Source organism: Pavona decussata, unplaced genomic scaffold (assembly GCF_977016875.1).
Source record: "Pavona decussata unplaced genomic scaffold, jaPavDecu1.1 SCAFFOLD_164, whole genome shotgun sequence".
Taxonomy (NCBI): Eukaryota; Metazoa; Cnidaria; class Anthozoa; order Scleractinia; family Agariciidae; genus Pavona; species Pavona decussata.
In genome coordinates, this window is record NW_028145575.1 from 1242187 (window position 1) to 1525816 (window position 283630).

The window sequence follows — 283630 nt, forward strand, 5'->3', positions numbered from 1 at the left end:
CTTTAACGTTGAGATGAATTATATTTGGCTTGTTGCGGTTTGCCTTGGACATCGCGTAACTTTACGTTTTGGATCAAGCCTTTCGTTTTCGGCATTACGCAAATTATATTTTGCCCCACTTTGCTGTGAACAAAAGCAAATCAGTAAAATTTCCATGGGCACAAGCTTCAAGTAAAACTGTCTTTAATGACAGATTTAAATAAATAAATAAATAAATTTTAAATCCGTAGTTCAAAGACCGAAAACCGAGAGTAGGATGAACCTCAGAAATCGAAAAACCCATGACCAAAAGGGAAAACATTGGAAGTCCGCACTATGAATGCCAAATGCAGAAAACCGGAATTCTACAGAGCAAATAAATATGTATTGAAGGTTATATTAGAGGTAAAATGACAGAAGAAAACTATAGTTAACGTAATAAAAAGAACAAAATTCGAAAGGCATATATAATATATACATACAATCTGTGTTAGCTAAGACAGGCGCAAAAGAGACGGTGCATTGTGAGTATTTTGCTCAAATGATCTCGTTGGGTATTCCTGTTAATGTAGAAAGACAACCATTTGTCACCATGTTCTCAATGTGCTTTCTCTACGTTTATATCGGAGGGAAGTCGTTAAAAAGAGACCGAGAAAATATAAGTTACATGGAGGAAATGAGACTTAAAGGGGAAGTATCGTGGGGTTTTTCATATCTTTTGCTAAAAGTGATGAAATAAGACTTTCAATCAGCTGCCAAATTATTCTAGAATAACGAGAGGAAAGACACTGAATCAACTCAATTATTAAAAAGGATGGAAAGAACTCGTGATCTGTTCAGTAACGCGTTATTCGAACAGTACCTGAAAATATATCTTATCAAATGTTTTGGTGTGTAGTATCGCTATATCTTTTTTTACGTGTTGTGTCGTATTGGGCGAGTAAAAAATGTGCAAAAACATCTAATAAGAAATTTATTTTCTAACTTAAGCTTTTGTGATAAGCAGCAAAAACAACTATAAGAAAAAATATGTGGAACAAGATGAGCGCACGCGTTGGAAAACCAGCTTTTACTTTACGAAAAACCACCAAACCGGTGTTTACACTCAAACAAATTCATCCTCTCTTGACTCAAATAACTAACTGTACAAATATTGCATCATAGCTGTGCTTGTCTCGCGCGTTATTCAACATTACTAAGTGGAATTGGATAATAAAACAATGCATTGGTATTCATGAATCATTGGACCCTGAATATTTCCCTTTGCGGGCTGAGCCTTTAGCTACGAAACATGTTTTTCTTTTGACAGCTACTTGATTTTAGTTGATTTACAGAAACTGAAAATTGGAAAACTTTCAATTTTTTCGTCTTGTGTTGTTAAAGATAAATTATTTTACCTCCGGAATGGCGTGTGTTCGCTTTGACACAAGAGAATACCGGTATATATATATTACCACGCCGCAGTTAACAAATGAAAGACTATAGTCCTTTGTCTCGTGCTAAGTCCCTTTTGTTTTCCTTTGATAAAGAAGGTTTAAAATGTACGAGGTCATTATCATCACTAGCTCCTAATTGACTGGAAAACGCAAGTCAAAAGACCCGATAAATAGAGCCTTGGCAAAAGTAAACATAAAAGCTTTTCAATGTTTTCACACGTCGCTACGATAAAACCTTAAATGTGATCTGACTTTTGAGCAGAGTTGTCTAAATCCGTCCTACAGATTTTGACAGAATCATTGTGAGCGAAAAAACTCTTTTGGCTAGTTATTTACATACCTGGACATATTGCCAAATAACCAAGGCTGCTAATAGAAACAACAAGCGCTGATTACAGTAATTCAAGGTTCATTAAGGTTCATTTTATTTCACACTATTTACACAACATTAACATAAAAAGTAAAGTATTACAACAGATAATTACAAGATAAAAATAAATACAGTACAAATTATAAAATGTGTGTGGTGGTCAAAGTAGCAAAGGCTTTCTAGTTGACCACCACCTACTTTAAAGTAAACAAGGAAATGACACTGAGCTTTATTGAATATTAGAAGATGTAGGAGATGTTTATAGAGCCTAGGATTAATGTACAGGAGAGAATTACATTTGTGTAAATTAAGGTATGTTAAAGATATACTGAACCGAGCAAGAGATCTAAACAGGACAAGCTTAATAACAGAAGAACAAAGCGAAAAATAAATAAGAATAAATAAAAAACAAAAACAAAAAAAAGCACACACAAAAAGCAAGCAACATACAAACAACCAACAACAACAACAAACAAAAGGAAAGGAAAAGGACAACACATCATCAGCAGCAAAAGCAGCGACAACAACAAACATAAAAAAATAAGCAGACAATTATTATTATTAATAATATTTTTAACTCTATTATTATTAGTAGTAGTAGTAGTAGTAGTAGTAGTAGTAGTAGTAGTAGTAGTAGTAGTAGTAGTAGTAGTAGTAGTAGTAGTAGTAGTAGTAGTAGTAGTAGTAGTAGTAGTAGTAGTAGTAGTAGTAGTAGATAGTTACATACTATTATATTTGATCATTAAACAGAACATATATTATTTGATTGACAAGACATCAGGTGGGCCTTATAAAGTTTCTTAAACCTGTTAAATGTTTTCGTTTTTTTCAATGCCATGGGGACAGTTTCCCACATGACAGAAGCAGAGTACTTAAAAGTAAATTTGCCTATGTTAGTTCTAACTTGTGGTCGGTGAGAGAGCAGAACAATGCTGGAGTTTGAGATTTGTAGAAGTTCTGGACGCCATGTTAGTTAGCCCAAGAGTTTTGTGACAAAACGTCACCGAAAACAAGGAAGGGAAAAAAGTTTATGATGTACCGAGAATTAAATCTGTTTAGAGACAAAGAGAAACAAAGACCACACAGCACAGGAGATTTAAAAGAAATGAAAGTCTGGAAAATGGACGACTGTGTTGTAGATCGTTCGAGTGCAGCGACGTGCAGTGGATTCCTCCCTTGTTTTGGTGACTGTTCGATTGAAAAAAATCACTTTATATAACTGTCGATGTACTTAACGCAGAGCACTCATAGGGGTACACTTTCCAGATCGAATTGGAATTTAGGACTGAGAGGGAACAACCGGAGTACCCGGAGAGAAACCTCCCGGAGTTTGAAGTTGACACTCCATGCTGTGAAAGTGAGCGGCATGCGAAGAAAGAATTCGTGAGAAGTTCATTTCTGGTACTTGCGGGGATTCGGATGTAATTTGAAAATTGTTAGCGGGACACTGGAGATTTTATGGTTCAGTGCTTGACCACCGATCACGTGGTGAATATCTCTACCTGAATTTTTGAAAACGGGCTCGCTCAAGTAATGAATGTTTGGTTTATCAACAGAGTTGATTACTAAAGGTAAGAGATTCGAGTGATGACGTTGCGAGAGAATCTCTTTACGGTGGCTAATTTAGCTTTAGTTATCAGCTCTGTTGATAAAACCAAACATTCGTTCTTTCTCCCCACAGGCGCAGCACCACAGTTTCTTTAGAAACTAGCCTCCTTATCCTCTCAAGTCATGCTCTTTCGCGTAATTCTAAACCTTCTCAGGGCCAAGGGACACGTTTTTCGGTGTCGTTTCATGAAAAGTGCTCAATTTTGCTAGATCTGTATTGGATTAACTTTTTTCAAGTGTTTTGAAAGTTTGAAATCTACTATGAATTGGGAGGACGTGACGAGAGCTAAGGCCTTTACGGTTTCCAATAAGTTACAAACCACCAGTTCTTTATTTCGTATTGCTTGGTAAGTGTTATCATAAGGTTGATATAACAAGGTTCCTTCCCTGTTTAACGTTCGAGATGTGACTAGTCCTGTGCTAGAAATCCCTTTTCCTCCGCCCTTAACACTATGCAGGGCAGAGGAACAGGGAGTTCTGGCTTTTCGTGACAGAATCTTACCATCCCCAAACAGTCTTTTGGTTTGAGTCATAAACTTGTTCGTTCATCGAGAAATTCAGGCTCAGATACTTAGGCAAAATTCAGGAGAAGTAGTCTAGAATGTCGCACTGAAAAAGGTTAAGTTTGCCTGTTTGCCCGTGTTTGATCTGCTGAAAATTTGAAACTTGACATGCAGCGAACAGAGCCTCGCTTCTAAGGCCTTGGAAGTCATTAATTTGTTCTTTTTATAGGGGATTTCAGAGGTAGAAGCATCTAAAATATTTTAAAGCGAATCCAATCTTATGTTTGCTTAGGGGATAATTAACACCTGAAGTTTTTACTGTATTTGAATTTGTTGCCTCATTTTTGTGACAACTGAATTTCACCACAAAAAAAAAAAATAAATAAATAAATCAAATAAAAAATAAGGAACTTTAAAACAAAACTTGGGAGGGTCATTGCATTATTAAATCACTAATTTCTTCGTTTAGCGATGATTTCGCGCTCAACAGAATCAAATATTGATTCACATTTGTACCCTGTGATACGTTGTTTGAAAAAAAGTTCGGTTTTGTTCTTGTGTTGCGATAAAGATAACGCTAGATACGTACAGACGACTCCCGATAACTCGAACCTTCAAGGGAAATTAAAAAAGGTTCGAGTTATCGGAAGTTCGAGTTATCGAGGGTAAAATTATATAGAAAATGACCTGAAAGGAAAGGAAATTGGTTCGAGTTAGCGCGAGGTTCGAGTTAGCGAGGGTTCGAGTTATCGGGAGTCGACTGTATTTCGTAACGGAGTTTATTTGCTGTCAGTATTTCGACCGTATTACAACAAGTAGATCGCAGTATTTTTTAATATCTTGGGGCTCCACATTCACTCCCATACCTTACTTTTTTTTTACAACAACAACAAACTATTTACAAATTCAGATGATAAAGGGGTCTTGTCCCGCCAATAACCACAAAGCTAGTTGAGGGGGGAAAAGACGAGCACGAGAACATAATGAAGAAAAAATTACAACAAATTACAAAACAAGCTGGAAAACGGAAAAACTTAACTTTACATAATAGCGCAGATTTCGATAAGGCTGTGCAACAAAATTAAAGCAAATTATATGTAATTTTTTTATATGTAATAGTCATGAGTGGAGCTCGTGTGGAGCAGACGTGAATTTTGAGCAGCGTCTTCCCTCCTCTCTTTCGGTGAAAAATCTTTGGTTAATGGGCCTATGACTCGGAAGAAAAACAAACGTGGAGACCGCGGTTCGACAGAGGAAGAGACGAACGTCGCTAAACGGCCAAATAACAAACCAAACGCTCACGAAGAAGATAGCGATAGCATGGCGGACCGTAAAGAATCTGATCATGCAGCTTCGGAGGAAGAACCAACGCTTTATGAAATACGTGACATGTTAGCGGACATTCAAAAGTCGGTCACAAGCATCTTAAAAGGAAACTCTACTTTGAGAGAGGACATAACTCTGAAGACCGAACTTCAACAAGCTAAAGATGAACTCCAGAAGCAAGTGGAAGAGACGGACAATCTGTACACGGCGCTTGATGATTTGGAGAAGTATACCAGGAAAAATAGCCTAAAAATTCATGGGATACCAGAAGATTGCTATTCAACGACGGAAGAGGTAGTATTAAAATTGGCAACCTCGTTAAATGTTAATGTTAATCCGAGTGACATTGAGATAACACACAAACTCAAACGACGTGGCAATAATTCGAGTCCAGTTATTGTCAAATTTATTAGCCACAAGGTTAAAACGAGTTTATATAAGGAAAGAGTTAAGTTAAGGAATGTTAAAGTGTCGGATGTGTTTCCCGGTTATTCCAATGCAGTGAGGGGTGAAAAACCTCGAATCTTTTTCAACGAAAACCTGACGAATTATAGACGAGGACTTGTATCGAGGGCAGGTGAAATGAAAAAGATGGGCTTTTGACGAGTTTTTGGACAATCGATGGAAAAATCTTTGTTAAAACATCACCGAGTGGCGATCCTGTTCGAATCTTCAGTTACTATGATTTAGACAACCTGTGAGCGAACTTGTTGTTTTACTCGACAAAACAATGTTTGAATTGACAGAGGAAAATTTACCGTTCTGTAATCCTTCCAAATAATCTTATTAGTTTGTTGATTAACTCACAGAGGGGAGAAATATGGGTGGGAGCATTTACGACGGTTAGTACCCATTTCGGACTTTAAGTGTTCTGTGTTCTAACTTTTCGTTTTATTATTTTTTCTCGTCATATTTTTGAGTGTATTTATTAAAGCCTATTTCGTATTGAGTGTGATGTCTAACAAACAAACATGTAAAATCATCTCCCTAAATGTTCGAGGCATTAGAAATTTTATAAAGAGGAGTAGCATTTTTACATATCTTAAAAATCAAAACGCTACCTTTTATTTTCTACAGGAAACATATTCCGAATCGTGTGATGAGTCATTCTGGAAAAACGAATGGGGAGGTGAAATCTCTTTTTCTCATGGCACTCGCCACAGTAAAGGAGCTTGCATATTATTAAATCCATCTATCAAAGAAAACAAAATTAAAAACTCCCTAAGCGACAACTCAGGAAGAACTATCACTCTGTAATATATATGCGCCCAATGATCATGCTGATCAGTTGCGATTTATTGAAGAGCTTAACAACAACCAACACTCAACGACACTCATTATAGGAGGTGACTGGAATTGTACTCTAACAAAGAAAGACAAGAAAGGTGGCTTGCCTTGGAGACCAACCGGCTTCCGAAATTTGATCTTAGCTACAATGGATATTTTTGATCTTGTAGACATACAACGAGTTAAACATCCGAATATAAACAAATACTCTTATGAATCAAAAGCCCTAAAAATGGTGTGAGATCAAGAATAGATTTTCTTCTCTTGGCTAAGAATTTAACCAGATACGTTCAAAAAGTTGACATTCAACCTTCGATAGCAACCGATCATAGGACAGGACAACTGTCAATTTCTCAGCGTAGAGGTGTAATAACCCTAATACCACAAGAAGAATCATCACCATTAAAACTTCAGAACTGGAGACCAATAACTCTTTTGAATGTTGACTACAAAATTGCTTCTAAAGCAATAGCTAAACGAATTGAACAAATGTTACCTTCCTTGATTCACCCAGATCAAACAGGTTTTATGAAAGGTAGATATATTGGTGAAAATATTAGACTAATTAGTGACGTAATGGAACAAACTAAGAAACTTAACTGCCCTGGCATACTATTGTCCTTAGATTTTCAAAAAGCTTTTGGCACCTTAGAATGGTCATCTATACATAATGTTCTAAACATTTACAACTTTGGTGAAAGCCTAAGAAACTGGATAAAGGTCTTTTATACAGATATAGAAAGTACGGTACTTAATAATTTCTATGCAACTAACTGGATCAAACCTTCTACCGGCGTAAGACAAGGATGTCCACTTTCTCCGTATCTGTTTATATTAACGGCAGAACTCATGTCCACCAAAATTCGTCAAAGTAGTGATGTCAAGGGAATTTCAATCTTTGGAAAGGAAATTGAAGTTTCTCAGTTTGCAGATGATACCAACCTTCTGTGTGCTGACATCGTCTCGGTAGAAAAAGGATTACAAATTGTAACGGATTTTGGTGAAATCTCTGGTTTAAAGTTGAATATAGAGAAAACCAAAGCTATGTGGCTAGGGAAGTGGGCGGGCAACAAAATCAAGCCGTTGCATATTTAAAATGGATTAATAACCCGACTAGAATTTTAGGTATTTATTTTTCTCACGATGAGAAAGGAAACAATGAAATGAACTTTAACCAGAAGGTAAATAAAATGCAAACAAACTTAGATACGAGGTCAAGGGATCTAACACTTTTTGGGAAAGTCATGATAATAAAGGCGCTCGGGGTGTCATCTTTGGTATATTCAGCTTCAAATCTGAATGTGCCAAAAGATATCGTTAACAATGTCAAAGGTAGGCTGTTTAGATTCCTTTGGAAAAATAAAAGAGACAAAATCAAAAGGGAAGGACTTTATCAGGATTATGACAAAGATGGCCTACGTATGACGAATATAGAAACAATGATTAAAGCGTTACGATTAGCATGGATTCCGAGACTTATACAAAATAATCATCCCAGTTGGAAATCTATTCCTGATCATCTTTTTAAGAAATATGGAGGCCTTCTTTTTCTCTTATCATGTAATTATCACGTAAATGACTTTGAAGACATACCCTCTTTTTATATGGATATCTTGTTGTATTTCTATGAGCTGAAGAACCTTTACGGATGCCAACAAGGAAGGGATACAATCTTATTTAATAATAGGGACATTCGCATCGATGGCAAAACTTTTTTCTGGACGGAATGGTATAAGAAATGTATTAGAACGATTAGAGATCTTTTGGATGACAATGGAAAAATTCTACCATTTCCTGTTTTCCAGTCGAAATATTCGTTACAAAAAACCACCTTTCTTCACTATTACCAAGTTGTTTCGGCTATTCCAAGTCACCTTCTGACAGAAGCCAAAATACAAGAATTCAACTCTGAAACGATTAACATCGAGGACCCAGAATCGTTTCGCTTAGATGAAAATGTAACTATTAATCTACTAAAAGCTATATGCAAAGACTTTTACTGGCTAATTATTGTACAGTTCCTGTTTCCAATTCTTGCCTTCAACGACAGCAGTTCGCACACACTTCTCTAACTTTGGCATGAAGCGTTCTGCCTCGCCATAGGCTCTCGGCCAAAGAGGTTGAACTTTCCTGTAATGGAATCCTAGATACTTCGCAAAGTTGCTGAACTCGACTCTGTTAAATGGGGGCCCATTATCGTTCTTCAGCTCGTCAGGGATTCCTTGCCTTGCAAATATGACATTGAGCCTCGGGATGATAGATTTGGCTGATGTAGACTTGACGATCTCAACTTTCGGGAAGCGGCTGTATTCGCCAATGACGACTAGGAGATAGTCAACCGAAGAAAATGGTCCAAGGAAATCCATTGCCAGCATTTTCCATGGTCCACTAGGTAGCGGCGTCATCTGTAGAGGTTCAATTCGTGATGACTTGCTTGGAGTTGCTGCTTGGCATGCTGGGCAGTTATTTAGTTAGACATTTAACGATCTTAGGCAGAATTGCCATCGTCAAAAACTTAGCTCTCGCCAAACTTGTTTATAGTTGTTCCGTATTAAATGTTCCCAAAGAATTTGTAAAAGAAGTCAACAGCAATATCTTCTCTTTTATTTGGAAATTTAAGCCAGATAAAGTCAAAAGAAAAACTCTGACCGGCCCAATAAGCCACGGCGGTCTTAATATGCTCAATTTTGCTGACGTTGTTAAATCGCTCAAGACTTCGTGGGTTAATCGTTACTGTCTAGCAAATGACCGCCATTGGTGTGCCCTCCTTGATTCGCTTTTAGGTAAGGTCGGTGGAACTCTCTTATTTCAATGTAACTACGATCTTAAATTACTCGACCTCAAAAATCTCTCTGTTTTTTATAAAGACGTTTTAGCTGTATGGCAAGAGCTCAATTCCAAAGATCCACGTAACGCAAATGAATACAAACAAGAAATCATTTGGAACAATCGGTTCATAAAGATAAACGGAAAATCGTTTTATTATAGATCATGGGCTAATAAAGGCATTTTGAAAATAAGCGACCTCCTAAACATCCATGGCCAGTTCCTTTCGTTCGAAAACTTCAAATGCAAATATAGCGTTCGCTCTACTTTTCTCGATTATGCTGGTGTTCTTGCGGCAATCCCTAAAATTTGGAAAAGCGAAATCGTAGGTAATCTCACTAACGGCGATAACGAACCAGTTCCATCCCTTGACATCTCCTCTACAAAAAAAGCCCGTGTGATGCTTGCAGAAAGATCCTTTTCTCCCCCCATCGTTGAAATCAATCTTAGAAAACAAGGGTTGAATGTAAAGGCAGTATACGAGCTTCCTTTTAAAGTCACAGTCGAAAACAAACTGAGGAGCTTCCAATTCAAACTAATTCATAACATCATACCCACTAATCACTCTCTTTACAAAATGAATATAAAGGCTTCTCCAGAATGTGAACGCTGCCTCTTTCCGAACGAAACGCTTATTCACATGCTTTGCGAATGCCCCGACGTTAAAATCTTTTGGAAAGACATAATGATGTGGTGGAATGCTAAGCGCTCTGACAACATTAGTCCTAGGAATACTGAAATCCTGTACGGTTACAAACCTGAAACGACCACCTTCTACGCGTTAAACCATTATCTTCTTATTGCTAAATATCATGTTTTTCTTGCAAGAAACCAGTCTGAGACTCCAAATTTAAAGGTCTTTCTTGCCTTACTAGACAGCAAGATCAAATGTGAAAGACAAATAGCCATTAGAAATTCCAATTACGAAAAATATAGAGCTAAGTGGACCACCTCTCAGCAACTACGATGCGTGAAGCACTTTAAGTATGAAAGTTGAGTAAGGGGAATCTTTTATTATCTCTTGTATGTGTGGGTGGGGTGCGTGTGTGTGTATGTGTGTGTGTGTTGTGTTAGCATCGTATGCAGGATGACGTAGCACGTGTATTTATTTCGTAATTAGTTAAAAAGAATACAAGCAATGTAAGTACAATTTCTGTAAGTAGGTCAAGCAATGTAATGTAATGTAGTAATAGTAGTGTAACTCAAATAGTCATGTAACGTAGTATTGTTTGTACGTGTCGTTGCTATGAATAAAAAAAAATAAAAAATAAAAAAAAAAGTTATCGACTTTTTCTTTGACCATCTTGTCTATCCTAGGGAACCAGACTTTCTCACGAATTACGCGCTTCGTCTATACGATTCCTTGATGTCCCACATGGGCCAGCTCTACGGCTCTTCCTCTCAGCTTGCTCGGGACTACGATTCTGTTACCTCTCAGTACCACTCCACTGTAGACCAGTAACTCGTCCTTGAGTCTTTTGTAGTCTAGTATCTCGGAATCGGTCCAGCGGTCTGTCTCGATCCCCTTGATCAGTGATTGGAGTGTAGAGTTTCAGCCTGATCTCTTGAAGTGTCATAGCCTTTGGTATGGCGTTGGTGCAAACATAGTTCACCTACTCGTCAGCAACGTTTCTCTCTGCGGTTGCTTGGTGGTTGGGGTGTCTGCTCATGAAGTCGGCGGGGTTCTCATCATCTTTTCCGGGGCGATACACCAGATGACAGTTGTACGGCATCAACCTTAACTTCCATCGGTCCATGCGGGCTGAAATAGGCTTGTGACTCTTAAAGATGCCTAGGAGTGGCTTGTGATCTGTCACGATTGTAAACTCCGACCCGTAAAGGTAAAGATGAAAGTGGTCCAGAGCCCAGACGATCGCTAGCACTTCCCTCTCGATTTGTGAGTATCTGGACTCCACGTCGCTGAGTGCTCGACTCGCGTAGCTGATAACCTTGCGGTCCTGCAATAGTAATCCTCTACGACCTACAGGGCTTGTGTCGGCTATCACTTTGGTATCTTGAGCAGGATTGAAGTATGACATGACATGACTCTTAGTCAGACTGTCCTTGAGTTTGTCAAACGCGTGTTGCTGTTCGTCTGACCATTGCCAAGGTGTCTCCTTCTTGGTGAGAGCCCGTAATGGTGCCGTGATTGTGGCATAATCTGCGATGTAGTGCGAGACGTACAGGGCCATTCCTAGTAACCACCTGACTTCGCTCGCATTCTCTGGCTCGCTCATGTTCGTAATGGCCTCTTTTTTCTCAGGATCGGCTCTAATTCCTTCGCTGACGAAAATATGGCCGTAGAACGTGACCTCACTCCTTGAGAAACTACACCTTTCCTACGTCGTGTTGATGTTGTCTGGTAAGGACACCATAGAGATTCTGATCATGCTCTGCCGTAGTCGCTCCGAACTCGATTATGTCGTCAGAGAAATTCTTACAGCCCGGTAGGCCTGTAAGTATTTCGTCGATTGCATTCTGGAAGATCTCTGATGCGGCGTTTATTCCGAACATCAGACGTTTGTATCTTCTCAGTCCTACATGAGTGCTAAATGTCGTAATGTGGCGACTCTCTGGTTCTAGCTCTAGTTGATGGTATCCGGGGGAGAGGTCTAGCTTGCTGAAGACAGTTGCGCCGTTCAGATCAGCGACTAGATCGTCTATAGTTGGCATTAGGTGCTTCTCGCGTTTTACCGCCTTATTAGCTTCTGGCATGTCTAAGCATAATCTGACTTGTCCAGAGCTCTTTGGGACCACTACGATGGGGCTCACCCATGGGGTTGGGCCTGTCACCTTCTCGATAATGTCTAGGCTCTCTAGTCTCTCCAACTCCTTTTCTACGTCTTTTCTTACGTGAAAGGGGATTCGGCGGTGTGATTGTTGTTTGGGCTGCACACCAAGGTCTATGTGAAGCTTGACTACCTTTCCTCTAACTTTGTTGATATCGCCAAACAGATCTCTAAATTCTCCGCTCGCGAGGTACTGGGGACCACTCTTGCCGATTCTGACTTGATTGCCAATTTTCAGGAGTCCTAGCCTCTGTGCAGTGTCGTATCCTAGAAGATTTCCTGAACTGCCTTTAACTACGTGCAGGGTCGCTGATGTGGTGTTGGATTTTGCGGTTACCTTGGCGTAAATGGTTCCTAGCAGGGGTAGGGGTGTGGATGATCCGTAGGAGAAAATTCGCCGTTTGGCTTGCTAAAGGGTTTTTGTTTTGCCTTTGTAAATTCTTTGATAGAACTTCGTCGACGAGATTAACTGAAGCTCCGGAATCCAGCATTAGTTCTACGTATTCTCCGTCGATTTCCAATCCGCACATGGGTTGTTTCTTCTCTCCTACTGCGTATACGTAGTCTTCTCCATCTGTGTCTTCTTCTTCCGTCACGCGTTTCACTGAACCGGGTGGAACTGTCCTGCAAACATTAGCAAAATGATTAAGCTTTCCACAGGAGGTGCACTTCTTATTTCTAGCAGGACAGGAGTCTTTGTGGGGGTAGGCGCCACCACAATTTCTGCATTTTTAAGACTCATCGGACTTGCGTGACTCCTTGTGTGACTCGCTGCGCGATTTGCTGTGTTGCTCACGTCGGCGACCTTTGTCTTTCTTTGAACTCGTTTCGTTCTTCTTCTTGTGTTTTATCGTTTCACCGTCGTTTTGTCACTCTCCACTTCTTTAGCTTGCGTTTCACTTAGCTCGAGGGCTATTCCAGCTTTTAAGGGAGCAGTTAAAAAAAATTAAGATCCTCGCGTAGAGTTTTTCGCCTCAGTGCGTTTGAATAGGCTTTATCACGGTTTCCGACGCCATTTTGACGAGTAGGCAAACAAGTCTGAAATAACAGTGTTTGTATGGAAATCCGATGTCAAATAATTTTCATAAAACATCGCTTCTGAAAAATTCATGAGTTGGAAACTTTTAACATAACAGTGTTTGTATGGAAATCCGATGTCAAATAATTTTCATAAAACATCGCTTCTAAAAAATTCATGAGTTGGAAACTTTTAACACTATACAGGGAAATGTATGGAAAGTTCAAAACACGACTGAACGCTTTCTGGCACAGCTACATCCCTCCAATTTTTTTTCTTAAAATCCTTTTCCTAGTGCTAAAAGTTTCCAATTCATGAATTTTTCAGAAGCGATGTTTTATGAAAATTATTTGACATCGGATTCCCATACAAAGAATGTTATTTCAGACGTGTTTGCCTACCCGTCAAAATGGCGTCGAAAACCGTGATAAGGCCTATTGCAGCTTAGAATAATTGCTCCTTGATTTCTTTATCGGCGTCTCCAAATTCGCAGGTCTTCGCAAGAGTTCTTAGTCTTGTATGGAAACTGTCCAAACTCTCGCCTTCGTTTTGCTGAGCTTTTCTGAAGTTGTAGACCTCGTAAGTTGTGTTGACTTGGGTAAGTTTTTCGACGGCCGTTTTGTAATCGGTCAGTATAAAATGCAGACTCCAGACTGCAGATTGCAGACTGCAGACTGGGTATAAAATGCAGACCAGGTATTAAATGCAGACTGCAGACTGCAGACTGGGTATAAAATGCAGACTGATATCAGGCCCGTAGCGGGAGGAGGGGCAGGGGGGGCTTGAGCCCTCCCAGAATTTTTGGAAATTAAAAAGCAATGTGCCCAAAACTATATAATTAAAACAAATTAATGTTGAATTCTGACGCTGCAAGTGCCTTTCCACAACCTTTAATAGTCTGTTCACTACCTGTCAGTTTCCTTCGCTAACAGGCACTCCTATCTTGTGAATCGGAAATAAGAATCAAAATGGATTGAAATCAACCAATCTGAAGCCATGGGAGCTGTCGAAATAAACAACTTGTTTTCTAAGACATCCGCTCATTTTAAGCAATACAAATGTCCTTAGTTTATAACAATTTACCGTTGTCACACAAAAAAGCCACACAAATATGTCCTCAAGACCAGAGAAAAAAAAAGAAAAATTTGTCGTCCTTTGGCTCCTTCAAACGTGAAATTAGGAAACTTCACGTACTAGTCCACGTTAAAGAAAAGGCAAAAACATGTACCTAAGAGTGTGATCCAGGTGCAAAGTTATTGCTTTACTTACTAAATCTACCGGGTTTTTTTATGTTCTCGTTGCATCTTAAAATGCCAAATCAGTCTGTTTTTGAGTGACGGGGGAGGGGGGGTGGGGGTAGTTTTGTTTCACCGTTTTGCTAAGCCCCCTCAGTTGTATTAGCCTCGCTACGGGCCTGCTGATATCAAAACCGTCTCTTCGTCAAATACAGGACACATTTTTAATTTTCAACTTACCCTAGTGTCACGCATTCACATTTCCGAGATCATCTCCCACGAAATTGACCTTATTTTTGACCTATTTCTCAACAGTTTGTTTTCTTTATCTCGATTTGGTAGCTTTCATTTCCCGAGGCCTTTCTTCGCAAAGAAGACTCGAGCTTAATCGCTTTGCATTAGTTCGTAAACAATTACACCCATGACGGTTTTCATAATTATCATAATGAGGGAAACAGACTTGATTTCCGAGGGGGGAAAGCAATTTGTCATCGACCGATTTTAACTAGTTTCTTTGAATGTTAACGAAGTTTGTCAAAGACAAATTGTATACCTTCAGTATTCTAGCAATATATGACCACATATTTTATTCAAAAAACAATACTTTACTGCCACCCCAGGCTGCCACCCTACTTAAGATGTCGCCGATGTTAGTTGACGGATGTTGACGCAAAGCGGCGAAAAGGTCAACCACGTGCGAAGTAAAGGTCATGTGTCCGCGTTATTGCTTACGTCTTGCTTTGCGGTTGTTTATTTCAAGGTTGACGCTTTTCGAAAAGAATATAATAATGTCTGCAATCTGCAATCTGCAGTCTGCAGTCTGCATTTTATACTGACCGTTTTGTAATCTTTGTCTTCGCCGGTGTTTTCAAGCGTGTCGAAAATCTCGTCAACTTCGAGACCGCTGTAATGCAACAGAACAGCACGTTTTTTTTTTTTTTGGCGTCTTCGATCCCCATGCCTACAATTAGATTCTCGAATCTGGACAGCCATTTCTTCCACCTGGGGCCTACATTGCCGTCTAGATGCACTTGGAAAGCCTTGAAAGTCGGGAGCGAAACCGAAACCACCATGTTGTCGAATATTTGTCAGGATTGTCTCGTCCTCGCTCTGGGATTTTAGTTGCGTTGTCCGCGCTTCGGGACTTCAATTCTCTTACTGGATGCGCTTTGTGGATCGTCGTCGCCGGGTGTGGTGTTTTGTACCGTTCAAGTAAAACCACCGAAAGTCAAAACTGAACTTTGATTTATTGACTCCATGCTCGCAACGATTGCAAGGGGAGTGGGAGTTCCCTTTTGACCGCGTTCTCGTACGGTTGACAGATGTCACAACATTACAGTATTGTGGTAGGTACTGTAGGTGTATCTCCTACTGTGGATTCGCCTGGAACAGCAGACGGTGTCTTGATTGCAGACATAGCGGTCTCTGACACAAACATCTTTACATGGGAAGTATTTCTTGAGAACTGGGTCCCACCCTGGGATTCTACGACGACACTGTTGCCTGTCTTGCTTACAACTTGGAATGGTGTTGGAGCAAATGGTGTGGAGAACTTATCCTTCTTCTCTTGCCTCACAAGTACTTGGTCACCAACTTGAGCATCAGATGGTCTCGCATTCATGGACTTATCGGCATACGCTTTGGTCTTTGCTTTGACCTCTGCATCCACTGTCACGGGTTTCCAAGTCTTAACGATAATCAGCATGTAATTCTGGCAGCTTCCCCTTTATCTTCCAATTGAACAACAGTTCGGTAGGGCTTTTGCCGGCAGTCGCGTGATCCATACCACAGTACTTGGTCACATATCTTCTTAATTCCTTCTTCCAGTCCAACCTTTCAGCTTGAGCAATGCAAATTCTCCTCATTAAGGAGGAATTTTGCCTTTCAACTTCCCCATTAGTCTGGGGCCATTTGGGTGTAGTTTTGAGATGCACAATTCCATTCTGCTTACAGTACTCCTTAAACTCTTCTGGGCGAAACTGTGGTCCATTGTCTGACTTGTTAATTCTGGGAAGACCGTGAAGACTGAAAATCTCCTCTAGGTTGTCGATTACTTTTACGATGGTGGTGGATGTCATGATCGCCTACTCATCATAGTAACGGCTATAGTAGTCAACAACAACTAGTATCGAGTGTCCAGATGGGAGTGGTCCTAGAAGATCTATGGTGCTAAGTTCGATTTAACATCTTTTGAACTATTCGCGGGTGGCAAAGGTCTTATTATCACTGAGGGCACAAATGCAGCCACGAAAAAACGGAGAAGAGCTATGTCACTCCATTTCGCAGGCTCCCATGTACATGAAAACTTCTCTACTCTCGCGGACACCGGTGAAGCAACCGATTACGCAGCAGCTGTAACAGCATTGAATGGATATTTTCTTCCTAAAGTCAACTCTGCTTTTGCTCGCCAGAAATTTCACCGACTCCAACAAAAGGAAGGTGAGACTGTTTTGCAGTTTGCAAATAGATTAAGAAAAGAAGGGAAGGACTGCAATTTTAATGCAGACTTTGACAACCAGTTAAGAGATGCTGTCCTGTACAAATGTTGGCCAGACTATGTGACGTAAATTGCTTGAGGAAAGGGAAGCGCTAACTCTTGCCCACACATTAGAACTCGCTAGACAGTGTGAAAGTGTAGAGTACCAAATGTCTCAGCTCAGTATTAGTGAACCAAGTAAAGTAGATGCAAACAGGGTTAATAAGAAAGCTGGGAGACCTAAGAGCAAACAAAGGAGTAAAGGGAACAAGGGCAGAGAAATTCAATGCTATCGTTGTGGGTCAACTGGTCATCTCGGCGGAGATTCAAAGAGCCTTGCTAGAGGCCAAACGTGTAGAAAATGTAAAGGGAAAGACCATTTTGCTAGTGTCTGCAAAACCAAAACAAAGAAACTAGGAGTTAACCAAATACAAGAAGAACCACAAGCCAGTGGGAGCAAGTTGATTATGCTTTCAGGGTTACTGATAGAGTCCAGTAAAACATGCTTAAGTTGTCTGTAGGTGGGGTAGAATTAGACATGCAGGTGGGCTCCAGCAACAACATTGTCGATGAAAAAACTTGGGAACAATTGAAAGCTAAGAAGATAATGTGCAAGTCTGAAGCTGTCCCTGTTGACAGGAAACTATATGTTTATGCATCTAATAAGCCCCTCCCAGTAAAAAGGTCGTTTTATGTGTGAAGTACTGGTTGGCCAAGGAAAATCTCAAACTGAACTCCTAGTTATTAAAGGAAAGGGAGTACCACTCCTTGACAGGGATACTGCAATGAAGTTGGGTGTTTTAAAAAAAGGGGTCGACATCGCTACGGTTGTTAAAACGAAGCAGATACTGCAGAAAAAATTCTCAGAAGTGTTTAGTGGGATTGGAAAGCTGAAATCTAAACAAGTAAAATTACACATAGACCCAGAAGTGAAACCAGTAGCCCAGCCGCTGAGGCGAATCCCCTTCAATTTGCAAGATAAGGTGGAAAGAAAGGTTCAAAATTGTTAGACTGTGACATCATAGAAGAGGTCGCCGAAGGTGGACGGCGATATCCGTCTCTGCATCGATATGAGGAGAGCAAATGAAGCAATAATACGGGGTCGATACCCCATACCAACCGTAGATGAGTTACTGCACAACATGAATGGTTCCAAAGTTTTTCAGCAAGTTATAATTAAGGGGGGATATCACCAGCTGGAAATTAGTCCCGAGACACGTTAGATAATCACCTTCGTTACGCACAAAGGCTTGTACAGGTATAAGCGCCTTTTGTTTGGTGTGAGTTCAGCAAGTGAGCAGTACCAACATGAGATATCTACCGCTTTGGCCTGAATAGAGGGAGTCGACAATATCTCGGAAGACATCATCGTACATGGCCCAGACCACACAACTCATGACCAGCGCCTTCACAAAACTATGGAACGTCTCAGACATACCCTCAATGTTGACAAATGCCTGTTCAATGTAGACAGATTGGTTTTTATGGGCATTCTCCTCTCTGAAAAAGAAATTGGCCAAAAAGAGGAAAGAGTTAGAGCTCTGCAGGAGACAAGAGAGCCAGAAACTGACAGTAAAGTACGAAGCTTCCTGGGATTGGCTAATTACAGCAGCAGATTTATTTCCATTTTTGTCACACTCTCAGAACTAACCAGGAAAGATGTCCCATTCCATTTTGGAGCCGAGGAGAAGGCTGCTTTTGAGTCATTGAAGCAAAGCATGGCTGAAGCAGGAACACTGGCATACTTCGACAAGAATGCACCAAACAAAGTCATCGCAGACGTGAGTCCTGTTGGTCTTGGAGCCGTGTTAGTGCAAAGCCAGGATGGAGCATTGGTGCCAATTTGCTTTGCAAGCCGCAGCCTCACAAAACGCGAACGCAAATACTCCCAGACCGAAATGGAGGCCCTTGCTCTTGTTTGGGTATGTGAGAGCTTCCATGCATATACCTATGGAATGAGGTTTGATCTCGTAACCGACCACAAACCGTTGGAAGTCATCTATGATCCCCGTTCTAATTATATTTTAGTGTATCTCAAACATAACTGAACCTTTTCGGCAATTATACAAGAAAAACTTTCTAAGAGTAAAAGAAGCAAAACCGCCTAATTGTTGCTTTTGCTGCCTGCCTCACCTCCCTGATCCGCAACAATAAATTACTAGATTTATTGAAGAATTCAAGTAAACTAGGGATATCGATTCCTTCCGCGGCAAGTGAGGAAGACGAAATCTCATGACGTATAGCTACAACAGTAGCGAATATAGCAAACGGAAGATAACACTCTATCATGAAGATGGAAACCAACATTGCAGTAGACACAGACCTTTTATACTTTAACTCGTGCACTCGACTGGGGCTGTTAAATTGTCTGGGTGTAGTTTCTTGCTTAACCTGAGCTTGTCGACAACGAAGAGTAAAATAGATCTTAAAATAACAGAATGTTGAGAGCACAAGAAATAGCAGGTCAGTAAAAATCACAAGAGTAAGGGAAATACGTGTGTTCAAAAAGTACAATATACTGAGTGATGAAAGTACAAAAAGGAGAGAAAAGTGATTCCACGAACACGGGCGACAGTTACGACATGTCGGTATCGCAGACCCAACAGCAGGGCGAGTAGCCTGTCCTCACTAATGATGGTCAATTTACACAACGAAATTCCACAAAGTAATGTAGAAAAAACAGTTAAGAATCTTGTAAACAAAACACAGGTATCTAAGTCGACTTCTCTAGAAATGAGATAAACGACAAAACTTGGCTGAGTAATCAGTCCAACACAGAGATCAGTTGATGCCAGGCAACGAAACAGCAGTTTACATGGAGAATGAACCCGCAGAGATTTTCTCTGAAGAGCGATTAAGATCAACACGTTTCCAACGATTGCTGTGAAAGTAAGAATTACATTAACAGCGATGTAGAAATACACGATCCAGGTGTCCAGGTCAGTCATGTTCTTGAGGTACACCGAGCCACATGTGTGTAATTCTAAAGTTTGCCAATTGTTGTTTTCCTTGCTTTGATTGCTCGGTCAAGAATAATCAAGTTGATCCGATAGAATATGCTATTGCCTTTGCATCACCCAATGATTCTACAGCAAAATCGTACGATTGCACCGTAATGTGGTTCTCACTCAGTTTTGAACCTGAAGAAGAAATTCAAGGGTGTAACTGTTCAAATGTAAGGTTTCTAAAACTTTTCCGAGTGATCCTGCCTGCCTTTCAGTATTTTGCGGGATTAACTCTGATACTTTGTTGGATTGTGTACAAGACTACTATTGGGAATGCCCTGATCACTGAGAACCAAGGACGGTTTTAACAGATTACTGATTAATTTGATTTTTGAACACGTAATCCGCCTATTAATGTGGAGTCAGTTTTGGGATCTGATCTTGCACGATAAAAGCTGAGCTGACCTGAATTATAGTGGCACCCACATAACTCCAAAGATGACAAAACGTGACCTTCAACAACCGTGATCATAATTTCCAGCTGGTTTATATAAAGAGTTTCATACGCCTGAAGCTAAAAGCGAGATAAATATTTGTCATCTGAGTGGGATATTTGCTTCCGCGGAAGGAAAAGGAAGAATAATGTTTCGGTACCTTTTTACAAAATCTTCCAAAAGTTATGTTGGTGCCTGTTTTGTTTTGTTTTCTCTGCTAGTTATGTATTTTTATAGAAAAAAAAACTTTGCCTGACAAAGGACTGTAAGAAAACAGTTGGGAATAAGACTTTAAAGGTGAAGCTGCGTTTCATTGAATATCGCTATGAATCAGCAAAGATAACTACGCTTCCAGCATAGAGTATTTGGCGTATTTCGTCGTCTTCGCAGGCAGAAGGAAAGAGAATGATGGCTTGGTGCCCTTTTTACAAAATCGTCTAAAACGTATGTTTTCGCCTGTTTCTGATGGTATTTTTATCTTGTTTTTGCATTTTTAAGAAAAACAACAACAGCCCTGGAAAATTAACAGAAAATCACTCATAATCACCCAGTAATCGTTTATTTTCTGTTTCACGTTGTAATGTTCTGTTTATAGTTTTAAGTTTGAAGGCGAAGTCAAATAAATAAATAAATAAATAAATAAAATCTGCAAAGATAACATCTGCGATTTTAGCATGGCGTATTTGGAAGACAATCACTTTTAACAACAGCCAAGTAAAAATGGTTTGTGAAAGGACGAAAGGCGTCGGTGGATGAAGAAAATTGGATTTGAGATCGCAAATTTAACGTAACATACATTGCTCGTGAGTGTTATTTAGTTGCCTGAAGATGGGATGATAAATATTTGGAATCCGCCTCGAAAAAACCCATTTACCCGAATTAAACTGAAAAGATAAGTTTAAATGGATTTTTCAAAACAAAATTATAAGTAGCATGTAATCTGGAATTTGCTTTTAAAAAAGTCAGCATATTGTGAACATTAGTCAGTTTCCCAAGAATCGATACCTTTTGTCCGTGTGACTAAATTGTGGTAAATCAATGGACAGGATTAATTAAAACCCATTGATTCCGATCCTACACGGGCCAAAACTAGACTGGCCCTGAGTAGCAGATGGTTCATGTATCATTTGCGTAGACATGACCTTAACCGTCCGATTTCGTGTTTTAATAACCAACCTATAAAGCATACTTTTACGCGCAAGGTCAAATAAATTGTTCCATCACTCAGTTCTATTCATCGCTCCAGCTGAGCGGACATAAGGCCATGGATACCCGCGAATCACCTTCAAATTTTTCCTCAAAAAAATTAAATAAAATGACCTTTTCCTTTTTCTTGAACTTCTCGTTAAAAGCCTCCCATTCCCTGACATTCAGGTGGAAAGTTTTTTGAGGTGAAGAAAAGTCACTCACGAGACTAATAAAGGTATTAAAGAAAGCAAGAGAGAAAAAGAAAAGAAAAAGTGTTTTAGGTGTGTTTGTTTAAGAGGAGAAAGAAGTAGTCTTTCTAATAAGCATCGCAGCCATAAGTATTATGAAAAAAGCTTTCTTCGTAATGTTTTAATTCATCTGTAAATTTTATTTGATTTTATTGTGGTTATTATTTTAAACGCTCATAAATTGCTCAGGAAACTGAGCAAACTGAACAAAGAAGAACTGCCGGGGAAAATGCACACCAGGCGTCAGAACGAACAATTGAATCCACTGTACGGAAAAAGATGGTGGCTGTACATTTTACGACAATAGCTTGCGAACCTTCACAGCCAATAGGAACATAGAACGCCATATCTTTTTTCAAAATCCGTCCCTGTACTAACAACAATGTGTATGATACAATCATGGACAAAAGTTGTTGCGAATCATGAAAATTACCAACCTTTTTCCCTAGGCGTAAGTTCTCCTCTCTCTCCTCGTTAAAGGTAGCCTCCCCTTCCCCCTTTTTCCAATGTTGGAAACAAATAAACATCCAGGAAGCGTTTTGCAACATTGTCTAGGGGGGTGGGGAGAGGGGGTGACTACAGATGAAAAAGGTGTTTTCATTCAAATACAAAATACCATTGTTAGTTCGAAAGCGTTAGTTTTGGTAAATTGTCTCAACACTTTTGACCATGATTGTAGCTTCGCTAATTTGAGACATGAAAGGATGGACTGATGGCTCCCTTTTTAGCTATTTCCTTGACTTTGAGAGCAGAAAGGTGTGATTTATAGCTTGATTTCTCGCCATTGTTACGAAAGTTAGACCAGAAAAAGTGAAGTTATTGCTCGATTTTAGACTATTTTCACGAATTTGAGACCGGAAAGCAATGAACTTATCCCTATATTTTTGCCTATTTTACGAATTTAAGACCAGAAATGAATGAACATATTTCTTGATTTTTGGCAAGTTTCACGAATCTGGGTTTCGAAAAAAAATGAACTTATTTCTCGATTTTTGACTATTTTCGCGGATTTTAGTCCAGAAAGAAATGAATCCTCGCTCGATTTTGAACTATTTTCTCGGATTTGAGACCAGAAAAGTGTGAGCGTATTGTCCGATTTTGGCTTTATTCATGAATTTGAGACCTAAAAGGAGTGAACTTATTGCACGATTTTTGCAATTTTCACTAACTTGAGATCACAAAGGAATGAACGTTTTGCCCGATTTTTTGCTATTTTTTAAAAATTTGAGAACACAAAAAATAACTTATTGCCCGATTTTTCCCATTTTCACAAGTTTAAGAGCACAAAAAACGAAGCTTTTGCATGTTTTTGGCTATTTTCGCCAATTTGAGACTAGAAAGGAACCAACTTATCTATCGAGATTTGGCTATTTTCACGAAACAATACCACAAGGAAATGAACTTATTTCTCGATTTATAGCTATTTTTGCGAATTTGAAACCAAAAAACCAGTGAACTTCTTGTCCGATTTCTGGCTACATTCACGAATTTGAGAGCACAAAGGTATGAACTTTTTGCCCGATTTTTAGCTATTTTGACGAATTTGAGGACTACAACTGAAAAAGTTTACTTATTTCCCAAATTTTGCCTATTTTCGCGAATTTGAGCAGTCCAAAAAGAGTGAACAAGTTGCTCGATTTTTGGCTTTTTTAACAAGTTTTAGACCCGAAAGGAATGCACTTATCCATCGAGTTTCGGGTATTTTCTAGAAACCAGAAAGGGATAATAATTAATAATAATTTAATTTATACTTAATGCAATAAGTTATTTTTTCTGCATGAACTTATTGCTTGATTTTTGGCTGTATTTACTAATTTGAGAACATAAAGCAATAAACTTATTGCTCGATTTTTAACTATTCTCACACATTTTACTCCAGAAAGCCAAAGGGGTGAACTGATTCACCAAGTTTTGGCTATTTTCACGATTTTGAGACCAAAAAGGGATCAGTGAACTTAATCTTAAGGCTCGATGTTTAACCATTTTCACGAGTTTGAGAACAGAAACGAATCAACCTTTTTCTCGATTTTTGACAATTTTCTACAACAAGGAATGAATTTATTTGCAGATTAAAAACTATTTTTAGGAATTTTGAGACCAAAAAAGGAGAGAACTTATTGCAAGATCTTTGGCTATTTTCACGAATTTAAGACCAGAAAAGAATGAACTTATTGCTCGAGTTTTTGCTTTTTTCTTGAATTTGAGACCAGAAAGGAGTGCACATATTGCTCGGTTCTGGCCTACTGTATTACCACAAATTTGAGTCCAGAAATTGTCGCGAGCAAGCTAGTAGCAGTAAAGGTTATACCGTTACAGAAATAATCCCCATACGATCCTTAGCTTTAAGCTTTGTACGGGAATCGAACGGAACATTTTGTACTTTTTGAAGGGATCAACTGGAAAGAAGTTGAGCTTTACTCAACAAAATGACTTTACAGCCAACGAACACAGCTGACTTGCGATAAATTCAACACACTGGCGAACCGAATTCGCCAAGAAACCAACTTACGAAGACTGAAGCAAAGGTTGTTTCAGGTCGATTTTCCAGAGAATCCGTGATTGAATACTTGTCTTCCAATAGCTTAATACATCAGAAATATCTTACGCGAATCTTTTTCTATTCTTATCTAGCGGCAGAGTTTACCAAACGCGAATAGTTACGACATTATTGCTGGTCTGTCTACATTCTCTTTGTTTGGGTTTAGTCAGTTATGTTAATCCATTTTAATTATGTCAAGTTCCATACATTAATTATTCTATTGCTGTTGGTTAATACGTGATGACGCCACTCGCTTCTGATTGGTTTGTTATCAATCTATTGTTATTTGCATATATAAGCGCGACACCACCCGGCTGGTTTGGGCGGAATCAGTAAACCTAATGCACAGTATACAGAATGAACCCTCTTCTTTTGTTATTCACAAAACCCACTGATTTCCATAACACACTACAATTCCATGCGGAATACAATTTTTTCATCCAATCACCCTTCAAGAAAACACAAGACAACACGAGACAAGGACAACATAATAGGACACAACACAAGCAAAATGAAATGTCAAAACAAACCTGATCAAATTGCAACACAACAAACACAAAGAGAACACCAGAGGAATACAATAAAATTCAATGCAATACAACAGATGAAAAAAAAGAGTTCACCAGAGAAATACAATTAAATTCAATGCAATACAACAGATAACAACACAAGAAAACACAACACAACAAACACGATGCGATAAGGTACGAAGACTGCTTTTCAAAATGTTTTGGATATTAAATACGATAGGGTGCGAACACTTCTTTTCAAAAATGCTTTTCAAAATGTTTTGGATATTAAGTGTTTCTTAAAAATTTCGACACAATTTTTGTTCCTGCAACAAATCTGTTTCTAAAAGAAATATTTCCTTTTCATGAATTCCAGACCAGAAACCACTGAAAGAGACCACTGAAAGTCATCTATCGCACTTTTCTGCAATCCAACAACAGGTACGTTTGCTTGAGTGGGCGTTGAAAATGAGGAATGTATCCTCTTTTATTATATGGCCGTGTCTCAAAAGGACTTGAAACGATCAAATTCAAGAACTTGATTGGCTAAAATTGATATTGAATTGGCTTGTTCCTGTTAATACAGTACTAAATGGAAGAACCAGTAGCGCTGAACGTGGAAGCAGGTAAAGCGGTAAAGAGAATGAGCAAATGTTGGCAAATTTGAGTACAGCCGAGAAAGCCACAAGCAAAGATGAAGTCGAAATTGAGAAGTTTTTGCAAGGGCAAAAATCCAAAAACACTCAATACAAAACTAAGGGCGACTTAAACGCATGGAAGAAATTTTGGAGTTAATGAAAGAGCCTAGAGCAATTGAAAACATACCTGCTAATAAGCTCGCCCTTTTTTGTCTAAATTTTTTATCTCCGTTCGTAAACAAGATGGCACCGAGTACGAACCGTGTACATTGAGCGGCTTCCAGCAAAATTTTCAACGCCACTTGCATGAAAAAGGAAGTCTGATCAACATTCTTAAGGATAGCGAGTTCTCCAAGTCCAGAGAGGTTCTTGCTGCAAAACGAAAGAACCAGTGTTCAAAGCGCGATTAAGCTAATCCTGGATTAACGAGAACTTTGATTCGAGTTTAATTAGTAAATAGTAAAGACTTTTCAAAAAGATTTTTGACCCTCAGTTTTTACTTCGACTTTTCTTTACCTTTCGCTCTAAATTAGCCTTTTTAACGAGCGAGATGAAAATCTCGATTAACTTCTAATCGTGGATTAGCGTTAATCGGCCTTCTAACAACCCGGCCCTGGGCCCTGGCGTGCGTTTCTCAAAACTACCGAGAACTTTTCGGGCCCGAAAACATTTCGTGGCACTTTTCGGGTGTTTCTCTCGGGTCCCAAAAAGTGTTTATCAGAACACCCGAAAGTGTCCCGAATTGTCTCCCGATATTTTCGGGAATCTTTTCGTGTTACCTGCTACGATAGTGCGATTAGAGCTGGAAATATTATTTTAGAACACGGCTTTATTATTACAACTTTTAATTTTTCCAGATGAAAACTATAACTGTATTTGTAAAATAAATTTACGTGTAACACTGCACGAAAAATTGGATTTGCTCTTTTTTTTTATTCGTATCAAAGATGAGGTCAAATATAATAACATTTTTGACAACACATTTGATGCGCATCAAAAATACGTCAAATACGTGACGCCTTTGCATATACCTTTGACTCGAATCAAAAGTGAGTTCAAATGTATTAACAACTTTGACCATACCTTTGACGCGCGTCAAATTGAAATCAAACAACTTTGACTCCGCCTTTGACGCACATCAAAGGTGAATCAAATATGTGATATCTTTACAAATATCTTTGATTCGAATCAAATTTGACTCCACCTTTGACGTACGTGAATCAAATACGGCCTTTGTCACATATGATTCGAATCAACGATGGCCTTTGACAGTCTTTGACCACACATTTGATGTGCACAAAGGCGTTTTTTCGTGCATTGTGAATGCTGTTCTTAAAAACAGATTTCAACGCTGGTTCACAACCGGAAGACTGTTTGGTTTCTCACCGTTGTTGCAGTTCGTCAATGTTTCCATATATCTGTCAAACCGTCAAGACTTGTCAAAGTTTCCATGATACTATTGGCTACTCATTTGAATGAACTGAAAACGTTGCTCGCAAATCCCCAAAAAATAAAAACAAGTCAACGGATGTATGAACTCGAAATTTCGTAGTGGAGGTTGATAATTATATAAGAAATAAGTAGTACTGCAAGAAAATGGCTTATCGCATTTGCAGCTTAGCATTGTCCGATGAAAGTTTTTCAGAATCAAACAAGGTGGGTATCTTTCATGTCTTTTTAGTTGTTGTTTTTTATTTTCTTTTATGAAGTTGCTGTACAACCTGTTTGGCGAATATTTTTTCTACATTACCTGTGGATGAAATGAGGCCACTGTATGAAGACTTATATCCTTAGTGAAAGCTTTCTATTTTACAATATAATAAGCTTAAGTTGAGCTTTAATAACTCTTAAAGCACGAAATCGAGCGCCATGAATCAGTTACAGTTTTCGCAATCTCGGCGCGTAAATAGGCAAATTTTCGCAGTTAGAACACAATTTACTACATTTGTAGGTTTCGAAGTTGAGCTTCTTCTCAACCGATTTACGTTAAAAGAGAGAGAATGAGCTGTCCGTTATACACTTAAAATATAAAAACTCGGCAATATGCGAACCGCTGAGGAAAGTATCAAACTGTCTTTATTTGGTCCATAATCTCTCAAAAATCAAGTTTTTTAAGTACGAATTTCACTTCTTTGCCTTGTCGGTCGTCATTCCGCTCTTTAAAAGTTCAACTAAAAATAACTGATTTGCAAGAATAAATTTACTGGAGTCAACAAAATCTTTAAGTTCATCTATACGAAGTTCTTGCGCTCACCAACGTATGTAAACCAGTGAGATTTTCAGAAATTTTCTCTTGGTTTTTAGACATTTTTATCTTGAGTCTAGCTCAGTATCTGTCAATTAACTCAAACGCTCGTTTTGGATAACTTTTCCTTAATAATAGTAACGCAATACAACCATTTAACTGCCAAAAAGCATTCCCGAAAACGCATTTCGGGAGCTTTCTAGCACCCGAATATTATCGGGGGAAAATGACGTGACTTTTCTCGGGCCCGAAAAGTTCGTGCGCTTTGAGAAACACCAGAAAGCGTTTTCGGGAGCTTTACGGGGAGCTATTCGGGGCCAAAAAGTTTTCGGGAGTTTTGAGAAACGCACGCCTGGTTCGCCAAGGGAAAGGAAACCGTCTAAATGCCACAAGAGAGCTAACTGAAGCTGAAGAAGATGCACTTTTTAAAAATGGCCATTTCGGTGTTCAGGATCCTAAATCATTACAAAGGGCTTTGTGGTGGTTTCTTTCCCTCCATTTCGGCTGGAGGGCTCGAGATGAAAGCCGTAAGCTGTGTTGGGGTGATGTAGGCTTGGCCAATGATCCAGAAACCGATTCTGAATACCTTGTGTGGAAGTCAGAAAGAGGCAGCAAAACACGCACCGGACAAGATGGTGGCCATCACAGAGCCTTTGAACCGAAAGCGTATGCAAGCAAAAACAAGTCAAGATGCCCAGTTGAATTTTACAAAGCGTTCCGAAGTCATCGTTCCGAAGCCACGTTAGATCCAGATGCTCCTTTTTATCTCGCCATAAATCACGGACGAAAACCAAGTGACAAAATATGGTGTCTGCCCCTCGGAAAGAATGAAATTGGCAAGTTCCTCAAAGACGCATTTGCTTCAGCCAAACTCAATGAAACGAATAAGAAGAAGGTTTCTAATCACTCTGTTAGGAAGACCAGCGTTGGACGACTCCTCGAAGCAGACGTTCAGCCAAATTTCGTTGCACAGCTAAGCGGTCATAAAATATTGAAAACTTCTAACTTCTAGCCTCGACAGCTACCATTCAGCATCTCTCAAGCGACAGCGAGAAATGTCTACTGTCCTGAATTAATGGACCAGATACATCCGCTCAATTCGAAGAAAACCAAGTCGGTGACTCCACTACAACTCAGCAAAATGTCTTCACAGTCCAACAAATCCAACCTCAGGCAATTTTTGCCGGAGCACATATTGACAAGTTTGAAGGCCGCTCATTTAACATTAACGTTTTCTGTGGTTATCAGTCAAAGATCGCAAGGCTGAATGAGAACTGATCGCTGAGCGATAGCGGCACAGCCAGACATTAATGCACTCGTCATCGGCTTCCCCGAGGGGGGGACCCCGGGCTGATGTGGGGGAATACGGGGACTTTATGAGGACTTTGCAACAAATTTCTTCCCTTGTGGTGGGGGAAATGTGGGGCCCTACTCTCGGGGAAAATAGGGGACTCAACTTAGAGGAGATTGGGGACGATGTTTGTTCGCTCTATCGATGGCAAGATGGCGGAGGAGAACAAGAAGGTATGTTTTAAAATCCATTGTTTTTTGTCTATCAAACAGACCATCCGTCAAAAATTTGTACGTATTTGTAGGCATAGGCAACTTTAAAATTCCTCTGTGTATATATTATTGTTGATAGAGGTCACTGTTAAAGGTCAACAGTTCGTCTTTTGTTAGTGATATAATAGAACAAATTTAGAACAGCGTACACATTGTTAAGAATAGAAAAAGTTGATTTTTTTTAAATATTCACAAGAATGTTAATTTCTGAAGCATCACAGCAACTGTTCAGAGTACTCAGGAAACTTAAGGACGTTGTGTTTATGCCACGCCTTTTCGGTTGGCTCATTACAAATTTTAATCAATTCTGTTGCATAAGATGGAAAACTTGTTTACAATTAGTAGAGTAGTTTAAGTGTCACGCACGTTTTCAATGCTGTACCGTAGTGTCAAGAAACAAATGCTAATAATTTAGAGTGTAACAAACATTACAATGAGTATGCTAAGAAATAAACAAAAAGCAGTTGTAAACAGTTCAGCAAAATAGCTTGAAATAAAATGATCAGTATTTAGTTTTACCGCCTTTCTTGTTTATTATTAAATCCATTCTTTTGTTCATACTTTCGATAATTTTATCAATTACAGCCTTATCCATACTCAATATTGTCTCTCTTACGCGTTTATAGAAGTCCAAAAAAATTTCCCAAGTTATGCTGTTCGCGATGGTGTCCTTTGTCAAGCGGTCTTTTACGAGCTTAAAAAAGTTCTCGATTGGATTTATTTCTTGGCTCCTTGGGGAGATGGAAAGTAGTTCGGCTCCCTATGTACAAACATGGACAAAAGTTGTTGAGACACATGAAAATGACCAACCATTTTTCCCTAGGTGTATATTCTCCTCTCTCCGCTCGTGAAAGGTAGCTTCCCCTTCCCCCTTTTCCAATGTTGGAAACAAATAAACCTCCATGAAGCGTTTTGCAACATTGTTTTTTTTTGGGGGGGGAGGGGGGTGACTAGAGATGAAAAAGGTGTTTTCATACAAATGCAAAATGCCGTTGTTAGTTCGAAAGCGTTATTTTTGGTAAATTGTCTCAACACTTTTGTCCATGATTGGAGACCTCTTGTATAGTTTTTTTTTTTTTTTTTGGAAAGTTACTTTTCATTATATACAAAGAAAACTATTTTCTTATGAAAAGCTTTGCACTTAGCCTCGATTTCATAATGAGGTTTCAAAGCAACTCGGTCGTTTCAACTTGGACAAATAAAGAGCAAATCATAGCGTCGATGAGCATGTGAAAGAAGCAATTGTCAATAAAATGTATTGTGTAATGCTTTTAAATTTTGAACGCTCTGTTTTTATGTATAATTAATCTAAGTGGTTTTATAATACAAAAGATTGCATTTTAGAGAGTTTGCGTCTCTTGGAAAACAGGCCAAAGTCTTTGCGTCCACTTGACCGTGTTCAGATCGTTTTACCAGACTTCCAAAATAAGGCTATGTCTACACTATACCGGTTAGCTCCTGTGCCGGCACTAAAAACTTATCGGATGGGGCTTTTGTTCACACACAAAACGCCGATTTGGGATCGATTTTTGTGCCGGAGCGATGCTGCGCTGCTTCGGTCTTGAAAGTGAATCGTCACATATCTGATAGGTTTTCGTGACACTTCTTGAGTAGTGTGAATAGAGAATCGAGTGGAAGGATGGCGGCGGTTTTGGGCCAACTCTGTTCGCACCAGACAAGAGTATTTTTCAAAACGGCATAAAATGCTTTCCAGCATAGTGTAGGAATATGGAAACGGTACAAGCAGTACAAGCCCAGACTCGTACTCAGTCGCCACATTGTACTTATTTGTAGGTTCAGAGTTGGATTCAACAGTGTATTGAGGCACATGGGGTGTCCAATCTTCTCTCGCCCCATGGCAAACAAATAAAGAGCGACCAAAGCTGTAATATCAAAGGACCGGCGGTCGTTTTCAAAAGTTTGCCTTTTCTCACTGTTCAGAAGTTTTTCGAGGTCTGTGTTTCAAAACATCTCTTGGTGCGGATAGAATTTATAAGTACAAAATGATGGTTAATTCTTTACTAGAACAAAACTGAATTTACTTGCGGAGAGTTCAGTTCTGAAATTGTTCGCGAAAACAAATGACTTCTTTGAAGCTATAATTTACTCTACAACACACGGCAATGGCCTTTTTCCTCTGGGATTGGTTAAAGGGCAGAATCGTATATCTCCCCTTTGGGGGGTTGGATCTCTTGGAAAACGTCACGTACACTTGATCCTAAGTCACGTTGTAAACATTTGTGGGCTCCAACCACTTGTATCTTTTTGGACAGAGCCTTATGCAACCCAAGGACCTTAATGAACGCTACGTAATACCTTCGACTTCTCGCACAGTATATGTAAGGGTTAATGGATGAATTACAAACTGAAAAAACGTGGAGAAAATTGAAAACCATGAAAAACTTGGTGCGATCAGGGTCGTTGGCCAGAGCAGGTGGAACGATCAGAAGCGGCAGCCAGCAGGTAATAGCTACTCCAAGGATAATGGCGATGGTTTTTGCTGCTTTTCGATTCTTGCGACTGCTGCAGAACCTTTCCGCTTCCGTTGAACGCCGGTTCTGTGGTATCTGGGCCACTGAACCCTCCAGCCTTTTTGCGACCAAAAATATGTATAAGTAAATTAATATTGTTCCAACAAGGACTGCAACGAAGTAAACAGACAAGTATGACTGTGAAGCGAGTCCCTGTGACCATATTCCTCCATAGACGATTGAAAATATCCAAATGAAAATCACAGTCAGAATAGCGCGTCTCTTCGTCACAAACAAGTCATACTTCAACGGAAATCTAATGGAGATCAGCCTTTCCACTGTCACTCCAAACATGTTCGAAACCGAAGCAATCTGCGCTACATGTCCAAGAAAACTACTTGAAATTTTTAAAACGTCCATTTGTGCAGAGACCGCTTCCAAGTGTGCCAGGCGTGCCACCCTCAAGGGCTGGTACAGTGCTGTAACCAGGAGGTCGGACAAAGATAGGCTAAAAATGAACAAGTCTGAAATGTCCCGCAGGTTATCAAACTTGATTATGGACAAGAGGACCAAGGTGTTTCCAAGACTCCCCACCATACTGGCCACTCCTAGTATGGCGCATAAGACCACCACCAGTGGCATGTCAAGAGTTTGGATGACTGTAGACAAAGTTGGCCCTGTTATGGTAGAATCAAAAGTCGCGCTTGACAAAAACGAAGAATTCTTCATCGTCGATTTCTCTTATGTCATCTATCCACTGTATGACATGTCAATCTAAAGAGATATTTTAAAATTTGTTATTTAACTTACATCTAAATTCAGAGACCGTTTCAGACGTTACGCAAGCAAGTAAGCTAGTGAGTAAGTTAGTGAGTGAGTGAGTGAGTGAGTGAGTGAGTGAGTGAGTGAGTGAGTGAGTGAGTGGGTGGGTGGGTGGGTGGGTGAGGGGTGAGAAAGTAAGTAAGAGTTATTCACAGGGAGCCTGCAACAGTCTATTTCAGAAGAGGGATGGAAACAACTGGACCGTATCCACTTTGAAGGTCGTCTTGGATGTTAGTCGAAGGGAAATATCTAACAACATTTTGAACACCTTTAAAAGAACTTTCATAATATTGAGAAACAGCTGGTGCATGTGGAGTAATCATTTCTATAGCTAGACCTTTGCTGTTAAAATGACTGTAAGAGTTTGCCTTTAGTTACTGTACTTCAGCAGGGAATGAATCTATTTGGGCCGACGACGGCAGTTGCACGCTGTTCCGGCAAGGCATACGAGAACAATTCCCTTTGAACAAAGTGAATGATATTCACCTTTTAATTCTTGTAAAGTTTACGGTGGTCATTTTATAAAACGCAAAACCAGCGACAGCGCCAATCGATCACTGAAAATACTGTTCTTATCTGGCTAAAAGCTTCAATGATCAATAGTACATTGAACACATTATCGAATGTTTTATGGAAGGGCTAACACCTCATTAAATTCTTGTTTAAATACCTTCTCGTTAATTCCTCACCGAGTTCCGCTTTGCTGTTATAAGCCTGACTAAGAAATGAAGACCTACTTTGTTTCAAAAGCCCGTTGATACGTTGTTTAAACCTCATTGCATTCAGTTAGATTGTCGTGTTAGTGCCAACGAATAGAATCCCCATGCCGTAACTTTAGGAGTTAAAAACTTTTAGCAGTTGTTAATGGTTGCTTATGTTTTAAATGGAAGGAAGTTTGCATCTACGTCATTGCATTATAGGGCTGCGGTTTTTCACAGATAAAAGTACTTGAAGTCCAACGAAACTAAAATGAAATAGAGGAAATTGTCTTGCCTTATCGTAAAATGATGACATTACGTACGTACACAGCTCAACACAGCTCCCTTTCCCTTTCAATTTACTTTTCCATCTTCAGTCTTTGGGTAATCACGTATGCTCCAGAAAACTTGAAAATAATTATATGTTTCTTGAAGATTGGCAGGTTCTTATTTCAGTTATGTAATATATCAAACACGAAGAAGAGTATTCCAAGTTTTTTCTCAACCAACTGTGAGGTGTCTGGATATCGGATGAAACAGTCGAAATAGCTTTTCAAAGCACTAATAATTCTTGGAAAAATTCCGAAAGCAGAAGCTCATCAAATTTTATGATTATTAATCTTGATCACATTTCCAAACCTTCCTCACGGTAGTGATTGCCTTTGTTTTCTCTTCATGAATTATTAATGTATTTGATAAGATGGCATCTCGTGTGGTCACCGCTTTTTAAAACAGTTGTTCTGAAAAGTGTACGTGAAGACCATTTTCTCCTTTCAGCGCGTGTGAGTAATGTAACACTGACAAATCGCAATTTATTTACAATCATACATCAACCTTGACATTTGACTGCCGTCAGTTTAATGTTGTTCATTAGAGTACTCTCCACCCTAACAGGATGCACTGTCTATCTACAAAACAGCTGTGTTTACTTGGAAATATTTTGAACGAAAATAAGAAGGAGGGATTCAGAATATAGCTAACAATATCGCAACGAGTTAGAAAATTAGTGCCGTCTGAAATTGTAATTACAGATGAAGTTATAAGTTCCGCTTTTACTCAAGAAAAAAGCCTTATTGACAAAATGAGAAAATTATTTCGTGAGTCAATATTTTAAGGAAATCTAAATAGCCTTGACACAAAACGTGTCACTCGTTTTTGGCGCTGTTTTGTTCATTTCCTGCTTTTGTGTAAGATGCTCTTACGTAAGCTTCATTAGTTTGTCTTAGCAGTTCCTCCTGAACTGATGATTACTGCCACCCGACCATTAAATTGGGCACTCGGTTGTTCTAAATACGAATCTCAATAGCTTTTGATTACTATGACCAAACCTATTTTATTCTGATGGATGAAAATTGAAAGAAGAAGGAAGACAAAAACGTCCAGTCGAACTAAACATTAAAGTTTTTCGACAATACTACTTGGCTTTAAATTTTTTTATCCATTTGTCTCTAAATGTAAGAAACTGGTTCATAAAGTAAACTTGGGTCGCTTGACATGCGCAAAATTTCATTTCCAACACGATTAACAAGGATAATTTTTTATATTTTGTACACTAAAAAGTGGTTGTACGAAGTTTACACAAAGTAATAATCCCGTAACTGGCGACGGGAAAGGCTACCAAAAACAAATGAAACCTTCGCAAAAGGCGCAAATGTGGGATTGGCAAAATCCAACGCCAGTGATGAAAGATCGGGAAAAAATGAAAGTTGTTGCTACCATGGGTTTCGATGACATAACATGACGCGACCCAAACTGAAAATTGACTTTATCGACGAATCATCATGTAGTAAGTAGTTACCTTGGAAACTATCGTGCTCAAGCAAGTAGATAAGGTATTCTCGCTTTTTTCAAAACTATGATTGAACTATGATTAGACGCCATCACTAGAACTGAAAAAGAATTTCATCAATTTCGTAGTCAGGTTGCCGGACCGAATGTAGCAAAGAAACAAAGGAATAAAGACACTCTGGTAAACAGAAAGAGAAAAATATATATTAAACCCACTGAAATCCGGTAACGTATACCGTAACTGTGAAATAGAGTCTCTACCGGCATCAGTTCTTGCTTACGCGCCCCAAAATCAAACTCGGCCGAAAATTTTTACAGACAAATGCACCAAAATTTAAAACGTGGTTACTCACTTTTTATCCCGGTATCAGCAATCCAATTTTGCCAAAGAGTCTTTTCCCTGGCATCCTAAGCTCAAAATTCATCTTTTGTCAGATGTCTGCAAATTTGATGGAAATTATCATGACACCGGACTTCGGCTTTTTCGGCTTCGGCTTTTACTGATTCCCATGCTGTGGTTCAAGCCTTGTTTACCACATTTTCGTAATGGAGGAGGGTAGCATCCTGTCGAAGAGGCGTTCCTTTTTTTATTTTTGTTGTTGTTGCTGTTTATTTTGCGAGCAAGTGCGGAGGAGCTCGCTTATCGCCCACAAAACCAATTAAAAACTTAAAAGCGTCTTCTGCAAGCTAAAGGATAGCGTAGGATATTCCAAGTTGTTTTATTTAGGTGGTGTCTCCCACGTGGGCTACCTGTGACGCGATAGATCTTTCGAATGAACATTATGCCTTTTTTTTTTTATTAAGTTTACAACAGAAAAAATTACTTCATTAAGAAATGACAAGCTCAATAGACTCTGTAAGCGGTACAATATTGCAGGCGGGTCTGGATTTCCATAACATTGAAAATAGTATTAAGCATACTCAAATGAGCACAATATAACAAAGATGAGTGGGGAAGGAATAACAGCTGATTTGAGAGAGGATCTCTAAGATATCACTTTAATTATTCATAACTCACACTTGAAGTCCATCCACCTAAGACATCATTGATAATATGCACGTTGTACTGATTAAAAACAACATCAAAGCGCTAAAAGGTTGGGGGAGCAGGCCGAATGACAAATATTGTCACATTGAATTTCAACTGTAATGCAAATTTAGTAACACGACTTTTATCAATGACATGAAATTTAAGCGCACCGTGGAGCTGCCTTTTAAGATCATTGAGGATTTAATTTATAACGACAGGAAAATAGCCATTTCAAAAAGGGCTATAAATTGCACGAAAACGCTTATTATAAGGAAATGAAACTTGCTGAAGCTCGGTAATCACAAACCGTGTTGTTATCGGCTGTTATTGAAACAACTAACTTGTTACGTAATCCTGGAGTTAAGTTAGCAACCCAAAGTTCTTGCTTATGTTCCAGCAATTACAAATACTGTTAGTATTTCTTAATCAGTTCAAGTCCGAGTTCTTTAATTTTGACTTCAATTCTTTTAAATTATTAAAACAAGAACGTTCGGCTTACGTGCGTTTGTTTCTCTAAATAAAGAAATCGCTGATAACGGCTCTGCCGCCAAATATTTACCTTTTTTAAGGCCTCCGCCAAAACTTTATCTTCGCGTGGATAGAACTGCCAGTTCTTACTACAAAATACAGTTTTTCGTTCGAGAATAAAACCGACAAATAATGAGAATTCATAAACACCAAAATGTTTTTAAATCATTGAATTTTGGCTAAGAGTGCAAGATCTTATAAAAATGAATGGATATACGGTTCAGCAAGTGGATGAATTAACACCAATCGAAACTGGACTTTAATAAAAATTCCGGCCTGCCATTGACATTTATCTAACAGCTTATTCAGCAACACTGCGAATAAAGGCCTCATGCAGGCGTGCATAAAAATAAGTAAATATGAATAGATAAATAATACAATATATTAATAACTTTGGCTTCACGCAATATTTCAAACGCTGATCGCAGAGGCTTTGGTGAATCTTTTGTGTTACCTTTAATGGCAAATTTTCTTCATCTTAAATTTGCTATTCCATGGTCGTTTGGCCCGTAAAATATTTTCCGAAAAGAACATTGCATGCTACTTTTTTAATCAAAGAGTCAAACTTATAAAACATGCATGCAACCTATTCAGTCGTTAGGTAACGGTTCATTTCATCATAATTCCGTTTGAAATCCAGCCAATCCTGATACAGGTTCTTTCAAAAAACTGACCAGGCTATTTTCTTCACGATTCTGTGATGGTGTAGATACGCTTTTGGTTTTTTTTGTTCTTATCTGCAAAACACTCATTAAACACACAATACAAATACACACTAAATACTCCATCTCCGGCTACTGACTCTAACACCTTTGTTGTGAATCGGTCCAAATATTTGATTTTGAGGCAGCAACGATATTCCGTTTAGATGTATCAGTGAAAAATGAATATATAAGTTTTCAAAAGGAGCTCTTTTTGCCGAACGTTTCTTTTTATTAAAGTGCACTGAGGTCTTCAATTAATTGTATATGATAAGTTAAGCGCCTACTGGTTACATTTCAGTCGCGCAGATAAACACACCAATGAAAGGTAAGGCCTTGAGTCAGGCTCCGCGCTCTGTTCAATTGTTAAGCCATTCAGCTCTCAAAATAAAGTCTGTTACTTGTTTTGTTTTTTTGTGTGGATATTGGACTGAATCAATGCATTTTTTCCACGGTGTATGGCCGGTTTGAATTACTGACATTCGTGCGTCGGGAAGTTTATGGAAAAAAAACACCTTGAACCTAGGGCTGCGTTTACGTCGGATCGCATTATAGAACAAGAACGCATGAAATGATTCCAAAAATCCTCAAAAAAAAAGGTTTGGGGGTTACCAGAATGCAAAAGGGGTCTTAAATATCGTGTGCAGGTAATTATTTGTAGATTCTTCTTCCTAAATTTACCTCAAACGAGTTTTGAAAAGCCGGGCTATTTTGTGTATTCTTGTTCCGAGCGTGGTCAATCGAACGCGACCTCGTTACCAAAACCATCGAATCTACTTTGTTATTTTCTTCGAGAAAGTACAACGACTAAGAGAATTACCAAAGTCTGGGCTAAGATCATATTTTTTTTTTTACCCTGATCGTGTGGCGATAACATATAAAATCTTCACATTTTTTTACCTCGTTCAATAGATTTCCGTGCCTCTCCCAAGCTGTTCAAACTGATGCGGTGTGAAAGCAGCTGGGCAGGGCTGAAGGATAGTTTGCTTCTCAACGAGCAGTTCTGTCTTGCTTCATCTCAACCAACAGTTCATACAAATTACATCCCATTTAAATAACAATATGAACGATCACATTGGACCAAAAATCACTTTGGAAACAATTTCCAATGAACTCTTTTGTCTGTGTTCGTCTGCCACATTCGAGGTAGAGAATGAACTTAAATGACGCTCCCGGAACGGCGCACGTATAATTCGTAGATTTGACGGGCCAAAATTTACAAATGCTTGAAGCAGTGACAGCGTAGTTTTCCAGCTGTTTCTTGGTTGGAAAATTTCATCACGTAACCATATTCACATCCTTTGAAATTGCGCTCTATTTGCTAACTTGCTGCCTAAGTTTGCTTTCGGGAAATTTCAAACAAATGCAAATTCTATTGCAAATTGAACTCAAAGACCAAAAAAAACATTTTTAGCTCATTTTAAATCAGTGGTCATCAGAATGGCAAAGTTTTTTACAGAAATGGCTAAAATAGTTATAGGAAAAAGCTGAGAGTTTGTTAACCTCACAAAACAGGAATGTATTTAATTTTCAAAAACGTTGCCTTTCCTTATTGAAGGGAGAGTAAGATTGTGCCGCCATCACTTTCAAAAGGGTTCCATTATCCATAATTCTTGATGAAAAAAATTGGACATGTTATAATGATCTAAAACACACACAGATTAAAACCGATTGCTATTGTCAGGAAAAAAACCAGGATGAACTTTCGCAGGTCGTCGAACTTTAACATCAAATACTGATTTGGTTTATGCATACAAGACTTGTTTAAGACCGATATTGTGTTGCCTGCACGCCGAGATAGTAATTTCATCTAATCAGTAAACATTTTAAACAGAACAATTTTAGTAAGGGGAAGTAATATTAACGTACCAGTGATATTGTTAGCGCGGCTTCGCTACTTATAAGCCGCGGCGCAATTAATATACTCGAAGTAATAATTGCCCAACTGATTCTCTCTTTTATTATTACTTTCTCAAGTACGACTGCAATAATGACGAATCGCAAGCACAGAAAATGAAGCGCATTATTACTAGCGCAACTGCAAACAGGTCACAACGTTAAAGATCTTTCTTTGTCCTTTCACTGATGTGATTGAGTTGACGCTTCCGGATAGTTCATTTTTAATTTCAAACGCAAATGCTCTCTGTTGTTCGTGCACTAGTGCTTGAAAGCCTGTGGCCAGGGTATGGCCGCAGGAAAACAGTTGTCCAACAAATTATCATAATGCTAATTCTTCACGGTGGGGATAATGTATTACTTTTTTTCATGGAAGTGTACCGTAGAATTCGCGTTAAATGTTTGGGTGGAAAAGGACAAGCAACAACCGAGTTTATTTGGGAAGAACTAAAGAAATTGTTTCGTGCTAGGAAATACGTGAAAGCAACTCAAAATGAATTGTCTCTTTTTTACATTGGGTCATTGTAGCTATAAGCATAAATAGAAACTCTGGGCGAACAGGGTAAATAGTCTATAAATGTTAGCCTTGGCGCAAAAGGGTTGTTATTTTTCTTGAGCGCACTTTTTTAGCTTTTTCCTGTGTGAAGAACTCCGTTATTATAGCTTGGAACTTTGCTCACCACATTTTACTTTGATTTTAAATTGCTAAACGTCTAAATTCAAGCCGGTTACTATTGTTTCAAAAATTTGTCATGATCTCAGTTTTTCATTTTAGTGGCACTTTGATTAGTCCGAACAAAATTACATAAAACGCTAGACTACCCAGCAATCTCACCGAGCATCACTTCCCTGTGGCACCGTTTAAAAGAGACCTTTAAGATTATGGTGCAAATGCGAGTACAAGTACGACTAAGAGTTTTTCCAACGGACAAAGAGCGCACGCGAGTGAATCAGTGTCATTTTGGCCAATAAACGAAATAGCCGTCGTCATTTTACTACGAGTTTTTGTGAGAACGGCGTAGTGGCGAAAACATGACGTCCTCAGTCGAAACGTAGGTGAGTTCGTCTTTTTGGAATTACAAAAGGGCTTAGCTATCATCATTTAAAACAACTGCATCAAGTTCGTCGCTCGCGAAGAGTAAAATGAAGCTTCAGACAGACAGCTTGCTGCATCTGAAGGGGCTACCCTGAGCGTTATAAATCAATAAAGGTTCTTCTTCTTCTTCTTCCTGGGATATATCTCTTCTTAATACTTCGCTAAAAATTTGAAGTCAATTTTGTATTCATGTTCGTAGTCGAACTAGAATCTCAAACCCCCTAATATGCTGTACAAGGCGATTCTAACTTTCGAGTCTGTGGGTCAAACCCCAAAGCTTAGTATAACCATGCGATTCTAACTTTTTAATTAATCGGTCGATATTTTGCAAAATGAAAGAAAGTTGTTGTTTTTCCTGTTCGATTTGGTTTGCTCCTTAGAACTTTTAAGTTAAATATTAAAAAATTGAGAACTTACTTACTGACAACTCTCTCTCTAACACGTTTCTCTTGCCTTCGTTTCAATAATACTCAGGTCTTAAACCTATGAATCTTGCAATTGACTCCGCGGATGTTTCTCTCTCTATCCAACCTTACACTGAGCATGTACTATTCTCATTAACACGTTTAAATACACAAATTGAAGTTTTCAGTAGATGTAGCCGGTGCAGCCAATCGCTTATTCGAAACTGATCGTTGGACACAGCGAAAGTCAATAATAGATTACATGTTCGATGAAACCAGCCATATAATTTCTATGACAGTCAGTTTAATTAAAAACACAAAATTGGATGCAGACTTCTACTTTCACTGCTAACAAACAATCTAATTAAATAAGATGGTATTACTTTTCTTTAATCTCAAAAGCAATGATCTTCTCTGAAAGTTTACCGTATTTATTCAATAGCCTCTCACATGAAGATCTTCCGTGACTGAGTTGAGATAACTTTCTTTCTAACAATGACACCGGCAGATTAAGAACACAAATATTTATTTTTTGCATCACGTATTTTGTTCTCAAAATTGATCAAATTAATTATGGTGTCAGCACTGAAAATAAAATACATTTATAGAAGCTGAACTGATTACTGAAAACAAATTGTCAGTATTTCCTGTAACGACACAATTCTTGACGGCAAATGCTGGGGTTATATAACTGCAGAACTCATGATTAGCAAAAAAAGTGGGCTTTAATACTTTATACTGATTTTAAATTAAAATAGTTAACTCCTACACAGAAGGTTAAACCAGTAAATAAAATACATTTTCGGCTTCAGCTTTCATCTAATAAAAGATATTTAAATCCAACTCATACAATTCATTCTCAGGTTCGCAGAATGCAATTGTCTTGAGCTAAAGTCCTGTAGAGGAAGTTTTTGTTTAATTTAAGCATAACATATAAAGTATGAAAGCCCAGTTTTTGTTCAGCATATGCTCTGTAGTTAAATTAAGTCCCGGTATTTCCTCAAGAATTGTGTCGTTATAGGAAATACTGAAAGCTTGTTTTCAGTAATCAGTTCCGTTTTTAACTGTTCCCTATTTACAACTAGCTCGATCATGAATTTACATGTATAAAAAATGTCGAAGAGGAATTTCTTTTTTCTTGGCTTTCACCGCTAACTTATCAAATCTTCGAATTAGAATATATATTTTTTATTCAGTTGGTATGTTTTCTTAAATGTATTAGCTTTCTTATCTCAGTGATGCTTTTGATTTGCATCGGTAAAATTTTAAAACTGAGAAATGTTTCCACTATAAAAGATTAATTCTTAAGGAAAGTAACTCATGATCCTCTCCATGGTTTGTTTCAGGGTCGAAAACCTGTTGGGAAGGCCTTCATCGCCTCAGAAAATTCTGATTAATTTAAGTGAGATAAAAAACTAGCATATTCTTCAGTGGAATGTCGCACCTCAAACTTTCGAAACGCTAGAAAAATAATCCCTTTTGTTTTCGAAGAGTCAAATATGTAGCCGCTTAAAATGTCAAAAAAAATAAATAAATAAAAAAAGAAGAAGGAAGCATTTTTGGAAGCCAACAGAAGCAGATTTTGGATTTTTCAGCTAAAGAATTCAAGCAGGATCATACGTTGTACGCTTACAAAAATTTGCCTTAAAGGGGAAGTATGACGCGAATTTGATGTCATTTCAAAACCCAAAAATGTTTGTTTGTCAACAGAAACAAAAAAATTGTTGTCTAGTTTTGTTATAAATTATTCCCCCAGTACAATAGAACTGTCGATTAGTGCCTCTGGTTCTTCATCATCTTGCATTTGTGTTTCCAAAATGCCCTAGAACAGACCACGAGTTGTTCCTTTCAAGAACTGGGTTGATTGATTTCTTTCCTCTCGTTGTTCTAGAATTCAGTATTTCAGTTGTAGCAAGTGAAGGTTTTATCTCACCATTTTTAACAAAAAAAAAGTCAAAAACCCCATTAAACTTCCCCTTTAAGAACTCCTTAACAAGAACGTAAAACAATCTGGGAGTACAGAGAACGGCTTTTTAAGCATTGTGCTGAAATATTCTCGTGGGTTAATGGCGTTGCCTCTGCTAAATGATCACAGAAATAAAACACTCTGTTGTCCGCCGCGTATTCTATGTAATTAGTACAACACATATAAAGGTTTCTTCTATTTCCGATATGGATGGGAAATTGGTACGTGGATTAATTGAAAAGCTTGACGTTGATTTTTGTTAATCAAAAAGCAAAGTAACCAACATAATTTGAACCGAATGAATCGGAAGAAACAAAATTATAATATATCTCGTAAGCAAAAATTTATTTGGGGGTGTTTAAGGATAAACAAAAAGTTTTTTCGTAAAATTTTGAATCATACTCGCCGGTTCTTTGCTCTCCCTGCGAGAAAGGAAGCCTTTTTTTGATTTTTTTTTAAAAAATACTTTCCTTGTGATCGACCTCTAGAGACCGTGACGCTGATTCATGAGATATCTCTGGCTTACAGTCCGAATCCAATCTCGTCGGTATTTCCGCTACCACGTTTAAATTTCTGTGTATTTTGTAATTTAAGTGAAAACTGCAAGCAACAAAGATCTATTTATATAGTTTTACATAATTTCGTATGATTAGTCCGTTTTTAATGCCATAAAGAACAGATGTAAACAGCCTGGTTTTTCTTAGAATCTTACCTGTTTTTCAGATTTTCGTCGGACCGAACACGATTCGTTCTTGCGATGTAGCACTTCGCGATGAACAACGAAGTCGGCCGAATAACTGAGTCCAGCTTTCGGCTAGTTATATGTTTTAATTTGTTATTTTATCCTTCATTCACTGGCAGGTTATGTGCTTCTTGGTTAAAGTTCATCAAATATATCAAGAACATCTTTTAAAGGTCTGAACCTCTGCGGTTTCACTCCAATCAAAGACACCAACCGGAATTCAACATCTCACAAAGGATAGAAACTCTTTTATTAAAACTGTAGTGGTTTTGGTTTCGTGGATTGAAAATAAAAAACTGAGCCACGTCGAAATACAACAGTTCAGTACGTCCCCAAAAATATATATTTTCCCTTGCCATGGAATGTAACATACTAAATGTGTGGTGTGCAAAGTCAAGTATACATAGTGATTAGGGGTCGTAGGGTTTTTGACCTCTTTTGTTAAAAATGTGAAAAAGGCCTTCACTTAGCTAGCTACTTCTAGAACAACGAGAGGAAAGAAATCAACTAAATTCTTAAAAGGAACAATTCGTGATCTGTTCTAGTGCATTTTGGAAACAAAAATGCGAGACCTTGGTTAACGTTAGCCTAACATTTTTCACGTTTCAATCCATTCCGACCAACTCTGTCTCTGGCCAGAGACACTAATCGACTGTTTTATTGACCCGGGGGTAAAACTAGGCATTTTTTTTTATGTTTCTGTTGACAGACAAACATTTTGGAGTTTTGAAATGACATCAAATTCGTGTGATATTTCCCCAGTTGTGTTTCAAAGCTTTCCGAATTCACTGGCGTTAGTTTACTTCCACAAACATGATGTGTGCGCCGGCAGTAGGTCCGGCCCTAACTTCTGCAAAGAGCGGCAGTTTGGCGTTTTAATCATTGTGTACACGAGTCGAAAGTGCGACTGATACTTAAGGAAACTAGAAATTGAAAAATTAAAATGCTGTCGTTGAATTCCACTGATATGAGTTGAGCATAAATTACGTTTAGTTATTTTTGCTAATTAGGCAGGGGCACCCAACGGATCGTTTCGGTAAATTATCTGTTCGGAAGGCCCTTAAGGACGGTGCCTACTAATACCGAAGAATTTTTGTGTGGTTTATGACTATGCGGGAAAAGCAGATCTCACCAAGGCCTACTTGAATCCAAAAAGAAAATTGGGGGTAACCACGCATTTTTCAGAGATAATTAAGCAATAATATCTCTAAAAAACGCCAAAATATGAAGCAATGTATGGGATTTTTTCCTAAATTGAAGCTTAATTATCTCTGAAAAATGCATGGTTACCCCCAATTTTCTTTTGAGATACCAAAAGCATTTGGTAATTTCTGCTTTCTCCGTGTAGTTTTAAACCGCGCAAAAATATCCTTGTATTAGTGCGCACCACCCATAGGAAACCCGAGTAACTCCAGATGCGCAGAACGTATGCGCAGTAACAATAGTAGGCACCGTCCTTAAATCTCCTGCAATTTTCTGAGAGGAATTTTCACCTCGAACTTTCGTGATATGGGAAATTTAAGGCCCTTTGTTTTCGGATAGATAAAAATCTCGTTTCGGGTGCCGAAAAAAGGTCAGCTAAGATTTTCGGAAAGGAAATAAGGACATTGGGAAATGGACAAAGATGCCCTACTAATTTCGAACAGTCTAAGGTTGCCCTAGAATGACCGCACAGATAAAAATATTATAGCGCGGCCTAAAATGAACCTTCAGAGCTTTAAAGGCACTCCATATAGCCTAAAATAGCGTTTTAAAGGATCTGAGAGAAAACTGTCGTTGGGTGCCCCTGATTAGGTGCGTATCATATGACGTCAGTAAGCTTATCGTAACGCGAGCTTCGTTGATCGGTCAGTCATAAGCTCGTTTTCATAGAGCAAGCAAGACATTCTTCTTCTTCTTCTTCTTCGTCATTCTTCTTCATTTTGCCTTTGCCGATTCTACCCATCGGAATATCAAGTCTCACGTTAGCGTTTATGCTAAGTTTTGTTGTTCGGTTTCTTGCCCTCCCTTCCCTATTCAAACCCCCTTTGTTATACGCTACCTGACGTCGCTTATCTTACCCTCTCTGGGCGAGCTTATGGCACAATCATTAACCATCTTAGCAGCCTTAAGCACGTTAACCAGCTTTTAGGTTTTGGTAAGGTCTGGGACTCACATTATCGTTTTCAGTTAGTTCTTTGAGGCGCCAAGCGATACCTCGGCGTGGCTCCTACTCGTAAACATCCTATTACGCCGGAGCTCTTGCTTCAAGTATACCCCTTATTTACCTTAGATACACCTGTACATGCCGCCATGTAGGCGCTATTTCTCGTCGCGTTTTTTACCTTTTTACGTAAATCTAATTTAGTTCCTGATGCGCCAAATTGCATTTCTTCCCAAGTTCCGTTGCGGTCTGATTTAGTCTTCACCTCCCAGGGCGCCACGCTACATATTCGGGCTTCTAAGAATATTCAATATCAACAGCGTTCTTTGTCAATCCCCTTGCCTCGCATTCCTGGTTCACCTCCCTGTTCCGTCACAGCTTTACGGCATCATCTGCCGCTCAACTCCGGTCTGTCTCATGCGCCGCTTTTCTCGTTCATTTCCCCCACGCCTCAGCTCTTATTTCCTCTTACGTATCGCCATTTTTGCGCTTTTCTTTCCAAGGCCATTAGTGCACTCGGTTTAGTCCCGGCCCATTATTCTCCTCACAGCTTTAGGCGCGGCGGTGCTAGTTTTGCTTTTAAATGCAACGTTCCCGCCCAACTTATCCAGCGGCAAGGTGATTGGCAAAGCGACGCCTATCTCGTGTATCTTGAGATGACTCCTGCTCAAAAGCAACTTGCAGTCAACACTATGGCTGCAAATGTTCCGCGTTTCTCTCGTCCTTACATGTAAGGCGGGGGTCTACATGAAAGCCGTTTTCACGCCGCTTAAAATCGGTTCAACGGAAATATCTCGTTCGCGTTTCCAGCAATACAAAAACCCTATGCTCGTTACACAAATCAATGTTTTGGGGTTTTTTTTGTAAATTTTTGGCTGATTTTTAGGTATATTTGGGAGGAGATAGTTTTTCTCAAAAGAGTATTAAAATTAAGAGAAATAAGAAATATTGAAGATTTAGTGAAGTTTTAAAATAAGATTTTGTAGTTAATAATTAATAGACGGATACCAAGTTTGTTCACTAGCAACCTGGGGTGCCCTTGCTTGGGTATCAACTGTCTGTTAGTGTTTCAAAAATCATTTTCTTTCTTCTATCCCTTCCTTAAACCTCTGAAAATTCCATCCAAATTTAGGTGTACGGCCCACCTTAACCTATAATCTCTCTTTTTTTTTTACCTACATATATTTAGCTTTTTTTTCATATTCTATTTACAATCACGCCCCTTCAATATCACGCAACTTCGGTTTGGGCCTTTTGGCGGGACTCTACTGATTCAGCTACGACTGACGTGATTCGCTACTCAGTGTACAGCAGTCGAATCTGACTCAATAAACGTGTTGCCCAAACCTTTCGTTGTGTGATTATTGAGAGCGCGTGATTGAGCATAAATTACGTTCAGTGATTTTTGTTAATTAGGTACGTATCATATGACGTCAGTAAGCTTATCGTAACGCGAGCGTCGTTGATCGGTCAGTCATAAGCTCGTTTTCATAGGGCAAGCACGTCAACCCGACCCTCCCTCCCACGGGAGTCTATTGATTCTGCTACGACGTGATTCGCTACTCAGTGTACAGCGGTCGAATCTGACTCAGTAAACTTGTTGCCCAAAGCTTTCGTTGTGTGATTATTGAGAGCACGTGATTACAAACCGCGATGCATCCGCACAAATTTCAGGTCTCTAACCATTCGAAGGCATTTTAACCACCTTGCACTCTCGCTTGAAACCGAGTTGAAAAGTGCCACGGTTGCGTTAAGGAAACTACAATAGACCTTATGACTGATTTGGAAGCCATCTTGAAATAACAGTGTCTGTATGGAAATCCGATGTCAAATAATTTTCATAAAACATTTGCTTCTGAACAATTCATGATTTGGAAACTTTAGGCACTAGGAAATAACTGAGCAATGTAGGCTATAGCTTATGCATCAAAGCCACTCCATGCACTTTACAGGCATATATAGAATCGGACAATATTTATACTCTTTTCTAAAATGGAATGTCTCCATTCTTGATTTTAAAATGTCTGAGCTATGCCGACTAACCAAGAATGTTTATCGGTTAAAAAATTTCACAATTCTCAAGTGAAGTAAACAGAAAAAGAACAACCCCTTGCCCTCTAGTTCCGTTTTGACATTTCCAAACATTTGTCGGTAAATCCAGTTTCCAGGGAACCAGCCGTGAACTGCTATTAAAAAATAGTTCGAGGGAAAAAATTCAGGGAAACGTATGGGAAGTTCAAAACACGACTGGACGCTTTCTGGCACAGCTACATCCCTCCAATTTTTCTTTTCTTCAGATCCTTTTCCTAGTGCCAAAAGGTTCCAGTTCATGAATTGTTCAAAATTGTTCGGAGTTTTATGAAAATTATTTGACTTTGGATTTCCATACAAACACTGTTATTTCAAGAAGTGTTTGCTTACCCTTCAAGATGGCCCTTCCGCCAAAACTGTGATAAAGTCTGTATAAAAAGTCTTCAGAATGTCCGTTGCCTCCAAAAGACCAAGATCTTAATTTAGATGTTGTTCATGATAGCTAAATTCTCTAACACTAATTTTGGTGAAATTATCAGTGAAAAAGAATTTTCTGAGAGTAAATTTATGGGCAAGGGGTTGTTCTTTTCCTGTTTGCTGCACCAGAATTGTGAAATTTATAACCGATAGACATTCTTGGTCAGTCGTCATAGTTTAGATATTCTGAAAATAAAAAATGGAGACATTCCGTTTTAGAAAAGCGTATAAATATTGTTCGGGCCTATATATGCTTGTTAAGTGCATGGAGTGGCATTGATGTATACGCTATATGTTAATGTTGTATTTTAGCAGTTTTTATTTTACTTTTTTTACATTTTATTTTCGCCCAGTTTGAGTCAGTGTTAGATTCCTCTTTCCAAATGTCCACCAGTCCACTCCAGTTGAAAGAAGGAAGGACAAGTGCCGTCCCAGCATTCAACACGGGAATTTGGAAAGCAATGGCGTTCGTAGTTACGAGGTTACAGTTCGTTTATTTTATACAACAGAGGAAAAACATTTTCTAGCTTCAGCATTCGTTAAAATGCAGGATGAGGCACGATACTTAAAGAGGTGAGACTGTTTTTGTTAGCTCCAAAGATTCTCAAAGATTGCTTGAGGAAGTAAAGCTTGTGTTAGCGACGCTTGTCGGGCATTGCTGTTCGAGATTTCCTTTGGTTTTAACTGAGTTTTGATATCGTTTAGGAGGGTGAAAGGAGGTAGCATCGATGCCCATCCAACAGAAAAGGCGATCGTTGTTAATTATGAGCTGGAAGCTGTTATTCTTGGCGAGATGGGGGAGCCCATGTTGGGGGAGCGGAAGGAGTGTCAGAAAGTGTAAGTAAAAAATAAATTTTAGCATGCACTATTTTGTAACTAGGTACTGTTTCTTATTGTTGTACAAACAAGACCTAAAAGACTTCCCTGCGAACTACTGATCAATTTACATGTCTACTTAGTAAAACTTAAGTTTTAGTCTTTTGGGTGCAAAAAATTGATTATCTGTTCAAATACGTAGCCTGAGTAAATAGACATGTTTTTGTGGTACCACCACTGAGGCCCTGTTAGGGGGGGTCTGTCTGTCCCCCGTCTGAATTTCAAACCTTTACATGTCCCAATTTCGGAAAGGCCACATGTCGCTGTCAGAATTTCATCTAATGACACTGATGTGGATGTCGCAATTTCGAAAATTCCGAATGTTTCTCCAATGTAAATGCGTTGTCGTAATTCTTTCGCCAAAATGTACTGCCTTGGGTTAACAGGAGCATTATCAACGAAATTCAGTAGTCAGTAGTCTTCAAAAAGGTGAGATGCGAACTCAGGGAGAAAGGATAAACTCGGTATGTTTCCACCCAGAAGACTCACGAAACGATCAACTTTCAGAAAATACAATCTGATTTTCTTCTGCCCGAATGCTATCAAGCGGCTGTCTTATTTAAAATCCCCATTGTCGCTGTCCATTTTACTTCCATTTTTGTCGCTGTCGCCATTTCACAGGAGCGGTCTTGTCGTTCATCGTCATTTCATTTCCTTCATGTCGCCGTTTCAGAGCCATGTCGCCTGTCAGAATTTACCCTAACAGGGCCTCACCACTGGGTCTTAGCTTCCTGTGAAAGTGACATTTAAGTAATGACTACAGAAATTCCTTAGTGATGACATACTTTCTACCCAGATCCTTGCCATATGGCAGAAAATTACATGTATTACAACTTACTGTTTTAATTTTTGTTTTGTTATTTCACTTCCATTTCCTAACCTTCATGGGTATATTAGGAATTCACAAAATCACCAGTTCCCAGTTGGCTCGGTAGAGTACTGCACCAGCATCGCAGAGGTCATGGGTTCAAATCCTGTTCAAGCCTAATTTTTTTAAGGCTTTCCTTTTGCAGCTGCTTTAGTTGAGTTGTTGACTAACTGCAGACTGGTCTCAAATATACTCTATTCAACAGAATTCGCTTACAGAGCCTAAATGCTACTACCAACATATCAAAGCTAGCTTCAGAAATCATTGAAAAGTGTAAGCTTATTCATCCCACCAAGCTTCCTGAAGTAGAGCAGCTGTTATATTACTTACAGAACAGGAAAGATACAGGAGGGGGAAAGGCAAAAGGTAAATAAATGTCCTTACAGCGTACCTCTTTGATTACCAAAACTAGAATTACACACTGTACAAGCTTTGACCCAAAAGGCCCATGTATTAGTTTTCCCTTTAAATTATTTATAACCCAGTTTGCACTTGCAATTTGGAACTAAGGCAAACATGATTTGAAATATTCCCTCTCCTCAAAAACCAATACTTCTAAATTCCAATTCGATCTGGAAAGTGTTCTCAATTAGTGCTCTACAGTAAATACATCAACACTTAAATAAAATGATTTATTTATTTATATATTTTATTTAAATATGGTGTTTGTTTTGAGTGTTTGGTGTCAAATAATTTTCAAAATATATTTTACCAAAATAGTTATACACGATGCAAATTACTGTAGGCATTTTATTTGGTTAATGTTGGTAGTTAAAACACTTTGTCTTTCAAAATTAATATAAGGTCTTTAAAGATGTACCTTCTCGAATTATGTCTCAATTTACAAACATATACATTGAAAGAAATACAAAAGTCATGCTGATTGCCTTCATGTTAATTTGTAGTGATTCTTATAGCATCTCTAGGGTCCTCAAATTTGATTGGCAAAATATTTTACTGCATATCCTTTGATCAATTCAAAGAGTTTAAATATTTTAATAATAATCAATAATTAGTTTTACATACGTAAGACGGTGATTTCCATTTTAAAAGACATGTTTTGTCATCAGTAAAACTTATGTTGGCTTTGACCTGCTGTCCAGACCTTTTGGTAATGAAAATCAATTTATATTATTATTTTATTTACAGAGATCATTAGAAATGGATTTCTTGCTCAAGCCTTGTTTACCCAATGTGTAGTTCCAGAAAATATCCATACTCCCCCCATGGAACATTTTTTTTTGCTTGTCCCCTCCCCCTCCCCCTAGAAATTTCTAGTGACCTTCCTTGGGGTGGGTATGGATTTTTTCTGGAACAGTACAATTCTGGGCCACATTTAAACAAAATGTACATATATTCAGGTGTTGCCTTCAGTTGCTACTTGTTTGCCTTGTGCCTGACAAGAATCAGTCAGATTGAAATGCTTACTATCAGTATTTACTCCATGTTTATCCTTGCCTTTGTGTGTAATCTTTCAGGGAAAGAAAAAGTCAACAGTCTAAGGAATGCTGCTGCTGATTTTGAAGGCACAGAGGTATATTTTTGTGATTTACTACTAGACAGTAGGGTATGTTTCATTAAGGACATTACCTCCTAATACAGATTGAAGCATTTTTGCACAGGTTTTGACTATGCGAGAAAAGCAGACCTTAGTGTGGGCTACTGGCATCCAGGAAGAAAATTGGGGGTAGTGGGGCATTTTTTAGAAATAATTAAGCAACAATTATTCTAAAAAGCAGTAAAATGCAATGCAATGTATGGTCTTTTTTTCAAAATTAAAGCTTTCATTTTATTATTTCTGAAAATGCATGGTTACCCCCAATTTTCTTTTAAAATACCAAATTAAAACACTTGCTAAGTTCTGTTCTGGTCTTTTTTTCAAAATTAAAGCTTTCATTTTATTATTTCTGAAAATGCATGGTTACCCCCAATTTTCTTTTAAAATACCAAATTAAAACACTTGCTAAGTTCTGCTTTCTCCGCATAGTTTTAAACCACACAAAAATATCCCTGTATCTCTGTATTAGTAGGCAACACCCATAGCTACAGGAAACCCAAGTATCTCAAGATGCACAGAACGCGTGCACAGTAGCAAAAGTAGGCACCGTCCTCAAATAACATTTATTCCATGAGTTATTTTCAGATGTTTTAGTAGTACTAGTTTAGGCATTTATATGAAGAGGCAGAAATAAAGTTCATAATGAGGCTGGGGTGGGAGGATGTGTGTGTGTGTGTGTGTGTGGGGGGGGGGGGGGGGGGAGAGGGTGCTATATCTAATATACCTGCCAAGTCTCACATCTGCGGGTTGAAAACTTTGATCTCATGCCAGCTCACGTTTATGGACCAATTTCTCACACCTGGTTGAAAAATGTTAAAGTTATTACAGCCTTAACTGGCACACTTTCCAAAAATATATAAACTCTAACCAACACAAGAAAATGAAACGAATGTTCATGTAAAATGAGTAAATGACGATACTTTCCCTGGATTCTCTGATTTTTGAAGGTCCGTATGGAGCATGATTATTTTCTTGAGAACTTCCGAATTATTTGGAACATCCTTAGAAATCGTCAGGTGTCTTTGGAAGTCTCCAGGCGTCTTCAGATATAGTCGTGTCATCTTTGAAAATCCTCGCCCTCCCAGGATAAAAACCTTATGTAGAAAAAGTTGGCAGGTATAATCTAATAGTCTAAGAGAGGTTCAATTCTTGAACTGTAATGTGAACTTCTGTGCCAAAAATTATATCTGGTATACAGGTGATAGGATTTATATAACTCTGTTGTGGTTAAATTTGATTTTGGGTGAAAAAAAATATTCAAACACAGTTGATATTTATTTTCCTTTCCTTTCCAAGATCGTGGTAACAAATCTGAGACATGGAAATAAAATTTATTTAAAATGGTTTGAAATTAAAATAAGTTTAAGGTACATTTTACCCAACAGTGATCTCCTGTGTATAGAGATATCCAATATTGGAAAAAAGATGTGGGTTGCCATACATGATGGTATGATGATGATCTATGCAATTGCAAGGGGGATGTTGGGGCTTGTCAAATTTTATATTGCAATTATATCAATTGAATGACAGAAGATGGGGACTAAAAATAACAAGTCAAGGGGCTTTCTTGTTTCCTTTTTTACAATAATTATTGTGATCAATAGATTATCAGCTAAGAGTCTTCGCTGGCTTCAACATAGGTAGTCTTGAATGTTACTCAGTAAATCAGTTGTGATCCATATTGCGTCTCGCCTACATCAGTCCCAATTATTAGAACCAAGGAAACCCTATTGAAGCAACTTTTATTTATAGTTGTTGTTGTTGTTGGTCACAGCTTGATGAGCAAGCTAACATTAATGATATAGAGGAATATGTAGAGTTGCTGTATGAAGAACTAGCTGAAAAGATCCGAGGAACTGCCCTCATCCTGCAGCTAGCCAGAAATCCTGACAACTTGGAGGAGCTTGCAGTGAATGGTGAGTTGATATTGGACAGGTCCTTAAATTAACAAGCCTTATTAATCTGCTCGCTAAAGTAGAATACTGAAAAAAGCAAAATGGGTCAGTATTTTCCATTGTCATAATGGCATTCTTCCCTTTTCAGAACTAATTGTTAAGGTATGTATATTAAAGTCATGTTGAATTGTCATGATTTTCTCGCTACACCTTTAGAGTCATGCTCTATCTCAATTTAGCGAGGATGGTGCATCAGTTGTGAGAACATTGATTCCCACTGATGCAATCCTCTGAGGTTTACACCCCAGGCCAGATTTGGCATCATATGTGGGTTAAGCTTATGATTGGTTCTTGTCTTACTCCAAAGAATTTCTTCCAGATTCTATTATGCTCCTTCCACAAGTCAACATTTTTTTATTGTGGTGTGTTCTCTTACAAACCAATTGGCCCTAATTCCAAATTGAATGTTTTGTGGTTGGCAGTCAAAGAAAAGTTGTTCCTGGAAACAAAGGAGATTGACTCAGCAGGGTCAATACACTGTAGGCCATGTTCATTCAATGTGATTGAGGAATTTCAGTCCAGTTTCTTGGTTTCTTGACTTTTTCCATGCCCTTTCAGAAATTATTAAAAACAGTAGACTATGAAAAGTCTTACTAGTTAAGAAATGGAAAACTCTATGAAAATATGATAAAAGGTCTGCTTATTAGAAAATTAATGAGAAGACAGCTGCATTCAGTAATTCAAACAAATAATAAGTAATTTAACATTTAATTGTTGTTAGTAATAACTTGAGCACTGAGTTTGTCTATCCATTCCAGAACCTGTTTTGGGTGCATTATCAAGAGTGTTGCGAGAAGACTGGAAGAAAAGCACGGAGTTGACGACCAACATAGTGTACATCTTCTTCTGCTTCTCTAGCTTCTCCCAGTTCCATTCCATCATTATTCATTACAAGATCGGTGCAATGTGTATGCAGGTCATGGAGCATGAAGTCAAGAGACATGACCAGTGGTCTGCAGAATTAGACAAAAAGAAAAATAATATCCTTTGAGAAACAGTTAATCATGACTGGTTTAGGATCTGTTAGCTTAAACCTTTCCTTCTTGAGGTTTTAAGCCCTTTTTTTCAAGCTTTGCCAATCACTACTTGCCGTCCAAATTAGTTTGATTTAAAAGAATTTCTCTAGCAACTCTAAATGTACATAGCTTAATAATTATTTATTGATTTATTGTTGCGCAGCTGGAGTTTTTCCTACTACAGCATGTGCAGTTATCTAACAATGCAACTGTTGCCTGCTACAAGCTGATGAGTGGGTAACATTGTGAAAACTGCGCTGTCTGAACAGAGCATGGCTGAGGGTGGCATGATGTTGTAAGATTCAGCATGTCTTTCAAAGTTTTGTTTTCTTTTGTTTTTCTGTGTAATGGAGTCTGTTGTCACCGTGTGCTTTGCAGATTTCTCTCTAGAAGAAATTGTTCAACTTGTTGATGATAGAGACTCCAAAAATATGCAGCTGGTGACAAAAACTGCCTTGTCAACATTTAGAGCCTTTTGTGCCAAAAACCACTGCTTAACATTCCTTTACCTGCAGTCTACATTCCATTTGTCAATAAACTGTTTTCCATGTTTGTTTTATTAAATGTCTTTGTTCATGTTGTGCTATCAGAATCAATGATCATGAAATCACTTAATAATGACATATAAGTCCCTCAGGAAACCAGTTAATTTTGTTTCCCAAGAATCTCAATATTTCTGAGACAAAGTCAAGACCTTAGGACCAGTCATTAAGTGTTTAACATTTACCTGAAACATGAGTTTACGCTAAAATAAGTCCTTGTTAAATAGAAATCTTGTCCAATAATATTATTATGACGTAAATCATAGACTTTAGTTGTGGTGGACAGATTCTTGGTTATTCTCTTAACCTAATTCACGTGATAACAGAAAGGACTATGAAAAGGGCTACAAGAAATTTCTTGGTCTTGTCAAAAAACAAGAGCAGCTTCTCAGAGGTAAATACCGGACTATTTATTTGGCATGGATAAAATATACTACCCTTCCAAATGCAGCCAATTATTGTGACATTTTAGTTTACTGTTTCTGTTTGTTCAAGATTTATAAATTGCCAGTATCAGTTGTCAATATTTCTTTGGTCAAGTTAGCCCAGTTGGTTAAAGAGCTCTGGACTGCTGAGAGGAAGGTTGTGGGATTGAACCCTGGGCAGATCACTAACCAGGATCTTTTAAGGTTACCCTATACCTTCAGAGGTGTCTCACGTTTAAGCAATGTAGCGCGTCCAGTTTAAACTGTAGATACTTAAGCCCCTATATCAAATTAAAGCTTATAGAACTGGCTATCAAACTATACCAAGAATTTTGAAATAAAATGAATAATTTGTCGAATTTTTCACGACCTCTAAATACAAGCGTCCGAATCACCTTTTTAAAGCTACAAGTCAAAGCGAATTTTGTTTTATGCTTATTTAATTTGCTCCTCAGTTTCCGAACCCAAAGCGCTAAAAAAACGTGTCTGCGTTTTGCCATATCCAATTGCAATGAAAAGTTATAGAGCATTTTCGAAATAGGATGAAAAAAATGTGGCGTGATCATACAAAAATCGCTTTCAGAGAAAAAATATTTCGAAAGAAAAAATTCGCAGACACTTTTTTGTTGTTTATATGTTAAACTAGCTACTGTCCAAATTTGAAGGCAAACGAACAAATTCCGTTTGAGTTTTAGCTCTTTGAAGTGGCTCCTCCAAGTGAAAAAATTGATTTGAGAAAACAGCGCTAAAAATTCGGCAATTGATTTTATTTCAAAATTCTTGGTTTAGATTGATAGCCAGCTCTATAAGCTTTAATTTGATATAAGGGTTCAGGTATCTACAGTTTAAACCGGACGCGCTCCATCGCTTGGACCCGAGACACCTCTGAAGACATCTCTGAAGGTATAAGGTAACCTCAACAACTGGTAAAATCATGCTTTAGAACTGCCGTGTTCTACAACTAGTCTCAGTTCAGATGATCATGTTGTTGGTCTACACATTGATCCTTGTATAAATTATGAAAGAGGGATGCATAAGAACCTAGTCCTGTTCAGAAACGGTAAGGGATATAGTGTCTGGTGAGTCATAAAATCTTTCCTGGTGAAGGCAGAGTGAATATGGTCCAAGCCAGGTAGATACAAGCTGTGATAGCGTTCCTGCCAATTAAGTCTGGTGTCAAGCTAATGAAAATTTTTATTACCATCACCAGACTTGGTAATTAATGCTAATGGTAAATATGGTATTTATATACCGCATTTTCTATTTACATATTCAAATGCGGTTTACATTACTTCAGTGCAAGGGTGGGATCGAACATCCGCTGGCAGCCACTATCAGTCCATTAGGGACCTCATCCAACCCACCCAGACGTGGTAGGGACAATATCACCAGTTGCACCAATCACTGTCAAGACCCTTTGACCATATTCATCCCTCTCTTCCTATCAATTAATAAACGAGGATTTGAAATTTTCTAACTTTTTTTCAATGTAGTTTTGTCGTACCTACTCCTAAATCTTGCTGAAGATGCCAAGGTTGAAATGAAGATGAAGAACAAAAAGGTTGTGCCCATGTTGGTGCAGTTGTTGGAAAGAGACAATGTTGATTTACTGATCTTAATTGTCTCCTTTCTAAAAAAACTGAGCATCTTTGTGGAAAACAAAGTAGAAATGGTGAGTAACAATCTTTTTGAATGATGTATTTTTATTGCGGTGCATTTGGAATTTAAGGTGGCTGGCACTGGTTTCGAGTACTTTCTATCACTTAAAATTTGACAGATCAATACTACCACTCTTTATCATATAATAAAACAGTAATGGTGTCAACCAAATCCCTAGTATTATTATTGGTGAATAAGTTATAAAAAAAAAATTGAGGTGGCTCTGAAACCCTCCCTAAAATTTGTGAAACTTTGGTAAAAGTTGAATGTGGAGGTGCTGATTACAATATTCAATAGCAAAAAAGGGGGGTCATTGAGCTACTGTAGTTTTTGAGTTATATTCATTTAAAGCTAAAATTATATTAGTTTTTTAGTATAAATCCACTAGCGTTCTGTCACAAATACTGCTCTCTCATTGGCTACGCTACTCACTATCTACTCTGTTGTAGATAGTGAGTAGAGCGAGTAGCCAAACAGTCTGCGGTTGTCGACAAAATGGCGGCCGCTTCTTCGCATTTTTGAAGAGTCTGTGAAGAGGATTTTAAATGACTGGTAGTTTAATTTATACTAAAACAATTAGATTGTTCGCTCTCAATTTCTATGCGTAATAGTTAATTCGGGCTTCACCCACATCAACTATCACGCGATAGAAATGTGGAGCTCATAATCTAATTGTTAATTAGTATAAATCTACTAGTGTTCTATCACGAATGCCATTCTCTGATTGGCTACGCTACTCGCTATCTATTCTGTGATAGATAGTGAGTAGCGATTTTCAACAAAATGGCGCCCGCTTCTTCGCGTTTTCGAAGTGTCTGCGATGAGGAAATAGATAATTTACTTGTTTAGTTTTGAACGACTAGTAGATTTATACTAAAACAATTAGATTATTCGCTCTCGATTTCTATGCGTGATAGTTGATTCGGGCTTCGCCCTCATCAACTATCACGCGATAGAAATCTCGAGCTCATAATCTAATTGTTAAATAGAAGTCTGATAAATGTTCCTTATTAATTAATTGTTTTGTTTCTGTAGGCAGAGTGTGGAGTTATAGAGAAGCTGGCCAACTTAGTTCCTCACTCAAATGAGGTATATGTTTGGTTTAAGTGGTTTTTCAAAATTATTTGTATTGTTAATACTAAAAACGTTGGTCTTATATTATGATCATTCAATGTGTACACAAATGGCCTTGTTGATCTCTGTTTTCAGGATCTTCTCAACATTGCTCTCCGTTTGCTCCTTAACTTGTCATTTGACACTGATTTGCGAGCTAAGGCTGTGAAAGCTGGACTTCTACCCAAATTAGTGCAACTTGTTTGTAAGTTAATTTGAATTCATTTATTTTCAACATTGGCCATCAGCCATCACCACAACCTTTATAATGAAATGTCATGACTGACAGTAGTTAGACTCTGATGTTTAGACAACATGCATGTAATTTTCCAAAGCACTGGATGCCCCCTGAGGGGGGAAGGGGACCCTCAGGATTTTTGGTGGGGGTGTGCAGCTCAGTTGTCCAAATCTGGACCTTATTTCAGACCAAAATATGTAATTTTCAGTACCCATTTTAAGACCTTGCCTCTAGAATCCACGACCGTTTTCAAACTTTTGGACCAAAATGGTTAAAATCTATCCCCTATTTCAGACCAGAATGGCCAAAAACCATACTCGTTGGGGCGGCACGTACTGTACATATAAATTACCTGTATAGCTCATATAGATATCCCTTTATTCTTCCATTTTATTTTATTTATTTATTCATTCATTTTGTTGCCTTCTTTATCAGAGCAGGGCTTTCATTTAATATTTTGAACAGAGGGTGAGAGATTAGTACAGCTTTGCAGGATTAAGTACCCTTGGGTTCAGTTGAGATGTTTTAAAAAGCAGGCAGGCAAAGTCATGTTCACAGACTGTCTATTTGCCCAGTGTCTGGCCCCAGTTAGAGTATTGTTGTTGGTAGGGGGGCAGAGTTATGAACAAAATTAAAATGGTTTTTCCTGTTTGCTAGTCTAGAGGAATAATTTTGTAAGAAGGGGATGGGAACTACCAGAAAATGGCATTTTTATTATTTTTGGTACTAGCAATAGCACAAAACAAGAAGTGGGATCAAAGAGTAACAGGTGTGGACAGCTGGAAGATCAGACCCCCCCCCCCTCCCCCCCCCTCACCCTCCCCCAGTCCCCACAAATCTATAACCTCTATTTGGAATCTGTTTCAGATAGTGAAATTTAATGATAGTAAACATGTTTTCAATTTAATGTGTAGCTAACGAGATTCACAGTGTGGTGGTTCTGTGTATCCTGTACCACATCAGCATGGATGATAGGTTCAAGTCCATGTTCACCTACACAGACTGCATACCAATTGTAAGTTTTTTCTGTGTTAATTATTGATGTAATGTAAAATTGAGATTTAGAGAATGAAGTGTTGGTTAAATCATTGTTAGTTTTTACTAGTCTTTGCAATAGTTATTTAAGAATGAAAAGTGGTTCTTGTTCTGAGATAGGTAATCTTTATGCAAAATGTTTCCAGAAATGTAACAATCTGTCTTAAACCTGACAACTATTTCGACAACCAGAGGTTGAAGGTCTGATCTTTCAGCCAAACCTTTCCTTCACACTTGTTCACAAAATAATCTGAACTGTGATCTTTTAAATTAAGATTAAAAATAGATTTCATGTAAACACCTTATAATGCAGTACTTATCCATGATTTTAAGCCCTAAGGAATTTATAATCCAAGGTTCATATGGGTCCTGGAAATCCTGGAAAGTACTTGAATTTTTAGTCTAGCATTAAAAATGGTAAACTTAAGCAATAAAGTTTTCTTAAAAGACATTCAGGAGTAGATCCAACAACTTTAAATACTAAATACATGCATTATATATGTAGGTCCTGGAAAAAACTTTCTGCAGCCTGGAAAAGTCCTGGAAATTTGTTTCTGAAAAAAGGGAATGAAACCTGATAATCACCCCTGTTATTTAGAAATGTATGTGCCCGCCCCCCTCCCCACAACCCGAGTGTCTGATGTCACTCTGTTACTGTGGCAGATGATGCAGATGATGTTGGAATGTCCAGGAGACCGTATTGACTTGGAGCTTATTGCTTTGGCCATCAATCTGGCAGCTAACAAGAGAAATGCTCAGCTGGTTTGTGAGGGGCCTGGCTTGAGGCTACTAATGAGAAGAGCATTTAAGTTCAGTGATCCATTGCTGCTGAAGATGATCAGGAACATTTCACAGCATGATGGACCTACCAAGGCTCAGTTTGTGGTAAGTCACTAATATTTCACAATGAAGTTGAATGAAGCAAGGTTCCTTCCTGATATTTAACATGAAGTTGAATGAAGCAAGGTTCCTTAGCAGGGCTTTAATAAATTAAGGGCTTGGCATCATGCAAATTGACAGGCTGTTGTCAACCTGATTTTGCCTTCAGTTGTTGCTTCAAGTTTTTTCTTACATGTATGAAGGAACTCAATTTTTTTTGCCTTAATTCCTTGGAAAAAACGATCAATATCCCTCCTGCTCAAAATTGTAAATTATGATAATATTAAAACTCCTGCAGGTTCAATAATTTGTCGACTCCACTGAAGACCACTCATTGTAACGTTGGCTCCCTGATTATACATCTTTAGTATTACCTGCATTTAAGGTGGCTCACAACAGTTTCCAGCACGTTCCATCACTTATACTTTGATGGATCAATACTAGCCACTTCCAGAAGATGTTCATGTGGCTGGCAGCTGTAGGTTTCAGTGGTGGATCTTTTTAGATTTGTCTTGAAGTTGTGATGGTTTTCTTGTAAGATTGCCGTCATGTAACATACAGCATTGTATCTACACAGGAATACATAGGTGACCTTGCTAATGCTGTACGAACCTGCCCAGATGAGGAGTTTGTCCTTGAAGCTCTGGGAATCTTAGGAAACCTTACAGTCACAGATGTGAACTTCCAGGCACTGTTAACAGATTATGACATGCTAAATTACATCAAAACCAAACTGCAGCCAGGTAATTTAAAGGTGGTGTCAGCCTTTTTATATTGTACCCTTCCTTTATGGCCGTGTGAGCTAATCATGTTAGTATTTGTATATCTTAATCTTCGATTCTGTTGTTGGAGTCAGTAATGAAAACATGTGGAAGCCGTTGATGTGCTTTTCGAGTGCTTCTGTTTGACGGATAGTAAGAACTGGTCTCTCTTCTGGTCTTGTACCAAGATTTCATGCTACAAGATCGTTAACTTAGGGACTGGTCAAAATGTTTTATTACCAAAAAATTGCAAAGTAGTAAACTCGCTCCACGTTAACTGGTTGGCCAACTGTTAGTATCAGTAGTATCAAGACTTTGATTATTAAAACAAATTATTCTTTAAAATAGGATGACCCAAGGGCTCAAAAACCGATGACCCACCACCTTTCTTCCCCCTGATACTTTTTGACCAGTCTCTTAGTGTACAACAACAAGTTTGAAACGGTGATCAGTGTATCTTGCACCAGTGGCTATAGAATGATAACCCACTGTTTTCAGTTAGAGTTGTTGTAAGTTTGTTTTATTTGATGTTATTATTACAGGTGTAGCAGAAGATGACCTTGTTCTTGAAGTGGTGATCCTGATTGGTACAGTATCATTAGATGATGAGTGTGCTACTGTGTTTGCCAGGGAGGGTGTTATTCAAATGCTCATAGACTTGCTGAACGGTAAGAAACACAAGTACTCAATGCGAAGGACACCTGTGTCCTTGAGAAGGTTGCTTACTGCAGGCTTCAAGGCTAACAAATCTTTTGTCTGTTTGTTTTTGCAGCTAAACAAGAAGATGATGAGGTTGTCTTGCAAATAGTTTATGTGTTTTATCAAATGATATTTCACAAGGCCACCAGAGAAGTGATTATCAAACAAACACGTATCCTTTGAGCAACAACGCTACTGTATGTAAGCAAATATGCATGAAGAGGGAATAACAATCGCTTGTGAGGATGAAATGACTGAAGTCAAACCTGAAAAGCTTACCTACAATCAGGACATAGAAAAAGGACACTTCTTTACTCAGATATCTCCCTTCTGAATTCTAAATTCTAAATTCTATCACAGTCACGTCTACCCCCCTCCCCCACCCTCCCCCTATGCAATGTTGATTTAGGAAGTGGTGATTGCCAGGAAACTGTTCATCAACCAAAAAACAACATTGAATCGGGGGATGGGGTTCAAATATGGTCGCTTGCTAAAAGTGCTTTGAAGGGTAAACAGTTTTGTCCACGATTGTTGATCATAAGAACACAAGAACATATAACAGAAACAATGTCCAGGAAGGATAAAAGTGGGTTATACTATTGACAAACTGAACCCAGTTGTAAAGCCGGCTAAGCCTGGGTTAACGTGAACTTTGATTCGAGTTTGATTACTATGAGTAAAGTTGTGCCAAAAGATTTTTCTCCCTCAGTTTTGACGAAGACTTTTCTTCACCATTACCTTAAAATTAGCTTTTAAGAACATTCTTAGCGAGCGAGCTGAAAATCTCGGTTAACTTAATCGTGTATTATCGTTAAATCGGCTTTCGAACAACCGGGTCATGGACATCATCACTGCATGGAGTTGCATTGTCAAGTTTAGTTCAGTTTTCTGTGAAATTAGATGAGCTCTTCTTCCTTAACCTTTCCTCTCAGAGGCACCGGCTTATCTTATTGATCTGATGCACGACAAGAATACAGAAATCCGTAAAGTGTGTGATCAGACGCTAGACATCATCATGGTACTGTGCTTGCTGTTTAGCAATGTTGCGTTTGCTTACTCTTTTTGTTTACACTTTTTCTGCAAAAGAACGTAAGAATATACTAAGATTATTACCCAGGCTGAGAGTCAGTTAAGAACATTTTATCACGACCAAATGGTTTTTTTTTTTTTTTTTTTTTAATGAACAGTATAAAAACGGATAAAATAATACAGGTAAAATTTCACTCAATATTGTCCAATTAACCCAAATACCAGGCGTCTTGGTCTCGTCCGCATAGATTTATTGAAATACTATAAAATATAACTTTGGAACATCTTAAAAACTTTTCAGGCTCAAATTGCCAACAATAATTAAAGAACGTTCAGCCTCAGCCTCAAAATTAGACGTTCTGATATAAAAAAAAGAGTGTAGCTTGCTCTGGAAACTACCAAGTAATGTGTTCAGCCATCTGCAAATTATTGATTCAGTGTTTGGTTGTTGTTGTTTAGGAGTATGACGAGGAATGGGCCAAGAAGATCCAGGAAGAGAAATTTCGTTGGCACAACTCACAGTGGCTGGAAATGATAGAGAACCGTGTGCAGATGGAGGATAGCGACAGCTTGATGTACGGTGATGATGGGTTTATGGATGGAGATCCTCTAGACAGACCAGATCTCTTCTACGGTCATCCGGGATATGATGACCCTGTCACGCTCATGTCACGTGAGGGAGCCATGACGCCGGAGTTCATGATGGAGGATCCGGCCGAGTACGGGATGTACAATGGCGAAGCTTATTTGAGTCCTGCGGGTCATCCCGTCAGCCCATATGCCATGGCACAGTATCAGGGATACCCTGAGGGTTACCCCGAGGGATACCCTGATGAGGGGACATGGGGACATTTGATAGATGATGAGCCTGACCAGAGCCCTTATGGCCCTCCACAAGGTCAGATTGCAAGGCCTAGTAGCCGGTATGGGCGGCCAGTGTCACCTGGGTATGCAGAGGCTTACGGGGCTGAGCTGGTCGAACCTGCCACTGATATGTATGGGCGCCCTGTGTCAAGAATGAGATCAAGCTATGAGGAAATGCATTATGGGTATAGATAGTAGCACTCTGCATCACGTGTATTGTGAACGTCATTCACGTGTTTCTCAGTCTCCTTGACCATTAGGGCACGTGAGTCATTTGGAATATATTTAATGGTGCCTTAATTTCCATTCATTGTTTCCTTGTTTATAAAACGTTTCTTTCTCTCAAGTCGTTATTATCAACAATAAAGGTAGATGACAGGGAACGTTCGCCATTGATGGCTGTTATTACAGTTGAACCAGTGTACGACTGTATCCAGCACTCACAGAAATCAGAAAAATGAGGACTTCATATCAAGAACTTGAATTATTGATCCATTCTCCCTGTTTTGTACCTTTTTGTGTCTGTAAGCTCAACCTTAAAGCTAAGGGGCATTGTCACGGGGTCTTTTGCTGTGTTTTCATCAAACTTCACAAAAATATTTGAGAAAGCACCTTTGCTCAGACACGAAAGCGCATTTAGCGCACGCAAGAAGAAAAGATCAAGTGATTTCTAGAGGGAAGAAAAAAACATATTAATCAGTTTTTTATGGCGATAGTTCCGATGCAAATGGGAGGAACTTGAAACACGTGACCAATTTTTTTCAATTTGCAATCCATTTCCATCCTGGCGCATATGAAGCCAAAATGATTACTGCTACTTTCTTTGCGCTGTTAGATTAATTTTCAACATAACTAGACTGTTGTTTTAACGTTTTTATTTGTACAAATGTATTTTTAGGCCATTTAAACTGACAGCAAAAGTAGGTGACAATGCTCCTTTAACAATAGCTGTAGTGCTCAGATGGTACTACGGATTATAGATAATGCCCATGGCATTTTTGTTTCTTTTTTTCTCCTGAATAGAATGCTTTCCAAATACTTTGAATGTTATTTATTGTTAGATTCTGTGAAATTTCCTTGAGGGAGAGAACAGAGAGAAGTGTCAGCTCATTTCAGTCTCCACGCATTAGCGTAGGGCCGGTGGTTACAATCAGGTTATGTTTAAGAGAATTTTTATCAACTGGTGTGTTGTTACGTTGCTCAGAACACTGGCGACTTTGAATGTAAATAACTTAATGATCTTGATTGTAAGGTGTGACCTTTTGGCAGGGCCATTTGCAAAACACCAATAAAGCTCGCTGAAGACGAAGTATATCTGTTTTTGTGATTAAATAGTGAATCCTTTTCTTTTTCATGTATTGAGAAGCCAGTGGTGACTTAACAAGGCTCCCTTTTGTGCAGCTTTTGGTCAAATTGGTGCTGGTTTGATTCTTTTACTTTCAGGTTGTTTTGTTTGATGTCTGGTTTCGAAAACCGAACAAAGCCCCTCGATTTTTTAACGCCCCGGGTAAGTATCGAGACTGATGACAGCCCAAACCGCGCGATTTTGATGCTGCTGGTCAAACTCGTGTGCGCTATTTGATGGCTAAAGTTTTTCTTTGGGGCGCATTTTGAAGCCACTAGGCTCGTTTTTTCACTGCTCTGTTGCCAGGCTTTGCTAACAGTAAAAAAAAGGGGAGAGGGTAAAGCGCGCGGTAAGGGATTTAGAACAAGTAACTTGATACAGACAATGCTATTCCAAGGCATCAATCTTTAATGTCATAAAACTTTGAACATAACAAAATGTGTCTATCGCATTCTTTTCATTAAAAAACAAAACAGAAAATAATAGAAAAACAAAAAATAAATGAAAACTGTGTTACAGCACTTCTAAGTCAATAAATGAAAAAAAAAATCCCTTAAAATTTTCTTTGCTAAAAAAAATTGAATTTACTGCCCCGAAAGCATGACGAAATTATGCACTTCAACTGATGAAGCTGTTTCTTGTTTTGCTTTGAAAAAGAAAAAGAAAGAAAATGGGTTCTCCTGGAAATCACTTCAATCCCAGTTTATCGTTCAAAGCGTCTTTAAGATCAAGATCAGCGTCCTGAAAATGAAAAGAGAGTTGAACTTGGTAAATGTATTTTATACTAAATAAGCGATAGGCCTTGTGCATTTGTTCAAAAATGACCAAAGTTTAGAACGTCTTTACATTTATTCTGTTACATATATCGTGAAAGCTCGCTTAAATCTTCGTGCAAAGCAAAAGTCTGCAGACACGCAAGGAGAGAAAAGGAGTTCACGCGATTTAAAGAAGCGGAATATTGTTTATTTGCGCGTGAAGCTTGTGCGCGTAATTTCTTCTCCATCCTCATCTTCTGCGCCTGCCACGTAGGTTACTTGATGACCCAAAAGCAAACAAAAATACACTCTTTCGTAGATCATTTCAAAGAATAAGAAAACCATCTTACATTAGTTGGTTCGGTGCCACTGCCTGGTTCCGCGGTGGTCGCGACAGTGGGTTCAACCTGGGAAGATAACAAGCATAGCGATAAAGCTTCAATTTCTCCTCAAAGCGGAAATCATTAGATGATGAGAATATAGGAATGGATCATTTGCATGGCGGGCTGTCACCCTGATTGACTAGCATGAGAATATACAATGACTGCTTTGCTGAAATCAGAGGCCGTTAGTGGAGAGAATTTGTAGGTTGATTTTATGGAGGGTAAAAGCGTCACGTGATTACCCAATTTAGTTCAGCGCGTCAAAGGTTGGCAACGCGCAATGACGCGGCAACCTCAAAACAAGTTACCACTTGTTTCGGAGATACTTTCCTCTTTCCAACAGGAAACTTTTTAGAGCAAAGTTTAGATCATTATTTATTTTTGGAACTCAATTTTTTTCAGAAATTTTAGAAGATTCTTTACAGAAATAACAAGAACAGATATTATTATGTTTTGGTGTGGTTTCATTCAGCTTTCAGGTGAACTTGGCTTTACTCACTAGCTCTTTTGGCAGTGGGAGGACAGGCCTACCGGTCTTTTCCTTCATCGCAGCATCTTTGAGCGAATCACCGGCGCCAAATTATTGCCAAGAAGCAAAAATATATCATTATGTTTTGGTCTGATTTCATTCAGCTTCAGATGAACTTGTTGATTTAAGATTAAGCTATTGAAGAAAACAACTTTTATACCTTCCAGCCAATACAAACACAGCAATGCGAAACAGTTATCCTTATAAGTTTTTTGGCTTTACTCACCTTTTCTGGTGCCGCAGCATCGTCGGGCGAATCATCCTGAAAAAAGATCAAACATTTATCAAACCCGGGCTAGATTATTGCCAAGTAAAGATACCAGAGGGTGATACACAGAACAAGCTAAGCTCAATTAAACCTTGATTACCTTAAAACCTTCGGGATCTTCTGATTCATCATTTTCTTCGTCCTGTTGCAAAAGAATCAGTTCGGCTCGATTTAATTCTTTCTTTGGAAAGTGTGAAAGGTTAGTTTTACATGTATTGCCTGATTTTATCGTTTGAGTTTGTAGATATAATGTTTCGCATTTAGCAAGTATGTTTGCTTTACTAGGGCTTTCTGTATTTTGTGATAAGCTTAAAATATCAAGTCTCCTTTATATTGCTGTCAGTTTAAGTATAAGAATTCATGTCAAATTCAAAGTCTCGAGTTCCCTTATTCTCCTCTTTTCTCATGCAAGTGAACTGAAATATTTGCCATTTTCTTCTTTCGAGTATATAGCAGATCATAGTGAGTGGAAGATTATATCGCTAGTACTTTGTGTATTTTGCGCTAAGCTTAAAAAATTGTCTTAGCGATCACTTTTGCTATAATTTTAGTCATCAAGGCAGTGTTCCTTTGGTCATCATTTTGTCTATTCTCTGGTATAGCAAAAAGTTTAAGAAAAATTTTAGTCTGATCACTCGCTATTTTACAAACCTCTTGAGGGTCGTCCTCATCGTCTTCCGAATCTTCCATGTCCTGCAAGGAAACAAATGAAAAAGTTCATTCAGTCATATAAGTAGAGATTCAAGCGGTAGATTTTTTAAACAGGGACTAATAAAAATCGTAACTGGTAACTAAATATTATTTAAATCTCAAGACAAGCTGCGGCCGGTTAGAAATAAAATCCAAAGACATCCCTGTTCATTCGCTAAGATTACGAGTGTTTGTGGGTCTAACTTTTCAGTCTGCGGATGAAACTCTTTATAAAAGTGTGGCAATTCGATGAAACACCGTCCTGTATTGTCGCTTATTGCGCTGCCCAAGCCGCAAGTTGGTCCCGTGTTTTGAGTCTGTGGATGGAATCCTAAAGTGTATACAACCAAATGAAATGAGCAATGTTTTCCTGTGATCCTCTTCGCTTTCCAGTTTCTGGAGTTATTCTCGGCTAAGGAATTTTAATTCGATCAATGAATAATTATCTCAATCAAACACAAATTCACAATAAACTCGTGTGACCTACATTTTCTTCTTCGTCTTCCTCGGGCAGTTGCTCGTTGTCAGGCACCTCTGCCTCATCCGAATCTACATCGATGAAATCATTTTCATTTTTCGCTTCTTCGTCACCAAGAGCGAAGCACAGAGAGCTGAGAAACAAGAGAGCCAGAACAAACGTCTTCATTTCAATACCGATCGATTGAGAAAGTTTGGAATAATTTTAAAGTTTGTCTCCGAAACTGAAAATGTCCAACTTGGCAACCAAATTGAGAATGGGCCTTTATGGTGACTAAGCACAACTTTTTCCCCATGATCAAAGGCCACGTTCCCTTAATAAATCGACGAGAATATTCTTGTTCGTATCTATGGGCATTTTGTATTCATTTTTTAGCGGAGTTCTTTGTTTTCTTTGACATTCTAGACAAAAGTTTGTTTACAACCAGACGCTCGACTTTCAAACTTCCGCTTCCGGTTGATGTTCCGCTGACCAAAGGGTTTGGCGTGACAGTTTCTTGCAGATCTGTCGTCTCACGAAGCGCTACGTTTCGTCTATTTTACTCAATATTTTCGAGCTTCTGAGCCTTCTAAAATGGTACGTTAGGTATTTTTGAAGAGAAAATTTCTTTATTTGATTCATCGTGTCATTTAATCGCACCGAGATGAATCGGCTTTTAGTAACAGCTTCACCAAATGCGTGTGCACGTCTAAAGTTCTTCGTTCTGTTTTGTTCAAATCTCTTTTTTTTTTACTTCTTGCAGGCTACGGGGACGGATCGTGCCGCTGGATACGGGATGATGCTCGTTAGTGCTTTCATATTTGTGTATTACACGATATGGGTGGTTTTGCTAGTAAGTTCCTTCTTCTGTACTACTGTATTAAACTTAAATTTTAACACGGCCCATACTTTTGATGCAGTATAACGTACTAGCTTGATCAAATTTATTTTGGCTTACTTGAGGCTTTCCGCGAGGCCAAAAAGCCTGGATAAAAAGCTTCAATTCTTCTTAGAAGTAAATCAGCTAGAAAATATGTCATGCTGGCGAAAAGTCGTTCCACATTTTTTCACTGAGATTTAAGTTGTCATGACATTTGTCATCCATTATGGAGTCTTGTGGGGACTGGGCTGGGGGGAAGCCAGGGGGTATGGTGTGAACAGTTTAAAAACGTTTGTTTTAGGTCCCATTGGGGGTCAATGCATGTCCTCCTTCTGAATTTCAAACTTTCCATGTAGCAATTTTAGGACAGTAAAATATAGAATGTGCAGTTCCAGAAAATATCCATACTCCCCCCATGGAAGGTTTTTTGTTTTGTACCCCCCCCCTCCCCCCAGGAAATTCCAGTTTAACTTCATACTTTGCTTCTAAAATTCTGGCTTCTAAGACCCCCCTCCCCCTAGGAATTTCCAATAACCTTCCATGGGGTGGTTATGGAATTTTTCTGGAACTGCACAATGTCTCTGTTGGGATTTCATTTCATCCAGTCTTGAATCCCTCTCTTTTGAACATTTGGTGTGTTTACAGTAGATTGAGCCCCACTAGTGCAAACTTGGTCAAAGCAAACTCCCTGTTAACTCAAACAAAATCCGATTTCCGCAAATCCAAGCAAAGCATTTCAGTCAGACAAGGCATATACTGTTATAAGCATTTTACTATCAGAATTTAAAGTGAAATGTTGTTTAGATTGGTCATGCTAAATAATCCACTGATTTTTCGTTTTCTATTTTTGTAGCCATTTGTGGAAAAAGATCATGCCATCCAGAGATTATTTCTTCCAAGATTGTATGCTGTTATAATCCCCATCGTTGCTGGTCTTGTACTGCTAGGAATAATAGGTAATAAATATTGTCCTTTATTCTTAATTTACCTTGTTCTTTCCAGCTACATGAAGCTTATTATTAATAGGAATTTTAAGATACAGCGACTAAGGACTACGGTTGGAAGGTTTTCTTACCATGTAGCACTGGGCCAATCACACAATGAGTGACATGAAAATACAAAGTTAAGATCGCAGACTACAAACACCGGACTACGAACTGAAAGTGCGAAGTAATCTCTGGAAAAAGCTCGCTTCATTTTTCATATTTTGCGTCCAGAATATCTTCTGGAAAGGTTCGAAATGCCCTTGTTTACTCTTTAGTGGACGAAATAATCAACGAAGAATAATTTAAACTACTGTTTGATGACTACAAATTGGTAAATGCACTACTGCAATCAATTTCTAATAGCTTGTTTTCAAAATACTTTAATTAATTTCCTTGCAAAATACTTCAGTACAAACGCAAAAAAAACTGTTTTTTTACATAATTTTCCACTTGGGGAAAAGACATTTCCGTCTAGAAAATGCAAAGAGAGTGTTTAATTCGTAAGATTTGTTTCTCGTATAAATAAAAGTAAAAACAAATTGGCATTCAAAATCAGTAAACACGATTTAGCTGTAAATTTTTCACTTTTTGGAGTTCAAAAGCGCTTGAAATTGCTCCAATGTGGTTTCTTGTGTACGTCATAGAAATCATAAAGCCCTCAGTCCACATTCTAACTAAAACTTTCTTTTCTCGTACAAGATTTTATGACTCTGTACTCACCTTGATCACAGTACCAGAAATTCGCCGACTAAACACTGTTGCTAGCTTGCAACGGTGGGAAGTGAGAGCACACTTGTCTTGTTCCAGTTCTAATAACGTCTCGTCTGTAGTCCGTAGTTTGTAGTCCGTAGTTGTCGTATCTTAAAGTTCCTAATGACTTCATGGTAGAAAGCAAAGTATAATGGTCACCAACGTTTAGACCAAGGAATATAGAATGGTAAATCTGAGACTTTGTGAGACTGCGAGACCTTTGTTTTAAAATCCAAGTGTTTTCAAAATTTTCGAGCCGGAGACAACCAAAAAAATCCAAGCCTGGGACTGAGAGGTGCTGAGTGCTGGACAGTTTTCAAGTCAAAAGTACCAAAAAGAAGGATGTCATTCTTCATGCGGTGTTGTATTCGTTGTTTACTGCTACTAATAGAAATCTTGCTCGACAATTTGTGAGACTTTGAGACTCAAATATTCAAAATTTGAGAGTTCGAAATGGTCCAAATTCTAGCGAGCACAAACTTCTGAGATGCTAACTTCACATGTTGAGAATTCGAGTCTCTGTTAATATTTTTTGAGACTCTTCATTTTCAAAGACCATTTTATACCCCCAGACCAAAATGGGCAAATGAAAACCAAGCATAAGAGGGTAGCATGGCCATTGTTGTGGCTCAGTTTAATTTATCTACATGGAGAAATGATTGTATTAATCATTGATCATTACCTACATACATGTATCATTTCGGGGCTTGAAAATTATAAAAGCTAGTCAAAGGACAATGTCTAGTCAGAATAGAGATGACCAGTCAAATTCTTTCATTTCCAGTCATCTTGACCTTTCACATTCACTTCCAAGTATATTACAAATATTATAAAGTATAGTTCCATGCTATTTTCAGGTTTTTGCAAAAGCATGTGTCGGATACAAGTGTTATTTGGTTTTATTTCTTTGTTTTCTTTATTTACAATTAATTATTAATTATATATATAACAAGAACATACAGAAAAGTACACACTAAACTACGGTACTTACATAAGAACAACAGTACAAGGAAGCTACATTATTAAAATAATTACATAATTACATAATATAACTGTTGAAATGAAATCTACTGGGATCTTAAACAAAAAGAAACGATATTTGGACGACAGCTACTGTTCTGTTAATGGGAGAAAGGGTTGCCATTTCTTATTGTGAAAGTGAAGTTTATTATTTTTTCTCGCAATGGAATGTTCGGTTTGAAATGTTTTTTTGAATTTATTGACTAATTGTCTTATAAATGATGAGCTCTGAATGAACTGTTGGTTTTTGTAGTTTTGCAGTAAAATTTGTGGCATTGAAAATATAATTACTATTGGACAGCTGGGTTTAAAGTTAACAGTTTCCACCCAGTTTGCATGCTATTGAAAAGTGTAGAAAGTCTGCAGAGACGTCTTTGCTACAATCAAATGCTTGTATTGTGCAGCCTCCAGTTATAGCAGAATATGGGAACTGTGTTCAGTTCGGCTGGTTGCCAACACACTTTGTTGTATAATATGATACACTGTAACTTGTTACAGTAAAACATTTCACAACCACAAAGTTGTTCCTCTGGCAGAGAGTTTCCTAATTCCTATTTGAGCCAAGGCTGTTGACAAATTCTATGAATAGTTTACAGTTGATTTGTTGCCTAGGAAAGTGTTTGGATGAAGAAGGTTTACCTTGTGAGAGCTTATGCCATGTACAGTGGAACCCTGATTTTAGGATCGTTGATCTAAAAACATTCTGTATCCTGGCAAAAGCTATTTATAAATCCAGAATTCGTTTACAATGATAAATCCTGATTTAATGATGTGATTTTGCTGTCCCCTTGCCATATCGTAAAATCGAGGTTCCACTGTAGTACAAAACAGGGATCCTATGCTGCAATCTATTTGTTTTGCTGCCTTTGCTGGATTCCTACATCAAGCCCCTGTTGTTCAAAGTGTGGATACCTCTATCCAGTGGATGGAAACAGCACTACAACTAATACATCTTATCCGCTAGATAGTGACTTATCCACTTGATAATTAAGTTATCCGTTCTTTGAACAACTGGGGCCAGAAATACAGTTACCTAAAGTTTGCTATTTTGCCTGCCCTGTGTTTCTTCCAGAACATTTTATTTAGCAGTAATGGCCAGTGTATACATGCATGTTCTCCACTGCAAAAATGTAGGAGCTTTAGAACAGATAGGAGAATAAAATGCCTGAAGTATGTTTAAAGCTGAACACAATCCTCTCTCTTTCAGGACTATTTGTTGCTGTGGTGATGCTCAAGAGCAAGAAGCCAGCACCAAAGAAAGAGAGCTGAAAAAGCTTGCCATGTTAGGCAGATGAAATTTCACTGATATTGACAACAAGAAAGAAATGTGTTCAAAAGATAACTTTTGCAGAGAAACACCTATATTTTACAATCTTTTATGGATAAAGCAAGAAGCCAAGCGCAACAGCATTGCCTTTATGACTGTCCGCATGGCACAGTACACAATTTTTTACTGTCACTATCAGTGAATCCTCTCTATGCTAAAGTAAAAACAGAAATGTGTTTCTTTGTAGTGGAATATTTCTGTGGTATTCATTTCATAGGTACCATAGCCATTCTTGAAATCACCATTTTATTAAATTAATGAAGGCTTTTGTTTGTTCAAAATGTGCTATAAGGTTTGTGATCAAGCACCTAATGTATGAAGCAAATTCTTGAATGATTAGCAAACTGGTGATTTTCCATGACACAATGGTCAGAAGTTGAAGACATTGCTGTCATGTTTTTTAAGTAGCAATCTGTTTTCAGCCTTGCATTGAATTTCAAAGCCAAAGAGGTTTTCTTGATGTGAATAGATCATCATCATCATCATTTATTTTAATATGGTACGTCTAGCAGTTAAATACAAACATGTATAAATAAATATAATAATGTATGTTACATTCAGATCAATCATAAAAAGCTACAAAAATATTGTAAACTATAAAAAACGTTCTAAGAATTTACGGTAAAAGTGAAGAACAGCTCACCTCCACCGACTGTTGGTCGACTGTTGGCCGACAGACTACCGACAGGTTACCAACAGCTTACCGACAGGTTACCAACAGTCGATAAGTAACATATTACCGACAGTTGGCCGTCTGTCGGTTGACAGATTGTTACTGCTATGAAAAAAACTGTCGGACGACAGTTGGCCAACTGTCGGCCAACTGTCGCCCGACTGTTGGCCAACTGTCGCCCGACTGTCGGCCAACAGTCGGTGGAGGTGAGCTGTTCTTCACTTTTACCGAATTTACAATCACAAAGGTTAGCTTTAAAATCATTTACATCCCTTGCAAGACATATGTGGGAAGGCAAACTGTTCCACAGCTTAGATAACCTGTGAAATAGCTAATCATACAATGAAAATTGTAAACAAGTTACTAGTTGATAATTAGTTCCTTTTATGTCCTTATACTGTATAGTGGATTCATTTGAAGTGTCAGGCACATAATTTGTTCTCACATTTGTATCTGTTGCTTTAAACAGAAAACAGTGGGCGCATTTGCACGGGCAAATGTGATGACTCTTCAAATATGCTACAAATAAATCCATACATTTTTTAGTATAGGTAAGAGAATTATAAACAAACTTGTAAGTGCAGGATACAAAATTTGAAATATCATGGTAACACTGTTGCATACAAAAAAAAATTTTAAAAAAACTTATTGCATATATACATCACACCAGAATTCAGTTTACAGTATCATATTTTTTTGTGTGTTAGATAATAGTGCAAAAAGTAATGCAAAGAAGTAAAATGAGTATGAACTTTCTCTTTTTCTTTCTCTTTGGTTTTTGTATTCCATGCACAAACACAAATAATTTAGCAGGCACTATTGATTTTCATTTCTGATTCTCAGGCAAAGTAAAGTCACACACAATTTCTGTTTTTCACCCAATTCTTTTCTAACTCTTAATTTTTATTTATTTTTTTTTATTTGTTTACTGCTTAAAATGAGGATCCACAAATGTAACCTGTAGGGATTTTTGAGGAGAGGAGTTATGTTGAGTTTGTGATGTTTATTTGAGTCATTTACATTATCTCCAGTCGGCAGTGCAGTGCAGTGCAGTGTAATGCAAAACACATTCATTAACACTTAAATAAAGTTTATTGATTTAATTTTGTTCTTTTGCCCCAGAGCATATGAAATGCAAATAAAAATTTAATGCAAAGTTCACTGACTCGGACTTTCATTTGCATGCGCATCTCACACCCTTCCCCCCCCCCCCCCCCCCATGCAAAATTATGTAATGTTGATTTATAGCAATGTTTCCATTGAAAGACTTTTTAGACTCCCCAGTGGGGAGGGTAGGGGCACCACAAATCCGGGTTGACAAGGACACTTCAGATGAGGATTTTTGTGCACAGCTTTGCAGTTTACTGAGAACTTTTTCCAGGATTGTAACAAGTGTGTTCACCAATATGAATAAAGATCAGTTAATAAGTATAGGTCCCTTAACAGCATGCAGTTTGTGAGCAAATTCACTCAATTTACTCTCCAGGTCTTATGTTTCCCGATAAATTTCTTTGTAACACAAGACAATCCAGTGTTACTGTAGCTTCACTTCCCATCCACACAACAACCCTGATTTGAGAAATTATATTCCAAAATTCCAAGTCCATTCGTGTGATTCGTTCCATTTCAATCTTCCGGGCACGCGCAGTATGCTATTATGGAGAAGCTGCCATGTTTATTTCTGAAAAGGCTGATACTTGTATCCTGTTTTATTAAGCCGATTTTGCGAGCGATGGCTTCAGGACACAGCGTTCATTCAGCTGGAATACAAGAGATTCATCAGGTTCCCATAAACGTCATTAATCGACCCATAATCCCGGAACTCGACGAAGAGAAAGTCAAATCACTCATGAAAACAATCGAGGTAAGCTTCAGCTTTTGTAGCTTCAATGGCGGTATTATTATTATTATTTTTTTTGCTATTGTTTGCTTCTTGTGAGATCTGAGGGCCGGGCTGTTCGAAAGCCGATTAACGCTAATCCACGATTAAAAGTTTACCGAGGTTTTCATCTCGCTCATTAAAAATGATTTAAAGGCTCATTTTAAGCTAATGGTAAAGAAAAGTCTAAGGCAAAACTTAGGGACAAAATCGTTCAGTGTAAAATGCAGACTGCAGACTGCAGACTGCAGACTGCGGGTAAAATGCAGACTAGGGGTAAAATGCAGACTGAACACTGCAGACCAGGGGTAAAATGCAGACTAAATTAAATTAAATTTTGTTCAGTTGGGCAGGTTGTATCCCGGAAAGTATTCATTCATTTTAAACCGTGAGAACTGTTTTCATTTTCTACGATTTTTTCGCAATCGCTAAATTCTTTTCTCGTTATCTGCGCAACAGAAATCTTTTTTCATATTTGAATTCTACATTTACTCAGCTTTCTATAGAGACGAAAATGAGCTCGATAGGACATATATTTACCGAGATACGAATTTTTGAGTTTTCTGTGCTCGGTTTGTTTACAACGTAATTAATACACGGCGGACGGTAGTAAAATGCATCCATCCGCGCACTTTAAAATTCACCGATATATTTCGAAAGCACATCGTCAAATGCATTTTTTTTTTCAAAACTAAAACATTTAAATATCTTGTTGAGCGGTTTTTCTCTTTATTTCGAAGCGATTTCATGGAGAAATATTTTTTGAAAGTATTGGAAGAAGTAGGGCGCCGTCCCCAAAAGTCACGCAATGAAATCCTAAGTTTTATTTCGCAAGCCTCAAATTCCTTTTTCGCTAACAACGCTACATGTATCTTTTTCGAATTCTACACTTACTTATTAACTTTCTATACAGACCAAAATCACTTCGAGTGTTTTACAGTCAACCCAGGTCACGCGTGAACGATATTTTTGAAATTTGAACGGAGTTTTGAAATTTACATGTCAGTTTTCAAAATCGTTAACGATATTTCAGAGTTCCCGTATAAATTTCCCTAGCTAATTGACAGTAAAAAACTATGAATTTTTCTTTACATTGCAAAATTGAATATTTCAAGAATAACAATTGTTTCCCAAGTATTTTGAATCTTTTTTTCAGTTAGTGCGTCTTTTTCGGAACGACTTCCAGAGAGATGTCCAACATTTCATTCACACGTCGGACATTACAAAGAGAAATTCGAATGTTCATTTCATTCTTGGAATTACTGTTCACGTGTGACCTGGATTGACTGTAACTTTAAAAAGATAGTCTTTATAATTTAGTCTGCATTTTACCCCTAGTCTGCATTTTACCCCCAGTCTGCAGTCTGCAGTCTGCAGTCTGCATTTTACACTGACCAGGGACAAAATCTTTTGGACGAATCCTTGTGGATTAGTAAATATACTCGAATCAAAGTTCACGATAACCCAGGATTAGCTTAATCGGGCTTTGAACAACTGGGCCCAGAAGTTCAAACCTACGGCTAACTTTTGAGGCTGCGGATGATGGTTGAACAAGAACAATTCAAATAAAAGCTAATTAATGAGCACTTCTGAGCAGTTAGCTTACATTTGTACCATTTATGCACCTGTCATTGGCCATCCCCTTGGGGGGGACTTTGTAAAGGATCCTGTCGAAGTTCGTAATTTCCCCCTCTTTAAGGACGGTGCCTACTACAGAAGTATTTTTGCGCGGTTTGTGACTACGCTGGAAAAGCTTTCAGCAAGGGCTATTGGAATCCAAACAGAAAATTGGGGGTTAATAATTAAATAGGATTGCGACTGAACCTCTCCTACAATATTTTTTTTTTTTTTACTTTCAATTGCAAAAATTTGTACCTGTCTGCGAGCATGCTGATCACAGTTCCATAATAATGTTGATGATGATGATGATGATATCATCAGAGATCACAGAAAAACCACCTAATCACATTTCATGCTGAATGTACCCCCTGATATTCCTTCAAAAACTGTATACTGGGTTAGCTTGATAATATTATAATATTATCCTTGAACAACCTGGGCCAGGTTGTTCGAAAGCCGATAAACGCTAATCCACGATTAAAAGTTGCCGAGGTTTTCATCTTGCTTATCAAAAATGATTTTAAAGGCTCATTTTTAGCTAATGGAAAAGGAAAGTCTAAGGGCAAACTAAGGGACAAAACTCTTTTGGACAAATCCTTACAGATTAGTAAATATATATATACTCGAATCAAAGTTCACGTTAAACCAGGATTAGCTTAATCGGGTTTTGAACAACTGGGCCTTGGTTCTGGTCTTGATGGAAACCTTCATCTTACTTTCAGAATAAGAATTTGAGACATACAGTGCCACCAATTGATGTTTTGTGGATCAAAGGAAGAGAAGGAGGTGACTATTACTATTCATTTGGTGGATGCCATAGGTATGAGGCATACAAAAGGCTCAACATGAAAGCTATTCCCTGCAAGTTGATTCAGTCCAATGTTGAAAACCTTAAGGTATATTTAGGATCATCTGTGCCAGACCTAAAATGAACATTTAATATTATATGATTGAATAGTATTTTTACAATGAACAGTGTAATACGCACATTCTGATTGGTCTAGAGGAGCTTATGATTATATTAGAGTACAGATACACGAGTGACGTCATTGAGGGGTGCAATCACATGATTACAGTATAGAGTACAGTGACTGGTCAACAAAGTTTTCCGATGAGGTTTGGTGAGTTGAGGACAAACAGCTCAGAATTTTCACAGGAAAATAAAACTGTTTGATGAAAACAACGATCATTAGAAGTGACCTCAACCAAAAATAAATAAGCTAGAACTTTGTTGTAACGTGAAAAGGAAGCAAACATTTGCTAAAAAATGTTGCCAATAAAAATCCAGTAACAGTAGGTAATCAAGGGTTTACCTAAAACACGGAATCCGGAATCCGGAATAAAAAAAACAAAAATGAAAATTTGTTGACATGAAAATTTCAACGAAAGTTAAAGTCACTTGGGAAACAGTTTTTATAGCTCTTGAAAAATTATAATATCAGTCAGGAGCCCAGGGAAATTTTTAAAAGTTTGCCTAAGATTTCAATTGCAGCAGTGTAGTTAAGCCTATTGTGTTAGTATTCTAAGACAGTCCCTAACTAAATTATGGGAAATCGTTCACAGGCTCCTGAAGTTCTTACTGTTTTTCTAAAAAGGCCATCGACATAAAACGTTTCCTTTGTACCGGCAGCTCGACTCTCTTTTGTAAAAAGGTGCATAAATGAATACATGCATACATGATTGAACGTACAAATGTATGCCGGCAGGCATTACAGAACCATGAGCGAGTGAGTGAACGAAGGAACGAAGGAAATGAATAAATAAACGAACAAACAATCGAACGGATGAGTTGATAAATGAATAAATAACTTTGCCCGCAGTCTATCCAGGGTCAGTGCCAATTCGAAGCTTTTTTTTTTAGATGAAATCTAAGCCACCCCCATACGGACTTGTTTCAAGACTTTTTATATTATTATTTAAAGGCAGTGACTCTTGCGAAGAGTTGATGAGTGATAAACGCAACACTGACTCTTTTCTCTAGTTACGTTTCATTGTCTTTCTACTTGCTATGGCAGGAGGAAACATTATTGAGTAGGAAGAGGTGTGGGGGTATTTAAGAGTACGTTTGAAGATTGGGAACCTTTATTCCAAATGAGTGGCTCAACTGCCTAAGCAATTGAAATCTAAGGGAAAGTTTTGAAAATTTCACTGGGCTCCTGACTGATATTACAATTTTCCAAAAGCTACAAAAACTGTTTCCAAAGTGACTTTAACCTTCGTTGAAATTTTAGTGTCGACGAATTTTCATTTTTGTTTTTTTTTAGTCCTGATTCCGGATTCCGTGTTTTAGGTAAACCTGCTAATCAATCACAAAGCGACTGACATGCCGTGATATTTTGGAGTCAAATTCCTACTGAAATAAAGGTTAGGTTTTAAAATATTTTTTAAAAAAATATTGCATGTGTACAGTAGTCAAATGTTTAATACTTGGCTGAGTCAATGTGATGATGCAAGGAAAAATGGAATCTATTCATTTGGTAAAACTAGATTAAAAATACTGACTTGCACTTTTGGATCACCTACTACAGCAGCTGCTATTAAATAGTTTGGAAGACACTCCTTGTCAAAAAGATTTTAATTAACTGCTTGGATGTTTAGAATAGGTTAACAAAATTTATTTAAATATTGTAGCTATTCAGTGGCGAATCCATAAGAGATACCCTTCCCCCCTTCTCCACCCAGTAATACTAAATAAAAGATTGAGTAAATGTTGATTTATTGTACAAATTTGTACAATCCAGTAACAACTAAATTACATCATAAACATCAACAAAATAGTTCACAACAAGAATACATGATAAAATTGCAAGCTTTTATTGTCAAGTTTTCTATTAATTAAATGTTTGGATTAGACAGTGTAAAGTCTTATTAGTAATTAAGTTAAATGTAGACTTTTTTTAATGTGAACTTTTTTCTCATCCAAATATAAAAATACATTTATAAATAATGTGTTTAAACTACTGGAATTTTATTATCAAGTCTGTAACACAACATTGACAATTAACAATAATTTATAGTAATGATTGCATCTATCTTTGAAGTGCAAGAAGCAACATCGTTGATTGACTTAAACTTATACATGTACATATGTGAGGCTCAGAAAAAAAATTACTTTAAATATTGACTGAAGATATACATGTAATTTAGAATCACTTTCAATAAATTTGTGGTCTGTTCTCAATCTGTGGGTCTTCTAGGCTTTATTTTGTGATGAAAAAAGCCTAAAAGGCTAATTCTCTTCAACCTCTGACATGATGTACCAGGATATATACATATTTAATAAAATCTGCCTTTAATCTATAAATTATATTATGTTAAAGAAACTTTTGTGGAACCAGCCATTTTTTACATAATATAACCTTATGTCAGAGAGACATGTGTTTGGTTTGGTGCATTTTTGCCATGTTATCAAAATAATTTTGTATTTAGGCTTCAGTTGTGTAATTTCCTACTAATTATTCCACAATAAAGTTGTTGTTTGGACTTCACAACTCCCTCTCCCACTGTATTCACCCAGAATTGTTTTCTTTGAAAAGACATTATTTGAAGTTGCAAATTAATTTAGACTTTAGAGGATTCTCTCCAGCTTTTGCAGCAAATATGGGGGAGTTTTAAAGCAGCTACTGTAGCGACAACAAAGAATGTCACAAGACAGTTTTAGTTCATTTCATGACAAAAACAATGACCCTGCACCTGCATTACAAATTTGGTACATTTCTTTGCTGTCCTTGGCAAAATAATGTAAAAGGACCAAGTTCAAGGTCATGATAGTTAATTTTTTCATTCTTTGACTTAACTTCAATGCCACTGCTACCAATTTTCTTCCTGGATAGTTCAGCCACATTGTACAAGTTGAATGAATTGGAACAATAAGGAAGTAGTTCATTCCAAGTACATGTAACATGAATTTTTATTTTCAAGTGACATTGCATTGCTTTGCTGTTATTGTCGCTTAAAATCCCTAATAGACATACTGACTCACTACTGAAAGTTACATGAAGTTTAAAAGATCTGATGAGAAGGACTTTTATACTGAAACTTGTTACCCTTATACTCAGCGATTGTTAAAAAGTGAATGGATAATACCATGAGGGTAGTGACACCATCACACCATTATTTGGCAAATGAAATCCAACCCTGTAGGATGCTTCTAAGGTTTTCCCAATTATGCAGCAGTACATTGTAAGGTATTAAAAATTAAGTTGATTTAAATGAACTTGGGTAGTGTGCTGATAGAGAAGCATGCTGCTTGAGTCATAGTCAATAAAATGTGTCATCACTGTCAACAGCAATTTCATATCAATGCCTTGATCCTGCTAGCAGGTGGCGAATGGTGTCAAATGTAATTTGTAATTCAAATCCTTCCAAATCCAAAGTTTCCATCCATTCAATAGAAGGATACGTAGTGATCCAAATCTGTTATTAATACATTAATTTACATGAATATAAATTGCATCTTTTTTTCTTATATTTTACGATTAATATTAAAATTATCAGAGAACCACAACAATAATAATTAAGACGCAGCTATCACTGGAATATAGCTAAATACTAATTAATTCTGACAATAGGTAAAGATTTTGTTACTGTTTACATTGTATCATTGATTGATAGTACATGAAATGTTACATACATATAATAAAATATAGCTGATCAAGCAGTTTTCAATTGAGTGTCAAAAGTAATTTCCTGTTTGCTATGGTTTTGTTTTACTGTGTGCTGTGATTGATTGCCAAAACTTGTACCATCTTCTCAACCAATTCAATGAGAAGCTAAATCAAAACCAATTGTGACTTGGTTGTCGGCATTTTCCAGTGCCTTACATCATCAGTTACATATATTTGCTTCCAGTTCTGATTGGTTCATTGTACAGTGTTTGCATCTGTTGTGATTGGCAACACTTGTGTAGCGTGTTCTGATTGGCTAACCAAAGTAATCATGTATGGCACTCAATTAAAAGCCACTCTATTGGCTGAGCTTTTTCATGTAAACTTCTGTCAAAACTAAATGGCTTTTCTTTGCAAGACTCGTTTTCCAACAAAGATTACCACAGTAGCTGTAAGCTTTTGACTTGTTAATCATACCATTGTCCCATGCCTATGCAATGCTCTCATCTGCTCTTTAATAATAACAGTTTTATTACAAAGTCATGTAGATGACTGTATTATACTTAAAGACAGTCGTAAAGATAGAATCTGTAATAATATGTTTTAAATACAACCATGATACTGCATGTAGTTGAGTGAATGAATTGCAAGGTTCTCAATAAGTCAGCTTAAGTTATAGGCCCCTTTATAGCTTTGACAGCTGTATGGGCACCATGTCTTTGGTTTTAGTACAAGCAGTTGCTTCATGACGTGAAGAGTTTTAGCCAGCTGCAGCTATGTATAGCTGGGTTTATATAGATGTACCTTTAAACATGACTGGACTGTCCAGATGTGGGTGATCTTGTCTGCTGCTTCCAATCATGCTTCCACTGCTCTCCCACAGCGGCGGCGTCATTGAGGAAGAATCAGTTGGGGAAGAGGTACCTGACTCACACGAGTCTTGCTTTGAACTTCCCTGGCTCAAATTACTTGAACTTAAAGAATGAAAAATGTTCCCAATGGCTGGTAACTTCAGGAAACTCCACTGTTGTGGCATGTCATAGGTGTGACCATTTGGCGGCACTGTCTGATGGTTCCCATGGTATGGGTGCTTGGAATGAAATGAGGTGTGTGGTACATTACATTCCTGGTGGATATTTATCGTGTTGTGGTCATGTGGTGGAAGATGTTGCATCACATTAGCACCCCTGATGTTTCGTGCTGTATTGCAGCTGTTGAATGCAGATGGAGGTGAAGTCGCTGGCCTGAAGCTACCTGGGTCAGAGGGATGAACATGATGCTGTTGCTGTTGCTGCTGTACAGGAATTTGTGTGTGCTCATGACTGGGCCTGACATGCAGGTGTGGTAGATACATGGGACCTGTAGTAGTGACTATTGTTGGAGCTTTGCCTTGAAATGGTGCCGGCCTCATGTAGAATGGCTGTAAGGGATGAGGCAATCTTGGTGCTCCCTCGTGAACATTTGGAGTGGGTGTGAGTCTAGAAATAGTATTGAAAAGTTATGAATTGTGGAGGTTTTACTGATTTAATTACAAAACAATGAATTCTCAAGAGCTATATGACTGTATAAAGGAAGGCACTTTCTAGACCAACTTCAGCTGTCCATGTTAGAGAGGTATTTGTCTTAAAGAGAGTTAAGTTACACACTGGAATCTGGCCAGGTGGGACCAACCTACTGTGTCCACCTGAGGGAGGTGTCCACTTTAATAGAGTCAACTGAATGCCAATAACCAGCTCAAAATTAACCCTGTAGTGAATTCTGTAAATACAGCAATGTAAGAATAGAACTTTTTTTTTGTAAATCAAGGTGTGCTTTTAATGATTTGTACAGGAATGCAAACAAACTTAACTGAGGGATTAATAAATAACCATAACTATTATTTGTTAAACAGTTATTGATGTGGTAGAGCGGTTTTCATTTGAGAGTCGAAAACCCAAAATCAAAGTAAAATACTCTCACTGGCTAATCTTGACAACAATGCAATGAACCAATCAGAACCCACAGCAAGTACATATAAACAGTGCCAAGCACAGGAAAACACATGCAAGCAAGTCACAATTGGAATTTAGCTTGCTTTTTATTGGTTGAGCAAGAGGCACAACTTTTGCCAACCAATTACAGTGTAGTAAAGCAAAACCAGAGCAAGTACCAACTTACTTTACTTTCCAGAGTCAATTGAAAACCGCTCTATGTTTACAAACTTTTATTAAATGAATAGTAGTTTATGGTTAGATAAATTCGTGTGCAGATTTTGTTATTTGAAGTACTTTTGTAAGCCTGGGTTCCCTGTGGTTATATTTCTCTTTATACCTCGGCCGTCCCTGTTTTGCGCTAACTGTCGTGTCTCTGTTTGGTCTTTTCCTGGAGATTACAGAGGTAGTGTCAATGATGTTCTGTGAAATCTAAAACAAGATGAAAACATAATCCAGTACATTAATTTTTATGTAGCATCTTTGGTCCACTTATTTAAAAATGAAGTCTAGCTACATGTAAACAGACCATGGTTTAAAACAATCAAACCAACCCATGCACCTGTTTGTATGACGTGGGTTGTTTGAAGAAGGTTAAATCCTGTATTTATAAAGTCATTGCCTTCTTGACATTTTGCTGTGGACAACTTTTAACAGTTACTGTTTGGCTTGGCCAGATTGAAATTGCTTAAAGACCAAATTTATGACCTGAATCTTATCTTATTTTGTATTATGATAATTGTCACTGACACTAAAAAGCAGGCTAGCATTGTACTTACAAATGACACAGTTACCTCTTGAAGCACAGACGGAGGCAGTCTTTCCTTCACCATTCGAACATACTTCACCGTCATTTCGAGTATCTAGTTTACAGTGTGACAAGAAATGAGAATATTCAGAGGACTGTCCTTTTTTCTGGAGTCTTTAGTGTATCAGGAAATTTTGAACAATGTAATGCTATTGAGCTGTCGCAGACAAGTGTTTTTGTAGGAGGCTAGGGCTAAAGGGAACAGGAACATGTGAACTTCCTACTTGCCGTACCACTCACTCGACAGTTCCTTTCCCTTTCCCTTTCTTGATGAATCCTTGCTCTGCATAATATCAGTATGCAGGGTGTTTGTCCCATGAACGTAGCTTAATGGCCTTAGCTCCCATGAGTCTCCTGTAGCTCAGTGGTAGAACATATCTGAACTAGTAATCGGAAGATCTTAGGTTCAACTCCTGGTAGGAGCACTCGGATTTCCTTTTTCCAAGTGCGCCTGTGTCACTCACTGAATAATAACACCATCCTCAATAAGATTATTATAATTATCAAAATTCTTTTTGCATCCTGATTTTTGTCCAGTAGGGCCTTGTCCCACCTATGGACATGAGGTACCATTGGGAAGATGTTGCTTGATTGACAGTACTCGTGCAATATGTGGGCTGTTCCAAGGAGAGTGATCTCTTGGACTTCCCAGATGTTGATGTGGCTTGGTATATACAGTTAATGAACTTCTCTGGACCTTTGTTGATAAGCCCTAGAGCTCCTATTACCACTATAATAATATACTATTGCCAAAATATTGTATACTATCAGCTACAATAACTTACCGAAGCCATATCAGATTTTTTCCCAGCCACACTTGGTAAAAGGAATCGCAGCTGATCACAACTCTCCTTGATGCGTTCTCTAGTGAAGGAAGTTTAAGTTCTAATGTTGAGTCTAACAGTGGGAAGTTGTTTTTAACTTATCCTTTTAATTGGTTGATAGTTTCTGTGACATGTGCTAGTTTTTTAATGGCAAGTAGAACTCTCCATTTTTCTAAATATTTAAAGATTTTTTAAATGTGTCCTATTTTGGATTACACAATACTACACCTATGTTTTCATGCTTGTCACGGACATTAAGCTGATGACACACGGTTCAAGATCATTTAGAATTTGTTGTATTAAAGTGTTGAAGAATGTCTGGACTTTTGGTGTCATGATCATCTGTTTCAAGAAGTTTTTCTTTTGCTAATCAACATTATTTTCAATTGTTGAACAGCTAGCAGTCACAACATATTTTTATCAACATTGTATGTTGATTACCATGTTTCATGGGCTGACTTCACTTACCCTTTAAGTCAAACTGTTACACCCCTCCTGTGCCCCCCTCCCCCTTTTTGCAGGCTTTTTAACTTTGGATGAGTATGCCTCCCTTTCCCCCGCCCTCTGAGCAACTGCAGCATCCAAGGGGAAACAGTTTTCACTTTCAGGTAGTGGGACAGTTTTGGGGAGTTAACCAAGTCATTGCTACATTTAGCAGAATTCCAACATACTAATTTCTCGATAACTGCACTTTACTTTCACTTGATACTTAGGACATACAAGCATGTAAGCATGTAAGAGTATTAACATACAAGTGAGATTTTTACATTGAAGAAAAGTCTAATTACTGTGAGTTAAATTAATTAATATTTAGTTTTACCTTCTGATTCGCTCTTTGGAGCTGTGTTTGGACAAGTCATCATGCAACAGCGTAATTTTCATGTCCTTGCTTCCCAATGCACCACTTATCATGTAAGCAGGACTGCCGACTACCTTACCACCACTGCAATCAGCTGATGCTTGAGTTGATGCTGCAGGTTGCTCAGCATTTGATGATGCCACGTGAGTTGAGCTGAACCCTCCTGTATTTGGAACATGTGTGCTTGGGTAAAGAGGGGGTGGATTGATAGGAAGAAAATGAGGAATGGTTCTCTGTCTGTTTGGCTCAGCCGATGGCATATTGTGATAGATGTAGCTCTGGTTGCAGTGTTCTGCCGGATAAACAGAATTTGCCATGCTGGTGAGGTGGGCAGGGCCAAGCGCACCGTGAATTGGGATGTGGTCTGGCCCTGATCTGGACAGAAACAGAGATGATGGTTGATCTTGATATGGGTTACCACTGTGAACAAAGTGCTGTAGTGCAGTGATGTTTGAAACAACTTGGCTGTTAGCTGGTTGTGGCAGCCCACTGCCATTTGTTGTGTGATGGCTCTGTGTGAGATCGGCCAAGCCTCTGCTAGAGTTTGTGGTTCCATTACTTGTACCACCCTGTGCATTGTTGAAAGTTTGTTGATAGCAGGGCACTGATTGGCTCAGTGGCAGTTGAGTTGAAGACTCAGTTGCAGAATTGCTTGCCTTAGAAATTCTGTTGCAGCTCTGTCTGTGTGAAAATTAAATATGGAAAATAACTCAAATGCACAATTTCTTTTATTACAATTTTGTTGTGCTCCAATACAAGAAAATTGTAGCCTGTGTAGCAGGCAGATTGGTAAATCTCTCAGTGGATATTGCATCACTTCCCATTTGCAAATTAAAGAATTATCAGTGGCATCAAATTGTTTTCGTTTTAACATGTTACCGAACATTAAAAGAAATCCACTTTGGTTTATCAGTTGACGACAGTCTGATAATAGTGAGCTTACGCACCAGGACGGCTGAGGGAAGGGGACGGTGAAATATTGTTGTGTGACTAACATGACATGTTACATGTAGTACCTTCACATTTTTAGGCGATTTTCAACTAAAACTTATGTTCTCTGATCTGTGACAATGTGAAACCACAAGTGGTAGGAAATTGTTACAATCTAGAGCCAAGAAAACTTGGCCGTCAGTCGTTGGTCACACAAGGACAATTTGCCATCCCACTGCATCAGCCGTCCTGTTGCGTAAACTCGCTAATAATAAATGACAAGCTGCTGGCCCTCTGTGCAGAGTGTAGTGGTAATACTCTTTGGGCACTCCAAGAAACGTTAAGTCTGAGATTCAAACCCAGGTTGAATTACATGTAGCAAGCAGCCCAACCCCCATGCTACTGTACTGATGCTGTCAAACAAAACAAGTGGCTTACAAAATTAATGGAACTGTAACAAAATGATTACTCACTGAACAGAAGGTAACATATTAGGGTTGTTGTTGTAGTTTACAAGTGATGGTGATGATTCTTTGTTCTCCTTTATCATCTCCGAAGCTTTTAATCCAACGGCTGCTGGAACCCTGTCTTCAGGGCTCTCTGGAGTTAAAGGCATGCCTTGAATGATTAAAAATAATTTTGAGACAGTATCAGTGTACATTAATGCTCATTAATTACTTTATGATATCTTCTAAGCGGTTTTCAATTGAGTGTTTGCTTTGAGTGACAAAACATACATTACTAATTATTGTCAATCAATGAGAAGCAAAACCAAAACCAGTTGTGAGTTACTCCGGGCTCCCATGCATTTTCCCCCGTTTGGTGATGGTTATAGTGCATGTATTTGTTTCAAATTCTGACTGGCTCATGGCACCCATGTTTACGTCTTTCATGATAGGCCGGAGCAGTTACTTGGTTTTTGGTTTTACAACTCAATTAAAGAATACTTCGAATGAAGAGCCACCATCTCCCCTTCCTTTCCTTTATTTTTCCACTTATCTGAACTGAACTTTATTAGATGATTATGTATATATACATACACGTACAATTTCCTGGCACCGCAGGTAGCAAAGCTAATCTAGGCGGGCCAGGATAACAAAAAAGAAAGAATGACTTTTACTGCTGAGTAAGAAGGCAGAGCTACTTATCCCTCTCTGCATGCTTGATTGTGCCTGTTAGACATACAGGCTATTATGGACAGAGTCAGAAAATTGCTTCCTGAACACCAGCTGGGGTATTAGGAAGGGCTGAGTGGTCATAGAGAGGCTATGCCAGAAAGGGCAAGGGGGTGAGGGAGGGATTATACTACACAGAATTTTTGGTGGGGGTGTGCAGCTCACTTCGGCCTGTTGCATTAATTAACTAGATGGTTTGTCTGTCGCAAAACTTGGTTCAGCAGTTGCAAGATAAATCTATGACAAAAAACACTAATTAAAAATTATTATTTGTGAACTTAAAGTTCAATGCAGCAGTATAAGCACAACATTGGAAACCAAGTCTTGCTGTACAGTTATACAGAGCGGCTCAGCTTGAAGTGCTAGGAGACTGTGTTACATCAACTTCATTTCCAACGTGATGTCAAAGTCAAATTTAATTTATGCCATTTGGTTTGGCATCCCAGCATCACTGTGGGTGCCAAAAAGGCCTTTAGGTACAAGATGTGGAAGTGGTGGCCTTTCTTATTGTTCCCTATTTGAGTCACCATGTCATTCTTATTTTATCAAACCTGAGGCACTGTCCATGTGTTTGCCATGATACCACATGGAATTCACTTTTACTTTTGCATGCTTCTTTTACCTTCACATGTCTTGTGTCCAGCCCACTTCAGTAGCACTTGATTCATTGTTTTCTCCGTCACTGGTAGGTGGATAATATCATTGATTCCATGGGAGCTGAAGTCCTCTATAAAATTAAAGAAGAACGGCACATTTATTAGACATGAATAAAAGTGAATACAAAGGGAAAGTGCAGGTCTGTTTCATCTGTTTACATACCCTTACTTCCCTCTTCCGTGATTCCTATTATGGCCACAGAGCGGTTCAGAGACGTAGGGTTATACCTGTGGAGAATTGAGAATAAAATCAAGTCACTAAATGAAAAGCCACTTTGCTTTACTGGGGAGAGGGGGGTGGGAGGATGTGAAGGCAGATCTCTACATTCAATCAGATGAGTTGGTATTGCCAGGATGATGTGTTGTGAAGGGTTGATTGGTGGGGAAGCAACTGTCACTTCTTCTTTTAAACATTTTTTCCATGTTTCCATTTAGTGAGAGGAACAGGGCAAAGACTTTTTTATGGGAAGTCTTAGGTCTTGATTTTAATACTCACCAAAAATCTAAGGCGACTTCTCAAGGGACAGTGAGAAGAGGGCGAAAAGATCCTGGGGGACTCCCCATATAAAGGTGACGGGGGTGATCGTCATACCTTTTAGGGGTTAAAATTCATGGTTTGGCACTCTTCAGGGTACTAAAATCTAAAATTACTTCTGTCAGAGGTATAAATGGTGGTACCTTTTAGGGTATTGAGCTAAAAAGTTTGAGAGGAAGTACATGTCAGTTAACTGATTTGGTATCTCTTAGGGGTAAAAATTGTTCAGACCATGCCCACAAAACAGAATTCTGGTACTTTTAGGGGTTCTTTTGAAAAGTTTTGATGATCACCCCGTCACTTTATCTGGGAGTACCCCCCCCCCTCCTCCCCCGGGGAAAAAAAGTGATTCCCAAGGTGTCAGGAATGAGAAAATCAAGAATGACTTTTGCAATGTTTGTTGCATACTTCTTTTTCTTATTTACTGGTGAGATCTCCAAAACATCTTTCAGTTTTAGCCTGCAGTGTCATCAGCATAGCACATGCTGTCCACACAAAAAAACAATTACAATAGCCATTGGTTATATGTAAAGTTTGTGATAAATCAACAACTTGAAAATTTTGAAAATGTAAAGAAATTTAAAATAAAGTTCTTGTTGTTGTTGTTGTTGTTGTTGTTGTTAGTGGTGGTGGTGGTGGGGAGGGGGAGTGGGTAGAGGGAGGGAGGGTCAATACTACTTCACATACCCCTCAATCACAGTCCAACATCCTTCCTTTGTGGGTGGCACGGGCCGGGGCAGCAGTCCCTCGGCTACACAGCCGGTTTTCAAGCGGACGCATGAAAGGAACGGTCGAAATAAAAAAATCGTGTAAATGTACGCTCTCACCTTACGGTAGAACACAGTTTTTGAGCATGGCCAGCCACCGAAGACATTTCTAGAAAGATAAGAAGGTATCTTTCTTTTGTACAAAATGAAATCAAATCTGTACTGTGACAACTCGTCACTTGTATGTCTTCGAGTTGCTTCAATTCCGTCCATGTTTTACCAATGCTCTCGTCCTTTCCCTCGAAAACGATCAGAATTTTCTTGTTAAGATCCTGAAAATGACGATTAAATGCAAAAGCAGCGGTTACTTCGAAAATTCCGCAGAAAGGTGAAAGGAACGTAAGTTGAAGATTACCATCTGAGTAAAAGCAATTTAAGCTTAATTATACGGTGTCGACATGAATTCAAAGTTTCGTGGAACAGTCCTTTTAGAAGTGCTCAGTTGGTAAATCAGTTTTAAAAAATTAAATTACTCGGCAATAATTTTTTTACAGCAATTTCTTGCAATCTAACGAAGCGCACGTTATTATAGTTGACTTTATATGGGAAGGCAAAATTAAATACATGTTAACTAACTGCGCCATCTTTACCTTCTCCGAGAACGACGAAGCTGCACGTCGAAACACGTTTTCTTGCGGAGTTTTAAGTCCATGCGGATTTTCCACAAGTTGCCCTTTGAACGTAACATCTCCTTCGTTCACCACGGTGTATTCGACAAGTTCTGTGGAATCATTTTCCACTTCGTCGTTATTTTGCGTTTCACCGATTCTTTCCGGAGCCCAGGAATTTGAACCTTCTTTGAATAGTTTTCGTCTCACGGAGCTCATGGCACCCAAATTTACTGCTAAATTCCTAAATCTCCGTTCCACAGCTGTCGGAATATGAGCAACTTCTAGTGTCAGCGAGAGTAAAGATTAAGCTTTTGTCTTACCGGCTCGGATTTTTCTCACAGCAACCTTGAAAACATTCACGTGTGGAACACAAGCTCATTCAAATTTGGCGCGGACGGGCGCGCAGATTTAAATTGCCATAAGCCAATCACACACAATTAAAAAGTCACGTGTCTCATCCGTCCAAGGAATAATTCCCGCAATGGCAGAACTTCTCACGGGAAATTTTCAGAATGTGTAAAACGTCAATCAGCTGCAGGTACAAAGGACCGAAAAGAAGTCGAACATTTTGCTGTTGAATAGTAGGAAGCGATTATGAGCATGTTCAGAGATCAAGAACGAGGCTGAAAACACGAAGGGAAAAAATCGAGAACAAGGTTGAAACAACGGAGAAAAGTCAACCATAGGGGTGAATCGGAGAATACAGTTGAATTTCTCCACAACGGCCACCTTGGGGACAGAAGAAAGTGGCCGCTGTGGGGAGGTGGCCGTTATGGGGAGGTGGGAGTGTAATATGACACTTTTTTTTCGGGAAGTACAACATGTTTATTGTGCCAAGTTCATGCTTACTGTAGCCTATAATGACAATCCAATCTTAAATAATATATATAGATAAAAAACAATAAAACGTAAATAATGTTTTGAATCAAAATGCTAACCGGAAAGACGAAACGAGCAAGGTTCGCTACATTCGCTATATTGTAGACAATTTATGCTTACTGCAGCATATAAATGGCACACAATTAAATTACGTATCATTAAAATAGATACAGAAACGTAATTTTCCGAAAACAAATGTCGAATACTGCATCAGTTTATAGAAGAAGGTTTTTACACATGAAAAAGAACTGTATACTGGCCGTTGTCGAGAGGTTATTTTGACAGTTGGGGATGCGCTTTAGTGGCCGTTGCCATTGTAGAGAGGTGGCCGTTGTAGAGAGGTTTAAACAGGAGCTAATGTATGGACTGTCCGCCGGGACAAAAAAAAGTAGCCGTTATAGAGAGGTGGCCGTTGTGGAGAGGTGGCCGTTAGTGGAGGTTCGACTGTATACAGAATGGGGATTCAACCCCGGAGAAAAATCAATAGTGGGGATGAAACCACGGCAACAAATAAGGGTTGAAACCAGACTAAAGGAAAATTAAGACTGACCGGGGTGAGACCGCAGAGGAAATTCAAGAACAAATTGTGACGTAACGGGTAAAAATGAATAAGGAGATTGAAACCACGAAGAAAAATCACTGAAGAGCAGGGATTGAGACACAGCGACAAATGAACAACAAGGTTGAAACCACGGAGGAAAATCAAGAACAGGGGGTGAATGAAGAAGGGGCTTGAAACCACGGGGGAAAAAATGAAGAACAACAATCAAGTTCAAAAGGGTTGGGACACATTTGCATTACGGTCTTTACGGGGGTTTAGTACGAGAAAGAGACACGAGAGCGGGCACGATAGCTCCCCGTTCCCCAACCTCCACCCCCTAACAATGATGAGCCCGTGTGGACTTCAACATTGTATTGGGGGAGGGTGTAAGGTTGTAAACGGTTAAAATGGCTTGTTTAGTTTAATTGGTCAGGGAACAAACTACAGGGAATAATCAAGAACAGGGGTGAAACCACGAAGAGAAATTAAGAACAGGGGTGAAAATCAACAACGGGATTGAAACCTTCAATTAAAACCAAGAACGGGCTTGAAACCACGGGAAAAATCAAGAACAGGGTTGATATCACACAGAAATCAATAGAATGTATTAATACCGGAGGAGGGGAGGTGGTGGTCAGGGGAGAGAGTATGAAAGATGTAACAGATAAAAGGCCATCGTAGTTATGAAACAACTTTTTTGTGTCTTTCTCTCCCCGCCCCCCCCCCCCCTCCCCCACTACCCATCAAGTACCGCCAGAATCAGGCTACACAAAAAACAACTACCAGGCAGTTTTGATATATCTACCCGTAAAGGTGCCGTTACGCCGGGCAATTTTTCTTGCAACTTCTCTCGCAATATTAGTTGTGAGACAAGCTGCACGAATCGCTGACTAGATTAACATGCCCTGAATTGAACATGTTCCAATTTACAAAGGAAAAGCCCTGGGGGTGATCCGCACCCCCCCCACCTTCCTCACCCCCACCCCCACCCCCAACCCGGGCTTTTTGTTGGGATGAGAAGGGAAAAGGGATTTGCAAGTCCGTACGCGGGTCTCGTTATTTTTTTCCAGAAAGTTTAATATATTTCATCGACGGGGTCGGTACAAAGGAAAAGCCCTAGGGATGATCCGCACCCCCCCCTTCACCCCCACCCCCACCCTCAACCCGGGCTTTTTGTTGGGATGAGAAGGGAAAAGGGATTTGCAAGTCCGTACGCGGGTCTCGTTATTTTTTTCCAGAAAGTTTAATATATTTCATCGACGAGGTCGGTACAAAGGAAAAGCCCTGGGGATGATCCGCACCTCCCCTCACCCCAACCCCCACCCCAACCCGGGCTTTTTGTTGGGATGAGAAGGGAAAAGGGATTTGCAAGTCCGTACGCGGGTCTCGTTATTTTTTCCAGAAAGTTTAATATATTTCATCGACGGGGTCGGTTCTTATGTTCATGGAAAAAAAAAGGAGATAAAAAGTTGCAGAATCCAGAACAATGATAAATACAGTTCATTGCATTTTGTGTGAGTACAAAAAAAAAGTACTAATAAAAAAGATTGATTGAATGATTGATTCATTCATTCATTCCAATTTGGCAACTTTTCCGACCAATAATCACATTTCTTGGCCAGCAGGTGGCACTGAGGAAGTCATAACAAACCCTCGTCGACTATGAGATAAAATTTTGAACACCTGTTGAAAAAACGGAAATTTGCCAAGATTGCGAAACTTAAACTGGGTGACTGATAGACCTCAGTTGAGTTCAGGGTTGAATTAAAGTTACTTCGTAACGGTCATTTCGTTCAAACCAGTTAGGCTTTGTTCCTCGTGAGATGGCACAAGATCTTGTAACTTTAATTCAACCCAGTTAGAACTGAGGTCTATTTATAGTCATCCTATTTTAAGTTTCGCAATCGTGGCAAATTTCCAAGGACAGCCAGAGGATATTGTAGCTAAATCACGATGTTGACCGCCCTCGCAAAATAACCGACTTCCCTTTTAGGACCAGTTTCCTCGCGCGGGAAGCAGGTCTGACTATCGTGCGTCACGCGCGAAAGACACGCGATAAAGAGAGACTAATAGTCAAAACAAAAAACATGGCGGCGCGCGGCTTTTTTCGTGCTAGGTTACTTTTGTCCTGTTTTAAACGAAATTCGCGTATATCCGGGACTGTATCTACTAGTGCGACCTTAGTTAATTCCTTATGTTTAAGACAAATTGTTTCTGGTGTTCAATGTTAAGTTTGAAAGGCAAAACTGCGATCGATCGTGACGGAGCTTCAAGGACTCGCAAAATGTTTATAAAATGGAGAACCGACAAACTACCACAAATTATCTCGCTTGATCGTCTTGGCCACATTCTATTGTTTGTATTTTTTGTGCTCAACGGCCACTCTTACGACGACCTTCACAAACTTTACACAACATTATTATTATTATTATTATTATTATTATTATTATTATTATTATTATTATTATTATTATTATTATTATTATTATTATTATTATTATTATTATTAACTGATCATATGACACTAGTACCGGTCGCCATCCTGCCTAATCCACCGCCTTCATCAGCGAGGACACCGCGAGTCACGCGGACGAAGAGAATGTTGGCCGCCATCGTGGTACACTTCGACGAAAACATTTATTTTTGGTCAACTATAAATTATATAATTCAACTCTACAAAAGTGTTACAATGACCTTTGTCTCTCTTTTTGTTATATTCTTTCAAAGTAACAAACTGTCAAAAAGCTGAAAACTGGTACCAGCCACCTAACATTCATTTTACGGTGCGATGGAAACATGGAAAAAGAAACTACCCCCACAGTGCCCCCACAGTTAAAAGAAATGTTATCACCTGTAGTTCAGATAGTTAGGAAATCAACACCCCCAATTTTCCCGGCCGGTAGTGCGCACTTTAATATTTTATAGGCCTTGGTGAAATGCCGTGATCCCTGCAAAATGCTAAATGTAACGAGGACGATTCGGAAAACCTGTGCAAAGGCTAGATGGAAGTTATCCTCCTTGGTAACCTCAACATTTTTTTCCAATTGGGAAAGACTGGCACAGGCTAGATGGGAGTTATTCTCCCTGCCAACCTCGACATCTTTTTCCCGCTTGTCATTTGCAGGTTTAAGCTAATTACACACGAGCAAGTCCTTGTTGACTTGTTTCGACTAACCGTTATTTGCTTTTTTGATATCCAAAATATGTCAAGGTCAGTTTTTCCTTGTCAAGTCTGTCTTTTAACCCATTACTTGCCAGTTGTAAAATGAACTGGGAAAAATGAAGGAAATTGCCGAGGTCCCCGCTTTGTGAACCTTGTAGAAACATTCAAATTACTTCTCTTTCTCGGGCCCATTATTCCGTGGCGAAAACAACGATATAGTAAAGGCCGTTACAACCCGAGAAAGACAATAATTTTTATGTTGCGAAAGCTTCTGAGTCACTTGTAAACTTTGCATCCAAATTCTTATCGTCACCCATGGACAGACTAACTACTACAATTTAGCCATGTTTTAGATAAAAGTCCACAAGCTCACTGTTGCCTTGTTCAAGGAATAAAATTGGATTTCAGTTTATGAAGGTTACTGCCCAAAACTACTTTTCTTCTGTTTACAAACATTTCATACTGCTGTTGTTACGGAAGATTTGTCAAGCACTTTTTTCGCTTACAAGAGGAACCCAACTTCTTACGAAAAACTTCCTCATCCTCTATATACGAGCAAATATATTTGTCCAGGAAAACTTGCAGTGTTTAATTAGCTTAAATCCCTGTTTCTACAGGCAGTGACAAAGAAGGACAAGGAATTGAATGCCTGGCGAACAAACGCGAATTCTTAGAAATAACAAACACACAGCAGTCTGTGGCATTTCTCTACATCATGGTAAAACAGAAAGTCGCAAACGTTTCGAACAAAAATTCATCTTCCAAATCGGCACTCTTAATCCTCACGGAATCAACGAACGCTTTTCATTCGACTGATCTATCTCGTGCCCAGAGTCTTCAGGCTTTTTGGTCAGCAGGGCAACTAACCGCTGGCCAAAGAGCCTGAGGACTCTGGGTACGAGATTGTCGACTGATCTATTCTTGTTTTCCTGGTTTTCCACATTGCCGTGCTTCCACCAATAGCGTACCTCCACTCCTCACGATATAAACCACATGCAACCCACACTTCCTGATTCGCTCTAACGAAGGGCTAACGCTCGAAACGTTTACAGTGGTCGGATTACCTTATCAACGCTGTTGATAACACCAAACATTCGCAAACTTTTAGTACCTTTAATTTTCTTCACACAATAAGGCTACAGTTTAAAATGGTCTTCTCCTTGAGCCAATGCGCGAACCGAAATACAGACGACCTCGCTTTCGGGGTTTTTCTTACCCCCTCCCCCGAGGTACAGACTCAGAGGGGTGGAGTGAAGAAAGAGACTCTCTCAGAAGCGAGGCTTGTGAAAGAGGAGACAGCTGAGATGCAGGATTTGCGCTTGTCAGCCGGTTGTCATTCGTCCACTGTACGTGAAGGTCCTGACTACTGAGGCGACCTGGAAGAAGAAAAAGCGCGCGATAAGAATTTCCTGCCAAAAGCGCGCACCCGGTGACAAAAGTCACGAAGCCCCAGTTGCCACAAATTTGCCAATCAGGTTGTCTTCAAAAGGTGATAGTACGGCGTTTCCATACAGGTTTTTTAGGACCCATACCTCACTAGTTCTGGATCTTTTATATGAAATCTAGATTGTGCAAAATTCAAGTTTAAAACTGCATTTTAACTGCGTTTATTATCACGGCGTTTTTAAACCACCTTTCATTTAAACTTTTGTCTATTTATAAATTTAACTATTTTTTTTTACCACTGAACGATTTGCAAGAATCATCAATTTTGATGGAGGCAAATTAATGGTAGATAGAACTATTTAAACAAAGAGTTTCTGTCGAGCGACTATTGTCTAACAACCGCCCAGCAGAAATTTGATGTTCTTGAAACAAATAATATTCCAAGAAAAACGCTTTGAGGTCGAGGGCAGAGGAGTCAGAGAACTAAAACCGTATTCACTCCACATTGGCCAATCACAACGGAAGCAAACTACACAACAACCAATCAGAACTCGAAACAGCTAAATGTAATACTGCGCAAAGTGCACAAAAAGGCATCAAGGTATGTCATTTACTTCTAATTCGTTGAAGACAAGGAGTGTTTATTGACCAACAGCAGACAGCAGTAAAGCAAAAAGCTGCAAAACGAAAGCAGATGCGAATTACTTCTGTCACTGGGCGTCCAAACTGAGATGCTCTAAATTCCGAACGAATTCCAAATAATCTGCGACCCCAAAATTTTAATCGACTGCCGCGTCTAAAAATAACACGTTCCATATCTCACTCTGTTGAACTTAAATGTCAGTTTTAGCCTTTTTTCGTAGAAAGCTAGCCTGCGAGCAAGCTCTCCCGGGGGGAGGAAGGCTAGTAGAAAGCGGACGTAGCTGGTTATTAATCAATGCAAACGACTTCAGTAAAGCCTGAGAAAGTATGAAATGGGATCTCCAATAATCATCGCAACACGAAACAGAAACAAATGGAACTTCGCCAGTAAATTCGCCACTTTTCACCAGAAAAGGAAAAAGTAACGGAATATAGAAAATAATGAGAAAGGGACTGAGATGAATTTTGCAAAAACGATGTTAAATGACTCAAATTAAAGGCGATTCTTTCCTCTCAAACAGCGCGAGGACTTAAATTCATAACCAATGAGCTCTGAAGAGTCGAAAGCATTGTTTTTAATTTCAATGTGTTTCTAAAAAACAAAGCAAGGCGCCAAATTAAAACTTTTAGCATCAGACTGACTGATTGCCGGCAGTCAAAAGAGAAAATAAATTCTTAAGACGACAATTAATTTTCCGCAAAACAAACACATAATACTGCCGCCACCTGTGTCTCCAAACAATCAACGCCTGGTGGACAAAACAAAGCCAAACCGACGGATATAGGTGTGTTTGTGAATGATGAGCCGTGCTTAAATCAATTTGAATATATGAAACATCTGCTTAAATCGTCGGCCGAATCACACGCCGTCGACATTAAAACTCTATTGAATCAACGCTAGTTAAAAAATTGAAAATAAAAATCACTCCTTGCCGGACCGTCACATGTCATCTTTCAGTCGGAGTGCGTCAGGTGGTAGAATTTTGGGGTTAAAGGGGAACTATTCACAGATTGTTGGGAACGAAAAATGTATATTTAAATCACCATATCTCATAAAACCTCAAAAAAGTTCCTCTCACGTTTTACCACAATGGGTTGATGCTGAACGGCAAGCGCACGCTAAAACTGACAGAATGACAGTAAGTTACAAATTTCACCCCCCTCCCCCGTCCTTAACATCACTTAGAATTCAGTTTCCCCTTGTGGACTTTGTCTGAAGCCATGTAGCCGAGTGAATATAGTTCCCATATACTGATGTGTAACACAATCAACATTATTGGAGATCAAATAAATGTAAATATATGAAACATACATTTTGAACTGCGGATGAAAGATCAAACAGAAAAAAGTAACGGAACTTAAGTAGCTGCGGAAAGGAAGCCTGAAAAAAATTCAGGCTTGAACGGGATTCGACCCCATGACCTCTGCGATGCCGGTGCAGTGCTCTACCAACTGAGCTATCAAGCCAACTGGGAGCTGGTCATATTGTGAGTGCAATACCCGTGAAGGATGAATAAATAAATGTAAATATATGAAACATATATCTTTCATCCGCAGTGCAGACCAGATCAGACCCCCACACAGAATAACAAAGAAAGCTTAATAGCTTTCAAAATCATTTGAATTACAACAGTTAAAATGCTAAAAAATAATAGATCACTTGATTTAAGTGTCAGTGTATTTAGCACAGAGCACTAATTGAGGATACTCTCCAGATCGAATTACCAGGAGGAAAACCTCTCGGAGCAAGAACGAGAACCAACAACAAACTCAACCTACATATGACGCCGAGTCCGGGAATCGAACCCAGGCCACATTGGTGGGAGGCGAGTATTCTCACCACAGCACCATCCCTGCTCCCCTAGAGTCACTTTGTACAGTGTAAAAACAGCATCACCAGAAGGAACGGTCAACAACTTTCACGAGTAATGGTCACACCTCTGGACTGAATCCGAAGACGCAAACGCTAAAACCACTTTAAACACCACATTAAACTGAACGACAGAAAGATATTTCTCAACAGTTTCAACTTGAATATCATAATAAACGAAGTCGAAACAAACTTTGACTTTGAGAATGAAAGATGGTTACTGTAATATGCCTCTCTTTTAAAAATAAAGTGGAACGATTGACTGATTGAATGAGAGTAATTTTGATTGATGCATCCATCAGTTGATCAATCATTAATTCATCGTTTAACTGATTGATTGATTGATTCATTCATTCATTCATTCATTCATTCATTCTGCCAGTCATTGATTTATTGATTGATTGACTTATCGATAATGATTTTGATTGATGCTCTCAATCAATAAATCGATTGATTGACCTTTATTTATACGCGTGCAATCATTGTAGCAGTTTTCAAAAACCTATTAACAAACAAGTGTAATAGGGAATCCTCATCAGTATCAAGGCACCGGATTCTTTTAGCCGATTCTGACGCATGCGTCTCGTTTCAGTTGCGGTGCATGGGCGGTACGACTGATGAGGTACAAGTACATGTACATCGTCTGAATCACATTTTGTTTGGTACTTGCGTAGTAAAACCGCAATTCACACAATGCCGGCAGAACCTGTTGTCTCTTGACAAAGTTATCTAAAGGAAAATGGGGAGTTTTCGCAGAACCTCTATTGATCTGCTTCATGTAAGCCACATCACAGATAAACCTCCAGAAAAAACTGGCCAAAATCGCAGTAAATCAACATAAACAGGGCACAAACAAGTACCAAGGTGAATGGTCTAAAGGCTGAAAAGAGTGCACGTTCGACTGTTATCGCTACTTGATTTCTATCAGATACGACTGACATGAAACTACGGCCTCGCTATACTTGCACTGACTTAAGAGGGTGATGTTTGTGACGGCGAGAAAGCCGCATCTCTAATGAAACTTGATTTTTTTTTACCGAAAAGAGCGGTCCCTCTGGAAGTAAACACGGTGATTATTTGGTTGGGAAGTGTCACGTGACGACTCTGGGATAAAGGGAAGATATTTGGGCACCCTGAGGCGCCAATCTTCTCAAGTAAAATTGAGAGAGACAGTCGTTAATCGCCTGCTATCACGAAAAAATTTGATTATATCAACACATTGCGTGCGCGGTATTGCACCAAGTTTCTCTTCCGATCCACGCATCGATATCAGCACAGAGAAAACGGGAAAAAAAATCGGAAAAATCCAATCAACAGCTCCTCGATATCCTAACGATATTAATTCTTTAATTAGAGAAAAATTCAAATGACCTCATTGAAGCACACTGACCACAAACTGACATTAAATCGACTGGAAACCGCGGCCACATAATTCAGAAAAACAGCACAATTTGTTTGAATACGACTACTTGTAAAGAGCCAAAACACAAAGGTCTGCTTCCTCATAAAACCTAAAACCTAATTTCGCAATCCTGAGCGTAACATGCGCTAAAATATTCCACCTTCTAAATTTTTTCGCATCTTGCCCACCCCCACTGGTTTCTAGGTATATTAAAATAACTTAACAGTAAAGAGATTAAGATTGAAGTAACTTGTTCATTTATAATCGCGTTGAAGTGTTTTTTATCTTTTATTTTTAGTTGTCTAAACTGAGTTACCTCCGGGAAAAATTGCGTGTCCGTAAGTAAAAGATGCAAATTTATACACGAAATTTCAAAAGAAATGTGGCAGTTTCACAGAACGAAAGTAGGAGAACCCAGTTATGAAAATGTACCGTACCAAACATTCCAACAGATCAAAGGATAGAAATGAAATTATACCTCAATAATAAAATTTTAAAAAAAAGCTAGCAAATTTTCTCATCACACTAACAGAAGATGAAGGAAAATTGAAGAAGGTAGAAGCTAGGATAAAACCGGAATTCTTCAACTCAAAATACTTTAAAAAATTCATAAGTTTTTGAGTGATGAATCGATGACGATTTACAACATGATCGACGTAAAGGAACGCGAATCGAAAAAACTAAAGGATTAACAATTGCTCAATGCATACAAACGAGAAAAACAAGAAAAACACAATTTCAACTGTAGTGAAAACAATAGCGCGTCAAAAACGAGTTAAAGTACAAACAAAAAAGAGAATTCATCGAAATGAAGTCTAGCCTATTTATAATTCGGAGGTTTGTAGCTCTTTCGCTTTGAAGGATATCGGACCCGAAAACTGAACCGCTTTACATACATAAAATTCAATTTTGATAATTTTTAAAGCAAACACATTTTAAGTTTCCCAAGATTAAGAAACACATTGAGTTTGTACGAAAAATTACCGGCAATCTGTGCAAAAGGGATAAGAAAAAATACCTTTCGGGCTCAAAAGCTGTTCGGGAACTTTAAGAAACGCTCGCCTGGTTCTAAAGTTTGGCCATTCAAACGAATGTTGTTAAGCAGAAATTTACGTCGTATTACTTGTAATTAGTTCAAATTTTCGAAAGTTTGTGCAAACGGATTAAGTAGAAACTCATCGAATTCTACTCGCGTAAGGAGAAACGTAAGGCAAAGTTGTTTCTTACTCAATAATCAAGCCGATGACATTGTTTTGGTTTTGCCCAGCGGTTAAACATGACTCCCTTTCTTTCACATCGTCCACAGATAAACGGGCATTGTGCAGAGTTTTGATTGAATAATAAAAGAAAAAAAGCCTTTAAAATCAATATCCGGCTCACAATCTACCATGGACTTGCGCATCGTCGGCTCGGAAGTAAACGTGTGAAGAAAACTAAAAAAAATCTCGCTTGCAAGTTGACAAACCAACAGCTGTCGAAAAGCATATTCATAATTTATATCGGTTAAATTAAAACAAGACAAGAACGAGATGAATTAAAACACAACCTAACATCAAACTTTCTTCTTCCCTCCCAACCAGACAAAAAAATCGCGCGCCGTAAGTATTAGACGAAAAAAAAAGGTGCGCGGTCAGCGAAGTCTGCTAATTTCGCATAACTTTCGCCAGGAGTTTCAAAGTAACTCGATTAAAACAAACCAAGCCTTATCACGTTGTGACGGCATAAATATTGTAAGACTTCGAGAGACGCTTACTCTGTTAAGTCGAGGAAAACATCTCGATGAACGAAACAACACAACGACGCATTTTTTGACGTTCACAAAACATAACTATGTTTTTCCTCAATTCCCGCATGTTTTCACTCTGGTGGCGCCTAAATAAGTATTATCATAAACTTGGGCATTGTGAAAAATTGGCGCTTGCGTTGAAATTATGCTTGTCACCTGCTCTGTGAAGTCTAATGAGGATGAATTAAAAATCGGCCGACTTGTTGATGTTTTTTTAAGCCTGTACAAGTAGAAAAGCCCGTACGCTAGTACTTCCTAAGCTACCACAGCTAGCATCAAAATTTTCATAACAGCCAATTAAACGGAACGAAAGGAGAATGGATGAAAAGATCCAGCTGCTCCGCGAACAAAACTACTCAGTAGAATGAAACGAAAGAGATTTCAAGCTGAAACTACAAAGGATTTTGAGTTTTACACGGTAGTAGACTGCAAACAGCACCCGAATAAAATCCGATTTTGAAATTTTTACAAGCAAGGTTGAGAGTGATACCGGCGCTAGAGAAATGCAAATGATTTTCGTATGATTATTAAACACCCCTGGTATTCGGAGTGTAAGGATTATTCATTTTTTTGAAAAAAAAAAATACAAAGATAAGAGACTGACAGCATATTTCGCAATGACACTAGCAAATTGCAAAGGCCGCAAAGCGGAAAAACACGCGTGCGGAATTTTTTGTATCAGGATTCCGCCCACCAAGAAACGATGCGGGAATCGTTTATGGGAGCTGGCCGCTCGCGAGCCAAGGCGGACTTCTCAATCAATATACAAGATTATCACTTCGAGGCCTCGCTTAACCGACCATAAAACCAAAACAATGGACTTTTCTCGCCACTGCTGCTCCAAAAGACTGGAAGTTGGCAAAGCTCGCCAGTGCAGCAGCAGGTGAAGGGGGGAAATTCGCAAGGAGCACTTATTGTCTCATTTTACATTCACGCCCAAAGCAGTACCAGTCGGTAGCATCACGTGACCCGCCAGTGTCGGTCTCATTTGATAGGCCACTTGATTATAGACTCGGCTTGTAATTAGCATACGGTGTCAAGGCAAGAAGGAAGCCCAAAATCTATATGATTGGAATCGCTTCAAGGCGGTTAATTCTATGGCTGGGAACGAACTTTCGCGTGTAAAAACGCGCGACCCGTGTCAGCTGTAGCGCGACATTACGGCTGAATGAGGCTTGAAAACATCTCAAATCAAGAGAAATGGCGGATAATCGGAGACCGTCTTCTGTTCCTTCAGAGGACTATTACAAGACGCGTACGAACAACTCGAATAATATTTCACGCAAGTCTTCGATGCAAGCTGGCGCAGAATCGCCAAAGATTGTCTGTGCGGACCGCTCGCTCTTCATCTTCTCAAAGGACAATATTATTCGAAAAATATGCCGGACGATCATCCAATCTAAAGTATCCTTTCAGCCGGCCGGAGCGCCTTGGTAGAAAATGTTTTCTCAGCCTTGGCGTTGTCTGAATTTGTTGTCGTCTATAGCTGAAGTTGAGCGTGCGTGTTGGTGCTGTGTTAGTGTCTAGTGTTTGTCAAGTCTAAGCTAAAATTCTCTGGTCAATTTGTAGTGTGTTTGTGGCTAGATCCTGTGAGTTCTTTTATTATTTTATTTTCTGACTTATTCGGAAAATTTGTGTTCGTACTATATATTCCTTAACTGAAGACAAGCCTTTTGAATATTTCATTTTATTGACTATCTTTGTCAATTGCATCTTACTGGCCGCTAATACTCCTCTGCCGAATGATGACAAGTCAGATCTCGATATAAAACTAGTAAGTAAAAAAAATTGGCTACTGTTTTTTGCGTCCGGACGCGCTACTGCAAAAAGGTAGTTGTGAAGTTGTGACTGTTTCGTGGAAGGAAATCAATCATTCATCCACTTGCTTTGTTATTTCTATTTCCTAGGAAAGTGCCGAAGTATATTTGTTAGCGATATTCTGCCTAGAAGCCGTTTTAAAGGTTATAGCCCTTGGATTTGTGCTGCACGCAGACTCGTACCTCAGAAACGGATGGAACGTGTTGGATTTCGTCGTGGTTGTAACTGGGTATGTATGTATGTATACAGCATGTGTGTGTATGCAACGTTATGACAGAACTCTTTATTGAACCATGTATGTCGTTGTAATTTTCACTCGTAAATTTCAATATTTAAACAAGCATTGCGCGTGGAATTTTCCCCTTTAGAAAATGCTGTGAGGGGGCATTGTGTTATGCTCAGTCCGGACGTTCGTTGGGACGCGAGAATCGATCGAGTTCCACCGAACGTCTAAAAAGCTTGAAATGTACACCGCGCGGTAACGAACACGGCGCGGAAGGAAACGTACTTGACGACTCAAAAGCTCCGCGCAATTACACGATCCATAAACATGACAACCAAACATGCTAGACATAGAGATATTGAGCGTATTTTACGGTTCATATAGCTTTTTACGTCATCCTAGCCGATACAGAAACAACGGCTGGCTGCGTGTTCGATCGACTTAACGCAACTCAACAATACTCGAAATTTTACCGAGGCAAACTCGCTCAACCGAGACAAAACCTAGTCACGCATAGCCCGGCCGTCGGCTTTGTACGAGATCGTAGCATAATCCCCGTTACAAGTAACTTGTACTCTTCTTACATCCGATTGTAAGCCGACTGGTCGAGTAAGACAGCTCGTGGATGAGCAAATTCTACTGCCATTAGCTGATTATCGTTTCGCCGCTCGGGCGCTCGTTGCGGGTGACGAATTTCGACATTTAATTCTTCACGCGATTCTCTTCGGATGGTCCTAAGCTACGCTAAAGAGAACAAAACATTAGTTTCTTTAATTACTAATTGCGCTATTATCCTCGACAGAAACGCTCTCCACTTTGAGTTCGCCTTCAAAAGAAGCGAGCTAAACCAAGCATTCCACAACGCACAATTCCTCCACGCCAAAACTTTTCCCTCGTTTAAATTATTTAACGTCGCTAGATCGCTAGAGTAAATAAAAATAGCCATGATGTTTAAAAAGTCAAAACGAGAAGCAGCACCGGCCTCATGGGCCGTCTATTTGCTTGAATTTGAAAACGACGGCCTTAATCACGTCGAAAACACTACGTAGATGTTTTAAGCGATTTAAGAACAAGCTGGGGCATAAGGCCAACCCTCAATTAAACAGCAATATCACTCAAATGCAATCGCCAGCCCCGCACGCGACTAGAAATAAAAGTCAAATAAGAACCAGCGATAAAAGCTGCTCTACACAGTAAAACAAGTTGTCCTAAAACAGCCGAAGATCGTTCCCGCGAATTGCGTATTTCCCGGGAATTTCGTTTTGGCAGGTACCACCATTTTGCCATTGTGTACCATAAACAATGTAATAATTCCTTTGCCTTCGCACTAAACATAAGTCACCAAAATTATATTTTGCCTAGTAAAAATTCCTCGCGTAGTTGTAGTATCTATGGTGACAAAGACGTGTTTCCGACAATCAGACAAGTTCAAAATGGTGTTCATGTAGAAACCAACCCCGCTAGTTTTGGGAAACTCGGCAAGCGAATAAAGCGAGTGGGAAGATACATTAAAACTATGCGTAACATTAACACTTTGACCAATGTCTCATTGCTAAGGAACGAATGCGTAGCACTGCTTCGTTTTATCTATTCGGTCGTTTAAAGCAGGAGTTGAAGCATGAAGGTGAAACCAAGACTCACTCGAGAAGCCAAGAAGTGTGTGATATGGCCGGTCTCGGCGGCCAAATACTTCAAGTTTTGTATTTCTCTTGTTCTAAAACCAATTGTTGACAAAACGGCTAATAAATAATTAAAAGCTACAGGGAGTTCGCCAGTTCCATGGTTTTTGGCCGGTGCTACACCTGTCGAAAATCACCTATAGTGACACAAAATAGTTGTCATTTTATCGCTAAACAGCGAGTTTTGTTTCTTTGCAATTCGCCACCATTCACTTAAACCAAGTGCGAGCATCACCTCTTCTCATTACACTAAGAACACGATAAAAAGTGAATACTAGTTGTGAATTTACATTACAAAAACGATTTTGATGTAAATCTGTCACATCACATCACTAAGACCTTTGCAAAACGGAGAGCGTTTTCTTTCGATTTTCCCCCTCCGTTTGAATTTCCTCGCTGAGGAATCGAGGTTGAAACAAAAACATAGAAACAAAAGGAACAAACGATGCTACTTTAACACTAAGTTCGTTCTTACAAGCTAAAAGGTTGCAATTACTTTTGTGAATACTGCAATGTAAATGAAGCGACCGGCCAAGTGGTTTAAACTCTTATCATTCAGTTGATTGACAAGTTCTTCACTTCGTTTCGCAGCCAAATTTTTTTCTTTTTTCTTTATCGGCGAATCAATGCTTAAGTAGACAATTTCCAGTGTTTACACGGGCTTGAGACACTCTACAACTTACAAACAGTTGCCCGCGTGAAAGTGTCGAAATCGGCGGCGTTATATAGTGCGATTCGCTTAAACAAGTTTGCAATGCAAATATCTATTCATGGTAACCTTTCAGTAAAGTGAATTTGATATTTCTCGTAATAAAACTTTTATTGTGGGCACCTGCTAAATTAAAAAGAAAAGAAAGGTTGACTAGGCCAGCTCATAACATTCTTGTTGCTTTGTGTCATTTCCAATTTTATCCTTGAATGGAACATGTACACAGTTCAATGAACAGAAAGCCTGGTTTTTGTGTTTACATACGATCCTATGGACAAAAATATATTTGATAAATATTATTTTGTTAGTTTGCTTGTATATTACTGTAAAAGCCAGTGACAATTTTCTGATAAATGCAGAGTCAATATGCATACAGTTGATCAAAAATATGTCCAAATTAGGCAATTTCAACGCGAGCTCTACCCAACTAGCAGCAGCTTCGTCATTGAAGAGGTTGCAAACCATTAATGTGCAAACATTGCAAAACAACCCACAATACCAGAAATAAAAAGCAAACTTTTAAAGAAGACCACTTGTCCAAAGCTCAAGTCGTTATGGCAACAAACAGCTTAGGTTAACAATGCAGTGGCAATATTTCTCATAAACATTAGACAATTACTTTAAAAGATAACAAAATACCTGCCCTTTAGCAACCTTGGCAATTGTGAAATTTTTAATTGAAAACTGTAATTAGACATTACAGATATGACATCTCAGAAAGGATGATGTACATGTAAAGAATGGCTTTTGGCCGGTTGGGTATTAACTGAAAAAAAAAAACTGATTGGGTGGATTCTAGAATGATATATATTTGTTGTAAAAGACCAAAATCACCATACCTAGATCACTGACCTTAGAAAGCAAACAAAATGATGTGCAAGAAATTTAAACTATGTAAAAAATTATTATTTGTGTACTGTGGGGTGAAAACATTGATAAAAAGTACGAAGAAATAAAAGTGAACGAATTACTCGTGACAAACAGATTGCTAACTGCGGCTTCAGTAAAGAATGTTTTACATATATATTTTACCACCCACACAAGGGAAAGTGAATTCCTTTTTCTACAATTTCTGGGAAGAATGAACAAAACTGTGCTTTGAAAAGTGCCTTGTTGTAAGGTGTTACTATGAGCTACACAGTCAGAAAAGCTTCATAAAGTTGCATGTCTTAGATTTCTGAAAACTTGCGTAAATTTGTATAGACTGCATGAATGAGAAAAAAAAACCCATAATTAAAGTATTATTGCCTGTTGACTGTAAAACTGTGTGAAAGGTTTTCTAGCTTCCATGTTCCTTAGGGTTTAGAGGCACTTATCTATTTTGAATATCAAGCTAGCAAAGTCACGTAATTTCACCTTAATTTAGCCATTTCTCCAAACAAAAAGGATTTAGCAATTATTTAAGAGAGTGATCCTTCAGCATTATAATGATTTTTAATACTTTTCACCATCTTTGCCTTTTACACCCCAATATATCAACATCCACCTTCTCTTCGATGTTTCCGTGACACACTTTTCTTGATACATGTTGGGAGAATTTGTTTAAACACCGAGATAAATGTTATGTTTGATGCAGGGATGTCGCTAAGAACCGCCTACCGGTGAATTTCACCTTCTGAAAGAGATCTTATCACTGGTTGAAATTCAACAGAACGCAGCCCAAAAAAGTTGGCTGGGTTTACAAATGAGCCTGCTGAGGTTTTTCTTAGTTACATCCCTGCTGATGATCATTTCCTAAATTCTCATGAGCTGTGTGTTTGACCAACTAGTGATATTGTAATGAGACATTACATGTTGGTCACTATTGGAACTTCAAGGGTGTACAATCAATCTAGGTAACGCGTGATCGTGACCCGTATTTTTGAAATTTAAACAGAGTTTTGAAATTCAACATTGCCAGCGAGACAGTAAAAAGCTATGAATTTTTCTTTACGTTACAGCCTCGAGCATTTCAAAAATAACAATTGTTTCCAAAGTATTTTTTTTTTTTCAGTTAACGTGTCTTTTTCAGAAAGATTACCAGAGAAATCCTCAAGATTCCATTCAAGTGTTGGACATTACAGAAAGGAATTTGAATGTTCATTTCATTCTTGGAAATACTGGTCATGCATGACATAGACTGACTGTATAACCACACCAGTAATACAGTCATGTAGAATCCCTCACTGTTATGGCCAATTTCTTTCAGCCCAAACACAACCGTTTGCAGCCATTTTCTTATCAAAAACCTTGTCGATCTGAGAATTCCTTGACAATGAACTTTCCATAACCCAACAGTGGTCATATCAGTGAGATTACACATCTGTCATGAGCACTAACTTACCACATTCTTTGTGATGACTCTATCCGAGAACAGGATCATTGCCAGTTGTGCAACAGTTGTTTGGGACCTACGGAAAAAGGAAAATCAATTATGACAGAAAGTATTAATTATCTTTGGCAGCTGATGTCTACATTTGGAAATGGATTGCAACTTGGAAGAATTGGCCAATTTTTTCAAGTTCTTCCTGTGTATTACAGAGAAATCGTTTAATGTAAAAATCCCTTATAGTTTTCATCCTGATTTTTTAAGAGTAATCTCAAGTTAGAGAAAAGGTTCTTTCTCAAATATTTGAGCAGTTTTGCACAACATACAGCAAAATCTCTGTGACAGTACCTCTTTGATTTCTTCTGAAAAATGAATGGTTTCTCCGAGTTTTCTATTTGGATTCCAACAGTCCTTGCCAAGATCTGGCTTTCCTAGATAGCCATAAACTGCATAAAAATGTCTTTGTATTACAAGGCACTGTCCACAAGTCTCTGAGACCATCCCATGACACCCAGAATGAACTATGTACACAAACAAAGGGAGCCCCCATTCTTAAAGGGGCAGTGTCACCTATTTTAGTGTTACTTCGAATGGCCCAAAACCACAGTTGAATTGATGGAATCTTTAAAATAATGGTTCATTTTTATTAACAATTACCCTATCAGTGCACAGAAACTAGTTATGTTTGGCTGCGGATGGCTAGGATGGAAATGGATTGTAACTTGAAAAAATTGACCAATTTTTTCAAGTTCTTCCTGTGTATTTTAGTGAAATCACTAAAAATGGATTATAGTTAGTTCTTCCTTGGACTAGTGCTCCAAGAGCAATTTCATGTAAACAAAATGGTTCTTTTCTGACTCGTCCCAGTCGTCTCTTATGATATCGTGCGGTTGAGAGGAAACTAGAACAGCAACACAATGAAGGGGACCATGAGGGATGACTGGGGACAAGTCAGATAAAACAGCACCAAAAGTGTCCAGTGTACTGACCAACTGAACTTACAGTGAAACTTATAGTACCATCAAAATTCTTTTGCTGAGTAGTTAATGTTTTGTTCCTTTACATTTCAGCCTTTTGAGTCTGCCAGAACTCAATGTTTTCAATGCTGGAAGTCTGAAGGCCCTCAGGGCTGCAAGAGTGCTCAGGCCACTCAAGCTGGTATCAGGCATTCCCAGTAAGTGAAATTACACTCTTCTGTTGTCTGTTCTATCAAGCCAAGGGTTTACAATGATTTTCCCTGCGAAGATTGGTGGTTTGAGTTTGGTTTCTTTGAGTTGTTTCCTTGAGCAAGAAACTACAGACCACATTGTCCTTCATGGTACAATTAAAGTCGCATAAATATGTACAGCCAATGTCAACTTTTCTAGCAACGTTTTTCTGCAATATTGTTTCAATGTGATGTGTGGAGGTGGCTTATCACATGATTTTCACACTGCCCTTACAACACAATCACTACTAAAAAAAACTAAAATAGTATCACCCACTTGTGCATTCAAAAATTATACACTTGTGCACGAAGCAATTTGACTGATGGCAACTCATTGATTAAAAAATATGACCTTTACCCAAGGGGAAGAGATGTAAAGTCACTGGCGATTTCACATTCTGCTATAAACTGGCCATTTCCCTGATAATAGAGCAAGTTTAGTTTTGTTGGCTGGAATGACAACCTTTTTGAAAATATCTGGCTTGAAATAGTTTTAAAAGACCGCATGAGAAATATTTTCAAGGGTTTGCATTTTAAGAGTTCACACAACCATTTCCGATTTACCTGTCAACTCCGACTGTTTCAGTGAACTTTCTGACAAATTTTCAAAATACTTTTAGCGACTATTAATGACCATCCACAAATGCCCTGCAGAGTGCAGTGGAGCATTTCAACAACAAATCTCAGTGGACTAACATTTGCCTCTTTCCTCTGTTTGCATTGTGGCTAACAATGACAGATGCATCAATGTGACATTTGGAATCCACAAGTAGCCGCCTTTCCCATTTCTGATGGATGTCATGCTCACAATAGATATTTGTATGGCAGTTACTCAAATCTTGTTTGCAAGAGATCAAATCCTACACAAAAACATCCGCAAACATTTCTAAATTCAGTCAACAACATCCTTACTCCAAAGTAATCTGAGACATGTTCGAAGTGTTGTTCATTTTGCAGTTGTTGTATCCACATTTAATATTCTGTCCAGTCGAAAGACAAAATTTTGAGTGGGTTATTGTTTGTGTTCAACAAGCGTGATAGAGTGTCCACAATTAAATAAACGGTTTATAGAAACCGGTAGTTTTACACATAAACACACAATTGGAGTGAGGAACTTACAAACCAAGACGTTTTTAACAGAGCTATTATGACCAAATAGGAGAATCTATCCATACACTTGTGTAAACAAGCGAAACTGAAATATGAGCAGCGCGTTTGAGCTTTGAACTCACCGAAACTCATTTCGTCCACCGCTTTTCAGCCATTTTCTTCATTCCTGCTCTCTGTTTTTGATTCGAAGTAAGTCATCCTGGGCTATGAACTACTACTGCCTTAAACTCTGCAGTTTAACTGGCCACATTGGCTGAACATTTTTGAAAGCCCCTCACCCTTCGCAAGACTAACAAATGTGACGGAATTCAAAGAATCAGAACTGAGAGAGACCCTGGGGCGAAAAGAATGGGTTTCCTGGGGAGAAATTGAGACCACATTATTAACGCACAGCGGTAATTCGTTGTAGAGTAATTCAAAATGGCGGCCATAAAACGATTCTATAAATTCTTAAAAGGGGAAAGGTTTAATCAATCTTTAATGTTTCGACAAGGAAAACGTTACATTATGTCATCGTCAACAAAACAGTTTGTTTATTTAGTCTATATTAGTGTTTTACAAGTTTAAACAATGTTTGGGTTAATAGTCGTAGGTTTTGTATCAAACTTTAAAGCTTACATGTTGTGTAAGCTTATGTAGACACTGTTTTTAACATTGTTGTGACAAAGTTTAATTCATTTTGTTTGTTTTTTGTACAATGACTTTTAGGTATCAATTTTGTATTGTATTGCGCATTTGATCATATAAAAACTTTATACATGTTGTGGTTCAAAAGTTTTTTGGGTTAAAAAATTTTCAAACCAATGCAATTTGATTTTTATTTCCTTTTGTCTCAGATTTAGGTAATGAATACTGCACAAACGAAATAAAAATTAAACTGGTTTGAAAAATTTTAAACCAAAACAAAATTTAAACCACAGCATAGACATGTTAATTTGTGCATTAAATGAAACTTATAAATGTTTGTCTGTTTCTCTTTGCAGGCCTTCAAGTAGTTATGAAGTCAATCATGTGTGCCATGGTGCCACTTCTTCAGATTTGTTTACTCGTAGGATTTGTAATTATAATTTATGCAATCATAGGATTAGAATTTCTGGTTGGAAAGTTCCACTATGTATGCCACAAGAATGTGACAGGTGAGTTCTAAACTCCACTGAGTAAGGTCCAAACAGTAGGCCAATACTACCATTTTGGGCAAAAAATATGCTGGTATGTTTTTCTACAAATGTAAGGATTGGATTGGTACCAGGCGCAGTAGGAATATCAAGGTTTAGAACCCAAAGACATGTAAACTCTTTTATGGCGCAGGTCGCAAGGCTCCTTTGTTTATGATTGAATGTATATTTTTAATTTAAGTCTAACTATAAGTAAATCCATGGTATATTTATTTTAAGAAGGGGAATAAAGCTTATTATTAAGGACATTCCTTTTTGCTCGTCTTACCATCTCTATGGTTTTGAAATTTAGGGTCAGTTTATCAGAGTGAAATGACAATTGTGGTCACAGACCCAAGATAGATTACAAAACAAGCAATGTTTTTACACCTCATACTTAGTAAAAACTGAATATTTGGGTGGCCTCACTGCTTCCTGTTTGGGTACTCAATATTTCTATATGTATCGCCCTTTTGGTTGAAAACAAACAAAATCCATGTTTTTCACATGATTGCTGGGTGTTCCCAAGTGCTGGGGTAAACAGGAGGTGGAACAGAGAGAAAAAGGGGATGATGGTCATATTGGCAAGTTTTAGAAAGTGAAGCTACAGATCAATTATGAACTCTGAGGAACTGCCAGACAAGTGTGACAAGTGTAAAGTCAAATGAGAGCTGCCATTTTTATATACTGTATCATTAAAATGACCTTTTTTGCGTAGCCCTGGTGTTTGAGATCTTTCAAGCTGACAATGCTTTTTGTCCTGAGAAAAGGAACTGGCATTAGCCCCTCAAAATTTTGAAGGAGTAACCCTCTCCCCATTATCTATTTCTTAGGGAGTACATACATAGTGAAAATAATGTTCTTCTTGCAGAATAATGTGTGGTTTGTTTTAAAACCAACTGTGAAAGAGACAGAACAGTAGTATTAAAGCCGCCCTGCATTTTTCCCCCTTTCCTGGACAGTGCCTACTAATAAAAAAGTATTTTTGTATGGTTTATGACTATGTGGAAAAAGCAGATCTTAGCAAGGGCTACCGAAATCCAAAAAGAAAATTGGGGGTAACCACCCATTTTTTAGAACTAAAAAATGTAAAATACAAAGCAATGTAAGGTGTTTTTTTTTTCAAATTGAAGCTTTGTTATCTCTGAAAAATGCATGGTTATCTCTGATTTTCTTTTTGGATACCAAAAGCACTTGCTAAAACACCTCGCAACTATGCTTTCTCCGCATAGTTTTTACCACGCAAAAATATCCCTGTATCAAGGTACCACCCATAGGAAACGCAAGTATCTGGAGATGCATTGTAACAATAGTAGGCACTGCCCTTAAATATGGTCATGTGTTCTGTAGGTGAATGGATGATAATAAACCCAGACGACCCACAAATCTGTGATGACAAAGGCAAGGGAACGCCTTGTGACACAAGTCAAGGTCAGAAATGTATGGAGTTCTGGGATGGACCCAACGATGGAATAACCTCATTTGACAATATATTTGCTGGAATGTTGACTGTATTCCAAGTAATAACCAATGAAGGCTGGACAGACATAATGTACTGGGTAAGCTTTTTCATTTCCATATTTTCATATCAGAAAAATAAATTAAAGGTAACTGTCCGTTACTCAATACTGCTTCACATGCTGTCCTTAAGAAACAGAAAACAGTCTTTATTTTTTAAATACCGTATCAAACATGAGAAAGCATGTTTCATCAGATATCCAAACTCTGAGAAGTAGGTTGTAAAAACGAGGCGCAGCCGAGTTTTTATAAATGACTTTGAGGTGTTTGGATATCTGATGATACACACTTTTGACTGTTTGATATGGCTTCTCAAATGATCAATAATTCTTGGAGAAATTCAAGGCTAAAATTGGCAAAATTTAATGGTAGTTAGGAACACATAATTATCCAAACCACGGTCACAGTAGTGATTTTCTTTGTTTCCCCTTGATGAATCATTAATGAGTTTGAGAATGGTTGAGGAAGCACTCAATAACACAAAGTGCAGCAATGAGTGTGAATCAGGTAAGGAAAAAAAATGTCATTTTCAATTTTCCAAGTAGCCGGCTATCTTCAATTAAGTTACCGGCCCTGTTATGTTGGCTTGCATTTTTGTTGTTGTTTATACGTGTAAATTATTACAACGGCTGTTGGTATCCCACTAAGTGGTGGCATTGTGCTCTGTAAATTGTATGATATGATCCTGATGAGCTTCTGACAATGTTAACACAGTAATTAAAGGGATGGCTGGAAAAAAAGCCTTAAGTGACTTCTGATCAATAAATTGCTAGATTCTCAGGACTCAGTTCCAAATTGCCTAGTATTCGCACTTGCCAAATAAAAGGCGAATTATTTGACCTTACATCAAAAGTCATTTACAGTGATAGGGCCTATTCCGAGCACCCCTTCAATTTCGTTTTTGGCAAAATGAGAATTATCATTTTTGGATAAAGAAGGAATTCAGTTGCTAAAAGAAGTCTGCGGGCCATTTTTTCCTGTTCTCCCTTAACCCCCAAAAGTGCACCTTGGCATTTGCACTAGCTAAGACCTAGCAGTTTATTTTTGTTCGCATGCGCAACAAACTGATCAGAAAATATAAAATCTGTGTACAGGATTTTTACAATAACTACCAAGATTCCTATGAGCTGACAATAAAAAAGACATCGTAAATGTATTGCATGTACTTTCTCAACAAAAAATAAAGCCAATTTTCGCTCCTACTTTTTCTGTATTTTTGTAAAAAAACAAATCGACAGCAGTTTTCTATGATCTGTAGTGAAACCACTCGCTTGTGGCTCATGGTTCCACTTGAGTTTTGAACATTTTATGAAACCATTTTATTAATATCTATAAAAGTATAGACCATAGAAAACTACCTTATTTCTATTGAAATCATATTTATTTTTAACACTTAATTATCTAATGGCAACATGAGTAAGCTGTTTACTAAACTGTTGCAGTGTGTAGTATTGTGATAAACCTAAAAATTTTGCTGCTTTAACTAATTGGGCTTGTTTTTCCTTTTCAGACATTTGATGCCTATGACACCCATGGTTACGCATTTTGGATATATTATTATTCCCTTGTTATAATAGGATCATTTTTTATGCTCAACTTGGTTCTTGGTGTTCTTAGTGGGTGAGTAATCAGTGTTCTGTCTTACTTTTCTTTAGCACCCTGGGCCAGGTTGTTCAAAAGCCGATTAACGCTAATCCACGATTAAAAGTTAACCGAGGTTTTCATCTCAGTCTTAAAAAAAAAAGATTTTAAAGGCTCATTTTAAGCTAATGGTAAAGAAAAGTCTGAGGCAAAACTAAGGGACACAAATCGTTTGGACTAATCCTTACGGATTAGTAAATATACCCATACAAAGTTCACGTTAACCCAGGATTAGTTAAATGGAGTTTTGAACAACTGGGCCCTGGCCTTTAAGACCTTGCTAAAAATTCAGTTTACTTGATTACTGAACCATCCTGCATCTAAGATTCTATGAACCTTCATCCCCTCAAGGTCTTTTCTTTTCATGTAATTAGCTATGTCTATATTGTAGCATTTTATTTAACCCCTTTAACCTCTAATATCAAAGAACAAGTTCTGCTATCTTGTCCCCATTCTTTTCTTATAAAAGTTTTGGGGAGAAGTTATTAAAAATTCAAGAAAATCCACCTTGAGTGATCATATCCTTAATTCTCATGACCTCAGGGGTTGAACAAGCATTGATATAATTATAAAGAGAAATTCGATGTTGATCACTGTTAGGGCTTAAACGGTTAAAGGACAGTGTCTCCTTTTGCTACTAACTGTGTATATGTTCTGTGCCTCTTGGGATGGTCCGGGAAACTCTAATCTCTAATAAGGACGAAGCCTACATTGTACTAACTCAAAGTTATATTAATTTTGCATGGTTTGTGACCATGTGGGAAACAAAGATCTTAATAATGGCTAGAAAAAAATAAATTGGGGCTGTTCCCCCCCGCATTTTTATTGTCACTTTTAAAATTACCTCTGAAAATGTATGGTTATCCCAAATTTTCTTTCTAGAGTTCAATGGCCTTGCTAAGATCTGCTTTTCCCACATAGTCATACATGTAAACCACACAAAAATATCTCTGTATGAGGAGTCACTGTCCTTAACATACACAACTTGCGTGTTATTTACCCAGGCGTTTTCATCTGATTTTCAAATGCTTTGGCGTGGGCAGGTGAAAACGATACAAAAGTGCTAGACGGTGTGGACAAAAGTACCGGTATTTTGCTTTATTTTCGGCGGATGGAAACTGACACTTCTGAAAATGCATGAGTGTGGACAGGGCCGAAGTGTACCTACATGACTGCACTAAAGTAGCCATGGAAATATATATTTAAACATTTACTAAGGTTAGATGGCAGTTTCTGTCAGACCATCATATCAAAGACTGCTGACTTGTTTTAATTCATGTTTTTATTGTGCAGTGAATTTGCAAAAGAGAGAGAAAGAGTAGAAAACCGCCGAGCATTCCTTAAAGTAAGAAGAACGCAAAAAATGGAGAGGCATCTTCATGGTTATATAGATTGGATTAGTAAAGCAGGTAAGGTTTAGCCAAAAATATACCCGAGTCTGTTGGGAGGGTTGCTGATTAGGTATCCATGCAAGGTCATTTGTTTTACAAGCTGGAGTGGAATCTACAAATGTTGGTTTTTGAGGAAGGAGGGTAGCTTGAGAACCTGGTGAAAAACTCTTAGAGTGTGGAATTAATTAATAACCCGAACAACCACATCTGTCAACAATTATGCCAGGTTTGGGATTCAAACTAGGGCATTGTGGTGTGAGATGAGTCTTGAGCATTCTTACTAATGTACCATCCCTGCTTCTACTTTAAAAACCCTTCTGTTCCTCTTCCCTTTAATCAAGTTAGAAACCTTAAGATAATCTTTTCTCAATAGTAAAAGAATTTTTTTGTTTAATTAATTAATCTCAACAGAGGATCTTATGCTGGAGGAGGAGGAAGAGGAGGATGGTGATAGGAATGTGGATGTTATGAGAAGAAGAAATCTTGAACGAGTGGAAGACGGAGATGTTGCCATGACATCAGTTGTACTTACTGGACAATCTGGACGGAGACATAGGCTGAACACAGGAAAAAAGTGAGATTTTTGTACCAATCGTGTATGATTAAAGGATCATCATCATCATCATCATCATATCTTTATTTACCCTCGGATTTACAGAGTAGCTTAATGCAGCTAATATCTCCAAGCATTTACCCACCCAACCATGAGAGTATACACACAAAGACCAGACCACAACACAACTGAACTATGTCCCCTACTCTTTGCGAACAGTGAGTGGGTTCTTTAACGTCCCACAGAGTTATTTACAAACAAGGGTTGTGAGACGGGGCCTACAGTTTATCCTCCTTATCCGAGAAGACTAGAAAGTCTAACCATTTGCAGATATGATTACATGGGCAGCACTTTCTCCTCAGTTATTTAAAGACCCTGAGTGTTGGTGCGGCCGGGGTTTGAACCCACGACCTCCCGCACGGTAGTCTGGTACTCTCCCAACTGAGCCAACCGGTCGGCGGCGGATGATTGATTGATTGATTGATTGATTGGTTGATTGATTGATTGATTGATTAATTGATTGATTGATTGATTGATTGATTGATTGGTTGGTTGGTTGGTTGGTTGGTTGGTTGGTGGGTGGGTGGGTGGGTGGGTGGGTTGGTTGGTTGGTTGGTTGGTTGGTTGATTGATTGATTGATTGAGTGAGTGAGTCAGTCAGTCAGTCAGTCAGTCAATCAGTCAGTCAGTGAGCGAGTGAGTGAAGTGATCAAAACAGGACAGTAGTTCCTTCTATTTGCTGCATCAGTGAAGAATGGCTTTCTCTTCTTTCTTAGAGAGAGAATTAATATGACATTTATGGAGTATGTCAGAGTTCCACAATTTTAATTTTTTTTCTGCTACCTATTCATTACAACAGACCTGATAACCCATCTGCTTTGAGATTTAGATTTTGTGGTGATTGTGTAATTAAAAACTTATCAATCTACTGCCTTAAATTGATGTCTTTAAACTCTCCTTAGGAGAGAAATCTCTAAGCTTCGTAATCATGCGGTTATAAATTTTTCATAATAAATGAAAGCATTTTTAATTTTTTGCTTTCAATAGAAAAAGCTTCTGGCAGAGATTTACAAGAAGAAACAAGAGATGGAAAATCCGCATCCGACAAGTGGTCAAGCATCAAGCATTTTACTGGACAGTGCTTGTATGTGTCTTCCTTAACACTCTCATAACAGCGTTACAGCATTACAACCAACCTCAGTGGCTGACAACATTTCAAGGTGAGAAACATGCTCTGGGTCCCACTCCATACATTTTCCTTAAAATTAACCCGCTTAATATTACCCAAAGGTGTCGGCAATAACAGGGTTTGACTATAATTGGTTTTCAATTTTCTCTCTTTTCAGACATTGCTGAGATTGTTTTCATCTCATTTTTCTTCTGTGAGATGATAATGAAGCTGTATGGCCTCGGACCGCAGCTCTACTTCAAGTCGCAGTTCAATACTTTTGATTGTGTGGTAAGATATTTACCCCCTATTCTCCACACATTTCCTACTGTGTACTGTACTAGTTGTGAGTCAGAATTTGTTAAATGTCAAGACACTGACTTATCTTTGTTGATCATTTCTTTTATTCTCATGAACTGTATGTTTAATCAACTAGGGATGTTAAGTAAGGGGAATTTAGATGATGATCACTATCAGAGTTTATTTAGGGTTAAACCTGCAACTTAAACATTCTACCCCTCAGTATGCTTAGCAGGGTTTCCACAGTCAGGGAAAAAACAGAATGTTTTTGAGTAATAATTTATATCAAACACGAGGAAGAGTGTTTCCTCCAATTTCCAAACACCGAGAAGTAGGTTGCAAAAACAAGGCACAGCCGAGTTTTTTTAACCAACTTCGAGTGTCTGATATGGCTTCTCAAACTATTGATAATTCTTGGAGAATTTCGAAGCAAAAGTTCACAAAATTTTATGATAATTAAGATCACATTTCCAAACCTCCTTCACAGTAGTTATTTCCTTTGTTTTCTCTTCATGAATTATTAATGAGTCTGAGAAGTAATATATCAATCACGAGAAAGCGTGTTTCATCAGATATCCAAACACTTTTTTAAACGACTACGAGATGTTTGGGATATGGCTTCTCCAATGATCAATAATTCTTGGAAAAATGCAAGGCTAAAACTGGCAAAATTTTATGGTAATTAGGAACACATATCCAAACCATGGTCACAGTCGTGGTGATTTACTTTGTTTTCTCTTGATGAATTATTAATGAGTTCGAGAAGGTCAGGGAAAAACATCGTTTTTTCGAAGTCAGTGAAAAGTCAGGGAATTTTATTTTTTGCTAGCCACCAGGTTTGGGAAAGGTTTTCCTTGTTGGCAAAGGTACTGTTGTTGCAAAAGACATACGAAGGACATAACTGATTTCTTTGGTTTTATCACTGGCCTTATTGGCAAAGAAAGTGTCAGATTCTATGGACCTTGAAAACTTATTTGTGGTCAGGGAAGTTGCAATGGCAAGGCTGTACCATTGAATGACAAATTTCTCTGACTGCCGCCTCTTGAACACCACACTAGCACCCAGATCTCTGTTCCAATCAACACAAATTACATGTTCAGTGTTTTTTTTTTTAACATGTAACGTAAATGTTTGTGTTCAAGGTGTGGCAAAAATAATGAATAAATATTCAATTTCTAATAGCCAAAAAGATTTAAATGCTGGTGTAAGCAAGATTGTAAAATAATGGTGTGAGTGGCAGGTCAAGGAGAAGGTCCAGGAGCGTTGGAATGCCACCCACCCTCAACCCCCCCCCCCTCCCTTCTTTTCTTACTCTGCTGGTGTCCCCACCTAACATGAGCCTCTGGATCTGCCAGTGGGTCCAACAAAACTAAAATAAATTTAATATGGAAGAAAAGATTCTCGCAGTTATCCATGCCACCAGACTGTTGCGAGAAAACCTGAAAAATAATTCAGCGTGATCAGAGGTCATACTGTGAGTTCAAATCCTGTTCAAGCCTGAATTTTTTCATTTTTTTTTTTCCAACAGTCTGGTTGTGTGAATAACTGCAAGAATGTTTTCTTCCATTTGCAGTGCGTATACTTCATACTCCCAAATATTTTGCATTGATGAATAAATAAAAATAGATAATAAGTATGCATTGTAAATTCTCTGAAAATGTTCTGGGTCCCCTTTCCGAAAATTTACAGTGTGTACTTATTGTAAATTTCAGTTTCATAGCATTGGGTCCGGTGGTTGGCTGGTTAGTTAATAAAGTTAATTTATTTCTTATAGGTCGTATGCTTTGGTATTATTGAGCTTATTATTTCAAAAGCACAGGGCATAAGCTTGGGTATATCTGTTCTTCGAGCCTTGAGACTGCTGAGACTTTTTAAATTCACAAGGTAAAGAAAGTCTGTTTTCATAACTTTTATACAACATTTGTTCAGGTATTCTGACTTGTACAGTGATATTTAACATCAATAGGCATCCCTTGAAAATTCACCTGAGGGTGTTTCTGTAGCCGAGTCAACCAAACTAAAAGTACATGTATATGTTTGTTGAAATGATTGAGGTTTATTTTATATTCCTCATCTTTATTGCTGCTAATCTTTACGACCACCACCACCACCATGATCAACATCATGATCTTCATCATCATCATCATCATCATCGTCATAGTCATTGTCATCATCATCACCGGTAACATTTTCATTGTCATCTCCTTTTCCTCCCAGCACCTCACCAGAGAATCTGGTCCTTCATTAGTAAACATATCTTTGTAGTTCAATAGCAGCCAGGGTTGTTCTTCAGTAATTGCTGATAAATACATCAACCTCTGTCTTCCTCATGAGACAGTAGAGACTTTAAGCAATGAGAACGCGGACGGCAATGGGTACGCCAAAACCCGCAAAAAGACTGGGGAGAGAATGCCTGCAAAACGCCGCTCACTATGTCTTTGAAAGAAGTTCGTAATCAACTTTTGATTAGCCACGATGAAGGTGTGATAAACGATGAGGAATTTCTACTCCTGTATGATTTAAACAGGTCCAATAATCTCAACGTTCCTGACAATTCGTATCCTGGTTTTGACTTTGATGATTTGGAAGGCGACGAGTGCCTGTCAGAGTTTCACTTCTACAAGAATGACTTACCATTTCTGGCTGAAGTATTGGGGCTTCCTGAGGTAGTGGAGTTCTATCAAAGAAGCATCTGTAGCTGATTGGAGGCTCTTTGCATTCTACTAAAGAGACATTATAGCTATCCTTGTCGATATTCAGACATTGAAAGAAAATATTCTCAGTAGCTGTTTATTGACAGGACTGGTGCTACACAAGTAAGCTTATGTGCTGGCGGATGGAAGATAGAATAAACTACATCTTTGACTAAACTAAAAAATGAAACAGCTACATGAGTTGTTGTGCTGTCTGCCCTTTTAAATCTGTTTAGAATATCTTCTCTGCCAAACTGTTTGACTTTTGAGTGATTCTCAACAGCAAAATTTCGATTGGAATCAGTGCGAGCTAAGCTTGTTTACATTCCTACTCACATGTTCGTCAACTGGTCTTGGTCTCGATCAGCGTTTCGACATTTCTGTTAAAAAACAAACCATCAAATCAAAGAATAATCTCACATAATGAAAGAAGAAAGCGATGAAAGTTATTTCAAAATGTATCCCGAGATTATTTAGCATTGGGATAGCAGAAAAAGTGAAAAAGAATACTCACATTTTCAGACAACATGAGACCAACTTGTTCCACATCGGGGCCGAATGCAGAACATCAAACTTTTTCCCGTCTGTCATTATTTTTTAATTTTCCCTGAGCCCTTGCGGTCCCTGTCACTGTCCGTGTTGTCATTGCTTAAAGTCTCTAGTGCCTTGGGTTGGGTATCATGAAACTGTCAGTGGGGTTTGTTAAAAGCTCTGGGCCGGGTTGTTCGAAAACCGATTAACGCTAATCTACAATTATAAGTTAATCAACTAGGTTTTCATCTCATTCCTAAAAAGTGGTTTTAAAGCCTAATTTCAAGCTAAAGGTAAAGAAAAGTCTAAGTCAAAACTTTTTGTGCCAAAAATCTGTTGGAAGAATCTTCGCCAATTATTAATTAAACTTGAATCAAAGTTCATGTTAATCCAGGGTTAGCTTAATCGGGCTTTGAACAATTTACTGTGGCCTGGAAAACGGATGAAGTAAGCTTCAGGCATCTCATGGCAACTTATGCTGAGATCTGGGGAGAACTATTGCGATGTGTGCATGTAAATATAATTACTTATACTGTAATTGTTGATTTTTCTTTTGTCAGGTATTGGTCGTCGCTGCGTAACTTGGTCACATCATTATTAAGCAGTGTTCGGTCCATCCTCAGTTTGTTGTTCCTACTCTTTCTGTTTATAGTCATCTTTGCATTGCTTGGGATGCAGATTTTTGGAGCAACGTAAGTTTAAATGGTTATGACAACTCATATGATTTTCTTGCAACCTGAAGTTCTTTTTGTAATGAGCTTAACAAACTGTAAAATGTGTCTACCATTTCTATAAATAAATGTACTCTCTGAGTCTAGAGTCAGAAGACATTTTTTAATACACTTGACTTGTTTTGTTTCTCAGTTTTAGAGAACTTCCTAACAGAGACGCAAATCCAAGGACAAACTTTGACAATTTCTGGAATGCTGCACTTGCAGTTTTTCAGGTGAGGAAGTGTTTCAATTAATATGTTAGGGCTCAAATGCTTCAGCTACTGAGCTGTGCAGAGACCAGTGCTGCCCTCTGCCACTTTGCTACAGTTGATTCGCACTCATTGTGTAATGATTATAATAATCATCTAGTGTGTTCTTGTCCATTCTCATTCAAACATAATGCCTCTTTCCATCCGTCAGACCTAACCAGATAGACTGGTCGGCTCACAAAGGGAATGTAGTAGTTAATGACAGGCTGATATCTTTTACTCCTTGAAGTTGCTGTTACTGTTCAGCAGCTCCAATGGCTTCCCTTGTGGTGTTTGTTGTGTTTTCTTGTTTTTGATTTAAAGTTATCGTGGAATGTTGTCTGGCGGTTGCTGGTTTCATGGTTGTATTTATCCAAATATATCTTCACGAAGTTGCTTTATTGTGTTTTGTATTTTATGTCTTACCGGGCTCACTGCAATTCAGTGCATACTGCAAAAGTGGTGAATAATATTACAAGCACTATTATTATGATCATTATATCATTGGCATTCACCATCAGCATCATCATTATCATCATCATCATTACATACCATTTTCAGAACGAGGAAAAAAACCATATTTCAGAATGCGTCATTTTAAAAAAATAAAAAAAAGCATCATTTTTAAAAAAAAAATTTGTTTACTACCAGCTCTCAGAGAAGCGTGTTCCATTTAGAGGTGACCAGTCAGCGGGCTGGCCAACAGAGGCGGTGTGGCCTTGTGGTTACTGGCCGCCAGACTTGAAATCCATCTCACTCTGACCATTTGGATTTGTTTCACGGTAACCCTGTTTTCAAATTTAAGGGCACACTTTGTAAATAGCCAACTGGTTTGCCTCCCACCGGTTGAGATTTTTAACAATGTTATGATCAGTTTGTATATTTATTTCATTGATCTATAGTGTCCCCAAGTAGTCCTAAAGCGCTAAATACTTAGTCACTTTAAAAGTCATTTGTTTATTTTTATTTTATTTTAATTTTGACTGTAGAAGTCATGATATTTATTTCGTTCCACTTTGAGTAATTTGTACTAATTTCTCTTACCTTGCAGATCTTGACAGGGGAAGATTGGAATGCAGTGATGTATGATGGTGTCCTGTCTCAAGGTTTTGCAGAACCTGGCAAAGGAACCAGTTTAGTCTGGTCCTTGTATTTTGTGCTTCTGGTGGTTCTTGGAAATTGTATCCACACAGTAACAAATATTATAAATGATTTTTTAAAATAAATGATATGAAATTGTAAATCCAAATCTTGTGATTTGGGAAGCAACACTCTCAAACGTTTTTTGTGGTAGTAAACAACAGAGGCAGAAAAACTCAATTTGAAAGGGATTGTGGCAAATTGGTGTGAACTTAGCAGCAAATCTTCATCTGTACGTACCTGCACTGTACTTCATCGCCGGCTGGCAGCAAATTTTGAGAAGATTTGAAGTCTTTATTGTGTGAGTATAGCTAAACACATCTCGGGATTTTAAGTTTGTATAATTGATCAAAATGAATCGCATGATCCATGTGATTATCTTCAGCTGACATTATTGATGGTAAAATTTAAGCCTGTACACAGATGCCCCTTTTTTCCAAGCTCAGTTGTGAAATAATCTCCCAGCTTCATTCTCGCCACAAGTTTTCCATTGACTCATAGAACATGCTAGAGCATCTGACCGCTGTACCGATTCCATTGAGGACTAATTTTTTTGGTTGTCATAGGCCCATGAGTTGCTAATTACACGATTTGTACATAATGTCTTTTGCTACAGAAACTGGTTATAGATCATACCTCCGTGAGCTTGTTGATTGTTTAGAAAAGGGTACAGCATTACAACAACAACAACAGCAAGCTTTATAACCAAAATAAAACTTCACAAAGTTAAACTTAATTTACAGCATAACGTACAAAAGAGGTAACATTTACTTAGAATAACTGAAAAGTTGATCAAGCTGAGTAAAACTAAATAATGTTTAAATAGAGAAGGTAGGTTGGCACTAAAGTTTGAGCAAAGCAATTGATTAATCATTAAAAAAGAGGAAAAGAATAAATAAATAAATAAATAAATAAATACCAGTTGGAAACTACTGCTTCCTTCCGCAAGTATGTTACTGAGCACATGTTTCACCTTTTGCAAAATCACTTTGACATATTCTATCCCTGTACCTGGTCAATTGTACGATCCAGCTCCTGCCATCCCTAGTTTTTTAGTGTCTTTTGGTTGTTTGTGTTCTAATTATTATTTGTATCATGGGAGGTGCCTCGCATGGGTCCTCGCGTCCCGTTCGCACCTGCCTTTTGACCTTATCACTTTAAATCACTTTTCACATATTTTTCGTTTCTTTCTGGCTGTTTAATTTCTTGTATTTAACATGTGTGATGGTCAATAAAGCTGTTAAAAAATAAATAAATAAATAAATAAATAAATAAAAATTAATAAATAAAAAAAAAAGAAACTCACGAACAGTAAGACTGTAAGATGTTTAACTTGACTTTGTTTTGTACAGGAAGTCGAAGATTGTTGTGGCATCAAATGCTGTGCTCGTTCAGCCAACGAATCAAAATTTTCCCTTAACATACAACCAGATACTCTTCTGAATGTATTCTTGGCCATTGCTGTCGACAATTTGGCCAATGCTCAACAACTGAGTCAAGATGAGGAGGCGGAGGAGAATGCAAGGGAGGAGAGAAAAAGAGAAATTGTAGATCACTACAGGGATCAAGGCTCCCCCACCAACAGTACAGGGTAGGGGTCTGTTGTTTTACTGTGCGAAATGAAACGTGTGGCAACTTTCAAAAAAAACCCATTTATTACATTTAATAATAGTGACTTGGCTTCGATACTAAGGTTGGGGGGGGGGGGGGGGGTTACAAAGGAATACGGTAAGGGTTTTCATCCCTCACTCTCTGTCATGCTGGGGACGGCATCAAACAATATTTGATATTTGATGTTGTACCTTATGACGAAGACTTTTTGCTACTTTGTGATTTAAGAAGTACAATATTTTACAACAATAATTTTTTACGACAACATTTTTGTTTTGTTTTTCTCAGACGCAATGGGGATGCCAGGAGGGTGAGTAGTTCTGTCTATTTGTTTTTTCACACTGGAGTCAGTTTTGTCTTCTTTTCCTTGCACAATGTGCGTGCTTGCCCTTTACCTTTTGCCTCCTTGAAAGTGTATCCAGTTGAATACATCGAGAAATAGAACCATACGGTACGATTCCCTTAGCGGGAAAATAATCTAACCACAGTCAAGATAAACAGATGTTAAAGCTGTGAAGTGTTACGGCCCACGGACTCTGGAATGATTAAATAGATTGTCACCGATTCGACAGTGCGTCACAGAACTCGAAAAACAACAGCTTAGCTGTTGGTTTGCACTGCGCATGTCCGTGACGTGACCAATCCCTTTACGTTTGTGTTTAGGGTGATGACATGGGTCCAACTGAAGATGAATTTGAGTCCGAATTAGATGAAAGACCTTCATTTATCAGCAACCTAAGAAATCCCGGCAGAATGGTCCCTCAGCAGAAGCCGGGAGATGAGGTGCCAATCATCAACACGTGGTCGTTGTTTCTCTTCCCACCAGGCAACCCGTAAGTGTAAACATGTGCAGCTTAGTTAACAGGTCATTTTTAGTTGCCTCTGACTCTTTCAAAAGACTTCAAATGTTCAAGAGCTTTGGTTAATCAACCTCGTTCCCAAGAGAAAAGCCTTGGGAACGAGGTTGTTTTTTTCTAATTAGGGCTTCATGTAAAAGAAGCATAATTTGCCCCGGCCAGTCATGGGTGATGACAAGGACAGCAGAAAATGCCCGTACTGACGTTAAACATGTAATATTTGTAATTGAAAACCTAAAGCCAAAACCGTCGTGTTTCCTAAAATTAACCCGCAAAGCTTTATTTTTCGCATCCCTCCGCGCGTGGCGTCTCCTCGCGGGAGCCAATTTCCTCGCGCGTTAGCGTGGTTCCCTCGCTTAACTATCCCTAAGAAAGACAAGGGACTTCTCGTAGTCTACTTTTCTATGGCAATCGCAGTATGACAGGCCTGTTATTAGGCATGTGTAATACAGTCGAACCTCCATGTGCGACCACCTCTCGTAAGGGACCACCTCCCATAAGCGACCGCCTATCCAAAACACCAAATTTTTCCCAGTCAAAGCCCTATAGTTGGAACTTCTCTTAAACGACCACCTCTCGTAAGCGACCGCGACCACTTGTTCCAGGTAGAGACCCCCCCCCCCCTCCCCCTGGTTCGACTCTCGTAAGCGACCACTAAATCTTGGCATTTAAGGTGGTCGCTTATGGGAGGTTCGACTGTATTTTGTATTCATTTATTTGATTTGTAGCAATTCTCTATTGCTTTTGAATACTTCTGAGTCGTTGTTGACAGCTTTCTGGGGCTGTAATTAAACAAACTGTTTATTTTATTTTATTTTGTTTTTGTTTTTTAGTTTATAATAGTCATCACGAAACCTTTCTTAATCAAACTGATTTTGCTTGTGCCTTTCAGGGTTCGAAAAGCTTGTCATTGGGTTGTGAATTTACGGTATTTTGACAACACCATCCTAGTTATAATTCTGATTAGCAGTGTCTTGTTGGCACTTGAGGATCCAGTTGTTGAGGACTCCGAACGTAACAAGGTAAGAAATAAATCATTACCGCAAAATTAGACAATGATTTGACCGCAGGTACAAAGGCCCCTCTCACGTGAACATGTTTATAGGCCTTAAGTATCATTTATGTCAAGGGATATACCTTTCATTTGAATCTTCACACTTTGGAAAGTATCGAAACAGACAATTAACCCAGAACTACAATCCGTCTATCATGACAATGAATGGTCGCGTATCCTTATCAGGTCGTGGCAGCATGCACGGTAGCTCGGTACAGAACGTGATTCTGTGCTTATCTCCCAGCCTTATTGGTGGTGTATCCAAGCCTCTCGCTGATGAATGACACATGACATTAAGCTCAATTTTGTTGCGGGAGGAAATGTACCATACCATAGCCCCCTTTTTCTCGTAGGCTTACAAATACATTGTACGACATTAAAAGATTTCATTTTAACGGCCTTCTTTGTAGGAATTCCCTTTTAACTTCAATTTCACGGATTCAGCCAAGCCAGTAGAATTAGACGACCTCGTTGCTGTCCCACAAAAGTATTTAGATCGGAAAGTTAAGAAAACGGCGGGACCAATGGAGCATGTGAACAAATGCTGGAGGAACTTCTGGGATGACAAAAACGTCCCCATTCGCGCTTATACATTTAACTGTGAATTCCGCGATTGTTTCCAAAGCGCTCCGCACATAAATACACTCAAACTATTCGGAACCACTAAATACCGGCATTGAGCATGTACAGATTATCTGCCATTTTGGATACATATTTGCGCTCTTTTGTAGACTGGGTCCAATACTGTGATTTCAACGTTTCCAAAATACTCTTTTGTGTTGTTCACACCAAAACAGCGTTTGCGAAAACATCCATTTCGTTCTCAAAAATATATATGTTTAAGATCCCCGTTTTCATTGTTTGCCTGGAATAAATGGAACAAAAGATCCGTTTACAAAGGTCAGCGATTCATCTGCTTCGTCCAACCTCGAAAATAAACTCCAGTTTCTTGTCAGATGCACGAACTCAGTTTCATATTCGTTGAGGTTCAAATAAACAACTTTACCGCAAATAAACAGGGACGTCTATTTTAAATTCAACCTTGTAAACACAGCCCGTATTTGAATCTGATCTTAATTCTGAACTCGGGGTGTAATATAGAAAGTACTTAGCCTACGTTGCAGTCGTTTCCATTCGGCCGAGAACGTGGGATGTTCGTGAAGTCGAACAGACATTCGGTCGGTTATCGCGCTCGCTTAATGAAATGGAAACGACTGCTACTCAGGCTAGAAAGTACTGTCTACTGACATTGAATCGATGTTGTTTTCATAGGTGCTGACATACTTTGATTATGTATTTACCACAATATTCGCCTTGGAGGTCATTGTCAAGGTAATTGTTTCAATTCTGTTTTATCTGTATTTTTGCTTTGATACCCTTCAAAGCATAATTGTTTTTTGTCAAATTCGATCTGGAATCGCCGGCGGTCCATATATTTGTCAGTCATCAGAGTGTTGTGTGTCCCCCTTGTTTAAGCAACGTCGATTTATTTCTTTTGTTTTCAATATTTGTGTCTTAGCTGGTTGACTATGGTGCTATTCTACATCCCGGCTCATACTTCAGAGATGCCTGGAATTGCATTGATTGCTTGGTCGTGTGCTGCGCCATAGCCTCTCTCGTCATGGGGTACGAAACTTTCATTGGTTTTCCTGTTTATTAGTTTGATGATGATGATGATGATGGTGATGATGATAATGATTATTATTATTATTATTACTGCATAATGGAATTCTTTATTTGATAGAATTTTGAACTTTTAGTATTAATTATATCTATTTCCTCTTCTTTCATGTAAGGTTAAGTTACTTCTTTTTTTAGAATTTGTGAATGAATAGTGTTTCGATGAATTAACTGGATTTTTTGTAACAGCAGGTTGATTGTAAATAGGATTTTAATTGAGGTTTTGTAATAAAGATTTTATTATTATTATTATTATTATTATTATTATTATTATTATTATTATTATTATTATTTCTGATAACGAAAGATTAAAGTAGCGAGATTAAAACATGACGTTTCGGCGACGACACGTCACCATTATCAAATGTAAATTATTATAAGTTCAGTAACGTTATATAAAGAAAGGAAAGTGTGAAACTAAATTAAAATAAAATAAGATGGGGTAAAACAAAAGAATGTACATATTAATTAAATGAACAGTTTCGCTGGAATGGAGTCTTTTTTAGTCAAAAACTCTCCTCTACGACCCAGCAGTAACAAGCATCTAAATTCCCCTTACATTATCACTGCTTGATCAAACACACAGGTCTTGAGAAAAAAGGAATTGATCACCAAAGACAAATATCTTGATGTTTAAAGAAATTCTCCCAACATGTGTTATAAGAATTACACGGAGAAGGGTTTGGAGAGTATGCATGTTGATACGGTCTTTGGTGTTTTACAGGAATCAGGAAGGACCAGTAGACCAAGGCTCCAAAAAGACTGTCAAGGTTTTGCGTGTTCTCAGGGTTCTTCGTCCACTCAAAGCAATAAACAAGGCCAAGAAATTAAAGGTACGCTTGTTACAGCTACCAATGCCTAGATCACACCTTCAAATTGGTGACTGTTTGATGTCACTCACCCCCCAAATTCCGGAAATTTTGTTTGGGAATAACGTAGTTTGCCCAGAAGATTCTAAGCATGAAATTTCTTGAAAGGTAGTCGTCCAAATACCAATCTCGTACCCAGAGTCCTCAGGCTTTTTGGCCAGCGGTCCGTAGCCTGGCGACCAACCGCTGGCCAAAGAGCCTGAGGACTCTGGGTACGAGATCGTCCAAATACAGAATTGCTGATTGGATATTGCGCCTACAATTTTCATTTGTCTACCAGATCCTTGTCTTTAGCTAATTGATGACCCCCATGTGTCTACTTCGCTAGTTTTGAAGTGATCTGTGGTAAATGCAACACGACCCCTCTCCAATGGAATTTGGATATTTTTGTCAAAATTGTTGTCAGCTAAAACTAACAGTGATTTTGTTCCTCTGTAGGCTGTGTTCCAGTGCATGGTGTACTCGCTGAAAAACGTTCTTAATATCCTCATCATCACTGTTCTGTTCTTGTTCATCTTCTCTGTCATTGGCGTACAACTGTTCCAGGTAAGTAGCAGAATCCGAAGTTAGGACATCTCATAACTTATTGCAAGAGAACATTCATCAATTTGAACGACTACTGGGTTTGATCGGGTATTTGATTGGTTGGTTGGTTTCCTTCGACTGACTACATAGCGTTTTACGAAGAACTCATCCGTGTACATGTGCTACGATTTCAATGAAAAGTTGAGATGATTTTTGCTCATCGCGGGCGCGCATCTGAGTTCTTAGAAACGCATGAAAACTATCAAGTCAAACATTTGAACTCTTGTCAACTGTGTAGATGTTCATTGTTGTTTGGCTTGGGCATAAAGGAGCCTGTGTCCCTGGGCAGATGGAGACAAGTCGGATATTAAAAAAACTGTCATCTTGAGACCTCGTTTGGCCAGAATAGACTTTCTTAAAGTCTGTTTTTGTGGAGTCGAGTCATGCGGACTTCTCGCCTCGCGACTCCTTGGGTCGTTGCTCACTTTCAGACGCCATGCTATAAGAAGTTGACTTGTAATAAAAAGAAAGCTCCCTCACCAACAGGTGATATACAGAGAGGTCCTGGTCTATAATGTCATTAATTACAAGAATTACTAAATTAATAAGGAGCTAAACAATTTTATAAATAGAACTGAAAACTTATATAGGAAAAAAAGAGTTCAAAAATTCACATCTAAAATGGGATATAGTCTTGTTTGTTCTGAGGTCTCTGTCTAAAGTGACGTGTGGCATAGACTTGTGAAAAGTCTGTGCCAAGTATTGTAGGCACTTTACAGATGATAAGGAGGTTATGGTTTCAAAAGAAACTATGATACTGCGGTAGGGGAGTGGACGCGAATATTTGGATTTATCAATTGAGTTGGCCACCGCAAAGAGATTCGAGTGCTGACATTTTAAGCGTTACCCTTCGTCAAGATGCGCTCTGATGGAGGGCTGACGTTCGATGTTTTATGCAGCCATTGACGGTGTCTTGTTTTTGTAGGGAAAGTTTTTCTTATGCGATGATCCTTCCAAGATGACAGAAGAAGAATGCCAGTAAGTGGCCTTTAAGAACACCATATAAATTCTCCCTTCGGGTTTTCATACATTTCCTTCTCTTCTCTTTGGAAGAAGTTGTTATCTACCGTGAAGAGTTGCTACGGGGAGGATGCTGTCATTTGCTGTGTTGATTACGTTCTGTTTTGCGAGAAATGTTCATTAGAATGTTAATACTGAACAAGTTTCATTTAAGCTAATATTTGCCATCACTTGTTCTTTCCGCAGAGGACAATACTTTGTCTACAACGATTTAAACGACATGACAGACGTAACGGTGAGTTTAGAAATTTGTCTACATGCTTCAGTGAATGTTTTCTTCAACAGGTCGAGTAAGTAGAGAGTAAGCGATCAGAGTAGACGCTTGAAATTCTGGCTATAACCGGGTAGCATTACGTTTTGTTATCACACAATTTTCCCGTTTTCTGCAGTGTGATTGTGGCTTGACCCGTTACCTCGCAGTGGTTTGTTTGTTCTTTGTGAACAAGCATTCCCTATTGTGTCACGTTGTTTGATGTTCTCGTGCAACGGTTCTCTTATGTATTGCGTTACGTTTTGTGTTGTCACGCAACCCTTGTCAAATGCGCACTTTACAAGAGCTGATTCCGTGTTTTGTTTTGCAGCTCAAGGACCGTCAGTGGGGAGGGCAAGACTACGATTTTGACAACGTTTTCAATGCAATGTTGGCATTATTTACATCATCTACTGGAGAGGGCTGGCCGGCGTAAGTTTCTTATAACCCTCATTTTGTTTTTACTGTAGTCTGTGTGAAAATCACCGGCCAAACCAACCATCGCCTTGTCTTAATCACTCCTTAAACCTTGGTTCCTTGAAACTCCCACCCTTAGTAAAGTAGGTTTACAGTCAACTCTCTCTAAGCGGGAAAGAAAATTTAGTCCCTGCCGAATTTCACTTGTTTCTCTGTAACTGAACTCGCTCTAAGGCGGACATCTCTCTAAGGCGGACAGCGGACACTTTTTTCCAACATGTTTGTTCAAAAAACCTCTCAAAGCGGACACCGGATGTTTTTGAAATTTTATAACAGGTCCAGCTTTGTTAAGGTTGATTCACAAATGTTCAAAGTGTGTATGAACTGTGTTGGATTCGGTAATAAAAGAGACACAGCCGGCCCGTCATGACTACATTGTACACTGTAATTAAAGTAACAAAGCACTGGTTTTAGTTTTGATGTTTGGGTATCAGTTTACATGAACTCTCTCTAAGGCGGACAGTAAATCTGGTACCGAGGGTGTCCGCCTTAGAGAGAGTTGACTGTATTTGAATGCTCGCACTTCAAGATAATGCTCAATGGCGTTCAACTGCGTGGTCGCACTTACAAAAAATTCAATGTTAGATAAAAGGGAAAAAGTTTGTGGGAGGCAGCGTGGTCGAGTGGTTAGTGCCCCGGACTTGAAATCCGAAGGTCCCGGGTTCAAGTCCCGCTCTGACCGTTAGCTGGAGTTGTTTCTCGGTAGCCTCGAGTTCAACTCCTCGACCGCGCTTATAAATAGCCAGCTGGTCTGCCTCCTGTCAGTTGGGATTTTTAACCATGTTATGTTCAATTTAAATTATTTCTTTGTGAATTTTAATTTTCGGCCCCACTAGCACTTGTGCTATAACCACTTCCGAAGGTAAATAAAGGTTATTTATTTATTTCATTTTATTATTATTATTATTATTATTAATACCGGAAGGATCAAGAAGTTGTAGAATAAAAACTTCTCTACGCTTCTTGTAATTTCTTTGTATGGTAAAAAACCCGATAATCTGACTTTTTATGTCTCTTCTCTTTAGTCTGATGCAAGCTTCCATTGATACAACCGAGATCAACCGAGGGCCTATCGTGGATAACAAGATCGAAATCGCGCTCTTCTACATTTTCTTTGTAGTCGTTTTCTCGTTTTTCTTCATCAACATTTTCGTGGCTCTCATTATCCTCACATTTCAAGAGCAGGGAGAGAAGGACCAGGGAGACTGTGAACTAGACAGAAATCAGGTGAGACGATTGCGTGACTAGCTTCCCTCGCAGACACTCTTTTGGCTCGTCACGCAATCTTTCTCATTGGGGAGGAAAGATTGTGTGACGAGCCAAAAGAGCGTCTGCGAGGAAGGCTCTTGCCTGACAAGCTTGAAATGAGTGATGATTTTTATCGTTGTAAGGTTTATAGCCCGCTCTTGTGTCAATCCCGGTGCACTTAGTACGTCTCAGGTGGGGTGGAGTGGGGTGGGGGTTTTACCGTATTATTTGAGTTCTATAGGCCTTTGTTTTCCCAATGGGTATGGTGTTCATGCCGTGTGGTCTAATAGGACATTTTCACTATGGCGTCATTTGACTACAACTACCAGAATCCTTCAGTTTTTTGTTTTCTCATGCTAATTAGAGCCATTGTTCTTTTCTGTCCACTGGGATTACAAAATTTGAACTTGAAAAGGAAAACAAAATGAATTCTGGTAGTTGTAGTCAAATGACGCCATCGTGGAAATGGCCTATTAGGGTGCCCTGCCACAAGCAGGTTTTTGACGATTTTGTCAAAGAAATAATAGCATCTTTTGGGCCATGCTGGCCAATCTTAGCCAAAGATACTCATTAATACTGTATTTGATGTAAACTAGTATAAGCATTGGCCTCAGTATTAACAAAACTCGATCCTTGTGTTTGGGCTTTCATTGACGCAAACGTATTTTTTTCTCTCGAAGCGATGTTTAAAATTCACGACGTAGCCCATCTATCAAAGAACAAATTCTCCTATCTTGTCCCTATACTTTTCTGTTAAAATTACTGGGGAGATGTTATTGAAATATGAAGAAAATCCCCTTTGGGTGATCATGTCCTTAATTCTCATGACCATAGGGGTTGAATAAGCATTGATATTACAAGGAGAAATTTGATGCTGATCACTGTTAGGACTGAGAGAAAGTGTTAAGGTATGTTAACAGTTGTTTTGTGACCCTTTCTTTTCATCAGAGGGATTGCCTGCATTTCGCCATCGTCGCTAAACCTTCGGAGAGGTTCATGCCGGAGGATCCGAACACGTGGCAGTATCGTGTGTGGAAGATTGTTGATTCAAGGCCCTTTGAGTATTTCATCATGTTGCTTATTGCATTGAACACTCTCATTCTTACCATGAAGGTAGGTGAACCCATGTTGTAATGGGATGTCCCTGGTTATTTGGGGAACTTCGCATTCAGCCATGACTAGCTAATGATTTCGATTTTCTCACCTGACCAGGTGAAGAGTGTATGTTTATTCTAACTGGCTAAATAAATAAGTAACTAATGAACGAAGGAACGAACGAACTAACAAACTAAATAAATAAATAAAATTGGAATTTGGCTTGGCATGTCCATCGAGTAGTCGTTCATTGACTGTTTCCTTTATGAATTGGAGTTTGGAAGTGTTCGTCCTCGGAGATCCAAGGGCAGCTAGTCAGGAGGAAGGGATTTTTATGAGCCAAAGTTTACAACATGAAAATCCCTTCCTTCCGACTAGCTGCCCCTGGGTCTGCGAGGATGGGAAGTGTTGGGCTTTGTAGGGGGAAAACCGGAAAACCAGGATACAAACCCTCGAAGAAGGGCCGAGAACCAACAACAATCTCGACCCACATATGACGTCAACTCCAGGATTAGAGCGCTAGTTTGGTTATGAGTCAATCTAACCTGCGATCAGGCTCTACTTTCGTTTCGCTTGGTGAACCATTCCCGCAGGAAACGCGAATTTAGCGAGCGACGAAATAAGGGGAAACATAAAGAGCGCTGCAAAATTGGCCCTGGGGCCCGTTTCTCGAAAGACCCGGTAACTTACCAGGCCCGATAAGTGTCTGGTGATAAATGTTTCTTAACAGAAGTCAATTTTTGTTAGCTTTGAATACTAAATTTTAAAATCTTATAATTCTATGAAAACATTGGCCAAGTACCACGTCTGTAATTGCTGTGTAATCGGTGAAAAAAAAACATTTAAAAATATACTTATCGTGCCCGGTAAGTTACCGGGACTTTCGAGGAACGGGTCCCGGGTCTCAAGTTAAAGTCAACCATCGATCGGCCAAATGTGAATGAAAACAAAATTAATTACGGAATCAGATTCTGGAGGTTTTATTCAAATTAGTGTACACTTTAAACGTCGACACCGTCTGTTGGGGAGGGAGGGGGGAATGTTAGTAAAGGAACTTATTCAGCAGAAAGTTGCGTGATAGGGTTGGATATTAATACTTGTCGAGTTCATTTATATTTCGTAAACATGCCCAAGCTGTACGTATACTGCAAGTTGCCGCTTAATGTTATTTTTTGCAGTTTTACAATGAACCTGATGTGTATCGGACAACTCTCGACTTGTTCAACACAATATTTACCTTCATGTTCACGGGAGAAGCTATACTGAAACTGTTTGCCTTCAGACTGGTAAGCTTAAAATGTCTTACTTCCTTTAGTTTCTAGATTGGATAGAAAATATTTGCTAGACGATAGGATTTTATGTCTTTCTTCCTGTTTAGTATCAAGTCCACACGCAGACATTGTTATGTAATAATGAGCGTTATGTAATTGTGCAATGCACATGGCAGGATTAACCTGAGTATCAGGCCTTCCTTCCTTTAGGCCTTCCTAAGGGGAGGGGGCAGCCCCTCCCCCTCCCCCCATGTCTGAAAAGTCTGATACTCAGGCTATGGCAAGATAGGCTTAAGCCGGCGACACACTAGGCAATTTTATTCGCCGATCGCAGCGAATTTGATCGCCAGCGAAAATCGCACGCGATTTTTATTAATTTTCCTTCTCTCTCTGAACTTGAAAGCTTAGCTTCTGGATAGTTCGGCCACGTTACGCAAAGTAAATGTGTTGGAATTATCGCGAAGTTATTAAGAGAACGCGAATTTGGTTTCTTTTTACATTTTCGTTGTCGTCGTCGTTTCTCAAAGTCTCTGTTTTCGTTCACAAAATGACTAAATCAAAGGTTCAAAATTTAGGAACGCCCCGCGAAGTTCCTATTCGCACGTTGCATGTTTGTTTTAAAGCTCATGGCTATGACATTTCGTACCTTTTTCTCATCTTTGTTTTGTTGTTTTCTTCTTTTAAGAATTACTTCCGAGATGGCTGGAACGTATTTGACTTTGTCATCGTCTTGGGAAGTTTGCTAGATTTCGGTCTCCAGAAAGGCATGGTAAGGACAAACAGCAGGTTGGCCTTTTAGAGCGCTTTTCATTTGAGTGTCGAAAGTAATTTCGCGTTTGCTTTGATTTTGTTTTACCGCACTCTGTGATTGGTTGGCAAAATTCACGCCACTTTCTCAACCAATGAGAAGCAAACCCAAAACCAATCGGCGTGATTTCGTCGCACGCGTTTTCCCGCGCTTGGCGCCGGTTAAATTTATTTGATTTGAATTCTGATTGGTTCATTGCGCTTTTCTGTCTGTTCTGATTGATTACTTGATTTTGGTTTTGCAACACTGGATTGAAAACCGTTTTAAAACATCTTACTTCAAACCTGGCTCCTGTTTTTGTCGGACATTAACATAAAGAAAATCGGTTGTAAAAGCAGAACTTGATCTAACTTAACAAAACTCATTAACCCCAGAAGGCTCCTATCATCTGAGGTCTCAGCAGTAAAAATACTTCAACGCGTATTAAACCCATTTCCTTGCTTTCTTCTCTTGCAGAAAGATCAACAATCTATGCCCTTCGATCCCAGTCTCTTCCGTCTATTCAGGGCGGCCAGGTTGATCAAGCTGTTAAGACAGGGTTACACAATCAGAATTTTGTTGTGGACGTTTCTGCAGTCTTTCAAGGTAATCTTGTCAGTCTATTAACGGGCCTATATCAAACAAGCGCACTCTTAGTGATGAAGAATCAGGCTGAATCAAATCTCTATTAATCGGCCACCGAAGGAAAACAAATTTCGCTGGTGGTAACGTAAAAGGATTTTACGTTTTGGCTTGAAACTGAACTTCTTCACAGTTGTCTGTATATGGCTTGGTAAATTCTGGCGGATACTGCGCACACGTCGCTCGTTGACCGCTGTGAAATGAGCTGATGCTAGAAGAAGCGGTCACTGAAACAAAACCCCAGATAAGTAAACTTCCTGACAAAGGAAGGGGCGCGTATTCATAGTACCTGCTGGGAAATTAGTAAAATGACTGTACTTTCCACTGAGGAATTTTAAAACATTGATAACATTTATACATTGGTGAAACAGGAAGGACACTAGGTCACCGATTTTGCGAACATCTTCGAGATGTTGAAAGCAGTCGTTCGACACTTTAATCTGCCTAACCACTCTTACAAACACATGCCAGTCTGTGGCATTTCTCTTCATCATAGTGACACAGAAAACAGCAAAACTTTAGAACGAAAATTCATCTTTCAAATCGGCACTCGTGATCTCCAAGGAATCCGGCAGCGAACGCTTTTCATTCGACTAGTTTATTCTTTCTTTCCACGTTAGCATGCTCACCATTACTCACTATATAGACCACACACAACCCACAATTCCTTGATTCGCTCTGACGAAGGGCTAAGGTCAGCACTCGAATCTCTTTACGGTGGTCAATTTACCTTTAGTTACCAACTCTGTTGATAAACCAGACATTCGTTTTTACTCCTCACCGACGCAGCATCGCAGTTTCTTTAGAAGCTAACCCCCGTATCCATTCGTTCTCTTTAAGGCGTTACCGTATGTTGGTATGCTGATCTGGCTTCTGTTCTTCATCTATGCTGTCATTGGAATGCAGGTTTGTGACGAGTCCAATTCTATGAACCACTTGAAAACCAAACTAAACTAATTATTCTTAAAACTACAGAAACAAAAACAGACAATCAGCATCTTTTGAAGCTTTAGCTGCCTAAGGTATTCGACCAGGCTTGGGATTTTAATCACCGGAGGCGGACCTTGCGCTCTCTTGTTTGGCTCAACAACGCGCGTTAGGAGACAAAAATCCTTGAGGGAGTGTTTTTAACTAGCCAAAAGTAAACGCAGAAGTCAACGAAGTATTACTTTCTTTTTTATTACAGATGTTTGGTCAAATCACTACGGATAACGGCGATCGTGATGGCCCCTGGGGTGAAATAAAACCTCGAAATAACTTCCAGTCCTTTCCTCAAGCCATTCAAGTACTTTTCAGGTATGTTGCACTCATGGATCGCCGCCAAGCTTTGTAGGAACCGTGTTTCAGGTTGAGTTCGTCATTCTACGGTAACTACGAAAATGTTACGACTTATCATTTCGGACTATAAACTTCGCACAAAGACTTTTTTCTTGAAATTTCGGACGTAACACTGAGAGGATACAACATGTAAAAACGTAAGAATCATTGAACACAGCTCTGTTGGGATAGTTCAGTTCGAACACAACAATGGACAGGCCAGGATATCTTTTGAGCAAAACCGGCGCAAAATCGAGTGAAGAGTGCATAAAAACTAACTCCTAGCGCGGCTGTGCATTTTATCGTCGACAAACAAACTTTAAAACTCGCAGTTTGAAGAAGACGAGAATTAAATGCCTTAATTTTGTTCACCTAGAGAATGAAGTCATACTGTTGAGCATTTTCGTAAGCCTTGCTTGTCGTAAAGTACTTAAAATTGCAATCTCTTTCCCCTCCTTCCTTCCTCCCTTCCACCCTTTCCATCCTACCTTCCTTCCTTGCTGCCTTCCTTCCCCCTCCCTCCCTACCTCCCTCCCTCCATTCCTTCCTTTCTCCCTTCCTTCCTTCCTTCCTTCCTTCCTTCCTTCCTTCCTTCCTTCCTTCCTTCCTTCCTTCCTTCCTTCCTTCCTTCCTTCCTTCCTTCCTACCTTTCTTAAGTTGACATGGTCACGCTAATTTGTCACGCTCCCTACCGTAGGTCGGCAACAGGTGAAAACTGGCAGCTGATTATGCTGGCATGCGCATCCGGTGCACACTGCGACCCAAGAGTGAAGGACCCTCCAGAGACATGTGGCAGCCCATTTACTTATGTATACTTCATCTCCTTTATCTTCTTTTGTTCTTTTCTGGTAAGTTGCTCTTTATTGCACGAGAATCTTGGTGTACAAAGTATACAATACAGAAGAAGGTAGCAAAACTTATTTATGCGGGGTGACCTTCTGATTTGTGACTTAAGCGAACCTTAGGAGCTTGCGTCCTTGATAGTTTGTGAAAGAGAATTAAATAGCACTGTTCCAGATCATCGAAAAGTTCTTTTTCCAAGACTTAATCTCAGTTTTGGAAGATGGATGTCATTTACAAATGTATACTATTATTCCTAGTAAAATACTGACTAAGGTATTGCGGAACAAGATTATGTAGGCACTTAAGAGGGAATGTCTACTAAGACCGAGCGAAATCATAAAAAAGTGGCACATGATGAAAAAATCAAAACTCTGCATATTCCGTCCAGAGATACTCCATACTAGTTTAAAAAACGTGGTGGGATTTTTTTCCTGAAATATATTTTTTAAACCGGAAAAAATAGAAAAAACAGTGACGGCCCCTCGTGGTGTGAAAAACACCCGAAATAAACATGGTTCGCACCTTCTCGTAAACTTCGTTCTGTTCAATTCGCATCAAAGAAAACCCAGTTTTCTTCTTGAAAATTTGCTTTTGAAATGTTTATTAAGTATCTGAGTCCAAAAATACTCCAGTGGATGAATATTCCTGGTCATGAGGAGCCACAAAAAGTCTCAAAAATTCGCTTCCTCCAAATTCTGAATTTGGCGCACTTTTTTAATAGAAAATTTCGCGATCCGGTAAAACACTAAAACCCTTCAAATTTACAATTATAGATTGAGGAAGTATCGCTCTAAAACCAGGTTTAAAAAATAGCTTCGGGCTTTTTACCAGCGCCGAGCATTAGAGGTCTCAAAATCACGAAAATCGCAATATCAACGTGTAAACAAACTGCACACGACTGCAACCAAACTAAGAGAAACTATTGAAATTTCATGTATTTTACCTCGGCATTCGGCTTTAAACCACCAGTGAAAGGTCATGTTTCGCTAACTGCAATAAAGCATTGTCTAAATAAGATATTTGGTTGTGTTTGTATCCTTTCATTATTATATAGCCATCTTGATGTGTGAAGTCAACAAGATAAATTATCATCACTTATTGCGATGGAGCGACAATAAACTCAAATGACTTACCATCGGACCACTTCTTTTCGACTTGAAGATCGTTTAAAATGGAGATGAGTTTGATTTTCTTTGAATTTCGAAACGATTTTTTTGTTTCGAGCTGTCGTTTCGAGATCCATTCGCAGGATTTACTTGAAGCGAAAAGCGCTCGTGGATTACTGTTCGACATAAGTCACGCAATAAAATGTCACGCTTTTTTAATTCACGTGACGTTAGGTTTGACTATGTTGGGTGAAAAACACACGGGAAACGTGTGTCCTGACATGCTGAAAACAAAAAACAAATTAAAAACAATGAAATCTTTACCAAAGTGTGGATTTATAGCCGAATGTTTTTAACATCTATACACACCAAAAGGACTGAGCCACAAAGCAAGCCTTGCTAAAGTATGTTACTCTGCATTTTAATGAGGTGAAACCTTGGGGAACACTTTTCTTGTTAGAACCACTAAGTATTAACGCCTTGGTTTTCGCCTTCGTGCAAAAGTCACTACGGTCTCATCCCTGACTGTTCTCTTGGGGATGGGACAAAACAATGTTATCAGCCAGAAAAAATCACTCCTCACTGCTGTCTTGCGCATCCTTGACAAAGAGAATGCAGTTTGTCGATGTATGGCTTTTTCCATTGAATTGTTACAGCTGAGAGGTCAATGCCAAAGGAAATACAAATTTCCTAATGGTAAATGAAAAATAGGGGTTGGGCGGGGATGGGGTGAGCGCGTGCTCATTTTCCCGAACAGCGGCGCGTTATCGTCTTTTGATTCATCATTTACCAGTGCTTTCTTCGAGGCAACGTGCAAGAAGAAACCTGCTGTTAAGGTTGCTAGCTACTTCAGCACACATCAATCATTGATCTTGAACTGGATCACTTGTCACAGCAATACATTGTAATAAATTAAATAATGGTTTGTTTCACGATGTAGTTACTCAAGTTGTAGATCGCGACGTTTCGACTGCTTCTGCTAGTCTTCATCAGGCAATGAGGTCGACCGGATCACACTTCAGTATTTATGTCACCAAGGTCTGATCCTGCAAGTGTCGCATACAGGGTCTGCTTTACTTCCGGTTTGCTGTCAAATAGGACTTCTGAACTAGAACCGAGTCCTTCGTAACGCACTTGACTTGAGTATCCATACCATATCTAGTCTGTTGCTCTCTTACTGACTATGCTGACCACCGGTAACAGCGTGGTTTGTCCCGCAAGCTTCTCCGCATAGTCGACTGAAGCTCTGTCAAAGGACTTCTCGTCTCGCGCTCTAGGGAGAGCTGGTGTCGGCCATATGACAACCGCTTCCATCACGTCTAGCTGTCATATGACGTCATCATACCCCGTTGCGGACCCCAGAGGAGACATGCTTGAACGTACGATCTCTCCTCGGAGTCTCATAGCCGACATTGCCATGCTTTTTGTACTTGTGAAGTTATGGAAGGGGATTCTCTGCCCCTCTCCGTCTCCAGAAGACAAAAAAGAAAAAAAAAGGAGTTCTAGATAGGATTTGAGCTATGTTGACATGCGAAGGAGTATACCATGTTTACTGAATCGCACACTTTGGTTTTCGGACAACCAAAACTGATAACTCTTCAGGTCGCTCTAGGACGTCGACCCTTGCAGCATCTTGGTTGATAGAGCGCCGGCATGTGGGCCTTCCATGACGATGTAAAGATGTTTGCCTTTGCTTGCTTCACAGTCAATGCAAACTCCTCTTTAAGTCCGTTTAGCACATCAACAGTGTGCTGCGACATCAGAATGCTTATCACTAGAGAGCTCGCGACGCAGCGTGTCTGGTGAACGTATTGCGCGAGACAGGGCGCCTGTCTCATGTGGTGTCATTTCTTGGCATGTACCTGACAGGAGCCACCCCTTGTCCACCATCAAAGTTCGTCCGCTCGCATTTTCCGATGAGCGTTTTAGCTGAGACCTAATAGGGCTGACGTCTGTAGGTGCCAAGTGCGACTGATTTAGTGCGTCTATAGGCCTAAATGTAGCTCCTGATGTAATATAATAAAGTTACTTTATGTTCCAAATCTGAACTGTGCAAAAGGACAAGCCAAAGGGGCTCCTATATGTTTTTGCGGCCGAGCCTTTCACACCTAAATTTTAACTCTTACTACCGTTTCACACATACTGTGTACTATGAGTAGAACCCCCCCCCCCCCCCATCCCCCCAATCCCCTCGGGCTCGATCCAATGCTTGCAGTTTCTGGTACTGTTTTTGGTGTCGCCTCGGTAGCTTTCGCAATAGGCCCGCGTTCACGGCATATACCTATGCAAAAGATTGCTAAGCTCACTTATTGATTTATGTAGTGATTAGTTTAAAGTTCAAAACACCGGCGACGAAAAAGACAAATGCTAGTCACGTTTGGGTTACACTCCCAAGCAGCCGCTTTTAGGGGAGCAGGTAATACGATGTCCCCTAAAATGACGACTGCGTGGGTCCAGGCTACGTTTGGATTGCACTGTTTCCAAACTAAATTGGCCCATTGTTCGTAAATCAGTTACAGAGGAGGCCAGCGTTTATGACAAAATTAAGGTGTACTTACCAATTCAAGAGCCCAATGGAATCAGTACACCGGTTTGTCGCAATAAAGCTATGGACTCTGACTTGCCTATTCCACGGTCTGCTATTCTCACCTTGTCAGTATTGCAGTATGTTAAGAGAGCCCATGCGGATCTCGTCATTGGTTAGCACCTCTGCACCGGCCAATTTCGCACTGAGATGGGACAGGTTAGACTTTTTCAAAGTCCGTTTTCGTGGGAGTCCAGTCAGGTGCTCGGCTCACGACTCCGTCGCCTTGTTGGTCACTCTTTCGGTGCATAAGAAGTCGACTTGTGGCAAGTCTATAATGGTTTACACAGAAATGTAGCGGAAGAAAGAATCACGCGCGCGCTAAGATAAGCTCAACTTCGGAGTAAACATCACTTATTCGAATACTGCTAGTGTTGTCCCGAAACGTGTTTGTTTTGTGAAATTTCACGAGGTATGCATTAAAGGGCCCTAGCCAGCCACGCCTTTGTTTTTGTTTATATGCGAGAGTTTGGCTATTATATTTTACTCGGAGCATGTCGAAATGAACGAAATCACTGTGAAACTACTAAAGATAATGAAACATACTTTCAGGAACACAAAGCAATAAGATTTAGCTTCACCATGCAATATCAATAATTTTGATGGCATCGAAAATGGCGGAGGCTGACTAGGGTCCTTTAAGTTTGTTGTTGTCTTAACGGTTTTGCACTAGAGTTGCACCAAAGAAAGATTTGAACGGTTTACTAAAACACTTTTTTTCTGTTTGACCACCTTGTCAGATAATTGAAGCATCCGCAAATCCCACAAGCTGATTTCACCCGGTCACAACCGAAATGGCCGTTAGGATGATTGAAATTATCAGAAAATTCTTTAAACGCAGCGTAAATACAAAAATCTACAAGTGTTTTATAACATAGAAATTTTGCATATTTGGTAATTGTTCCAGCATCATCATTGTGTGTCCATCGGGTGCGTGACGATATTTCAATCAGAACAACGGCGGTGTTTATAAGAACACAACAGATCATTGTAACTAAAATAAACACATTAAAAAAAAAGTGCTACAGATCAGAGAAAATTAACGATTAAACAGAAAACTGAACTTTTTTAAAGATCTTGTTAACGAAGAATTGATGCACCCAACCCTTTTTCAGGTACTGTTATCATCAGTGATCACGGAACTCTTTATCTGTCTGTATATCTTTTATCTTGTTTATAGCTGTTATTTATGTTGGCAAACCGACACATGCGAAAAGAACGAACGTCATTCTGGTTGAGAAACTAAAAAAGTTCTCGTTAAGTCACAATTTTCTTATATCACCTTATACCGGTATCTGTTCAATTTCCTCTCGTTAAAACATCATTCAAGCAATTATCCTTGCTGAATAAACCATTCACGCACACGCCATGACCGTCGTGAAATAAACAACCTGAATCGAACATCACTGTTCACGGAGAAATTCAAAAGCCGCGTTAATGCGTGAACAGTCACGTTTGGATGTTCAAATAACTTTAAAGGAACTAGTTTCAGACGCCCTGATGTTTGAATTTTTTTTTTTCGATTTTGGCCATATGTAAGAAAAACCAACACTCCGAAGGAAGCCGTTGCGTGACCGAAACAAGTACAGTCAAAAACAATCGAAGAGGGAAGATTATAAAGTCCGGCGGTTTCTGAGATGACTGTGGAGAACTTTAAAATTAGATATTTCTGTTAATATTTTCTTTGAGCCGACAAGGTTTTGTTACCGTCAAAGGATTTTTGCCCCTTCAATTGGCATTTGCCAAGTGACGTGAATGCGATAGCAGAAGTCATTAGTCACTGAAGGAGATCAATTATCAACCCTTCGAGCTATGATGGCTTTGTATGGTGCATTAAGCCAAGAAACTGATACTTAGATGACATCTTATTCAAGGTGTGCTAAATATGAGCTTTCTGTTGATTGGTCCATCGTACTATTGAGGGAAACAAGGAAAAAAATTACAAAAGTCTTCGGTGATTTTGACAAACATGTTTATCGCTTACAGTTGTTGACAGATAATGTTGCAATTATCGGGATTTTGAGAGCGTTAGTTCTCAGCGCTGATAGAAAGCCCGAAACTGATTTTTAAACCTGCTTTTAGAACGGCATTTCGTCAATCAAGAATTCTAAATTTCAAGTGATTCGGTGTTTTACCGGGTAGGGAAACTCTCTCCTGAAAAAGTGCGCCAAATTGAGAATTTCGACTGAGCCAATTTTAGTAACTTTCGGTACCTTCCCCATGACCTTCAAAACTAAAGCAGAGATCTATTATTGGCCTCAAACGATTCGTAAACACTTCAACTGCACATTTCCAAGCTTAAAATGAGGTTTTTTATCTATGCGAATTAAACAGAGCGAAGTTGAAAGAAGGTATGGGACACGTCTATTTTGGGTGCTTTTATAGACACTTGGGCCCGAACACATTTTATTCAATTTTTCTGGGTTTAAAAAAGAATTCCGAGAAATCAAAACCACCACGTTACTAGAACTACCATAGGGTATCCTTAGTCAATTTGTGAACGACTTTCATTTTTCATCATGTGCCACCCCTCGCTCGGTGTTAGTAGACATTCCCTCTTAAAAACTAAGTCACACTTATGCATTTCTCTACTAGTAATCAAATTCTCCCAGCTTAGATAGCCAAAAATAGACTCACTAGAGCTGTCTCGTTGGATAATACGTACAGCTCGATTCGCCAGACGCTGTAAGTTGTCCCTGCATGCAACTGAGGGTGCACCCCACGCAGTGTCTACGTAACTATTAAGTGGTAAGATTAGGCAATTGAACACAAATTTGGATGCGTCCACAGACTCGAAAATTAGAACTGCCTTATACAGCCTATGGATAGTCCCGCTGGTAGCTACTACACAATAGCTTTCATTTGAATTGCTACAATGATAAAATATTTCGCTCGCAAATCCAGCGGCTTGAAGACAGCACCATTAGAAACAAGAAAGGCATACGTACATCGAAAGCTTTTCATATGAGTGGGGTCGCACCTGGATTTCGTCCAAAGACTCAAAAGTCAAAGACCATTCAGACGTGAGCTAAATTTTAGGAGGAAAATTGTCAACCATTCTGCTTTGTGTCTCCAGCTTCTCAATCTGTTCGTGGCTGTCATTATGGACAACTTCGAGTACCTAACACGTGATGAGTCTATTCTGGGCCCGCACCATCTCGATGAGTTCGTTCGCGTGTGGTCTGAATTTGACCCCGGAGCCACGTAAGTTGTGGATTTCGTCTGTCGGATTGATTTTAGTAAATCGACCCTTTTGGGGTAAAAGAATTCAATCCACTGTACGAAAAAAGATGACGGCTGTACATTTTACCACAATACCTTGCGAACCTAATACAGCCAATGGGCACGTAAAAAGCCATATTTTTGCGAAATTCGTCCCTGTTGCAACAACATAGTGTATGCCAGGTTGAAGTTTTTAGAACTTTTCTGTGCGGTTTTTGTTTTTGTTTTTTGGTCGGGGGGGGAGGGGTTGAGGGGGGGTTCTTACGCTAAGAATTATGGATAATTGTACCAGTTGCCATCGTTCTTAGCCTCCCACGCAGTCGTGTTTAGGAGACTCGTATTACCTGTTATTACCGTATTGTCGTCTTATGGGGAGGAGGTAATACGAGTCCCCTAAAAACGACTGCGTGGGAGGTTACAACGTTCTCGGTACGATGGATATCATTTTAGACATCTCCTCGTTTTGGGGTCTCCACTTGAAAGAATAAAAGAGAATTTTTTTCCTCACTTAAGGGTCCTTTGACTTTAGTGACAGTTGTCATGTTTTTCATACGCCCATTATATCTCTTGTCTTCTCTCTGAGTCTTTTTCGTGTTTCTTTTCAGGGGCCGTATCAAGCACACTGAGGTTTGTCAGTTGTTACGGCAAATGTCTCCTCCGGTTGGAATCGGTAAGAAATGTCCCAAGATTGTGGCTTATAAGGTAAGCAAAATTAATTTATTTGAAGCGAGAGCGTTTTCCCTTTGTGCTTCACTGTGCTCCGTGATTGTTTAAAAAATTAAGAAGTGAACCTACACCAACCGTAACTTGCTCGCCGGCGTTTTTTCGCACTTGACGTCATTCACTTTTACTTCCTTCGAGTTTCTGATTGGCACATTGCATTCTCGACCTTGTTGTGATTGGCTAGAGGGAGTATTTAAGTTTTACGACACCCAATTATGATTAAAAACCGTTTTTCAGGCTCTATGCGTCAAGAATTGAAGGAAACCCGCCAAGCATTAGTGGAGTTACGGTTGTGCTATAGAGAGTACGTCAAAAGTTCTACTTAAGGCTGGCTGGTTCAAAGACTGAACGCAGTCGTCAATATTGTGTCCTCGACCAAAAATGCAAAGAAACGTGCCTACATTTTCTGGGCTCTGCAGTCTTTCCGTACGTAGGCTCATACTTTTCCAGAAAATTATTAATCAACGGAACCAAACGGGAATCTACATAACCGTCTGCCATATAAAACTAAAGCCTTCTATTTCTCTCAGGCCGGTAAACAGTACAAACAAGTTCCCCTGTATAAAACTGACAGATTCGGGGACACTTTTCTAATTTTCAAGAGCGAGAGAAAATAGCAGTTATAGTTTAGTTAATGATATAATGGCCTTTATATGATGAGTTTAGGTTTTGTTCTCCTTTCGTCTCAAAGTCGGGACTAAGATATTACCTGGCGTTACTTGACTTTAGTGAGCTTTCTTTTCAGCGCCTGATCAAGATGAATATGCCGCTGTACCCAGATAACACAGTCACCTTCACGGCTACTCTTTTTGCATTGGTGCGAACGTCACTCAAGATCATGACAGAGAAAAGTAAGACTAATTCTTTCCTTTTTATAAGTTTCAACACACCCAGGAAATTGCTAACGCGACGTAATTCGTTCCTGCATCTGAATGGCTAGCTGAAACAGAATTCAAGACAAAAGTCCAATGTCTTTTTTTTTAAGTAGTGAAAAATGAACATAATCGGAAACTACTGCACTGGTCGCGCTTTAGGACTTCATCCGCAGACTGAAAAGTTAGAACCATCTTGTAGAGCATAATAAACAGCACCACAGGAATTCACTGCTCTGTAGCTTTCATTTGAATGGTCACGAAGTTCAATTACCACTTTATTACGTCCATTTTTGAAATCACACTCTTTTTTTGTCAATGTTAATATTTATTCATCCACTTTCACATTTCAAATTTTCATTTTGATGGTTAAAAAAAAAAGGATGCGATTTAGAGCAAAAAAATAGTGCGATTCGTGAATAAATCGTACTGTTGAGAGTTTCAACCAGTAATTTCAAAATGAGTGTGATAGAGAAGGGTACCAGTCATGTTGGAATGTGCAACCGAATGAGTTGCATTGTTGTGATTTTTTACAGACAATCTTAAGGAGAACGATAAGGAATTACGAGCCATGCTGAAAAGAGTCTGGCCTAAACTCACCAAGAAGACTTTGGATAGAGTTGTTCCTAAGCCACCAAGTCTTATCAACAATGGTAAATGTGCGTGTTTGTTGCTGTTTTATTTATTGTTTATCTATATTGTTGTACAGCATCTTTGTTGTTGTTGTTGTGTGTTCTGTTTTCTTTTTATAACGGCATACAGAGTTACTTCGCACAGAGAGCCATCAACCGCCGTTTGCTGGCCAAGAAAAGGCCATTACAGCAAGATTTTCGGAATTTTCCATTGCGTTGTTCAGCGTAACTCATTTCTTCACCCATTAATTTTTCAGCGAATCAAGCGAACCAGCAGCCGCAGATGACCGTGGGTAAAATATACTGTGCTAAACTAATCTACGAAAACTACAAGTTCATGAGACGGAAAGGGCAGATGCAAGGCAGGGTAAGTCCAGGCTCTGTGTACAATTGTGGAGCCAACACGGTAAATTTTAAGCGAGCACTGATATTGTTCTTCGTTAGATGCGAGTTCAGTGGCCAAGGTAGTATTGAATGCAGTTCGTCTTTTTCGTAGAGCGAGTCTTGACAAAATTAACAAAGTAACAGGCTTTGGACGACTGTACGATAAGAATGAGTCACCGGGAGAAAGCAAAAGGGAATAATGATCTTTCATTTCAAGCTCCATCTATCAGGGGTTAAATTACGATGAGTAGTAAAGGGAACTGTTTCGTGTTGGAGTTGGCAAGACGTTACTGTCAACCAGGGCGTGAGTTTCTGCAATTTTGATTGCGGATATGGATGTCTTTATAACTGAAAATCGCCAAGGTTTAATAGGGAGCTAATAGCTTCGCGTCAAAAATGTTTTTCAGGGAAAAACGCTTCTGGCCTACAATTGAAAACCAACAGAAATGCTTGATATACAGACTGGGGATTGCACGGTCAATATGATCACGTGTCATTCCCATCTCGTTTCCTGTCCCTCACAAAAGTTGTCTTCGTACTTAATTCTCCACTCTAATTGAGGAGTGGGGACTGGTCCCCATATGTACCAGGCCCTTTTGATCGCGCCTGTCTTGGCCCCGTTAACTTTCGAGCCTCAAATTTTATATTTAGAGTTCATTTTGTGCCACATAGAATTACTTTCACTTATACTTTTTACTTGTGTTTTTATTTAAGTCTGCAGTCTTAATCTGTTTCTTCCTCTTCTTCCTCCTTACCACCAGCCAGTCTCATGTTTCACGGTTTATTATATTGTAAAATCTAAAATGTTAAAATTTTCTAAATACTGTAATAAACTAAAATCACTCGATAATTAACATACACTAATTACTTAACAAAGAATTAAACGGAAATAGTTTTATGTACACGATAATTAAATTTAAAACAAAGTGAAATAACAGCAATAACCATTAATCCATCAACTAAAGAAAACTAACAAAATTTAATAAATTAATCTCGTATCGAGAGCCTTCAGTCCCCTTGGTCAGTGGTCATGTTGCGATCGCTGTTCAAGGAGATGAAAGGCTCCAAAGCAGAGTGCAGCTACTCAGAGTTCATCTTACACTAAAAACTTAAACAGAGATCTAAACCTAAAAGACGTTAAATTAAAACATTTAAAGTGTTAAAACAAGATAAAACCACCGTGAACTTAACGACCCTGTTTCCAGTCCTAAATCGAACTCGTACCTCTTAAGTGAAGGGCGAGGTAGCCTAGAGTCTGACAGTATTACAGTGCAACGAACTCAGCCGGGGCCACCCAACATTGATCAGCCAATCACAGGTCACGTTCACAACAAAGGAGTCTGGCTTTGGCAGTTTGTAAACCAATCAAAAACAAGAACATTTCTTTAAATCTCAAAGTGTCGGTTTTCTCGGTGGCCCCGGTTGAGTTCGTTGCACTGTAACAGCATTAAATTCTAAAATAATTTTTCTGATGAATAACACTAGAAGTTTGAATTATGATGATTTAATTTTGCCTTCTTCTCATGTTCGTGTGTTTGTTCTCTTCCTGGTTTCCCTGTGCAGGATGCTGATCAGGTAGGTGATGACTTCATCTCTTTCTCTCGTTTTTCTTTTCTATCTTTTTTCTTCATTATTTTTCTTTTGTTCTTTGACTATTTGTGAAAATCCCCGTTCACTAAAAGCTTTCTGGGTAATAACTTTAATCTGACCAATTTCTACCATAAACAGCATTACACAAAACTGCTGCTGAATAGCTTTGATTTGAATGGTCACCCCTGAGGATTTTATCCACACACTCAAAGGGTAAAGCCAGCTTGTACAGCATAATAAACAGCACCAAAGGAGAGTACTGCTCGTTAGCTTTCACTAGAGTAGTAACACTTCAGGATTGCATCCACAGACTCTAGAGCGAAAGCCATCTTTCACAGCCTAATAAACAGCACCATGGTATAGGACCTCTTAATCAGTTTCATTTGGACGGGGTAACACATTCCACACTTCAATCTCTTCGTCTGTTTTCTTGCTATGTTCCTTTTTTTTTTAATTTTATTGCTATCTTCCTCACCTTCAACTGGCATTGATTTCCCAGGGAAATGTTCTCTCTCGACTTGTTGGTGGACCTATGTTCCAGAAATTCCGACGAGAAAACGACCCCGAGTTAGGAGAGGTACTGAATTGTTCATAGTCCCGCGCATGCCCGCGTATCTTGTCCCTGACACCACTCATCTTTATAATATCTTGACAAAGTCATCCTGATCACGTGACATAGTTCACGTGACTGCTGTTTTCTTACGTCACTTGAAATTAAACCTTGCCTAGTTGCTCATCCATTTAAAAACGTCATTATCTCATCTCATTTAACGTAAATAAAACCATAATTTCCTTTTTTAAGTATTTAAACTTTCATAACAAAACTAGCCCCATGCAAACGTTTTCTGTCCGATTCTCAGCACCAGCAAGGCTTGTATACTTGAATACAAGGTGTATGACTCTCCCCTTATGCTTTTTGTTAAACACATTGTTGTTTCGTTTTTTAACAGCGCAGCACAACTTGGCACTGAGGAAGTGCAGAGATTTTTTAAATTTTAACACCGTGGTTTTTTTCTGAGAACGGATACATGGGGCTAGCCTACTAGCTTTTGAAATACAATAACTTCTAAAAAAATAAAATAAATTAAATTATCTCCCCTCTATAAAATTTTCACTTTCATTCTGACCACAGTTCGTTTTCCTTTCTATCTACCTCTCTTCACCTCTTCACATTTGCGTGACCGTTGTTCGTGACCAGCATTGGTGACGTCTTTGGTTCTCCTAAGCACAATAACGATCACTGAAACCATTTTCCCTTCATTCTAATCTTGTTTCATTACGAATTGCATGAGTTAAAAGAACGCTACTTTGCACCTGTGCCAAAAGAAGTATATGGGAAAGTATATTATGACGGTTTGTTGATATAACGCGCCCTCCTATTGGTTGCATATGACGTCATGTAAAGGTTTTGTAGGCGTGATAGTTTAACCCTTTAAGCCCTAACAGTGATTAGCATCAAATTTCTCCTTGTAATATCAATGCTTATTCAACCGCTGAGGTCATGAGAATTAAGGATATGATCACCCAACATGAATTTTCCGATGTTTTAATAACTTCTCCTCAGTACTTTTGTGAGAAAAGTATGGGGACAAGATAGGAGAATTTGTTCTTTGATATTAGGGGTTAAAGGGTTAAATGATGGCACACACAAGTGGACAAGTTCCTGGGACTGATCCCTGCAGCAAATCCCGGTGACGTGTCTCCTTGAGTAGGCCAACCTTAAAAGTAATGGAAACCTGTTGCTATGTGCTGACATAACCAGATGCAATCACCCAAGTAAGAATTTGAAAGTGTTAATTTTTAGCCTTGACAGAGGCTTGGAATCGCTAAAACTTTCTGGTAAAATCTCTCTAAATTCCTCCCGCTTGTGCATCGGCCCATATAAGCACAAGTGTCACTCGTAAATGCTGTCTTTCAATTAAAATCAAGGCTAATACGAGTTTCGTAACTTGTGTGTGACAGGGTCTTCCAATGCAGGATATTGCGGTTAGTTTAACTGATGGCCCATATCATTCAGGCTCTGTACAGGGATTGTATCATCCTAATCATCAGGTAACATACAAAGCTTGCATCACTGTAGCCTAAAGACTTGTTTACATATGAACGCAAGTGATCGCAGACTGTCGCAAAAATAACCCGCCAAAAATTCTGCAATTATCTGGCAACAAACTTCTCCGATCGCTGCCATCTGCGATTCTGCGATCGCGAGCGTAGACGATCGCAGAAAGATAGAGTTATGATCTATCTTTTGCGATCGTGATTGTGATCATATAGATCGTTACGATCGTGCGATCGAAACTCATACTGTAATATTCACACTCAGTCTAAAATGTATGCAGGGAGACTAGACCACTTTCTTTTGCGATCGTTCACGATCCTTTGCGATCATTTGCGATAAACGTGTTCCACAAAATTACAAGAATAAACTGTCAAAGTCAATAAAAATTTAATCTTTGTTGAGGACCATGTTACCCATAAGGTCGTTTCCTGTTCATTATACTATTTGGACTTTCAAGAAACTGGCCCTAGTTAAGGAGCAAAGATAACCAATATTCGCCCCTTTCCATGTCCGAGAACTCGCCAAAATATCGTGAGTTGAACTTTGTAGTCAACTGCATCCTTACATTCAGCGTACTTGCATTCTGAAGGCAACTCTTGGGGTAAGATCAAAAGTCCTTAATGAGTTTTGCTGCAGAGGCGAAACGCTGTCTTCAGATTCAAATACGAACATTGAGGTACTACAATAATAGTTCAATCGATATTTGGACTGTTATCTAACATGTTTCGCTCAATCCACTCTAGGCAATGGAAAGCCCGTCCCGAACCCGCTACCCGTCGCACCAAACACCACCCGTAGCACACCACTCTACGACATCCCTAAACGAAGGGCGCGGTCCAGGTGTAACCACGGCTTTAGTCGGCCCCCATCGGCGACAACTCCCGCACACCCCTGGCTCTGGCACTGGATCTCAACTCTCCTTGACCGGGAAAGGACCGGCGCTCCCGGAAAACCGGGGAGACAGTGTTTTGGAGAACGGCTACCACCCGAACATGAACCAACACATTGCTATGGCGATACGAAGCGGTCAGAGTCCTTACGCAATTTACGGTTTAGAAGAAATGGGAGATGAGGACGACTGGTGCTAGCATTTAAATACACGTGACCATCACGTGCTACATTAGTTCACTACCGTCTAGTTTGTGTCACTTCGGAGACTCGCATGCGGGCAATTTGTGCTGGTCACATGCTTTTGGTGCTATGACGTTGGCAGCCCACGTGTTTCAGTCCTTTTGAAGTTTACCTCAATTAAGCTTACCACAAAACGTAAAAAAAGAAGATGAAGAGTGAAAATAATATGGCGTAGAAACTCCATTAATTGCAACATAAATTCCTTCAACCTTCACTTACGGGAAGTAATGGTCACTTTTGGACGATGCGCCATTATTTGCCAAGTTTTTTAAACTGCAACGCGCCGAGCGTCCCACGTAGCGGTCTTCGAAAAAGAAGTGGATGAACATGAAACGCTCTTTGTTAAAAGCTAAGTTAAAAAAAGGTATAGGAGAATATCGAACTCCAAATGAATTTCTCGCGTTACTTTTAGTTGAGCGGGAAACAGACTTCAAGTCGACACGAGCAAATTTGTTTGCTTTTGATAACAAATTTCTCAACTTTTTTTCGTTACCTGTTTATTTAATTAGTATATCTATTTATTTGATAATTATTGACCGTTCAGATGAAATATGAAGTACGAATAATATATACCCAGAAAAAGAGTTAAATTAGTAAATAATATATAGCAAGTGAATTCCAAGTAGGGTTGCTGTTGCTCTAAATGTCTTTTTAGTTTTTAATACAAATTCGAGTGCTGCTAATTTGTTTTTGTTTTTTTGTTGTTGTTTTGTTTTTTGTTTGTTTTTTGCGCTTGAAAATGGAGCTTTTTATGCCTGATGCACCAAAGGAGACTCGGTTTATTTATTTCTGAGTTGAACCTGACAAGTTTTAGTTTAAAACGCACCAATATTGTTTGCACCAGGCCTGCTATTAGCAGTCCTTGGAAAGTAAGCTTGGATTCTTTTTCTTTTATTTTTCTCGCAAGAGTACCAAATTACGAGTATTGCAAAATTTGCACTTTGGAAAATTCAGTTGGAAACGTTGTGTGTCACGGAAAGGTTCGTAAAAACCTTTGTGCCAGAATGGTTACCGTTTAGGAGTTCGTCAACGAACATTATTGTCTGACTCAAGAATAGCACAATTCCCAGTGAGTGTGACATTTCTAGATCCCGCATTAAATGAAAACCTGGTTCATGAATTCGCCATACTGAGTTTATCGAAACTGTGTTGTCCTTTTAGTTGATTCAAACTTGACAAACAGCGTGACAAAAATTCAAAATTACGATTCACTGCTTGCGCGCAAGTTGCGCTTTCTTTGTAAAATATCGCGGAATTTACAGTAATATATTTGCTCGAGTTTGAATCAGGTCGGGGTTTTTTATTTCTTTATGGTGAGTCTATTCTTGAACCCGGTTTTGCAGTTGATGTACTGCATAAAGATTTAAACAACAGACTGTGATGCTTTGTTAATTGTAATCGACTATATCAGTTACAGTTACTTACGGGGTGACCCTTAAGAAAGCCTTATTTCATGTTTGTTGCCGTGAAAGAGTTTAATGCAATCGTCGCAAACATTGGCTGCACCTTGACTTTAGCTTTCGCTGTTTGGTCGGCCAAGAAATGGCATGGCTCGGGTATGTATTGCACTTCTTGAAAACATGTAAAGAAATGTTAGTCTTAAGCAATTTTTAGCATTTTACTTTTATTCTGAAACGGCAGTCGTCTCAGACAGGATAATAAGGCGATTGTTGTCTCTCCTTTAATTTGTGGGCAAATCCCATGATGTTTTGTGCCTGTATATTTTCACCTTCAAGAGGTACCCTTCCTACCAATGATTGTCACATTTTTCGTCCAATTCAATACCTCTAAAAGGTGCGAGAAACTGCAGTGGTGGTCTTCTTAAATTTCATGACCTAAGCGATAACAAACCACAATTTTTTTTCCCCTCAAAGAACAACAATAACGACCCTCATCCCCCCCCCCCCCCCTCCCCCGGGTCAATTTTACGCTTGGCTTTTGTTCTGTTACCAATAAGCGCTACAAAATGTGCTTTTGTGTCCTTTACGAAGAGCAAAACTCAGATATTACCCTTTCAGATATATTAATTAAATAAGAATTACTGAAACACCACCACAGTTACCTGCTTTTTTTAAATTTAGTAAGTTTAAAGTTCCTTTTGTACACCGTTATTCCACATTTAGGCCGTTAACATTAGAGCCGTCACGAATATTAATTTTTTTAGCTGCTATAATTGTTGTTGTTATTATTATCTTTGATAGAAGAATACCTCGTTAGAATATATTAATGATAGAAGAATATTTATCCTGTACACAGTACAGTTTATTTATAATGATATTATTGTAAAGTGACGTATTTAAGGCTACATTGCTTTTGAAGCACACTCGCATCATAGTTTCAAATAATGTTCTTACTGTACATACAGCAAATATGTGATGATTCTTTCCGACACGAGTAAATTCAGATTTGTTTTGGAGAAAGAATAAATTACTACATTGTGACACCGCTGTTTCTTGTGGTTTTCAACTTCCCAATGATAAAGAGGGATGGGAATTTAACGCCCCAGCAGCCGAACTTAGAGCAAGGGATGTTGGTGAGAGCACTCGCCTCTCATCATTGTGGCTTGGGTTTTGTGCGCTCCGAATCCTGCGGCTCCAGTTTTCCTTCTTCCTCAAACACCAACATTTCTATAATTCCAGTTCGATTCCGGATCTTAGAGCCACAGGTTTAGCAATCGTAAGATGGTCAAATGTCACCTTTGTTAAACAAATCTGACTGACTGACTGACTGATTGACGGACGGACGGACGGACTGACTGACTGACTGACTGACTGATTAATGATGGATGGATGGATGGATGGATGGATGGATGGATGGATGGATGGATGGATGGATGGATGGATGGATGGATGGACGGACGGACGGACGGAAGGATGGATTGACTGGTTGATTAGTGTCATGGCTCTAGGGTTTAAGTCTATTGATGAAATTAATACAAGTTCTCTGGCAGTTCTTTCTTGAGATGCTGTTTGCTTTCAATCCCGTACCCAGGGGTGCTTACCATTTTACGCAAACCACCCGGATGGAAATTTTGGGCATAAATACGAAATGATTTAGCTTGTCTTAACAGAAGATGGATAACATGCAAAATGTATGAACATTAGCTGTAAATCCCAAAAGGAGCAATAAGCCTATAATTTTAGAAGTACTCCAAATGGAATGATGCGTACCATTTGATTTTCCAACTGGAATTTCCGGGTTTTCCATGTAAATGGCAAGCACCCCAGATCTTCTCACTCTTTTGAAAAGAACATCTGGTAAAGTCTGCTATGTGTCAGGAATTCTCAACGTTTACTCACATATTATTCCGCTTTCCCCGGGGTGGGGGCCTTAACAAAGCTTTTTCGGGGGGGGGGGGGGGGTGTTATGTTCAAAAAGAGTAAGAGAGTGTAGTCACTAATAGGAGCTGCCATATAAAGATGACTGTAAGATACCTAAAACGCGTTTTACTAGAATTCGTTTTCACCCTCAAGAGGACCATTTCTTCCTGACAAGTAGTACCCACAAATCGTAAAATAATTAACGCCCTAAAAGATATCAGGAAAGTTCTTTCGGTGGAAATTGACCATTCTAAGCGGAACCAAAGCACGATTTTTCATCTCTTCACGATACGACAAACATCTTTGTCACTGATATATGGAGAAAGTAAGTTGAAGGCCCAACTCTTTTACCCAACAATGCCACAAATTCACTGAAATTCACACCAAACAAGACCTTTTGCTTGTTTGCTATTGTAACGATTCACAGTCGTAAGTTTCAATTTTATTTCTCAGAGACAGAAAAGAAACCATTAGGATATCCGCGAAGATATCCGAGATATGACATCTCCAGAAGCAAAGTACGATGAAAAAAAATTCCCCTTCCACTGCTTTTACTTGTATTTACAAATTTAAAGTTTATACTTGAAAGGTACTATTGAATGCGTCTGGCCAGAAACTTCAAAGAACATGTCTGGCATAAAGAACGCGTCTCAGCCGCATTCTTGCGAGAAGCTGTTGTCACGTATTTTTCAAAACTATATTTAAGAAAGGCAAGGATCTTAAGACACGACAGAATGGCGTTAGTCAAAATAAATATTGCAAGCCTTTTCACGACCACTAATAGAGATGTATGACAAACTGGTTTCGATATGACATGTATAAAAACCATCATCTTTGGCGTAAAAATAAACCATATTTTGTATGTTATATCTCGTTGTCACTTTCCACGCTGTTAAATCTTCTTAAAATAGTTTTCTTTGTTTTAAAACCCAAAAAATGTTGCAGCGATAACGAAGGCTGGCATCTAAAAGGACATAAGTGGTTTTATAATGACCGTCTCACAACTTAACTATGCACGCAACTATGCATCGCGTACCTGGTAATCAAGCAACCATGACGGCCGCAGCCAATCATGGCTCGACGTTGAAACAAACAACCAGTGTAAAGCGCGGGAAATATCTGGTGCAAGGCAAATCAGGATTCTTTTTGGCTTTGGATCTGATTGCCTGCTAAAAAACGGCTTCAATTTGATTAGTTAAAACCTTATGGACCAGTGATTTCACCAAACACTGCAGCGAGCGTAAAAAAGCAAACACGGCGTTGGTTGTTTCGACAGCCATTCAAAAGCGACTCTATAATAAAAGGCCAAGGAATTAATTTAAAGATTAAATTCCAAATTATACCTATCTAAATATTTACGGACTCTGACCCTTTCTGGCATATTTCGCTGTGAAACTGGATGAAAGAACACGCACAAGGAATAACTTTGTCCTCTCCTCTACTAATATTCATTACTTAGCGCCTTACCCACCCTCCCCACCCATCCCAATAATGAAAACGTCACAGACCGTGAACTCTCTCTTTTCACGTGTCTTCAGTCTATTTTCAGTCAAAGAAAGAACTTCCTTTCTCAGAGGCGACAGTATTCGTGGGAGACTTCACTAAGAAGCCGATTAACTTGCGTTCGACGTAGAAAGAACGCACTCGTAATACAGATTGGAGTCGAGATTGTACGGACAATCAACGAATGAATGGATCTTGGGACGCGTATCTGGAATCCCCCGCACATTTTGCAGGGGCGGATGACATCTTCACCAACTTGGCAAAGGAGAGAGAGCCCGGGATCTCCCTAATCTTTGATTATTACCAGTAATATTGTGTATGAAACCTTGAATTGAGACGATTGCAAATATGATCATGCAAATGAAAGCTAGGGTAGTAATTTCCTACTTTTGATATTATCCTGTCTGATACCTTCTTGCCAGACTGTCGCCTCTACTCTTGTTTCTTTCTTGACAGAGACGGAGAATGTATAAACGTCTAGCATATCCTGTCTGTATTATGAGCCCTTTGACTACAGCTACCAGAATTTATCTAATTTGTCCTTTTTTATGACAGAATTTGTTTCTTCCTGTAGAATTGGCATGATCGGAGAGCCGAGAAATAAGGAAGAGTGAAACTAAATGAACGTTGGAGCGAAATGAGGGAATGACGAAGTTCATTTGGAATGACAAGGAAATTCGAAGACCCGCGAAATTCTTACGATAAGAGTAATGATCTACAACTTTTAGAATTAAAAGAGCACATTACTTAGACTCTTTACCATGTAATAATAAAGATAAGGTGTATTATATCAAACAAGAGGAAGAGCGTTTCATCCGTTTTCCAAACAACGAATAGCAGGTTGAAAAAATGAGGCGCAGCCGACTTTTTTTCAACCAATCTCTAGTGTTTGATATAGCTTCTCAAGTCATAAATAATTCTTGAAGACATTCAAAGCAAAAGTTCCCCAAATTGCATAAATAAAGTCACAAATTTTCCCAAATTTCCTTCATGGTAGTGATTTTCTTTGTTTTCTCTTCATGAATCATTAATAAGTTTAAGACGGAAGGTTGATGAGTCTGGTAGCTGCAGTCAAATTATAATTGTTTAAACTGAAGTTTAAATAAATTTGTAAAATTCATGTCCTGTCTTTAGATTCCTCATTGCTTTTTTGCTCCATTGCCTCATCACTCCGGTGATCTATGCTTTGGCTATTGTCCTCATTTACTAAAGCAGGATCGCTTATTGACTGACTCGATGATTTAATATTTTCAGTTCTAACGGCTTCACTGTTTGTTTCATCTCGCAATGAGTCAGTATGAGGTTCCTCCATTTTTGAAACCTCTCTCTCGCTGCCTAATTTTGCGGATGATGTGGTCGAGGATGTGCTTTCTTTACCGTCACTGAGTGACTGTGTTTGTTGTTGCTCGCTCTGTAAGCCGTCACTACAGAAGGTGTACGTGTATCCATCGTCGGATTGAACGTTTGTACTGTCATCGCATTGCGGACGTTTCTCCGCATTGACGGAGTCTTGGCTTATGTATCAGTCAATTCCAAGCGCGATCATCCCCCCCCCGGGCAACCCCCGGGCATTTGACCCCTGTTCGGCTCCACATAGTGGGGCATTTGACGCGAATAGAAACCCGACCCATCGGGCATTTGACCCGTCGAAAAAATGCTGGTCAGCGGTCGCATAAATTGTCGGAATGCTTTATTCACAGCCAGAATTTACTCGAATATTTTGCGTCAAACAGTTTTTAATGTAGTAAGCCATTTAATACTACCATAGAGAAGCGTTCCAACAAATATATCTGAGATTGTTTTTGGCATGGCGGGGTTACATATTGCTCTTCGCTTCTCATTTTCAGTGGTATGTCCAAGTTCCCTCAAGCTTCGTTCTCCCTTTGCTCGGCGTTCGAAGCTCGACTTGTTGGCATGTCTAGGTTTCATAACATATTGTTTTTTATCATTGTTCTTGTTATCACACGTATTAGCAAACTTCATGAACATTAAATATAAAAGAAAAGCGAGTATCGGTACATATATCATTGAACTCTCTGTTAGTTGAGTTTCATATGTGATGTTATGCATTATCTTTAATAATAAATTGTTTTAAATTTATTAATGTATGAATTTCGTTGATTTTTATATCAACAGAGCTAGCGAATACAAAAAAAAAAAAAAAAAAAAAAAAAACCAACGCGATGACTTTTCAGCCCCAACCAGTGGGGCATTTGACCTAGAAATCGGCCCACATAGAGGGGAATTTGATCAGGCATTTTTAAAAAAGTCAAATGCCCGGGGGTTTGCCCGGGGGGGGGATGATCGCTTTTGGAATTGACCCAGACATTACCGGCGACTCTTCTTTATTCGTTGGTTCCTGCTGACTGTCTTGCGAGATGCTCGAGTCTTGGCCTGACTGTGATTCATCTTCGCTTGATGATTCTTGCTGTTGTCCTGCAACTTCAGATTCTTTCTTAGCTGCGATCAACAAAGCAACATCGTTTAAAGCTCTGCCAGAAGAATGACAACAATGTGTACATCTGAACGTATAATGAAAACCATGCTCGTTCCATCTTCGGCTTAGTAAAACCTAAATAGACCTCAAACATAATTACAAACTACTCAGAACGTGTTTACATTGTCCAAGCAATGCCACCACGCCTTTGAATTTCAAAAATATTCTCGTATACACAAGGATGGATGGACACACTTCTAAACTCTAACGAATAGTTCGCACTTCTTAATTTGTGTAAGCACAAACGAAAATGGTGTACAAAACAAGTTGCGTGAATCAAGGAGGTAAAGCCACGGAAATGGAAATGGCGCGTGGGAAATGAAAAGTGATAATCACTTTTTTTCTGTTTCTAACTACGGCACTTTTCGGGGTTGTTACTAATAATACACTATCACACACCTGACGCACCCGTAGCCTTGGCAGCCAAACGCACTGTAAGGTGTTGACTGGAGTCCGCCAAAGCAGCCATGGCGTTTTTCAAAATACGGCCTTCTTCACTGAACAAAAGAACAGCGGGTATCTTGACATCATCGCTGTTACCTTCTTCATTTGACATGGCAAATATTGGCTGGGCGGCACTCGTGCTCCCCTCGTGGTTATCTGCAAACACAGAAAATTACACCGGTTAATTCACACTATAACCAGGCTTTCTCAATGCGGGTAAAGGGTGCTTCGGTTTAGCCTGCAACAGTGTGTACGTGTGAGGAGAGTTCAACGAACGGTGCGTGGCGAAAAAAATGCGGAATCACAGTAGTCCTTATCCTTTCCCTCCTCAACATAAGTTTGCTGTTTCTTTCACAATCGGAACAGTTGGGCCAGGATGGGCTACGAGGGGAGCGAAAAGTCCATTCTACTATTTGCGTTCAACTGTTCTCAAGTCGACTTCACTAAACACTACAGAGATTTAGAACCGCGTTTACGGTGAATGAGAAACGTGAGATTCACGTTTATGTTTTCTTGTCAAAGATTAGTACATAGATGAGAATAGTGCAAGATTTTTCTGGCCATCAATGTTAATGCAAAACTACTCAATTTTACTGATAAATTGAAAACAGCGAGCGGCAAATGTTAGGTAAACATGGTCACGTGGTCATTCAGCCGTTCGCCGTGAAAGTAATTCTAAACTCTCTATTATCACATTCCGCCAAAAGAATTTTAAAAACGCACACAGCATAACAAAACAACAAAAAACTCAAGGCATAAAACTGTAAACGGTTTCAAGTGCGGGAGAATGTTCAGGTCCGACCAATCACAGAGAACGCAACAATGCAGTGAACCAATCAGATTCGAGGCATAAGTTACGTGTAAACGGCGCTAAGCGCGGGAAAAAATAACTGGCTTAACAGAGCAAACAAAGAGTGGGAAAAATGGGAAGCTATACAAGCCCAGATCCGATACAAGGTGACGGTTGACGCAAACTGTGCACTCAGCCAATCAGACTAGCAGGCAAAAATGCAACCGTTGGCAAGCACTGCATCAAGCTGCATGAAACTTCATCACACTGAAAAATTAATAGCGTTCCATGAAAACTCAAAAGAAACTGAAGTTCTCTCTTCTTACCTATTATAATGACACCAACTGCACCTGCTGATTGAGCATGGCGAACCTGTCAACACGACAAATACAACGGTTGCTTAGGTAAATGAACCAGTATGGTTTTACAGTGATACGTTAACAGGACACAGAACGAGCTTGGCCAGGCCATTCGACAAGTTGTCAGTCATCCACACAAGCATGAACAGCGTAAGAGTGTAGAGGGATTAGAGTAGGGTAGCCTGTGGCAGAGGGATTAGAGTAGGTAGCCTGTTCCAGGCTCTCAGAAAAGTAAGCGAAGGGCTCATGTCAGAAAGCTTAAAAACATTAAACGCGCGGGAAGTAGGGGACTGAGAAACTGATTCCCGCACGTTCAACCCTTTGAGCCCTGATATCAACATGAATACAGCTATTTCTATTAACGTTGTCGGATCAAAGTATAAAGCTAAAGACCAGACCTCGAGATTCTGTGGATTTTTTAATGAATAAGTTCATCAAAATCAGCTATGCCTCGTCCGTCCAGTGAAGATATACGATGGCGAGCGATTTGGATGAAAGAAATGTTAGGATATCAAATGGATAAGGTGGCAGCCTGTTTGAAGATGTCTTTAAGCTTAAAGCTTTGATCCGACAACGTTAATTGAAATAGCTGTATTCTCCTTGGAATTTGTTTAAAAGTCGGTATATTTATCCCTTGTTGATCATTTCCTTTAATCTCCTAACCTTTATGTTTGATCAAGTAGTGTTACGGTAAGGAGAAATCAGACGCTGATCACTACTGGACTAGCGGGCTTAATTTTGCATTCGCTTTCCGACATAGGCCTTTCTTCCACCCTACTATCGGAGTCTGGAACAGGGTGGCATTAAACGGGGTGGGGAAGGAGGGGGGTTGTCGCTCCCCGGATGATGCATCAGTACCTTATCAATGAACATGCACTCTCCCCTTTCTATCACGGCTATTCTGTGCATCAATTCCTCGGCATTACTCAGGGAAGTGCAGCCCTTGAAAGGCTCACTTATGACAACCTCGGCACTGATCTGAAAAAGAACATCGTTTCTGAGAGAGAACAACACTTCACCACAACTTTGTTGTTTATTAAAATAAAGAAATCTTTCGCATCTCTGAACATTGACCATCTTGCAAAGAACACATCATCTTGTCAGAAAAGAACACTAGATCGTTGCTTAAGTGAATAGCTGCTCACTTTGAACAAAGGATCACAAGGTCGGAAACACACATTGCACGCACACAACACAACACGCAAGACATATACAAGGTATCCACGTAACAAAACGAACTAAAACTAACTGTCAAACGTAGGCAGTAAATGGATCATAGATGCGCAATAAAAGAGAATAACAGAAATGCAAGAAGGTAGATATTTCTTTTATAGAATTAGTATTTGCCCAAAAAATCCATTCTTACATTTTCTTTTAACTACCTTGAAGAAGAGGATTTTATGAGTTTTCCAAGAGAATTCCACTCTTTTGGTCCTTAGAAACGAATATTAAAGTTTCCATAATTATTTCTTGCTCGGAGTATAAGGGAGCATAACCGGCCCAAATGACTTTCCAGATCGCTTTTTGTTGTTTTAGCCAATATTCACGAAATTTTTGCATGTGGCTTTGAATTCCTTTAGGAAACGTTGCTCCAGTGATTTATCCTCTGCATTTGCACTTCGTTTGCAATAAAAATCTATACTTGAGAGCAAGAAATCCGTTTTTGTCACAAAACGAAGCGCAATGCAGCGGATAAAACTTGAATGAACGTTACGTTACTGAAGGAATTCAAGGCCACATGCAAAAACTCCGGTGAATCTGAGCTAAAATAACGAAAAGCTATTTTAAAAGTCATTTGGGCCGGTTTTGTTCTCAGCCCTTCAAATGATCTATCCTTGTATGATGATGTACTACATTTTAAAACACTCACCCCCACATCTCCTACGCTCAGATCCAGGCCAAACCGTGCAGGGCACGCATCAAGGACCACATTTCTATTGTAAGGTGCAGACATAAGTTGAACCACACGAGGGCTTTCTTGAACACCTGAAGAAAAACAGAAAGACACTGCCATCAGTTCATGCATTCAACAATTTGGAGGAAGAACAAGTCAATTCAATTGACAGAGCAGAGCGTCTTCTTTTGCTCAAATAACAAGCTCTAATAACGCGACCAGTGACTTTCTGTTAAAACTCTGATTTCCACTGAGCCAAACAAATCTTGAGCTTTGCTATTCGCTTCACTAGGGTTCATCGTTACTTGTGGTTCCCCACCCCCCAGATGAGACAGCTTTGGTCTGGATAGGACAGTGGCTCTTTGTTTTGTTCAAGTCTTTTTGTTTGTTTGTTTTTCCTCCTTTTGTTTTTTTTTTTAGTTCTACGAGGTCCACGTTTCAGCAGCCACGGTAAATGTTTAACCCTTTAACCCCATATATATATAAAAAAAAAACCAAGTTCTCCTATCTTGTCCCCATACTTTGCTTATCAAAGTACTGGGGAGAAATTATTAAAATATCAAGAAAATTCACCAGGGTCATGGGCTCCTGCCATGGGCAATCATATCCTTAATTCTCATGACCTCACGGATTGAATAAGCATTGATATTAAAAGGAGAAATTTGATGCTGATCAATGTAAGGACTTTAAGCGTAAACAAGATCGCACACCTGAGTCACCAGTCCGTCGCTTTGCCAACTCGAGCATCTCCTGCATGAAGTCGAGGCCATCAAGTCCAGCTTCTCTCGTATCAGCCTGCCAGGTAACAAACACAACAAATAAATATACCGGCAAACCCTGTGTTCTAGCAGTCTCACTCGAAAATCACCCAACATCATGAAGGATTAGAGTACATTTTTAATGACGGGTTACTTCATGTGGGAAATGGAGGTCTTGGCTGCACTTTGGCAGATAAAACAATTACTGAGTGCATCTCAAGCCCGCTGACTCAGTTTCATCAGTAGACGGGGTGGGATGTCGCTAACGGTTCTTTTATCCAAGGACTTTTGCATTCAGTCTGTTTGTGACTGCCCAGTTTTTTCACCAAATATTACCCTGGATTAGTCAAGATTAAGACACTAGGCCCTACTGCGCAAAGTAAGATCAATTTTCAGCAACCGTCCTTACGATATGGCCATTTACTGCAACGTGATTTTAGTGCAATTTTTTCTCGCGCTCAAGTTGTGGTTTTAAAACGCGCGTGTAAGCTCACGCAACGCAATTGATCGCCGTGATATCGCAGGGTTTTCGAACATGTTTGGAACGTGATACAAATTTGTCAGAACGTACAGCGACATCGCGCTGAAATCGCAGCTGGTTTACACGTGCGATTTGAAGTCGCAGCCTTGCGCAAGAAAAACTGCATCGAATGAATGCAAAAGTCGCATCAAAAATCGCATGTGTAAACAGACCTTTGTGGGGGGATTTTCTTGCCAGCTATTATAGAAAAGTCAGCCGGCACAGACCAGTTAACGAGCAAAGGTAAGGAATTATAAAACAGTCGACCACAGGCCACAAAAACACAGCGTAAGAAAATCATTTGGAATACTGGCAAGGGTTGAAGAAAACTTTCACTAATCTCAGTTTCCTTACGCAACCAGGGCCTGTCACTGCTAGTGCCAGTTTAGCTAGAGAACTATCTTTGTTATCATTAATATTATTACTGAGAAGAAAGCTGTTACGATTAGGTTCATTAACAAAGATTAACTTACGACGAAAATGGTGAAATAAGAGCTGGTTCCTCTTTCATTTGGTACATCACTGATGGCCTATTATACAGTGAACATTTGGTCATGTTCAGCTCAGAGTTTGTTTTACAAGAATTCACAGCATGCGTTGGCAGAAAGGACCGATGTTTTTAAAGTCTCCCTGTTCTTTCATGCCATAATATTTAATTTCGTGACGCTTTGATGAAACCAACATTTCCAAATTCCAATTCGACCTGGAAACAGTGGAGAGAAGAGCCACTCCGTGGATTCCACTGAAATTCCTATTTATTTTTTATTTTTATTTAATCTTTGATCTTTGAATCTGCATTTCTTGGCAATCAGTTGTATAGCAAATACTCCTTCAGGTCGAAACTATTTAACAAGAGCTATGCTACTCCGAGGGAAATATGACGAAAAATGCCACTTATTCGACGGCGTGATGTCCATTAGTGTACCCAAACGATCTCATGATCCCTCACTCGTACCAGTCTTCTCACAGATTCTGGAGTGGGGCATTTCAGTAGCGTTTTAGTGTCAGGTTTGGTTGCTGGTGTAGCTGTATTAGAACGGTTTTCAGTTGAGTGTCGAAAGTAATTTCGCGTTTGCTTTGGGGTTTGCATTACTACGCTCTGTGATTGGTTAACAAAACTCGCTCCACTTTCTCAACCAATGGGAATCCAAACCAAAACCACTCGTGTTTTCGCCGCACGCGTTTTCCCGCGCTTGGCGCCAGTTACATGTATTTGCTTCGAGTTCTGATTGGCTCGTTGTGTTGTTTACATCTGTTTTGATTGGCCAGAGTAATTACTTTGGTTTTGGTTTTACGACACTCAATTGGAAACCGCTCTATCTGTTAGGAAGGTCTTTAGTTAGTAATCACCTCAGAAATACGGATTTTAGTCACACAAAAAAAATCTAAAATTTCTTCGGCAAAATGTCCGCTCAAACTCTCTTAGCAATGGAAAACTAATTCCTTTCGTTTTCGAAGGGGTAAAATGTGTCGTTAAAAATGCGAAAAAAATCAGCTAGCATTTTCGTACAGCCAACAACAGCCAGTAAAAATTCGGGAAATAAAATTCCGTTCGCTAAAACTTTCCGTAACTTAAATTTTCAGCTAAAGCACCCGAACAGATCAACCCGTATTAGTTTACACTAATATGTCTTCAAAAAGACAAAAACGATCTGGAAAAACAGGAGACATATTTTGCTAAAATGTTCTCGTTGGATGCTCGAGATATAAGACTTGTTAATCTCCATTTGTGAAAGCCTTTCATGTAACAGTCACAATGTGTGTCAGAGATGAGCATATGCCTTTCAGCAAGTGTTGTTGATCTTACCCCTGCTGCACTCTGCAGGAGCTGTATTCTGCCTGCCTCTGTCTGAATCACAGTGATGCCCATGGACTTCAGAATGGCCACGTGCTCCTTGTTACCAGGCACAAACTGTTCAGGTCTCAATCGTGGAGGCCTAAAAACAACCGAAAAAACCAACTCACCTCAAGAGGTTTAATAATTAATAACAATAATAATAATAATAATTTATAGACTTACTATAGCGCCTTTTCACTTTACAAATTGATAAAATAAAAATTCCTAGGACACTATGAAACTTTAAAAATATGAATAACAACAAAAGAAATATTAAAAACTACTAAAAACTACTTAAAAGCTAATCTAAAAAGATGTGTTTTCTTTCCTGTTTTGTACTTTTTTTTTCTTGGTAAAAAAAAATGCCAAATTCATACCTTAGTAACCTGCTATAGCAGGGTTTTTGTTAGAGCAGGGACACAGGGACCATTACTTGCCTGTTATATGCTTTGCCTCGGCTATTTTTACACTGTATACAAAAAGGTGACAGTGAGAGCAAAAAAAAATCTACCATGTGGCCTCTGCTACATTTGGTCCCTCCTAATCAAATTCTCAACAAAACCCTGGTATAGCGATTGCTTCCAGACCACCAAAGGGAAAAAATGAAGGGAATTTTCAAATGCTGAAGAAGCCACAATCAGATTGACTGACCAATCTCATCAAAGAAGCAAGGAAGAACTGGAAAATGTTGAGGTGGAGATATTCCACTCACTTGTAAGAGCCGAACTTTGGGACCTGTTTTTTATTAGGACAGCTGCCCTGTGCTTCAGCCCGGCTGTTACGTCGCACCTCCTCAGCAAACTTAGCAGTAGAGCCTTGACTGTGCTGTGTTATGGGGCAGGTGTACTCATGCTCATTGTCTGTGCTCAGGGTCACATTATACTTCAATGCCTGTGTATAGAAAACACAGACCAGTCAATGATACAGAAACAACACTTTGACACCTCACAATATACATATTCTGCTACAAAATCTGAAAGAGTGATAAGACTTTATAACTTTCACTTTTAGTTGTCTCAAAACCTCTTGAAAAGGAAACAGACACTTGAAGGGTTTTACACAAGAGAATCATTATTGAATGACTTCTTTGCCTTGAAAACAAAATTGCTCCAAGTAAGTGCTTTTTGGCACAGAGGGGTAAAAGAAATCCCATTTTATCATCTCTTTGAATGTGTTCAGTGGAGCCTCAGTACAAGCTTTAATTAATTCATTAAAACAACTTCAGGACATCAAGAATTAAAGGCACAAGAGAATTGATCACAAACAAGCTTACCACTTGAAAAAGTATTAGTGAGATTTACGTAAGTACGTACAATGTCACTGAAACATCAATCTAACCTGTGAAGCTGATGCATTCACAGCCATAGTGGAAAGACTAAGTGGCAGGATGTGAGCCTCAGTTGTGAATATAAACTGGTGCATGTTAAACACCAGGTCTTCCTTCTCAGTAAACAGTAGATACAAGTATTTGAAAGTCTCTGCTAGGACAAATGAATCCATCCTAAAAAAAAAAAAACGAGTGAATGATGACTACAAAGTGACTAGAAAGTTTTGTTCTTTCACTTTCAGGCCTTAATACCTATGAGGAGAGAAGGATAGGAAGGACTATGTAAAAACATTCTGAAACCACATCCTAACCAACCCATCCAACAACTTATGTCACCTTTTACCATTTAATGAGCACCCAGATCATGTCAACTTAAGAACCAAAGGGCCTTTAAGAGTACTAACATGTAAAACGAACAGGTTTAGAGACACATTCGTCAACAAATGCACAAGCACCATTAAACCTAACTTCCTACCTATCTAAAAAAAACTGTACAAAGTTACCCCAGCATTTAAATGACCAAAGGGAAAATGGTACATGTATAAACTATAAGAAGGTTATGTTACACAACATTAGGTCATACTGTGTTGAATAATGTTGTGTTGTGTTTCTGGCAGGATTTACTGGCTTGCCCCTATAAACACTCCTCCCTTAAGTATCTACACCACAATGTAAACTTTATTGAGTGAGTCCTTATTTTCAATAGAAAAAATGTTCCACTTTCCATACCAATGTTAAAAATATCTTATTCGATGGTTTTACATATAATACGCGTGGATATTTTGCGAGTTGCGTAATATTTTTCCGAGCCCCGAAGGGGCAAGGAAAAATACGAGCAATGAGCACTACAAAAATATTTTGTTATTTTGGCTTCTCTGTTTTAGTAACAGTTTTGAAGTACACCCGGCATTATCTGTCCATCGGTATATGGCGCATACGAATGACGTAAACAACACAGAAAGCCAGTTAAATGTCTTTAATTTGATTGGATAAAATGAAAAGATAAATGACAAGTGATTGGCATGCTAAAAACTTGTTTTCGAGCTTGCATCGTTTCAAAAACTATTATTCGTCCAGTCCGGCCATTGTTGCTCCTTTTTTCTGCCTTTCCGTCTGTATTCGCTCTGTTGAAAACCGTTCAAACCTGGACACTACAGTGTATTACGGTCTCATATTTTGCGCATTCTCTTGACCTTATTTGGTGAAATGACATAATAGTGGAATAATAAATGGAGTTATTCACTCTACCTGTCTTCGTGACTCAGTGTCCTGACATCTCGAAGAGCAGCAAAGCCACAGGGTACCCTGGCATGTTCGTTGATCTTTTCCACTATATGCTTACCAACCTGAAGGTAATATGGGTCTCCTGTGGCCTGAAAACAGTCAGAATGTCTGGTTTGTCATTTCAACATTACAGAACTACAGTTTTCACCAAAACCATAGTGAAGAAGGAATAGTATCTTGGGTAAGCAACCAACACTGGGATCAGGGAAACTGGGTGAAGCCAACCAAGCAAACATTTTGCACTTATAAATCTTCCCTGTTTAAATCACTTGAGATTTTTTATAACAACATTGCAATTGGATGCAAGTTTCAAGCTTGGACTGCAAGAAATGTTGGCGAAACAGGAAAAAAATATTTCCAATAAACTCTGCTTATGACAGATTCAAGTCAAAAGCCCATACCTTATTTATAAATTTTGATTTTAAAAAACATACCCTAGAACATGGTAAATATGAAAGTACCCCTAAGTAGCAAAGACCAAGTCTATATTGCTGTCATTCTATTCAGCTCTTTTGTAAGGCAACTTGGAAATTAGTATGCAGCGCATCACTCAGGAGAGTGGTTGTAGTAAATGATGATGACTAACAAGTACATGACAAATTACAGTTGTTTAGGGGAGAAGGCAGCTTACAAGAGTTGTCTTGACTATAAGCTCTAAAACATGCTTTGCAAAGTAAGCAATAGAAGCAAAAAGGAAGTAAGTTTTCCCATCTTCAAGGCATCACTGAACGAGACAGTGGTTATCATTAAAATAGACTGTTTTTCATTTCATTGTAAAATACATTAATCTCACCATCAACAATTTCAGAAAATAGCAAAAATGCCTTGTCATTGAAGTGATTTAGCCCATTAGGCTCAAATTTTAAGCTTCAGGTACTTTAATATGCAGGTTTATCTCCCTTTGTGAGTGTGAATTGCATTCACTTTCATCTTTTATTTCCATCCTTATTTGATGATCACTGATAACTAGATTTAGTTTCACACCTCATAAAGGAAGTACGTGCTTTCCACAAGCTCAGGTCTAAGTGGGTGCTGTCCCCAGTAAACCTCAAATTCCATGGTGAAGGCCTGCAAAAGACACAGCAAAATTGTCCAAATGCCACAGCAATAACTGCTACTGAAAGGCAATGCTAAGAATGCCATATGGCTTGAAATATTTGTAAGTTCCATTTTGTGATGAAGTTCACAGCCAAAAACATACATGTAAGCCTGATCTCCTCTTAAAAGCTGCAGAACTAAATGCCTTAAATACATCTGCCACTTCTTAATGGTAGAAGAGCTCTACATTACCCTTATCAGCTAGCTACACTGACATAGTCACTGTTAAGTTGTGCCTTGTCCATAAAAGAAACTGGTACCTACACCGGATTGCTGCTAAGCCATGTTTGAATAAGAAAGGTACAGACGATCAACTCTACCTCTGGTAAGAAGGTGTGTTTCTTGGAGACCTCATACAGCATCTGATGAGTTTCAATTGCCTTCTTCAGATCACCTTTAAGAACCTGGAGGATGTACAATGCAAAGCAATAAATTACTGGTAAGGTAAAGTTAAACTCAAGCCTCTGGCAATCCACATGGCTGGCACTTACATTACAACTCTGGGGCTAGATTGTGAGAACAACAGACTATTGCTAAGAAACATTTTACAATAACTGTCCAAATTCCCGCACGCTGATTGGCTTGTAGCTATTGTCTATAAGAGTACAGACAATAAAAATGACGTCAAGTGTAACCGCGCGCGTTTTCTCAACGAAAAAAAGTCAATTCCGCTCGTACTTTTTCCATGTTATTGTAAAAAACAAATAAAATGTCCAAAACTTGGCAGTGAAACCACTTGCCTGCGGCTCATGGTTCCACTTGAGTTTTAAACATTTTTGAAGTCATTCTATGGTCTATAAGAGTATAGACCATAGAAAACTGTCGTCGATTTGTTAAATAACAAAAACGGGCTTAAAGAATCTGGCCATTAGCTTCTGTAGCATGAGTCAACAATGGAAGAAAGATAAGGTGGAGCGATGATGCTTGTTTAAAAAAACAATACTAACAGCAGCAGGGAATCACAGGACTCAAACTATAAACGTTGTCAATATATTTAGAGAGATTAAGAATCCCATTTACAGCAAATGGCAAACGTGAGATTCACGTTTATGATTTCTTGAAAAAAATAGTGCATAGATGAGAATAGTACAAAATAATTCTGACCTTTGATGCTAACACAAAATTATTATTAATGGCTACATAACTCAAACTCTTGCTATGAAAAATGCAAGAGAAGTGATCACAGAAAGATGAAGATCTTACTTGAAGTCCCGGCCAGAATGCTTGTAGTGCATCCATATAGGCATGAGCAGTTCTGTCTGGCTGATGCATTTGTACACTCAGAAACAGTGGTCCCTGGTTCATGTACTGCATTATAGACTTGTAGTGCTGTTACAGAATATAAAAATATCAATAAGTACAAGTGTTAGCTCAACATTTCACATTATTTTTCCCATTAATTTTACTAAGCTGCATCCTCCTCTAGATTACATGTAACAATCCATCCTGTCACTAAAATGACCTGAACACTGTCGATCAATGCATGATATTTAATTCAGAGAGCACTTTAATTAGTTGCAATAACCACCACTGACTGGTTTTCGCATCATTCATCTATATCCTGATCAGTTAAAATTTAATAATAAAGTGTTTTGTGAAGCAAGAAAAACTGAAGAAGCAGGAGACAAAACTTCAGAGAAGGATGAGAATCTGTGACTAATAAACAAATTCTCCCATCTTGTCCCATACTTTTCTTATAAAAGTACTGGAGAGAAGTTATTTAAGATATCAAGAAAGTTCACCTTGGGTGATCATATCCTTAATTCTCATGACCTCAGGGGTTGCATAAGCATTGATTTCACAAGGAGAAATTTGATGCTGATCACTGTTAAGGCTTAAAGAGTTCAGTCATTATGTTCCTGCTATTTTGTGATGTCATGCTTGTTTACCTTGGTGACCTTAAAGTCAGCAAAAGCCGTTTATTGGCATTTGCATGACCTTGTTGTTACGTTGCCACAAAGAAGAAGACTTTATCCTTTTACTTTGTAAGAGTTATTCTTACCCTTACAAGATAAAACATGTATATTTAAAACAAACACAAAGTCAACCAAAATCAACCAATAATAACATGAAAAATTTGCAAAGCAGAGGAAATATTTACAGCATACCCTGTTAAATCTTTCCAAGAGGGTTTCATCTCCAAGCAGAATGTAAGCTTTCAAACAGTATTCATAATATGAATCAATACCAGCACCAACACTACTGTCTGTTGACAATGGAAAAGATCAAGTTACTGAACTGCATGAAAAATATATTGTAGCACCTCAAAATTATAAATTAAAACTTGTCAGGACATTTATTAATAAATACAAGTAAGAAACAAGCGGCAAAATGAACAAAATGAGCAACAAAGACCACAGCTATACCTAGTGTATATATGACTGTGTGTCAGAGATTTTCTGTACCAGTTTCATTTCATTTACCTCTGCGAACCCAGTCGCCATTGTGAATGTTAATAACAGTGCCAACCAAATCACTGTTACGGCTACGGAAGATCCATATTGCCTCCATTGCTTTCTGGGCCTTTTGCTATAACAGAAAATGAAATCATGCAACATTCCTGTCATTATACATGTAATGGGTGTCAGACAATGCATTAATTTTTACAATCTCGTAAGGGAAAGCCCAGACCAAAATTGAAGCTGTCAAAAGCACTATCTAGACCAGGTTCCATTCATGTAACTGTCATCAATAAACAAATTCATTTTTCATGGATTGTAGTGTTTCTCAAATGCCTTTACACTTGGTAACTAAGTAGAGCTACATTAAATGCCCTGCAGTATCATTTTGCCAACCTTCTTCTAAAATGTAATTTTCAACAAAGATCACTTCTATCCCTAAAAATATGAAAATAAAAACAAAAAGATAAATAAGTGTACCTCAAATATTGGATCTCCAGTGAGCCTGGACAAGGCACCAAATTCCATGATCATCGTACCAGCACAAGCTGTGCAAGTATCTGACTCACTGCCTGTATTTGATGATGGGTGGTGAATGCCATACTTCAAGTTGACCTATTTGTAATCATAGAGTAAAATAGTATTAGATGTCCACTTGTCTTTGTCATGGTATGGGGACTTACTACTGCCTCCTAGCTTTCCCCCTCCCCCCCCCCCCCCCCCCTGCCCTTGCCAAGCCTGTGTACAAGAAGGTGGAGAGTTGGACTTGGATTTTAATCTTAACCTCTATCTTTTAAAACCAAAAAGAAACACTTGTTTCAACTAACTGTTGGGCATCACTTAAACAAATTATCTTCATGGAAGTGACAGTTCCTGAAGTCAAAACTCCCTGGAAGCCACAATGTTACAGCAATACTTCATAACTCAATCCAAGTGAGCTGTCCAAAGGCCTTTCACCACATAATGGCTAACAGGCCCAGACAAAGACTGCTATGCTGTACTTGTAGCTCCAGCTGGATTGCTTTTAAGGGCACGAATAGGATAGTGATCTTACATGTATGCATGTTTGATCATTTACTAAATAAAAGTACACTGCAAACTCCACTTACCCGAGGATATGGTATGCCAGTGGAGGTGTTGAAGGCTGGGAGAAGCCGATAACCAATCTCCTTTGCCATGGCAACCAATTCATTGTTATACCACAGCATGCCTTTTCCAATGTTCTTCAGTGCAATCGCAGCAAAATGTCCACCAAGGAGGCCCCTGTTAAAGCACACACAAAACAGGCCATTACTTGTTATTCTGACTTAATGGATCATAACCCTACTGTTGTTACTGGGTATATGTTCTGCATATCTCAAGATACTCAGGTTTCCTATGGGCGGTGCCTACTAATACAGGGATATTTTTGCATGGCTTAAAACTATGCAGAGAAAGCAGAACTTAACAAGTGCTCTTGGTATCCAAAAAGAAAATTTGGGGTAACCATGCATTTTTCAGAGATAATAAAGCCTCAATGTGGAATAAAACACCATTCATTCCTTTATATTTTACAGCTTTTTACAGCTTAATTATCTCTAAAAAATGTGTGGTTACCCCCAATTTTCTTTTTGGATTCCAATAGCCTTTGCTAAGGTCTGCTTTTCCCGAATACTCATAAACCATGCAAAAATACTTCTATATTAGTACATGTAGGTGCCCTCCGTAACCTGAAAAAATAGACTACACCAGCCCAGAAAATGTACAGTGTATGTGATGCATGTACAAAAGATGTACTAGAGAAGCCAAATCAAGAGTACATGCAATCAGTGGCATTAGGTAAAACACAGTACATATTTAATCTTGACATTCACCGTTATATACTGTACATGTGTATGCTGCACACATGGTTCAAAATTTTTTTTAGCTTAAAAATTTTCAAACCAGTTTGACTTTTATTTCCCTTTGTCTCCAACTATAGTTACTGTAATGAGTAATGAATACTGCACAAAGGAAAAATAAAAATTACTGGTTTGAAAATTTTTCAACCAAGAAAGATTAATATATACCGTATTTTTTACCTTTTTTCAGTCGGTTAAATATATGTTCTACTCAAACTATTACATATTTGTGGAACTTTACCATTATCACACAAGTGCTTGTAACACATAAATGTACCATAGTTTATACATGTAGAATAAGGAGTTCTCACTTACCCTAATACCCTTATGTTGGTTTCAAAAACTGATACTACGACATCATTATCAAATGAAACATCTTTGATGACCAGTCTGACTGCCTCTTCAAACTCTTCTATTTCTCCAAGAACCTTAAAACAAGAAGTCACAAATGTGATCAGGATAAAAAAATAGACAACAAGAACTGCAAAGAATGAATCATCAGGCACAAGATAACTTACTGCTAAAGTGTCCAACGTGTCAATAAGCGTCAAGGAAAACCTTAAAATGAAACAAACAAATAAGCTTAGTTCCAAATTTCATTAGACATAAAGAAGAACAAGGAGGTCAAAATTAATCCATATTTCATTAGACATGAAAAAAAAAAAATAAGGAGGTCACTTTAGTTAGCATTACCACACCTGAGAAGTTCAAGGATGCTTTGCAGGGCAAATCAGAATTATTTAAGAGGGCAAAAAAATGTCAACAGATTCTTCTTGGAAAACTTGGGTTAGTTACATTGTAACACCCCTACTGTCTTGACTTAAGCAAGTGATATCATATTTTACTTACAGTAAACCCCCACTATCCCCAACCCTGCTTTCTCAACGGTAACATAATTCCCTTGGATTTGCTTTGGACTCGTACATAGTTCCTTTGGACTTGTACTACGTGTTATCTTGAAACAGTGCATGACAACAGCAAACAACATTGCAAATAAAATAAAATGTCCCTGTTAAAGAACCTTTAATCAGTGGGCGATGTTTGCGTATAAACAATAGTTGTACCCTATCATGGCCAACACATTCACCACTTGCACAAGAAAAAAACACTTATTTTAAGCATTCAACCAACATTACAGTTTGGATACCCAATGTTGCCAAGGGTTGAGACAATGCTCTCGCAAACTCTGCGAGCACCAAAACATTGCTGAATAATTGTATCAGTTCTATTTGTGAGCAGATACCAAAAAATTTAACACTGGTCAATTACAAAATTTTTCTATCATTTTTCATAAAAAAAAAAAGAGAAAATTCAAGCATTACTATTTGTAACTTTAGAAACTCTGGACAGTTATGCTGACATTAGCACTCTTATTTCTGAAATAAAAAAGTCATCTTAATTATAATTCAATCATCAATAATAATATATTTCTCCACTTTTCATTACTTTTTCTCTCTTTTGACAAATAATGTATTCAAAATTGACTTTTTTAACGCCTTAAATATTAAGTAATTTGTGTATGCATGTCCTAAACACCGCCTGCCTAGATTAGCTCGCTATTTGTAGGCGGTGTTCATTGTATGCAACTTTAAGAAAACTTAATAAACTTGAAACTTGAAACTATTTCTCCACTTTTCATTACTTTTTCTCTCTTTTGGCAAATAATGTATTCAAAGTTGACTTTTTTAACGCCTTAAATAAGTAATTTGTGTATGCATGTCCTAAACACCGCCTGCCTAGATTAGCTTGCTATTTGCAGGCGGTGTTCATTGTATGCAACTTTAAGAAAACTTAATAAACTTGAAACTTGAAACATAAAGAGTTTGTATAAGGAACTCACTTTCCAAGGGCATCATCAACATCCCCCCGGCTTGGATCTACACCTCTTACACGGCCTTTACAGCTCAGTGGCATAAGCTCATCAGCTGGATAGGCATTGTCCTGCAAGGAGTGAAAACACATTTTAATAATATACATGTACAGTCCCTTACCGTAGTGGCTAATCAATAAATGAATGATCAGAAATCTGATGAGACATCTCTTTTTTTTTTGCCAAACAGCAAGTAACATTTTGGTATTTTTTGGGAGGGGAGAGGATCACACAATTTTCGCATTTTTAGTTCTGGAAAATATCCCTACTCCCACCAAGGTGGGGAGTGTTTCTTAGACCTCCTTCCCCTCTGGAAATTCCAACTTAGCTTAACATTTCTTAAATTTATTGGCATTTGAGAACCTCCTCCCCACCACTCTGGAATTTCAAATCCCTTCTGTAGGCAGGAGGGTGGTCAGGTAAGAATATTCTCTGCAAATACACAATGAATCTGAATTCAAGTTCTTGTTGTCAATGAAATACGATGATAACATACAATACAATACAACACTTTATTTAATGTGAGATTTACATGACGCTTAGTTTAATAAGCTAGTTTACAGCTAATCCATGGCCAAGTATATACTAAAAATTAGAAACTAAAAATAAACAACAGTTCGTGGTATAAAAACTGTAAAAGCTAAGAACTAAGAATCGGATGAAAAAAAATTCCTTTATCAATCAAAACTTAAGCAATCGGATTTTGTTCTTCACTTCATTAGTGCCAGGTTGAATTCTAATACCATTTGTTAGCTCATTCCATATCTTTGCGGCAAAATATCTCCATGATTTGAGACCAAAATTATTTACGTCGTGTTAACTTTCGGTAGAGAAAGGATATAACCATTTTGAAACTCATACTTGGTTGAGCGTAAGATGATAAGATCTCTAATTGCAGGTGGGGCTTTGTCCGATATGCTATTGATGTTTAATTTCTTTAGACCAGAGAGACACCAGTGGCCCACCAAGTGGGCAGATTCTCCAGTCATTTCTTTCTGGATGAATACCTAATCTGAAATTAATGTTTCTTGGCACTGTAGAAATGAACGGAATCTTATCTTTACTTGAACAAATAGCAAACAAGAGCAAAATTAGTCACATAACAAGATAAAAGGTTGCAGTAAATGGCATTTAAATTTAGACTAGGTAATGGACATCCCATATAATAAAATTCAATGTCTAATGTATTCACGACAAAACAATCATCAATTTAAAGATGTCACACCACTGTACAGAATCTGTACATAGCTAACATACAACAGGATTAGTCACTGATAATATTGTAATCTCATTTTATGGAAAATATTTTCAAATTAAATTTCTTAAGACATAAAATAGTTACCACAAAAACTATCAATACAACTGATCAAATAATCTCTATTTAAACATTCTTCTAAATCACATAGCAACAAAACTCCTTTACAGGAATTCGCTAAACCTGCTGTTACTTTCACAGGTTGGGATCATGAACATGTCAACCATAAAACTAATGAGAAATAGAAATCTAAAATTCCAAATTCTTGTTATTTTCCTACTCACAGCCTCTTTACACCAAAATTAATTTGGCAGACTTCAACAAATGATGTCCCATCTAACCCCCATTTCAGTAGCAAGAAACACCTATTTTTGCCAGAAATATACAGCTGTTTTGACAAAGATTGTCCTAAGAAAGCGTAAAAGCGTACGCGACAATGCCGAAAGGTATTCTGGGAAATACCCAATAAATTTCAATAAAAGCTCAGAATCCATAATGCCTCGACCGTACAGCGAAGACTTAAAATGGCGGGCAATATGGATTCTCAGCTTATATTGAAATTTATTGGGTATTTCCCAGGCTACCTTTCAGCGTTGTCGCGTACGCTTTTACGCTTTTTTTGGACAACCTTTGTCGAAACAGTTGTATGTACATTACCATTGCTGATTTATCTCACCTATAACAATATAGAAGATTTGGTCTATTTTCCCTGTTTTTCATTTCAAACTGGCTATTTATAGGAAACCCAGATTCTTCTGGTTAAAAGCTAGGTCGGTGTGAAGCTATCTTGAACAGCAAGTTTTTGAGTTGTACACAGCACAATTCTATGAGACCCTGAGAAGCCTGCGTGGAGGAAAGGCAGCACGCTTCTTCTTGCGATTCAAAGATTTTGTATAAACTCTTGTGCCTGCACTGTTAGTAAAACCATGGAACAAACAATAAAAGAATCTGTGAATCTGTTTACAAGAAATGTACCGGTAAAGGGCAATTCAAATAAATTTCAGACAAATGTACGTTGAGGGGGTTAGTTGCACCGATGCAGCGTTGCATCGGTGGCTTCGGTGGAGTCACCGTAAAGAGATTCGAGTGCTGACATTTCGAGTGTTAGCCCTTCGTCAGAGCGAATTTTCATGCTGACTGACAAAAGGCTAACGCCCAAAACTTTAGCACTCAAATCTCTTTACAATGGCCAATTTAACTTTAGTTATCAACTCCATTGATAGACCAAACATTAACATGATAACAAACTGTTCCATAACCTGCTTACAACCATAATGGAGGGCATTTTAAAATGTTTCAGGATTTTTAATAACATGTTTAAAGCCCTACAGCAATCATACACTGTAAGCATAGACAATGTTGAATTGAGATGGTTATGCAGGATTTCAGACACGTTTTAAAGCCTTGGCAACAATGATAGGGGCAGACAAATTATGTTGAAAATAACGATATATTATGGTTGTGTATGATTTTTTTCTTTTTTCTTTTTTGTTTCTTTTTTGCATGGTACAAGTGCTCCACACTACAGAACAAGTCATATCTAAAAGTCATTTCAATATCTAAATTGGACACGGCTAGAAATGGCTGATGGACAAGAGACTCCTGACCCAGTACAGCTTGTGGGGTGAACTTGCAACAGTATGACTCGTACTAATAAAAGATTATGGGCTGGCATTGTGCAGCCCACAAGAGAGACTGGGATGACCTCATACAAATTTGAAAGTCGTACAAGTATCATCTAAACACCTATTCACATTGGGAAAGATATTGTAAGTGGTAGTAGCCCCACAGATGGGTTCTGAGTGGATGTGCATTATTCACACCAGTGACATGAAACTACTGAAATTTTCAAGTCTGGGTGAAGTACTCTCTTCAAGTTACATTCTGTCAAAACTATGTCACAAAGGTAATCTGTATTTCATCTACAAAGCTAGATATTCCCTTGCCTATACATGCACTTGACAGTTGCGCAAATGAATGTCAACATTTATAGACAATACCCAATCTAGGCAAAAAAAAAAAATTCAGAAAATTTGTGTCAATTTCTCTTTTTAACCTTCCTACATACACGCTCACATTGCTGTTTTAACTCTAACCTACCATAGCTTCAGTGTTTCAGTGACAAAGGAAGACTGAGCTAAACTGAATTGTATGGCAAAATGCCACACGCCACTCATACTAACATATGTTTCATACACATTCAACCGACTGCCAAGAGTACCTACATTTGAAGAATAAATAAAGCACTTAATATACAGAACTGCCTCGGGACGAATTCTCTACCATCAGTTCTCCTTTCATTAATAAATTACATCACAACCTGGTCTTTAATAGCAATAAAATTTTGAACAGTAGAATACTGACAATTTCTCAATAAAGCTCCAACGTTTACGCAACTCTGCTATTGAGCTGAACACAAAGAACGCTTGTGTTCGCAATATATTATACTAACCATGTAAGAATTATAGGCATGATGAAACATCTCCAAGACTTTCTCCCTACAAAACGAAATAAGAAACGTAACTTAATGTTCATTAGACACCAAAAAGCCTCGTCAAACGCTCTTAATACTAACCTCATGGTGTGTTTTTCTTCGGGCGTCATTGACGAATGACTGCGTTCGCCACCGGCATAAACAAGGAAGAGACTCAGACATGCTACTAGTGATAACAAACCAGGCCGACTCATAACGAAGAAATGAGTGGACCAAAGTCCTGTGAGCGGGTAGAACGAGTCGTTACGGTGTGAAATCACATGGTTTCAGCGGCTCACATCAGACGCATTCTTTTCGTGAAAAACACACAACAGCCATTTTAAAACTTTGTCTTCGTGGCAAGGAGGAATTTGGAGGACTGGAACGGATGACGTCAAACGCCCACGCTGTGAGTACACGCGCGGTACATGCGCGTTACCCGTTCTCCTTCGTGTTTCGAGTACTACAATAGGTCTGTTGCGTCGATCAAAAACATCCAAAAAGAGTGCATGACCTTTTGGTCCTTTTGGGGTGAACATGGGCCTTTAAATAGAAGTTCTAGAGGGGAGATGTGGTCAGAAAACCCTCAGACTTGGCTTTCAAATCAGAATACGTTCATTTTCAGAGACGAAAAGTTCAGGTGACAAGAATAAAATAAGCTTGCGTATTTCTAGAACAACGCAAAATGTTACCACTCCTGGCAACTAGGTCATAATCGCAGCAGTGGAGAAGTTCTCCGTCCAGTAGGATGGGGTGGCAAGGGAAGATATTGGAAAGACAATAAGTTGAACAGAGCGACAGGAGATCAAGGTTCGAGTTCTCGCCGGTGAACCGGCCGATGTTCCCATTAGTAATACGTTATATCTTGTTTTTACAACTTTTAGAACAAATAATGCAAAAATGAGCAAGGCTGAATTCACGATCAGGGAAATATGTTTCGAAAAGGTATGGCCTATCTTCTTCAGGGTATTTTACAAACTGACCCTATGGCAAAAGCCGTTACAATTTAAAACAGGAGGGAATGCAAGTCAGTTATACTCTTACTTTGTTCCTTTACAGTGATCCTATGTGAAAATATGCCTGATTTACTTGGTATGAATATTCCTTACTATCTGGTTCATGTTAACCCCTCCATTTCTTCCCCTCGTAGTACAGAGGTGATCATGATCAAACAATGTTTCGGCTGGCTAGGCAAGCACCGGGACAAGCCTCCTTCAGCTGTAGGAGCTGATGGTAAAATTTTCACATTGTGTTAGTTTAGAATTCCGGAATATACAGGTGAAACAGGAAATGGCCAAATATATATGAATAATGATACAGAAAGAGCGGGAGAAGATAAACATACATAAGATTCTAGAGTTCAGTTTTGTCTTGTCTATAAGGTGTGCTTTCTCACTTATACGTGACTCATACACAAAGCCAAGTTGGCTTTGTGTATGAGTCACGTATAAGTGAATTACGTCCATTCGAGTAAGTTGTATTCAGGATTACAATGATTAAGGTTAGACAGAAAGGTGCTATTTATTTAAACAGAGTCAAACTTAGGCCGTGGCTTAAGACAATCAGTGGGCCTCGAAATCTGTTTATAAGCGGTTAATGTTAAATGTCGGTCGCTCGTTACCTATCTTGCGACTCAGGTGCTCGTCGTTCATATTTCACGTCTCTTGTGGCGAGTCCAGTATGCTTTTATCAGATACCGTGAAAAGTTGTGGGCCTGGAGTGTATAACTCTCCATGCCACCACCCAGGGAACCCATCAAGCGTGTAAAAAAAATTGAGCCAGTTAACAAACAAAATTCAGTGTTTCTTTATTGTATCAAGGTTACGAAGAGATTAAATAAAACACTATTATTTACAATGTTATAGGAATAAAAGACATCCATCCCTCAGAGTCTGGGTATTAATCCCAGGGGGGAGGGGTACTCCTCGGAATTCTTGGTGGGGGGGTGCCGCCCGGGTCTTCAAATCCCGACCCTATTTCAGACCTAAACATGCCATTTTCCACACCCGTTTTCAGACCTGACCTCTAAAATTCATACCCGTTTTCAGACCTGATAATTATGCATCAGTGCCGAACGGAAGTTGACGCAAGGAGTAAAAGTAAGCTGGAATGACATAGTTTATCTATTTCTTTTTCTCGCTATCAGTTAGTCGTTCCAGTTACGTACTGAGAAGAAAAATATGTTTGTAAGCTTTCGTAAATGTTCCCCGCCCCAAAAACCCGACCCGATTTCAGACCGTAATTGTCAAAATCTATACCCGTTTTCAGACCAAAACGGCTCAAAAACTATACCCTTTGGGCGGCACATACCTATATACCTTATATAGGGGAGTACCCTCCCCCCCGGGTATTAATCTACAACCTAATGTATAATACAGAAGAGCTGCTTAACGTTCCACTGACGTTCTTCAGGTTCTTGTCGTTTTGATAGCCACTTCGTTGCTATAATGGCCAATTTATTTATTTTGCTCCGAACAAATTCTCAGTCGTCTTCCAAGTAATGCACAAGTGTTAAAATTTTAGGTCAAGGTTTTTGAAAACCTTCGACCTATGATTAGTCCATATTTACACTGAAAACTAACTAGTCTATTAGCAGATCAACAAAAAACGAAAGGGGCCTGGTTTACGATGAAAATGATGATTTGATTGGTTCCCTTGGGGGGTCCGCACTTTACCATACGGAACCCTGACTGCACTCCAGCCTGAGGGCAAATAGTCATTTCACATTGACGTCATAAGACAACAATTACGCCATTTTGGATTTCTAGATTTCTCCAAAACCTTAGAAAACCGTTCAAAGTGACCCATGACAATCAAAACTAATAAAGAAATGCTAAAATGGCTGAGAATGTAAACGTAATGACGGTACACTTAACGTTATTTACAAAAAGATAGTAAAATCCAATGAAATATGACTGTCGAAATCTTGTTACCATGGAACATCATGTCACGTGAACAATTGAATATTCAGGTCGAATGTTCGAAAAAGTCACAAAGTTTGGTGGGGTTTGTAGCGCCACAACTCTGTCTCTTACTCCTCCCCCTCCTTTCCCTTCAAGTTGAAAAGGGTTAATAATAAAACCTTTATTAAACCAGCCTGCATCGACTGTATCGGGAAAATATCGGTCTTGTTCTTGCAGTCGGCTCTTCTTCGGGCAAGTAAATTGACCTCGTCTTCGGTATTACCCATGACTCTGCAAAAAAGAATTCGGAACAGTTATTTCCCCAATACGGACTTCAAGAGCAAACACCTTTTCTGATAAAACAAAATCCGGACAAGTCGTTTGCTCTACCAACCTAGACTTCAAGCCACAGTAGTTCAATAATAGACATTTACAAATTAACGCTGTAAATCCACATTGCCTGTTTAATGCCATCCTTTGTCCGTTCCATATATCATTACTTTCCTGATTAGGCCTTTCTTGGTTCAAACCCCCGAAATTAAAGGAAAGAAAGGGTTTAACTGTGAGTCCTTTCATCGATGTTAAAACTTCGTTTAAAAAGAAAGAAAACATCTAGTTACTTGGTTAGTTAATGTTCTCATTAACTGTCCTTTAAGAAGGGGTTAGAACATCTTAGAAAAATTATTGGATATGACTAACAAACCGAGTGACATCATATAAAAAGGGGAGAATGCCTTGTAACGCTTAAAACGTTTCTCTCCTTTTTTATGAAGTACAAAAATACTTCAGTATGAGTTCCATAAGTACTGAAATATCGTAACAATATTCAGTTACTTCTAAAACATGCCTTCATTTCCCAAAATCAAATGTCACGTTGTCTCCAATCAGCATGAAAGGCGCCCACTGCCTTACATCGGAAAAGCTGTTCCCTCCCATCCATCTCATGGCATGGTGAAGAGACTCGCTTGCACTCTCCCCGCAAACAAGGTGCTCGTAGAAACGACTCATCAACTGCTTTGTTGCCTTGTCTTCAATGGCCCACAGGGCAACCAACACCGAGCGTGCACCGGATCCTAGGAATGCTCGAGCGATTCCAACAACTCCCTCAGGTCTAATCTCTCCACATCCACTGTGACAGCAGCTTAGTACCACCAGTTTGGCTCGCATGTTCACTTGTGCGACGTCAGACATTGTTAGCGAGAAGTCTTCTCGATGTAAAATCTTATTGACCGGGCGCACAGGAGCAAGGGCAATCTCTCCACTTTCGGCATCACCATGGGCAGCGAAATGAATCAGGCTTGCTGAATGCATCCCATCAAGAACTGCCAGTTTAGTAGCTTGATGTCCTAACAAAGGCTGGACACCTAACAATCCTCCAATAAGCTCTGCTTCTTCCCTTGCACAAGGCAATTGAGGTACCACTGACACATAGCTAACATCAGGATCACCCACTATCAGTGCCAACGTTTCAGTGCAATCTTCCTTTGGTATCTCGTGAATGAGTTTCAGGGTCGTCAAAGAGGGAATAATGCGGATTCTGTAAGTCTCTGATAAATACTTTCCCCTTCCATCTTTCAAAGCTGCGAATGGAACTTTGTACAAGGAACGATCTGGAACAATAATGATCTCGGGTTGATCAAGTAAATCAGCCACAGGAGCAATGACCAGTTTGTAATGTAGAGCAAGACTCGTTTCAGGATCTTGATTTGCACCTTTCTCTCTTGATTTTCTTTCTTTCTGAAATTGATGTTTTGAGTGGGCGGTGTTTAATGAAAGCAGTGATCGATCTTCGCAATGCTTCTGAGGTAGAAAATGAAACTTTCTGAAAGCATTTTTTTTCCAAAAGTCATCCAAATTTTGAACGAATTCACCAGTGACAGAATGCTCATTGACATTGATTTGACGAAAAAGCACCGTTTTGTCTGCTTTAAGAATCCAGAGAAATACATCTTGAGAAAAGTATGAAATGTACAGGCAAGTACAGCTTCTTTCTTTCTCCATGACCTTTTCAATTCCAACCCACGATTGCGGATTGACTGAGATCCGTCTTCCAACAAAGTACTGGGCTGACATTAAATCTGCCAGAGCCCTGGCCCGACCAAGCTCTATAACGTAAAGTGCTTGATAAGGCTTTCCGGTGACACAAAACAAGGAACTGAGCATCCGGTAAGGAAAAGCGTGAACGTCAGAAAAAGATATCTTGAATTGGTCGTTGTCTTTTAGAAAATGTCGCAAATGTTCGCATTTTTCAATGCTCACAAAAAGATTCGAAGAAGCCTCTTCTAAATTTCCTTGCAATATCATTGTCCATGAAAGGTACACGTAACACTTAAACTCTGTTTCAACGTCACCAATCTTCCTGCTTATTGCAAGTCCTTTATCATAATATTCTTTAGCTTTGGCATATTTACCAAGATAAAGAACAACAATGCCTAGGTTTACATAGCATGAGGCTTCTCTTTCTATGTGGCCGATTTCTTTTGCGATTGAAAGTGCTTTCCTGTGGTATTCTTCCGCCTTGACATATTCACCAAGGGATTGAAATACAACTCCTAGGCGTTCGTAACATTCTGCTTCTCCAGATCTGTCACCAATTTCTAATTTTATTGCGAGCGCTTGTTCGAGGTATTCTTTGGCCTGGACATAGTCACGAAGAGATGCAAATATAAATCCTAGGCTTCCATAACATGACGCCTCTCTACTTCTGTCATCAATTTCTGTTGCGATTGCAAGGGCTTTCCTGCGGTATTCGACAGCCTTGACATTCTCACCAAGAAATTCAAATAAACTTCCTAGGCCTGCAAAAGTTGCCCCTTCCCCACGTTTGTCGCCAATTTCTTTTGTGATCGCAAGTGCTTTTTTAAAAAATTCTTCAGCCGTTACATATTCACCCAGGGATCTACATAAATGTGCCAGGAGTCCGTAGCTTGACGCTTCTCCCTTTCTGTCTCCAATTTCAGTTGTGATGGCAAGAGCTTTCTCAAGATATTCTCTAGCTTTAACGAAATCGCCAAGAGATTTAAGCACAGATCCTAGGTTTCCACAATCTGATGCCTCCCCTAACCTGTCACCAATTTCTCTTCTAATTTTAAGTCCTTTCTGGAAATGTTCTTTAGCCTTTACATATTCACCGACGCTTGCCAATACAGCTCCGATTTCTCCGTAAGACGCGGCTTCTCCTCTCTTATCGCAAATTTCTTTTCTGATGGTAAGTGCTTTCTCGTGATATTGTTTTGCTTTGGCATAGTCACCACGATATACTGACACAGTTCCTAGGTTTCCGTAATCATCTGCTTCTCCATGCTTATCGCCAATCCTTTTACTGATCGCAAGTGCTTTCTGAAGATATTCTTCAGCCTTGGCATAGTCACCTTTATATGAAAACACGCTTCCTAGATTTCCGTACCATGTTGCTTCGGTCTTTTTGTCGCCAATTTCTTTTGTGATCTCAAGTGCCTTCTTGAAGTATTCTATAGCCCTGGTATACTCTCCGAGAGCCGTAAAAATAGTTCCTAGGTTACCATAATCCGTTACTTCTCCCCCTTTATCTCCAATTTCCTTCTTCATTTGAAGTGCTTTCATGTAGGAGTCTTTAGCCTTGACGCATTCACCGACATAGTAAAACACACTTCCTAGGGCTCCGAGGCACGAGGCCTCTCTTTCGCGATCACCGATTTCTCTTGTGATTGCAAGTGCTTTATCGATACATTCCTTAGCCTTGGCATGGTCACCACGAAATCGAAAGACACTTCCCAGCTTTTCGTAATATTCTGCTTCGCCGTGTTTGCCACGAATTTCTTTCACGATATAGAGTGCTCTCTCGTAAAGTTCTGTTGCTTCTGTACATTCACTTTGTTGCAGATGCAATGTCTGCAATGTTGCCAAATCGAACGCCACCCTTCCTTCTGTATCTCTATCATCACTGTTACGGAGCATGACCAAAAGCCTTTTACCCCAATCTATCCCATTTCTGTGATCACTGATACGAACGTAAGAGTTGAATACTTTAATACTTAATGTTTTTCTGTAAACAGATTTGACGAATTCGGCAGCTTCTTTTTCTAAGGCTGCGCTTTTGAGAAGAAGTAAGCATTCCTTCAATAAATCGATGGCCTTTAAAATACGATTGGTGTTGAGAAGGAAATCGGCAACAAGCGTTCCGATCAAGATGGCTTGGAAAACTTCGTCTACGTTGTCCATGACAGTCAGTTTTCAAGAGGCCCCTGAAAGGAAATACAGTTGTAAAATTAAATCCACTTACTTACTTCTTCCGGAAACCAAATCATCATCAATTAAATGAAATAAATGTGCACTTTTGCACCAGTAATTTCAAGCAGTGCCCATCCCTTCCCCCGGACATCAGAAGGGTTCTGGCATTGGCCCTTCCCCCCGGGGGCATTTGATGGCATTTTGATTGCATTAGCGGAGCTGCATGTAATTAATACATCGCTTGGGTCCCGAAATTTTACCCGCATTGTACATGAAATGCACGTTTTGCATGAGTTAGCACGCATTTTAAACTACTAGGCTGATCGTGGGATTTGAGAACACTTCTAACTAGGAAGTTAATCATGTTTTTAATCCCGTTTGACTGGAATCAGTGGAAGTTGTACCATTCACCATCACTTTTCATAAACATAACCATGCAATCAAATGCATCATTTTCAAGAACTCCTCCTCATACATCATGACATCGAACTTGCAAAAATATCAATCGAACCGTAACGAAATAAATTGAACCGCAGTTTAGCATCCGGGAGTTCACCATACAGCTTTCAGCGACCGGAATCCTGTCCAGTTGTTTTGGTGCAGTTTGCACAATGGCAAAGAGTTCTCGAAAAATATGTCGGTGAGCCGGGGTGACCAACTCACCAGCTGTCCATAGTTCGATTTACATATATTTGTACCCCGATTTGTACGGTTCGTTTGATATTTGAGGAAGTTCGATGTATATGTATTCGGTTCGATTTTTTTATTTATTTATTTATTTTTTATTATTATTATTATTTTATTTTAATTTATTTATTTATTTATTTTTTTGGCTGTTTTGGCAATAAATTAATGAGTTTTAGATCCCTTTTGCACAGCGGCCTACCTTCGAAGCGTTTTCCAATTATATTAGGTATAAGGTTGGTTCCACACGAGTAACTTTTCTTTCACATTTTTTAAAAGCTTGATTTGTTCGTGTGGAAAGATGAACAAGTTTTTAGAGAACGCGTTCAAAAGCTGCCTTTCTAATTTTTGAACAGAAAGACTTGTCAAGGTAAAACCGGCTGACCAATTTTGTAGTACAAACAAGAATAGAAATACTTGTGAAATCCAGGTTTGATTTATCCTTGCGTGACTGGATGCTTGATTTCTACTGAATATTTCATTTTATCAACAGAGTTGATACAGTAGTATTTGGCTAGTCTGAAATGTCAGCCGTTTCCTCCCCCTAACCCACAGGGGGCGCGGGTTAGGGGGAGGAGACGGCTGACATTTTAGACTATAATTTGACCACCGTGGAGAGATTCGAGTACTGACGTTTCGAGCGTTAGCCCTTCATCAGATGGAATCGTTTTTTCGGTGGTCAAATAACGTGTTTTAACTCTGCTGATAAAACCAAACATTTGTTTCCACTCCCCCACCGACGTAGCCCCACAGTTTCTTTAGAAACTAACCTCCTTCAACTGTCGAGTTTGAACTTCAAAGCAAGTCAACCATCGACAAAAAAAATCGTGTCTGAACATTCACTGATATCAATACTTCAGCAGCACTCAAACACCACCAACTTTTGTTACCGACAGTAGAGCCTTCACTTTCTTGTCGATTCCTGGGTACAACCCAATTCGCATTTTAGAATTCTTAAACATGTGACGATATATGTTTTGGTTAAGTTATATTTTATTTTAAGATTTAGGCGCGCGAAGTTGTTACTTAGTTTATTTATTCAGGGGCACCCAACGACAGTTTTCTCTCAGATCCTCTGAAACGCAATTTTAGGCTATCTGGAGTGCTTTTAAAGCTCTGTAGGTTCAATTCAAGCCGCGCTATAATATTTTTATCTGTTCGGTCATTCTAGGGGAACTTGAGTCTTTTCGAAATTATTAGGGCATTTTTGCCCATTTTCCGAAAACCATAGGTCTTATTTCGTTCCGAAAATCTTAGCTGACCTTTTTTGGTGTCCAAAACGACATTTTTATGAATTCGAAAACATTAGGCCGTAAATATCCCGTATCACGAACATTCGAGGTGAAAATTCCCTAAAGAAAATTGTTGGGGATTGAGGACCTTCCGAACAGATAATTTACCGAAAAGATCCGTTGGGTGCCCCTGTTTATTTCCCTTATTCTAACTGGTTTGGGCGGGTAATGCTCCCACCTGTTTGTACCTGTTTTATTTCCGCTAAGAAGACTTACAACTCATGCAAATTAATTCTTTCCCTTTAACAATAGAACTAACCAACGCTTCCTAAATTATTACTTAACTCTTGCTGAGTCACATACAGCTATTTCAATTAAGGTTGTCGGATAAGAGCTTAAAGCTTAAACTGACATCTTCAAAGAGGCTGCCACCTCATCCATTTGATATCCTAACATTTCTTTCATCGAAATGGCTCGCCATCGTATATCTTCACTGGACGGACGAGGCATCGCTGATTTTGATAAACTTATTCATAAAACAAATCCACAGAATCTTGAGGTCTTATCTTACAGCTTTATACTTTGATCCGACAACGTTAATTGAAATAGCTGTATAATAGTTCTCACTGGCTTCGTTGCACAGAATTCACACTTAATATTTCTGTTGTAACCTAGTTTAGCTTTGATGAAATGAGTCTAAGTAACTTCCTATAAGTTACGTGTAGCTTACAAAAATGATGAATTGAAAACATCAAAGGAATTGGCATTTGTTGGAAGAATAAAAAGCCTCTTTCTCAGTGCGCTCATTCAAAGATCCCTAAGTAGTGGACTTTCTCCCGTTTAAGCGGTAAAAAGGGTAAGTGGCTCAGAGAATCCCCGCCGGTCCAGTACAAACATGTCTATAACTCTTTCGTTTAACAAATCAAGTAACAACGCACAAAATTGTTAATTGTATCCGTTAGATCCGGATTCAGTACTTTCCAAGATTTAGTCATTTAACACATTTCGCTCATTTTCTCGGGACAACTGATACAAGGCCTTTGGAAATCAGATCGCATTGAATTAATCGCGGTATGTCTATGACTATGAATTGACCGAATTGATAATACACTGGCTTACTTTGTGAGTATCAATGGTGGCTTAAAGTAGCTATTCCTGCGCTATACTGGCACAGGTAGAGAACATGCAGTAAAAGGTTTGACTTGCTTACCACGATGCCTTTTGCTTGCAAAGTTAAACTTCGTGGATTCAGTGGATTCTACAATTTCCGCTACATTCAGCGAAACCGACAGCAGTTTAACATAATTTATTCATCTACGTCATACATTCAAACTTGTTCCCAGACTCTTCTCTCCTAAACGGACACAGGGTGATTCTATTACGGACAGGGCATATACTTCATCTTAAGGTTCATCAATTCTCCGCGCGCCAGTAGGTGCATAAGGCCGACACATTCTCTGACCAACACTCTCTGTTCCGTGCCGCCGCCTTGGCTACATTCCAACTCTTCCATCCTGCCTTGTTTCTCTTCCTCTCAACAGTCCTTCTCCGAAGTGGTCTTTGGTCTCCCTCTCGCCCTTCGTCCTTCTGGAGTCCACCCCAATGCTGTAAAACAGTCGTTTTTACCCTCCCTCCTGAGTAAATGTCCTAACCAGTTCCATCTTCTTTGTCGTACCTCGCAGCTTATTTCATTGATCTCTACCATCTCAACCACTCTCTTGTTCGTCATTCTTTGCTGCTATTTACTCACTAGTCGAGTAAGTTGCATTCAGTGAAAGAAAGGGCCATTTATTTAAACAGAGTCTAACTTAGACCACGGCTTAAGACAATCAGTGGGCCTCCAAATTTGTTCATAAGTGACACAAGCCTTCTTGTTACCGTCAGCAGCAGACAATGTTTAGACTATTGGAAACATTGAAAATGACTTAGAACGTGGTTTTGTTAAACACTGTCTAAACTGTCTTTTAATAACTGACCCAAAAACTTCAGAGACAAAAGTCGGTATATATTTGATGTTAGGGTTATTAATTAATTGGTTTTTAAATATCCATTACTTTCTCCTATGTTTTGATAGTTGCAGATATTGATTTTTTTTTCTTTCGTTTTTTGTGTGTCAATAATTATTACTTATTACTATTATTGCAGCAGTTCCATTGTATCATAAGTATGGCGGCTGTATATTTTTACCACAATATCTGGACTTGCGAACCTAACACAGCCAATAGACACAAAGAAAGCCCTTTTTGGCGAAATTAGTCTATATAGTAACAACATTGTGTATGCTGCGTTTGAAGTTTTTAGAACTTTTCGGTGCGTTTTTATGCGTTTTTTAAGTGTTTCCACATTTTTACAACTATGGGTAAATGTACCAGTCGCCATCATTATCGGCACGGTGGATTGATGGAACCTTATCCCCTGGTGACTGGGTTTCGGGGCACAAGAGAGGACAAGTCCCCGGGACTTGTTGCAGGGATTAGTCAAGGTGACTTATCCACCGTGTGAAATACCGGCCCATTTTTCGTCAAAAAATACAACGCAAGAACAGAATTTTGGTCCCTGCGAGTTGTCTCACGTATTCAAAAAGGTTTGAATTAAAATTGTTTAAGATCTAAGTCCCCGTTACCAGTCCTGGCTCATGTCCCCACTACAAGTGACTTGCCCGGCCAGGTGTATGCCGACCTTTAATCGTAACTGCTCCGATCTTTTGTACTAGGAAAAACGCCTATCCATCCTCCCTCGGTCGTTTATAGATGGTACACACCCATAGATCGGAAATGTAGCTATTCATAACAATTATTAAATGTCGGTCGCTCGTCACTTATCTTGCGACTAAGTTGCTCGTCGTTCATGTTTCGCGTCTCTTGTGGGGTGTCTATGCTTTATCAGATAGCGTGAAAAGTTGTGGGTGGCTGCAGTGTATAACCCCACCATCCAGCGAACCCATCAAGCGTGTAAAAAAAGTGAGACAGTTAACAAACAAAATTGTGTTTTTTTATTGTATCAAGATTACGATGAGATTAAATAAAACACTATTATTTACAATGTTATAGGAATAACAGACATCCATCTCTCAGAGTCTGGGTATTAATCTACAACCTAATTTATATGTCTCTTACTAATCTCGTTTCCTCGGTCGCACTAAAAGTTACGGACCGAGTTTTTTCCCGTTGATTCACGGCCCAAGCGCAGAGCACGCGGGCCATAAATCAACGGGAAAAAACGAGGCCCCTTATTTTACAGTACGGACTGAGGAAACGAGGTCAGTAAGATATCTATTATATCTCTGAGGTTAACCGGGCGCGAGGGAAAAGAACAACTTTCAAATTTAGCGGGCCGTACAGTGAAATACGGCCCGCTAAATTGACCAATCAAAACGCGCATACTAACTGAGAGATATTATACAATACAGAAGAACCTGACATTCTTCAGGTTCTCGTCGTTTTAATAGCCATTTCGTTGCTATAATGGCTAATTTATTTATTTTGCTCCAAACAAATTATCAGTCGTTTTCCAAGTTATGCACAAGTGTTCAAAGTTTAGGTCAAGGTTCTCAAAACAGTTTTTGAAAATTGAGTTCGGCCTACCATTTGTCCATATTTACGCTGAAAACTAGTCTTTCAGCAGATCAACAAAAAACGTAAAGGGCTTTATACAAGGCTTTACTGTGGCTGTACTGGTTTACAAGGAAACGATGATTTGATTGGTTCCATTTGGGGTCCGCGCTTTACCATACGACCCCTCACTGTACCCTAGCCCTTCCCCCCCCCCCCCCCCACCTCCCTCAACCCCTTTGTAACTTCAAGAACATTAGCTACGACAATGAAACCTGGAGGGTAAATACTCAGTTCACATTGACGTCCTCAATGTACAACAATCTCGTCATAAGACAAAAATTACGTTATCGATTCTCAACGGCCGCCATTTTGGATTTCTAGATTTATCCAAAACCTTAGAAAACCGTTCAAAGTGACCCATGACAATCAAAACTAATAAAGAAATGCTAAAATGGCATAAAAAGGTAAACGTAAAGACGGTTCACTTAACGTTTTTAACATATAGGTAGTAAAACCCTAATTTCGAAAACATGACTGCCGAAATCTTGTTACCATGGAACATCATGTCACGTAAACAATTGAATATTACAGTTGAATGTTCGAAAAGGCCACAGAGTTTGGTGGGGTTTACAGCGCGACAACTTTGTTCCTTGCTTCTCCCCCCCCCCCCCCCTCTCCTTCCCCTTCAGGTCGAATAGTCCCCCCCCCCCCTCTCCTTCCTCTTCAGGTCGAATAGGGTTAATAATAAAACCTTTATTAAAACAGCCTGCATCGACTGTATCTGGAAAATATCGGTCTCGCTCTTGTAGTCGGCCCTTCTTCGTGCATATAAATTGACCATGTCTTCGGTATTATTCATGAACCTGCAAAAGAAAAACTTAACTGATATTTCTCCAATACAGACTTCAAGAGCAAACGAATTTTCTGATGAAACAAAAGCCGGTAAAGGCGTTTACTGATTTTTCTTTAGTCTAGAGTTTTTAACATAAGCCCCTGGCCCCCCTCTAATTGAAGAGAAGGGAATTATGAATTCAATACAGTAAAGTTGCAACTGTGAGTAATTTCAGCGATATTAAACTTTCGTTTTAAAACAAGGAAACATCCACTTGCTTGGTAAGTTAATGTTCTCATCAGGAGGAACAAAAAAAACGTATGGATATGACAAAGAAAGAAAGTGACTAAAAAACATACATACATACACTTTATTTGCAGGTTTACAGCCTCGCAAGAGAAAGGGGAGAATACCTTGTAACGCTTGAAACGCTTCTCTTCGTTTTCTATGACAAATATACCTCAGTATGAGCTCTATAAGTGCTAAAACAATTATGAAAATATTGTAATTTCTAAAACATACCTTCATTTCCTAAAATCAAATGTCACGTTGTCTCCAATCAGCATGAAAGGCGCCCACTGCCTTACATCGGAAAAGCCGTTCCCTCTCATCCAGCTCATGGCCTGGTGAAGAGACTCGCTGGCACTCTCCCCACGAACAAGGTGACCGTAGAAACGACTCATCAACTGCTCTGCTGCCTTGTCTTCAATGGCCCACAGGGCAACCAACACCGAACGTGCACCAGATCCTAGAAATGCCCGAGCTATTCCAACAACTCCCTCAGATCTAATCTCTCCACATCCACTGTGACAGCAACTTAGTACTACCAGTTTGGCTCTCATGTTTACTTGTGCAACGTCAGACATTGTTAGCAGGAATTCTTGTCGTTGCAAAATCTTATTGACCGGGCGCACAGAAGCAAGGGCAATCTCTCCACTTTCGGCATCACCATGGGCAGCGAAATGAATCAGGTATCCTGAATGCATTCCATCAAGAACTGCCAGTTTAGTGGCTTGATGTCCTAAAAAAGGCTGGACACCTAACAATCCCCCAATAAGCTCTGCTTCTTCTCTTGCACAAGGCAATTGAGGTAACTCTGACACATAACTAACATCAGGATCACCCACTATCAGTGCCAACGTTTCAGTGCAATCTTCCTTTGGTATCTCGTGAATGAGTTTAAGGGTCGTCAAAGAGGGAATAATGCGGATTCTGTAAGCCTCTGATAAATACTTCCCCCTTTCATTTTTCAAAGCTGCGAATGGAACTTTGTACAAGGAACGATCTGGAACAATGATGATCTCGGGTTGATCAAGCAAATCAGCCGCAGGAGCGATGACCAGTTTGTAATGTAGAGCCAGACTTGTTTCAGGATCTTGATTTGCATCTTCCTCTTCTTCTATCAGACGGACACCTTCACGGCTATCTTTCTGAAATTGATGTTTTGAGTGGGCGGTGTTTAATGAAAGCAGTGATCGATCTTCGCAGTGCTTCTGAGGTAGAAAATGAAACTTTCTGAAAGCATTTTTTCCCCAAAAGTCATCCAAATTTCGCACGAATTCTCCAGTAACAGAATGCTCATTGACATTGATTTGACGAAAATGCACCGTTTTGTCTGCTTTAAGAATCCAAAGAAATACACGTAGAGAAAAGTATGAAATGTACAGGCAAGTAGAGCTTCTTTCTTTCTCCATAACCTTTTCAATTCCAACCCACGATTGCGGATCGACTGAGATCTGTCTTCCAACAAAGTACTGGGCTGACATTAAATCTGCCAGAGCCCTGGCCCGACCAAGCTCTATAACGTAAAGTGCTTGGTAAGGCTTTCCGGTGACACAAAACAAGGAACTGAGCATCCGGTAAGGAAAAGCGTGAACGTCAGAAAAAGATATCTTGAATTGGTCGTTGTCTTTTAGAAAATGTCGCAAATGTTCGCATTTTTCAATGCTCACAAAAAGATTCGAAGAAGCCTCTTCTAAATTTCCTTGCAATATCATTGTCCATGAAAGATACACGTAACACTTAAATCCTGTTTCAACGTCATCAATCTTCCTGCTTATTGCAAGTGCTTTATCATAATATTCTTTAGCTTTGACATATTTACCAAGATATAGAACAACAATGCCTAAGTTTACATAGCATGAGGCTTCTCTTTCTATGTAGCCGATTTCTTTTGCGATTGAAAGTGCTTTCCTGTGGTATTCTTCCGCCTTGACATATTCACCAAGGGATTGAAATACAACTCCTAGGCGTTCGTAACATTCTGCTTCTCCAGATCTGTCACCAATTTCTAATTTTATTGCGAGCGCTTGTTCGAGGTATTCTTTGGCCTGGACATAGTCACGAAGAGATGCAAATATAAATCCTAGGCTTCCATAACATGACGCTTCTCCACTTCTGTCATCAATTTCTGTTGCGATTGCAAGGGCTTTCCTGCGGTATTCGACAGCCTTGACATTCTCACCAAGAAATTCAAATAAACTTCCTAGGCCTGCAAAAGTTGCCCCTTCCCCACGTCTGTCGCCAATTTCTTTTGTGATTGCAAGTGCTTTTTTAAAAAATTCTTCAGCCGTTACATATTCACCCAGGGATCTACATAAATGTGCCAGGAGTCCGTAGCTTGATGCTTCTCTCTTTCTGTCTCCAATTTCAGTTGTGATGGCAAGAGCTTTCTCAAGATATTCTCTAGCTTTAACGAAATCGCCAAGAGATTTAAGCACAGATCCCAGGTTTCCACAATCTGATGCTTCTCCTAACCTGTCACCAATTTCTCTTCTAATTTTAAGTCCTTTCTGGAAATGTTCTTTAGCCTTTACATATTCACCGACACTTGCCAATACAGCTCCGATTTCTCCGTAAGACGCGGCTTCTCCTCTCCTATCGCAAATTTCTTTTCTGATGGTAAGTGCTTTCTCGTGATATTGTTTTGCTTTGGCATAGTCACCACGATATACTGACACAGTTCCTAGGTTTCCGTAATCATCTGCTTCTCCATGCTTATCGCCAATCCTTTTACTGATCGCAAGTGCTTTCTGAAGATATTCTTCAGCCTTGGCATAGTCACCCATATATGAAAACACGCGTCCTAGATTTCCGTACCATGTTGCTTCGGTCTTTTTGTCGCCAATTTCTTTTGTGATCTCAAGTGCCTTCTTGAAGTATTCTATAGCCCTGCTATACTCTCCGAGAGCCGTAAAAATAGTTCCTAGGTTACCATAATCCGTTGCTTCTCCCCCTTTATCTCCAATTTCCTTCTTCATTTGAAGTGCTTTCATGTAGGAGTCTTTAGCCTTGACGCATTCACCGACATAGTAAAACACACTTCCTAGGGCTCCGAGGCACGAGGCTTCTCTTTCGCGATCACCGATTTCTCTTGTGATTGCAAGTGCTTTATCGATACATTCCTTAGCCTTGGCATGGTCACCACGAAATCGAAAGACACTTCCCAGCTTTTCGTAATATTCTGCTTCGCCGTGTTTGCCACGAATTTCTTTCACGATATAGAGTGCTCTCTCGTAAAGTTCTGTTGCTTCTGTACATTCACTTTGTTGCAGATGCAATGTCTGCAATGTTGCCAAATCGAACGCCACCCTTCCTTCTGTATCTCTATCATCACTGTTACGGAGCATGACCAAAAGCCTTTTACCCCAATCTATCCCATTTCTGTAATCACTGATACGAACGTAAGAGTTGAATACTTTAATACTTAATGTTTTTCTGTAAACAGATTTGACGAATTCGGCAGCTTCTTTTTCTAAGGCTGCGCTGTTGAGAAGAAGTAAGCATTCCTTCAATAAATCGATGGCCTTTAAAATACGATTGGTGTTGAGAAGGAAATCGGCAACAAGCGTTCCGATCAAGATGGCTTGGAAAACTTCGTCTACGTTGTCCATGACAGTCAGTTTTCAGGAGGCCCCTGAAAGGAAATACAGTTGTAAAATTAAATCCACTTACTTACTTCTTCCGGAAACCAAATCATCATCAATTAAATGCAATAAATGTGCACTTTTGCACCAGTAATTTCAAGCAGTGCCCATCCCTTCCCCCGGACATCAGAAGGGTTCTGGCATTGGCCCTTCCCCCCGGGGGCATTTAATGGCATTTTGATTGCATTAGCGGAGGTGCATGTAATTAATACATCGCTTGGGTCCCGAAATTTTACCCGCATTGTACATGAAATGCGCGTTTTGCATGAGTTAGCACGCATTTTAAACTACTAGGCTGATCGTCGGATTTGAGAACACTTCTAACTAGCAAGTTAATCATGTTTTTAATCCCGTTTGACTGGAATCAGTGGAAGTTGTACCATTCACCATCACTTTTCATAAACATAACCATGCAATCAAATGCATCATTTTCAAGAACTCCTCCTCATACATCATGACATCGAACTTGCAAAAATATCAATCGAACCGTAACGAAATAAATTGAACCGCAGTTTAGCATCCGGGAGTTCACCATACAGCTTTCAGCGACCGGAATCCTGTCCAGTTGTTTTGGTGCAGTTTGCACAATGGCAAAGATTTCTCGAAAAATATGTCGGTGAGCCGGGGTGACCAACTCACCAGCTGTCCAAAGTTCGATTTACATATATTTGTACCCCGATTTGTACGGTTCGTTTGATATTTGAGGAAGTTCGATGTATATGTATTCGGTTCGATTTTTTTTATTTATTTATTTATTTATTTATTTATATTATTATAATTATTATTATTATTATTATTATTATTATTATTATTATTATTATTAAATTTTTTTTTTATTTTTTTTGCTGTTTTGGCATTAAATTAATGTGTTTTAGATCCCTTTTGCACAGCAGCCTACCTTCGAAGCGTTTTCCAATTATTTTAGGTATAAGGTTGGTTCCACACGAGTAACTTGTCTTCGACATTTTTTAAAAGCTTGATTTCTTCGTGTAGAAAGATGAACAAGTTTTTAGAGAACGCGTTCAAAAGCTGCCTTTCTAATTTTTGAACAGAAAGACTTGTCAAGGTAAAACCGGCTGACCAATTTTGTAGTACAAACAAGAATAGAAATACTTGTGAAATGCAGGTTTGATTTATCCTTGCGTGACTGGATGCTTAATTTCTACTGAATATTTCATTTTATCAACAGAGTTGATACAGTAGTATTTGGCTAGTCTGAAATATCAGCCGTTTCTTCCCCCTAACCCACAGGGGGCGCGGGTTAGGGGGAGGAGACGGCTGACATTTTAGACTATAATTTGACCACCGTGGAGAGATTCGGGTACTGACGTTTCGAGCGTTAGCCCTTCATCAGATGGAATCGTTTTTACGGTGGTCAAATAACGTTTTTTAACTCTGCTGATAAAACCAAACATTTGTTTCCACTCCCCCACCGACGTAGCCCCACAGTTTCTTTAGAAACTAACCTCCTTCAACTGTCGAGTTTGAACTTCAAAGCAAGTTAATCATCGACAAAAAAAATCGTGTCTGAACATTTACTGATATCAATACTTCAGCAGCACTCAAACACCACCAACTTTTGTTACAGACAGTAGAGCCTTCACTTTCTTGTCGATTCCCGGGTACAACCCAATTCGCATTTTAGGATTCCTAAACATGTGACGATATATGTTTTGGTTAAGTTATATTTTATTTTAAGATTTAGGCGCGCGAAGTTGTTACTTAGTTTATTCATTCAGGGGCACCCAACAACAGTTTTCTCTCAGATCCTCTGAAACGCAATTTTAGGCTATCTGGAGTGCTTTTAAAGCTCTGTAGGTTCAATACAAGCCGCGCTATAATATTTTTATCTGTTCGGTCATTCTAGGGGAACTTGAGTCTTTTCGAAATTATTAGGGCATTTTTGCCCATTTTCCGAAAACCATAGGTCTTATTTCGTTCCGAAAATCTTAGCTGACCTTCTTTTGGTGTCCAAAACGACATTTTTATGAATTCGAAAACATTAGGCCGTAAACATCCCGTATCACGAACATTCGAGGTGAAATTCCCTATAGAAAATTGTAGGGGATTGAGGACCTTCCGAACAGATAATTTACCGAAAAGATCCGTTGGGTGCCCCTGTTTATTTCCCTTATTCTAACTGGTTTGCGCGGGTAACGCTCCCACCTGTTTGTACCCGGCTGTTTTATTTCCGCTAAGAAGACTTACAACTCATGCAAATTAATTCTTTCCTTTTACCAATAGAACTAACCAACGCTTCCTAAATTATTACTTAACTTTTGCTTAGTCACATACAGCTATTTCAATTAACGTTGTCGGATAAGAGCTTAAAGCTTAAACTGACATCTTCAAAGAGGCTGCCACCTCATCCATTTGATATCCTAGCATTTCTTTCATCGAAATGGCTCGCCATCGTATATCTTCACTGAACTGACGAGGCGTAGCTGATTTTGATAAACTTATTCATAAAACAAATCCACAGAATCTTGAGGTCTTATCTTACAGCTTTATACTTTGATCCGACAACGTTAATTGAAATAGCTGTATAATAGCTCTCACTGGCTTCGTTGCACAGAATTCACACTTAATATTTCTGTTGTCGCCTAGTTTAGCTTTGATGAAATGAGTCTAAGTAACTTCCTATAAGTTACGCGTAGCTTACAAAAATGATGAATTGAAAACATCAAAAGAATTGATATTTGTTGGGAGAACAAAAAGCTCGTTTCTCAGTGCGCTCATTCAAAGATCCCTAAGTAGTGGACTACCTCCCGTTTAAGCGGTAAGTGGCTCAGAGAATCCCCGCCGGTCCAGTACAAACATGTCTATAACTCTTTCGTTTAACAAATCAAGTAACAACACACAAAATTGTCAATTGTATCCATTAGATCCAGATTCAGTACTTTCCAAGATTCAGTCATTTAACACATTTCGCTCATTTTCTCGGGACAACTGATACAAGACCTTTGGAAATCAGATCGCATTGAATTAATCGCGGTATGTCTATGACTATGACTATCGAATTGAGGTCCGAATTGATAATACACTGGCTTACTTTGTGAGTATCAATGGTGGCTTAAAGTAGCTATTCCCGCGCTATACTGGCACAGTTAGAGAACATGCAGTAAAAGGTTTGACTTGCTTACCACGATGCCTTTTGCTTGCAAAGTTAAACTTCGTGGATTCAGTGGATTCTACAATTTCCGCCACATTCAGAGAAACCGACAGCAGTTTAACATAATTTATTCATCTACGTCATACATTCAAACTTGTTCCCAGACTCTTCTCTCCTAAACGGACGCAGGGTGATTCTATTACGGACAAGGCATATACTTCATCTTAAGGTTCATCAATTCTCCGCGCGCCAGAAGGTGCATAAGGCCGTCACATTCTCTGACCAACACTCTCTGTTCCGTGCCGCTGCCTTGGCTACATTCCAACTCTTCCATCCTGCCTTGTTTCTCTTCCTCTCAACAGTCCTTCTCTAAGTGGTCTTTGGTCTCCCTCTTGCCCTTCGTCCTTCTGGAGTCCACCCCAATGCTGTAAAACAGTCGTTTTCACCCTCCCTCCTGAGTACATGTCCTAACCAGTTCCATCTTCTTCGCCGTACCTTGCAGCTTATTTCATTGATCTCTGCCATCTCAACCACTCCCTTGTTCGTCACGCTTTACTGCCATTTACTCACTAGTCGAGTAAGTTGCATTCAGTGAAACTTAGACCGCGGCTTAAGACAATCAGTGGGCCTCCAAATTTGTTCATAAGTGGTTGAGTAGGTAAATAGTTTTCTAGTCTGGCACACAAGCCTTCTTGTTACCGTCAGCAGCAGCCAATGTTTAGATATGACTATTGGCAACATTGAAAATGACTTAGAACGTGGTTTTGTTAAACACTGTCTAAACTTTAAAAATTATTTGGAGACACAAATAAAGTTACACTGGTGGTCTGTTAAGTTACACTGGTGGTAGTCCTGAGAATTGTGGCCTCATCCCACGCGATGTCGTGATTGGTTTTTATCACGTGGTCTACAAGTGCTGATTTTTCGCTTTGTCGCCGTGCGACAGCCTTTTGGTGTTCGCTTTTTCTTGTTATGAATTTTCTCTGCGTTTCGCCAACGTAGCAATAATTGGCACCAAAGAAAGATTCTCGAGGCCTGGGAGATTAATTGCGCCAAAGACCCACTCAATCGAGCCGACGGGGCGTTACTCCCCAAGGAGTATTTACACTTGACTCTCGCTAACAAGAAAAAATGACACATATCCTGAATTTTAATGAGCGTCTTGTTTATAACTGTGCTTCTGCACAATTTTTCTTTCACTTCCCCTGAAGAAGGTCCGTGATTGCGACCGAAACGTTGGGAACATTTTTATTGTAAATAATTTTAGAACACTTTTAATCCACCAGTGTAACTTTATTTGTATCTCCAAACAATTTTTAATGTACCCACCTGGTGACAAACCCAGCTTCAATACTGTCTAAACTGTCTTTTAATAACTGACGCAAAAAGTTCAGAGACAAAAGTCGGTATATATTTGATGTTAGGGTTATCAATTGGACGTTGGTGTTCGTTATATTTGGTTTTTAAATATATCCTTTTGTTTCTCCTATGCAGTTTATAGTTGCAGACATTGATTTGTTCTTTCGTTTTTTGTGTCAATAATTATTACTTATTACCATTACTGCAGCAGTTCCATTGTATCCTGTATATAAGGGTTTTATTGTTGCAAGGTAGGTGTAAGTATGGCGGCGGTATATTTTTACCAATCTCTCGCCTTGCGAACCTAACACAGCCAATAGACACAATCGTTTTGGCGAAATTCCTCTGTATAGTAGCGACATTGTGTATGCTACTTTTCTGTGCGTTTCATACGTGTTTTTAGGGTTTCCATACTCTAACAACTATGGGTAAATGCACCAGGTCGCCCTTTTTCTCCGTACAGTGGATTGATGGAACCCTTTATCACTCAGGGATCGGGTTCCATTACGTTCAGGGCAGAAGAGAGGACAAGTCCCCGGGACTTGTTACAGGGACTAGTCAACATGACTTATTCCATCGCGTGAACTACAATTTTCGTCAAAAAATCTACCTTGCTGACAGAGGTTTCTTTCTTGTAAGTCTTTTAGCATGTACGAAGTCGTTCGCTCCCCTAGTAATTCGCGTACTCGTCTTGTTTGCTTCTCTCAAGGAAGTAAACAAGCCGATTAGGAGAAATAATAGGGGCGCGAACGACTTCGCACACGCTAAAAGACTTACCAGAAAGAAACCTCTGCCAGCAGGGTACAAAAAATCTAACGCAAGGACAGAGTTTTGGTCCCTGCGAGTTATCTCACGAATTCAAACAGGTTTGAATTAAAATGGTTTACGATACAAGTTGCCTGAAAATTATGCTTATCCCTGTATGTGAACCTTTCGCGGGACAAGTCCGCGCGACACGTCCAGTCTTGCATGTACCCACTACAAGTGACTTGTCCCCAGGAGTATGCCGACCTTTAATCGTAACTGCCCCGATCTCTTGTGCTAAGAAAAACGCCTATCCACCCTCCCCATGGTCGCTTTATAGATGGTGCACACCCAGGGTTCAGACATGTAACTTTTCATGACAATTATTAAATGTCGGTCGCTCGTTGTCTACTTGCGACTCAGGTGCTCGTAGTTCATCTTTCACGACTCTTGTGGCGAGTCTGTGCTTTTATTAGATAGCGTGATAAGTTGTGGGCCAGCAGTGTATAACTCCACCATCCAGCGAACCCATCAAGCGTGTAAAAAAGTGAACCAGTTAACAAAAAAAATTTCTGTGTTTCTTTATTGTATCAAAGTTACGGGGAGAGTAAATAAAACAATATTATTTACAATGTTATAGGAACAACAGACATCCATCTCTCAGAGTCTGGGTATTAATCTTCAACCTAATTTATATCACAGAAGAGCCGCTTAATTTTCCATCCACGTTCTTCAGGTACTTGTCGTTCTGATAGCCACTTCGCTGCTATAATGGCCAATTAACTTATTTTGCTCCGAACAAATTCTCAGTCGTTTTCCAAGTTACATTCACAGTCAAAATTTAGGTCAAGGTTCTCAAAACAGATTATGAAAAAGTTAGACCTATCATCAGTTCATGTTACACTGAAAACTAGTCTATTAGCAAATCAACAAAAACGGAAGGGGCTACATACAAGGCTATACTGTGGCTGTACTGGTTTACAATGAAAGAGAAGATTTCGTTTGTTTTCTTGGGGGTCTGCACTTTACCATACGGACCCCTCACTGCACCCCAGCCATTCTCTCTCCCCTCCCCCCTCCCCTTACCGGCACCATTTTATAACTTCAAGAACATTAACTACGACAATGACCTGGAGGGTAAATAGTCAGTTCACATTGACGTCCTCAATATACGACAATCACTTCATACGAAAATAATTAAGTCATCGATTGTCCACGGCCGCCATTTTGGATTGCTAGATTTCTCCAAAACCTTTGAAAACCGTTCAAAGTGATCCATAACAATCAAAACTAACAAAGAAACTCTAAAATGGTATAAAAATGCAACGAAATGACGGTACACTTAATACTGTTAACAAAAAGGTAGTAAAATCCAGAGTTTGGTGGAGTTTGCAGCGCGACAACGTTGTCCCTTACCCCCCCCCCCCCCTACCTTCCTCCCCTTCAGGTTGAATAGGGTTAATAATAAAATCTTTACTAAACCAGCCTGCATCGACTGTATTGGGAAAATAGCGGTCTCGTTTTTTCAGTCGGCTCTTCTTCGTGCAAGTAAACTAAACAAGTTTGCATCTTTATCCGTGAACCTGAAAAAAAAAAAAGAACTGAACAGATATTTCCCCAATACGGAGTTCAAGAGCAAACGCCTTTTCTCATGAAGCCGGAAGAGGCGTTTGTTCTTCAGGGCTAGACTTAAAGCTAAAGTAGTTCAGTAATATATATTCACTACCTAATGCTGTCAGTGCAGATTGCTTGTTTAATGCCTTAGTTTATCCGTTCCATACATCATCACTTGGTTCAACCCCCTGCAATTAAAGAGAAGGGATTTATGAATAAAGTTTTAACTGTGAGTCCCTTCATCGATCTTAAACTTTGGTTTACAAACAAGGACACATCTACTTGCTTGGTGAGCTAATGTTCCCATCTCCTTTCCTTTAGGGAGGGGTAAAAAAAACTTATGGATATGACAAACAAACCAAGTGACCTCACATGAAAAAGGGGACAATGCCTTGTAACGCTTAAAACGCTTCTCTTACTTTTCCTATAAGTGCTAAAACATACCTTCATTTCCCAAAATCAAATGTCACGTTGTCACCAATCAGCATGAAAGGCGCCCACTGCCTTACATCGGAAAAGCCGTTCCGTCTCATCCAGCTCATGGCCTGGTGAAGAGACTCGCTTGCACTCTTCCCACGAACAAGGTGCTCGTAGAAACGACTCATCAACTGCTTTGTTGCCTTGTCTTCAATGGCCCACAGGGCAACCAACACCGAACGTGCACCGGATCCTAGGAATGCTCGAGCGATTCCAACAACTCCCTCAGATTTAATCTCTCCACATCCACTGTGACAGCAGCTTAAAACCACCAGTTTGGCTCGCATGTTAATTTGTGCAACGTCAGACATTGTTAGCAAGAAGTCTTCTCGATGTAAAATCTTATTGACCGGGCGCACAGGGGCAAGGGCAATTTCTCCACTTTCGGCATCACCATGGGCAGCGAAATGTATCAGGCTTGCTGAATGCATCCCCTCAAGAACTGCCAGTTTAGTGGCTTGATGTCCTAACAAAGGCTGGACATCTAACAATCCCCCAATAAGCTCTGCTTCTTCCCTTGCACAAGGCAATTGAGGTAACTCTGATACAGGATCACCCACTATCAGTGCAAACGTTTCACTGCAATCTTCCTTTGGTATCTCCTGAATGAGTTTGAGGGTAGTCAAAGAGGGAATAATGCGGATTTTGTAAGTCTCTGATAGATACTTCCGCCTTCCATCTTTCAAAGCTGCGAATGGAACTTTGTACAAGGAACGATCTGGAACAATGATGATCTCAGGTTGATCAAGTAAATCAGCCACAGGGGCGATGACCAGTTTGTAATGTAGAGTAAGACTTGTTTCGGGATCTTGGTTTGCATCTTCCTCTTCTTCTTCTATGAGACGGAAACCTTCAAGGCTATCTTTCTGAAATTGATGTTTTGAGTGGGTGGCGTTTAATGAAAGCAGTGATCGATCTTCGCAATACTTCTGAGGTAGAAAATGAAACTTTCTGAAAGCATTTTTTTTCCAAAAGTCATCCAAATTTTGAACGAATTCACCAGTGACAGAATGCTCATTGACATTGATTTGACGAAAAAGCACCGTTTTGTCTGCTTTAAGAATCCAGAGAAATACATCTTGAGAAAAGTATGAAATGTACAGACACGTACAGCTTCTTTCTTTCTCCATGACCTTTTCAATTCCAACCCACGATTGCGGGTCGACTGAGATCTGTCTTCCAACAAAGTAGTGGGCTGACATTAAATCTGCCAGAGCCCTGGCCCGACCAAGCTCTATAACGTAAAGTGCTTGGTAAGGCTTTCCGATGACACGAAACAATGAACTGAGCAGCTGGTATGGAAAAACGTGAAGGTCAGAAAAAGATATCTTGAACTGGTCGTTGTCTTTTAGCAAATGTCGCAAATGTTCGCTTTTTTCAATGCTTGCAAAAAGATTCGAAAAAGCCTCTTCTAAATTTCCTTGCAATATCATTGTCCCTGAAAGTTTAACGTAACACTGAAACTCTGTTTTAACGTCACCTATCTTCCTGCTTATTTCAAGTCCTTTATCATAATATTGTTTAGCCTTGACATTTTCACCAAGACATAGAAAAACAGATCCTAGGTTTACATAGGATGAGGCTTCTCCTTTTATCTCGCCGATTTCTTTTCTGATTGAAAGTGCTCTCCTGTGGTATTCTTCCGCCTTCACATATTCACTAAGGGATTGAAATACAGTTCCTAGGCATTCGTAAGATGTTGCTTCTCCACTTCTGTCACCAATTTCTAATAGAATACCGAGCGCTTTCTCGAGGTATTCCTTAGCCTGAACATATTTGCAAAGAGATTCAAACATAGAACCTAGGCTTGTATAACACGAAGCTTCTCCACTTCTGTCACCAATTTCTATTCTGATTGCAAGTGCTCTCCTGCGGTATTCGACAGCCTTGGCATACTCAGCAACAGATCCAAATAGACTTCCTAGGCCTTCGTAAGCTGACGCTTCTCCACGTCTGTCATCAATTTCTTTTGCGATTTCAAGTTCTTTTTTAAAAAATTCTTCGGCTGTTACATATTCACCCAGGGATCTACATAAATTTCCCAGCCTTCCGTAGCTTGCCGCTTCTCCCCTTCTGGCCCCAATTTCAGTTGTGATGGCAAGAGCTTTCTTAAGATATTCTCTAGCTTTGACGAAATCGCCAAGAGATTCAAGCACAGATCCTAGGTTTCCATAATCTGAGGCTTCTCCTAACCTGTCACCCATTTCTTTTCTAATTTTAATTCCTTTCTGGAAATGTTCCTTAGCCCTTACATATTCACCGACACTTGACAATACTTCTCCGATTTCTCCGTAAGATGCGGCTTCTCCTCTCCGATCGCCAATTTTTTTTCTGATGGTAAGTGCTTTCTCGTGATATTGTTTTGCTTTGGCACAGTCACCAAGAGACCTGAACACACTTCCAAGGTTTCCGTAATCAGCTGCAACTCCTTGCTTATTGCCAGTCTTTTTTCTGATCGCAAGTGCTTTCTGATGATATTCTTCAGCCTTGGGATAGTTACCTATAGCTGTAAACACGTTTCCCAGACTCCCGTAACATGCTGCTTCTCTTTCTTTGTCGCCAATTTCTTTTGTGATCTCAAGTGCTTTCTTCAGGTATTCTTTAGCCCTAGCATAATCTGCGAGAGCCATAAAGACAGTTCCTAGGTTACAATAATCTGTTGCTTCTCCCTCTTTATCTCCAATTTCCTTTCTCGTTGGAAGTGCTTTCATGCAGAAGTCTTTAGCCTTGACGAATTCACCGACAGAGTAAAACACATTTCCTAGGGCTCCAAGGCATGAGGCTTCTGCTTCTTTGTCATCGATTTTTCTTGTGATTGAAAGTGCTTTATTGATATATTCCTTAGCCTTGGCATAGTCACCCCGAAATTGCAGGATAATTCCTAGGTTTTCGTAACAAGCTGCTTCGCCTTGTTTGTCACAAATTTCTTTCGTGATGCAGAGTGCTTTCTCGTAAAGTACTGTTGCTTCTGTATATTCACTTTGTCGCAGATACAATGTTGCCAATTCAAACGCTACTTTTCCCTCTGTATCTCTATCAACACCGTCACGGAGCATGACCAAAACCCTTTTACCCCAATCTATCCCATTTCTGTGATCACTGATACGAACGTAAGCGTAGAATATTTTTCTGTAAACAAATTTGACGAATTCCTCTTCTTTTGCTAAAGCTGTGCTTATAAGAAGAAGTAAACATTCCTTCAATAAATCGATGGCTTTTAAAACACGACCGGTGTTGAGAAGGAAATCGGCAACAAGCTGTCCAATCAAGATGATGGCCCTTAGGAATTCGTCGGGGTTGTCCATGACAGACAGTTTTCAAGAGGCCACTGAAAGGAAACACAGTTGTAAAATTAAATTAATCCACTATTTACTTCTTGTGCACACCAAATCGTCATCGATTAAATAAAATTAATATGCACTTATGCATCAGTAAGTTCTTGCAGAACACATCCCTCCTTCTGGATATTAGCAGGGTTCGGGTATTGGCTCCCCCTCCCCCCACCCTTTGGAGGAATGTGATGGCCTCTTTATTGCACCAGCGGAGGTGCATGTAATTACAAGATCGCCTGGGTCAAAACTTGTACCCGCGATGTAAATGATAGGGCAAGTTACTAGGTTGATCGTCGGATTTGAGGACACTTCTAACCAGCAAAATACCCATGTTTCTATCAAGTTTGACTGGAATTAGGGGAGGTTGTACCATTCACAATCACTTTTCATCCACATAACAATGCAATCAAAACGGCATCATTTTCAAGGGGCTCCAAGCTGCTCCATGACACTGAAGCTGAAACAATGGTCCTTTCAGTGGTTTTCCAAAACTCCAAATCAAGTGAAAACAATATACAATGTAAAGAAAGGTATTAAAAATTACGAAGCGTTTCACAGGTTTTCCGTTTCTTTGAGAATGGACTTTGAATATGTAAGTGAGTTCCGAAAAAACTGTTTATAAACATAAAGCACCCGGTAATGGCCCTTCCTGTACCCCTTTGAATGGCAATTTACCAGGGATTGGTGACTTAGGAAATGAAGGAAAATGTGTCAGTTCAACAAGGATTTCAACAGGAGACTCCAGATTACCGATCGGACGCCTTAACTACTCGACCACTGGATCTCTTTAACAATTAGACGGCGAGCTCGAGGTTTCTATCGACTCCCGAGCCAACTATCAAAGGCGATAGAAACCAAGAACGAGCCGTCTAATTGTTTTAGCATACCTCAGTGATCGATCTATGAAGCAAAAAAATATTTTTATTTCATAAATTTTGATCTACTTGTGCAATGAGGCATGCTAAATCGCGTGCGCTCTGACAAACTGCCGTCTATCAATCGATAGACGGCACCTGTGTAGCCAATCAGATTGCGCCTTATGCGATAGTCGGTCACTGAGGTATGCTAATTAATTTTATCCGGTTAGACTATTAAGGGTTTCAACATTTGCCTCAGCATGCATTCAACACTTTGTTGAATCAAATGTCGGGGGTGTTAGAACAGGTCCGTCAACATTGTTGAAAGTGTAAACAATGTTGAAACCTTGTTGGAATCGTGTTGAAGTAATGTATCAAACATGAGAAGGTGTGTTTCATCAGAAATCCAAACACTGAGAAGTTTTTGATATAGCTTCTCAAATGATCAATAATTCTTGGAGAAATTCAAGGCTTAAATCGGCAAAATTTTATGGTAATTAGGAACACATATTCAAAGCACGGTCACAGTAGTGATTTTCTTTGTTTTCTATTGATGAATTATTAATGAGTTTGAGACTCAAATTTAAATTGGTATAAACTTTCATTCAACATCGACTCAACAGTTCCTTTGCTCTCCATGTTGTATGGCGTTCAAGCCGTTTGAACACTCCATTCAACATTTGTCCAACATTTGCCAACATTCATTCAACTTATTGATGTTGCTCAAATGTTGAAACCGTTTAAATAGGCCTTTATCCTTTCTAATTCTAATTCTGTTGTGTTTCTGGAATTAAAAATTATTCCCCGTGTACAGAAGAAATGGACAAATAATGATAACTTACGAACTCAAGATCTTGGCTAATTGCGTCACCATAAAAAAAACTCTCCAAATGAACCTGGTTTATGTGTTCCAGTAAATCGGCGTGTTCGCGTGACTCATTCGTTCTGCGTGACTGATTATTTTCCCACGCATGTTAATTTACAAAGCAATATTTCAAAATGTTAATTTCAACAAGTTCTAACGATTTTAGCTTAAATTTTTTATATTTTAATCGCATCATATAATATACATCTAGTAATAGGACCTCTATGTAAACCACTCTTGTGATGGAGCATCCTATTAAAAGATTGTTATTATTATAACATTGACCAACAAGAACTTTCCCCACAAAACAAATAACTGTTATCAATACTTCAGCAGGACTCGATCAAACACACAAAACCAACTCTTGTTATTACAGACAGTAGACCCTACACAATCTTGTCGATTCAAAGTGCAACCCAATTTGCATTTTAGAATTTTTGAACATGTCTACAGCTCTTTCGTTTTAATTAAGTAACAACACCTAGAATTATTAATTGTATCAGTTAGAAATTGATTCATTACTTTGTAAGATTTAGTTACTAAACACATTTCGCTCATTTTCTCGGAGCGATCGATGTAAGGCTTGAAACAAATGATCGCATTAAATCAATCATGGATAAATAAGGTATGTCTATGACCGACTATCGAATTAATCACGCACTGACTTATTTTGTGAGTATCAAAAGTGGTTTAAAGTCTTTAAAGAAGCTATTCCCTCACTATACTGGCAGAGGTAGAAGACAGGCAGTAAAAGGTGCGAGTTCCTTACCACGATGCCTTTTGCTTGCAAAGTTAAACTTCGTGGATTCTGTAGATTCTACAATTTCCGCCACATTCAGGGAAACCGAAAGCAGTATTTACGTCATACACTCAACCTTATTCCCAGACTCCTCTCTCTTACTCTCTCGAGAAGGAGGTTGCCTCTTTCCCAGTGTCCTCACTCTAAAACGGACACAGGATTTATTACGGACAATTTTACTTGGGTATTGTGCGGTAATTTTACTGTGGCCAGTCCTGCAATACGCCATACCTGCGAGAAATGCCTCTAGTACCCAAAGGTCATGGACACGAAGGGGAAGTGGTACACCAAGCTTTGAACCAAAGATACATACATACATATTCCTTGTGTAGAACAATTTTCGAAAAGCGCTCAACTTTGCAGGAGCAGTGAATACAATCAGGAAAAAATAGTTCAGCCTAATATAAAATAGTTGAAGTTGCCTGATGAGAGTGGTCAGCTGCTGATCATACTAAATAGAGCTGTTAAACGATAAAACGATGAATCACTTCTGAAGCCTGAACTATTTTTTCCTAATTGTACATACATACATATATACATATACATACATGAACCTTTATTTCAACTTGGATATTTGAATAGTTATAAAGAAAAGCTAGTACCTTCGAGATAAGCTCTGATAAACAACAACGCAGATTAATAAGGTTTTCTGTTTATTATTATCCTGGAATATAGTCAATTTCGAGCAACATTAGATTTCAAGGCAAAAAAGACATTTACACCATCTTGCACCAAGCCTTTCAATGAGCTACAAGACTATTTTGTAAAAATCTAATAATCAATTAACGGACTTCTTACCAGTACATTTCACAAAACATCACCCATTCATTCCTATGAGATTTAAAGACCTTTAAAGGAATAGATATTCAAATACAAACAGCAGCTGTACAGAGGTATATAAACAGCAGACAATGTTAGCCTTTGTGAAGGAGTTGATCTATATCAAATTGAACCTTGCTCTGTATCAGTAAGTGGGCTACTAAGTGCGAATGTTTGGTTTATCAACAGGGTTGACAACTAAAAGTAAAATTTAATTGGCCACTTTGAAAAGGTTTCAATGCTGAAGTTTTGAGCATTGAAAGGGCTAATGCCCGAAACATCAGCACTCAAATCTCTTTACAGTGGCTAATTTACCTTTAGCTTTTTTCAACTATGTTGATAAACCAAACATTTTTTTCACTCCAGACCAATGCAGCACGACAGTTCCTTTAGAAACTAAACCCCCTTATTCAGGCTCCTAAGTAGCTTAGTACAAAGACTATGCTAGACCAAATCTAGTATGCTGTTACACAGACAAAATAAGACAACATGACATTTATGCCAAGAGTAAACCAATTTGTATCTCCCACAGAAAAATGGAGATGTCAACCCTGTTTATGAAATAATTTAGTTTTCTCAAGATGTAAACTCCCTGAAAAAAGAGTCAACCAAATGATGTTTGTGAAAAATTAAATAACTGAAACACCACTTCCCAGAGTTTAGTGAATGAGAACCAAACATACATTGTACAATGCAAACTAAAGAATAATTATTTCTTGCTGGTCCCAAAACCAGCAAATCCCATAGTGGCAGCCAGATCTGGATCAATATCTCCATCATCCACAGCTGTTGTCTTTTGCTTCTTTTCTTTACGAGCAACCTTCCTCTGTTGCTTCCTTTGCTCCTCCTGTGAAAAAATAAAAACAACACTACTGCTGTAAGTCAATTGTCTTTCAGCCCTCTCGCTGCATCGCTAATAATGATCCCACTTTTTTCTTTTTCCTTTTGGGGGATCTTATATGCATGAACGTTTTACAAACAAAAGGGCTAAAATAATTGAGTCACACAAGGTAATGCTTCAGACTAAAATCCTTCTCTTCGAAGTTTCAGTTCGGGCTACTTCACAAGAGTTTCTGTAAAACAGTTAAACTAAACAAAGTTGGTAGTGTAAGTTGCAATTTTGAACAACTATGTCTGAGTGAGTCCGAGGTGAACTAATCTAACCATTCACCCCTCCTCCCCTCTCAAATTCTCTGTGGCGGAGCTATGGATATATTATATAGAACCACACAATACAGACCCTTATGGACTTTTATTCAGGGGGGCTACTTATTATTGGAAGGAAGTTTGGTTCTGAGGTTTAAGGGGGGGGGGGGGTTCATTTTCAGAGTGCCTTATACAGTACCATACAAATGTAAGTTGACAGTACCTCGAAACTAAAACTTCGCAACTCGATCCTCGATCGAAACCTTCGAGTATCGAGTCGAGTGCATTGAGTTTCGAGGCAGGGAAACAAAGAACTTTTCGCGTGATTAGTTTTCACATGCCTTATCCGAGGCCACAGTTCGGTTCCTTTCTGCAGGAACCAACTCTGCCAGACAGCTGACTGTGTTTGCGTTTTGTTGGAGCGATGTGCGTATATGTACGCTCTAGCTGGAAAGAGTTTTTCTTCAAGTGTTTTCTCGGTTCCTAATGCCGCTTACAATCGAAAGTATTGTGCATTTTTAACCCATTGTGCACCAACCATTTCCAGAGGTTTTCCAAAATTCAGCAAAATTGGCAAAGTGGTTATTTCCTACCCCATGTGCAGTAAAAATGCATAGCTTACAGGGCAAAGAAAACAACACCCCTTTGGTCTAAGATAGTTAAAATTACTAATAATTATTATGGAATAAAATACACTAGTTGCCAATAAAAAATTTTTCAAAAAACAAACTTGAAGGTAAAAATTTCTGAAATTTCAATGTAATTTGATCCACGCGTCACATGGGCGAAATTTGATTCGTCTCACATGTGTTTGTTTCCGAAAGATTACACGGTTGTCACGTTTTCTCAATGAAAATAGAAAGAAAAACACACAGAAAGCTTTCCTAAATTAAAAATTTATTCAGAAAAGTCTTTGTTTACGCCTAAGAAAGAAACGCATATAATTCTCAATGCAAGATGAGAGACACGCAAGCGATTTGGAGGAACTAAAGGTGAATTTCGAAGCAAATTTATCGAGCCTTGCGGGGCACGTTTTTCAATAATTTCGCAAAAACTGTTCAGAATACAAAGAATCGGTCAATTAGAATAGTATTTCACTACAAATTCACAATCAAACCTGTATTTTTTTGGCTGTTGAATTCCCAGAAGTAAATTAAAATTTCGCAGAAAGTCAGTGGCCTGAATAATAATTTGAGCTCTCCGCTCGCTCGTCGCCTGGATAAAACAACAACTCGTACTCAAAGCGCAATTTCTTCGCCGTTATTTCTCGGATTTCCGCTGTCGAAACTGTTGAGTATTCCTTAGTAGTTCTTCTTTTGTGACTAAAACTTTAGCCGTGCGGCCCACGAGGCAAAAAAATTGAAATTTGACACCGCTTTCTATAGACAAAAAGCGCTTTTGTCTAGATCCCCTAAAGAACTTAAAATATATGTGCAGTACGTGGATTCTGATTGGTCAGTCCTTTCTGAAGACAATGAGAACAATAGGGGATAAAAAATCTCTTCTAGTGAGAGGTAAGACCCGAACGCAAACCGAGCGCGAGGATGCCCGAAATCACGGCCGGTTTTGGCCGGCACGGTGCGTGGGTTAATCAAGGAAATGCTGTTTTCGAAGTTTTGATTTGAAAGATTAAAGTACAATCAAGTATAATTTTGTGCAGTGACTGGTTTAGCGAGGTTAAAAGCAATCACGTGTGTTTTCATTCTCAGCTTTTGACACAGCAGCCGAAAAAGTCGCAATCTTTTAGTTTTGCTTCCTTCCCTGTTAAAACTGGGTTTAGTGAACAAGTAATCCAGTCATCTGCCAGAGGAAGACACTGTTACAATTTGAAATCAGTTAATAGAAAATGAAGAAAACGTGACATTGCCTTTTGAGATGATCTCAATAAAATTTTAATATGCAAATTTGTAACGCTATGCCAAAGATGTAAACATTCGTGGCAGCTTTCAAAGTCTGCTCAAAGGCAAGCGAACGGCCACGTTGAAGTTTCCCTGGTTCCTTGCCAAATTCTACCGTAAATGTTGTGTGTTTTTAAATAAGGAAATGCTTTTTTGAAGTTTTCATTCGAAAGATTCAAGTACAATCAAGTATAATCTTGCGCAGCGAAGATATTTCAGAAGCGATTGTGTTACATTCCGCGAAAAAGCCGCAAACTTGTAGTTTAGCTCGCTTCATTGAGTTTGAAGTTTGATTAAAAATAATAATTTTTGGTGTAGCATATGAAAAATTTAAGCATGTTTTAATTTCACAACAATGACGAACGGATGTGTCTTAAAAATAATACGCGGAAGGAAGAAACGTGCCAAGACAGATTTATCGAACACTCACTGCCGCTGATTAGTCTACATGTAAGAGCCATGCGAAAATCGCTTTTGTTCTCTCTTATTGTTTGAGGTTCGAGAAATTAATCGTTTCATCAAAATCTGCCATCGAGATCCTCGAAAATTTCTTCGAGCGTCTCAGTACTCAAAACTCGAGCCTCGAATCTCGATACTTGATTCTCGATAGCTTCGAGGATCGAGTTTCGAGTCTAGACTGTCAACTTACATTTGCAAGGTACTGTATTGGAAGTTTATGGTACAGAGTGTGTGCACGGTGGCCATGTTGGAGGACTAAAACAATAGAAGATATTTGCATAAAAATAGAATATATTTCCCAAAGGAAAATCATTGTATTGTTTCGGTCCTCCAACATGGCCGTCGTGCACACACTCTATTGTTTAGGCAGATGTACATGTGTGTGACTATATATTTCTGTCATCTCACCTCTTCACGTAGTACAGCTATTCTTTCTTCCAAATCATACTCCTTATCTTTTTTATTCTTTTCCTCTTCTCTCTTCCTCTTGTTCGCCTCAAAACGTCGCTTAACTTGATCAAGAGTAGACCTTTCTACTCTCATTGACATTCCCAGATTCCGTTGATGTTTTTTGCCATTGATGTGGTCTAAAAAGTTCACTGAATCTTTGACTACACAGTCACACACATTACAGTAATATCCTCCAGTGTGCGATAGCGGCGTTGTTTTGGTTATCACCACCGATTTGCCGAGATTTGCCTCAAGATCTACATCATAGTCTCTCCTTTTCAGAAGCTCTCTTTTCACAGGTGCAGAAGGACCTTTTTTTGAACTAGAATCATCGTCGTCCGAGTCTAGTTCTAGCTCTTCCGCTCTCTCTTTAGCCTTCTTTTCGTACTCTTCTCTGTCCCAAGTCCTTCTAAAGTTGTCATTCTTCCCGCTCACACCGGCCATTGTAAAGAAGGAAACGATTTACGATTTTACGAAGAACAAACCACAGAGATCAAGGGCATTTTGACCAGGCGTTCCACGCTTTTTATATTAGCTTAAACCTTATTTGGAAAGGGCCAAACAAGTGGGGACTCTAATCCAACAATCCATTTTGTTCCTAATCCATATTTGGTAAGTATTGTTTCCCAAATTTGGAAGTGTAGCGCAGTCTACGTAGGGTGTGACGTTGAGGCCAAGGTCCTCGTGCGACTTACGTGAAACGCGCCATCTTTGTTCTTGGCAGCAACGGCTTCAAGCGAACGGTGTTTTCTTCTCGTCTTCCGGTCAGGAGAAAGCACCAAGCAATTTATTAAATGATATGCCTACCAAAACGTGGCTCTGAAAATCTTTTGATGTCCATTAGAAGATCCAGGGTGCTTATAAAGGTGAGAGATTGGTTTATTCTGTTTTTAGTTTTCCCCCGATGTTTCGTTGTTTGGATTCGTGCGTGATTGATCGGCTGATTGAGTGCTTCGGATGTTTCTGTCGTTGGTTGGGACGCTTTACATGCGTTTGGCCCAAAGTCGCCATTTTCAGACGTTTTTTCTACTCGTCAATTTTGCCGAAATAACGGAGAAGTCCTTCACGAGGCTCTTCAACTATAGCGGCAGGTAGAATATTGAAAGCACGAAACGTGTTATCAAACGTGTCAAGAAGCTTTTTTGCGAGGCGGTTTTGTTGATTTACAAGGATTTTCCCGATGGTTTCGGAGTTCTGAATTTGTATAGGACTTAAGGTTTGAATTTTTTTAAACGTTTGCGTTGAAGAGAAAGCAAAATTTCGCGCTTGTAAGGGTGAAACTTGATTTCGCGGTCTTGACAACAGGTACCATGAAGAGCGGCTTTCCTTCTGTATGCTCGTGTGTGAGGCGTAGCAACGCGATTTCTTTTCGGCTTTTGGTCACGGTGGCGCTGAAATATCGTTTTCTCTTTAAAGCCGTTGTTTCCAACATTTCGTTTTTGGTTTGGATAGTTCTCAGTTTGTTTTTATTGTCTAATTTGGCTGATTAGGGCAAAGAAAACTGTGTGAAATCGCGTGGTATTGTTTCGTGAGTTTCCGAAGATGTATTGTGCAAGAGACGTCAACTGGGTTCGATGTTATTTGCTTCGTGCAGTAGGCGACCAGCATTTAGATTTTTAATATTGTTAAGTGTTTGTTTAATATTGGGATTTCATTTGTTACTTTTTTGCATTTATAGGAACGTCGATGGCTGGCCCAGGACGTGTTGTGGATATAAATCGCGCGACAACTGAGGAACTCGAGAGTTTGAATGGGGTTGGGAGAACAATAGCAAAGAGTATTGTGGACGTTCGCACTGTTTTGGGAGGGTTTTCAAGCATCGAAGACTTAAAAGGTATCCCAGGAATTGGACGAAATTTCATTGATGTTAACAAGAATGCAGTCTGTTGTTCGCCACTTTCATCTCTTGAGAGACGCGAGACAAGAGGTTCTGCCAAAGCGAAGACGGGAAGGCCAGCGTTAAATCGAAGGACTTCGACGCCAAAAGCGGCAAGCAAAGGACAAACCTCTCCCAAGGGAAATAGTGGTAAATCTGCAAAACGGAAACTGTCATGCAGCAGTACTCATCAACAGGATCATGATAATGACGAGAGTCCGAATTCATCCCCAGAGAAGAAGTTCTGTACCCTTGCCCATAAGAGACTGTTAAAACTCCTCCCCTTAAGAAATTATGGGACGATCAAGACAGCAACACCTGTAATGAGTCCTGTTGACAGTCGCTGTAGACATATGTCGTTCTGCAGCCATCCTCCAGCTGGTCTGGAAGAATGGCTTCGAACATTTCACCAGTGGTCATTGGAGGAGCGCAAGTATGCCCTTGATGAGATCATTGAGGGCTGCGAGCCAACAGTTGTGAGGCATATCATGGGTACAATTGAACCAAGGTTTCAGCGGGACTTCATTTCTCTACTTCCAAGAGAGCTTGCTTTGTATGTTTTGTCATTTTTAGAACCAAAGGACTTATTACGTGCTGCTCAGACCTGCAAATGCTGGCAAACTCTTTGTGACGACAATTTGTAAGTAGGCAGTCTGTTGTTTCTTTGGTTGATAGAGGATGCTAAATTGACAGACTTGTGAACATAGAATTCCTTTTCACCCCTGGACTTTTGAATCCGAGAACGAAATCCCGGAGGGTTAAGTTTTGGTGGTACTGTTGATTTTTTTTTTACTGTAAAGGTTAGCAAATCTGTGTTCTGGTATTATTCAGATTTTGTGGGTAGCTTGACTGGTCCTAATTTAGTAAAATGTATTTATTTTTGTATGAGCTTGTTATGCCTAGAAAATCGGCTATTGCAACCATTAGAAATCCCTTATTAGTGATATCATGGTTTTGTAACCACTGAAACTCCAATATATCCTGAATATTGTGTCCCAGTAAGTGTCAGCAGACATCACAGTATAATGCAAACGAGCTTGAACAAATGCTATGATGTGAATACTACCATTTCCTGATATTCTGAATGTCTTCATTTTACAGGCTTTGGAAACAAAAATGCAAGCAAGCAAGAATAGAAGAAGACCCTGTCAGTCCTGTGAAGTGTGTGCGACGTAGATCTAACAATTCACAACAAGTAAACCAGAACACCAAAGTTGTAAATAGCCCATTCAAGAAACTTTTCATGACAAAGCAACGGGTTTACTGGAACTGGAGAATGGGCCCACTTCGCCCATCCAAAGTCCTCAAAGGACATGACGATCATGTGATTACATGTCTTCAGTTTTGTGGCAGCAGAATTGTAAGCGGCTCTGATGATGGTACTCTCAAAGTGTGGTCTGCCATATCTGGAAAGTGTCTCCGCACTCTTGTGGGGCATACTGGTGGAGTGTGGTCATCTCAGTTAAGTGGTAATGTGATTGTCAGTGGCTCTACTGATCGTACACTTAAGGTTTGGAATGCAGACACTGGTTACTGTATGCATACATTGTATGGGCATTCGTCTACTGTGCGCTGTATGGACATGAATGACAACATCGTAGTGAGTGGCTCCAGAGATGGAACTCTTAGAGTATGGGATACATCATCAGGAAACTGTCTTCATGTGTTGGTTGGCCATCTTGCTGCAGTCAGATGGTAAGCTTTTTCAATAGAATTCTATGTTCAGCATTGGCATGTCCATCCCAGGAAGGGACAATCATGTAACTGGGTCATTAGGCAGTATACCATGGATATTTTATCCACATTCCCAGAATGTAACCAAAAATGTCCATTCCTTTCAACCTGAATGTAAAAATTGTCCCTGCAAGAATCTTTCCACCCAAAAAAGTCTACCTGGAAATGTCTAATAAAAAAAAGTCCTCCATTGCTAACTTCAAACCCACAGAAAGGCTTTCAAACATCTGGGATTAATGAAGTGATGCAGTGGAAGACATGTCCTTGATTTCCTCGGAAATTTTGCTTTGGAGACAAGATTCTACTGCAGTGAAACTTAAATCTACCACTTTTACATGGGTCATTTGAGCTAAGATTTAACGTATCCTTAGGAAGCAACTGTTCCCATCTTAAAAATAAGCCACAAACAAGAAAGTAACCCATTGAAAACTACTAGCTCAAAACCTGCAGCTCATATATGATGCAAATGGAATAAATGTACCATTTATATGGCCAGTTCAAGGCTTGTATAACCTGTGGCTTATTTTCTTTTATAAAGGGGTTAAGAGTAATAGTCACTTTTGTTAATGTTATTGAAAGATAACCTTCCTTAATGACTTAACATGTAATTTGATTTTATAGTGTGAAGTATGATGGCAGACGTGTGGTCAGTGGAGCTTATGACTTCCTTGTGAAAGTTTGGGATCCAGAGACAGAGCAATGTATACACACTTTACAAGGGCATACTAACAGGGTGTACTCCTTGCAGTTTGATGGTGTGTACATTGTTAGTGGTTCACTGGACACGTCAATACGTGTCTGGCATGTGGAGACCGGTCAATGCCTGCACACCCTAATTGGGCACCAGTCACTCACCAGTGGTATGGAACTAAAGAACAACACTTTGGTTTCTGGCAATGCAGACTCTACTGTCAAAATCTGGGACATCACCTCTGGTCAATGTCTGCAGACTTTAGCAGGTCCAAACAAGCACCAGAGCGCAGTCACATGTCTACAGTTTAACAGCCGGTTTGTCATCACCAGTTCAGATGATGGCACAGTTAAAATTTGGGACTTGCGCACAGGGGAGTTTATCAGAGATCTTGTAAAGTTGGACAGTGGTGGAAGTGGTGGTGTAGTGTGGAGAGTGAAATGTGATGAAAAGAAGTTGGTCTGTGCTGTGGGCAGCAGGAATGGGACTGAAGAAACAAAGCTGCTAGTTCTGGATTTTGACGTACACGAGTAATCACTTCTTCCTTGAATTAATGCTTCAATCATTCCTTAACCCTTAACTTCCTAAAAGTACCACAATTTTCTAAAAGTTCACATTGAAAAAGGACTATTCTCAGCTTTCGTTTGAACCTTTATCCGTAAGGATTCCTCCAAATTTTGTAAGTCTTAAAAAAAAACACTTTAACCCATGGCTTAGGGGTTGATTTCTATTGGTAAAGGGTTTACAAGAGTAGCCTTCCTTTGACATATTAAAATTAAATTTTATAACGAGGCTTGGAGAACACAAACAAAGGAAACTGAATAATCATGTTTATTAATTTGTTGTCTGTGTCTTCTAGGCCTTGTATTCAAGCTGAATTCTAATATTTCAAAAGGACCTTATTTCTTGCATACATCATACTCTTTAAATTCAGAAAGACTGAAACATTTTATGGGCTTGGTTTGTTTAGTGACCTTTTATGTAGTAAGCTTGATGTCAAACGAAACCCAAGGGCCCTCCTAAGTCATGGTGTTTTGTAAGGATTGTTTGAACACAAATATCTGCTGTCAGGAAGCAATAATTAGGATTTGTTTTTCATGATTGTGGCCCCATGGGCCAGATCTTGAAGCTCTTCTGTAACAGGGTAAATCCTAAGCATTGCTTGTTTAAGGAAGTGGTCAAAACTACTATACTTGAATGGGACCCACCAAACCACAAAATAGATGGTGCTCCTTGCCTGCAGTCCCCTTCCTCAACCTTTAAAGTTGGTTTCTTTAATGCATAGCCACCCCTCTATCCAGCAGAAAAAAAAATGACAACCAGATTCAGACCTCACTTTTCTTGTTTGTCTTGCTACCTGAATATATCTGTGTCAACTCAAATTTTAAAGCCAATACAACTTTGTTGGTAGTGTTCATGGGACAGGTGGTGTCTTTGATAACCCCCCTACCCCAGAGAAGGTGGGTCCTCTTCAAACAAACTTGTTATGACCAGTTCCCTTAAAACAATAGGCTTTTGTTTTCAGATTAAACTGTACCTAACACACATCTTAACCTAAGATGGCTTTTGGAATGACTTGTGGATCTGGGCCCATGGTTCTCATCTTGGCATAGGCATCACATGTTTCTTGTTTCATTTACCACGACCTACATTGTTGGAAAATCTGTACCTTTCGTCACTTTGTTACATCTTTGTAGTACTAGGATTTGGTGAGATATCGGCTTGTAAATAGTAATATCAAGACTTTCCTTGGCTTGAGCGAGTATTTGGGCAGTTATTAAACATTGGTTTCATATTCAGCCCTTGAAAGTTCAACAAATAATGCATATGACAAAATTATGTTGCAGCAGCTAATTTTACAGCTGTGCAACATCTATAATGGTGATTTTGAGGCCTCGTGTCTGCTTGTCACATTGTCTGTTACGGGTTACATACAGGTATTTAAACTAGTTTTAGATCAGCTAGAGTGTTTGGAGAAATTGCCTGCTGGCCAGGCTAGTACACAAAATTCAATCACAAAATTTGACAAATATAGTCATCAAAGGCTGTACAAAGAAAATGACCAACCTCAATGAGAAGGTACCAATTTTGAGAATATATAAAATATATTTTTCACAACCATTGAATTTACACTAGAGCAAACATAAGATCACTTGTGTTTCAAAATATATTGCTAGTCAGAATGCTTTTGCATAATATATATTGTCATATCATTGCAGCATGCTGTTTTTGGTCTTTGTATTGTTTGGTGATAGTAACATCTTTGGATATTTAGCAGAATCCTTTCGTCATTTTTTTTTTTTTAAATTGATATCACGTCCAGAAAATTGGCAAGCCTGTAGAATTTCAATTAAGTTATATGTTGGGTTAAATAAGAAAGTTGAGAGGTAATAAAGCTTATTTTTGTACTACCCAAACAATGTAGTCATTATTGAACCACTCTGATGTGAATGAAGAAAATGTGTGTTTACCCAGCCCTGCAAAGTAACTGCAACCAGTGGGTGGTGGACAATGGTATGGAATTTACTATTTGTCACTCCCCAATAACTTCAACAAAATAATACTTATTGTGTGCTATTTAGTAAAAAGCCGTAGATCAGCCAAGGATGTGGCATGATTACATTCCACATGAAGAAAACTAAACAAAGAACTTGTGCTTCACGTGTCATTGGGTTTCCAAACACTCAAAACATTAATTTCCTTGTGTTTGGAAACTCAATGGAACGCTTACCTTTCTTTTTGAAATACTACTTGAAAACCAAACTAATACAGGAAAAATTAATATATATAGGCTCGTGTACAGGAAAAAATAATCACACCCAAAAAATAACAAGCAAATAAAATAATCCTTGTTAAGAAATTATCCACCACTCCGAGCTGAGACATCTTTAGCTTCCATTTTTCTTTTTAGCTCTGTGTGAAATGAAGAGCTCAGTTTAGTGGCCACTCGGCTTTCAGCGATAACCTTGTACATGTCATTTAAACTTTGTCACTTCCAAAAGTGGAACTGAGATGAAATAAAGAATGATTAGTAGATCAGCTACAGGTAGGGTCTTATCTTTGACAGAAGGATGTGGCCAGGGACCTTGAAAGTCCCAACACTGGACCTGAGCATTTTTGTCATCCAATTTCTATCAACAGCTGGTAAGTTTTAGTGCAATTTGCCTTGTGTATCGTGGACAATTATTTGAAAGTTTTTAGCCTTGAAACACTAAAAATTGTACAGGCCTGTAATTCAGGCCTGGTAAGTTAATTATCAGGAGTTTCGAGAAACAGGCTGGTTCACAAATTCTACTCCACTGCTTCAAGGAGAAAAAGATGTGACCTCAGTATTGTGCAAATTTATTAATGACTCAAAGCTAGTACAAAAGAGGAATTATCCTATAACGAGATTTTGGGTACTCCTTGAACTTCTTTTTGTACCATTTGTGAGTAACAGTGGCTCCAAGGAACAGATTCTGTATTGTGAATAGCAAGATCAAGCCAATGTAGATATTTTGTCCCTTTTGAAGAACAAACAACGACAGGTACATCATGATTTCTGCTAGATAGTGAGGACTGGACACAAACTCAAACCAGTCACCATATGGTATTCTGTACACCTTTGTTACTTCTCCACTTGGTAAGTCCCGTAACCTTGCCAGGATGTTGTGACAGTTCCATTGATGCCAGCTCGCCCATAAAAATACAGCTACAGCAAGGCATTGGTACCAACTGAAGGTGACCAAGGGATTCTTGCAAGAATTACACCAATCTTTAAAAAAGAGAATAGAAACCATCAGCATTAAAATGTTACCTTCCCCTGGAAGTGACCCAACTGCAAACATAAGAACACCGGTACTCATAAAATTGTGTGATCAGCTTAGTAGTATATTATCCTGAGCTGTTGTAATGCTTCTAATTTTATCACTATATATTTCATGTTATGGAAACTGGGTACACATAAGCAATGGCTTTGTGTTTCTTTCCATAGCCCGTCACTTGTAGCTTGGCTCTATCAGAGAAGAATCTTCCAAGGGGCTACCTTTCCCATGGAAATAAAATGCCTGGAAATTACATTGTCTACAACTAGGAAATTACCTCAAGCATGACTGTCAAAATTTTAGATACAATGTGGAGTTCCAGAAAATGTCCATACTTCCCCGCAGAAGGTTTTTTCTTTTGCATCCCCCTCCCCAGGAAATTCCAGTTGAGCTTCATACTTTGCTTCTAAAATTTTGACTTTTAACACCCCCCTCCCCCCTAGGAATGTCCAATGACCTTCCTTGGGGTGGGTATGGATTTTTTGCTTGAAATGATCAATACATCAAGGTGCCTGTTGCTGCTTTGGAAGACCCATGTATATGTCCCCAGTTTTGGGGCACTGCCTTTTACCTTTGGAAGGCCTTGTTAGTTAAATGCGGAATTATGCAGATCCTACCAGTGACTACAAATTATGCCTTTTTTCTTTATCCACTTCTCCCCAAAAAAAACAAATAATAATTAATATTAATCGTTACCTCCATTTATTTTCTCTGCCTTGAGGAATGGCACAGCAAGTGCAGTTGCATCCAAAATGTAGTAAGTTACACCCACCAGATAATGTGAAATGTGAATGCTGCCTGTGAACACACTGATGAACAAACATTCAAATAACCTGCGGCATGTCTGCAACAATAGGAGTAGCAAAGAGACCAGGACAGTGAAGCAATCAATGCGAGCTGTAAAGCGCAAGTCTAGTATCTGGGATACATCCTTTGGGATTGACGTGTTTTCATAAAAGCAGTGACAAGTTAAAATCCACAGGAATGCACATGACAGAAAACTTCCAACAATATAGAAATGAGTAAACCACCTAAAAGAGGAAAAAAATGACACTAAATGAAAACCCTGCTAATCTGGCCAGAAAAAAATGAATGCATGAGTTTTCATACACACTAAAACTAAGTAGCTGTAATAATTAGCTGTTCAATCTAGAGGGATGGCCACAGGAAACTTTTCATCAGTCTTCCTTCTTGAGGGTTAATGTAAATAAGCTTTCTACCCACTGTCATAAGTTTCCAATTTATCTATACAGTGGGTACAAACGAGAACATTTTGAAGCCTTGACTGTCAAAGATTGGCAAACTGAACTTCATAGGGAACTTCTCACATCAAAGTAAATCCTCCCCCACAACCCCCCCCCCCCCGCCCCTACATCCTCACCCTCCTCCCCCATGGGTTCTGTAAAGTACCTCAAGACCAACATCAAAGCTCTTTTAGCATAAATGTCACTGGCTTTTTTAGGCCTATTTTTACCCATGACACTAGTAGAAAGTCAATGGACTTAATTCAGGTTTCCATAGCCCCCACCCTACCCCCCTGTCACAACCAGCTGATCTGTGATACGCATAATGATCTCTTTTACGCTCACCTGTTTGGAACCTGAAAAACCTGGGTCCAGCTGCTGCATTTTAACACAGACATTGTCTTTCCCCATTGAAAAATATCATGCATCCAACTGGGGACATAATTCTTCAAAATATACAGCATATATGCCAAAAAGCAACCTAAATTCAAAAACGCCAAACTCGCAAGAAGTAGGTCCATTTTTAGATCTGAACCTCATCTGCGCCTGAAAGTTAGACAGCGGTCATACAAAACAGAGTAATACGCAAGCGCAATCCACGTGTACCGAAAAAAAGTGTACAAGTTGGTGAGGTATATCTGGCGATTTTTCATTCTTTGAGCTTTATTTTCCTTGTAGAAGCACATCACAAAATCAAGATGGTTGTAATGACAATGATAGGCCGTGTTATTGACGGCTTACCTCTCGCAGCTTCAATGCAAAGCGACCAAGATGTAAGTATAAACGTTTATAACACATCCTCTGTTCTGAAAATACACAGTCAGTTTTACTCACTGTCACGTTGAACTTCACAGCCAAGAATCTTTAATCTTGCAGTCATCCTGTGTAAATCGTCTTAGTGCTTTAAATTTATGCCAGCCTGTTTATGGATAAATCTGTGTCTGATCGTATACTGTTTGTTTGTCCAGTATTACATACTTAGATACCAAGGTGTTGGTTTGTGTTATTTAAGCAAATGCAGTTGCTGATTTCAAGAAATTAAGTAAAACAGGTTAAAAGGAAAAGTGTGAGTCTTACTAAAAAAACAAAAAAAAACAGGAGACTTGGTTTCCATAAATTGTCCATTGTATGAGTTATACAAGCCCTCTCAAAATATTTTGTAGTTTGCAACAAGCAGAATTCCCTGTAAGGGACCCTGCTGTCCCGCCAAAATTTTGTATGATGTAAGTGGCACATATTTCTTGATGTTAGGCCCAGTTCAGACGCCGAACTTGTCAAATTAAGGTCGGCGCAAATCACAAAAATCCCGCCTTTTGATTCAGACGCCGAATTTAATTAGCCGAACTTAATTTACTTGAGGCAAAACATGCTCTCTACGAGAGACTGTATCTGAAATACGTTATAATAATTTATGCATTAGGTTCGGCTCATGAAAAGTTCAACATCTGAATGAAAGCCGTTCCAAAGCCGTAATTCCCGGCTGAGCAAGGCGGGAAGAACGGCTGAGCCGTTCCAAATTGAAGCAGCTGTTCTAAACTGATTCAGACGCCGAACTTTTCTTGTACTTAATTCAAAGTATTAGGTTCGACTCATGAAAAGTTCGGCGTCTGAACCAGGCCTTAGGTGACAAAATCGCTGACTAAACATTACATTTTAAAAGGGGTGATGTGCCCTAAAAGGAAAAGTGTGACAGGGATTTTGACCATTTTCAGTGAAAATGCTGCAACAATGCCTTCACTTAGTCTCTGAAAGGCATCAACTAAATTCTTGAAAGGAACAGTTCATGATCTGGTTTAATGTGTTTTGGAAACGAAAATGCAAGAACTTGAAAAAAGTCAACCTAACTATGTGGAATCAATATTTGTGTCCCAGTCTATGACCAGAGCACTCATTGACAGTTGTAGTACACTGGGGTGGTAAGTTTTCTGTTACAAGGTAATAGAAAAAAAAAAGTTTTGGGGTTTTTTAAATGACACCAAATCGCTGTGACACTTCCCCTTTAACATGTATATGTTGTGGTTCAATTTTTTTTTTTTTTTTAATTTTCAAACCAGTTTTATTTTTATAATTTTCCCTTTGTCTCGGATTATGATAATGAAGACTGCACAAAGGAAAATAAGAATTAAACTGATTTGAAAAGTTTTAACCCCCCCCCCCAAAAAAAAAAAAAATTAAACCACAACATATACATGGTAGAGTCAGTAGAGTGATTTCATAAACCCAATCCCCCTATATTACTAATTATTGTAAAAAAAAAACTGATAAGAAGAACAACGGAGAATGCACACACCAAAGTTTGCCATCCAATGTGTCCTGTGTACTAAAAGATACTTAACTATTGATGCATCAGCTTTACTGCTCTGTTTAGCATTCTGCAATACGTGTAGTTGTTTTTAGGCCTTTATGTTTTTGGAGTGTATGGAGAAAAGCCCAAAGTGACTTTTGGATTGACTTTCTTGTTGGCTGTTTTGAACTTAATTTATGGAGTTGAGTTTTTGATGATAACCATGTTTTATTATATCTATGTAACCCTGAATCACACCTACAATAATCATTTTGGACCTGTAAATCTGGTTCTTTCTTTCATTTTTTCTCCTCTTGGTAATGTCTTGATTAAGAAATGACTTATAGCTTGTTCCTTCTCCTATCTCCTATGACTAAGACATTTGAATGTTTGTTTCAGACCAGTCGCAGCTTGCAAGACTACCAGGCACAAGCCAAGATGTTGTTCAGAAAACTCACAGATCACTCACCAGCACGGAGTAGCATAGAAACAGGAACAATGATGTTTCAGTGAGTAGCATTCCAGGAGGGATTTTAGCCCCGGGGGAAACTAAACATTTGGGGGTGGGGGTGTGCCGCTGGGACTGTGAAACCTTACCCAAAACCAGACCAAGTTCAGCTGCATTTTGCAACTCTATACTAGACTTAAGACCAGCAATCCCTACCCTATCCCAGACTTTCTATTTTCAGAAACTTGGTCACTATCACAGTCCCATGAACATGTACAACAACAACTAAACATGTTTTTTAAGTGTCAATTCCTGGGGAAACCTACCAATAGTCTAGACTAAATTTTTCAAGCAATTGATCAGTTTCCTAGCAAATGATACCCTATTCTAGACCAAAAGTCTTATTTCTATACCCTATCCCAGACTAAGCTGCTTGAAAACCATACCCTTCACAGTGGCACATAACCACATAGCTTGTATATGGGGCACCCCATCTCCCATGATTTTACCCCTTAGAGATTGAACAATTTCACAAGGGTATGGTTCCTTTCCTGTCAGTGATCAGGAAAAACTTTTCCCGACTTGCTTGTGAAGCCAATCAACATTGTTTTTGAGCAGGAGGGTAGTAAATTGGATTTCCAAGCTGGACACAATTTTTTAAGTTTTTAACTTGTTTGTAAGGAGAGGTTAGAAAATTTAGGAAGAAAAAAGCTTGGTTGAGATTTTCCAAGCAATTGGTGGAGATTTCATTGCAATTTTGAACAGGCAGGTGAGAGGTTGGTATATCTGTTTGCTTGGATATGTTCTTTTATGGAAAAAGTCAGTCGAGAAGTTAAAGTGAACCGAGCGAAGTCATCTTCACAAGCAGTCAATTTGCCCGACTGGTGCCCAGCTGTTAATGAGATGAATTAGTTTGCCTCAGTGTTGCCTTGACGTTTAATGAACCCCTGTGCAGATGATCATGTGCGCAATCTCATATGAACGTTCACCTTACTTGTTCTTAAATTATCAAAACTGGTTAATGTGATTCAGGTTTCTAATAAGATGGTGGTGGTTATTTGTCTCCTGTCAACAGTTACATTATGGAAAATGGTGTCTGCTACTTGACATTGACAGAAAAGTCATTTTCCAAGAGAGCAGCTTTTAGCTTTCTGGAGGAGCTATCATCGGAGTTTTACAGAGAATTTGGAACAAGAATTGCTACAGCTACTAGACCATACTCATTCATTGAATTTGGTGAGCATCAACACACTGTGCCATCACATTTTAGATTTATTACTGTTGGACCCTTGGGTGTCCATTTTGCACTGTTTTGTTATGGCATAATTTGCAGCCTATTAATTTTGGTTAAATAATATTGAAAAGGTTTAGATATGCATAGGCAAGTGAAAATAAACGATAAAACCAAACAACGTTTCGGAGTCCTCATGACGCTATTATCATTGCTTAGTTTACCAACTGTTGCTAATTAGAGAGTCAACACCATCTCAATGTCCAATTGGACTCAATGCAAGCTAAACTATTTGTGACATTACATATTCCGACATTATGTTAATTTTTTGGTGAACTATTTCTGACATTGACTTTATTTATTTCTATTACTACGAACTTGATAATGGCGTCATGACAACTCCGAATCATTGTTCGGTTTTATCTTTAATTTTCACTTGCCTAAAAATAATATTGCTTCATGTTAATTAGCTAAAAGTCTTTACAGAAAAAGATCTTAAGGTAGTTTAGGCAGGTTAAGCACATCCTTAAAAGGCTGACAGTACATTGTATGCTAGTGTGCTAATAGTACAAAATGCTTATTATTTTGTGCTGTAAGCTAAGCCACCTTTGTGTGCTTTGGGTTTAGTTTTTTCCTTAACTGGGAGAAAAGGAATGTGGTCGTAACCCCTCCAAGGAACTCCAAGGATTTTGTTACTTTTGAGCGAGAGTGACATTAAAACCAAGTACTTGTACATAAACTATAAACCATGCAGTAGGAAGGTATTAATCTTGTGACATAATTTTACAGTTTCAGCAAGAACTGGCAGCATATTAACTAATTTGTCATTACCCTTTTAGATACATACATTCAAAAGGCAAGAAAGAATTACCAAGATTCAAGAACTAGGAGAAACTTGAACAGATTAAATGATGAACTCCATGATGTACAGCGAATTATGGTTCAAAACATCGATGATGTTCTTCAGAGAGGGGAGCAACTTTCAGGTAAGTAATGCATTGTATATGCCCTTCTTTTTAAAGAAAAACAAAGAGAGCTTTGTGGCAGTTTATATACAGTTACAAGCATTTGGTTAGTGCTAAACCCATGTTGTGGGTGCTCAGTTACTTCCTTGTTTAAGGGAACTGGTCATAACAAGTTTGTTCAAAGAGGACCCACCTTGTCCGGGGAAGTGGGGGGAGGGGGGAGGGGTTATCGAAGACACCACCTATCTCATGAACATCACCAACAAAATTGTATTGGCTTTAAAGTTTGAGTTGACACAGAAATATTCTGCTAGCAAGGGTCAGCGTTGTAAGACGTTGTGAACTGACTAATCGAAAGCTGGTATTCCTCAGGTTGAAGGCCACTTTTTTTTGAATTGTTTGGATTTTAAACATCACTGCTCAATGTTTTGATCCATGGATTCTACATTTTAATCCCTGTTTACAAGACAGAATTTAAATACATCGATTAGCATAATGTTATTGTCAAATTCACTGGCAGGCATACATGTAACTGCTTAGCCTCATCAATAAATAATGCTCATGTATCACAGTTGTTTGAAGAAGGGCCATGTTAGTTAAAAAATTTCCAAAACAACAACTCATCTGGATATATTGGTTTGGCCAAGAGAAACCAGATGTCCAGAGTGAATGACAATCACAATGGAAGAAGACACAAATTGGTTATTACTAGAACGTGGCATTCATGGAGTTTGGTCTATACAGTTGATTAGAAATAATTTTTTATGGCTGTTAGCCAGGTTTGAATAACAAATAATTTCTGCAGTTTGAAAGGTGTTTGATCAATCTGTTCTCTAATATCACTCTTTTGTGACCTGAAAACGAGTGCCGTTTGTTTAGCAGATGTATCAAAACTGTTTAACAACATTTAATTCCCCCTTTACTACTTATACCAGCTTGCAAACAGCAAAATTATAGATTCTCTTTCATTCTTTTCCAGTGTTAGATGACAAGGCAGGAAATCTAAGATTTCAGTCAGAAAAATACAAGAAAGATGCTACCTACTTAAATCTCCGCTCTTCCTATGCCAAGTATGCTGCCGTAGGGACAATTTTTGTGGTGCTTATGATCTATATTCGATTCTGGTGGTTTTGAAGAATGGCAAGGATTTCTAAAATAGAGAGCATTATATCTTATGAACATTAAATACTATTATGAAATCTCTAACTGGTTGACCATTTCTATGAAATAGTAGTTAGCCAGGTAAATATGTCAATAACGTAAAGTTGAATTTTTCTAACTTGTGTCGTCATTGTAAAGTTGATACTGTACGAGTACATGTACGTATCCTTCGTATAAGTGGCTCGAGTCATGTTTACGTTCATATTTATGTTTATATTATTATTATTATTATTATTATTATTATTATTATTATTATTATTATTACTATTATTATTATTATAGATTCTGATAGAATAATAAGCCATGCATTTCTGAAGTTGGCTTAAAGGGCCCTAGTCAGCCACACCTTCGTTTTTGTTTATATGCGAGAGTTTGGCTATTATATTTTATTCGGAGCATGTCGAAATGAACGAAATCACTGTGAAACTACTAAAGACAATGAGACATACTTTTAGAAACACAACGTACAGTTAAACAATAAGATTTCACTTCACCATGCAATATCAATAATTTCGATGGCATCGAAAATGGCGGAGGCTGACTAGGGTCCTTTAAGTGTTATACTTTACTAACAGTGCACATTAATAATGGGCCTATCAGTGGTAACCTGCGAAGGGGGATGGGGGAAGACTGGGCATTGGTGGGGCCAATGGGTTCAAAAGTCCCCATCACAGGTAGATACTTGCCAGCCTGTTCTTCCCCCCCCCCCCTCCCCTCCCTCTTCAACACCAACCTGAGGGCTTCACATTAATAAGAGCTCAAAATCAGATGGTCATAAAATTGTATTTTTGATGTCTGCTCCAAATGGCTTAGTCAGGTGTTTGGACTCATCTATGAAAACCCAACCATGACTGCTTCTTATATTTACCTTCAAGTTAAAGCTCAAGTTCAGTTGAAACAGCCTTCTTCAAATAGTGGAGTAGTTGGAAGTACTAGCCAGCTTGTACAGTTGGAAGTACTAGCTTTTTTTTTTTTTAACTTGCTTATTGCATTCCAACAAATACTGAACATTTCAAACAACATTGACTGTGTCCCCTTTCTTGGGATCAAGACAAAAGTTCAGTGTGAAGTAATTTGTTTGGTAAGTAATCAACCGAGGATGATAAAGTAACTAGCTGCTTACACTTTTTGAGGGTGACATGGTAACTCAGTTCAGTGAATAATACACAGTGTTCTGATGTATACAGGTAAATAAACATAAATCAATGTGATATAGATTGAAACAGCTGTCAGTAACATACAGTGTAATGGTAAACAAGATCAAATGAAGGTATGGGGGAAAAAGCTTTAAGTCATGATTTTTTAGACCAACTGCTGGGAATCACTTCAGTTTTGTTGTCATGGATGCATTTATGCTTGTGCTTCTGACTAGTTTGGAATAATAGGGAGCTTAAGCAGCGACGACGTCAACGGCAACGAAATCATTACATGAAAGTATATAACTTTATTTCATTTGCGCTACTTCGCAATTATTTCAACTCGCTCAACTTTTACAAAAATGGCGAACTATCCAGGAACCAAAGTGGTAGGAGTGGCATACAAGTTAAGAAAGAAAATGAAAAATTCACTGTTGGGCGTTCACGTTCTCCACAAAACCTTAAATGTGGTCATTTCACGTTTTTGTTTTGCAGAGGGCCGGAAAGAAATGTACCAAAATGTAAAACACAATCAGAGTGATTGCTTTTGCTCATTAAACCTATTGTTTTGCAGTGTTGTCATTGCCGTTACTGTCGTCGTTGCTTAAGCTCCCTAATATCAGCCTGAGCACTTATGAACTGTACTCCACTCAGTTAACTTTAATTGCTAGAAATAACCACATTTGAAACAACTGGAACAATATCTGCAAGGTAAGTATTGGTACTTTCCGATTCAACAAAGAAATTTTAAAGAATTATTATCACCTGTTTTTGCAGATATTTTCTGAAGACACAAATTAAAATTAAATAAGTTTTTAATCATTTATTTCAGTGTAAATAGATATTGATTACTGAATTGAACAAACAATAAAATGAACACAAAATGTTATTTTGGGGGCAATACCTTTATTGTTAATGAAATTCAAATGCCTGACACTACAGTGTAAGTGAGTGAGACCTCATTTGCAAATGGTCCTCTTAATTGCAGCTTCATAGCCTGGCTCAGTACTGTCATTAGTAGCTACCAGCTGGCCATTATTGCTGTAGACTACAGTAAAGATAGCTAGCTACTAAGAGTTTTTGGGGGCAATACCTTTATTGTTAATGAAATTCAAATGCCTGACACTACAGTGTAAGTGAGTGAGACCTCATTTGCAAATGGTCCTCTTAATTGCAGCTTCATAGCCTGGCTCAGTACTGTCATTAGTAGCTACCAGCTGGCCATTATTGCTGTAGACTACAGTAAAGATAGCTAGCTACTAAGAGTTTGAAAATTTACACACTTCAATAAATTGGTTGGTCTGATTTATCAGCCTTTTAGTGTCAGAGCGCAAATCATAGGTGTATTTTGACACGAAAGTTTCAGTTTGAATTTGAATGATGTGGAGGTTTCTTTTTAATTAATTAATTAATTTATTTATTTATTTTTTTTTTTTTTGTGGAGGTTTCTTTGTGTGTTGGCCCATCCTCTGAACCAGGCTGACTTTCATAATATTTTGTGAATTGGCTATAAATGGGGAATCAAAACACAAGTATGATTTGTGCTCCACTACTGATAGGCTGACTAATTGTAGCATGCAAAGAGTGCTAAACGTTTTTATAACCAGCTACTTACCATGTTAAGCCAGCTTCCCAAAGCCTAATGACAGCCCGATAACCTTACTGTTGCCTTAATAGTAATTTTAATAGTAATAATAATTTATTATGATAACTTTTATTGCTTTATAATATTTTTAAGTATAGTGAAGTTTCCCAACCAATTCAAAGTCATTTAAAATTTGATAATTTGTCAAATAGTATTTCAAAAAGTCAAATTGTTTTCAAAAGTGCTCAGTGTAAACTAAGAGCACAATAGTTTAATTATTATAATATTATTTTGGTCTTAACCTGATAAAAAATACTTTGCATCATAAGTCCTCTCATTTTCAGTTCCTTCACTTTGGAATTGCCAAAATTTTCCTGTACAAGCTATTAATATCAAATTTCCCTGAGTAGGAAAACTATCCAACAGCAACCAATTCTCAAACATTAAATAAGTAAAAAAATTCAATCACCCCCATAGTAGGGGGCTGCATGTTACTAAAACCCAGTGGAAAAGAACAATATATTAAGCTTCAAACGCAAAGGGTAACAGTTACAATATAATACTACCATGAATATTACAGTGCGACGCGCCTTACCATGGCCACCCAACAAACTTTTTACAAGTTAGCCAATCAGGGTATTTTCCTCCTTGTTCATAAAATACAAAACAACATTTTTTTCAGTAATTCATTGTTGCATCACTTGCCTGTTGGACTTTGCAAGCAGGCGTGACCGTTAATCAAATTCACTTATCCTGATTGGCTAACTTGTAAAAAAAAGTTTGTTGGGTGGCCACGGTGAGGCGCCTTGCACTGTAAAACATTGAGATCAAAAATAAAAAAGGAAGCTTCTAAATTTTGTTCTCATCATTTCAACTTCTTCCCCTTGGCTGATTTTAATCTTGCTTGTCTCTGCTTCTTTTGATTCTCCATATCTTTCCACACCCCCATGATGAACTTGCTGAAGAGATGAAAAACAAGTTTTATCATCAGTTTGAGCCACACCATGTATAACTCCATTTATTATATAGACAGGAGTGTTTTACTGGAAAATACACCACTCGTAAAACTCACATGAAACTACATCCAGGACCTGAGTGGCATGTTTTCCATGTCCTCACTAGCGAGGATATTGATGATGTCATTTCCCACTCTTTCACAGTTGTTCGTGCAAACAGTCGGTAAAAAATGGTGAGCGATAGATTTGTCAGTGGCTTGAGGATATGAATTTTATTTTCTCGTGTTAATAAAATATTGTTTTTACTACTCAAAAATAAAATTCTTATCTTCTCACCGCTGTATAATATCCTCTATACATCTAAGTTCTAACTCCTTTACAACTGTCAGCAACCTCTCATAAGTATTGTCAAAATATAAAGTTCACTACAGACAAATTATTTGCAATAAATTTTGAAAGCTTGTTAGCCCTACTAACTAGGTTGTAATCATGATAGGTCTTAATCAAAGCCTCTAGAGAATTAGGCCTCTTTTTTTACTGACATCCATCACATTTGTTTCTTTAATTACTTCACTTCATTTCCTTGTTAATATACCGAATTAGCCTTTACATATGAGCTGCCCATTTGTTCAATTTAATGACATGACTATGACTCTCAGTCTGTAATAGAGCCGAAAATTGTAAAATGTTTTTTGTCCTAGTAATAAACCAGAACTTGGTTTTAAACAATGACAACCATCCTCAGTCTTGTTTATTTATTTTCTACTCTAAATTGTCAAGTGGATCTGGATTTTAGGTCTGTAACAGGTCATTAACTCACTCTGAAAAACATGGTTCCAGAATAACCATGCCCACTGGCTTACATGCATAGCAATCAAATCTTACTTTAATGTTGACAGCTCACTAATAAGTCCCTTGATCATTCCATTGTCAGGTGGCACTCCCACACTGCGCTGATCTGCCTCACTTGTAGTAGGTTGTCTCACTTTGTTGTCATTTGCTTGTCTTCAAGAGTAATAGAATTTAAGCATCAGTCAGAACTAGTGCTACATTAACACACGACTCTTCCATGTTTTGTGTAATATAGCAGACATATAGGAGAGTTCTTCATCGAGCTTTCCATAAATACAACAAACAAACTGCAACAATGCATAGCTATTGAAATAATCTGGAGAGTAATATATGTTATTGTCTCAAACAAGTCATCAAAAATCATAATGAGAAAATAAAACAAAAGTACAACAATTAAGATTAATTTATACTGGGTAGCCAAACTTCCAACATGGTTTAATATTCTCTTGGTTCACATATGACTAGCCCTCTTTGGACTCACACTTTGGTCTTTTGGACTTTGGTCACACATTAATCCCTCACAGTGAGGAATGCATGACAAGCCCACAGAGCATCTGGGTAGGAGGTTAGCATGTGGCAAATTACCATAAAATTCCAAATATGAGCCCCCTGAAATCTCTACTAACAATAACCACCTACCCTCCCCCCAAAATGTATGCCCTTAGACTACTGAAACCCAGCCACTTTAAAATGTGTCCCTTATCCAAAAACAATAATGCAAATGTAAAGCTTGTGTTTGGAATTTTATGGTATTATTTGTTAAGTTCTAGAAGGAGGATTGTTTGATTTGCCAATATATAAAACGTTAATGGCCGAGCGGTTTTGGACAAATTTATGCATGTCACAAACTTATCATAATAAAGTCTTTTCAGTGTTTGGTATATCTTCTTAACTTGAACTCATCTAATAGGTAAAATTGGCAAATAAAATAAACTATTGAGAGGCTCTGATCTGATACCAAAACAAGTAATGGTAAGTGATTTCCTTTGTCTTAGTTTTTGAATTATGAAAGTTTATGTATTCTCACAACACTTACCTAGTGTCCAGATTCTGATGTGGTGGCTGGTCAGTTGGAGAATCAAAACCGACCAACTGAGAATCTGTACAATCCATTAAACAATCAAATTCCAAGATATCACCATCAGTGCTGAATGAAGAGCAACCTTGTGCCAACTCACTGGATTGAAGAACTGAGTTGTTCTCTCCTGCCACTAGTTCATTTGATTGTGGCTCAGTCACTCCTAGCATGATTTGTTGGCAAGAAGTTGAACTGCCTTGTGCAGAAGACTCCATACATGTTTGGTCCATTATAATCTGTCTGCTAACACTAGAAGACTCTTGATCTGTGTAAAGTTCAGATGTGTGAGCAGGGCCAAGGGATGGAGCCTCTTCCTGATAAGATCTTTCCAGTTCTCTGATAAATAGGGCTGTTTGGGGAGCAGAAGGCTGAGTTTGTGTTTCCTCAACTTTATTGGCTTGATTTTCCTTTTTGTCTGCAAACAGATGTGCTGTTTTCAAAGACATATTAGCAGACTTTGTAGACCATTCCTCCAATTCATTTTGATCTGGCTTTCTTGCCAGTTCTATCCCATCTGGAGTTCCTTGCTGAAAAAAGAAAAGGCAAATGCTGCATTACTCAGAAGTTTTGTTTTTTAAATAAAAATTTGCAAAATCAGATAATGAAAATAATAAAAACATTTGCATAACCAGAGTGATCTGGACTTTCTTTTAGGGTTGGGACCCTGATTGAATATTAGTGTTACCAGTGACAACCTAGACAATAATGGCTCACTGTGGTCCACAGTTTGTTACATGTACCTTGGTATTTGACCTGCAGACAGGTTTACTTACAAACCATGGGAACAAAACATGTACGCACATGGAATACAATGGTTACATGCATCCTAAGTCAAGGGAACAAGCCCATACCTATTTATTACTCGTAATACTGCAAAGAAAGGTAAACAGGTAAGATAGAAAACAAGATACTTACTGATAATACAGTGGTGGGCTCATAATTAGCAGGCACCATCTGGTCAACATGTTGGTGTTCGGTTGGATGAAACAAGTCCTTTGGCGCATTGTCAGATTCACCTATAGTTGGACAAGGTAGTTCTGAAATAAGCATGCCTGCATTTTCCTCACTACTCATTTCTGTATGTTCAGCTGTCATATCAGCCGTCTTCAACAAACCATTACTTGGACTAGTCAGATGGTTTTCCTCATCAAGACCTGAATGCCTGTTTAATTGGCATGTGTCATTCACAGTTTTGTCACAGATGTCAGACCCACCAAGGAATTGTTGTGACATAAGTGTGACCTCCATGATCCCATTTTTCTTGTTGCCAATTTCTGTCTGATGTGATGTCAGTTCAACCGTCTTTAACAAGGAATTACTCCCTGTTTCTCTATAGTTCTTTTCTTCTAACTTGTGATCAGTAAAAAGACCTGGAGACCTCAGCTCTGTATCCAAGGAAGCCACTGTTATTGTACTTGTAGAGTGGATTTCTTCTTTTAATGCTGTTATGATATTACCAGGTAAAACAGCTGATTTCACACTTGGGCTTGTAATAGAAAAGTTTTCTGTTTCAGAGTTTTGGGGTTTGCCTCCTCTCTCATGAACATAATTCAAATCGCAGGGTACATTGACACTGAAACTTTTCTTACCATTTTCTTTGTCAACTTCTTCTGAGCTATAAAGCTTTTCAGCCTTATTGCATCTTTGCAAGGTCACATGAGCACTGTCGACATCCCCTGCAACATATTCTCTTAAGGGACTTTCTGATCTAGCAGTGTCTAGTGTTTTTTGATCAGAAGTGGTACTGCTGTCAACTGATTTTGTTTTAGCCAATGTTGAACCATCAAAAGCAAAGTTTTTCATCAAGCTATCCATCTCTTCAGTAACAGCTGTTGTGGTAGAAGAGGTTGTTTCAATGGCAGCATCCATATTGGTGTCCAATAGTTCCTTAGTAGCGACAATTGCTTCGTTGTCACATTTACTAACGTCACTACCAAGTGAATGTGATCTGTTATTCAGTTGTTCTGCATGAATCTCTCTTACCTCAGCAGATTTTGTATTGTCTTTTTCTAATTCTAGTCAATAAAAAAGTTATATAAGTTCATTACAATAATTTTGTCATGATTATAAACTCAACAGTTTCTTTATAAAATTAAAGTAAAAAGGAGGTTGATAGCAAAAGGCTGTTTTTATCGCTGAAAGTTAGACCCTTACTGTGAAAATAAATTATTGTACTCTAAATAACTGATCACACTAGATACTCATCATTCCTGAGCTATCCCAGATGTATGTTTCAATATGAACCAAATACATGGCCTCATTTGCCAGAAGTCTCCCCGTATATTATATTAGCTTGTGAAGGTGCAAGTATCACAGATTCAACTCTTGCTGTCCAGAACTCATAATCAGTTTTTCATAACTTCACAAGCTCATAACAAATTGATAAGTAAAAAGTTATAATACTATGATTGTATGTTGCAAATGAAAGAGCCTCTGTAATTCAAAGACAAAGATGATAATAACCATTAATACAGTAAGAGTATCTTACCTGCCATTGTTTCATCATTGTTACACTGGACCATCTTGCACACAGCATCAAGAACATTGCCTAAGACTATTGTTACGCAAGTCAGTGTATCCTTCTGCACACTTGCCGGTGGTAAAGTTACAACAACTCCATCTTTTGCCTCAGTTACATTTCCTGCTGTCTCACTTGCACCAAATGCAAAAGAGTCCTCATCTTCCTGGATACCCACAATATCTACTTCCTCCTCTTCCACCTCTTTGCTTTCTTCCTTTTCAATCTGTCCAAAACCAGAAGTACTTAAAGGGGTAAATTTTATTTGAATTGGTCAAGACATAGGAGAGGGGAAGTTTGTAAAAGTTTCTGCCTGTAGGGGGTAACATTTTGATGTGGACTTTCTAGTAAAGATTCAGGCTGCCCTGATACAGGTTACTGTTTCTGTGAGTAAAAATATAAGCTTATACAACAAATCTGCCAGTTATCATTCTTCAAGGAGAGTCAAGCCTGTCACTTAAAAAAAGTGAAGGGATGCCTGGAAAAATGCCCCAAGTGACTTCTGATATATTTGCTTGATTCTCCTTCCAAATTGGCTAGTATTCACTTGTAAAACAAAAAAAGAGTTTGACCTTATATCAAAAGTCACTTAGGGTCTATTTTCCCTTCACCCAATCAAGTGACAGTAAAGTAGCCATTAGTGGGTGACAAAGCTGTGAGCTGTAATCCTCATTCTGATTGGTGGCACACTCTAGTATGTAGGCATAAACACATCCGGGACAAATGCGAGGCAGCATTTTATCATATATCTCTTTTATATATATCATATATCTCATATATATATATTTTTTGAACAACTAGATATTAATTCAAAAATTTTGTTCCTCTTTAACAGTATTGACCCATTTATTTGTAGATCAGTTGCTGCTCTTGTCTATGAAATCATGAACTCTAGATATTTAATAATTAGACGGCGAGCTCGAGGTTTCTATCGGCTGAGCCAACTATCAAAGGCGATGGAAACCGAGAGCGAGCCGTCTAATTGTTTTAGCATACCTCAGTGATCGATCTATGAAGCAAAAAAATCTTTTTATTTCATGAATTTTGATATATTTGTGCAATGATGCATGCTAAATCGCGCGCGCTCTGACAAACTGCCGTCTATCGATCGATAGACGGCACCTGTGTAGCCAATCAGATTAGGCGTTACGCGATAGTCGGTCACTGAGGTATGCTAAAAGAGGTTATATAGCTTATGAACCTGTATTAGAAGTTTACACAATTATATAATTTTCTAGTTTGTATAAGGTAATGCCATGTACAGATATGGAAATACCTAAATAAATTGTTGCTGTTGTTGTTGTTATCTCTCAAGCAGAAATTCTGGCGTCGGTGTAACAGGACGGTCAGTGTTCCGATTGAGCTTAAGATTTTATGCTGTTTTTGAAAAGGGCTGTTGTGTGGACTTGGTAAGTGTGTGAGTGGCCTACAAAGCTCATTCCGGCCTCATCCCTTGAAAACACTGGTTATGTAGCTAGGAACTGAAGTTTTATACAGAAACTTATTAAGGAAATTTAACCACGAGGCACTTAATTTTAACAAAGATGAATTAAATGTCAACTGACCACCGTAATAAAACACACCTTCGGTGAGTCCGGCGAGTTCTTCACTGTGCATACATCACTTTGTTTAACGTCAATATCAGCTGGGCATTCCGCCGGCTGAGCTTGTTTTAAATAAGTCTGTTGAACACCTCTCCAAGAACGTTTTGGCCTCGCAGCCGGAGAAGGAGGGGCTCCACTTCTTTTTAAGACCCTCTTTCGAGAAAACGGTGGAACATATTTGCTCTCTTCTTCCTGCAAATCCCCAACACTATCATTGTTTTCGCTATCAACTGTTTCCAATTTGTCGACAGACAACTGTTCGTCACGCTTTTCCGACTCGTCATTCAGCTTGGGTTTCTTCTCTTCAACACAAGCGCTTGTTTCCTGAACGTTCTGTATGGGATCTCTCTTTTCAGAGCTCTTCAAGCTGCGTTTAGCGGGTCGTTTTCGACCTTTCTTTTTGCCGGCCATTTTGATTTTTGGTTTTGACGCTGTGCATCGCGGGTGTTTTAGGCCTGTTTTGGCGCCAAAAATCGAGTTTTCGCGTAAGCCTGGATCCGTGGGGGATCCATGCATACTGAAGGAAAAAGCACTGCCGTAATACAAACACTTATGTTTAAAAGCTTTTGAGTCTCTCAAAAACAGTCCAACTCTTGGTCGTTTTTTGGTGATATGTCGAGAGGACCTCTTCGGCAAAAGCAGCAAAAGTGACTGAAGCATTTCTCCATTTGCGATGAACTCACAGCGGAAATCAGTAGTTTTAAAATCTTATGTTCAGTTAATAACCCATCGACTTGTCGCAAGCTGAATGTGGGCATGACGACTTTTTGGAGGAATAATTCTCCTTGCTAACAAAAACTGGTATGTATCTCTATTTTTGTTTTACTTCATTGTTTGTTTATTTTTAATAAATAAAACTTTCTCCATTTTAAACGCCCTCATCATCGGTGAAATAAATAAATAAAGAAATGCTGGTAGCACAGGTTTATACCATCCACTTTTTGAGGGAATCAAACTAGCGTTTGTAAAAGTGATGTTGAGTACTTTATAACTCGAGATAAAAGAGAAATAAAGTGCTAAAAATACGAACAATTAAAGTTTTCCCGTCTTTGTTACTTTGCGTTTCTTGTGTTGTCACCAAGAGGCTTCCGAGAGCAGTTTTTATACTTAGTAGAGGTTTGAAAAAGGTAAGAAGCCATTAATTTATTTTTACTGCTGAACCCGCCCTGAATAGACTGCAAGCAGTCGTACTTTAATGTCAGGGAGACGAGAGTGAAGCCAAGTTGTTAGTCTCAAAAAAATTCCTAAATATTAGGCTTCAACAGTACAGAATGTCTACCTCTCAATCAGCCTACAACTCAAACGCTAATAACATCACAACATCACGCCTACACCAGCCGAAAATGATTGACATTTACCCTGCAAATGGAGGCCAAGCCTGGGAACAGTAGTGAAGAGGAAAATCCGCGAGCCGAGCGGGTCTCGTTCCGCTCGCCGATAGTTTGTTTCACCCTATAACTAGCCTGCGAATACCCTATAACCCACTTGAGAGCCCGTTCACAAGCTTTTTAATGGGGGTCAGAATATAAATATCGTCAAAGTACAAAACAAGAAAGAAAATGTAGATTAAAAACAGCATCCGCGAGTCAGAAGCTTAAAACATTCTTCGCGCAGCCAAGATGCGAAAAAGGTTTTAAATCGACAGAATTGAACCTACCAATTGCAAAACGCTGCCACACCGGCATTCTAACTATCCTTCGTCTTTCTCCCTCGCGTGTTTGAAGGCATAACTGAATGTAGTTTGTTATTGGTAAATTCTCCAAGGGACCTTATTGAACAGTAGCCTTGTTAGCTTCGTATTCAGAAAATGTTGGTTCACTCTTTTCCCCAATTTATGGCCCTCGCCCTTGGTCAATAAATAAAACAACAACAAGTTAACAATATTTTCTTACACTATTTCAGTAAATCTATACACTTGCTCTCTTAACCATATGGCCATTTGACCACCCTGTTTCTTTATCATGGCATCTTCATGAAATTAGTTAAAATTACGAGAGCTTGTGACTCGCTAAAATAATCAGGATATTAGGCTGAACAGTTTTTCACTCGACAATAATTACCCCTAAAAATTACATTATTCTCTCGTTTCTTAGACTAAAAGCCGTGTTTCGAACACAACGAAAAAATAGTTTCTCGCAACGTTCACGTTTTACGGTTTATTTTTCTTTGCCCCAGCTTAGTCGCAGAGGATCTGTTTGTTGTAAAGTTTCTGAATCTTGGGCGAGAGAAAACGCAGATATATAAAATTACGCGCGGGACACAAGTAACCAATCAGCTGTCAAATTCTCTCCAACAAGAAACCCTCTGTGTTCAACTCTGTTTCCACCGCTGATAAAATTGCAACACTGGCGGCCTCGTATTAAACAGGGCCGAAACAGACGGTAGCCATGTTTCCCTGGTAAGGTTGCTCTGTTGGAAGTTAAGTCAAGGAAATCGCTTGGTGTAATGTAAATTATTCGCTCTCTTTTGCAGTGTTCAGGGCTTGAGCGCGGCTATCGTATTGTGCGTTCTTCTGTTGCATGGTGTTTCGTCCCGGGACGCTGCCGTTCCCCCAAGTAAGTAATACACATTATTTGGTTCTTTGTATTCTGTTTAAATGACCTCTATGTTTTACCTGTAGGTAGGAATAATTGATAAATAGTGAAGCAGGCAGTCCATCTCCGTCCGATCGTTTACGTGGCTTGCAGTGCTGTTGCGGGTGTAATGCAATCTCGACAATGTGAAAGCTTTGTATCAAATCCCAGTAAGAATTTATCGCGTTCTTCGAATGAAAGCGCGTTTGAAGCTGGGTTCTACCTGAATATTTCGCTTTCCTAGTTTGATTTTCATTCCGGATAAAACAAGCATGTTTTGTTTGCCTTTCTCCGAAGGTTTAGAATTCACTGCAAAACATTCATTAGAACTTTCATTTCCTGAGGCGCGTTGTTTGTAGACATTTGTAACGCATCGCGTGAGTGTTTTCACTATGTTATTATTCTTCAACCATCAACTCGGGCTTTCACGGAGGAAAATTTCATTGCAGTTTTTATTTCAGTTTATTTCATGGTGCCCTCTGTGGTCTGTGGACTTTTGATGTAAATCACCTTGAAAGCTGTTCGTAGATTTGTTTCGTTCTCGTAATTATACACATGGCAAGTCTTTATAGCTTTAAACGTCTATTTGTCCTAAGGCAAATTACAAATGTGCACGAACGAAACCCTGGCGTGAATCAGAAAACTAGTGAGCAAGTATTCCTTCCTTCTACGGGTCTTCTACGTGTGCGACATTGTGATTCCAATATATCTGCCATTGAATAAAACAAAAACTTTTTCATCCATGATTTGTGAACGATCACTGAGTGCCAGGCAAAACAATGGTGTATTGTCTATACACGAACTCGGAGAAATGAAAATGTATCTGGTAAAACAATTAAATTGTGCTGCCTGCATAACTAAAGCACTTTTACTTTTGAGATTGTAAGCTAACTTCGCGTTGTGCGTTCATCTGTAATTTTCGCTTAGAGTTCTCATATACAAATCTCTATGTTCATCATTTAAAAGCGAAACTTGATCTCGAAGAGGACAGTCAATCATTGTTATGATTGAGAAATCCCGACGCACCGTCAGACATGCGACACTATCAATCCTTGCGTCTTTCTTTTAATAAAATTGTAGTCTACTGTAGTTTTCCCAAAACGTTTTAAATGATTTGTTGATGATGCCTAACAGGTTATAAGCTTGTTAATGATTATTTTTTTTAGCTGTTAATGGTAAACAGCCACGCGTTAAGTGTTATTTTTTTCTAATCATTTTTCCCACGCGACACTGCTTTCCGTTAATCTCAAGTTTGTAATATTTCTCGGTCAAAGCGATTAATTTTTTTTCCATCAGAGGTCACCTTTTTTTTTTTTTTTTTTTTTTTTTCGAACACTGAACTTTATTAACATCGCGATCCATTGTAACATTTTTTCAGTTCGTAGGTATAAGCCCACAACCGGAATTGTGTTTGCTTTACCAACATGACCTCCTATTTCTGTCACAGAGCATATCTACAACCTTTATTTATACACGATAAAATATCAAAGCTAACAAGCTTGTGGGGTCGTGTACTAACAAAACTACAATTATTAGATAAAAATAATTCTTACAAAATAAAAATTTTGATAAAAACGAATGAAGTCAATTGTTAAAAATACATAAAATTCTCCGATCTTTTGTTGATTATTTGAGGAGCTAAAACATTGAAATTAAAATCCTTAAAAGTGTGAGCAGACGGAGGATTAGTACGTTATAGCATTACATTGCTTTGTCCATTTTGGGAACAATCGGATGAAGATATTAAATCTGACTGCCAAAATTTCTTGAATCCAAATCTCTCCAAATTAGACACCAATGTAGTGCTGTTATTGTACAGGCAGCTTAGTAGACAACGTCACACACAGGGCAAAATCCGGGGAAAATCTAACCTCACTCGCAGAAGTTCTTTCGGTTCGTCACGCAATCTTTCCTCCACAAAGAGACGACGATTGCGTGATGAGCCAAAAGAGCTTCTCTGAGGGAGCCTAGGCAAAATCCAATTTTAGTAATAATGCAAATTAATAACTTATTTGGATTGGAACATAGGAGGATACTTTAGCACGTAAAATGCTGGTTGTTTCAGTGCGATTTCAGCAGGAAGACTTATTTACAATAGAAAACTCTAAAGGAAGAACACCTACAGTATTAGTTTAACTTTTGGTATTAATTTTAATTAATTAATTTAATAAGTATTAGTTAAACTATTAGTATTAGTCAAAATATTTTTGCCCTTTCTTCGTCATATTTATAAAAAAAATTTTTAATGTATTACCTGGAGATGTGGAGATGAATTCCCATCCGGGACTATTTTCCATCAGTTAAAAAGGCAATCTCGTACCCAGAGTCTTCAGGCTTTTTGGTCAGCGGGGCAACGCCGGGAAGACTCTTGGGACATCGAATTTTATTACCGCAGGATTTCTGCGGTAAAACAATGGAAACCGTTACGGAACAGCCAATCAAAAAAATTGAATTTTTTCGATGTCCCCAGAGTCTTCCCGGCGTTGCCCCGCTGACCAAAAAGCCTGAAGACTCTGGGTACGAGATTGTTAAAAAGGCCGTGACACACGATTCAACATTGCGCACAATGTTTCCACTGTGCGTCCACCCATGAATTATTGGGTGCATTATTTCCAAAGTATAGTGATCAAGTGGTGTACAGCATGGGTAAACACATTTGCACGAAATTTGCACGATGTGCCCCGGCCTTCATCCTGCATGGCAAGCGCCAAAAGGAACGCAGAGGGGAGATGTAAGCGAGAGCGAACAGTAAGATGTGAAGCATGACAAAAACGGAAACAAGTTTGCTCAAACTTTAGAAGCTTTGTGCTCCTCAATGTCTGCCATGCAGGCTACGACAGTAAGGCACTTTGAAACCACGTTATCAGGATCATGTCTGTGGTAGCCTGCGAACAAGCTCTCTTTAGGTCAGCCACGAGAGGATTGGGGCGGGGGCGGGGGCGGGGTCGGGGGCGGGGGCAAGGATCGGGGCGGCCCAATCCGGTTGCAGCTTGCTTCGCTCGCCGCTTGCGCTATCCACTCGCGGCTGATCTAAAGAGAGCTAAAGAGAGCTTGGGTTGGGATAAGAATCTGAAGTTGGGTGGTTGGAAGCCAGGCCTCTGTCTTCGTGTTCACTGTTGTTTCCCTGGCCGAGAAACTTTACTCCAAATTGTGTCTCTTCACCCAGATGTACAAATGAGTAAGTGCGACATAGTGCTGGGGGTAACGCTGCAATGGAGTAGCATCCTGCAAATCTCCAAGACAATTAGACGTAATATATCACAAACGAGTGCGAGTGTTTCACCAGGGGTTCCAAACACCGAGAAATCGTTGAAAAGCACGACGCGGAAGGCGGAGTGCTTTTATTGTTTCGAGGTTTTCCAAGCATCGGAATTTAGTACAACAGGTTGATAACAAGAGTTCGCCAAAAGGCGTGGCGAATGTGCGAGTGCTTGTTTGTCATTTGGTAATCACTAAACGAAATATGTGGGTGGGTTTTGAAGGTAGAAATTTTAGAGAATTTACATAACGCCGCGCGATGGAGCTCGTGTCCAGATCAGTACGATTTCACGTTACCAAATCGTCTTTCCAAGAAAAAGATTTGGTGAATAACGCCGTTCCAGCTTCCGACAACTAAATATGAAAATAAGTGGGCAGAAGTTAAGAGAGGTTAAAAGTTCCGGTTTTAGATTGCGATGACCTTTTCAAGGGCTACGAGTTACACAAGGTTGAAGCGGTGCCGAGTGCAGATATTGCGGAAATGAACGCTCTGTCATTGAGCATTAGGCTGATTTAGCAACAGAACGGAAACGTCATTTGAGGAAGCGAGAGCTCGCGGAATAGTCTGGACACGAGTCTCTTTCGACTATATATGGGCATTCTTTATGCTCGCGCCGTTGTCAACTGACGTTCCCGTTCTGTTTCTAAATCATTGGTTGTCCAAAGACGCGATGGAGGTAGCTAAAAAGTCCGGGGAAATATATCCTCCCAAGACTGTTTATGGCATCAAATTTTCCCAAACGTTATCATTGGAGGAGAAAAATGTTGCTGTCTTACGGTAACGAAATAAGCGAGAATTGGTATGCTGTTAATTAGCATTAAGATTGATTAAAATTCAAGTGTCTTGATCAGTTTGTTAATCAATTGGACTTGTCTTGATCAGTATGTTCATTGGGTAACTCATGAATTTAAGAAATTCTAAGTCACGACAGCCTCTGTTTTTCAGGTCTTTCTCTTGCCGACATTTGAAATACAGATGACACCATGGAAACCATGTTGATTTATTTTGAAATGCATCACAAGCAGACGTTACCTTGTTTTTTCCTCTGGTGCTTTCTTTCCCCCTCTTCCATTTAGCGCGGGTTTCATGTTCTTACTGTGTTAATTGTGCCGTGGATTCTCTTAGGTACCGATGGCATCGCGGACTTGGTGCAGGAGTTTCAATGGACATTGCAGGGACTCAACATCGAGACAACTGGACTATGCGAAAACAGACCCTTGCCCTTCTCTGAAGATCAGAGGGCTCGAGATGTTGCGTACGACCTGTCCTCTACTGATGCAGTGATAAACACAACCGCGAGGTCGTTATTCCCTAATGGCATCCCAGAAGAGTTTGTTCTATTTGCCACTGTAAAAGTGGAACCTGACAACACCGCGGACTTGTTTACAATAATGGACGGAGAGCAAAGCCTGTCTTTTAGTTTGAATCCCGTGGAATTTGAATACAGGCGTCGACGAGAGAGCACGGTGCTTGTAAGAGTCGGAGAAAATTTAGCTGATGGGGCGTGGCACAGGGTGGCTGTTGCAGTGAGAAGAAAGCACGTGTCGCTTTCCTTGGACTGCGCCAGACCAAAAAAGCACGTGAGAAGGCCAAGGGGTTTTAACCCGATCTTCAGTCAAAACAGTGTTGTGAGACTGGGCAGCCAGTTCAAGGTATGAACAGCATGTAGGAAGGTCCTTTTTTCCGTTTGTCGTGTTCCCGAAACAAATAGGTGTTTTGAAGGCCAATAAATTTAAAACAAGTAGATATCAATGTTATTATTTATAACCTATTTATAACAGTGTTTATACAGTGTGCTCTCTCACAACATGGTGGTTTTCAGAAAGGCCCTGTATATAAAAGTTACAAACAAATAGGCCCGATTTTCATGAGCAACACAAGTATACGCAAAAGCACAAGAGTCCATGAAAACTCTGACCGACACGCAAAGACAGTGATCGTTGTGTGGTGTGTTACTGTTGAATTTCCGGTTGGGCTGGTGTTTGCTTCACAGAGAAAACTGGGTGAGCGGACGAAAATCTGCTTACCTTAGAAAAATATTCGCAGTGCTAAAACATTAGCCGCAGACCGACTAATTATAACATGTAAATTGGCCCATGCTATTTCTACTGATCTAGCTCATAAATAGGTACATGTAAATAAGCCTCCTATCTCGCGATCTACTCTCGGTCTTTCCGTCGGAGGTTTGACGTACCGGAATAAGCTGACGCCTTGTTTTGGTCATTTTCGTTTTAGGGATCCTTACAACAGCTGTTGATTGCTCCAGATGTGTTTAAAGTTCTTTCCTACTGCAAAGATTTCACCCCCGACTGTGACACCCCGCTGCCCTATGCACCCTTCCTAAGTGGCGCCGCACAAGAAAGACCCCCACCGCCTCTTCCGTCTAATGTACAGGTCCTCAACAATGTCAGATATGTAAGTAACTTGAGGAGTGGGCATGGGAAAGTGTCGAAATGTACTGATGGGGAAGGGTTTTGGTATCTTTTGTTAAAAATGATGAAATGAGACCTTCAATCAGCTGCCAAATAATTCTGGAATAACGAGAGGAAAGAAATCAACTCAATTCTTGAAAAGGAACAACTCGTGATCTGTTCTAGCGCATTTTGGAGACAAAAATGCGAGAACGTGAAAATTTTTAGCTTATCATTTTTCAAGTTTCAATCCATACCGGCCTATTCTGTTTCTGACCAGAGCATAGTTAGTAGAGGACCAGAGGCGCTAATCACACTGGGATGATAATTTATAACAAACGACAATTATTTCTTTGTTTCTGCTGACAAACAAGCATTTTTGGGGTTTTGAAATGACAGCGAATTTGCGTGATACTTCCCCTCTAAGGGTAAAATGCGTGTTTCGGGTTAAGTTATCATGGTAACACGAAAGGCTGCGAAAGTTTAGAGCAAAAATTCATCTTCCAATCGGTACTCTTAATCCTCAAGGAATCAGCGAACGCCTAATCTATTCTTGTTTTTCACGTTACCATGCTCGCACCAAAAGCGTAGCTCCACTCCGCACGATATAAACCATACACAACCCACAAATCCTTCATTTGCTCTGAGCAAGGGCTGACGCTTGAATTAACGGTGGCCAATTTACCTTAAAAAACCCAAACATTCGTTCCACTACCCCACCGACACAGCACTACAGTTTTTTTGTAGAAACTAATCCCGTTTTCTATCTGTTAAGTTACTCGACTAGTTCGTTACATTATCTCTTACCTTAAAGCCAAGAGGAACATTTCAGACATGCGACATTAGCTTTTTAGAGACTGACGAGTTTGTTGTGTTTCAATTTTTAGATCAAGGGAGAGAGAGGAATCCCAGGCCCTCCAGGTGTTGCGGTATGTCTTGCCTCAATTACGTCAAGTTAGTTTGTGAAAAATACCTGGTGGTTTACATAATGGTGTGTTAATGTGTTATTTAGCCCATCGCGTATGTGTTGATACAGGAGATATCAGCTATCTGGTTTGCTTACACATTGACTGGCGGACTGATAAGCCCACTGACTGAAAGAATGAGCGTACGAGCGGCCCGACGACCAACCGATTGAACGATCGGACGAAAACGAATGAACATGCGAACAAACGAAAGATTTACGATTAAAAAAATGATGGAATGACAAACCGGACGAACTAATAAACGAGGGAAAATATCAATAAAAAAGTTACTTAATTACTCGCAGATAGTTTAAGTCACTAACCTACTGAAACATTAACGGACTGAATCGGTGACTAGTTGGCAGACGGATTGACTGAAACACTGATTGCTGATGAAATGAATAACGGACTGACTGACTAACTGACTGATTGTCTGGATCGACTGGCTACCTGACTGACTGACTGACTGACTGACTGACTGACTGATGACTGGTTGGTCTGACTGTCTGGATTGACTGGCTGACTGAAGGACTAAGGGTCGAACGTACGGACAAATTGACTGAATAACAGATTGGATTGATTTCTTCTCTTGTTTTTCAAACCAAGGGACCGCCTGGCCCGAAGGGTGGTAAAGGATACGATGGACCAAGAGGCGAAAGAGGATCTCAGGTTTGACCTATTATGACACACAGTAATAGCATCAGCATCATCTCCCTTACCATTGACTGGAGCAGTCACCAGTCCTAGGAGAGTGTGGGGAATCTTTTAGTTGCCCTTACTCCCAGTAACACCGAACAAAGTTTGTAACCAATGTTTTTAATGCGTCCCGATCGATCCAAGAATGAACAAAAACTAATTGATTGGAAAACTGGATTCCCACGTGTACCGGAAGCGGCTTAATCATGTGATTCTAAATTGACAAATCGACGTAATTCACTTAGCAACGAAACAAAATAAAATTGACTAGTCCACAGGCATGACATTTGTCACAGTCTCAGTACGTTCACTACAAAAAAGGATGCGGTAAAGAGGCAATACAAAGATCAGGGGGCCGTCTCTCGAAAATCCCAATAACTTACCCGGCTCGATAATTAATTTATGTCAACAATGTTTGTTAACAAAGATTCAGTTTTTTTATACATGTAGTTCCGAAAGCTTCATTTTTAAAATCGTTATAATTTTGTGGAACGCGTTGGCAATCTTGCACTAAACATTTTCACACACCAAATGATCGAAAACACTCAACATGCCCGGTATGGAGGGACGCCAAGGAATGTACAGAAAGATGGTGAAAAATCCTTCCTGTTCATGTCTAGTTTAAGTCAACAGTTAGAACAGAACGGCAGTTATTTGTATATACCCCGTGTCTCGCTGACACTTGTTTAGTTTCCATTGAGCGCGAATTCCAAACAAAGAATGAGGATAAACTTTATAGATGGTAAGGACAAACAAACAAAAAATGCATGTTACCGTAACTCTAAGGAAATACGCAAGTGTAGTCTGGTTGTTTTGTTGGGCTGCAAAACAGTCGGGATTTTTTTCTTCGGTACGTCGTACAAACACGCTCGGTCTTCCAACGAAACGCCTGGAACCAGCGAGGAAATGAAAAGGGAGACTGGGGAGAGAGATGTTTTCTCGCCTCACTCGTCTATAGACAAGTGAGGTTTGCGTGCGAGTTCACGCTTTCAGCGATTCTCGTCTCCCTTCGTGAATTTAGAAAAAATTAATAGACGACTGTCTAACAGTGTATTGTTTTGCCTGATATCCATCACTAAAGCTTTGCTCTTTATTAGGGATCCCCGGGACCCCCAGGCACTGCCGGACCACCGGGGCCTCCAGGACCACCCGGAGATGGAATCTACGTCGTAAGTAAACTCCTCAAACGACACTTGTTACTTGCTTCTTTCTTCTTTGTCCCGCGTAACGAATTGAAACGACGTCGTTCATCATTTGAAAGAAGCTTTAAGCTTTAAGCACACAATAAACTGATTTTCGCTTTGCGGAAACTTTGCTATTACAGACGCTCCGCTTTAGTAGACTGGAGTAGATCTTGTACATGACTTCGTTACGTGGTACAAAATACGCCGGGCTGTATGGCTAGGGACGCAATGAAACAAAAATAAAGAAGTCATTCAGGTGTCCATTCGGTTGTTGTTTTCATTTTGTATGATGTAAAGAAGTCGAGCAAAGGGCCTAACTGTGGTGAAGCCGTGAGCCACGGGAAACGAGTTAGCGGGAATGGAGGAAGACGGCAGAGGTTGCATCGTGCTCAATATTTCCGGGTCAAATTGGAAGACTATGTGTAATTCTTCACCGTGTTTCCAGTCCATTCTGTAGTCATCCTTCCAAATGGAGTCTTAACGTTTGCTGGCTACTGTTCTAGTTTGGTTTCCTCTTATCTTGGACAGACTCTCTTCATAAATAATATATTGATGTATTTGTTTTAATAATTTCAGCGTTGGAGTAGGCTGCAGGGATCAAGTGAAAAAGGTCCTGGCCCTGTAGCTGGTGGTCTTGCCGTCGAACCTCCTTCTGTGGTAAGTATTTAATTCTGAGTTTTCTCTTTATTCTCAAATTGCATTTGGCTTGATATTTTTTCTATGATGTAAGTGACCCCATGACAAGTAGTCGTACTTCATATCTCAGACAGCAATTTAGACTTGCCACAAGTCGTCGTCGTCTTATACGCCGAAAGATTGACCGACAAGCCTGACTGGACTCACACGAAAAGGGACTTTGAGAAAGTCTAACACCAGCTGTTATTCCATCTTTCCAAATATGTCCCCGATCACCATTGTCTCGATATCACCGTTGCAGTGGTCTAACAGGTGTTAAAAATTACGTACTTGTCCTCGCTTTTTCTTGTTTTATTTTTGTTTGTTTGTTCGTTTCTTTGTTTTCGACCGCCACCTATCACTAACATAAATTTCTCCAAGATTTCTTGTTGGATCTTAACACCTTGTTATAACACAGGCCTCATTAGTATTCCCCTAGACCTTTTGCGTGGGAAGTTAGTTTAATAATAAGGATTTCGCAAGTCACGTTTTCCGAAATGACAAATCTGTTCATTATGCGTTGAAGTCTAAACGAGACGCGCTTCGCGTAGTCACAGTCGATCGTTTCAGTTTACTGCTGTTTGCAAGAAATATCTACTAAGGAGTTCAGTTTACTCTAAATGCGCCATAATAATGTAAGTGTTCTGTATTTTCCGTTCGGATTTGCTGGTTTCTTCACCTTAGTATGTAGATTTTGTAAGTTGCGTTTGTTTGTATGTTTCAGTTAAAACCTTAAGCCTCGACATCTCAACTTTGTTAAGCAACGTTCAGCCCTCCCGCACCATTAGAAAAGCTCGATTCCTTGTACTCTGATATCTCGCGATGGACCACCTCCAGAAAGCGACCAGCCAGGCTTCGGATTATCTCCACATTTACTAACCATTTCGTTGAACTTCTCTGAAATCGTGAAGCGTGGCCCAAGAGCATTATTTCTAATCTCTTGTCCTCGTGTTTTGTTTCTAATACGCCATTGTTTCTTTTCCTTAGCCTGGAGACCCAGGAGTGCGTGGCCCTAGAGGACAGCGTGGCGTGCCGGTGAGTACTAAGGACGCTTTTTGTTTATCAGAACTGGCCGGCCAGACTGTTCAGTTCGTAAACGGATGTAACAATTTGAAGGATAAGTTTTATCCTAGTTCTTCGGAATCTTCAAAATAGTGCGTTTCAGTTCCGGAGTGATTATTCTTCAAGATTTGGCAATGCCATCTCGCCACTTTTTCGTCAGTTTTTCTATTTTCCTCGCAGTTATTGGAAGTTGTGTGGGAAAAAAATAAAAACAAAAATAGGTAAATAAATCTCTGTGAAATTTTGTTTATCGAAGCCAAGAAAGTGTTACTCGACATCACCTTAATCAGGAAAAACCTCATTTGCATTACTATCAACACACAATTTACATATACGACTACAAAACTAGTTTCGTCGGAAGACCTCGTCAGTTGGTCGCCTTGTTCGTTTTGAATTCAAAACGAACATGGCGACTAACTGACATACACAATAAGCGACATGAGTTAAAAAAAAGCCATATTTGAAAATGATCAATCAATTAAAAATGACAAAGGCAGCAATTACAACGTTCATATTTCAAAAATGTACTTAAGTCACGTTTACGAATCTTTATCTTGAATAACTTAAGCGATGAGCAAGTTCTTTCTTCAGTCGGCAGATGACTCCAAAGTTTCGGTAACTTATGGAGTGCTTCAAATAAGTTACTGTAGCAAAGTGGGGTAAGGAAAAGTCAGATTGTCTCCAGCAAACTGGGGTGCAAACAAGTCGCAAACAGATTTACTCAAATCTAAAGGTCACTATTGCGGGCTCTAAGACAAGAGTTCACTGAAGGCCTTGGTAGTTAGGAGTTAAAACATGATTACGAGATACAGTCTGAATTTGGAATCGCAATTCACCCCAAACTCGTGAAAACCCGCTTGTGTCACGGTTCTTTCCGACAACTAGTTCAATAGCTTTGCAGGAATACAGGCAAAGGAAACGCTTGGATGATTCCAAAAACTCTCTAAAACGTTGATCTAGCTCTGATGATAAATATTATTCTCATTTACGCAGGGCCTTCCTGGTGAAGCCGGTGAAAAGGGATCCCAAGGAGACCCTGGACCACCTGTAAGTTAAAGTAACTCTTGGTAGTTCTTGGAGTGAAAGCAGTTGTGTAGTTTGTGGGAACACGGTACACTGTGTTCTAGGGGATGCTCCATCGTCTTTCCGTTGACCGATCCACAAAGTGCACCAGGAAAAAGAAGTTTTGTGTGCGGCGAAGCATTCATGATGCCAGATAGAAGTGGCAAAAAGTGTGTTAAGGAACTAATGAATTACCTCGAGGTCTCTTAATTTCTATTGGGCTAACTGAAGAGGAAGGCATCACCTCACTACGAGTGTACTCACTTATAACGGATTGCTAACTGTATAACGGTTTAACATAGTTTGAACTTGCCTTCAGGGAGGTGTGTTTAATCTTCTGGGACAGGCATTTCATTGGTTGTAATGCCGTGTTCAATATTGCTTGCAAGGACTAAGCGTTGGCGTCTGTCCACCCCAATAACATTGTTGTCTACATTTGTGGTAATATCTGCTTACCCTTTTGCTACTGTGCTCAAAAGCGTTCGGCAACAACATTTCTGCACGTGGACTCCAGAGCATGATTTTGCTCTAATCTTAAAGGTCTTGAGTGTTTGTTGGATCTTTAGGTTTTGTATACTATTAATTTGTGTACTCATTTTGCAGTTAATGCAGCATTTTAAGAACTATATATTTTGATCTTGTTACAGGGACCGTCCGGTAACCAAGGCAACCGGGGTCCGACGGGAAGACCAGGAAAACCGGTGAGTACGTTAAATAACATACCATGAAATGTCCCCAGTGATGAACAACATCTTATTTTTCCTTACAATGTCGCTGCTTGATTGAACAATGTAACTTAGGAGAATAAAGGAAATAATCACCAAAGATGAAATGCCTTGATTTCTAGACAAAATCTCCCAACTAGTGACATAAAAGTTATATGTAGAACAGTGAGGCGAATTTACATGTTGATATTGAGGTTGAAAAGGTTAACAAATATGATCAAGGTGAATGTGGTTTTTGTACAGTTATTGAATGCTTGTGTGGAACGCGTGAAAGTTAAAGAACGGTGGTTCGAAACGTGTTCTCTGTCATCCTTAACATTGTCTTCTTTCTCCAGATTGTTTCCGGCCTCCACTCAGCTGCATAAATCGATACCAGTAAATAAAATACTCGGAGTCGTCAGGTTATTAGCTAGTGTCGCAAACAATGGGAGTGATAATAGTTAATTCGAAACGTGTTACAGAAATCGGACATAACAGCTGTCCTGAAAGCACTCCAACATCTTTCACAAATACACCAACACAGGTCAACCAAAGAAGAAAGGGAACGAATTAATGTCTGTTTTAATACAAGAGGACGCATAATCTGTGCAGACGAATAATGCATATGTTGCGTCATACGTCTGGTTATTCGTCTCTAGCATAAGGACGGGCACAAGACGCATTTTGCGTCTGGACGAAGTATCTTCCGTTGTACGTCTTGAACGACGCACAACGGAAGATAGTTCGTCCAGACGCATAATGCGTCTTGTGCCCGTCTTTATACCAGAGACGAATAACCAGACGTATAACGCAACATATGCATTATCCGTCTGCACAGATTATGCGTCCTCTAGTATAAAAACGGCCAATGTTAAACTAATTGAGGGTGGAGAACGTGCTTGGTGGGGATAAAAACCAGGAAGACGTTGTTTGCGCATTTTGAATAATATTCTCTGAATGTTTTTGGGGGGAGGGTTGTGGACGGGGAAGGGTAAACGAAAATTAATGTTTTTGGATTCGATTCTCTTTTTGTTTACGTGATGAAGCTAACGAGATCATGTAATATTTCTCCTTAGGGTCTCCCTGGACCTGATGGAGCACGTGGCTCACCCGGACCCATTGGACCAAAGGTAACTATGATAAAAAAGAGCTAGAAATGTCCTGTGAAGTAACTGGGATGAGTTGCTTCTTATATCAGTTATCGCATCATTAAGTCTAATTACAGAGATTTGTACAAGAGAGAAGAAGTTTTCACAGTCGAGATAATTGTGCGGAGCAGCGCGAGTCACTTTTAAAACATGATCTTACTTCCTAAGCCTCCTGTTAGTTTTAATTAAAGAAACATGTAAACTGGATAGAGAAGAAGCTTGAAAACATTCTTCAGATTAAAAAAAGCGTTTTGATCTGATGTTTAGTTTGGCTGCTTACTAAACTCTAGGGCCCAGTTGTTCAAAGCCCGATTAACTTAACTATGGGTTAACGTGAATTTTGATTCAAGATTAATTGCTAATCATTAGTCATTCTTCAAAAAGATCTTTGTCCTTTAGTTTCGACGTCGACTATCTTTACCGTTAGCTTAAAATTAGGTTTTGAAATCATTTTAACAAGCGAGATGAAAATCGTGGTTAATTTTTAATTGGCGTTAATCGGCTTTCGAACAACCGGGACCAGAGCGTTCAGATCAATGGACGTTTAAAAAACCTTTTAACTTTGGATCGAATAATAAGGCTTCCTCAGCGACCAACGAAGCTATAAGGGAATATTACATATATTGACGATTTCTGTTTCTAACAGCGCCTGCTTTCTCCGTTTTTCAGGGAGACCGAGGGCTTGATGGTATTCCCGGGATGATGGGTCATAAAGGACCTCGAGTAAGTTAATATGAGAGAATGTCGGTTGATTTAACATCGTGAACTGATCCATTTGAACTAGCGCGGCTTTCGTAAGGAGATAGTAAATGTTCACGTAAATTGCTTTTCGTGTCTTATTTAAGTCGCTTCTCATTTAAGCACGAGTTAAATGAGAACGTCTCGGAACCTTGTTCTTTGTCTCGTGTTGACACCTTATACCAGCAGTTCGCGTCTTATTAAACGTGCGTCTTAGTTAGAACCGCACTCATTTAATTTTGCTTAAACATCGCTATTATCTCGACCAAATCTTATAGAACGTTATGTGACACTGAAATGTAGATAAAAGCTGTACAGTTATTGAAATACGCTGCGCCAAACGTTTTACCCTTTGCCTCCAGAAAGTAGCAACAAAAAAATTAACAAAATTTCTACCATTGTTCCCTGGGAAAGAAACTGAAACCCGCTGCATTACCTGGAGAAAAATTTGTAAATATTAGTTTTCAGCGTATTGTATTGTACCGTATTGCATTGCATTGCACTGTACTGTACTTTATTATTCCACTATTATGTCATTTCACCAAATAAGGTCAAGAGAACGCGCAAAATATGAGACCGTAATACACTGTAGTGTCCCGGTTTGACCGGTTTACAACAGAGCGAATACGGACGGAAAAGGCAGAAAAAAGGAGCAACAATGTCCGGACTGGACGAAGAATAGTTTTTGAAACGATGCAGACTCGAAAACAAGTTTCACTTGTCATTTATCTTTTCATTTTATCTAATCAAATTAAAGACATTTAACTGGCTTTCTGTGTTGTTTACATCATTCGTACGCGCCATATACCGATGGACAGTTGATGCCGGGTGCATTTGAAAACTGTTACCAAAACAGAGAAGCCAAAATAACAAAATCTTTTTGTATTGTATTGTACCGTATTGCATTGCATTGCACTGTACTGTACTATATTGTGTTTAACTATACTGTATTGCATTGTATTGTATTGTTGTCTTCATTGAAGAATCCACACTTTACACACTGATTTAAAAGCAATAATCACATGACGTGACCCCCCCCCCCCCCCCCAGCTCAATCGCCTTCCGCAGTCTAGTACATAGGATTGGCATCAACTCATTTTATTTGCTCCTTTGCTGTTTTCAGGGTTTACCAGGTGCTCGCGGTGAGAAGGGAGATAAAGGCGAAGCCGGTGAAAGGGTAAGTTTACGTCTCGGGGCTTTACATTGCATCTGCAGTGAGACTAGACGCTTTTCTTGAGGTTAAGATTCAGCTCATGGGGACAAAAGAAATTAACGAAAGCAAAGATGTAAATTGTGGAGATTGATTGAGCGTCAGAGGGCGCACTTTATTTTGACACTATGGTAGGGCGTGGAAAACGCTAGATGGAAGCTCTGAGGAGATAGATTTTGAAGGGAATGCATATATGAATCTCATGGAAAGATAAAATGAAACGAAAATGGAAGAAATGCTTAATTTATTTTTCACTCAGTGTGGATAAAAAATATTCGCAGTTCAGTAACAGTGATTAGGAAAAATTAATTGGTTATGCTTCGGCGTTGTTTATTTTAACAGGGAGATCAAGGTGTAGCCGGACAGAGTGGAGTTCCCGGTGAAAGAGTAAGTTTTCTGTGATAGCACACGTAACACTCGGCCTTTTTATTAAGAGCTTTCAAAACAGTTTTAAAAAAGCTCTCATTTTCAGTTTCACTTTATTTTATGCTGTATTTCCTCGAAATAAGAAAAACTGTGGGAATAAGAAAAACTGAAATCAAATCAGATTTAGCATCTGATTCACTTGATCTTCATAATAAGAAAACGAGGCCCGCGCGCAGTTCTATGATCACTGACGATGAATATAAGATCGAAAGTATTCTTGAAAATCGTCGTCTGTACCTAATCCCAAGTCGTAAGAGAACTGAGCAAGTTGCATAAAATTTCCCGTCTGACGCAGGACACGATATATTTCTGTTGTTTAAATGCCTGTCTTGTGATCATCTACAGGGTCCGCAAGGTGAAACAGGGCCAAGGGGACCTCCTGGACCGCGAGGATTACAGGTAAGTGGTATTTCATTGTTTTATCTCCGTATTGCCTTCAGCTGTAGAGGTATGATGGTGTATTACCCAGTGCGCAGGTTGGATTTGAGATCAGAATCTCTATAGTTTGAGGACTGTTCGCAGCCCGACTGTTTGTCCTTTAGCCTGGCCGAAAAAATAACTGTCTTCGTGAGTTTCCGGGATTTTCCAATAGTCTTTTTAAAGACTCTTGGAAAGACTCTCGCTCTCATTAATCCGGAAACTCTCATACCCTCGCACATTGTTTGATTTTGTTCAAATTTTCATCAGAATTTGTGCATTTGACCTGCAACTCTCATTCCCTCTGACTGAATGTGGTGTGTCAAACAGTTTTGCGATTTCAGTGACTGTTTTTGACCCCCGTTGTGTAAATTTAAAACACAATAATATATATTGGCTATAAAATTTGAGTTGAGACAAAAATATTCCGCAAGCAAGATAAACAAGAAAAGTGGGGTTTGAATCTCATCAGCTGTCATTTTACTGCTGGTTGGACGTGTGGCTATGCAATAACCGAAGACACCATTTTTTGATGTTGAGGAAGTGGGGTTGCAGGCTGAGTTCACCATTTATTTCGTGGTTTGCTGGGCCCTGTTCAAATATAGTATAATAGTTTTCACCAATTCCTTTAAATGACTCATGGTAACACAATAAAAAATAAAAGTAAGCAAGTCTCGTACTTGTGGAGAAATAGGAAATAAGGTTCTGGTTTCACTTCCCTCTTGGCAGCGCGATGGATTTGATAACCAGTGTTAGCGCACTACTAACTGTAAGTATTTTTTTTCAACAGGGAAATACTGGAGACAGAGGCCCACCCGGTCCATCCGGATCCCCGGTAATCCTCACTTTTATGACACTGTGTTATTGATGGAACGGATTAAATACTGTGTACTAGATCACGGCTTATTAATGTTAATTCTGAGAAGAAACAAACCCTTTCACCATTTTTTTTCCAAGGGCCCTCCGGGTGCACCAGGAATTCAGGGTGTTCAAGGCATGCGAGGACCTCCGGTAGGTATAGTAACAGGTTACTGTGAGCTTCCTCATTGCAATAACAGGGAGCTTTAGCAATGACAACGGCGACGGCAGCGAAAACGTCACTATTAAAGTGAATTATTCCAACTCGCTTTAAATCTCAAATGTAGGCGAAATTTCCTGGAGTTGAATTCTTGGAGACCGCATCCAAGTTTAGAAAGAAAGAAAAATTCTCGTCCTCCATGAAATGTCCCATCGGGAGATTTCACGTCCTAGTCGTGCAGTGACCACAAAGAAATTTACCAAAAAGTGCAATGCACGTGTAGAGTTCTTGTTTTGGTTAGTAAACCTCGGACGTCGTCGCGAATAGCGTTTCTGATAACTGCGGTTGGAAATGGTCCCCAATGTCTCTGTTTTGTAAGAAGTTGACTGCTTGTACCGGCGGAATTCATGCCAGTGTGGCTAGTTTGTGTTCCAATCCATGATTATATTTTGTTTTGTTTTTGTTTTTTGTTTAGTTAAACAAGGATCATTGTATTCTATACGATGACGATGTCGTTTTATTTTCTTTAGGGTCCGCCTGGTATCCCAGGCCCTCCCGGGCCAGTAGGACCTAAGGTAAATTCATAGCATGCGTTTAAGACTACTGCAAAATAAGTTTAACTGTGGACAGAAAGCGCTACTTTGTTTCTCTCCATCCGGATTAAGGTTTTCAAAGGGTGGTTTACATTTCATCTGTGAACCCCTTCATGGTGGATCAAATCTTACCCACCGATCCACTGGATGGATATTTATCCACTGGTTAAATTTGCGCCGGTGCTATAAGCAATCGAGACCAGGCGTGCGTTTCTCAAAAGTCCCGTTAATTTACGGGCCCGGTAACTTAACGGGGCCGTGAACGGGAAACTTTATCGGGCCCGTAAAGTTTACGGGTCTTTTGAGAAACGCACGCCAGGCCCCATTTGTTCAAAGAGCGGATAACTTTATCAAGCGGATAAAATGTATTAGTTGGAGTACATGTTATCACTGGGCAGCGATTTATCCACTGGATAGAGTTATCCGCTCTTTGAACAATCGGGGCCAACTGTATAGACGGATGCTGGTGAGATACTCGGAGAGTAACCCTACGACGGACAAGCGGGGAGCTAAGATTACTCCTAGTCACATCGTACACGTGTTACGGAAAGTGAAGAAAAGCGCGGCCTTTATGGGCAATTCTCCTTTATCACAGTAATGTAAAATTTGATGTAGGCCAGGGAAAGAATAGGCCATTTCCGAGTTGCTGTGAGCCTCATTGTGAAAGCGAGCCTAAGTGCAAAGTTTTTATTATGAAAATTAGTTGTCATTCATGTGCAAAGAAAACTAAGTTTCATATAAAATACTTTGCACTTAGCCTCGCTTTCAAAATGAGGTTCAAAGCAACTCGGATATGGCCTATTGACACTGACACATTGACAGTGCTGGAAAGAGCACCTTAACATAAGCAAAAAAAAAACCGGCCAAGTTTGAACCAAGAGCACATGACAGGTTATTATTATTATAGGTAGTGCGTCTGAACCGAGCCTAAGTCACTGCTACATTTTATATTTTCAGGGTGAAACAGGAAAGATTGGCATGCCGGGATACCCAGGTGCCGACGGTGTTCCGGTAAGCGGGAAAAACACATCAATAGAACCAAGCTGGTTCGTTGTACAATACTCCTCAGCCCCTCCCCAACCTCAACCCCCCCTGCCCACTCCCACCCTCCGCTTACGTCTTGTCTTACAAAGTCAACCGTTATATATTTTCTTTTCTCATGATCAAGAAAGCCGTTTAGGCAATTAGCTTTTTGTGTTTGCAGAATCTTTTAAACGATCTTAAAGCCCCCGGCAACATTGCTGTACACTTTGTGGTTCAACAATGTTAGAACATTTAGCATCCCCACGTTTAACAATATTTGATCATCATTTTTGTTCAGTGAATGTTTTGCTTTTGATGACACATTCTGGCCAAAGTTTAAGGTGTCTTGTGATGTTAAATGACGTTTGACTGCCCGTCCAATATTTTTTGTATATAGTGTTCAACAGTGTTAAAACATGTATCCGGGGCTTAAAAGCATCTCTTATGGGCCGCGTAATAAGTGAATTTAACTCACTCCATGTCAAATTCTAGATGTTGGTATTGCACTGTACCTATTGACGATTCTGGTTTCTTTGTTTTAGGGATATCCTGGAATCGAAGGACCACCAGGACCCAAAGGAGACAGAGTATGACATGTTAAGGCCAAGTAATACGGGCAACATTTCTTGCTACTTGCCGCGCAACAAACGTTGCAGTGCAAGTTGCGGTTGTTTGTTGCCCGTATAACCACCTCCGCGACCTCCTCGCGCAACAAATTTTTATGTTACAAAAAGTCGAAACAGCGTCTACTTCCTCCAACATGAAAATGTTTTGTGCACGTGGGTATACAGGAGAAACAATCGCAACGTGTAACGCAACATTTGTTACGCGGAACGTTGAAAGAAAATGTTGCCCGTATTACTTGGCCTTTACTGCTTTTTTACTGATAGCTACTTGGTGAGTGTGTAGTCGTTAGCATGTCGGACTTTTTATCGGGCTTTCGGTCAGAGAGTCGGAGAGTCATCGGTTCGAGGCTGGCTTGGTTTCCACATTGTCGTTTTGTTTCCGTAGACAAGGAACTTTACTCCACTTTGTCTCTCTTCACCTAGGAGGTGTATAAATGGGTACCGTTGACATACTGCTGGGGATAACCCTGCGATAGACTAGTATCCCATTCAGGGGGGAGAAGCAATAATCCTACTTTTTTGCTTCATGCTATAGAAACCGGCTTTGATCCGACCGTGTGGGCCACTTAGCCTCGTAGTGCGGCTTAACCTCTTTTAGTCTGTGAGCAACAAAGCTGAACACAGTTGCAAGAAGTATCAACGAGCGGAACGAACCTTACGACTCTCTCGCTGGTTGATTACTCTTGCACCCTGTAACCCATTTAGGACCGTTTTAAGAAGCTAATACCAACGTGTAGAAACCTTCTACCCATTTCAAAGTTTTCTTCACTTGCGCCCATTTTATTATAAATTCGTTAAACTGTTCAGTCATTGTAACAACGGGTCTTAATATTGTTGTTCCCGTGCACTCCTGGTTGTTCTCACGTTATTTGCTAAATGCATACATAGGCATCCATTGCTGTGCTTTTGCCATTGTTTTTGGTTGCGCTAGGAAGAAGATGAAAACATCTTTTGCCCTTTCTTTTGGTTATCACAGTTAACGTTAGTTGCGCTTCAGTTTCCCGTAAAGGAAGATTAAGCCATACAACGTTACACATTTTGCTGTGAAAATGAAATGAAAATGAAAACTTTACAACCTCTCGGATCATTAATCTTTGCAGACGCGAAAGCTGCTCAAAGTTATGGCTATTTCCTCGTCATAAAAACATCGACTGATAAACTTGTGCAATTTACAGGGTGCACCAGGAGTGAGAGGGCCACAGGGATACCCAGGTCTTCCCGGACCAAAGGTGAGATGCGGTGATGCTATTTGGAGAATTTCGCCCCACAAAATAAAATGAAATAATGATTTACGAATGGCATGTTAGGTACATGATGGTGCTTTTAAAAAGGACCATCCGCGACCCGATAGGGAAACTAACAGAATGTCATTTTCATATATATATTTTTTTTTACTACAGGGAAACCGAGGAAAACGAGGACCTGAAGGTGAAAAGGGCGAAGAGGTTTGTACTTCCCTTTTGCATGTTTCAACACAGCGAATATGTTCTTGAAGTATAAGACAGACTCAAAACAGACCTCCTCCTTTTTCTTTGCCGAGCCATTTCTGTACTACAAGGAAGACAATGTGGACTGTCTGTTAGCCATATTACATCATAGCCATTACACTATGTTTGTAACTAGTATATTTTTTTTTCTGATAATCGTTGTGTTCTTCAGGGACTGGCAGGATATCCTGGTGGAAAAGGAGACGAGGGTCCTAAGGGCGAAGATGTGAGTAAAATGATACAGAGCTTGTTAGTACCAGCATGCATTGGTAACTTGGTTACCCGCCTCAAACGGTACTAGGCCGTATTGTTATGTTTTATTTTTCTTTTGTTACTCGTAAGAACGCGCATGAAAACTTAACACCTTGGGCTGGAAAAACAGATCGTGTGGGGGAAGGGAGATACCAGAATCCGTTTTACCCCACTCAACACCACTCAGATTGCTTGACTATTCACCTATTCTATACCATTTTTTCATTTTTGAAGCAACAAGGGAAACCACCTGATGCTTTGAACGTTAACCTTTGCCAGAATGGCTCAGTAAAAGAAATGACTCGGCTTTCCTGACTCTATGTTTAGGTGTTTCATATTACACACACGTTTTTTTGTCATTTATATAGGACTTCATGTTCTTCAAAATTGTTTGCGTTGAGGTGAAAATTAGCGTAAGGAGACACTGTTATGCATGTTATAAAGAACTTCGATGGGTCCCCCAGTAAGCAATTCTCAGTGTTACCTGGTGACGCGATCAACAAGTGATGATTCAGTTTTACTATCATGTTTTGTTTCAACCTTTCATTTTGTTTATCCCTGGATAAATCAAACGTCTAATCTCTGATCTTATCATGAACCTTTTTAGGGAGTTGCAGGAAATACCGGTCCCCAAGGGATGGAAGGAGCCGAAGGACCAAAGGTCAGCGGCATCACATGCGTGCTTTGCTTTGTTTTTAGTTTAACCCTTTAAGCTCTAACGGTGATCAGCATCAAATTTCTCCTTGTTCTATCAATGCTTATTCCACCCCTGAGGTCATGAGAATTAAGGATATGGTCACCTAAGGTGAATTTTCTTGATATTTCAATAACTTTTCCCCAGTCCTTTTATAAGAACATTTGTAGACAAGATAGGAGAATTTGTTCTTTGATTTGAGGGTTAAAGTGTTATTTAGCAGTTTTCACTTCCTGCAGATCAATGTAACAGTAAATAGTGAAAAACTATCACTGTCAAATTAAGTTAGGTATGGATTACTGTTGATTCAAAGACGTTGTTTTCACCGTTATTTCTATACCGTCTTTGTTATTGTTTCTTTGTTCGTTATGTTCTTCAGGGTCGCAGTGGTATTCCAGGCCCAGCCGGACCTTCTGGGCCTACAGGACCTAAGGTAATTATCGCATTCTGTTCTGGTGACTTAAAATGTTGCTCTTTGTAATCCCTAAATATAATATTAACTTGTTTTCTGTCCTTTTGTATGATGACTTTTGAGCCTTCAGTAAACTGTTGTTGTTTTTTTTTTTCTAGGGAGAAAGAGGCCCCCCTGGGTTGCCAGGATATTCTGGTGAACCGGGAGAAAAGGTAAAGGAGTTTATAATTGCGGCTTGAAGAAAAAACAAGTCTGTATTTTTCATAGTACATGACCCCGCTACACGGGTGAAAACGTTTCTTTCCGTTTTACATGTTCCGCTCACAAGAATACGTGTGGAAAACGTTACCTCGTGAAAATGATCTTCAGAAAAGAATCTTTTGAAAGATTCAAATTTGTGTAGACAACGGCAACTTTTGAAGACGCCTTCGTCTTAATGCTTATACGAATATAAATCAATATTAATTTTGGTTTCTCAAGTTCATTCTAATTTAATTATATTTTATGGTTTTGAGGTATAGCTTAGCAGTATAAATCCGCGAACAATTCACGTTATTATTCAGAACATTATTACCCTGCCCAAATCATGGTGGTCATGGTACACTCGATGTTCGTCGTCAGTACACAAAAGATATCCTGCGATATACGTAGCTTCATGTGCCTGAGAGACAAATGGCAGGGCAGTTTAAACAATTAACGATCTCAGAAGATTGTCTCAAGCTTTCCTGCCATAAAGCTGTGCTTAGTATAGTATATGGAGACTGGTTACCAGTCTCCACGTACCTTAAAGTAAAAAAGACTTGTACACTCTCACAGACTCACAAAAAACTTGTCATCTTTGAGCTCTCAAAGTGAAAATTTCCTTATCTCAAATGGAACTTTTTTTATTATTATTATTATTATTATTATTATTATTATTATTATTATTTTTTATGTTTGGCCGCGGTTAAAAAGGAGACTCGTTGTAAACTATAGAATTTACCGTGTTCATTTGCCTGCATACTTAGAGGATCTGTCGTAAACGTTACGCGTTGGATAAGGGAAAGATAGTTATAATACGTTTATTTACTGTTTTGTCATTATTTGTATTTTAGGGAAATAGAGGAGGTACCGGACCAAGAGGAAGGGACGGATCCAAAGGAATTAGGGTGAGTCAGCGCTTTGAATTATACTTACAGTGCTTTGCTATTATATTACTGAACTTTGTACGTATGGAACAGTAACAGTATCATGTTTACAGCGTTGATTATGAGTCTATGTTTTCTTTGAATTGAATTGCTGTTCTTTGTTTTGTGCAGGGAAACCCTGGACCACCAGGACCACAAGGACCTAGAGGAACACGGGTAACCACGTGCAAATGAATCTCATGCATACCAATACACTGCAAGACAGTCGTATTTTTTGCGTTGGTTTGTCATAGGAGTACGCGCGGTCTTCGATCGAAAGGTCTGGACCGAGTGTGAAAACGGAGAGTGGGACTGGGGGGAGACGCTGAAAAATACGTCGTTTTTTCTCGCCCTCGCGCTTCGCGCGCGCGAATTCACGCTTACGGCGCTTCGCGCCTTTGTAAGAGAAAAAACGACTGTTTTGCAGTCTAGCATACCAATGGTAAAACATCCATCCATCAATGAAACAAAACAAAATAAAGAAATGAATATGGCACACCCGCGTGTGTGGTGAATTTCTTTCTTTCTCTCTTTCTTTGTTTCTTTATTTCTTGTTCTGTTTTATTTGTTTGTTTGATGTATGTTTTTACGATTGGTTGTATATTTTCGTGTGTATGATCTTTTAACACTTGTGGCATATTGTGCATTTAGTTCTCATCGGCCGCAGTATCATCATCTAAACTCTCAATTTTTAAAGAAGCTTCGTCCTGCTGTTGGATATTATTTTTGCATTATAACTGAGAAACCACAACTTAAATGAGAAATGGACGAATTTGGGTTGGATAGTTAACTCACATCGATAAAGTTCGAGAGCGATTATGGACCCTTCTGTCAAAGCTACTTTTCCAAAGGTTATGGAAATCCGCACGTGACGTCGCTCTGTCTATTATGTGGACACTCTTAAACTCTTCCTTTTATTTTTACACCAACTGTCTTTTTGGTTTGTTTGTTTTTTCAGGGTCCGCGTGGAGAACGAGGATCCCCCGGAACTCCTGGTACCCCAGGAACAAAGGTGCTTTGTATTTCCATACTTTTGTGTTTTTAAAGGGGCAATTTCACCTGCATGTATTTAGTACTGATATTTAGTACTGATATTTAGTACTGATAAGTTTGAGTTTGAAGGCGCTGTGGTGTGGTAGACGTCAGATCTAAAGGTAAGTTAACGTGTAGCATCTCAACAAGAAAAAGCGTTACTATTCGTCGCTTCAAATCTAAGGACTTCTTACCGCAAAAATCGAGGTTCGTATGTTGGCAACAACTACCGGCTTATCTACAAACATTCGTTTCACTCTCCACCGACGCAGCACAAATCTCTTTAGAAACCAACTCTTTTAATTACTGGCATATGGCGACTAGATTTACCCCCAGTTCTCATCTTATAACTCAGAGCGACTACATAACGATAATACAAAGAAAGAGATCCGTCTTGACGTCTTTACTTTCAGAGCGTTCATGCCTGTGCTCCATAACCCATTGACTGTACCTAATTCAAAGTGCGTTGACGCATAATAAATTTCCTTTCAGGGAGGGCCTGGTGAGCCTGGCGTATCAGGTGACCGCGGAAACCCGGTAAGAAGATTTATTGGATCATGTGTACAATAGGCTCCCTCGAACGAAACATATCGGTCGACTGTTGGTGAAGTGTCGGTCGACTCTCGCTCGATAATCGCTCGAAAGTCGGTCGAGACTCTACCGACCAGTAACTACATGGGTTCAGTTCTAGTGTCAGTCTATTGTGAGACAATTGTTAGTCAAGATAGCGCCATTTACAAAGGCAGAAAATAGCTTCACATCTTCACTCCAAGGAACACCTGATCTAAAATGAAAATGAAATGTCAAAAATTGCTTTGTTAAAATATAAGTAGGAACTTTGCAAAAAGAAACTAATGCCCAGAAGCTTCCATTTGATCGGCCACAACTCAGGATTTTCTCCACAGAATAAAAACTTAAACCATCTATAACAGCATAATTAACAGTATCACAGGAAAAGATTCACTGCTTGATAATCTTTACTTAAATGGTCACCTTTTAGGGTCCCATCCACAAATGTAAAAGTTAGAACCACGTTGAGCGCCACTGGAAAGTATTGCTATCTGTAGTGTCGAAACGACTATTCGGTCTAGTATAAACGTTCCTACGATTACGAAAATGTTGTAAACGTTTTATGGGGAATGCAAACGATAAAACGACAACGTTAATGCGTGGAGCGACCCTCCCCTCGATCAACAAACTGAATCGTTTCTTCGAGCAGTTCTAACGAAAAAATATTTTTCCCTTACACCAGGGACCTCCAGGCCCCCAGGGAGAGAGGGGACAGCCAGGAGCTCGTGGACCAATGGTGAGCTGTGAACGACCATTTTGTTAAATGCCCCTGGGGCCGTTTCTCGAACGTCCGGTAGCCTACCGGACCCGTTAAGTTGTATTAAGTGGTTTTTAGAATCCACTGATGCACGTTGGTTTAGCGCAAACGTGTGTGCGCATAAACTAGGATTTTGACCTGACAATTCATCAGGTTTTTTGGAACTGTCCTTGTGTTCACCAGCTTGTTCGCTGTTTGTTTAACGAAAAAGTTTACTCTCCGCCAAGAACACGCGTGGTTTAAATAATTTATATAATTATTACACCATAAAGCTCATCCTGCAAAGATATTCAGTTGCTATCAAACCAATAAAAACCCACCTTAAACAGGAAGGAAATACTTATGCGTCAATAGTGGACATGTTTTAGTCGATAGCTGGCCGTGCTTGTTGTGATAGGAAGACGTACATGTCGGCTGATAAGATAAATGAACAGCTAAGGAAACATGTCCATCCAATATCGATATCTATTTCGTATACTCATGGAGTATACTAAACGGATATTGATACAGAGTTATTTTTCCCGCAAAGTTACTCCAACAAGTAACAGCTACAAACGGGATCACTTATCCTCAATCCTAAAACTTCTCAGGCAAACGTTATTCCCCTCTTAGAAATTAACCGATAAAAACATGCACTCTTTCTGTTCCTATTTTTAGGGCTTACCGGGAAAAGCAGGTTTACCCGGTTATCCTGGACCTCGTGGAGAGACGGTAATGTTCAGTTTGGGTAGCGTGTTTTAAACTAGCTAAGTACGTTTTCAGAAAGCAATCCTCTCCCAATTTCAGTTTAAGTTTAATCCCGGCCAGCCTTCTATTCGATTCGGATGCGCACTGTCACGAAAAGAGAGGAAGAAGAACTATCTACCTTCACCTAGCTTCCTCGTTCCAAGTGGCGCGTATGTCTTTGGGAAGCATGACACAAATTCTTCATTTCGAACGTAGACAAGTCATTCTCCCAACACTGTTAACGAGGATTGTCAACTTAATACCCAAAACGTTTTAAAACAACCTTTACTACTTATTAGTAGCAACAATAATAATTATACAATAATACAACTGTTTTTAACGTGGTCAGTACTAAAAATATCTGGTAACTATCTCAGTTGTTTTATGTCTATAGGGACCACAAGGAAAAACCGGGCCAACAGGCCCCCCTGGGATGCCGGGAGGTCGGGTGAGTGGTTTTGTCTTTTTTATCTGTGATGTTATCAAACACTGAGTTGTTGTCTCACGCGTTTCATTCGTGAATTTAGGGTCCAGTAGGAGAGAGAGGTGCCCCAGGACCCAAAGGAGACCGTGGTCGACAGGTAAGAGCAAACAAAACTCTTTACCCTCCTTTAGCTTCACTTAAATTTGATAATGGACCCCAGGCAATAGGAGGACACCTTTTTTAAGCGGCACTCAGACGCGGCCCCAGCAACATACAAACACTAATGATAGTTTTAATCTGCCTTAAAAGAAAATTCCTCTCTATGGGTAACAGGCCCGTAAACCCCAGCTTTCTGGACGCGTTAACGTCGGACGCAAGAGTGTTTACTTTTGAAGTGGTTCGTCGACCTGTTGTTAATAAGGATGGTGCCTCCTAATACAGAGGTATTTTTGCAAAGTTTATGACTATGGAGAAAGACGATCTTAGCAAGGGTTATTTTAATGGAAAAAGAAAATTCGGGGTAACCAGGCTTTTGTCAGAGATAATAAGCCAAAGTAATTCTACAAATCGTTAAAATACATAACAATGCATGGCAAAAAGAGGCACCGTCTTGAATCTATACCAAACGTATCCCTGCTTTGTATCCCTAGAAAATGCTCTGAACCTCGGTAGTCTGTCTAGTGTGATCCACCAGTTGAGGGTAGTCCTGAAAAGGAGTCTTGTTTGGTGTCGTAACAGAAGTTTCCTGGACTTTTTTCACCTGGAGGATCAGATTACATGGACTGCTAAATAGATATTGATTGCAACAGCTTGTATCACTAGGTATAGTGAAAGGAATAGTTATTTTAAGAGTGCTTTTATTTCTGTGGTTCTCAGGGCGCCCAAGGACCCACAGGAGATTCGGGAGAGCCCGGAAAAGATGGCTCCAAGGTAGGGAAACGGCCAAGAGAAAAGGTTCTCTGATAACTACCTAAACCTATTTCCCATGTTCTTAGATCTAGTCTCTGAAAGCGGCTCCAGAGGCAAAAACATGCCAGACAAACGTGTTCGGCGCGCGCGGGAAGATGCCTGTTAGCCAAAAAGGACGTGACTTAGTTGTCCTACTGGATGACCCTGGGTTGATGAAAAACGCTCATTACGTTTGCTCCAATTTGGTAAAAAACTTTCTCCTGGGCGCCAAACTAGAGAAGAATCTTAAGGCCAGTCAAGGAGAATTTGAGCTATTCCAAATTCAGTGTGAGAGCTTGAGAGTTGCTTACAACTCGAGACAAGAGCAACAGGTTCCACGTTAGTTTGCAGTAAGGTTAAAATATGCTTTAGGTCTTCTCGCCATATCTTTGCTGCTAACTTTGTCTTAGATTAATGTGTTTTATGACAAATGACAACAACGACAAGTGTATTTATTAGACTCATTACAAATTACTCTCTTCACACTTAATACACAACAGCTACTGCAACCTACAATGAATTACAACGTATAAGGAATGAGATGTGTGTAAAATGTCGAGGGGGATAAATGAACCCTGCGGTTTTTGGGTTATCCCCGTGCCTTTAACGTGCAAAAACAAATAAGATAAAGGGACTAATAGAGACAAGTAAATAGCGTGCAAACACAGGGAGACAGACGGAACGATGATGATGATGATGATGATGATGATGATGATGATGATGATGATGATGATGATGATGATGATGATGATGATGATGATGATTGTTTTACTAAACAGGGAGAGCCAGGAAAACCAGGTGTGGATGGAAAAGACGGAGCATCGGTAAGATAGGGCAGCATTGTGAAGCCTGTCTTCACCTTCACTTATATTTTAAAATACGTTATCTGGAAATAGCGCGTTTCTAACCCGATGTTTCTTGGAAAAAAGAGATCGGTCTAAAACCTCAAAAGGAACGCTCCAAAGAAATGTAGATGTGGTGTGCAGATTGTGTTCCCGTTCGCAATCCATGAATTATAATCATTATTTGTTTACAATTTATAAACTGGGCTCTGCACTTAAGTCTTACACAAGTTCCCTTCTGGTTATATCGGCTTTACCTTCCACATGACTTGTCGAGGACAAAACCACGAGGAAACACTACAGCGAGAGAAAAATGGACCAGACCGAGCGGAGATCGACTGATAACAATTTGCGTGGTAGTTGATACGATACAGCAATCGTCAATAAGTATTTCCAACCTAAATTACACTTTTAGCGGATGTTGTAATTCATCAGGGTCGAACAGAAACGATTGAGCGCGGGATGTTTACGCTTTATTTGTGCACTGATGTATTTCGATTGTGTATTTGCTAGGACTAAGGATCCCCCAACACCAGCCTACCGTTCGTGTTCAATGCTTAACGTAATAACGTAATTCTCGTTGGCGTTCCATGCAAAGACTTACAGAACACTGTCAACTTGAACATTAACCAGATACTTCCCGTAAGTTGAAAACTCCAACTTTTCTTGTTTTTAGGGTCAACCAGGAACTCCGGGACCGAAAGGTGCCATGGGACCACCTGTAAGTAAAAGCGTCCACGCGTTGTTACGTTTTCTTACTCCCAACTCCCTCTGTTTGATTTTTGAAAGTAACCTGCCTACCGATTGTGGTAGCAGATGCGATGTGACCAGGTTCTTGCTCCCAGCCTACACACGCATTCAGTATAATTCTGTGCGCATTTCTCACTCTTGTAATCAAAACATTTTGTCTTAGAGCATCAAAACGACCGCTATTTTCGCTGAAAAATGCACCTTGAGACAGGTTCAGTTGATGTGAGTGGGAAGGTTTTTTAACTGTTTGCTCCCTGTGAAGGTTGTTAGAGAAGTCTCTTAGGACGGTGCCTCCTAATACAGAACTACTTTAATGCAGTTTATGGCTATGCATGAAAAGCTTTACTTAGCAAGGGCTATTGGTATTCAAAATCAAAATTGGGGGTAACCACGCACTTTTCAGAGACATTAACCAACAAAATTTCCAAAAAACTATAAAATACATAACAACGTCGGGTATTTTTTCCAATTTTAAACTTAATTATCTTGAAAAATATCTACTTTTCCCGCTTAGTCATAAACCGCGCAAAAATATCTTTAATTTTTTAGGCTCCGTAGTGACAACCATCTCAAGATGCTCAAGACCACTCAATTAGTTGTAAATATATTAGAAAGAAAGGCAAATAAACTTCAAACTTCAAACTTCAAACTTCAGGACGTAAGCGTAGTAACATGAGCAGGCGCCGTCCTTAACTATATTATTTTTTCTTCCAGTGACCCGTTCGAGAGAAACTAAAATAATTTTCTTATTACAGGATCGATCTCCATTTTTTCTCTTAATCGGCACTATTCTTGTTGTATATAGGGACCTCCTGGATCCAAAGGAATAGAAGGAACCGTTGGTCTCCCTGGTGGTCAGGTAAGTCAGGTGACACTGCCGTGGCTTGGTTTTGTGAACTGTCTATATGAAAAATAATGTCCCGATCTATCTCGTTAGGGATTGCAAGGAATGCGTGGACCTCCTGGACAATCAGGTCCCCAGGGTCCCCCGGTAAGTGTTTCAATTTAGTTTATTCTTCTTTCCTGCTGTGATTATTTACACTGAAGAGCTGTGTTTGACACGAGAAAGTCAGGGAAACATTTGAAAGTAAGAACAGCAGAAGCGCTTATAGGGCTGAAATGGTGATGTGTAATCATACAAATTACCTCATTATGTAGACAACTACTATTTCTTGATGGAAGGGTTTAACTTTGCCTTATATGAAAATTGCAAAATAAACACCCAAAATACTACAAAGGCAAACTCAATTAATTCATTATTTTATAGGGAAGGCCAGGTCGCCAAGGACCTCAAGGAGCTGCTGGTGAGAAAGGCTCTAGGGTGAGTGAGCATGCGTGTGAAAAATTGCTGCAGATGGAAACGATAGAATCACAAATTTTCGTCTACATAGAGGTGAAGATCTGACAGTAAAAAACTATCTTCTTCCCCCATTGATGTCAGTGTTCGCTCGTCAGCAAAAGTAAAATTTAGAGCCGGAGTTTAACGCGTTTGGGAGGCGGGGGGCGACCGCAGATTCCAAGAAATCTGCGAAAAATGAATTCACTGGAAAAAACATCTTGTTTCTCCAATGCATACATTTTTTTTCTTTGAAATAAGGGACACTTGTGCGATTTCCAGGTGTTCTTATTTCGGAATACAATGCACCCAAAACATGTCCCCAAAAATTGCGCGACAACTCACCAGTCACTTCATTAGAAAGCGCCGGGAGAGAAACACCATTTACCTTTCTCTGATGCCTTTTGTTGTTTTAAGGGAGAAGAAGGACCCCGCGGGGAGCCTGGTTCTGAGGGTAAACCTGGACTTCCGGTGAGTAATAATTATGAATTAACTGCTTGCGTTAAGAAAAGTTTCAAAAAATATCGCTCGTATTTTAGGGTAACGCATACTTTACAGATTGCGCGCGTCTTACCGAGTTATTGGAAAGTAATGTAATATAACCTGTAATTAACGGAAAGTTCTCAAAGAAGCTGTTGTAAATTCTATGTCAATGAAAGGACTCTCTCTTTCGACTGAGGGTGCGCCTCTTCCAAACAGTCCCAAATTTCTTTTGCATAAGTCTTCGTTCAAGTCATCAGAGACCTCGATTTCTTAAACTAAAGATTGACCTACGACTCCTTAAACTAAAGTTCTTGATTCGTGTTAGCGTCCTGAAGTGGGCCTAGGCCTGGATCTTTGCTGCTTATCTCCAAATTCTTATTTAAACGTCTTACGGCAACGTCAACGAAAACCTCACTTGAAAATATAAGTTCGTGTAACTATTTTGCGATTTTTCCATTTCGCTCAACTTGTACAATGTGGCCGTCAGATGCAAACTTTTTCCACAAAACCTTGAATATGGTCATCTCACGTTGTTGTTTGGCCGAGTACGGCCAAGCAATGTACCAAAATTTATAACACGTGCAAGGCATTTGTTTTTCTTATGAAATCCTATAACTATTTTGCGGTGACGTTCTCGTTGCCTTCGCCTTAGTAGCTGCTTTCCCAAGTACTCAGTGACAAGCTTATTTCCATAGACTCTCAGCTGCTTTTTAATAGAATCAAGTTAGCCGTGAGTGACCCTTTATTCTCCAAGAATGACTACACTCCTTTGCTCTGACAGGGTAAACCTGGAGAGGACGGACCTAGCGGACCCCTAGGAGAGGAGGGAGAGAAGGTAACGGATACAACAAAACAAAAAACCTGTACACTGCAGACTTTTGCCTCCGCAAAATTTAAAGAGTTCCAACCTCATGGGATTAGGAACACGGGCTGTATGTGCGGCCCCTTTTTTTTCTCCAAAGATCTATGATGGAGTAAGATAAATAGTAAGAAAAATACATATGTTATTGAACTACCGTGAGGTCCGTATTGGGATAAACTTGCAAAGGACGAGACCAATATTTTCCCAATAGGGACCGAATAAGCTAGTTCAACAGGGTTTTTATTATAAAGGCTTTCCCACTGTTGCTTTCAAGTTCGCGTGAAATTCGTTCATTTTTCGTCTGGATAATCAAATTAGTCGCTCTCACATGACGGTTTCATCAGTTCCTACTTCATAAGCTTTATTTAAAACATTTTTGCTTTGTTTTTGTCAAAATTGAAACATTTTGCTCCTTTCAAACGAGCGTGCTAACGTAAGTGGTCCATCTTAGCAGTCCGTATAGGAGAATTCGGACCTCTCAGGGAGCCAATCAGAATGCTTCTTTTCAGAAACCAGTTCAGCAATATAATAACTGTTGATATTGTAGCTGTTATGGTTAATGTTTCTTTTCTAGGGTGCACAAGGAACGTCAGGGATACCTGGAAAGAAAGGAGAGCGGGGACCCAAGGTAATATTCAATTCAATATATCAAATTCCTAAACTTTATTTTTTTTTGCTCAGTTGTGACGGTCAATATTTACAATTTAACGTGATAGTTACCGCGGAAATTTGACGTTCTTGAAACGAATATTAGGTGCTTTTAACAACATTCAATTTTCTAGGGAAACTATTAGACTGATTTCCCTACACAGAAAGAAAATTGTTTTCGTGGACACTTTCTTATCATCCAACTATTTCGCGAGATGGAGTCATGGATTCTATCGCCTGATAATGTCTCGCGGTGGTCGAACACTATGGCACCTCGGAGGAAATCTGGTGGTGAACTACAATAAAAAATTGTTCCACGAGCGCGCGTTGGATATGAGATGACAGATAGCCAACAAGGCGCGTCGCGCCGAGTTGGCTTCAATCATCTCATATCCAAGTGAGTGGAATAATTGTTTTATTAAAAACAATCACGAAGTATTGCTAGATATTGGTGATTTCGCTTTACAAGAACCACCAGTCAAGACAATTCAATGGTCGCTTTTTCTCGGGCATGGTATAATGGCTCATATACCATGGCCGCTAAGCCAATCAAATCCTGGAGTTGCATTACACAATGATCACTGATAGACCACGCGTTGTGAACTTGGAAGAACAATTCCCATTTAAATTTGTAAATGCAATCTAACTATCGATTCGCGTTCTCGTTTGTGCTTTCTCTGGAGTGCTCCGTCGTTAGAGAATTTTAGTTTGAGACATCTGTTCTTATTCATGCCATGATTGGTGATGGAAGGTGAGGGTTCTCTTCATACTGCTGTGTAACACTATATGCTTGTTCTCCAGGGTCCTCCTGGGTCGAGTGGTGCTGTTGGTCCTCCCGGTAAACCTGGGCCTACTGTAAGTATTTGGTATTTATTTGTTTATTTATTCACCACGACATACGAACATAGAGAGTTACAATGAATAATAGACTAGGATCGTACATAAGTTTAGAGTAAATAATAATAGTAAAAGAAGAAGTAAGAAGTGGCGAGGAGACCTCAAGAAACTCCCGGGCTTATACTGAGAGGTCTCCTCGGAGATATGTTAGGACTTTAAGACCAGTAAAGACATTGTATTGAGATTTTTTAACATACAGTGGTAAGACTATAAAGACATAACAGAGTCGGACGTTTCATGCAATTAACTGAGGAAATCAAGAAGCTTTCTTTTGGTATGACAAACCAGTAATCATTTTATCATAATCAGAACATTTTATCATACTTATATTTATACCATCACGTTTATTCCATTGCACATATGCCACACATTGACATTCAAAACCTAGCAGTATGCAGGTTGTTTGCTTCACGAACCTAGTTTATTGATGTCCTTAGCTCCCACGAGTCTCCTGTAGCTCAGTGGTAGAGCATCCGAGCTAGTAATCGGAAGTTCGTAGGTTCGACTTCTGATAGGAGCACTCGGATTTCCTTTTTCCGAGGTTTGTCTGTGTCATTCACTGAATAATGCATCATTCTCACGATCTATATTATTCTTTCAATTTTTGTGATTACTCGGCCAACTGTGAGGTTTTTCATTGCCTGTTGTAACCTATTTAACTCTCTGTAGGGACCAGCTGGTGAAACAGGCCCCCAGGGAGCTGCTGGTCCAAGGGGAGAGAAAGGAAATGATGGAGAGCGCGGACCACCGGGACCTACGGGTACTCCGGGTGCTCCAGTAAGTAACCAATTTATTTGTTAAGGTCAAGGAGGATCATATTGGATGAGACGAATTCTTAAAAAAGGAAGATTATTAACTGAGCTATTTTTGACAGCGGCGGTCATAGCGGCGTGCTCGGGACGGAGTTGTACGTTATACTGTTCATGTATACTCAGCGTAACTTATAAAGAGAAGAGATATGTACCATTGTGGCTTTTCCAGTTGAAGGAGAATAAATCACTGATGTTCTAACCACATTTGACGTCTTATGTCATCTATAACTGCACGTGTGCACAGCACAGTCCAATCTATTTGTGTTGTGTTAGAAAAGAGACATTTCCAGAGCAAGTTTACTGTAAAACTGGCTGATCATTTTAATAAACTTTCAAAAACTTTAGCAAATTTGTAGATTAATCTATGCAGTTGTGAGCTTTAAGATTAGAAAATAACTCGAAATAAGTGTTCAAACAATTTACCTTTTATTCCATGGGGAAGTTTCTTATCTGCGTCCAAAAATAGCCCCATGCAGTTGTTTGACAGTGATTCTTCATCGTTCCGTACACTTACTGGATTCCTCTCGTCAACAACGTTGGTTTGTTTTCTGTAGTCCCAAGGACGAATATTTCAATGCGTCTCCTTAGAATAGAAACTGTATGGTTTTATTTGGGAACAAAGTGACTGTTGGTCCATGTGGCGACCGACATAGACACACATGCCAAGAAAGACTCCGATCAAATCTCTGAGAGTGAGCAGCATTGCACATGTCAACCCCTGGCAGTGTTATTTGAAATTTATGGAAGTATTTTGTTTTATTCAGGGAGTTCCTGGTCCGAGGGGACAGAAAGGTGAACGAGGTCCTAGCGGACCACAGGTAGGATTATTCTTTGTATTACAATTGTGCATGGATAGTCCCTAACAAATGCATAGAAAAGTGTATCAATTTCTAAGGTCAAGTGTTCGTATCTCAAATGGGCGAGAGCAATTTTGTACCATGTGACCGTTTGCTGCAAAGGACCCATTCGTTAACTATATGCTTTAAATGGTTTGCAGCCAGATCTGACCACCAAGCTTACGAACTCTTCCCCCTTTTAAAGATGTATTTTTAAGTAGAAAAGGTAAACCAACTGAAACTGAAAGCAAACAGTTTTTAGGGCGTTCATTTGTTAAATATTGTTGTTTTAGGGATCACAAGGATTGCCTGGGCAACGCGGACCCCCAGGGCCGGCTGGAGCTAAGGTACAGTGCATATAACGTGAGAGCAATTCGCAGACGGAGCCTAGGTTCCTATTCCTGTCGTACATAATAATAAAAAAAAAACATTTCTTTTATAGTTATTCTCTGATTCATGCTTTGACTGTGCTATGAACGGTAATGTAATTTTTCTCATCAGGGTGACCAAGGGGAGACTGGTGATACCGGAAGTGATGGTCGGCCAGGAAGCAAGGTAACATGCTTTCCGGTTCCCTTTCAAATCATTTTTAAACGGATAGCTTCGGAGTAGGCCATTTCCGAACGCCGCACGCCAAATGACAAATGACAGGTTTATTTTGACTTCTTAAACATACAATTATTAGAAAAAACGTGAAGAAATTGACGAATATGACAGAAAAAATGTACTATAGTCATTGAGAATGCGCGAATATTTATGAGGATATCTTAAGGACGGTGCCTACTAATGTTACCGTGCATACGTTCTGCGCATCTCGAGATACTCGGGTTTCCTATGGGTGGTGCCTGCTAATCACAGGAATATTCTTGCGCGGTTTAAAACTATACGGAGAAAACAGAACTAAGCAAGTGCTCGTGGTATACCAAAAGAAAGTTGGGGATAACCATGCATTTTTCGGAGATAATTAAGCTTCAATTTAGAAAAACATCACATACATTGCTTTATATTTTGGCACTTTTTAGAAATATTGTTGCTTAATTATCTCTGAAAAATGCATGGTTACCCCCAATTTTCTTTTTGGATTCCAATACGCCTTGCTAAGATCTGCTTTTCCCGCATAGTCATTAACCGCACAAAAATACTTCTTCATTGTTAGGCACCGTCCTTAATTCATAAGGGGGGAATGATTTTGCTATATGCTGGCAAAAACTGCTCAAATATTTGTCAAAGAACCCCTTCTTTGAAATGAAATCACTCTTTGAGCACCAGGAGGAAAATATGAAGTTATTTCTCCGAGGAAGAATAAACCACAATCTGATGTTAGCGATTTCTCCAAACTACACATGGGGAACTTGAAAAAATTGGTTGCAATCCATTTCCATCCTAGCCATCTGGAGACAAAAATGATTGATACTAGTTTCTGTGCACTAGTAGGGTTATTTTTAACAAAAGTGAAGCAATGTTTCCATCGATACAAATACGTTTTTTGCTATTCAAAATGACACTGATTAAAAATAGGTGACACTGCCCCTTTAAGCCGTTTGGCAAATTTACAATAATTATGTACGTCCACACTTTAATACCTTAGTAATTCTTGCAGCTACTTCTTTAACCGGAGCAATGTTTTTTTTTAGGGTGAACAAGGTCCAAAAGGTGATGCAGGCGCCGCAGGAATGCCAGGCACACCGGTATGTCTAATATTCAAACCAGAAACAATATTCTCCAATTCCTAAATGCTGGAAAAGTAAAAGGTCATTCGTAAGAATCCCAGCTATGTTATAAGACTTGCTGTTGCAAAACCTTCTTGAATTTGCTTCTTTGATTGTTTTTTGTAAGTTAAATTACTCCTACTTATTGTCATGCGTTAACACATCAGCCTCTGCCTCGGATATAGAGGGCAACCTCATCCCACGCTTTGACATTAATGAGTTGATTAATTGATTGATTGATTGATTGATTGATTGATTGATTGATTGATTGATTGATTGATTGATTGATTGATTGATTGATTGATTGATTGATTGATTGATTGATTGATTGATTGAACCTGCATGATTACCGAGTACATCAGAGAATCCACTTTGTAAATGCAGACGTTTTTTCTCTCTCTCTCTTTCAGGGACGACCTGGTTTAGCGGGAGGAAAGGGTGACCGAGGGGATCCTGGACCACAGGTATGTCGGCATTGGACAGATGCATGAAGAACTCCGTGTTTTGATTAGTGTCCTTCACGAGATTATCAGCACATACCCTAGTTTGTAGTGAAGTTGTCCAAGTAAATTGTGAAAATAAATCAGACTTCCTTCGATGAAAAAGAAATTGAGGAGGAAGGGGGAGATGCAAACCAACACCGCTGGCTTCACTTATAGCCTCCCACGCAGAGGTTTCTAGTGGCATCGCATTACTTTCCTCCCCCAAAAACGACTGCGTTCGAGGCTAAGAATTCAACACTTTTTTTCAGTAACACTCGCCGCACAAGTACACAGTGCTGTATAATAGACCGTATTCGTATTCTCTATATTGAACTGGAACTAGCTTGCACACGACGGTTAAGCGGGGAAATCGTTTTCCATGAAAGGAGGCCCGCTCCTCCCAAATGGTAAAGCCCTGAGAACGAGGTTGGAGAATATGAATATGGTCTGTTTACTACACGTGCATACTGATCACGTGAACACTACATATATTATGCATTATTCAGGGGTTGTCTAAAATAACCTAATAAGTGACCATTTCCGAGTTGCTTTGAACCTCATTATGAAAGCGATGCTAAATGCTAAGTTTTTGTTGGTAAAATTAGCTTTCATTCATATGCAAACAAAACTAACTTTCATATGAAAAGTTTTGAACTTATCCTCATTTTCATAGTGAGGTTCACGGCAACCTGGAAATGGCCTATTATGACAGGAGTTCAAGGCCAACTTGACGGACATCGTACGATGTGAATGTTAATTTGTCCAATTTGTCCTTTTCAGGGACCCCCTGGACAGCGCGGACCTGGAGGTCTACCGGGTGCGAAAGGACCGATGGTGAGAAACTTCTAAGCGACTACAATTGCTCTTGATGAGCTTTTAAGTTATGTAATGAAGAAATTTTGTTGAAAATGGAGGAAGTCTTGGGATAACAGTTTATTTATAAAGAGTATGCCTGTGTCACCGACTAAAAAAAACATTTATCATTTATTCACCAGATTCAAAACATAACATCAGATTTATTTCACACATCACTTTTAAAAAAATCACTTTATTTAATAAGTGTCAATATATTTAGCAACAGAGTACTTATTGGGGACACTTTCCAGATCGAATGTGAATTTAGAAGTGTTTTTGAGGAGAGGGGAAACCGGAGTACCCGGGCAAAAACCTCTCGGAGCAAGGACGAAAACCAACAACAAACTCAACCCACATATGACGCCAGGTCCGGGAATCGAACCCGGGCCACATTTGT

The 283630-nt window shown here is 39.2% G+C and overlaps 17 protein-coding genes, 1 long non-coding RNA gene and 1 pseudogene across 33 annotated transcripts in view; 8 read left to right on the forward strand and 11 right to left on the reverse strand.

Moving 5' to 3' along the window:
• Positions 1–29141: 29141 nt before the first annotated feature.
• LOC146464406 (adrenocorticotropic hormone receptor-like) lies at positions 29142–43471 on the reverse strand. Of its 4 annotated transcripts, none has more exons than XM_085129908.1 (2): positions 43335–43471; positions 29142–32467 (listed from the first exon to the last, which is right to left on the reverse strand). In XM_085129908.1, exon 2 carries the CDS (start codon positions 32420–32422, stop codon positions 31370–31372), a length of 1053 nt encoding a protein of 350 aa, XP_084986034.1. In that variant the 5' UTR covers positions 32423–32467; positions 43335–43471; the 3' UTR covers positions 29142–31369. The 4 variants fall into 4 exon arrangements, with proteins under 4 accessions (XP_084986034.1, XP_084986031.1, XP_084986033.1 ...); XM_085129905.1 differs by lacking the exon at positions 43335–43471 and adding an exon at positions 40670–40773; XM_085129907.1 differs by lacking the exon at positions 43335–43471 and adding an exon at positions 40674–40746.
• LOC146464407 (uncharacterized) lies at positions 40189–46241 on the forward strand (annotated as a pseudogene).
• A 2211-nt stretch (positions 46242–48452) lies between these two features.
• On the forward strand, positions 48453–64844 carry LOC146464408 (kinesin-associated protein 3-like). The gene is made up of 17 exons (XM_085129896.1): positions 48453–48588; positions 48721–48852; positions 49965–50125; positions 51238–51293; positions 53092–53233; positions 54031–54252; positions 55147–55224; positions 56749–56927; positions 57950–58003; positions 58124–58232; positions 59180–59280; positions 59964–60185; positions 60757–60922; positions 61483–61608; positions 61713–61811; positions 62572–62657; positions 63128–64844. The coding sequence occupies exons 1-17, from the start codon at positions 48560–48562 to the stop codon at positions 63725–63727; spliced, it is 2562 nt and encodes an 853-aa protein (XP_084986022.1). The 5' UTR covers positions 48453–48559; the 3' UTR covers positions 63728–64844.
• A 418-nt stretch (positions 64845–65262) lies between these two features.
• LOC146464409 (uncharacterized) lies at positions 65263–68250 on the reverse strand. The gene is made up of 6 exons (XM_085129920.1): positions 67990–68250; positions 67464–67505; positions 66913–66954; positions 66771–66806; positions 65983–66039; positions 65263–65618 (listed from the first exon to the last, which is right to left on the reverse strand). Exons 1-6 carry the CDS (start codon positions 68146–68148, stop codon positions 65565–65567), a joined length of 390 nt encoding a protein of 129 aa, XP_084986046.1. The 5' UTR covers positions 68149–68250; the 3' UTR covers positions 65263–65564.
• Positions 68251–68405: 155 nt separating this feature from the next.
• On the forward strand, positions 68406–74760 carry LOC146464410 (dolichol phosphate-mannose biosynthesis regulatory protein-like). Its single transcript, XM_085129922.1, has 4 exons — positions 68406–68556; positions 68723–68812; positions 69693–69795; positions 72803–74760. Exons 1-4 carry the CDS (start codon positions 68554–68556, stop codon positions 72862–72864), a joined length of 258 nt encoding a protein of 85 aa, XP_084986048.1. The 5' UTR covers positions 68406–68553; the 3' UTR covers positions 72865–74760.
• On the forward strand, positions 74011–78427 carry LOC146464411 (sulfiredoxin-like). Of its 2 annotated transcripts, XM_085129919.1 has the most exons (3): positions 74011–74146; positions 75313–75459; positions 77817–78427. In XM_085129919.1, exons 2-3 carry the CDS (start codon positions 75328–75330, stop codon positions 78024–78026), a joined length of 342 nt encoding a protein of 113 aa, XP_084986045.1. In that variant the 5' UTR covers positions 74011–74146; positions 75313–75327; the 3' UTR covers positions 78027–78427. The 2 variants fall into 2 exon arrangements, with proteins under 2 accessions (XP_084986045.1, XP_084986044.1); XM_085129918.1 differs by lacking the exon at positions 74011–74146 and having other exon boundaries at positions 75225–75459; positions 77817–78426.
• A 2025-nt stretch (positions 78428–80452) lies between these two features.
• Positions 80453–91220, reverse strand: LOC146464412 (uncharacterized). 2 transcript variants are annotated; one of them, XM_085129898.1, is made up of 10 exons: positions 90816–91220; positions 90286–90497; positions 89087–89151; positions 88890–88994; positions 87566–87710; positions 86124–86843; positions 85265–85343; positions 84466–84534; positions 84012–84103; positions 80453–83179 (listed from the first exon to the last, which is right to left on the reverse strand). In XM_085129898.1, exons 1-10 carry the CDS (start codon positions 91050–91052, stop codon positions 82492–82494), a joined length of 2412 nt encoding a protein of 803 aa, XP_084986024.1. In that variant the 5' UTR covers positions 91053–91220; the 3' UTR covers positions 80453–82491. The 2 variants fall into 2 exon arrangements, with proteins under 2 accessions (XP_084986024.1, XP_084986023.1); XM_085129897.1 differs by having other exon boundaries at positions 84451–84534.
• A 5296-nt stretch (positions 91221–96516) lies between these two features.
• Positions 96517–111850, reverse strand: LOC146464413 (uncharacterized). The gene is made up of 3 exons (XR_014868514.1): positions 111682–111850; positions 109258–109324; positions 96517–96795 (listed from the first exon to the last, which is right to left on the reverse strand). It is a non-coding gene; the product is annotated as an uncharacterized LOC146464413 (long non-coding RNA).
• LOC146464414 (voltage-dependent calcium channel type A subunit alpha-1-like) lies at positions 103199–156961 on the forward strand. Of its 5 annotated transcripts, none has more exons than XM_085129880.1 (43): positions 103199–103909; positions 104175–104279; positions 104413–104552; positions 110313–110416; positions 112543–112695; positions 114064–114272; positions 115742–115851; positions 117166–117281; positions 117675–117837; positions 118864–119036; positions 119163–119275; positions 121059–121168; positions 123069–123200; positions 123373–123454; positions 124521–124650; positions 126041–126200; positions 126509–126530; positions 126884–127053; positions 127970–128099; positions 129404–129463; positions 129651–129757; positions 130536–130644; positions 131119–131226; positions 132191–132243; positions 132472–132520; positions 132867–132967; positions 134038–134239; positions 135209–135373; positions 136534–136641; positions 137312–137395; positions 137891–138019; positions 138896–138961; positions 139242–139351; positions 140070–140220; positions 146982–147109; positions 147733–147829; positions 148596–148701; positions 149259–149381; positions 149612–149721; positions 151302–151313; positions 151828–151905; positions 153291–153380; positions 154131–156961. In XM_085129880.1, the coding sequence occupies exons 1-43, from the start codon at positions 103706–103708 to the stop codon at positions 154473–154475; spliced, it is 5217 nt and encodes a 1738-aa protein (XP_084986006.1). In that variant the 5' UTR covers positions 103199–103705; the 3' UTR covers positions 154476–156961. The 5 variants fall into 5 exon arrangements, with proteins under 5 accessions (XP_084986006.1, XP_084986008.1, XP_084986007.1 ...); XM_085129881.1 differs by having other exon boundaries at positions 103200–103909; positions 149259–149375; XM_085129882.1 differs by lacking the exons at positions 151302–151313; positions 151828–151905.
• Positions 156962–158267: 1306 nt separating this feature from the next.
• LOC146464415 (ER degradation-enhancing alpha-mannosidase-like protein 3) lies at positions 158268–182391 on the reverse strand. 2 transcript variants are annotated; one of them, XM_085129891.1, is made up of 23 exons: positions 182129–182391; positions 182006–182051; positions 178269–178369; positions 176947–176986; positions 176744–176856; positions 175658–175811; positions 175029–175163; positions 174573–174678; positions 174258–174355; positions 173353–173478; positions 172470–172553; positions 172036–172119; positions 171016–171140; positions 169779–169941; positions 169153–169331; positions 168411–168540; positions 166036–166120; positions 165302–165417; positions 164290–164409; positions 163399–163444; positions 162247–162438; positions 161669–161801; positions 158268–160855 (listed from the first exon to the last, which is right to left on the reverse strand). In XM_085129891.1, the coding sequence occupies exons 1-23, from the start codon at positions 182239–182241 to the stop codon at positions 160459–160461; spliced, it is 2886 nt and encodes a 961-aa protein (XP_084986017.1). In that variant the 5' UTR covers positions 182242–182391; the 3' UTR covers positions 158268–160458. The 2 variants fall into 2 exon arrangements, with proteins under 2 accessions (XP_084986017.1, XP_084986016.1); XM_085129890.1 differs by having other exon boundaries at positions 162238–162438.
• Positions 182392–183800: 1409 nt separating this feature from the next.
• LOC146464416 (tetratricopeptide repeat protein 28-like) lies at positions 183801–187634 on the reverse strand. 2 transcript variants are annotated; one of them, XM_085129893.1, is made up of 3 exons: positions 185324–187634; positions 184362–185220; positions 183801–183910 (listed from the first exon to the last, which is right to left on the reverse strand). In XM_085129893.1, the coding sequence occupies exon 1, from the start codon at positions 187231–187233 to the stop codon at positions 185779–185781; it is 1455 nt and encodes a 484-aa protein (XP_084986019.1). In that variant the 5' UTR covers positions 187234–187634; the 3' UTR covers positions 183801–183910; positions 184362–185220; positions 185324–185778. The 2 variants fall into 2 exon arrangements, with proteins under 2 accessions (XP_084986019.1, XP_084986018.1); XM_085129892.1 differs by having other exon boundaries at positions 184362–187634.
• A 7675-nt stretch (positions 187635–195309) lies between these two features.
• Positions 195310–202597, reverse strand: LOC146464417 (uncharacterized). The gene is made up of 3 exons (XM_085129887.1): positions 202510–202597; positions 195963–199356; positions 195310–195471 (listed from the first exon to the last, which is right to left on the reverse strand). The coding sequence occupies exon 2, from the start codon at positions 199331–199333 to the stop codon at positions 195965–195967; it is 3369 nt and encodes a 1122-aa protein (XP_084986013.1). The 5' UTR covers positions 199334–199356; positions 202510–202597; the 3' UTR covers positions 195310–195471; positions 195963–195964.
• A 485-nt stretch (positions 202598–203082) lies between these two features.
• LOC146464418 (uncharacterized) lies at positions 203083–212836 on the reverse strand. 2 transcript variants are annotated; one of them, XM_085129889.1, is made up of 3 exons: positions 212496–212836; positions 206640–210000; positions 203083–203206 (listed from the first exon to the last, which is right to left on the reverse strand). In XM_085129889.1, exon 2 carries the CDS (start codon positions 209975–209977, stop codon positions 206642–206644), a length of 3336 nt encoding a protein of 1111 aa, XP_084986015.1. In that variant the 5' UTR covers positions 209978–210000; positions 212496–212836; the 3' UTR covers positions 203083–203206; positions 206640–206641. The 2 variants fall into 2 exon arrangements, with proteins under 2 accessions (XP_084986015.1, XP_084986014.1); XM_085129888.1 differs by lacking the exon at positions 203083–203206 and adding an exon at positions 205138–206164 and having other exon boundaries at positions 212496–212835.
• Positions 212837–213359: 523 nt separating this feature from the next.
• LOC146464419 (zinc finger matrin-type protein 2-like) lies at positions 213360–217816 on the reverse strand. The gene is made up of 2 exons (XM_085129912.1): positions 217256–217816; positions 213360–214191 (listed from the first exon to the last, which is right to left on the reverse strand). The coding sequence occupies exons 1-2, from the start codon at positions 217739–217741 to the stop codon at positions 214054–214056; spliced, it is 624 nt and encodes a 207-aa protein (XP_084986038.1). The 5' UTR covers positions 217742–217816; the 3' UTR covers positions 213360–214053.
• A 158-nt stretch (positions 217817–217974) lies between these two features.
• LOC146464420 (F-box/WD repeat-containing protein 7-like) lies at positions 217975–224018 on the forward strand. Its single transcript, XM_085129899.1, has 4 exons — positions 217975–218163; positions 218976–219813; positions 220275–220868; positions 221529–224018. Exons 2-4 carry the CDS (start codon positions 218984–218986, stop codon positions 222130–222132), a joined length of 2028 nt encoding a protein of 675 aa, XP_084986025.1. The 5' UTR covers positions 217975–218163; positions 218976–218983; the 3' UTR covers positions 222133–224018.
• Positions 222415–227307, reverse strand: LOC146464421 (polyprenal reductase-like). Of its 2 annotated transcripts, none has more exons than XM_085129909.1 (3): positions 226991–227307; positions 226098–226432; positions 222415–225352 (listed from the first exon to the last, which is right to left on the reverse strand). In XM_085129909.1, the coding sequence occupies exons 1-3, from the start codon at positions 227164–227166 to the stop codon at positions 224958–224960; spliced, it is 906 nt and encodes a 301-aa protein (XP_084986035.1). In that variant the 5' UTR covers positions 227167–227307; the 3' UTR covers positions 222415–224957. The 2 variants fall into 2 exon arrangements, with proteins under 2 accessions (XP_084986035.1, XP_084986036.1); XM_085129910.1 differs by having other exon boundaries at positions 226098–226245; positions 226991–227102.
• LOC146464422 (vesicle-trafficking protein SEC22b-like) lies at positions 227282–234759 on the forward strand. 2 transcript variants are annotated; one of them, XR_014868513.1, is made up of 6 exons: positions 227282–227418; positions 229329–229438; positions 230453–230613; positions 231448–231594; positions 232553–233050; positions 233280–234759. XR_014868513.1 is itself a non-coding variant. In XM_085129911.1 (5 exons), exons 1-5 carry the CDS (start codon positions 227344–227346, stop codon positions 232705–232707), a joined length of 648 nt encoding a protein of 215 aa, XP_084986037.1. In that variant the 5' UTR covers positions 227282–227343; the 3' UTR covers positions 232708–234759. The 2 variants fall into 2 exon arrangements, 1 of the variants encoding a protein (XP_084986037.1); XM_085129911.1 differs by having other exon boundaries at positions 232553–234759.
• Positions 234760–236274: 1515 nt separating this feature from the next.
• LOC146464423 (uncharacterized) lies at positions 236275–242888 on the reverse strand. 2 transcript variants are annotated; one of them, XM_085129895.1, is made up of 6 exons: positions 242443–242888; positions 240830–241085; positions 239257–240356; positions 238300–238868; positions 237297–237416; positions 236275–236414 (listed from the first exon to the last, which is right to left on the reverse strand). In XM_085129895.1, the coding sequence occupies exons 1-6, from the start codon at positions 242872–242874 to the stop codon at positions 236321–236323; spliced, it is 2571 nt and encodes an 856-aa protein (XP_084986021.1). In that variant the 5' UTR covers positions 242875–242888; the 3' UTR covers positions 236275–236320. The 2 variants fall into 2 exon arrangements, with proteins under 2 accessions (XP_084986021.1, XP_084986020.1); XM_085129894.1 differs by having other exon boundaries at positions 240830–241076; positions 242425–242888.
• A 1819-nt stretch (positions 242889–244707) lies between these two features.
• Positions 244708–283630, forward strand: part of LOC146464424 (uncharacterized) — a 56304-nt gene continuing 17381 nt past the window's right edge. The window contains exons 1-52 of the mRNA XM_085129930.1: positions 244708–244861; positions 244936–245018; positions 249421–249947; positions 250531–250710; positions 251594–251635; positions 252278–252340; positions 253465–253536; positions 254128–254208; positions 255214–255261; positions 256282–256335; positions 256998–257051; positions 258131–258184; positions 258872–258925; positions 260064–260117; positions 260493–260537; positions 260922–260975; positions 261784–261828; positions 261951–262004; positions 262542–262586; positions 263562–263615; positions 264170–264214; positions 265429–265482; positions 265654–265698; positions 265913–265966; positions 266600–266653; positions 267066–267119; positions 267257–267310; positions 268193–268246; positions 268397–268441; positions 269223–269276; positions 269789–269833; positions 270549–270602; positions 271281–271334; positions 271744–271797; positions 271877–271930; positions 272650–272703; positions 273501–273545; positions 274240–274284; positions 275119–275172; positions 275251–275304; positions 275581–275634; positions 276067–276120; positions 276914–276967; positions 277569–277622; positions 278444–278497; positions 279209–279316; positions 280116–280169; positions 280481–280534; positions 280689–280742; positions 281822–281875; positions 282307–282360; positions 283159–283212. Coding sequence (XP_084986056.1) covers positions 244851–244861; positions 244936–245018; positions 249421–249947; positions 250531–250710; positions 251594–251635; positions 252278–252340; positions 253465–253536; positions 254128–254208; positions 255214–255261; positions 256282–256335; positions 256998–257051; positions 258131–258184; positions 258872–258925; positions 260064–260117; positions 260493–260537; positions 260922–260975; positions 261784–261828; positions 261951–262004; positions 262542–262586; positions 263562–263615; positions 264170–264214; positions 265429–265482; positions 265654–265698; positions 265913–265966; positions 266600–266653; positions 267066–267119; positions 267257–267310; positions 268193–268246; positions 268397–268441; positions 269223–269276; positions 269789–269833; positions 270549–270602; positions 271281–271334; positions 271744–271797; positions 271877–271930; positions 272650–272703; positions 273501–273545; positions 274240–274284; positions 275119–275172; positions 275251–275304; positions 275581–275634; positions 276067–276120; positions 276914–276967; positions 277569–277622; positions 278444–278497; positions 279209–279316; positions 280116–280169; positions 280481–280534; positions 280689–280742; positions 281822–281875; positions 282307–282360; positions 283159–283212 — 3402 coding nt within the window. The 5' untranslated portion in view covers positions 244708–244850. The remainder of the gene's footprint in view (positions 244862–244935; positions 245019–249420; positions 249948–250530; positions 250711–251593; positions 251636–252277; positions 252341–253464; positions 253537–254127; positions 254209–255213; positions 255262–256281; positions 256336–256997; positions 257052–258130; positions 258185–258871; positions 258926–260063; positions 260118–260492; positions 260538–260921; positions 260976–261783; positions 261829–261950; positions 262005–262541; positions 262587–263561; positions 263616–264169; positions 264215–265428; positions 265483–265653; positions 265699–265912; positions 265967–266599; positions 266654–267065; positions 267120–267256; positions 267311–268192; positions 268247–268396; positions 268442–269222; positions 269277–269788; positions 269834–270548; positions 270603–271280; positions 271335–271743; positions 271798–271876; positions 271931–272649; positions 272704–273500; positions 273546–274239; positions 274285–275118; positions 275173–275250; positions 275305–275580; positions 275635–276066; positions 276121–276913; positions 276968–277568; positions 277623–278443; positions 278498–279208; positions 279317–280115; positions 280170–280480; positions 280535–280688; positions 280743–281821; positions 281876–282306; positions 282361–283158; positions 283213–283630) is intronic.

Bases quoted from the DNA above. Each gene is read 5' to 3' on its own strand.
- LOC146464416 (XM_085129893.1), bottom strand. From the start codon at position 187,233: ATGATATTGCAAGGAAATTTAGAAGAGGCTTCTTCGAATCTTTTTGTG.
- LOC146464411 (XM_085129918.1), top strand. From the start codon at position 75,253: ATGGAGAAGCTGCCATGTTTATTTCTGAAAAGGCTGATACTTGTATCC. The intron at 75,460-77,816 runs GTAAGCTTCAGC...TCTTACTTTCAG, and splicing joins CACTCATGAAAACAATCGAG to AATAAGAATTTGAGACATAC.
- LOC146464406 (XM_085129908.1), bottom strand. From the start codon at position 32,422: ATGAAGAATTCTTCGTTTTTGTCAAGCGCGACTTTTGATTCTACCATA.
- LOC146464420 (XM_085129899.1), top strand. From the start codon at position 218,984: ATGGCTGGCCCAGGACGTGTTGTGGATATAAATCGCGCGACAACTGAG. The intron at 219,814-220,274 runs GTAAGTAGGCAG...TTCATTTTACAG, and splicing joins ACTCTTTGTGACGACAATTT to GCTTTGGAAACAAAAATGCA. The intron at 220,869-221,528 runs GTAAGCTTTTTC...TTGATTTTATAG, and splicing joins CATCTTGCTGCAGTCAGATG to TGTGAAGTATGATGGCAGAC.
- LOC146464409 (XM_085129920.1), bottom strand. From the start codon at position 68,148: ATGAAGACGTTTGTTCTGGCTCTCTTGTTTCTCAGCTCTCTGTGCTTC. The intron at 67,506-67,989 runs GTAGGTCACACG...GTTTCCTTGCAG, and splicing joins AGGAAGACGAAGAAGAAAAT to GACATGGAAGATTCGGAAGA. The intron at 66,040-66,770 runs GTGAGTAAAGCC...TTATCTTCCCAG, and splicing joins ATGCTGCGGCACCAGAAAAG to GTTGAACCCACTGTCGCGAC.
- LOC146464418 (XM_085129889.1), bottom strand. From the start codon at position 209,977: ATGGACAACCCCGACGAATTCCTAAGGGCCATCATCTTGATTGGACAG.
- LOC146464410 (XM_085129922.1), top strand. The intron at 68,813-69,692 runs GTAAGTTCCTTC...CTATTTTTGTAG, and splicing joins CGATATGGGTGGTTTTGCTA to CCATTTGTGGAAAAAGATCA. The intron at 69,796-72,802 runs GTAATAAATATT...TCTCTCTTTCAG, and splicing joins TGTACTGCTAGGAATAATAG to GACTATTTGTTGCTGTGGTG.
- LOC146464415 (XM_085129890.1), bottom strand. From the start codon at position 182,241: ATGAGTCGGCCTGGTTTGTTATCACTAGTAGCATGTCTGAGTCTCTTC. The intron at 166,121-168,410 runs GTAAGATCAACA...GTTACCTGGCAG, and splicing joins TCCTGCAGAGTGCAGCAGGG to GCTGATACGAGAGAAGCTGG. The intron at 163,445-164,289 runs GTACTGATGCAT...TCGTGTTGACAG, and splicing joins AGTGCATGTTCATTGATAAG to GTTCGCCATGCTCAATCAGC.
- LOC146464423 (XM_085129894.1), bottom strand. From the start codon at position 242,874: ATGGCCGGCAAAAAGAAAGGTCGAAAACGACCCGCTAAACGCAGCTTG. The intron at 241,077-242,424 runs GTCAGTTGACAT...CAGATTGAAAAG, and splicing joins AGGTGTGTTTTATTACGGTG to GAAGAAAGCAAAGAGGTGGA. The intron at 240,357-240,829 runs GTAAGATACTCT...TTTATTGACTAG, and splicing joins CAATGATGAAACAATGGCAG to AATTAGAAAAAGACAATACA.
- LOC146464421 (XM_085129909.1), bottom strand. From the start codon at position 227,166: ATGGACCTACTTCTTGCGAGTTTGGCGTTTTTGAATTTAGGTTGCTTT. The intron at 226,433-226,990 runs GTGAGCGTAAAA...TTCCTCTTTTAG, and splicing joins GTTTTTCAGGTTCCAAACAG to GTGGTTTACTCATTTCTATA. The intron at 225,353-226,097 runs GTAACGATTAAT...TCTTTTTTAAAG, and splicing joins GGCAGAGAAAATAAATGGAG to ATTGGTGTAATTCTTGCAAG.
- LOC146464417 (XM_085129887.1), bottom strand. From the start codon at position 199,333: ATGGACAACGTAGACGAAGTTTTCCAAGCCATCTTGATCGGAACGCTT.
- LOC146464419 (XM_085129912.1), bottom strand. From the start codon at position 217,741: ATGGCCGGTGTGAGCGGGAAGAATGACAACTTTAGAAGGACTTGGGAC. The intron at 214,192-217,255 runs GTGAGATGACAG...ATTTTTTCACAG, and splicing joins TAGCTGTACTACGTGAAGAG to GAGGAGCAAAGGAAGCAACA.
- LOC146464414 (XM_085129880.1), top strand. From the start codon at position 103,706: ATGGCGGATAATCGGAGACCGTCTTCTGTTCCTTCAGAGGACTATTAC. The intron at 114,273-115,741 runs GTAAGCTTTTTC...TTTCCTTTTCAG, and splicing joins GGACAGACATAATGTACTGG to ACATTTGATGCCTATGACAC. The intron at 126,201-126,508 runs GTAGGGGTCTGT...TGTTTTTCTCAG, and splicing joins TCCCCCACCAACAGTACAGG to ACGCAATGGGGATGCCAGGA.
- LOC146464412 (XM_085129897.1), bottom strand. From the start codon at position 91,052: ATGAGCTCCGTGAGACGAAAACTATTCAAAGAAGGTTCAAATTCCTGG. The intron at 87,711-88,889 runs GTAAAAGAAGCA...TAATCATTCAAG, and splicing joins TGGACACAAGACATGTGAAG to GCATGCCTTTAACTCCAGAG. The intron at 86,844-87,565 runs GTGAGTAATCAT...ATTTTCACACAG, and splicing joins AATATGTTACCTTCTGTTCA to ACAGAGCTGCAACAGAATTT.
- LOC146464408 (XM_085129896.1), top strand. From the start codon at position 48,560: ATGCAGGATGAGGCACGATACTTAAAGAG. The intron at 48,589-48,720 runs GTGAGACTGTTT...GATATCGTTTAG, and splicing joins GAGGCACGATACTTAAAGAG to GAGGGTGAAAGGAGGTAGCA. The intron at 60,186-60,756 runs GTAAGTCACTAA...GTATCTACACAG, and splicing joins CTACCAAGGCTCAGTTTGTG to GAATACATAGGTGACCTTGC.
- LOC146464422 (XM_085129911.1), top strand. From the start codon at position 227,344: ATGGTTGTAATGACAATGATAGGCCGTGTTATTGACGGCTTACCTCTC. The intron at 227,419-229,328 runs GTAAGTATAAAC...TGTTTGTTTCAG, and splicing joins CAATGCAAAGCGACCAAGAT to ACCAGTCGCAGCTTGCAAGA. The intron at 230,614-231,447 runs GTGAGCATCAAC...TTACCCTTTTAG, and splicing joins ATACTCATTCATTGAATTTG to ATACATACATTCAAAAGGCA.